The sequence below is a fragment of the Buteo buteo genome, chromosome Z (assembly GCF_964188355.1).
Source record: "Buteo buteo chromosome Z, bButBut1.hap1.1, whole genome shotgun sequence".
NCBI classification, from domain to species: domain Eukaryota; kingdom Metazoa; phylum Chordata; class Aves; order Accipitriformes; family Accipitridae; genus Buteo; species Buteo buteo.
Window position 1 is genome coordinate 36,318,153 of NC_134204.1, and position 288,358 is coordinate 36,606,510.

At 38.8% G+C, this 288,358-nt stretch overlaps 3 protein-coding genes and 1 long non-coding RNA gene across 14 annotated transcripts; 3 read left to right on the top strand and 1 right to left on the bottom strand.

The window, feature by feature from the left end:
* The first annotated feature begins 10,077 nt into the window (after nt 1-10,077).
* SNAPC3 (small nuclear RNA activating complex polypeptide 3) lies at nt 10,078-38,796 on the top strand. The gene is made up of 9 exons (XM_075019813.1): nt 10,078-10,663; nt 23,070-23,147; nt 24,385-24,469; nt 26,346-26,450; nt 26,979-27,128; nt 33,361-33,443; nt 34,761-34,925; nt 35,989-36,096; nt 37,893-38,796. The coding sequence occupies exons 1-9, from the start codon at nt 10,431-10,433 to the stop codon at nt 38,038-38,040; spliced, it is 1,155 nt and encodes a 384-aa protein (XP_074875914.1). The 5' UTR covers nt 10,078-10,430; the 3' UTR covers nt 38,041-38,796.
* Nucleotides 38,797-42,827: 4,031 nt separating this feature from the next.
* PSIP1 (PC4 and SRSF1 interacting protein 1) lies at nt 42,828-77,843 on the bottom strand. Of its 3 annotated transcripts, none has more exons than XM_075019811.1 (17): nt 77,705-77,843; nt 76,965-77,145; nt 75,758-75,834; nt 71,581-71,719; nt 66,315-66,431; nt 63,415-63,516; nt 62,828-62,890; nt 60,686-60,821; nt 58,903-58,978; nt 57,819-58,044; nt 57,057-57,178; nt 54,529-54,584; nt 53,233-53,303; nt 47,555-47,656; nt 46,657-46,870; nt 44,274-44,385; nt 42,828-43,617 (listed from the first exon to the last, which is right to left on the bottom strand). In XM_075019811.1, the coding sequence occupies exons 2-17, from the start codon at nt 77,034-77,036 to the stop codon at nt 43,554-43,556; spliced, it is 1,749 nt and encodes a 582-aa protein (XP_074875912.1). In that variant the 5' UTR covers nt 77,037-77,145; nt 77,705-77,843; the 3' UTR covers nt 42,828-43,553. The 3 variants fall into 3 exon arrangements, with proteins under 3 accessions (XP_074875912.1, XP_074875911.1, XP_074875913.1); XM_075019810.1 differs by having other exon boundaries at nt 77,678-77,804; XM_075019812.1 differs by having other exon boundaries at nt 57,057-57,175; nt 77,678-77,803.
* Nucleotides 57,043-76,941, top strand: LOC142026628 (uncharacterized). Its single transcript, XR_012648871.1, has 3 exons — nt 57,043-57,331; nt 74,271-74,346; nt 76,509-76,941. It is a non-coding gene; the product is annotated as an uncharacterized LOC142026628 (long non-coding RNA).
* Nucleotides 77,844-83,800: 5,957 nt separating the features above from the next.
* Nucleotides 83,801-241,424, top strand: CCDC171 (coiled-coil domain containing 171). Of its 9 annotated transcripts, XM_075021409.1 has the most exons (27): nt 83,837-83,921; nt 87,153-87,191; nt 89,106-89,175; nt 90,847-90,985; nt 94,637-94,811; nt 97,727-97,908; nt 102,924-103,070; nt 114,070-114,162; nt 116,449-116,609; nt 123,969-124,107; nt 132,475-132,577; nt 137,436-137,539; nt 140,417-140,506; nt 142,440-142,640; nt 144,560-144,727; nt 146,642-146,830; nt 151,294-151,798; nt 152,553-152,669; nt 157,474-157,700; nt 158,373-158,555; nt 160,261-160,446; nt 178,028-178,173; nt 181,228-181,282; nt 194,410-194,541; nt 215,049-215,201; nt 236,745-236,954; nt 237,439-241,424. In XM_075021409.1, exons 6-26 carry the CDS (start codon nt 97,771-97,773, stop codon nt 236,784-236,786), a joined length of 3,279 nt encoding a protein of 1,092 aa, XP_074877510.1. In that variant the 5' UTR covers nt 83,837-83,921; nt 87,153-87,191; nt 89,106-89,175; nt 90,847-90,985; nt 94,637-94,811; nt 97,727-97,770; the 3' UTR covers nt 236,787-236,954; nt 237,439-241,424. The 9 variants fall into 9 exon arrangements, with proteins under 9 accessions (XP_074877504.1, XP_074877510.1, XP_074877501.1 ...); XM_075021403.1 differs by lacking the exons at nt 87,153-87,191; nt 89,106-89,175 and adding an exon at nt 86,915-87,086 and having other exon boundaries at nt 83,801-83,921; XM_075021400.1 differs by lacking the exons at nt 87,153-87,191; nt 89,106-89,175 and adding an exon at nt 86,903-87,086 and having other exon boundaries at nt 83,848-83,921.
* The last annotated feature ends 46,934 nt before the right edge of the window (nt 241,425-288,358 follow it).

Here is a 288,358-nt window from a genome sequence, read left to right on the forward strand (position 1 = left end):
TTGAAACAACTTTTCAACCCAGCATTTAAATGTTCAAATTTTTTTCTCACACCTACAAAGCTTACCTATGTGATCGGTGAAAAGAGGGGCACAGAGGATGCTCTCCTTGAATTCTTTGCTATGTTCTTGAGGCCTAATAGGGACCTAAAACTGCAGTGCCCCTCCTCATGCATTCCTCCTCTCTCCCTTTCATTGACACTACTGCTGATCTGGTCAAACAGTAAGATCAGCTCTGTTCCAGATGAAAAGAATGCAAGAACAACAGCAACAAAACCCACAATTAAAAAAAATCCGTTTTCAAATGGTTCACATGGACTGCCATTTCAGGTTTCCAGTAAATGCTTACTTCTTTCAGTACTGGAAACTCAATTTATAAGATTTAGATGAGTGCCTGAACCCCCTAAAGAGAGGACTATAGAGGTCAGGGTTAAGCAGACTTTTTCAAAAAGGTTTGAGAGATCTATTTACTCACACATGCTGTATTGTTCTGTAGTTAGCTGTGAGTTTGCTACATCTGTGTTATCAGTTAATGAATGCTCTGTGTGCTTGAAAGCTTGTCATCTTTTTCCAGCTGTACCATCTGGTCTCACAAAAGATGTGATTTCTTCCAACAAATCTCATGCCGCATAGCTTCCAGGGTGGAAATGAATTAATAACAACTTGTCTTTTTCCTTTGACCCAGTCTAAATCTCTTCTACCAGAAAGATGAAATCATCTTGCATCTGACATTCTTTATTTTAACAGGCTTTAGGCAACACTTCCTCCTCTGCCTTCTAGACTTCAATTTATTTTCAAGTTGAATTATTATATGGCTGTAAAGTAAGCCTAAAACTGTATGAAGCTTAGGCAGTACAGATTTCAGCTACTGAATACTAGCTTTTTCCTTACCAAGAGTTATTGTTAGAAGCTAAAAATTAAAAATTTAGCCTGAACATGCACCCATGTGAAAAACTGCCAGGCTGTCCCTATTTTGGAATGTCTAAATCCAGACCACATTAGCAGTTGGTGAATAATCACTAGTAATTATCATCACTGGAATTCAACAGATTTTTTTTTTTGAGGAATAGCTTCCAGTTTCTAATGGTAGTGTACCTCCCTGAATTATGTCTACACAATAAGAAATGTGTGTGATTATTGTCAGTCTTGTCACTAACAGCTGGGCTTTGTTTAGTAGATGGGAGATTATTCTGTTGGCTATGAGTGGGAAGCCTATATTGAAGGAGGTTACCATATATTCATATATTTTGTTCTGAAGACATCAAGGTTTGCTTTTATACTATTCTGGAGAGGCAAGTTGCAAATTAATTTGCTTGGCAGCATGAACAGTCTATCTGCCTCACACAGTTGGTGTTTATACTAATGAAGTGGTATGTAGATTTCATGCCATACCATAAGGAGATGAAGTGAGGTAATCTCTCTAGTAACTGTGACCATAGCAAGATATGAAGATGATGACTGGAATGCTGGATTTAACTTAGAATTCCAGAGAAAGCCATAGATAAGGCTATACACAGTGGCAGCTGAACAAAACTGCAGAGTTTTTTAAGACTTTTTCAAACACAAAGTGTAAAGAAATACTCAGCATTATTTTTAACGAATTTGTGTAAAAAACCCCCAATAATTGGCATGGAAAATCACGTGCTCTTGGTTCCATCCAGTGACACTAGAACTGGAAGCTATGCAGATCCATTGAGAATCATCACTCACAGCTGAGATTTTTCTGTCTGTGATTGTCTGGATAGTACAGAATACCAAAAAGGCCCACTAAGCAGTTCAGTTGTCTATACCCAGGATCAGAGGACAGATGCTCTCAGCAGAACATGATGGTGGAGATTGGTGTGCTCCCTGCCCCATCAACATCATTTCACTCTTCACAGCACTCACCTTTAACTTAAAGGTTTTTGCAAAAACCTCAAAAGATTAGGGTTACTCTTTGTGCCAGATGAAAAGGCAGTATACAGTAGAATGTTATTTGCCTATTGCTAGCATTGCAATCTGTGTTATCCCTGCCTTTTCAGAAGATGAGTGGGTTTGGTTGTTTTGGTTTTTTTTTTAATTTTATGCACCATTTACTAGTGAGATAGAAAGTAATTGACTTGTGGACAGCACTGCTTAAAGGTAACTTGTTAGAGCTTTGGATGCTATACAGGATGGAAGACTCCGTCATACCTATTAAGGTATAAATTGTATCAACAGAATAAATTATTTTAAGATTTTCCCAACAGACAAATTAGCCACTGTCAAAAATAAACTTCCCAAAACTCAGAAAAAATATCCTGCTATTATCTCCATCCTTTAGATGCTCCAGGAAACATTTCTTGAAAAGATTCATAGGTCAGTTAATCCATGCAGTCTGATCTGGGGAGTACTAATGATAATGGAATGTGTTTGGTGAGGGTGGGACTTTTCTGCACCTTCTTCTCTTAAAAAATAAAAGAGCAGTGAGCTGAGTACAGTAAGAACACAAAAATGGCCACAGTATCCATTTAGCTTTGTATCCTGGCTCTGCCACTGTCAAAAAATGCAGGCGTGCAAAAAATGTAAGAACATGGCAAGAATGTATACTCCTTTACCCAGTTCCATTATTTTGCAGCTCAAGAATTTCTTGACCATGTATATAAAAATGCTCACCAGATTACTCTTCTATCAATTTGTCTGGACTTCTCTTTAACCAGCATAAACCTTCCGCATCCACAACGTTTTATGCAAGAAATTCCACAGCTTAACTGAAGAAGAAGGTTCTTCCAAAGCAGAACATGAGGTTCAGCCCTACAGATTCAACTCTCACAAACTACTCACTGAGCTACTCAGGACAAATTAGACTTGCTGATCTGGATATAAGGGACAAAGACCATGCAGCACAGAAAACAGCCTAAGAGTCCTGAAACACCTTTCTCTTGATGTCCCTTCAGGACTCTAGGCAATAGATCTGTGTGCAGACAAACTGGCTTGCCCTCAGATTGATAGCTGGGAGGCCTGTCACTGACATAACTGGAGAGACTGACAACCTCAGGGGAGTTTACTAAGCAGGAGTCTACCTATACACAAAAGTTGCTCTTACCTGAACACTTCTGAAGCACAATTCTTCCAGTCAGCTCTGTTATCTAGTCTCCTCACTCATGATGCCTCAATGAATAACACTCATGGAAAGGAAACGCAACATTTAACCACTTCAGAAACAATTTTGCTGTAAGAGACCACCAGGCACGTAGGAGGAATCAAAAGTGCTCCTCTGCAAAGCACACTGAAAAATTCTCACACTGCTTTTTTGCCAGATGTAGGCACTTGCAACCAAAAGGCTGTCCAGTAAGTACTCTGTTCACTGACAGTCAGTGGGAGGAGAATGAATGTACATGGACAGTTTCTGGCGCTTACCCTGGCGCAAGTGAACATACATTGCTCGTTTTCTCAAGATAATGGCAACAGCCAGCTTTCAACCAAGCACCACTTGGTATAACAGAAAGCCCTTAAAGTAGCACAAAAATTGTTGCTAGGGTTAATCTATGGAGATGGTACAAAGAGTAAGATGGGGACTTGTGGTGGTGCATTCCCCCCTGCTCCCCGTCGGCCACTCTACGATCTCAGGAATTCCCGTTAGGCCTTAGCATTTGTGTAATGATTTGGGCAGTTAAGTGTTCCTTGACCACACCAGGAACTCTTGCATGGCTAAGGCAGGGAGCTGCACTGGCCATACCAAGGATTCCTGTTACCTGGCGGAGGTGGGGAATGGGAGCAGGAATATTAGTCATCCCCTGACAGCCTTGGAACATCCCTTATCTGGTTTTAGTTACTGCCTGACAGCCTTGGAGACTTCCTTATCTGAATCACAGCTCATGTGAAAACGGTACCAGTGTTACTGGAATTCCTGTAATTTGCTGATGACTAAAGCCAATCATCTCAAGAACCTATAAACAGTGGTCGTAAGCAAGGCCCTTTGTGCTCTCCCGGACCGCAGCGGGTCCAGCTGCGACCAGCATCTCCCTCTCAGGGGGACGCCTCTCAGAGCTCGCAAATTCTCCAGTTTGTGAAAATTGGAGGACTGTCACTGAAAGCTGACGACAGGGCCTGGGCTGATACCCTTCGCTCCTTGAGGCTCAACCCTTCACCCATTGAGAAAAGTGCTGAGACATTTGATGTGAATATTTTCACTGAACTTGAGGGGAATATTTAACAGGTATACCTTTGCTTATATATCTCTCTCTCTTACTCTGTTTGCACGCATGTGTGTGAATTAACCTGGGTATCCTATAGCAAGTATAGTACAAATACCGCCTTTTCTAAATCCTATGATTCACCGCAAACTGTGAATGAACCTCAGACTGCTGTTACACTCATAATTCCTTTAGACATAAACTGTTGACCAAGTCTGGGACTAGAAGTGGACCCAGCCACACCTAAGCTCCCACAGGAGTTTAGAAAGCAAGGGGAGTCTTCTCTGAACCTCATGACTGAATGTGAGGGTCTCTCCTACCTTTTTACATCCCTATCTCTGTGCAAATAATGAAAAATTAATTCTAACTCAATTTTCCTTTGTATGTTTCTCTCTTACCCTTGTGCATCTTTGGTCTCTGTATAAATAATTCTATGCCAATTTGTCACAAAATGAGTGGTTTGGACCGCTGAAGGGTATTAGCAAAAATGATTTAATAGGAATTCATAAAAAGCACAACTTCACAAAGTTCGATGGCAAGGTTCACTCTATTACTTAATACATGGATGAAATGTGCAAAGAAAAATCAAGTTAGAATCAAACTAGAAGTATTTATAATAATAAGGACCATGTTTTTCATTGCAATAATAATTTTCCATTCCATAAATTTATTAGGATTTAAAAACAATCTGTCATTGCCTCTCAACTTTGTCACCTTGCCACCTTTCCATTAAAATAAAAATGGTGCAGCTGTATGTCTCTTTTAGGACTGCCTTTACCAGAGGGACAGTTAAGGAAATGGACTAGTGCTTTTGCAACTGCATGTGAAATGAGTATGTGCTGCTGGGAATTAGTCTAGGTGCCCATCAGGAATGATCAGGAGTAGCAGCAGAACTTAAGGCTTGGAAGAGATGTTTCTCTGATGCAAGAAAAATTGATTTGTAATCACACTCTGGAAGCCTGAAATCCTGGAAAGCTCTTGATTAGTGTGTCATTGCTGATGCAAGAAGCAATTTATAGAACATTCTCTTCTGTTGTCTAAAATGCTTTTCCTCCATTGCCCGTGACATTCCTTCACAACTAAATCTGAAAACTCCATTAGTTTCACAAAAAGTCAATTTTCACAAAATGAAAATGAATAGTGTATCTGAAGAGGCTTTGACTCTTAGGCAATAGGGAATAAAACCAGAAGGTTTTCTGGTGTGTAGGTAATATGCAAAAGCATCTTCAATTAATAGAATTCCTTGTCCTACAAATATCACAGACATGGCATGTTTTCTAGCTGGGAATTTCACCAATGGAGTTTCAAGTCCAAATGTGATCTCCTGAAGCATTCCTTTCCAACTCGTAACAAAAAGCAAACATGATCTAGTGCATGCCCAAATCCAATAATTATATTTATGATGAATTTCCAAAGAAGCTGCAAGTGAAAACAGCATTCATGGTTTGCATTTTTGTATTGTTGAAGTGCTTCACTGTACAAACCAGCTTTGAAATGAGTATGCTAGGAAATTACTGCTGGAGTAGAAGTTTGGTACAACTGCAGCAGCTTGAGTTCCTGACCAAAATTTTATTTATGGCTGTGCTTGCTCATGACTGAAAATAACATGTAACATACTCCACAATTGCAGATGGTGTCCACTCTGTGATACTACTGCTGCTTTGTGTCTAACTTTGCTTGTTCCTTTTTCCAGTAATATACCCAAATTCAGCTCTAAACATCAGAATGACTTGAGTCAGCAACATTTAAGGCCTGAAGACTAGACCTTTGTTTGGTCTGGTTTTGGATTGTATGCATCCCTGTCATCATCTTAAGCTTGTCTTCCTCTTCAACTTTCAGCTGTTTTAATGGCAAGCAAGGACAAGCATTAGAGGTAGACCCTTCAGGGAAATCATTCTGACCGCTCAACATTCATGAGATGAAAGCATCCTGCATTCATCTGACTCTCATTTGGGTTATGTAAAAGCAATATTCACCCATGAAGTAGTTCAGAAGTTACCAACCACAGATGTTTCCTTCTTTCCTTCTCCCCCCGCCCCCCCAATTGTTTCTGTGTATCTTGGGTGAGAGTGAAACAACATGCTCTACCCAGGCAAAACAACATGCTATCCTGGGGAAGTGCTCTCACTTTTGAGGAGAGATGCAAAAATTAGTTCAACGTCTGTCTTTGGACAGCATTATATTTTAGTTACACAGCTTTCAAATTGCCTGCAGCTGTTTTTATGCAATCTGTTTAGACATAAAGATCTGTGCAGAGCCTTTATGAATGTATTAATGTGTATTAATATTTTACTTTATTGTAAAAGTAATGTAAGTTACTTTTTGTCCCACCTATAGCTACATTTTAGGAATGGATCATTCCTCTTCAGGTGTAATAGTGAAAGATGCTAGTGGCTGCCTCTGAGACTCTTTGATGCAGAGATTGTCACACCACCAGAGCACTGTTCATTTGCATGGGAATTTTGGAAACAGTAGCAGGCAAGACATTGCTAGGCTTTCCCATTCATTCCTATTCTTGGTGAACACCAGGCTGGCTATACCAATGCATCCCTGTGTGAGATCATACTATAAATGCTATGGCTGAGCTTAGGCCAAGTTAAAAAATGCTCCTCAAGAAGGACTGAGGGAGTACTTTCAACTGGGTTTGATCAGTGCTTTGGGTGCTGCCGTCCAGAAGACAGCTGCATCCTCAGAACAAAGGCCTGCAGTAGAGGGCATGGCAAAGAAAAAACTGACGGCTGTTGAAGCCCCATCTCCTGAAATTATAACCCTGGAACCTTTCTGTATCTCTGTAATTGCTGTGCTGAGACAGTACGTAAAAACCAGTGACAAAGTTCCTTGTCTGCCAAGGTACAAAGGTACCGCAGAGCTCAAGACTGAGGTGATGAACAAGGACGGAGCCAATTCTAAAATATCGAACAAAAATAATCCTCAATACTGATGCTCTGAAGTTTTTTCAAACTACCTACAAACACTAATTTTGTTAGTGTCATGACACTCTTATTGGAGCATAAGTGATGATCATGGTGATTTTTCTGGGTTGAAGTGAAAGCCCAGGGTACTTTAAATCACTTTTCTAAATTTAGTGATGTGAGCCAGGGCTGAGAATCGCATAAAATCTGATTTATGGTTAAGCCATAAAACTACCCTTTCATAAGCATTAGCATGTCATTATATTAAGCCTGTATCTGTTAGAGCAAGTACTATTCAATACTGCCATGGAATGTGATTAACTTGACACATATTTATGTATTTCTGAGGCTGTGTGAATCAAGAAAGGAATGAAGGGAGTTTCTTGTGGTGAAAGACTAGCCTGGAACTAAAGGGTTTAATTAATGTCTTTGCCTCAGACTTCCTGGACCATTTAGGACCAGCTTTTCAGAATGGTTGTGTATCCACAGTGTTTACTGACTGTAGCTGGAGTAGTGCACCTGTGAGCACTGAAGATCAGTCTCTTAAGCTTGCAGGATACCACAGTACTACAAAATACAGGCTACCTGATTACCTCAGTAGGATGTTAGTTACAATTTCTCTTCATTCCTCTTGCATGTAGGGTGCTTTTATTAGCTTGTTTTCCAGTCGTCTTTTGCCCTATCTCCACTTCTCCTCCAACTCCAATGGTCTTTGAACGCTCTTTGGATTTCAGCACTTCTTGTCTTAAAGAATTCAGCTTAATACTTGCCTTGTTTACACTGCTCGAGTTCTTCATATATCCTTCATTGCTTTACTGTTGAATTATTAAAGTCTCTCCAGCAGAGAAAAGTAAGTACCTCTTGGAAACCTCGAAATGCCCATGTGCTTTGTGCCTAGTGTATAAAGGGCAGATTAATTCCAAGCTATAAAAATAAATGGCTCTTTGTTCTTAAGAGGCTTTGGATTGAGTGGAGTTGCTCTATAAGTATATGACTTCTTAGTATTGAAGTTTGGAAGTGAAACAGAAAACGTATTATCCTCTCATGGTTAAAAATTATCAGCTTTGGTATTTTCAACTTTGCTGCTCCTTGAACTTCTACTTATCCAGTCTTCCTGCTTGAGGTTTACATACTACACATTGGGTTTTTTTAACTAATACAGAAAAACTCCAAAATCAAACCTGTCATGGGGAGAAGGAAGAGACGCAGTGAGCAATTTCATATATCTAAGTGAACAGCCCAAGGGGATTATTCCAAGAAGCATGAATAATTACAGCACAGTAGTCTCTAGCCCCTTACAAACCATGCTCCCCTCTGTCATAGCACTGTGGTTGGCAGTGACCGCCCTTGCGCTGGGGAATTCTGTGATGTTGTTTTCACGTGGCCTTACAAAAATTCCAGCTCACTGATTTCCACAGTTTGGTGTGTTTGGTTTTCCAAAGGAGGTTTTTGAAGCCAGTATCTTATTTCCTCTCTCCAAACACTAAAAATCTCTGATCGTTTTCTAGAAGAGTAGCATTTAATCCTGCTACTCTTGACCAAAAGTTCTCTTACATGTTCATGTCAACACTACAATTAGATCGATACAGCCCTGTTGCTTCCACCATAGACATGGCCACATCAGATAAGTGATGGGGTGTTTTCAAATTTCAGGTAATGCTGCAAGTACACAAAGGGGAAAGGTATGTTCATGACATAAACAGAGCATAGGGGATAACAACAAACACATAAAAAGGTAGGCATGGTTTTGGAAACTGGAATGAGAATGCCTCCTGGAACAACTAGCAGGTTTCAGGGAGGATACAACAGGTGGCAAGGGCAACAGCCCTTAATGAGGAGCTTCTTCCAGAGCTGGGGAGTGGCATGATGTGCAAAGGTGACGGATGAAGAAAGCAGAGGGTGTAACTGGCGAAGGAAACAGAGACTGTCAATAACTACAGGAAAAGTAACCTGAAGCTTAGCAAAACTTCCATTATGAGGAATAATAACTGCAATTAAGAGGCAGAGGTGAGTGACAGCTAATAAAGAATTCAGCCCTGAAATGCTGTGCAAGTCTAAATATAACTGGGTGAGGTATAAGGGCTTCAGACCACGCTATCATTGCTGAACGAAGCAAAATACGCTCACATATCATGGGATTGTGCTATTACATCCTTACCCCCTCCCCCCCAACTACTTTCCTTTGTGAAAGAGGCAGGCAAATGTCGTGACCTTCTACTCTTGGCACCCTCCCCCTTCCACACAGCTTGCAAAGAACCGGTCTCCTTTCGTGAACTTTTTCCGGTCTTGTCTTCACCCACTGCTCGAACAAACCACCTGCTAACACACCTTCTCTTCAAGTATTATTTTCATGTAAGTAACAAGGTATTTGGGCTTGAAGCGAGCGAGAAGGCTGTGGTTCAACTGGTACACGCAAGAGGTGTATCAGGTTAGCTCAATCCAGAATTACTTCTGCCTCTTTCTTAACAGGTTGTGCTCATAGCACCTTTGTCACACTGTTCCAGCGGGGCGTTCCCAGGTGCTCAAGGACGAGAATATTCTGCATTCATCCACTGCAGCATTCGTTGTATACTCCCCGGAACGCTCCGGGAGCAACTGGAGTGCATCACTAACCCCACAGGGCTAGGAAGAGAGGTGGTGGCCAAGGGCTGTATGTTCACTGTGTTATTAAACACGCTAGTGCTACAGAAGAAACAGTTGACGAGCATTAAGTTTTCACTTTTTCAGGAGAAAATGCAGTTTTTCACTAAAGCACGATGAAAGGCTTTGTACCGCTGTAAAGCCACGGACACGGTGCATTTTTAACGACTTATTTACTTTTTTTTAGGATTTTTTTTGTTTGTTTTTAACGAATGCTGCCAGGCACCTCCCGGCGTCGCCGGAGGAGCTCTGCAGCCGCCCGCCCCGCTCCCTTCGCCGCCCTTCCGCCCGGCGAGGCTGCCCGCCGCCTGCCGGGCCCGCCACCCGCCCCTCCCCTCCCCTCCCCTCCCCTCCCCTCCCCTCCCCTCCCCTCCCCTCCCCTCGCCGCCGCAGACGCCGGCCGCGCCGCGCCGCGCCGTCTGCTGGGGCGGCAGCCTTCCCGCCCCGCCTCCCCCTCAGATCGGCCGGCGGGCACCGACACCGCCCCAGCCAGCGGCGGGCGGGCGGGTGGGTGGGTGGGAGAGCGGCGGGCCTGCCGGCCTGGCGGCCTGCCTGCAACTTCCCTGCCGGCCGAGAGCCGCCGCGGGAGGGGAGGGCCCCGCCGCTCCCCGCGCCCGCCCCCAGGGCCGCGGCGCCTGAGGCGACCGTGACGCCTTTTGGCTGCGGCCGGTGACGGTCGTCGCGGCGGACTACAGGCCCCAGCGGGCCGCGCGCGGGCCCGGCGGCCATGGCGGCGGCGGCGGCGGAGGCGGCGGGGCCCGCGGCCGCGCCCGACTACGAGGCGGCGGAGCTGTACACCCGCGTCTTCCGCGTGGGCGCCCTCGGCCGCTGCTGGCGGCAGCAGCTGGGGCCGCCCGACCTCTCGCTGGCGGCGGCGGCGGCGGAGCTGGGCTGCGCGGCGGCGGCGGCGGAGCTGGGCTGCGCGGCGGAGACGGCGGCTGAGCTGCGGGCGGTGTGCAGGTGGCCGCGGGGCCGGCGGCGGGCGAGGGAGGGGCGGCCCGACGAGAGGCCGGGGCCGCGGGGCGGGCGTGCGGGCCGGGGCCCGCCTGACGCTGCTCAGCCGCGGGAAGGGCTTGAAACCAGCGGCTTTCTCCAGGCGGGCTCTTGCGGCCCCGGTGCCGGCGGGAAGCTTGCGGCCCCGCTCGGTGCTGGTGCGGGGGAGGCCGCCCCGGGCCGGGGGCGGCGGGTGCTGTCGCTCAGGCGCTGCACCGGCTCCTGACGGGAGGCGGGAGGTGGGAGGTGGTCGGGCAACGCCGCCTCTGAACAGCCTTCTGCGGGCCTCTGCCGCCTGGGTTGTTTTTTTTTCATGTGCCGTGGAGAAGGCACACGTAGCTTTTCGAGAGGGTAGCGCTCCACTGGCGGAAACTTTACGTTACGGCCTCGAGTTCGTGAGCAAACAGGGCAGCACTTAAGGAGTTACTGAAGTGAATACTGAGAAACGCATTACTTGTTAGGTGGGTAAAACTTGCGAACGTCAAACGTGTACCTGGTTTTTGGAGGCACTAGTTGCAGAACGAAAGGCATACTTCATTGGAAGAAAAAGAGCCAGGCATCTGTTTGTGTTAACATCATCTAGGTGAGTTCAGGTAGCTGGCAACATACATCAACTGTTGGGCTTCTCTGGGCCCTTACCTCTACTAACCGTTTACTGCCAGGGCGAATTCAAAGCTATGCAGTCCTTTTTTGTGCAGGGGATAGTGCTGTTTGAGCAAGCAGCGTGGGTGGCCCTAGGGCCGGGAAAGAAAAAATGTTCTCTTGTTTTGCCCTTGCAACTTCACTGGTATTTGTGGACCAGTGAATTGCAAACTAGTGTTGGAAGAAGAAGAGAACCGTCTAGGGGTTGAAGCAGTGGGATCTAACATGCTAGAGCTGGACAGCTTTCAGGTCACGTGAATAGTGAGAGTCGTCTCTCACCTGTAGAAAAGGCCTGGTTTCAGGCAGTAATTCCTGCAGAAGGCATCACATTTATTTGTCTGCAGCTGGTCGGTGCGGAAGACATGCCAGAGTCCTGTTGCTGTCTGTATATCTTTGTGCAATTTCTGTCCTTCAGTTATTGTTTCCTCAAAGGCACAGAAGTATTTACAAGCTATTTCAAATGCAAGATGGAGGTTGTTCACTTTCATGCACTGAATAGAATGAACATAGTCTCAGAAGTGATGCAGAAGGCATAATTTGGTAAATGTAGCTAGAATTGCACTATATATTGAACTCTTCCTGAAGGCTTTTCCTTCAGTGCCCTGCATGCAAGATGCATATAAAAAAATGCAGGTGGTGTGTCATGAGCATGTCCTTCTAATGTTTTCAGAGTTACACCCAAAATTATGGGGATAAGCTGACAGCAAAAAATAGTATTAGCAACATTGTTTGAGATAAGGTCATTAACTGGACAAAGTTAGTTTGATAATTATTGTTTGTTTAAATGATGATGGTACCTCGGAGGAAGGAGGAAGATAGGAACATTTGTTGCTTTAGTAAAAGGCAAAAAGGAGCAAACAGAGAATAGGAATAGGAGCACGGAGTTCAATGTCTGAGCCAAAATATACCTGCATGAGTGTTGTGTGTAATAGTGAGAGCTTAGTAAGCCATTCAGAAGTCAAGACTTTTAGGGGCATGGTTAATCAGGAAGAAATCAACACTTACTGAATTATACCTTGCTTGCCTTGCCAGCAGAGAAGTTGCCCGGTATTCTTGCTTTTTCTGATGCTAGCTTATCTAAAACAATGCTTTACTTCAGCTGTCATAGTTCTGGTGACTAGGATAATTTTCTACCATTACTAGGCTTAGTAAAAATAGAGGCTGGTGTTAGTATTAAGAACAGTTCGTGTGTGGCAGTTCTGGTGTGGCAGCAACTGTGGGAATTATTCTGTAAGCTTTCCCAGTGCAGATGTAGTCTCTGATTGCACCTATGCTGTGGCTTATTCTTTGCAGTGACCCTGTTGCTTGAGCCTGTCTGTTGCTATTTTCACTTGCATTCCAAGCAGATTTTCTGTGCTTTATTTATTTTTCTCCTCATTAATTCTGCTTTTTCTTCTGTTCTGCTTTCTTCAATCTATGACTGCTACATTTCATCTGCTGTCTGCATTTGCTGGTGATACAGAGCAGTGCTGTCTGTTTGCTGCTGAGTGTACTGTGAAAAGGTTTGGGAAAGAAAAAAAGGACAGGCAGTCTGTGAGGGGGAGAGAACAGATCATCTGGCAGCAGCTTGTTGGCTTTGCAGGAGAATGAAGATAAACCTGCACATCCTGGTGTGACCTTTCCCCTGTGCAGGCTGGAAATCCCAATCCCTAATCTCCATGTGCTTTTGCTTTTAAATTAAATAGTCCTAGCCTCTTGAGTCTCTCCTTAACATTGGCCAACCTCAAATCGCTACCTCTGATCACTTTCACTCGCCTGCTCTGAGCTGTTTGTATTTCTCTCTTGAGAAGAGATGAAAACACTGGACTACACCAAGATCTGTTCTATGGTGTCTTGGGGTCACATTTATTATTGGTGTAAATACAGTTTTCTAGGCACTGAATGAACACATCCTGGATATAAACACAGATTTTTCTGACTGAACTACTTGTAAGGGAACTTCTGGCAAGTTAAGGAGGTTTTCTTTAGGTAGAAAAGAGATGGGAAGGTGTAGATACTCCTCTTATATTTGTTTTTAAAGTAGTAATAGGTTAAGAGAATCTTTCATAGACTCAGGATGAAGTTTTTCAATACCCATAGTTAAATCTTTTTCAGAATATGGTGACATAGTGTACATTTAAGTATTCTTGCCAATTTAGAGTCTTCTGATGAGTAGAAATGGTATAACGTTTAAATGCTGTTTAACTCTGTGCATCTTGGTGTGTTGTGGTTGTTTGGTTTGGTTTTTTTTCCTTTTTCTTCTATTTTCTTCCTGTAATACATTCCTGCAAACAGAATGCAGGAAAAAAATTCTGTCTTCACTCACTTGAATTTGACTCACTAAGAACGCTTTGCATATTGCTCAAGTTGTATGCAGACAATCGTTACAGAGAACACTTGGGTTTTCATTGGATTTTGAACAGGTATAAAATGGTGTCCTTAGCTAGGAGATTCCATCAGTGGTTCTCTTAAATAACCAAGGTTTCAGGAGGGTAAAGTTTTAAGTTTCATTCAAATGCCTTAGCGGTCTGTGAGCAAAGAGGTTTACCTTGGGTTTCGTTATTGGTGTTTGAGCAGTTGCAGTGCTTGAATGTTGGAGATGCTAAGTGATGGTACTCTGTTTTGCCTTCTGAGTGATTTGTTCTGTATGTGTAAGGTGGGCTAAGACTCAAATCAATGTGGATTTTAGGTAGGTCAAGGGAGGTGAGGCTTACAGGTACCTTATTCCACTTCAGCCCTAGTTCACCTTCTTGTTTTATTAGAAGGGGTAGTTGTAAATATCTCTAGGGACGTGTTATAAAGCTGTATTAAGCTAGTGTTATCGTCTTAACGTATTAGTATTTAGCGTCTTGTAGTATTAGTGTCTCAAAGGTGATGAAAGTACTGCCCTTAAAATATATGCAATATGAACAGTAATACAAACACTGTATCTGCTTATTACAAAAATATCAGAGAAAATACTAAAGCATCTTCTGATTTCTAAAACTGAGAAAGCTCGTTGTGCTGCCAGAATATTCTGAGAAAAGTAAAGTCACAGTGATTAAAGGCTTCACTGATAGTCTGTTTCCATGTACAAATTTCCACAGACTTGCCTTTGGCCTTTTTATTTCTAGCCACCTTAAAACATCTTTCTAGGGGACATAAATTTCATATAACACTTTGCATGCTTTTTTCAAGTGAGACCTTCAATTATTGTTCCTTGTCACTCTCCTACAGTTCACCTTGGTGTTCCTTAAACACTATGGCCAGTGTTTTCCCCTCTACTGTAATTGAATGCACTGACTGTATTTGTTTTGCGTGCAGGGAGTTTTGTGTGTGGGGACACGGTGGAATCCCATGCTTGGGGCTGTCAGGAGTCAGGTATGCCCAGTGCAAACTTTGTATTGCCTGCACTTTCATCTGTTAGATGTATGACACTGACTACTTAGCCTTAATTTCTGGAGGGATTAACATATACTTTCCATTTGTAAAGCCTGGTTTCCTGGGGACTATGGACCAAGTATTAGTGATGTGGTTCCATTGGCTGCAGTGGAGTTACCCAGGAGGAGCTCCAGCATGGCCTGTGTAAAAGGCCATACAGGACAGCCTTTCAAAGCTTCTGTGCATGTGATATGTTGAGGAATGGTTAAGAGAACAAGGTCACAAGTCTATGGAGGCGTTGTGCGAGCAAGAAGATGTTTGCTGAAGACAAGATAACAGCGACCAATGACACTCAAGGACGCAGTGTCCTTGTCGAAAGAAGGAATTTTATAATGAGGAGTTGTGGTTGAAGAAAATGTAAAAATATGTAGTCTGTAACCGCAAGTAGGTGGAGTGTGTTAATGTAACTTTTTCTCATGTAACCAATAAGAGAATGACTAGTAGGCATATGTTATAGAAATCATATAAAAGAACCCTGTTAGAAATAAAGATTGAAGACGCTTGCAGGATCTCATATTGAGTGTTGTGTGTCTTCCCTGCTCGAAACTCTCCGCAAGTGGCGTCCGAACAGGGACCTACGAACAGGGACCCTCAAATCTGTTAGGTCGAGAAACAGACGGAGGGCTTCTCAAATCTGCTCATAAGACTCGGTGGAGCAGACAGAGACGGGGGACCTACACTTTCCCTGTGGAAACCAGCGGGGAGGAGCAGATCGACGGAAAAGTCCTGCCGTGCAGCCAGCAGGGGACGAAAGCTTGTTTGTGTGGGCACAGAGAAGCCGCGTCTGAACATTCCAAGAATTCTTCGCCGTCCGTCCGCTACCTCCTCTTCGGAAGTGCTGCATTGAAAACGCTGGCCAGCGTACATCAAAGGAGAAAGAAAATATGGAAAAAGAGGTAGCTTTACAATTATTACAAAGAATTTTAGAAAAGAAAGGAGCCAATTGTGTTAAAGAGTTGGCGGGGCTGGTAGCACTAGGTACAGCCAAAGGATTCTTTGGGGATCCCGGGCAATTGTTTTCTGTGGACAAGTGGAGAAAATATAGAGATATGTTATGGGATGCTATTATAGATGAAAAGAGGGAAAGTAAGGAATATAAGAAATTGTTGAGACCATGGAGAGAAACCATAAACGCTTTAAAGAAATATCATTGTGAAAAGAAAGTAGCTGCTGTAGCAACAAAAGCCCTAGAGGAAGAAATGCCCAGCAAGGGGGCAATAGGTAGAGAGCCTGGGAAAATTACAATAGATTATAGATATGATGCGATTCCTAATAACTGTGCATCAGTTACAGTGAAAAGACCAGTGAAATCACCGTCTCCTAATCCTCCAGAACCTGCTGCACCCTTGTTAAGTGATGAGGAGACTGCAGGGGAGGAGGAGGGGGAGATGGAGTTTCCTGATCCTCCACCTATGACAGAGTTAGAAAAGTTGTCTATATCTTCTGGCAGGAAAGTGGCTGCCAAAAAACAGCTATCAAGAATAGACTGGAACTCCTTAGCTACTCACGCAGCAGCTGAAGGAAATTTTGAAGTAGTCGCTGCTGCTGCTGGTATGCAGGCTTTGCCGGTTATTTTTACGCCTATACCAGGGGGACAGCAAGCTGCCTATCATGCTTTAGACTGGAAACTGTTAATGCAGTTACGAGCAACGGTCAATGAATCGGGTACAAAGTGAACCAGTTCAACAATTGTTAAATTATATTTGGAATATGCATGTGTTAACGCCAGAAGATATTAAAGGGGTATTTTGTATGGCATTAACCCCCTCACAGCTATTGTTATGGTATGCACACTGGCAAAGACTGTGTGACTTCTCGGCTCAGACAGCACGGGCACAAGGTGACCCGTTGGCTGACGTTACAGTAGATCAACTGATGGGCACAGGAGCCTTTGCACATGTGACAATGCAGATAGAAATGGGTCCCGAGAAATGTCTGGAGTCCATGCATTTGGCTTGGGAAGCCCTGCCAAACGTGAGGGAAGCTCCAGCCACTCCATCATATTTGTCACTCAAACAGGGAACCCAAGAGCCCTTTGCGGCCTTTGTGGATAGGCTCACAGCAGCCTTGAATAAGGCAAATATATCTCCGGCTCTAAAAGCTGCACTGTTGCGACAATGTGCTTTGGAAAACTGTAACGCTGCCACCAGAGCTGTATTGGTTACTTTGCCAGCTGATGCGCCAATTGAACTAATGTTAGAACGTATGAGCAAGGTCCCTATGGGTCCACAAGCAATGTTAGTGGAATCATTAGAGAGACTAGGAGAGAAGTTAATTGAAGGTCAGCAGCAGCAACAACAAGTCTTTGCAGCCACCCTTGCACCTTTAAAGCCACTAGGGGGAAATAGAGGCTCTAATGACAGTGGGGTGGAAAGTTTAGATGTTATAGATGTGGAAAGATAGGTCACAAGAGACAACAGTGCAGGGAGTTAGGAGTTTGGTGCCAGAACTGTCGGGAAGACACCCACAGTACCACTGCGTGCCGTCGATCAGGAAACGGGATGTCGAGCGCGAGGGGTCACAGCGCGAGGACACCAATCGCGGCTCCGGTGTCATTGAAGGACAACCTTACACTCCAGAGCCACATCTCAACTCATCTCAGCGGTACAACTATCTCCAGCAATGCGTGGCAGCCTCGGATTGGACTTGGCAACAGCAGTAGATGTTACACTTATTGATACTAAACCGCAAAAGATTGCTACAGGAATATGCGGACCAATAATTATAAATGGCGAGAGACAAGGGGCATTGCTGTTGGGACGTTCATCAAGTGGAGTAAAAGGAATATTTGTGCTGCCCGGAGTGATAGACACTGACTTTGAAGGTGAAATCTATATTGTAGTACAAACTTTGTTTCCTCCAATTGTTATACCAAAGGGAAGCAAGATAGCACAGTTAGTGCCATTGTTACAATTAACCAGAGGAATGACAACTGGAAATCAGCAAATTAGAGGTAATAGAGGATTTGGCTTGACCTGAGGATTAGTGATGTTATCAATGCCTCTCACAGAAAGAACACATCAAGTATTAAAACGATATTTAGAAAAGAATGATGACATTGTGGATATACAAGAACGCCTAGCTCGTACATTGTTTACTTTAAATCATCTTTGTATTTTTGGACAAGATCAGCCTGCAGCTTGGGTTCATGATATAAAGCCAAAAACAAAGTCTGCTGAGTCACCAAAAATTAAGGTTAAATATAGAGATTTGAAAACTGGAATTTGGCAAGAACCAGCTGAAGTTGTTTATCAAGGAAGAGGTCACAGGTGTGTACTTACCCCAACAGGCTTACAATGGATTCCGTCCAGATGGACTAGATCAGCTGTAAACGACGTTTCTACTGAGATGCCTGGTTTGTAAATAGAACTATAGACTACTTAAACACTACTAACAATTTTGAACTTATGGTCGCTTTATAACAGAAAATGGATAGAATTATAACAGGGATGAAGATTTTAATCACATTGTTTGTTATCTTAGGAAAGGGATTGGAAAACCTTCACAAGGTTGATCTTCGACAGAATACGTGGGTTACTTGGGCTAACGAGACAGGACAAGATTCATTTTGTCTATCATTGGCTACCCCGTCTGATCCGTTTTGTATGTGCTTAATTGGGGTCCCTTTAAAAAAACATGAAAGAATTTGGGCCTTGGACGACAGCCAAAATTTATGATGATCTGAATCAAGCAAAGACTGATTTCTGTACCATTAGGTCTGGACTAATTGCCCCCAGAAATTGGTGTGACACATTCAATATCTCCATGAATCCTTTGGGAGCCCAAACACATAGCATTATCAAAAAATTGAATGTTACTGGTATAGAGCCTCAGGAACTTAACATTTTGGGGTCTGTACCTGGAGATTATTGTTTAACTTTTGGGGACCATCCAGGTATAGACTTAATTAAAATTAAGAACTTTAAACCTGAAAAGCCAAGAAATTATAGTGTCTGGATTACCCCTAGATCTTTTTGGTACTATAACATTACTGGTTATTGTAATGGTTGGAATTGGCCCATACCAGGGTATGACAAAGTAACAAAGGCAAAAATGTTACCACCAGGAATATTTCTTATTTGTGGAGATTGTGCTTGGCCAGCTATACCTACGAAAGCACGAGGAGGACCGTGTTATCTTGGCAAATTAACGTTGTTTGCTCCCAGCATTCATCGATTGTTGAATATGAGTAACATGAATCACAAATCTAAACGTGTTAGATGTGAAATATATCAATTGGGACCTGAATGTAAGGATAATGTGGAATTGTGGGAACGCCCAACTGTTATTTTAGCATCTCTTTTTACACCCCAAGTTCCCTCTGCCAAAGCACTAACCCAATTAAAACGGTTAGCTTGTTGGACAGGAAAACAAATTAATATTACCTCCAGAATAATAGATGAACTCATCACTGATGTCGATAGTATACGGCATGCCTTATTACAAAACCGAGCTGCCATTGATTTTTTTGTTGTTAACACAGGGACACGGTTGTGAAGAGTTTGAAGGAATGTGTTGTATGAATCTTTCTGATCACTCTGAATCTATTCATAAAAAACTTTCCCAATTGCAAGATAACATGAAAAAACTTACTGTTGTTGTAAATCCTGTTGATGACTGGCTTAAAAAATGAGGAATTACCGGTTGATTAAAAACCTTGATGAAGGAAGGCATTCGTTTTTTTGTTATTATCATTATTATACTTGTTATTATTTGTTGTATTTTCTCTTGTGTGAAGAGGGGTCTAGAATCAGTTGTGAATCGGGTTTGGATTGTTCAACAAAAAGAAAAAGGGGGAATTGTTGAGGAATGGTTAAGAGAACAAGGTCACAAGTCTATGGAGGCATTGTGTGAGCAAGAAGATGTTTGCTGAAGACAAGATAACAGCGACCAATGACGCTCAAGGACGCAGTGTCCTTGTCGAAAGAAGGAATTTTATAATGAGGAGTTGTGGTTGAAGAAAATGTAAAAATATGTAGTCTGTAACCGCAAGTAGGTGGAGTGTGTTAATGTAACTTTTTCTCATGTAACCAATAAGAGAATGACTAGTAGGCATATGTTATAGAAATCATATAAAAGAACCCTGTTAGAAATAAAGATTGAAGACGCTTGCAGGATCTCATATTGAGTGTTGTGTGTCTTCCCTGCTCGAAACTCTCCGCAGTGATACAATGACATATGTCATGAATTATTAGGCTGATTCAAAATACTGGCAAAAGTGCTCTGCGGGTAACATTCTGTTAGAAACTGAGGGTTTCTGACTTTCCAGGAGTGAGCAATGGCAGTATCTGGGCTTGCAATGGTCCATGGAACTTGTCAGGGATTCAGTGGCCGTTTCTCTTTGCACTAGCAAAGGACCTTTCTGTCCTTACAAAGAAAAAAGAGGAAGCAGCTTACATGCCTGCTATTTTATACCATGTCTGATTGGAGCTGTCTTCTGGGGAATGTTAGCTTTTTTCCTGCAGCAGGCAATTAATTAGTGGGCATGATGTGGATACCACAGCCAGAGATCGCTGGCCTAGAGCCGTGGGAGGGAAGGAAAGCACAGGTATTGTTCGTAAATTCTGACATTGTATGCATGCATAGAAGGGGAATGGGAAACTGTCACCTTTGATGCAGGTGAAGCTTCAAAATGGTAGGTAATAGACATTTTCAGATCCTGCAAATAATGTGTGTGGTGTTCAAAGAACAAAACACACAGTCATTTCTTCAAAATGGCAGGTCTTCAAAGGGCTTGGGACTTTCTGGTGAATGGGGTCCCTGATCCATGTGCAGGAAGACTTAGATAAATAGTCTGGTCATGCTGGTGGGATACCAGTTCTACAGAAGGATCAGTTGTGAGTTGCTTTACCTGACAGGGGCTATACATTACTTCATTGTGTGGGCTATTTGTAACACTAATCTATGCTGAATGGAGAACAGCACCATCTAAAAGGCTAATGCTTGTTCTGTGTTCTCCGAAGTGCTGTTTTCCTTTGTGTTATTTAAATTGCTGTTCCTCAGCAGTGGTTCAGTCTGCACTTGATACAGGACTCAGTTGTCTCTGCCTCCACTTCCTCAAGTGGGAATGTAAGGATAAGGTTGATTCTGTTTCCAAGAGTTTGTAACTAATTGCTGCATAGTTTCTTTTGAAATGGTGCTTCTGAAGGAACCGCATTTTCTCAGTAACTTAAAAATAATGATTTTCTATTTGGGATGAAAGCTGGAAGACAGGAAAGTTAAAACTCTTTGTGTACTGCTGCATTGTAGGAAACTAACTAAACAATAGTAAATTCAAATTCTCTTCAATCCAGTGTGACTTTATTGGGTTGTTAGAACTAGGCCGTCTACCCACAACCAAAATTTTGTCTCTGACTTCTGCTTTTTGTCAGCTGATGCTAGTTGATTCCAGACTTCTATTTCTCAATTACTGTATATTTCTGTACAGTTCCACTCTAAAGGCTTATTCATTACTGCAGTGATAGTGTTACCTAGCTTAGTGTTGTTGACATGAGGAACATTATAAGATTATAATGAAAAATAATATAATCAAATCATAAATTTTATCGAGAATAAATGATATGCTCCAAAATATTTTCCTGGACTTTACCAGTGGTTTGTTTGTCCTGTAAAGAGATGGGTTTGTGCAAGAGTTTGCTGGGATTCAAACTGCATGTGGACTTAGGCAGTGGTATAAGCCCTGCCTTTATATAGTCTGCAAACACCAGAGAGACAAAAGAGATAAAGTCTGATTCAAAGCGGGTGATACTTCTCTGTTTTAAATAATATTTTCTTGGACTATTTTTAAGTTGGATAAAATTATTTTGTGATTAATATAAAATTATTACTGTCTTTGAGTCAGCATTACTCTGTATGTTTCTGAAAAGGTAATTGATACTATTGTAGTGTCTAATCTGAAGCCTTCAGGTGGATCATATGGTCTGTTTGTGGAATGGCATGGGTGAACCTTATGTTAGAAAACTGGCAGGGGAGCAGATACGGTATGCCACAGGATTAATTTTTTTTCGTGGCATGTTTATGAGAAATTCCATCCTCATTTATGTTATGAAAACCAAACGTTTGTATGATCAGTTTAAATCATTGCTGCAGCCAAAAGCAGTTCCACTTTTCCTTCCCACGTCCTGCAGTGATTTGCACTGCAGCAAAAAACTATGGTTAGCTATACTTTGGATTCTGTGCAAACACAAGCAGAGTGAGGGTGAAAGGGGTCTCAGGATGGAAGGAGGGATACAAGGAAGAAGGGACCTGTCACTTCTGGCAGAAGTGTTGTCTTATTCCCACTGAAAGAAACGTGGCATGAACTGATGCCATAATACAGCAATGACAGCTTGTGTAAATGTGGCTTGCCTGTGTTCGTACCTGGGGGGGGGGGGGTGGGTGGGTGTTAGCTTTACCATACAGGTTGAGGTTGATGATGCCTTTTGGTTCAATGTATTTTACCATATATCATTAGAAAATGAGAATAGGTGGATGAGATTTGAAAAAGTCAAGTGGCATTTTTAGTTCATAAGAAGTATTGGACACACATTTTGAATGGGGCTTGTTAAACCTGTGTAGGCAACTATGCTCCATGACGCAGAATGCAAAGTAAAGGTAAAATTTACCCAGTCTCTGTGAAAGCCAGATATAAATTCCAGGACTCTTTGTCTTCTGGTTCTTTATCTTAACAACCATACTGCCCTTTTGGCCTGATTTGGGCCTTAGAAGTGTCCTGCTTTCAGCTGGGATAGAGTTAATTGTCTTCCTCGTTGCTGGTGCAGTGCTATGTTTTGAGTTCAGTATGAGAAGAATGTTGATAACACACTGGTGTTTTCAGATGTTGCAGAGCAGTGTTTAGACTAAAGTCAAGGATTTTTCATCTTCTGATGCTCAGCCAGCAAGAAGGCTGGAGGGGCACAAGAAGTTGGGAGGGGATACAGCCAGGGCACCTGACCCAAACTGGCCAACAGGGTATTCCATACCATGTGATGTCATGTCTAGTATATAAACTGGGGGCAGTGGGGGATCACCAGTCCGGGACTAGCTGGGTGTTGATTGGTGGGTGGTGAGCAGTTGCGTTGTGCATTATTTGTACATTCCAATCCCTTTATTATTGCTGTTGTCATTTTATTAGTGTTATCATTATTATTAGTAGTTTCTTCTTTTCTGTTCTATTAAACTGTTCTTATTTCAAGCTGCAAGTTTTACTTCTTTTTCTGATTTTCTCCCCCATCCCACTAGGTGGGAGGGGAAGTGAGTGAGCAGCTGCGTGGTGCTTAGTTGCTGGCTGGGGTTAAACCATAATGAGTAAGTATGAAAAAATGTATAATAGTTATTTTCTTTATTGTCCTAGCATTGATACGTTAATGTCTTCTGATAAAGAAAAGGACCCAGATGTTATTCCTGAAGATAGCAGTCTGCTAACTCTTAGGTATGTCGTTACAGTACACTCACAGTACCCTGATACAGGGTGGGGTGGAAAACAAGCACAAAAGCATGGCTGGCTGCTGTTCCCTTTCCAGGCAATGGTGTACTTTCTGAAACAGTGTCCAGAAATACTCTAAGGGCAGAAACACCAGCTTACAATAGGATAATTGGTATGATCCTTCTGCTTGCATGTTACTTAGGAATTTTTTTTATTAAGATATACAGAATATGCCATCTTTCTTATTGGAAGAACTTCAGGTTTCTGGGTAGACCTGAACTGGTGCCTAAGTTTGGAGCATGCAGAGGACTTCTCATAATTAGGTGCAGGAGGTTTCTCCAAAGCCTTGTGAAAAAAAGCTGGAGCTCTTGCCTCTAGTAAGCCACAGTCACATTGTAACAGCCAAAGTGGAAGTACTGAAGTTGTAACCAGATACCTCTTTACCTGAATCCACTCTTTACAGAATTCATTGATAATACTGGTGCGTTCCAGAGGTTGAGCAATGTATGTTAATTTTCTATGAGTTAGTGAAGTTTGAACTCATACTTGACCAGTTTGGGCCTTTGCTGTACTTGAATTTTGGTTTGAGTAGTGCTAATGCAAAGAAATCAGTTAAGGTTGTGATCAGTGTTAAGTCTGGCTGTTACTGAACACCTTCAGGAAGGTCTGGAGGGTAAATAGACTTGTCATGGAAATTGAAAAAGGGTTTGGTGTTCATGCAGTGGTTAAATACATGTATTTTAGTAGATATTCTATGTATGATATTATTTCTTCTACAAATGATACTGAATTTTTTTTAGGAAAGTATTTATGTCATGTGGTTGAGAATATTTGTGGGTTTTTTCTTGTTTTTTGCTTGAACATGAATTGAGTTTGTCTGAAGTGGCAGTGATAGTTGAAACAGCTTCCTCAAAGGTAGCAAAGTGTTCTTTCTAGGAGAGCCTCTTTAGACAATGTTTTGCTGTTTTTTCTTGTAAGTGTAAAACTGCCACAAAACCCCTGTAATTTGCACTTAAGGGGAGAGAAAAACACAAGCTGAAATCCCCAAGTGGGCCTGTGTACTCACAGGTTTTATGGGAGTCAGGAGACAAGAGTATTGTAAGTTAGTCTGTAGTACTAAGACAGGCAGAAATCCTGCTCTTTGAAAGCTGCACTGTAGTAGCTTGTATCATTTAAAAATATATGTAGAGATTCTGCATGGAAGTTGTTGAACAAAATTTTGTCCTGTGTTCCTGCCCCTCAGAATTAGAAAGAAGGCATTAGAGAGGAGAGAAGAAACAATTATTGTGGATCGGGCTTGCAGACAAGAAACTCTTGCCTATGAGATGGTAAGTTCCCTGACATCTTGTAGGATTTCAAGACAGTTCAGCACATGCAAAAGCCAGCTTCTTGCTGCTTTTTTTTTCATCACTATGAATCTCTGTACACTGTAAATGTTTGCAGGTAGGAGTTTGCAGGTAATGATAAAGATTAAAGACATTTTTAAGACAGATAGGACAGGAACTCTGCTCTTACAGTCTGTTAGTAGCAAATGTAGTATGGAGGAACTCCAGCTCATTACTGCTCTATGACTGCTTTTATTTGATTGCTACTAAAGCATTGTGTAGGGGATGAAGTTTACATGTGAATTCACTGTAGAGCTAGACAAAATGCAAAATGTTTTTCTCCTGGAGTCCTGTGTTGGAATCTAAGCTTTAATGTGTAAATGATTGTGAGCTAGTTTCTATAGGGCTGAAGGAAGATGACAGTAGGAGCATGGTGGCAGTAAGTTCCTAATTCTGGGCTTTGTAACCCAAGTTTCTCAACCATTTTGAGCTGTCAGGAACCAGGAGTGTAGTGATCAGCCCTTCAAAAGCCATCTTGGAATTCCTTTAACTATGCTTAATACCTCTTTTTTAAAGATTTCATCACAACCATCAAAGTGCTAAACAGGAAAACTTAAGTTCTTAACTTTTGCAGTGCTGGAGTCCATGGCTTGAGCAAGTAGGCCATGAACTACTGTAAAAAGTAGGGCTGGAAGTGTAGTGAGGAAGGAGCCTCAATTGTCAGTATTAGATATTTCTTCCCCTTGAGGTTTCCTGGTCTGTCATGAGTGATCTTGTTTCAACTGTCCAGAGGCCCAGGCACATGATGTAAACATCATGTATCAGCTGAGATGCAACAACTGTGTTGGGATGTTGGCCTAGGGCATATCTGGGAAAATATTTGCAGTATCTTCATAAAGGGTTTCAGTGAGTGGTGTCTTAACTTCTGTTTCTGCAGAATGAGCATGTGGTCAGTTACTACATCCTTTAAGGAAGCTGTGGTAACTGGTTTGTGTGTCAGAGCTGGTTGGAGCCACAGTGTCCTAGAACAGGGTGAGAGCAATAAGAAATGTGAGTTTGGAATGTGTTGCATGAAGAAGGGAGATGCAAGGGATAGAGCACAAGTATCTTTGGCAGCAGTACACGCTCCTGTTACTAAATCCAAAGAAAACTTTGTGTTGGTGGGAAGTGTTTTTACAGTCAGTATTCTCTCTTGATTTGTTGAAAAAGGAGGAAACTGACAGCCACAGAAAAGTGCCCTCCCTCATTCTGACAGCTGGGCTATGTCTTAAACACAGTCTTGGATGGAAATGCGGAAATGCTTTCACTTCTTTTCGAAAATGTAGTGTGGCAAGGGCAGTGCTGGATTTTGGGTTTGGATTTTGAAGAACTGGAGACCTCCAGCTATGTCAAGCTTCCCTAATAAGAAGTGTTGCACTAATTTTTGTTTTCATATACCTCGTACTATGGCTAGTTTCTAGGTCAGTCTGTCTCAAGTTGAGGGTTGCGATCCTCCTTTACATGTGAAAGCATTCAAAGAGCATTTCAAAGCATTAAGTGATGGAAGTTGGTAGCAGCTGGGTTCCGTGAGGGCAGAGTGGCAGCAGGCTTTAAATCCTTTATGTAGGTCCTTTCAGTAGCCAAGGAGTAGCCAGCTATCTTGTAACTGCTGAAAGCACCTCAGTTTCTCCAGAGCTGAGGAATAAAGGAAAATGCTTGAAATCTGTAATTACAGCAGTTTCTCACCTCTTCGTCTTGGAGAAAGTGGGCTGTTACCAATTCAGAAGGCTACACAGTCAAAAATCGAGTTATAGTTAGAACAGCATTTCTCAGACGTTCATCTAGGGGCTATGATATATAAGTGGTTGCCAATATAATCTCTCTCTCTCTCTTTCTCCAGGAATCACATGCAATTGGAAAGAGGCCAGACAACCCAACAGATCTAGTTGAGGAGGGAGAACTACTTTTAACTCTGAACATCTACTATCCTGTCATATTTCAGAAGGTTGGTACTAAATTCTCTAGGTTGTTTTCTGATGTCTCTTCCCTGCTGAGGTAATATCTTGCTCTCCTAAGCAATTAAAATCAGTGAGTCCACTGTGGGAGTGTGGCAAACCTTTCAACTGTGGTAACTTTGTAAGGCTTTTTCAGAATCTGGTTTTCATTCCATTAGTGGTTTACAGAAGGAAATTTTTTACAATAATTACTCAGTGGTTAATTGATTTCACAGAAAGTTAAAAATCTGAAACTAAATACATGAAAACTGAAGTACTCTTTCTGTATTTGGGATAAATGTGCTCAGACTTCCTATTTTCCCTGCACTTTCCAGTGGGGAATGTGACTTTTGAGTTTCTAAATAAAACTAGTAAATGGCAGCCTTAGGAAAGGCTGAGGCAAGATGCTGTTTAAAATCTTGTATGGAGAGGTCATGTGCCATACGGTGTCATTAATGACCTGAAGTTGTCAACTGAAGAGCAGTACTGATGCTGGCAAGCGATTTTTATTTTAAGCATGTATGCTGTTTTCTTCATAGCATAAAGATCACAAACCGTATCAGACAGTGCTTGTACTGGGCAGCCAGAAGCTCACCGAGCTGAGAGACTCGATTTCTTGCGTCAGTGACCTCCAGATAGGTGGTGAGTTCAGCAGTCAGACCGATCAAGCACCAGAGCACATCAGCAAGGTAAAACCTTCTATGTGGAACCCTCTACATGTATAGGAGCTTTGAAAACATAGGAGGAGAGGGGGAGGCAGAGGGGTTTTTTATTGTTTTTTCTTCAGCACTAAATTCAGCAGCATCAGTTCTGCTTGTGGGTTGCACTGCAAGTAAATACTTCCTGGTGGCACTACCAAGCTGACCTGTTTTGTGTGATGTCAAGAAAAACATCATTAATGCTACCGCTGGAAAGTAGTAACACTGGCAGTGAGTTCTTGCATAGGTGTATTGCCATGGACTGATTTTACTTTAAGCTATGTTCTACAGGACCAAAGGTAATAGCAAGCTAAATGTGGACCATCCCCCTCTGAATTTACATGCTTTGGTGTTTGCAGCTGGGTGCTGATCAAAAGTAGGAATGAAGATTATTCCCCTCTCCTACAATTGCCAGGTGTTCTCTGAGGAAGTGCAAAAGGATTCAATAAAGAAGAAGTACTCTAATTGAAAATACTGAAATTGCATCATTTTGATATTATATCACATATAATATGTATCATATCACAGAATGGCTGAGGTTGGAAGGGACCTCTGGGGGACATCTGGTCCAACCTCCCTGCTCAAGCAAGGCCACCTACAGCCAGTTGTCCAGGACCATGTCCAGACGGCTTTTGGATATCTCCAAGGATGGAGATTCCATAACCTCCTTGGGCAACCTGTGCCAGTGCTCTGTCACCCTCACAGTGAAAATTCTGATGTTCAGAGGGAACCTCCTGTCTTTCAGTTGGTGCCCTTTGCCTTTTGTCCTGTCACTGGGCACCACTGAAAAGAGCCTAGCTTCATCTTCTTTGCACCCTCCCTAGAGGTATTTGTGTATGTCAGTAAGATCCCCCCTGAACCTTCTCTTTGCCAGGCTGAACAGTTCCATCTCTCAGCTTCTCCTCACAGGAGAGACGGTCCAGTCTCTTCATCTTCATGGCCCTTGTGGGACTCTCTCTCCAGTATGTCCAGGTCTTTCTTGTACTGAGGAGCTCAGAACTGGACACAGGACACCACATGTGGCCTCAGTAGTGCTGAGCAGGGAGGAAGGATCACCTCTCAACCTGCTGGCAATCCTTCGTCTAACACAGTACAGGATCCCATTTGCCTTCTTTGCAGCAAGGCACATTGCTGGCTTATGGTGAACTTGGTGCCCACCAGGACCCCCAGGTTCTTTTCTGCCAAGTTGCTTTCCAGCTGAGGGGCTCCCAGTGTTACTGTAAGTCAGCACTTCAGAAACTCTAAGACTCAATTTTGGAGTTTTAGAAAGCAGGCATTCTTTATTGCAGCGCTGGGTACACAGGGGATTGCTCCACCTGTTGTGTACACCAATTCCTTCAACAGTTGAGATTATATGCAAAATAGATATACATATTCATGATTTTTCCTGGAAATAATTAACATATTCATCTGAATTCTGGGAACTCATTAATATATGTAAATGTCCTTGGCACAGGCGCGCTCGAGATCTTTGCTGGTCTTCAGGGGTCCTCTGGTGGTCTTTGATAGTGTTCCTCACTTGTCCACTAGTTCACCCTCTTCTAGCGATTCTGCACAGTGGGACACTTTACAAGTTTTGGTACACCTTATCCTAAAGAATGTTCTTTGCTGGTCTTCAGGGGTCCTCTGGTGGTCTTTGATAGTGTTCCTCACTTGTCCACTAGTTCACCCTCTTCTAGCGATTCTGCACAGTGGGACACTTTACAAGTTTTGGTACACCTTATCCTAAAGAATGTTCATTAGTAACTCTAATACTTATCTCTTCTTGATTTTCATTCTTTTAACACAAGCCACATTGACGCTTTTAAGCTAAATTATCTAAAAAGGGCCTAAGGTTCTCATCTTCCTAGGCAATTGCAAGGTCGACCAAAAGCAATTTCCTCTGGTATCTTAGACATTTTGCAACGTATAGGTTTTCTTATCCACTACTAGTCAGCATAACAAGGCCACTCTATTCTCCTTGCAACACAAGATGTAAAGCATCTTGTATCACCAGCACATAGTGGTGGATGGGGTTGTTCTCCCCAGGTGCAGGACCTTGCACTTCTCCTTGTTGAACTTCATGAAGTTCCTGTTGGCGCATTTTTCCAGCCTGTCAATGTCCTTCTGGGTGGCAGCATGATCATCTGGTACATCAGCCACGCCTCTCAGTTTTGTGTCAGCAGCAAACTTGCTGAAGGTACGCTCTGCCTCATCATCCAGATCATTAAGATATTAAACAGAACTGGACCCTGTATTGACCCTTGGAGTATTCTGCTAGTTACTGGCCTCCAACTAGGCTGATTATCATGCTTGGGGCCCCGCTGTTCCACCAATATTATATATTAATAATATAGTATACTATCAATATAATATCAATCAAATAATATATGATATACAATCTGAGAGAAACCAGAGGATGTTATATATTTGTATACGTAACAGTGAAAAGATGGCACATTCTTGTTTAAGGAGACAGAAAGACATCCCAGATATTAGTCCTTTCATTTATGTGAAGTAAATAGAAGAGTCTTTCTACCACTAGCTAGTAAAGCACTAGCTGATTAGTACTGAGACCAGAGAGTTAAGACTCTGCTCCTGGGCCTGCAGAAGAGTTATGTGAAGCTGCCATGGCCTCAACAGGGCTGAGGTTAGGCTACCTCACATCAACAATTTCCCCAAAGTAAGTGCATGCCACCATGCCTCGCCTTCCAGCAGGAGTTGTTAATGAGTGGTGTGCATTCATTCCATTTGTTTGTTTTCCTCAAGTGTGATTGTGAACTTGCAACTTGCATTGAAGTATAGGCTCAGTGTGTGGTAAGTCTTCACAGTAAAATTCACATGTTGCTTCAGCAGACAGGTAATCAGCCATCAGGGGGTTAGAATTTTCTTTCAGTTTAGGAAGGAAGTGGCACCATGACCTGCCAGAAATATGTTAGCTTTTCCAAATAGAGAAGATAACTTCTGACTAATTTAAGGATCTTAGAGACTGATTTAAATCAGAGTGGTGCTCTGAGAGTCTGCAGGAAAGGCTGTGTAAATAAGTTAGCTGTTGATGACAGCTTTCGCTTCTCTTGAAGTGCAGTTTGAGTACATGGGCTCAGTGAAAGCGTCAACTTGCTGCTCTTATTGGTTAAGTAAACAAGTGTAGCTTGTCAGCTGATACAGAGAGAATGAGAGAGACTTCTGGGATTTTACTGGTGTAAATAGGCCTCACTTCTTTCATTGCTGCTACTTCTGGGTTTTGTGATTTTATTCTTTGCTTTTTCTTCATTGGGCAATGATTAATGGGATGAAATTTAACAAGTTTAAATACTGGATTCTGCACCTGGGACAGAGTAACGCCAGGCACAAATACAAACTGGGAGAGGAGTGGCTGGAGATCAGCCCTGCAGAAAGGGATCTGGAGGTGCTGGTTGACAACAGGCTCAACATAGTCAGCAGTGTGCCCTGGCAGCCAAGAGGGCAAACTGCATCCTGGGGTACATCAAAAGCAGCATAACCAGCTGGTCAAAGGAGGTGATTATCCCACTGTATTTAGTGTTGGTGCAGCCTCACCTTGAGTACTATGTGCAGTTCTGGACCCCACAATTTGAGAAGGATGTGAAGGTTCTTGAATGCATTGAGAGGAGGGCAGCAAAGTTGGTGAAAGGGCTGGAAGGCATGTCCTGTGAGGAGCCCTGAGGACTTTGGGTTTGTCTGGTTTGGAGAAAAGGAGGCTGAGGGGTGACCTCATTGCTCGCTACAGCTTCTTGAGGAGGGGAGGTGGAGAGGGAGCTGCCGATCTCTTCTCCCTGGGATCCAGTGACAGGACGTGTGGGAATTGTTCAAAGCTGTGTCAAGCGAGATTCAAGCTGGACATTAGGAAGCATGTCCTTACTGAGAGGGTGGTCAAACACTGGAACAGCCTTCCTAGAGAGGTGGTCAAAGCCCCAAGCCTGTACATGTTTAAGAGGAGTTTGGGCAATGCCCTTAATAACATGCTTTCACTGTTGGTCAGCCCTGAAGTGGCCAGGCAGTTGGACTAGATGATCGTTGTAGGTCGCCTCCAACTGAAATACTCTGTTCTATTCTGTGCCTTATTTGGTTTGGTTTGTTCTTTTGGTAAGCAAACACCTTAGTCAAACCAACATCCACGGGATGTTTAAGAGAACTGGGCAATATTGAGTTATTTTATTCCACATATATGGCCACTTTTAACAAGGATCATGGATCTTTTATGTGGTTCCTACTACTGTTGGGTTTCCCTGGAGAAACAATAGGGCATCCCTCCTTGCAAACTGAAGGATAATGCAAAGTCTGGGAGGAAGCAATGTTTGAGTCATACCTCTGGACAGCATTAATCAGGAAAGACCTGACTCAAAGTCCCAAGAAGTTTATAACAGTGGCTCCCTTGGCCTTCTGTTCACTATGACAAACAGCTGTTTTCTGAAGTTTGGAGCAGCTTTAAAGGACTGGCTATTTCAGAACTGTGACCCACAGAAGCTGGTAAGGAGTTGCCAGAGCATGGCAGTACTTAACAGTTTGTGGTTAGAGAGCCAGGGAGGGTGACAGTAACAGGGCTGAAACAAATTGTGAGAATGTAAAACATTCCTACCACTGTGCCTTCATGCAGGTCATCTCCAGTTATGAGTCCCATCTCTGGCCCCAGTGTCTGCCATTTCCTGTCTTTTGATGCCTTAGAGTTAGTTCATAGCTCAGAGAGACCTCTGGGCACAAAGGAACATTCATTCTCTGTTAATAAAGTCACATTAAGACTGGTCTGAGGATCCAGAGTACCTAGTTGTCCACAGTTTTCCCATTTGATTCTTATTTAGTCTGCTTGTGCGGCTGTACCCAGCCTGTAAAATCATTCATGTTCACTTCTTGTCTTTCACCCTTTCTCAGCCTTTTCTTTTCCACTGTAAGCTCTTGCAGGTCAGAGGCTGCCTCTCACCAGACATGTAAAAAGTTCATCAGGATTCTGTGACTTAATGAGCAGTGAGCAACTCCCAAGTTACAGAATTTGAGTGACTTGGTCACCATGTTAGTCATGGAAAGGAACCAAGCTCCTTGCTCCTTGAAGTTACCTTCCCCAGTCATTATGTCTGACCTGCCTGCACATGCATCTGTTGATGAATAAACATAACCTTTACTTAACTGAGAGCTGTGATATAGTGTAATTAGAGATGTAAAGGTTGGGACCACTTCGATATGGTAAAACTATGTGTTGATGCATATTGGAGACATTCTTTATCAAAATGCTCTTAAGGCCCATCAATGAAGGATTCCTTGCAGTTTTCTGTATACTTGAAGAAAACGCAGGATTTAAATAGGCTTTGTACAGTATCTGAATGCCAGTGTAAAATTGCCGATAAAGGTTTTTGCTGAAATGTTACGAAACACTGCTTTTCTTCAAACTGCAGTTGAAAATACGGAAAAAATTGTATGCTGTAACTTAACAGGTCAACTGTGTATGTATACAGGGTATCTTAGCATCACTTGTATGTGTTGTAGCTGTGCACAGTTGCATATACAGCATATGCAGAATGGCTCCCTGAGCAGCAGTCAGTACGGAAGTGTTCCACTCTGCAGTGGTTTGAGAGTGTTTAGTCTATGTCCTTTAACCTCTCCTCACTTCCAGTAAAGAATGCTGTACAAGGTAGCTGACCTGTTTTCCCCAGCCTAGGATAGACTTGCATGTTAGCTGTATTGCTCTTGAAACAAAGGTGATTTTTGGGGGGGGGGGATATTTTTTTTCTTCAGCAAAATGTAATAAAGTACCTGAAAAATATGGTTCCCTGCTTGCTGTGGGTTTTTGATCTGAGGCATCTCCCTGCTTTAAGGTTCACCGCAGAAGGCTGTCTCCTGCTTCTTGTAACTGTTTCTTAAGCCCTGCACATGTCTTGTGATCAGTTTGATAATATACACTGCTATCTGGCCTCAGTCTTTAAGGAGTTATAGCATAAACCAAAACAACACTCTCTTATATGGCAGAAACAACTTGGAAGAGGACAATGTAAAGGTGAAAAAGTTATGTGGGTAATAAAGCACAACCTTTCCTGGTCGTCTTCTCTCTGCTCAAGCTACTTGTTCATATAAAGGCTATTTTGACAGCAACAACAGAAGATGGACCTTATGGGAAACAGATACCTTGTTTAGATACCTAAAGTGCTTGGTTTTTGACATGTTCTTGTTTAAGGTGTTTAATCTCTCATAACACTAATGCAGACTCTCTCTCTTTCTTTCTCCGTCTCTCTCTCAGGATCTCTACAAGTCTGCTTTTTTTTATTTTGAAGGCATCTTTTATAATGATAAAAGATACCCAGAGTGCAGAGATCTGAGCAGGTACAGTATTTGTAGATGTTGATGAAGGAAAACATTAAGGGACAGGAAATTTATTTCATTTTGGTTATGATTTCTGGTATTCTGAAGACTGGAACGTCTAGCGTATGAAGCTAGAATGGGCTTTTCTTACTATCTTTTCATGTTGTATTGTCTTTTACATAGACGTTTAACTTTACTTGCTCTACTTACTCTTTCTGCTCACTTCCCTTCTGAAAAGGGGATGAATGCATTTTTTTTCCCCCATAAATCCTGTTTTGCTCCGTTGGATGGGATTGCTGTGGAAGGTGACAGGTGTCAGTCTGTACTGGCTTTTTAAGTGCGCTCCCTGACCACCAAAAGACTTGCCTGTGAGGTAGAAGATGGGTCAGAAAGACAGCAAGCTCAGCTGTGTGAAGTCAGTTGTTCTGCTCAGTCTTGAAAATATGCTGAATGCCTTCATGGTAGAGTCAACAAGGAGACTGTGTGACTGTTGGGAAAAGAAATCTGAGATAACATTGCCAAGAGTCTCAGGAATCTCTTGTTTGGAACCATAGCTCACACTGGTTGAGCACAAGTCATACTATACATAGTAGTTCATTTTAAGGAAGTATGGGTTTGCTGACACACTAGTGAGATTTAGGAGATCAAGATGGTAAAATGGATGGTATGGAAGAGCTGTGAGTTTGGACTCTCTTCTTGTCACACCAGACTTGTCAGAGAAGTTCATTATTTTGCTCCTTTTCTTTCTGTCCATGAGCAACAACGATCTTCGTGGAAGGGCTTGTGATAACATAAGCAGTCTGTAGAAGTGAGATGCCTTGTATGTAGGAGTATGCTGAAAAGCCAAGAAATAATTGCACCAGTGGCTGGTGCCCTTCCAGTGCTAGATTTTGGAAGTGTAACTGTGCAGTTGTCAGCTTTGTGTTTCTCCTTGGCAAAAACAAAAAACCCCTTTTTAATACTTTAAAGCAAAGTTATTGACCAAGGGAGCAAAAATGACCTGCTAGTAACTTGAATTACTGGAATGCTGAGAAGTGTGCTGCAAACAACTTAACCTCAATGGGTGCCATCAGGAGCATATGCTCTGACTAGAACTCCTTGGGAAGCTGCCTGGTGGGGATTTAAAGGGAGGTGTTCCACAAGAACAGCGTGCAGTTCTCTGGGGTTGTGGTATTGCTGTGAAATTACCTTAAGTTATTACAAACCATTGTGAGCTGTTTTGATTTCCATCTTTTTAACTGTGTCCCGATGAAGAGTTTTGCATGTCCCCCAAGGCCTTCCTTTTCTGTGCATTCACAGTTTATAGCATTGCTTTGCTGATGACCTTTCTGTTTTCAGAACAGTTATTGAGTGGTCAGAATCTCATGACAGAGGCTATGGAAATCTTCAGTCTGTTAAAATGGAGGACTACACATTTAATGATTTGTCCCTGAAAATTGGCTTTCCATACCTTTTCTGCCACCAAGGGAACTGTGAGCACATCATTATCATCACAGATGTAAGGTAAGTTACTGCTGTTTGGGAGTCCTTAGGCAGTTGAAAGCAAGCTTTCTGTGGACAAACTTCAGATGTTAAATGCTGACTATTTGTTAGACTAACTTTAAGATTATTCTGCTGCCTTCTGCAGGGCTTATTTAAGATTTTATTCCATATACATGTGACTAGCTCTGCAAGGAAGAAAGTAATCTCCCTTGCATTTTTTTCTTTTTTACGTAATTTGTCTTCATAAAAAGAATGCTTTCTAACTAGCATGGCATGACTATGGTATGGGAGGAATGGCACCCACTGTGAAGAGTTCATTTCTGTGCAGGGCCAATGTGTGGCTGATTTATACACTGGTTCTGGAGCACCAGAGAGCAGAATGCTGTTAATGGCTCTGCCTGGAGTCAACTGGTCTTGTTAGTTTAGACTTGATGCTGAGGGGCAGGCACTGAAAAGAAGACAAGAGGAGTGGAAAGAGTGGGTTGAGGTGGATAAGCAAGGGAGAGGAGGAGGAGGAGGTGATAGTGGCTGTGAGGTGGCAACCACATCAACAGTAGAACTATTGTGTATACTCTGCTCAGTGCATAATTGGTAGAGAGAGCATTCCTCTGATTGTCTGTAGCGGGTGACAGATCATTTGCAGTTCCCAGAAACCTGATGTACCTAAGCAGTGTTAATAAATGGTGCCTCCCAAGAGGAATACAACCCAGAGAAAGGCATAGATGTTGCAAGTAGGTGATCTCAGGATTTTGAGCATCTGAACATCCACCTGGTGATGTTTTTGCCTGTTAGTCTATGTAGGCGATAAAAGCTTTGAAAAGACCATCTAAAGTAGATGGTCTGAAGACTTCTGAGTTACTATGTAAACTGAATTTACTCCTGACCATAAAATCCATGGATGGTGCCACTAGCAGTCTATCTTCAGGCCTTCATCTGTGTTAAGAAATGATGAACAGAAGTTTAGTCATAGTTTACACAGGAATTTAAATCATGCCTTATTTTCAATGTCCATGCTTACGTTCAGATAAATTTCAATGTGGCTGAGTCTTTATTGTATTTTATGTATTTATTTATTTCCCTCAAGGCTCATTCATCATGATGACTGCCTGGACAGGAACCTCTATCCCTTGCTAATAAAGAAACACTGGTTATGTACCAGAAAATGCTTTGTGTGCAAAATGTATACAGCCAGGTACGCTACATTCTCAATCCTTTTAAGTTGTCTTCTTAAATAAGTCTTTCTAGGTGCTGCTACTAACTTAAAAAAAAAAATAAAAATCAAGGCTCTGTATGTATTTGATAAGGTGTGTGAATAATCTTCATGCAAGTGTTCTGAAATCTTACTCTTTAGGCAGTTGTCCTGTCCCTACCCAGGAAAAGGCCTCCTGCAGCTAGCGTTCATTTGGAGATGATTCAGGATGATCAAAAGAACTGAAATGATGAAGAGGTTAATTATTTGGCTCAGGTTCTTTTGCATACGTAGAGCTTGGCTTTTGATCAATTACTTTTGAAAATCCTACTTTTGGGGGAAAGCGCTGCATTTTTTCCCTGTGACAAGACATGTGATTCAAATTCATTTGCCAGAGAGCGTACAGAGCTTTCATTCAATCTAGCATCTAAGCAGAGGGAAGTATGGATCTGTCCAACTTTAATATAGTAAAATCTGTAGATTTTTAAAAGGCATGTAGCTTTCCCCACAGGTAAACTCCTAACCTCTACATGAAAACTCTGTGCTGTGCAGCTGTACTTGAAGGAACCTTTTGTGATGCACAGATTTTCTGCAGTTAAGAGAGCAGAATGTGAATTTGGTGTTCTTTATACACTTTAGTCCTGTTTACTTAGACATGAGAAGGGCTTTCAATAGACACAGTAGAAATTTCTCTAAAGGAGTTCTACCGGCTAGGCTGGACTCCCTGATTTTATATGTCTGAATGATTTATTTACAGAAACACCCACTGCCCTTTATTTTTACCCCCAGGGCAGCTTACACTCTCAGCCTCAGTTTGACACAGCAGCTGTGTCCTTGTTATCTTGCTTGTTTGGCCTTAAGACTTCCCTGGAATCAGGCAAAGAGCCAATTCCCCTTGTGATGGGAGCCCATCTTAGTGTTCCTAGTGGAGCCCCTAGGATACCTTCAGAAGTGGCTGTAATCTGTGAGGCATTTGGCCATAAGGGGAGGTGGAGCCAAAGGGTCAATATGGGGGAAAGATGGGATGGGGAGGGCATTACCAGGGGTGATGTAAATGCATTAAATTAAAACCGGGATTAAGCACTAAGCTTAGGTGGGGAGATGCTAAACCATGGATAGCAGAGCTGCTTTGGCTGGCTGTCCTGCATGTTCTAATCTGTGCAGATAGCATCTTTAATCACCAGAGGCCTTGAGCTGTCATGGCCTCTTGAGTGCTACCATAAATTAATTGCTCAGTGACATGGCAGGCCCTCCTTGTACTGACAGCTGTGTTCATGTTAACTTCAGTGCTTGCCGGAGTGTGCAGCAATCCTTTCCTGGTCTTGTCTGCATCATCCAGGCCCTTCTTTTAGACTCATAAATGGATTTCATTATTACTCAGAGTGGTTTGGGTCAGTCACGTGCCTGCTCTTTATCACAGTTTCTTATCTTAAGGGAAAACAGATTTATCTTTTATGACTTAAATGGCCATAGGGTGGACAGAAGATTCTTTTTTTTGGGGGGTGGTGTTAGGCATGGGGCGGGGGGGGAAGTTTGCACTGTACCAGCTACACAGGTTTGAGGAGTTCCTCAGGAAATGCTGTAGCAGTGCAAGATAGCAGCTAGGGTTGATGCTGAATGGGTGTGGAGTTTGGAAAACAGCTGTATGGTTAGGGTGGGATATATGCAATATGGATAGTGCCTGGTCAGTGTAACATTATTACTGATGTTTGTTGCTGCCATCCCCAACTCTGAGTGTTGAGGTGTTTGTCACAAATGTGTTGGACTCGTGGAAAACACTTGTATTTTGTAACCTGCAGGTGGGTAACCAACAAAGACAGTCTGGCACCAGAGGATCCTTGTTTCTTCTGTGATGTTTGTTTTCGGATGCTCCATTATGATGTGGAAGGCAATAAACTGGGGGAGTTTCTTGCATATCCTTATGTCGATCCTGGGATTTTCAACTGAAACTGACACGAGCCAGAATGAATTCAATGAACTACATTGGTGAATCTGTTGCTCTGGCTGTTAAAACCACCAGACAGCTTGAGTTTTGAGTGTATTGCTGGGTTTTGGGTTAGGCTTTTAATCCTCTCCCCTGAGGTGGAAGGAGCCCTCTGCACCTGAAATCCTTCTGGTGTGCTTTTCTGAGTAAGTAAGTATGATTTTAATAAGTTAGCATGGAAAAATATGCTCAGACATCTACTGTATTTTAATCAGTTACATTTTTTAGCAGTACAGTAGTTTGGAGACTATGGACTCTATAAAAATATGGATGTTTAAAGGGAGAATACCTGGCAAAGCAGCTGTGATTTTGAGAAGTACTGTGCATCCAGTGCTCTGTTAGCCTCAAAGGATGAGAAGGTCTTTGGGCATCTTACCTTGAAAACTCTGAACAAGGGTGGATAGCACTGAATTTGTGGGGAGGAGAATGCTTTGAGTGAGAAGCTCATAGTGCCTGTTAACTTCCAAGGTCTTTCCTGCAAACGGGGGTGCTAGCAGCTGTCAGGTACTGCTGTCCTTGTGTTCTGACTCTGAGGACTGATTAAGTGAAGAGTAATCTACATTTCATTGATAAAATTGCAGTCTGCCTTTCAAATAACTTCAGCTGTTTACAGTGCGTACAGTTTTAACTGCTCATAAAGTAGTGTTCATTGTACACTTTTTTTTTAGTATCGTTATTGTAAATTTTGTTGTTTTTTATTAAAACATGACCAATTTGTACTTGCTAGTCTGATGTTGAAACTCTGCTTGCCAAGACAGAATATACCTGTCTAGTGCCTTTCTTTTTAAAGTTGCCTGGAATTCAGAGTATTTTAGTGGAGATCTTTGCTGTTTAGGAATATTAGTAGTGCTGACTGCTTTTCTTTTGAAAGCTTCAGCTAGTTCTCAAAAAAAAGGCTGGTTCTTATTGGTGTTAAGGACAGCTGACTCTGATAACCTCCATACAGAAATGTATTTGATAAATCAAAGTCTGTTCAGGTCCTGTGGCCGCAGATTCTGCTTACTTGATTATCTTAGATGTCTTGAAACAATAGTGTCTTAAGTGTTTGCAGGACTTCATTCATCACTTAGCGGACTGCTTTCTGGTGGTCATGTGAATATAAATCTGTGCTTTTTTTAGGACAAAAAAAAGGTGATTTTTTTCTTTTTTTTTGTCTTCTAAGTCAGCCAGCTGTTGGCCTGTGTATGTTGAAAACAGAGTAGTGAACCCAAGCACTTGTAACAGCAGGTGGTGATAGCTCTGCTAACCTTCAGGGATCTGCAGGAGTGCCCTGCCCACCACAGCTGTCACCAGTTAACCTGCTGGGGCTGGACTGCTTTGTGGTGCTGTTGCAGCTACTTTAAAGATCCCCTGCAATACAGCTCTGGTTGCAGCTTCAGTATTTGCCTCCAAAGTTGCTACTCTTCATCTTTCCCCAACCTCCTCCTCTTTCAGCTGTCTCCTGCTAACATACGGGCTTCCCAGTCCTCTTCAGTATTGGAACTGGGATCGTGCAGACAGCTGGCATAATTTCTAAAGATACTGCTTGCTTGTTTGATGGCTTCTTATGCTGAATTCTAAGGCAGCAATCAGTAGGTTTTTTGTGGTTTGGGTTTTTTTTTTCCTTTCTTTAGCAGTAGGGAGAAGGGAGTGGCCAAAATGTGAATTTATTCTTTCATTAAACTAATTCTGCCTTGGTATGCTATCTTTCACCCAACCCATTTACCTTCTTTCCAGTAAAAAGTTATGGTCAAATATATTTCGAAATTGCTGTCCCTGCAGATTAAGCCATGTTGCTAGGGCCAGTCCCGTACTTCCAGTAAGGCAAAGAGACGCTGGCCACAATCCCGGTGTGGGAGTTGGGTGCATCCTGCGTGTAACTACGAGAGAGAAGAACTTGTATTAGAAACTGCTGTTTGTGTGTTCTGGTCCTGTTTCATATTGACTGATGCAACTTAAATGACAAATGGAACAAAAAGTTTACACTTAATCATGTTTTTTAAAGATACTTTACTTCCCAGGAGCTGTGACAGGACCACTGGGTCTGGTCCTAATTTAATGTCTTTCTGAATGAGTCCTCTGAGTGAGATCCAGCATTGCACTCAGCTGCCCATTCATATTTAAACTTCTGTGACACCTGCTGGATAGTTGTGTTTTGGCTACTTGTTAAATGCTGTTAGTGTTTCAGTGATCAAAACTTCCAAGCAGGTTTGTTACTTCATGATGAAAAATGAGAAAATGATTTTTTCAATAATCCTTTGTCTGTGTGATTGGTATTTATGTCTTTTTTGTTTGTTTGTTTTTTAAGCAAGACAATCAGCATTTTTTTCTTATAAATCCCTTGTTATAATAAACTGGATATAAGGGTATAGAACTTGGAGATGATTTATTATATTTAAATGAAAATTTAAGGGCCCTGCCTGCTGACATGTGAAGAATTCTGTCTGTCCTTACCGGGGGAAGCCAAAAAGGCTAGACTATTAAAAACTGTAGTTCAATCTATTGAATCTAAAAAGCATTGACCTGAATCTGTGGTTGGCTTTTTGCTTTGATCTTTTTAAATATTTAGTGATTTGGCACTATGAACCTTTATAACTTATTTCAAACTTCCAAAAGGTCTTGGAGATTGTCTCTCTAATGAAAGTTTTTGCCTTGCTGACAAGATGGTGATATAGAACACTGTTTCTTGTGCTGAACAAGAGGAGAGGCCTCTCTGATTTTACTCTTGGTGTAAAGTTCCAAAGCAAAATGGGATTCATACAGGCAGTGTTGCTTTCCACTGCTAGCTGGGCACTTGTAACATTATCACAGCAGCCCCCTGTGCACTTGAATGATAAGCAACTCAACAAGGCTGCACAATATTTTAAGCTGTAGTAAACTTGACTCTTGAAGTGGGGATGCTACTGTCAAAGCCAATTCTGCTTTAAATTTTGTGCATTAACTGGTTTGTTTCCTTTCTGCAAAAAGAATCAGCCGTATTCATTGGGAGACTTAAGCTTGACTGCCTAGTCAGTGCTCAGCTCTCAGAAATTTTGTCTTTCAAGAGACACAGCTCATGGACATTTGGGCATCTTGGAAGGTGAGATGGCCATTACTACAGCCTGTGAGATTCTGTGAATTTAGGGTACTTCTGGTTTGTAAATGGGCAGTAAATTCAGGCTGTAAAAGCCCAAGCAGCTGAATGGATAGAGCATGACTTTAGTGACTTGCAGAGTACAATCAGGAGCTTCATCTCTGCATCTGTTAACCTCTTAAGTAGTGGTATGGTTGACCCATTATCTCTGACACAGTTGTGAATGACAGATGTGGGTATTAGCTCATCAACACTTGTGGGAAAACAAGGTGGATTTTGCATACTTGTCAAATACACAGTACCTTTTTTTGGTAAAGGAGTTTTGACAGAAAGGAATGGTCAAAACCAGGAAGTGCCTATGTGAGAATGCCTGTTTATTTTCAGTTAACATCTTTACAAAACACTTTGGAGGGTGAAAGTGGAAGTTGTTTTAGTTTCCTAAGGCAATAAAACACATCTTGTGACTAGCTGTATGTAGAACTATGCAAAATCCAGTGCACAGTAACTACCTGTATTTGGAAGCTTAAAGAGAATGCTGCTGTCTGATGGTCTAGCTGTATGGCTGTGTTAGTCTCTCCCGTTAACAGCAGTCTGTTGTGAAACACTAGAGACTGCTGAAACTCAAGATCTGTGGAGGCCAAACATCACAGCCATCTGCCAAGGACAATTTCATACTGGGAGCTGCTGTGGCTACTGATCTTCCTGGTTTAACTTGAGGTACTGTCTTCAAGATCTGAAAGCTGTTCAGTTTTGGTGTATGAACACCTTCCATTTCATGACACTCATTATGCACATGAAAAGCTTTGCAAGCAATTTTAGCATTTAGTAACTACTTGCATGTTTTTACATTTGTGTGGGAGACTGCTGTAATCAAAATCTTAACTATATTGCTGTGAACTAAAACTTCTTTTGATGCCGAGTTTTAACCTCTAGTAATCACGTAAGTGGATTCTGCTTTGTAAATACAGGCTTCAGTATTTAATCATTAACCTTTTTAAATGCCTGTAGCTTGCTACTTTAACTTCCCAAGGCAGCCAGCATGTTACTACTACAAAGTGCTCCTGTAAGCGAGCACCACTGTGTTTTATGGAAAAAGTCATTTATGAGTGTGCTGCTTTGAGCACCAACATGGGAGACTTTCCCCCAGGCACTCTTCACATCTCTCCTCCCTTTGACAAATAGAGCTATGAAGAGAGAATAGACAGTTTTAGGCTGCTTGCCACTGTGGGCAGGAAGGTAGAGTGGAAATAGTACCATTTTGTAAATATGCACAAATCACGTTTTTGCTAAGATTGGTACAGATGTATACATGTGCATGTGCTTCTATCCATTGACATAGATGATGGCAGAGTAATAAGGAATGATAAATATGCTTGCATATACAAAAGTACTCAATATAGCAAAGAAGTCTTTAAAAAGCATGCAGCACATTCTAATATTGTCTGCTGTACAAATGCAGCAAAACAGGCTCCATAAATTCAGCTGCTGGTCAACAGTGTTGATGAATGTTGAAATAAGTATTCTCCTGTTGGCTTTTCCACATTACCACAAACCTATAATCCTGCCTCATCTTAACATTACAGCTAGTTTACAGATTACTGAGACCAAAAATAAACGTAATGGGTTCTGCTTAAGGACAACTATAGAAGCAGTTAACATCATCTAGGTGTAGTACTATGTAAACGGACAGTATTGTATAATACTGTTAAGAACCAGTCTCTCTTTATCAGTTTAATTTTTTTATTTTTGTAAACTAAACAGTGTTTTCCAACCAGTGTGCATCAATAGGTTCTGTAGGAACACCACATTTCTTTCTAGTATACTTATTAGAGCAAAAGCATACCATAAAGTCATGTTGCAGTAAATTGGCACAATGAGTTTTGCAAGAACAGAACTAAACTTGTTTAGAAAAAGTGATTAAGTATACTCATACATTAACATTTTAACAGCTATAAAAATGCCAGTTCCAACTCCTACAAAACACAGTGAAAAGACATCCTAACAAGAGTTGAAAAACTATGCACAAACAGAGGTCAGTATCATAGGAAGAGGGTAGGTTTTATACAAGTGAAGCAACTGGGCAGTTAAAAGTATTTACACTTTTTCCTGCTATTAGCTAGACAAACATACAGTAGTCAGGTAAAAATATACTACAACTCTAAGTCCTGTAACATGTAAGCATATGTCTTCTAACTGGAATTTTCATCTTTTGAAATGTGTTACCTGTTAATACTGGACAAAACTATTGGCAGAAGTGTTTAAATACTTTTAAACCAAGATTAAAGGGGGCTTCTATTCCACAAAATTTAACTTTAAAATACTATGCTTATAAAATTATTTTAAACTTTCAGCAGTCTATAGATTTGAAATGCAAAACTTAACAATCCCCTTTATTTTGTATTTTAGAAAAAGACTCCAGCGATGTCATTTGCTTTCAAAGGCAGAATCTTTTGCTGGCTTTTCAAGCTCTCTCTCTTCACCGCATGTCCTAGAAACAAAATAATGTAACGTTAATGACCATATAAAAGTGTGGAGAGCAAGACTTACTCCAGATGAATTTGTACAGTCTAAAGTAAGTGATGCTGATGCACATTCAGCAGCAGATAGAGTCTGGAGAAGCGAAGCAGGTAGTGATGCCAGCTGTCTATCTTCTCTCTTACTCTGACTGCCCCCAAATGTGAAGCTAAGCTGGTAGTGATTGTTCTACAGCTACCCTATAGAACACTAATTTAGGTGGTTTGGCTATTGATTAGAATACATGATTTCACAAAAAACTTGATAAATCCCACTAGTTTCTGTAAGACTTGGTTCAGGCTTCCTTTGCTTCCAACTTAATAGCACCGAGTAGTATAAAACATAGGAGAAAGCTTATAGTTTGCCCTGTCTCACCACATGCTGATTTTCTCCTAACAGGACATCTTGTTCCAGTCTCCACCACAGCAGTGAGTGAAATAACTTTTAAAATGTTCATTCAAAACTTCAATGGAAGATTTGCATGCTATTATCATTCTCTAAAGTTGAGAGAAAACTCTGTAAAGAAAACAGTACCTCATCATGGTTAAGTAACTTCAATCTACTGCTGGTTTATTTTACATCATTGTGCTAGAGCAGAACAGATCCTTAGTTCAGGTAAGGTTAACTCACTTTTTCTTACTGCCAGCTTCATGCCTATCTTTCTTTTCCTCTGTGTTCTCTCCGTTGTGTTGTGACTGGTTGGTGTCTTGAGCTTCAGACCCTCCATTGAGAACCTTTGAACCTTTAAAATTAAAGGGCAGGGAAAGAAAACAGTACTGGAGGCAGCAAAACTCTGTTATAAAAAGCCCTAGATAATTTCTTTACCTTCATCCACTCAAACACTATAAATGTTTTCCCCTCACCTTGATACCCAGCAGCTGAAAAAATACAAAATGCATAAAGTGATACAGCTTTAACTTCCTAAAACTCCATGCAATGAGCCTCATCCCGTAATTTTAATAATAGGAAATGAACAGTGTACGTATTTCATGTGATTTTGAGTTCTTTTGCTTGCTAGGCTACAGGTAATAGGATTAATGCTTATTTATTTTCTGAGCAGCTGGAGAATATACTTCAGCAGTAAATGCTGTTTACCACTCTAACGTGTTCAGACAATTTGGGGGGATTTCTGATACTTCCAACTGGAGAAGTTACTAATTCCATGGATTCTTGTTTACTCCTAACTCTAACAAACATGTATATAATCAAAATATGACAAACAGTATATATAATTAGAGTAAAAGTGTGTAGTTATAGCATGCAGTTGTCAAGCAGGAAAACAAAGCACTATGTAGAAGCTGTATTTAGTGAAGGCAAAGCAGGAATATTTAACCGCTTTAAAATTTCTGTGATGAATACATGTTTTGCTCTAGTACTACGAGCTAGGGAATTTTGAGTGGATTGTTGAGGAATGTCACTTTAAGTCAGAATTGACAATCCGTTTTATTTGAAGTTACAGGTTTACCAAAAGAACTCTATTAAACTACTGTGCTACAGCAAGAAAAAAATACAGGACATTACTCATCTGAATACCTGCGGACTGAGAGATGCTAAAAAGCAGACGATCATTTTAAGATGACATTCTAGTAGTTGGTCTACTTAGACTTGCTCAGAATCTGTTCTGAACATCAGTGTCATGGGAGGAATTCAATGAAACAATGAATGCTACAATCCCTTGTTACAAAGTGGATAGTCTGAAGCTGTACTTCAGCTGAAGTGCAAACCGCTGTAATTGTTGTGCTTCATAAAGATAGTAAGAGTTCAGCAGTTCAGTTTTTAAAAAGGCAGAAGTACAAATGTAAGGAACCAGCATTTCTCTTTGTAGCGAATAAAGAAAAATCCACTTCCATTAAATAATCCCCTACTCTGATAAAACTTCTTGCCATTTGACTAGGCAACAACATGGCATTTCAGTGTGTTCCATTGAAATCTAGTGTTAACAGGAGTAGCTACATTAGTCAGGCTATGTGTAGGTAGTCTTTCAGTTTAGATTCTTTGTTGAAGTATTAGCTGTGCTGATCGCTGGGTTGGGGAAAGATCTGTGCGGAACCTCTACTACATCATACATACGTCTCTCACCATAACATGGTTGGATTTTATCATCCTTGCTTTCTTAGAAGTTACAAATATGGTGGCATTTCAACTACAGTTATTCTGAATCCTTGGCATCCTCAATCACCTCAGTTACAGTAACATGTTTATTCCAGATCTGGGTGGTGTAACTTTCAAAAGAGTTTTCTGAAACAGTTTTGGTCCCAGGATTCAAGTTCAAAGTAAGTAAAATTTCTTTCCAGTGCTTGTGGAGATCAAGGACCTAAATAATTCAAAAATGCAAGTATCTATTTTACTACACTTCTTTCCTGTTTTTGTTTTTTTTTTTTAAATAACAAACGTAAGTTATTGTAGGGCATGGTTACTATGGAAAGCTTTCAATATCATGCTGTACTTGTACAAGCACTCATGATTAATCTGGAATAATACTGCTAAGAGCATAAAAGCCTACTGTCCCCTAAATTAAGATTATTTCTTTACTGTTAGACTAACTATGAAGTAGGACATAAGTGGTTAAAAGCTGCTGCTACACATAGTAGCATGCATGATACAGGAAGAGGCCAGTGAGGGAAACTAAGCAGTTAAAGCACAGGTGGAAGTCTAGGCACCAAAAGGCTACTTGAGGAATGGAAGGTAGTATGTTATTCTACCTCATATTTAATGGTTTTTTTATTCCACAAGGTAATAAAGTTAGAAAATTTACAGAGAAGTAAAAAATGCTAAACTCAATTCTTGCAAAAGCCCTTCCCTTCAGGCAATAAAGGTAAAATAGCCACAGAAAACATTATACCCTTGAACTTGAAATTTATTTATAGCAGTACTATCCTTGACTATTTCAGATATGTAAAGGTTTTAATAGATGGGCAGAATTCCTACATCAAGGATTTTTTAAAGCTGGCTCAGAAATTGATGGAGACTAGGTCTTTTATATGATAATAAAACTAAAAACACAGTAACTTACCTGTTTGGTCCTTTTCCATTTTTTTGTTTGCTCCTTTCTTCCACTGCTCTTTGGTTTTGCTGGCTTCCTCATGCTGCTTCTGCTCAGCAAGTGATTTATTTAGTACTTGGGAAAGAACAGAATCTCCTTCCCCAACCAGAAACATGGTCTTGAACTTGTTATATAGCATGGTAGATTTTTCCATGATAACTTGGCTAACTTTGAATTTCCGTATCTGAAATCAAAGTAATAAAACAATGAGCTCCACTTAGGTATTTAAATACCTATGTAATTTCATGACATGCTAGATGAAGTTTTTAATTTAACCTGAAATAAGATCATAGACTTTTACATTCTCTGAAGTATCACAGAATCGCAGAACAGCCCAGGTTGGAAGGGACCTTGAAAGATCATCTGGTCCAACCCTGTGTGGGAACGGGAGCTTGGATGAGATTATGGAGTACCCTGTCCAATTGCATCTTGAAAACCTTCAGTGATGAGGACTCTACCATGTCCCTTGGGAGGTTTTTCCAGTGAACAATTGTCCTCACTGTAAAAAAATTTTCTTTTTTATATCAAGATGAAACCTCTCCTGGTGCAACTCGTACCACTGCCCCTTGTCTTCTCCATGTGGCTCCTTGTGAAGAGAGAGACTCCATCCTTTTTGTAGCTGCCCTTTAAGTGCTAGAATACTGTGATGAGGTCCGCCCTGAGACTTTGGGAAGAAAAGACCTAACTCCTTCAGTCTTTTCTCATAGGGCAGATTCTCCAGCCCTTTGATCATCTTCATGGCCCTCCTTTGGACCCTCTCCAAGTCTGTCTGCATCAATTGTGGGGACCAGAACTGGACACAGTACTCCAGCAGTAAGAAACACTGGTATCAGCTTAAGAAAACACATGTTAACATTGCAGATCTCACCTTCTTTAGAGTCAGAATCATCTCTGTATGTTTCTGAGCTTGTTGCATTGTGACTTGAAGGGATGCAAGCTCATCGAGAGCCTCAATACACCTGTTCACATCCTGTATATAAACAAGAAGTTAGTTTGAAGACTTAATGTTTATAATCTTTAATTAGCCATACTACTTCATTTCAGTGCTCTGATACCCTCCTATAATATCCTTAATTTGACTATGTACTTAATTTTAGAATAATTTATATAGTCAGACTTTCAACAGAAATTATCAGCTGCCTTTCAGCTACTTCCATAACAAAAGGCAGATGCTATCTGAATAACTTACTATTATTTTCAAAAAACAAACTTAAGCTTTATGTCATTTCTAAAATTCTAGTACTTCCATGCTTGAAGCTGTTCTCTATAGTCAGCCTTTTTCATACAGGTTTTTCCCAAGTGATTTGCCACTGAGAAGGGAGCAAAGCATCTTAAGTGGACTGCAGTTAATATACAGAACTGTATCTTTATAGATTCTTCAGTTGAAAGTTTGAGAATGACACACTATGCAGGACACCTAGAAGTAATGATGTGAGCTTCTGATCCATTTCTAGGAACCACTGTACTAAAGTCTTCTTCCTATAATACTTAGTTCTCACTTGCCTTATCTTCAGCTACTCTTATTTATTTTACCTCCTATTTGGAACTAACAAGATTCATCACCAGAAAAGGTCATAATAATATTCTGCATTTTGTATGAAGTTGTAACTCCTGTTCTCAAGGGAAATTAGTATTTAAAAAAAACCCTAAACAAACATATCAGGACTATGCTCAGCAGAGTTCTTATTATCATGTTTCCTTGATAAATACAATTATGGTAAACTAAGTGTCCTTGCTGTAGCTCTACAGTTAATGTTCTTCCCAATATTTGAAGATATTTGCCCCATTATACCTCTGAATCAGAGGTTTGGTGCGGCTTGGGGGGTGGGGGGTGTGTGTGTCTGCTTTTTTCTGATTATTTTAGGGGAATTTACTATCTGGCTCAGGACAGAGTGATTTACTTAAGCCAAACCATTAAGTTATGAAGTAAAAGCTTTCTAGATTTTATTTAAGGTGAGCTATTTTTTTTGAGACAAAGTATTGGCATAGACTTAGTAGGCCACAGTAGAAATGAATGTTTCATATTTAACACTGTGGTTAGCCTTGGCCAGCAGCCAGATGCCACCCAGGTGCTCACTGCTCCCTCCTCAGCAGTGCAAGGGGGAAGACTGGATGAGAAGGCTCATGGGCCAAGATAAAGACAGGGAGATTGCATACCAGTTACTGTCACGGGCAAAACAGACTCTACTTTGGGGAAATTAATTTATTACCAATTAAAAGAGATTTGGTTGTGAGAAATGAAGACAAATGTTAAATCCACACTTGTCCTTCCCCTCTCTTGCATTCTCAGTTTCACTCCAAAGTCACCTCCCCAGCCCAAACCAAGCAGTGCAGGAGGGGCAGATGGTCAGTATATCACAGTTCCTCTCTGCAACTGCTTCTCTCTCAGTCTCCTCTGCTCCAGCTTGGGCTCTCCCTACAGGCTGCAGTCCTTCAGGAGAAATATCCAACATAGGCTCTCCACAGGCTGCCACGTGAACATCTGCTCCTTCATGGTCTCTTCCACAGACTGCAGGCAAATACCTCCTCCAGCACCATGGAGCACCTCCTCCCTTCTCCTCTGACCTTGGATGTTCCCTCTGCTGTTTCTCACTCTTTCCTTCCCTCCTCTCTCTGCCCAGTGTTTTGCCCTTTCTTAAATATGTTTTCACAGAGGCACAAACATCTTGGCCAAGTGGTTCAGCTGTGCCCTGTGGTGGGTCTGCTGGAGCCAGCTGGAACTAGTTGTATTCTGGCACCACTACCAGAACCTTGCCTCTGACACCTGACACAATGCTGGGTTCCTGAACTGGAGTAGCTTGCTGCTTCTCATACTACTGTACTGCTTCACTGACACTCATATTTCCTCATTGTACAAATGGCACTCAAAAAATGAAGATAGTAAACCAAAGGCTGAATCCCTTTCAGCACCATCCATGCAATAGTACTCCAAAAAGACCATGTAATCAGTTAGGGAAGGTCCTCAAACTGATGTCACTCTCACACCTCTCCTTGGCCAGTTAATAGTGGTAGTGAGAATTTCCTTGTCTTCAGCAGTACATAAAGGCAGAGATGGAATGAAGCCTTTTACTTGCTTTTTCAGTTGTGTAAATGGAAATGGACTTTTGAAGATTTGCATACCCTCCAGGACTTCAAGTAAGAGAGAGACTGGTGAAGTATTTTTGGTCTGGTCTCATGATTTGAGGTTTCAGTTAGAGAAAACAACAACAGAAGCACAAATAACCTTGAATTCAGAAAACCTAGTAGTATTTTTCTACAGCACCAAAGGCATAGAAATTAAAATAGGCTTGAAAAAAGATCCAGTTCTTGTCCTTCCCTATGTTACTGCCCAACCTTAACAGTTGATTCACAGGTGTAGGAATTAGACAATATGCAAGTGCTTGATGATCCCCACTGTAAAAAACGCTTTTTCTTGTTCCTGTATTTACATCAGTGTTTATTGCTCCTTGTGCTTCCACTGAGAAGTCTGGCTCTGTCATATTTCCTCACTCCATTCAGGTATTTGCACACATGGGGAAGAACCCACTCTCAACCTTCTCTTTTCCAGGCTGAAGACTCCCAGCTCTCTCAGCCTCTCCTCCTATGACAGATGCTCCAAGCCCTTAATTCATCTTTGTGGCCCTTTACTGGGCTCCCTAGAGTTTGTCCATGTCTCTGTTGTACTGGGGAGCCCAGAATGGGATCCAGTGTCAAGTAGAGGGCAGCCATCACCTCCTGTGTTTTGGCAACTTTTTCTAATGCAACCCAGGATGCTGTTGGCCAACTTTACCACAAGAGCACATTACTGGCTCGTGGTAAGCTTGGTGTCCACCAACACTCCAAGTCATTTTCTGAAAAGCTGCTCTAGCTACTCAGTCTCCAACTTGTGCATGGAGTTATATTCCTCTGAGGGGCAGAACCTGAACCTTTGTTGAACCTCATGAAGTGGCTGTTGGCCCATTTCTCTAGCCTGTCCAAGTCCCTCTGGATGGCAGCACACCCATCAAATCTTTCCTTTCAGTTTTGTATCATCTGCAAACTTGCTACAGGTGTGGTCTGTCCCATCCTCCCAGTCATTAATGATGTTTGAACAGTATTGACTACTAGTGACTGGCCTTTAGCTGGACACACTGCCACTGATCAGAGTCTTCTGTGCCCTGCAGTTCAGCCAGTTTTCAGTCCACCTTGCTATCCACGTAGTCCAGACTTCATCAGTTTGTGAGGCTGTTATAAGAGACAGTGCTCTTCAGTTTATGCTGCATCAGGTCCCAGTTGGTTTAAATGTTCCCTAATTTGATCCTTGTCCACTGAGCATCAAGTCTTTCCTGTTCTGGACCTTCCCCTAGTCTCCAGGACCTAGGATTCCTGAAAGAAGTTGTACAAGCAAACTGAGGTCAAGAAGGCATTGAGTACCGAGTTAGTGATAAAAGGAAGACTAGGCAAATGTGGGCCCTCTCCAGAAGGAAATGGGAGACCTGGTTACCCAGGACATGGAGAAGGCTGAAGTACTCAATGACTTTTTTGCCTCAGTCTTCACTGACAAGTTCTCCAGCCGCACTGCCCAAGTCACAGAAGGCAAAGGCAGGGACTGAGAGAGTGAAGAACTGCCCACTGTAGGAGAAGATCAGGTTCAAGACCATCTAAAGAACATAAAGGTGCACAAGTACATGAGATCTGATGAGATACAGCTGTGGGTCCTGAGGGAACTGGCAGATGAAGTGGCTAAGCCACTATCCATCACATTTGAGAAGTCAGGGCAGTCCTGGCAATTTCCCACTGACTGAAAATGGGGAAACATAACCCCCATTTTTAAAAGGGGAAAAAAGGAAGACCCAGGGAACTACAGGCCAGTCAGTCTCACCTCTATGCCCAGCAAGATCAGGGAATGAATCCTCCTGAAAACTATGCTGAGGCACATAGAAAATAAGGAGATGATTGGTGACAGCCAGCATGGCTTCACTAAGAGCAAATTGTGGCTGGCAATTTGGTGGCCTTCAATGATGAGGTTACAGTGTTGGTAGATAAGGGAAGAGCAATAGACATCATCTACCTGGACTTGTGCAAAGCATTTGACCCCGTCCCACACAATATCCTTGTCTCTAAATTGGAGACAGGGATTTGACAGATGGACCCCTCAGTGTATCCACTGAATTGGCTGGATGGTCACACTCAAAGAGTTGCGATCAACGGCTTGATGTTCAAGTGGAGACCAGTGCTGTTCCTCAGGGGTCAATGCTGGGACCAGCACAGTTTAACATCTTTGTTGGTGACATGTACAGTGGGATTGAGTGCACCCTCAGCACGTTTGCCAATGACACCAAGCTGTGTGGTGCAGTCAACACACTGGAGGGAAGCAATGCCATCCAGAGGGACCTTCACAGGCTTGAGAGGTGGGCCTGTGCAAACCTCATGAAGTTCAACAAGGCCAAGTGCAAGGTCCTGCACATTGGCTGGGGCAATCCCAAGCACAAATACAGGCTGGGCGATGAGTGGATCGAGAGTAGCCCTGAGGAGGACTTGGGGGTGCTGGCTGACACAAAGCTCAACATGACCCAAGCAATGTGCATTCTGGGCTGCATCAAAAGAAGTGTGGCAGCAGGTTGAGGGAGGTGATTCTCCCCCTCTACTCTGCTCTGGTGAGACCCCACCTGGAGTACTGTGTTCAGCTCTGGGGCTCCCAACATAAGACATCGACATGGACCTTGAGCAGGTCCAGAGGAGGGCCACAAAGATGATCATGGGGCTAGAGCACCTCCCCCGTGAGGACAGGCTGAGAGAGCTGAGGTTGTTTAGCCTGGAAAAGAAAGGGCTCCAGGGAAACCTTATAGCAGCCTTCCAGTACTTAAAGGGATGGCCTACAGGAAAAACAGGGAGGGACTCTCAATCAGGCAGTATAGCAACAGGATGAGGGCTAACAGTTTCACATTGAAAGGGGGTACATTTAGATTAGATACTAGGAAGAAATTCTTTACTGTGAGTGTGGCTGACCATTCTCTACTTCTGCCTCATGAGGTGATCTGCAGTGGATGTCCCTCAGGATGTCACCCATATTGGTCTGTCCACTAATCCTGACCCATAAGCTCTCAGCTGGCTTACCATCTGTGCCAGTGCAGAGCTCCACACATTCCCACTGGTCTATCACAAAGAGTTATCCTGCATCTTGTCCTCCCAGCACCTGTCTTTCCTAAAGAGCCTGTATACATACATGGCGAGGCTCCAGTCTGGTCAGCAGATGGGGACCTCCATCCCTTGCATTGGGGAATCTGCCACTAGTACACTCACCATGTCCTTCTGGTGCTTCTGCATGGCTCAGGCTGAGCTGGCACAGATACTTAATTTGACAGAATTCTGTCTGAATGTTTCTGGTAAATAATTTATTATTAAGTATTTTCAAACAAAAAGCATTGATCTTTTAGTGTCCATAATAACCTCATTTAAGCAGCAGTTGTCTTTCAAATGGAAAAAATTCCATTCATTCTCAGAATATTAATTAAAAACAAACATGCACGCCAAGTATTTCCTACTGGAATTATACATATAAATTGGTTTAAAAAAGAATATACTTACAAGATGATCAATTTTCAGGGAGTTCTTAATTTCTGCATGTATCCTTTGAAGCCTAGAATCCATTGATGTTTCTGAAGATTAAAAATAGTATGCATAAATTTTTGATAATCACATCAGGTTTGATTTTTTTAGAAACTTTTCTACAAATCTGAACTTCACACAGAAGGTAGAAAAATACAGGCAGGCACTCTGCATCAGACAACAATGCAGGTGCATACATAAATACACCACAGGGCTTCCTATCAGAGGAAAAGTATGCAGCTTTTTAAAATTGGACACTACTAATAACCTACATAGTTTTCTCCTGAGGAGTTAAACTGAAAATGACTTTCTATTTCAATATACCGCTGTCATTCTTTACTTCTGGGCCAGATTAAAAGGAAGTCACAATAAATACCGACAGTTACAAAGCTAGAAAACTTTTAATGACAGGACTCCTGGATATTGATGGTTTTATCTTCAGTAAATTGGACATGATTCCAGTTACAGTCCAAATCCATCCAAGTAAAATGTTCCCAGCACACATGCTCCAGCAGGTGTGCAAGATAAATGAATATGTCTAATTCACATACTGAATGCCTGTTTGGATTTTTTCATACACAAGTGGTACGTATTCAGAACAATACTGCAAGCAAACAGAGTTTCTTTCAAGTCCAATCCATCTTGGATGGGTTTGGCTAATTTTTGACCCACTCCCTATCGACACAGTGGGTTGGTTGGAGTCCATGCAACTGGATCTGTACTACACTACAATTACAGCTGGCAGTTTGGATTGCCCTTAAAGATGGGAGTACTAAAAAAGGAATGACTTATCCCTATGAAGGTCAGTTTGCAAGTGTGGGTTAGTAGACAAGACCACAGTAATCTGAATCTAAGCCTCTTGCTCAGCAAGCCTCCTGCTTAGTAAGTATTTAGATACTACCTTTTACAAGAGGTCCCTCAGATTATTGTGTTGAGAAGACAGAAGGGAAAAAACAAAGGGAAGAACTACAGTGATTCGGTTCAAAGAATAAGAGCTTTTGTTTCTTTTTCACAAACAGAAGGGATCATCAGGGTTTAAAAGCTCAAATGACAGTAAAATGGGAATAGCAAAGACCTGTTCTAATGCACTGAAGAAAGAAAGAACATAGAACAACAAGAATGCACTACTTCAGACCTGAAGGAAGCAGTCATGGATCAGACGTCTCGGACTGAGACCCCACAGCCACCCTTGGCAATAAATTATCTTATCCAGGCAGATAATTCTGTTCAAAGTTTAAGACAACCAAAAATACCGTTTAACTTCTTTAAACTAACCTCTCTTCTTCTCCATCTTCTTAACTTCTGTTTTCTTGCCTTCTTCTTTACTCTGCCTATCAAAAACGTTAAAATGTTTTTACAATGTTGTAAAGTCTGTTTCCTCAGTCTTCCCCCCCCCTCCAAATTTTAGATGAGATGCAATGTTTTGAGTTATTATCTCAGTAAAACATTAGCATGCAGAAAACACAAAGACCCAAACCCTGGTTTTCAAAGACTGAAATAAATTAACAAAATTAGTTAGCTGAGATACTGCTGATAAATCTTCCATACTGACAGACGGTTTTCCCTAGAAGCAACAAATTAAAGGATTTTAAAAACAAGTCTCATTTCCAAACTGTTTTGGTTTGGTTGCATGTACAAATTGGTAGAATGGCATTGTACAGAACTAACTTACAGAGGAAGAAAATATTTTTATTATGATGACAAAAAGAGTAAAACTATTTAACATTACCACAGGGAATTATGGAGAGATCAATTAGTCATAATCAGTTCCAATGTGATAATTACAACAGTGTAAGTATCCTACAACTGAACATAATGTATCAGTGATAATTTAAATATTCTTGAAGCAAATAGTAATAAAGGAAAAAGATTTATTACAGGTTCATTGAAATCTCCTGGCTCTTTCTCTAATTATATCACTAAAAATAAAGCTGGGACTCAACCAAACCAAACCTGTCTCCATCTTAGTTACAGGATGAATAGAGCTTTTTCAAACAAGCTTTTGAACTTTTTATTCAGAAAGAATCATGAACCCATTTAGCAAATCCTCAGTCTTGTCTTACTGAGGGGTTTCAAAGCCTCATTTTAGAATTTGCATATTTCAGCACATCATGACTAAATACTCTGTGACTGATTTTCTTGTCATAGCAATATGCATCCATAAAATATCTAGGCCTGCATGTCTATCATCTTCCATGTTCCTTTCATACTATCCAGTTAGAGACTTGACAGTTTTAAAGTACATAAGACTATTTTACTTCAACTAGCAGCACAAGCTCATGCCATTTAAGCGGTACATGTAAACTTTGTAGATGTACAGAACGGCATACAAAGCACCATTATTAGACTTAACTAAGTATTAACGAAGTAGCTACAAAGACCAGAAAATGGAAACTATGCTGATGAGAAAAGTAACCAAAAAAAGGTATCAGCCTATACTCAGTGTATTAGTAGAGGAACTTGAAGACAGCACAAAAAGAAGTCTTTTTTACTTTTTATCAATATTGAGTTTGTTGTATTAGTCATCAGCTATAATTAAATTCATTACGCACTCATTTACTACTCCTTTATCTTACCGAAACAGAGCTCTATCTACCCTCCAATGCATAAAATATGACAGCTATTTAAAAGTAAAGGAGATTTGATTATTATAACCAAATCAATATATGACAGTTTGATTGCAGAAATCAATCAGCATATGTCAGATTTAAACAGTGATATATTAAGAGCTGCAAAGATGCTAAGGACAATTTTGTATCTCTCGAGTTGGAAACGCTTAGGTTTGCTACAGGCAAGTAGAACAATTATGTTAGGTTTCCAGAGGAGTGACAGGAAGAAGAGGAGAAGAAAGGGCTAGAGAATTAAAAAACCCCAAACTAGATTCTTGTTAATGAATGTGGAAAAGGCAGAATTTTTTTATTACAGCTGAAGGGGACCACTATCTTCCTCCTTTTTCTCCAAATTTTTACCTTGTTCTCCCTTTCTTCTGCCATCCCACCAACTGTGGGCATGGGAGCATCATGCTCTCATGGTAGCAGCTTCTCCACCCATTTGCAGAATAGCTCTCAAGAATGAGTCAGATTTCTTCCTATTGTCATGTCCTGTGTCCCCACCTCTCCATCCCCAACTCCCCATTCCCACTTTCTGGCAGGATCCTCTCTCTGTTCTTATGCTTGATTCATCTGTGATCATTTATCTCCCAAATGCAGACTGCTCATGGTATCACTCAACTGGCTTTCCAGTGCTATAGTAGAATAGTTCTTAAATTTTTCCTTGTTCTGTCTGACAGTGTGTACTCTAGCTGCCAGGCAGAGAAGGAAATGTATTCCAGGTGACCCTAGGCATTCCACAACCTGATAAAAAAATACATAACCATGGATTAATAGGTCCTACCAGCTCTCAATCTAATATATCCAAATCTTAAAAGAAAAATACATGGCTGTCCTGAGCAGTTTTTCACACTAATCCCTTTTCACATGGATATTCTTAGGCTACTTCTAAATACAACCCACCAGCTGTCTTCTGCTAGAAATTCTAAGTTACTGAAAGACTGACTGACTTCGCTTAATTTCTAGGTTCAATTCTTCCCATCTTCCCACAATAGAACATATTGGTTTAGAGGAGCTTTTTATTCTCCACTTAAAAAGAAGTTAAAAAATAAACAAACAAACAAAAAAGGTAGGGGGAGAGAACACTGAACACAGTGCAAACCATTTTGGGATTTTTTCAGATACTGTCTCCTCCTGTTAGTTTCAAAGTGCTCCTACAACTTGCAGACACACCACATGTTAAAACATACTCACGATTCAGATTCTGTCTGTTCCTCTTGCTTACGCTTTCTTTCTGTTACTTCTCTCTCATGTTGGCCTCTTACAATGCTTCTTCTATGAGCTGCCTGAAAGCTTCTTCCCCCTTTTTTCTTCTGCTTTTATTTGGGATTTTAGGATTGGAAAGAGAAAAGCAAGACTATTAAATCATTGTTTCTGTAAACAGGTAAACCTACCTACACTAAAGATCTTTGAAGCAACTGAGCTCCATGGAACAACCTCACAAGAGCTGGCTTTCCCTGCAAATAAAGGTAAGACTTCAACATGTAGATAAGTTCTGAATTTCTTTAGTCCTTTCTCTCTTTTTCCTCTTCTAGTAGAAGGCAAATATCCTAAGCACCAGAAAAATGAAGATTTTCCAAATTATTGGCTAGGGACAGCTTTACACCTTTCAGAAACTTGACTTCAAGCCAAATGTTCTCTTAGATGCACCCAAGAAAAAAAAAGTCTGTGTTCCAAGGAACATACATGGGAAAAGCCTTTTGACAAAATAAATAACTACTACATTTAAATCCTTTAAAAAGAAAAGCGTCTTAGAAAAGATGCTTTTCTTAGAAAATAGCAAAGAAGTTCCTGAAAGAGTTGTTTGACAAAATGTAGTTCTGCAACTTTTAATCTTTATATAGTAGCCAGCCACAGGGCTCCAAGCTTTACTAAGAGCTAGCATTAACTTCAAGAAAGATCCTCAGTGGTACTATTTTCCTCTATAATAAATAGATCAGGAAAGCAAAATTATACCTTGTCACCTTCTTCTTGTTCTCCATCATCTTCAGAATCAGTAGCTGATGCAGAACCCACTTTCGCAGCATTTTTCCTTTTTGGTTCAGCCTCTTTCTTTCCTTCCTTTTTGTCAAATTCCTTCTTTGATTTCTCCTCTTCCTTCTGACTTTCCTCATCTTTTTTGCCTTGCTTTTTGGGCTTTTCTTCTGGTCCTTTTTTCTTTGCCTTCTCCTCCTCATTAACACTAAAACATGAACAGTACTTAGGCATCATAACCATTATCTACAGTGAGTTTAAAACATCACATTATTCTAACTCAGGAAGTTAGGTTTTTTTAACCACAGAATGTTAAAAATTATGAAGTTAATTCACTCTCAGTTCATTTAATGACTCTTCAACAAATACTCATTCTTTTTCCAAAATTATAGCCCACTACCTATGCAAAAAAAGAAATAAGTAATAGTATGGAGGCTCTAGTGAAGCTAATGTGCATAGATCCAAAACCAAGAAGTTAATGCTCAGAAGTTCTCCACATATGTATGCGTCTGCAGGACCAAGGCTGCCTACAGTGTAAACTACTTTTATACAGTATACTTATTTAAAGTGTACATATACTGAAACTGTGCATGTGCTAAATGCTCAACTTTTCCTTCATTTACTAAAACCACTAAGGACTTGACACAAGAACTGAAGAGGGTAAAAACAAAATGTAGGTAACAAATAGTGTTGGAATTCCATCAGAAGAGATTTCTGAAACAAAAATGTAAAAAAAGTCAGTATTTTAGTTTTGCATGATCTTTTCTTTTCTCTTAACAAATATCTTTTCCTCTTCAATCAGCATACAATTACATATGGAATTCTGCACAGATTTTACAAGTTAGGAAGGTTAAGATCTTCTGTCTCTTGTTCCAGAAATGTACTACCTTGAGTTACTATGTATTAATTACCTGAGCTGTAAGTAACAACAGCAAAGCAATCAGTAACTCATACTGAATATACTAAAGGGGCAAAACCCTGTCAGACTTACAAAGTCTTAACATAAGCAACAACACAGTTTACAATGAAGAAGCTTTATATTAAGAAACAAAACAGAACAACTCACAAGTCACTCTCTGAAAGGCAAGGTGGTTTCACCAACTTGGGTCTCCCTCTTGGTTTTGGAACCTTTACTTCAGAAGCTAGTATTTATACAGAAAAAACAGGTTAGTCCACAGCCACCATATGCTCTTTGTCTATGAGGAAAGATTCTCACTCAACAGACAGAAGCTACACTTCAATGAAAATATATACTCTAACTTTATTATTATACAGAATTCAAGTGTTAAGTGAGTACCAAACTTTATCTCTGAAAAATTGAAGTGTTGGTAGTTTTTTTTAGGTGATTGGTGTTTTTTTAGCCACAGGCTCCAACTACTGATTCTTGTGGGGTTTGCATTCTGTGTAGTTAGGATTTGTTTCACATGTTGCATAACTAATATGAATAAGTCTCAAATTAGAGAATGAGAAAGTTTGAAATTAAGAGAATGGAAAGAAGTAATTTACTGTCCACATGTACACCGTCTGTTTGCCATTATTTTTAGATGTATCATGGGGCTTCCATCACTTTTCCTGATAACAAATGACTGTCAAGAAGTTCTACCACCACACTACAGTACAGAGCAAAACTTCACATTTCCTCAGGTTCACCATATTGTTAGAAATAAGACAAATAAGGTATCTGGCTTCTTGGCACTTATATCATTCAAATGCTTGTCCAATACCACAGTGAACATGTGGTTAGGAAACCTAATATCCAGTGTTGAAACTCCTGTTGGTGTTAGCATGGAGCACTGTTAAGGAAGAGATGCATGCATCATATCAACACTAGAAAAGGCTGCATAGTACATCTTATAAAAAGGTATTTTATACAGGAGGTGAAAGCATCTCTTACAGATCCTTTCCTGCTCTTACGGACAGTACTTAGTAAAAACAAACAAAAAAACTGTAATGATAAAAACACATACAAATATTAAAAATGTACATTTAGTACATGTATTGAAATGGGGTGGGGGGGAGCTGAAGTAATACTTAAATTTCCTCACAGCTTCCAAGGCAAAAGTAATTAAGTCTAGTTGACTGCAGCTGCACTTTCTAGAAGTTATTTTCATATTGTCAGCAGATACAGGTGAGTATAGATTATGTTTCCCAGAGTAGATACTCATACAATGTACTTAACTGCTGCAATGTAGTAGTTAATGATCAATTCAAGAATATCTGTGAACGTACCACAAAAATTCCAATGAATTAGATCATTGCTACTTTGAAAGAAACAAGCACTGCAGAATTATCACCAAATGGTTCTCATTATACATTTTTTAAAAAGCAGTATCTTCTTTTCAGTTGTCTACCTACACAGACTGCCTTAAACATCTTTTTAAAGAAGTCTCTCCTAACCTCTTTTATTGTCCTCTGAGCTCCACCTACAGGCTCTGTGTCCCCCCAGTTCTCTTCCTTGTGTGTTACGGATATTTTAACACAAGTAAAGTATTTTCAGATCTTTAATGAATATAAACCTTTGTGGAGCAACTGTGCACAAAGAGCTTTTATTGTATATCTGTAGTTCAGCAGCATTCTATGAAGAAGGCTTTTCTCAAGGTTGTTGTACCTCAAAACAACAAGTCTTATTTAGAGGACTGAGCATTAATGCTAACAATTTAAATCCATTCATATCCTAAATTCATAAGTTTGAGATGACGTGTTTTCTCATTACAATTTATTAGTAAAGACTGCTTTTAGCATGAGAAATACTACAGAGGTAGTACTTTAGGGGAAGGAGACAGCTCCCTGACTAACTCTACTAAGATATTCCTGTGGTGAGAGAAATTAAATCTTTCTTTTGAAGTTACCTGCTGGTCTTCCTCTTTTGGGGCTCACTTTTGGAGACACTGGCACAGGAGCTGCAGCTGCTGTCGCCACTGCTGCCACTGCCACTGCTGCTGTTGCCACTGCTGCTGCTTCCTCAGCTTCAGCTTGTTTTTCAGCCTAATTTAAAGAATGAAGTTCAACTAAAAATGTAGAAGGCACCAATATCCCAATTACTTTCTCAAACAACAGTTTTAAACTTCTAGAAATGCATCATTATGCTATTCCTTCTACACATGAAAAAGTTTCCAAATTTATGAACAGATTCTATTTAAATATCACTAATTTAATCCTCTCCATATCATCACTCCCTGATATAGTAATGTTTCATGTAATTCCAACCAGCCCATTCATCTTCAGAACAATAAACTATTGTGGCAGAACAAAGGAAAAAGATTATTTGTAAGTATTTTTAAGATCCCCACAACAGCATGCCAAAACCCAGTTTTAAGCAGGTAAGTTCATATTTCTCCTACTCTTCTTTTAGATGCCATCATCTCCCCTAGCTGCATCACACTATCAAGCCAGTAGATGGAGCTATTCAGAAAGACACCTGCTTCTAGCTCTACAGCCAATTATTCACAATGAAAAATTGTTTGTTGAACTGCACTAACGGGACATAGTGACCTTCATTGACATAGTTGTTTTAGGGGAGCGGGTTGTAAAGATAGACAGAACTTATGACGAAAGAAGATCCTGATGAAAGGATATGTATCTCCCTGCAGAAACATTCCATATCCATACATACAGACAAAAAGAATTGAGAAAAATGCCAAGTGGAAAAATATTAACAGAATTTAGTGTCCTGGATGCAGGAGCATCAGCTAGCAGCAACAGAAAGTTATAGGCAATTACATATTTATCTTATTTTCTTTGTGGGCACCTATAATACAAGACAATTTTAAGGAACAGAGACAAACTTAAATCTAGAACAGAGTAGAGGTGGATCTCTTGTATTAATTCTGCTTTCCATCAGCCTGCAGAAAGACTGTTTAAATGAGGACAAAAAAACACCTGCTAGAATGCTTTTTTTACAATCCCAGGTAAAGCAAATAAGAAATGTATTCAAAGTCATGTAACTGCATAGCCAACCCTCTTTTCTGACCCACAAGCACAGACCACATCCCTTGAAATACTACGTTTTTCTGTTCAGCAATGGCCTGTACTAACAGAAATTTCTGGTTAAACCCCTTGCCACATGCAGCACACGCCAAACAAAAGTGTGTGTGGGGTGTGTGTGTGTGATCTGTGAGGCTTCTCTCCCATTTACAAGCTGAAGTCACACGTATGCATAGTCACAGACACTCTTCCAACTTCTTGCCATTTCAGAGTAAAAGCTTTCTTTGAATTTTATTTTAGGTTTTTATAAAATTTACTTTTTTTTTTAAATAAGGTATTCTTTAAATTGTATTTTTTAAATATTCAAGTCATTTTTGTAAGAGCATCCAAACACATATCTTTCTTTTTAGTGAAGCAAATGATACTCAGCATGCTACTGACCTGTGATGACTGTACTAAGCTCACAGTTATTTCACACTCATCCCATCCCTGCTGTCAGCACTAATGTTAAAAGCCAAATTAAAATTAAACTTTGCCCCACTTTAATCTAGTTTTCAGTTGGGTCAGTGCCCTGATCTTGCTTGCTGTGTGACCACATGAACATTAAGGCTGCAGCATGCTGAGCAAGCAGCTGGAACCACCTCTTTCAAAGTAACTCCAATTTTTTCCAGGTTGAAGAGACCACAAAATCGGAACCTCATGAAAAAGGGGGTGCATTTCAGGTGTTACTTCAGTGTGATGAAGATGTTAAAAGAAATTTTTCAGAGCTTCAAAACAGACTATTTTATTAGTGGTCTAGCAACAGTTTATATCTTAGTTTTACTTACTTGCAATGGACTGTTTGGGAAAAGATGGGAACTCCCTACTCTACATTAAGTTCACACAGAATTAAGATTTGTAAAACACCCTCTGAGAAAACTTTCATTCCTACAAATCTTTCAGCCATTTGAAAGGGGGGAGGAAGGCATCAAGCACTTAAATTTACACATAATCTGACATTCCAGAAAATAATATCCAGGCTAATCACATCCACGAATTCCAGTAAGGTGAATTAAACATATTGTTACCTTCCTTTTTCTTCCTCTTCTAGCAACTTTAGCAATAGAAGCATCATTTCTTTTCACCACATCCTGTGAAGATTAAAAATGGTGCTAAGACTCTTAATAAAACAAAGATACATTTTAAATTATTCTAAGTTTTTTCCACAACTGAAGCCACGAAGACACCTCCTGCTTTTAAATTATTAAAATCCTGGTTATCTGATAATCAGGATTTTTCTTTCTGAAAGATAAGAAATAAAACAAGTAGTAAATAATATTCTGTTTTAAATAAAGGTATGTACTCATGTTTTAGTCTGTCTGAACTCTCATCTAATCCTTCAAAAAAGTACATTTGCAATACAGAGTGATAAAAACTACACTGTTCCACCTGTTTTAATTGAACTTAATAGACAAGCCAGACTAAAAGTTTCCTCTCTGACGAAAGCTTCAAATGAGAGGTATAAACATGAGTGAACACATAGGGAGTTTTACATAATTAAACAGTTCCTGAGACTGTCACAGCAGTAATAACTGTAGCTTCTTAGCACTCAGATTTATGTCAGTCATGATAACATTAAGATATTCTTTGGTACACAGAAAAAGCTTTCACATACTTCTTTACTTTCAGAAGGTAGATCATCTTCCTTTGAAGTATCCATCTCCTTTTCTTCTGTTTCAGTTTCTGCAGTTGAGCTATTATCCCCTTTAGGGGATAACTGCAAAGGGAGTCAACAGAGTAAAAGAAAATGCATTAAAAAGTATTTCATAATGAAAAGAGCACATGCTAATAACCATCAGGCTGCTTTTCACTTTAAATATTTAAGTCTGTAGATACACTCCTTTCTTATGTACACATTAAAAGCTTAAGGCAGGACCACTTTCTCCAGTACACGGTTGCAGACAGTTGTCAGAACAGGTCAGAATACAGTAATGTACTATGGTGAAACTTAAATTCCACTTTGTGTTCATGGTAACATAACTACACTTTTTCATGATATCACCATTACATGATTATTTCTAAGTATTCATGCCAACATTCAAGATTCATTTGGATGACTGTTTATCTATTACATGCAGATGGATATCCAAGTCACTTAGCAAAAAGTATCCTTCTACTAAACAAAGAATTAATGTAGTAAACACACCACAAACAAGTTGTTTTATCATGTGTGAGATAGTAATTAGTGATAATTGGGGTCATCTAATCTATGCCTTTTTTCCCATTTTGTTGGGGTTTTTTTAAACCTTAAAATACTAGTTTTGTTTTCGATGAGCAGTTAAGACTTGAAAAATTAATAGTTTTAATAATCTACATGAAAATAATCAACATTTCCTTCCAGCTTATGTATGTGCATGTTTTTTAGATCTTCAGTTAATTCTCTCAACTTTAATGCTATTGCCTTGTCCCACTTGCAGGCACCTTTTGTGAAATTCCCTTTTAGCTACAGTTCTTAAAATTTCAACATTGAACAAAGCAACTCAGGCACAAGGCTATCATGCAATATTCCTAATCACTTGAAGGCGTAATATCACTGAGTCTTTTTACTTTAAGACAGACGAATCAGTGGTACACTAAAACCACAGGAAAACCAGAGTACCATGACTGGTTAAAAGAATGTTATAGCTATATTAGTATCAAAAGAAAAGGAGTAAATTTGGTCCATATTTTGCCTTAAACTGATTAACTGATCAAGTCTAATTACAGAAATCTACGTAAAAGGACCCATTCAGGATCTTCCATTCCATCTTTGTGTATAAATGGCTCTTGGGTCTTGTTTCTCTTTTACAGCGCCAGCTCAGGACAGCCTGAATGCACTTTTCAGGAGAAACATGAAGCTTAAGTCATTGCTGTCCCCACTAGCACATGCTGCTTGCTGCATAAATTCAGTGAAGTAAACTGATGAACCAGTCCAGTTTAAAAGAAGTTTTCCCCTTGCAGTAGCAAATGCTGAGGAACAAATGCTTTTATCAGCAGTGTGCATGGGCAAGAAGGAAGAACAGCACTGGTTTACTAATACTACCAGGAAATTACGTATTGGAAGAGTGCTTCTAAAGTATAGCTGATAGAATCCAAATCACACTGACCTTTGACATGTGGAAGTACTAAATTAAGGAACACTCTAAGCAGTAAGAAGTTGGGAGGAATAACCCATCAATAACTCTGCAGTCTCCAACTCATCAAAACAACTCTCAACATTATCTATCAGTGTACTACCAGTACACTAATTTCTCCCCAACCCCCCTCCAATCAAAGTTCTTTTTTCCCTCTTGAAAAAACAAGCTATTACAGCTACTAAACACTAATCCCACATAAGGAACATCCACAATGTATTTGACACATTGTAAATTCTTCAGTTGCAACTGTGAATCAATACTAAAGGACAGCCAGCCAGACCTACAGAAAACCTACATTAATTCTTGGCAAATAATGAAAAGCAAAACAGTCAGAATTAAGACAAGTCTATTCAAAATAGTTTGACACTTAATTTAAGGGCACTGCTCACCCTGTAGAGTAGTAATTTCCAGAAATGAGTTAGAAATAAATGAGATACCATAAATGGATCAATCCCACCTGCATCACAATTTTTGTCATCTTAGGATTCTATTATCCTTATAAAAACCTGAGATGACACACAACATCTCTTCCACGCTGTATGAAAAATAACCCCACATGAACAAAACCCAAAACATCCAAGGACTGAGAAAGTTCAAAGCAAGGTGCTACACTAGTATCACTAACTGTACAGTAAGCTAGGAAGGTTCACCTCTTACAGTACGAGGTATGTACAGCACCAGTAAGCTGAAACAGAGATGTTTCAGACAGAAACGCATTTTCTTAGTGTGAATATAATATATTTAAAGAGAACACAATCTTGTTTCAGAACAATTCTAAGGTATGCCCACGTTTACAAAGCAAATAAACTAAACTCTGTCCATAGAAACTACGCTATACTGATTACTCAGATACTTTCCTGACTCAGAGTTCAATTGATACAGCTATGAAATGCTTTATATCCATTTATATCCTAATTAGTCCCTTAGGAGTACAGCCTAATTCAGACTGATTATTATAATCTGTTCAGACAAATACACTGAAGAGCCCTTTCAGCCCAGACAAAAGCTAATGCTCTGTTAGGCTTTTTAACAAAAACTAACATAATTGAAAGAGAGTCATACCTGCCTATGATATTAAAAAGTTTCCAAAAACAGAAAGGGAAACTTAAAGCTAAACCTTGGTGATCATTTCCACCTTCTCCTGCCTAGGAAGTACTGTATGAATTTAGTTTAAGTGTATTATGATTTAGAAATACAGACCAGTAAAGAAATAAATTTTCAAAAACACGTACAGCACCTTAAAAGGAATACAGAAGAACAAAAATATTACTATATGTACATCTGAAAAGAAACAAAGGCCAGGCAGTTATAACAGTAAAGTACTTAAGTAAAAACTTGGCAATACAGTTTTGACTTAAAAACATTTCTGGTAGAACAAAACACAAATTCAGTCACTTACTTTTGGGACAGAAGACTTTCTTCTTTTGGCTCCTGCTTTTTCTTCACTCCCCTCAGCAGGCTCCTGACTGCTTTCTTGAACAGTTTCTTTGATAGGAGTGTTAACGGCTGGATGGGACTTCAATATAAAACCACCAAAAATGAGATCTAAATCCCCTCCTGAACTACAGAGTAATAATACTGAGAGCTGTTCTGCCACCTGTACATTACTGAAGAAAGTATCATGCTAAGGAACACCTTATTAGAACTACAAGAATATGAAAATATATCTTATTTCATTAGTTTCCACACTTTTCAGTTTAAATTGCATTTTCATTATCAAACTTTCAAGCTCTAATGCTGCAACAACTTGTTTTCACACTAAAAATACTGCAATGTAAGGTTTTTCTTATGTATAATTTAAAAAAAAAAAGTTGGTTTTGGTCAAATACAACTTGTGACACTACTGCCAAGAAGTGCATTTTCAAATGAGCTATCAGTCCTAAGTCAGCCAACTACCTCTTCCTGAAAAGATGACAAAAAGAAAAGAGAGAATAATACAGGCTAAAGAATTAAAGTTAAAAACCACAGAAATAGAGAAAGTAAAGCCAAAACTACTTTTTTATTCCATTACATTGTGGATAGCATTCTCACTCTTAATTATTAGCTCCTTCAAACAAAGCTGGCAGAACCCCCCTGACTCTTTAATTTTTCTCCCATCGAGGAAGTGGTTTTGGATTTAAGCCGAAGCCACAAGCTCCCTTCTGCCCTCCACCTCCCTTACTAGCAGTTACAAGCAGCATCTGCAAAGTATAAATACTGCTTTCAGAACATTCCAGCCAGTTCTGGCAGTTAAACAGAAAATGTGGCTCTCAGAAGGACGTACCAAGACAAAATATGCCCAGTAAAAGGAGATAAAAAAAAGAAAATAAATTGCAAGTGAATCCCTGTATATGAATAGCTGACAAGTCTGTCACTATGGTATTAATCTTGTATGCAGAATAAAAGCTCGATTTTACCAACATCTCCATGTGATTACCCACTCCCCTCTGACCTTACCTGCTGTGTGGCCAAGCACAGAATTATCTACTCACCCTGAATATTTAGGCTCTGACAACTAAACTGTCTTCCCTGCTACTGTCCAGTAACTGTGTGTCACTTAACTCTATGAGTATTTTTTTAAATCAAAGAATTGTATGTAGGTCAAATATTGAGATCAAGGAATATCTTAAGATACATTAATTCATTTCTAAGACCTCAGCTAAAAAATTTGTCCATTCACCAAGGTGTACCGGATACTGCAACATTTTCGTAGGCCGTAATACACTATCTATACTTTACTGTTGGAAAAAGTGTCTTCACTTGTCAGTATACTTGTGTTACCTTTCCTCTCAGTCTTCATAACCAACTACTTGTCTTCACTGTCGAGATGACTCCCTGCCTACACTGATCGTCTCTCACACACTGCACCAGGGAAAACAGCTGGCCAATATTGTCGGCAGCTGCCAGCAACCTGTGTAGAACCTGGTCTGGGACTGCCCTGAGCCTCACAACAAGTCCCAGCTGGCTTGGCAATGGGCAAACTCACCCACCCACCCACACCAAACAGCACCCACCAGAGAGCAGATGGCACCTCTGCCAACACAACCATGGGAAAGAGAGTCACTGAGGAGAAGAGCAGCTGCCCAAGAAGGGCTGGAGAGATGCTGCAGAAGGGGGATCCCAATAGACAAGATGCCCACAAGGGACACCAAAGCAAAAGAGATGCCAGGGCAGGAGGGATGTCAGGAAGGAAGTACATGAGGAGTCACCCAAGCCAGGCTCCCGCCCACAGGAGTTGCCCGAGCAGGGGCAGAGAGGGGACAGAAGGGAGAGCTCTGAGGGGACTGCAGCCCACAGAGAAGACCCTGCCTGAGCCACTGGGCAAGAAACAAGGAAAAGCAAAAGCAAAGTAACCACTACACACCAGTCTTAGTCTCCTGCAGCACCACTGCTGCCTCACCCAAGGTACTGACTTTGATGTGCAGTGAAGGGACTGGAGACCAGCGAGGGAGCAGCAGAGGTGGCCGGAGGGGAGCGGAGGCATGTTTCTCTGTTTGTCTTTGTTTCTCATTACCAGAATCAGTAACAAAAAGCTTATGTCAATTGGCTAATTGTGCCAAATCCCCTGACATGAGCGTTTTGTTGCCTGTACCATACCCCTCATTGGCAAAGATGGGAAGCTGGGGCCTCAGAAGCCAATTTCAACCACTCTGCTGCCCTTAAAACAGGTACAAACTTTCACATAAACTCCCAATAAAATTGTCTAAATATCTATAACAAGCATCTTAAACTTCCTTTCCTTCTCCAAGTAAAATATTCAGAAGCCCTACCCCTCCAAAAACCCTTAGCTGTTAATTAAGACAGCCACAGAGGCTGTTATCGAGCAGATAAGCATCCTTCCCTTACTACTAGGAGGGAGAAACCGTATGCACTTGTTTCTCCAGCTTTGAGAATAGGATGCTAAGGCAACATCCCAATGAACAGGAAATCTGCAACATAATCAAATGCCAAGGGAACTCAAGAACCTGAGATAAGGTACCTCAGAGGTCTCACCACTGTGAACTGTATGCTATCCTGCAAAGTACTGAAGAAATAGAGCTCATTTCAGCATATAAGCTGAAACAAGTAAAACCAAAACAAAATCCAAATATCACACTGCAATTTTCTTAGCCTTGGAAAAGTGCAATGTTCCTCCATCTTATCTACAATCTTTGGTGGAACAGTGACATAATATTTCAGTTCTAAGAATTAAACCCAGTAGGTAGTACTTTGTGAAAAAACATGGAAGATCCATGACTGACTGACCTGACATCATCAAGGACGCTCAAAGAAGCTATCTCTGAAGCAGACCCTTACTGGCTGTTTTACATCCTGATTTATTTTACAGAATGTCAAATCTACTCAGCTGTTTGCAGATCTGCTACTTTAGCACCAACGAGAACTGCCCGCAAGTAAAACCAAGAGCTGGCTAAATCCTAAGGGCTTGATTTGCTCCAGATAAAACTTGCTTTTAACAATGCATAACACAGGATAGAAAGAGAAGGGTATCAAAAGAAAGGCTTTCTAAAGTTAAGGTGAAAATTCAGAAGAAAATTTGTGCAAGTCCGCTGCATTACTTCATTCATTCTGTAATTCAGTCTGGTCCAACCCCCCTGCCCAAGCACAGCCACCCAGAGCCAGACAGCTTTTGAGTATCTCCAAGGATGGAGACTCCACAGCTGCCCCAGGCAACCTGTGCCAGTGCTTGTTCACCCTCACAGTAAAAAAAATGCTTCCTAATGTTCAGAGAGAACCTCCTGTGTTCCAGTGTGTGCTCATTGCCTCTGGTCCTGTCACTGGGCACCACCTAAAAGAGCCTGGCTCCATCTCCTTGCACCCTTGCTTCAGGTATTTGTATACATTGATGAGATCATCCCTGAGACTCCCGGGGCTGAACAGTCACAGCGTGCTCAGCCTTTCCTCACAGCAGAGGTACTCCAGTCCATCATCTTTGTAGCCCTTTGTGGGACTCTATCTCCAGTATGTCCATGTCTTTCTTGTACTGAGTAGCCCAGAACTGAACACAGTACTCCAGTTAAAATAGCCCTACTAAGAGAAGTTTGTTCTTCCAGTAATTTTAAGGCTCACTCATAGGAACAGATTTAAAGTGACCTGTGGAAAGAAAAACTTTTTTTTTTTTTTTTAAATAAAGAAATAGCAAGGAAAAAATGGCAAAGAACAACCCAATGGCTCTAGGCAGAACCTGACCAGTTCACAGAAAGACCCCGCTGAAAGACCTATCACCAAAGCTGAAGTGAAGTATCTGAATGGAATTCAAAAGGTGGAAAGGACTACCCCACAGAAAAGCTGCTAGACTAAGAAAACAGTCTGTATGTATTTCTTCGCAGCATGTTTTGCATATTTGCAATTGGAAATGTATTTAGCACTGTCTGAGGTGCTACAAAAGCAACCCAGAGCACTGCTTAATTGAAGTTACTGATTCCTGCTGTGATACAAAATATTAGACAAGCTTATTACTGTTGACTGTTACACCGAGACTTTCACCTTGTTAGAATGACTGGTAACATACAACTCAGTTACAGTTCACAACTGCCTCAGCCATCCACAAAGCATCTCTCCTAAACTGTCCCAAAGAAAATGGCTAGAAGGTATACCAACTCATATTTTACAGTAGCAGAAAGACTCTGCCCCTTATTAATACAGTCCTTCCCACTGTGATGAGATTAGCATCTTTCCATATCCCAGGGCAGAAAAAGTGTACATCTGGAGTACATAATCTTATCTCTTGACTCTACTTCAGAGACTCCTTAACTCTTTACCCATGTTCTCCTTCAAACTAGAAACATAGTAACTTGGGATATCTTATGAAGCAGGGATTAACTGGTGCCAACATGGCAATCTGGCTTGTTGTGTAAGAGCAGCAAATAATACCAAAGTATACCAATTCTTTTTATTATTACTGCAGCATTGCCTAGAAGGCCTAGTATGTGAAAGGGTCCAGTGTACGCAGCAAAACCAAGAGACTATAGAATGATGAGAGCAGGTAGGCAAAGACAAAATGAGAGAAACAATTTGTCTTCAGATTAAATTTGAGTCTTTTTAAGGGTAGCACTGCATAGCTCCAGTTCAAGCTTGGAAGATGTACCAAGAGGGCAAGAAACTAGGAACTACTGACGGACAAAAATTGAATCAAGCAAGTCACATGGCAGTTTGGGGCCAAAAGGCAAGCATCACATTGCTTCCAACTGCTAGAAGGAAAATACTGTATGCTAAGAAAACATGTACTGAAATCTTACAAGGATACTTGTGGAGAAAACCACTTGGGTTTAGAGGACAGAAAGAAGTCAAGTGCCTGAGATTCCAAAAAACTACCATGTTTCAAGGACAGTTGTACAGTTCCAAAGATAAATATCTTAGGAATATATATATAGTTATAAGTATAAATAAATAAGTATATATATAGCTGTAAGTAAAACTTGATGGGTACTGTAACAAGTGTTAAACTTTTAGCCTTGTGCTCTGAAACTGTCAACATGATCCCTCGTGATCTTCCTATAATAAACAGATATCCCCAGTTAAACACCCCATCTCTTTTATGCTATTAATACTACAGATTAATTAAAAATAAAAAATTAAAAAATAAATTAGTCTAACCCATGGTTGAACAACAACAGTAATTCGTTACCCTGCAGCAAGGAAACACTCAGTGCCTTTTTTTTTTTCCCCAACAGTATAGCATAACTTACCTGCTGCTGAGAGAACTTCACTTTGGGATTGTTGTCAATTTCCCACAACCCTTCATTAAAACCCTTTCTTTTATTTGGCTTGCCATATTTATCTTTATTTTCAGAGTAAGGGAATATGTCCTTTGGTCCCAAAAACGCCCTTAAGGAGAGAAAGAACAAAAAGAACAAAATTTCACATTTTAAATGGTTACAGTCTTTCCAAAGAAGTGAGCACCAAATGTTATTAAGAGATTAAATTCATTACTACTGCAACAACTTATTCTGCTACACATGCATCTTTAGTTTTCTCAACTTTTGCCTTCAAGAGCCCAAGTTTTCCATTACTACCACCACACATATGGACCCCCTCCCTCCCAGGGTGTTGAGCGTCTAGGCAAGAAACAGTCAATGTTGCATCTTAAGATTGCAGCTGATAGGAAAACAGACTACTGTGAACCAGAGCAATTAAAAACTGAGTAGCTTGCAAACAAAACAAGAAGAGCAACTGCTTCCTTAGAAGAAAATCAGGCTTAACATTAAAAATAAAGAATCCTTGAATCCGGACAATGTAAGGCAAGAGAACAATTTAAAGGAGAAGACATGACTCCAAGCTAACAAAGAAAAATCTTTCAAAGTTACTAAATTAAAAATAATCCACGTAAAATAAAAAACTTAAGAATAATTTTTAGTGTATTGGACACAAAAAAGCAACACTTTAATACACTGACTGCCCACATCTTTGTAAGAATGCTATGTAATTCAGCATTAATTCAGTATTTTTCAGCATGTGACAACAGACCTCTTAACTTGATCTACCAAACTTAACCAATAAAAAAATCTAAGTAGTTCCTTATTTTAAGTTTCACCCCCAACCCTTTTCTTGATGAAGTAAACTTTAAAAATATTTTTATTTAAGCTGCTCTTGTAGTAGAGGTCTCAACACTGCCTGTGTATCTTTGTCAGACAAACAAACAACACTCCTGCGTAGCACTACCCTTACTGTAAGCTGTGTAACTAAAGCTTTTAGCCTAGTAGCTTTTCTCATATGTCAAAGTCGCAGTATCCACACTACTAGCTTGTTTAAGTTAGACTCGGAAAAACAAGGTAACGTATTACTGAGAACCAATATTCTGGTTTATGCTGAACAACATCAACAACGGCTCTATGTTCATGACCTTTCAAGTTAGGATTTCACTGTAGCAACCCATATGCTGCTAACAGAAAAAGACAACACTTTGGTGGTACATTCTGATTTTCTCTCTGTGCCTAGACACAGCTTTGTCTCATTGTATATATGTTAGAGTCAACTATTTGAAAAATTGCAGATACTTACTTTGTAATGGCTCATGGAAAAGTTAATAGATACTTCTAAGCTCCACTCTCCTATTTTCTTCATCATCTTTAAAAAAGAGCTACATGAGACTAACATGCTACTAACAAAAAAACCACCAACCATATCATCTAGAAAGCGTAAGCGTTTCCCACTCCAGCAGCAAAACACACACACCTATGTGTCCAAAGTATTAAGTGAGCCACTGTGACAGATTAGACTGCAGATCACCCACCTCTTTGCAAGAGATGGTTAGAGAGGATTCAGCCAGTGTGGGAAACATGCACCTGCAAAGCCTACTTAACCAGACCAAAAAGAGAGGGAAGGAGACAGGGACCAGGAGAGGCAAAAACAGGGAACATTGCCTTCCTTCTTCCCTATCTCCTGAAGGAAAACATTTTTCCAAGGTCGATAAGCCTCTACCCATATTGCTCAGGCTTTGAAAGAACACCAGAAACCAGCTACTATGAAAAGGTCACGTAGCTTACTGGGTTGCTGTAGTTAAATCAATCCCCATGTATCAAAAAGAAAAAGGAACATGAAAACTGAGTAAAGGAGATTACCCTAATATATAAGGTCCAGAAACTAGAGTTCAGTGTGACCTTCTGTTGGTCTGCAACCAACCAGTATTTGCACTGATGTGATTTACTGGCACAACAGATACAAATAAAACTTTTATTAAAATAGTATCCACTTTATTACTCTCTTTTAGGAAAGGTTACTCTTGCTGCATTAAGACAGTGTGGAAATAAACAAAGCAAACCTCAACCAAATTCCTAAAGCATATTTTAAGAAGCACATATCTGTTCACTGCCCAGAGGCAGCCAACACATTTAGTTGCATTTTGACAAAACTTAGAGAAAAACAACAAGAACAATCAGAGTACAAGTTTATACTTGTTATAGTAATCTGCAAAACTGAACATTAGTCCTAAAAGTCAAGTAAGAATTACTCCCAAGCCAGTCTTGTTTTCCTTTTTCCCCATAGCTCCTCTTTTCCTACTGTAACTGTCCACACAGCTAGAAAAGGTCATCCTTTACACAGAACGACTTTTTAGCATGATTAAACTCACTATCTGGATTTTCAGAGTTGCCACTACTTACATATGTATGTATATATACAGACTACTAACATGCTGAAGATACATAGCATCTAACTTGGCACAGGTGTGTAACTCTTAACTGTGAGAACTGCAGCAGAGGACAAGTTTACCGCATTTATTTGAATTCCCATGAAAAAGTACAGAAGATTGTTAGCTTTACCTAATTCCTGATGGATCACTAAGTTGCTATTTACAGCTATGAATCTAAACAAAATTACATGCCATGGAACAGCATTCTCCTTTTTTACCTGATTTGCTCCTTGCTATTGTTACTTACAGGTATTTGCTGTAAGCAACACTAAGTAGTATCAAGAAGCATGGGAGTTTCACCTGTCACCACTCTAAGGAGCACAAGGTAAGTGACATGATTAAAGGTCAAATGCCATGAGACAGCTGGGTCATGGAACATCCTGTACTTTGCAATGTGTACAAAACAGAGACAAGAAGTTTCTCTTACATTGTATGGATCTCTGAAATGTACCAACCCTGAAACTACAGCCTAACAATAACCAGCCTGCCATATAACTTTATTTTGTAATAATGTCAAAGAGTGAGGAATAGACATTTCAAATTTACCCACGTAAACTACAAAAAAAAAAAAAGGGAAAACTTCCAAACCCATGCATGTCTTAGTAGCTGAAGCTAAATTTAAAATTGGACATGATGCTTCTCAAAATTTGCAAAAGAATTTTTAAAGCTTTAGATAAAGAGTTGTTTCTGTCTCCCTTATGTTCAGTCTGTGTCCCTGAACTGATTTACAACTGCACAAAACACCAGTATGATCTAGACACACAGATTACCAAGGACAGGATCAAAGCAATATTGTGCTTTCAGCTGCCAAAAAAATTCAGCTGGGGAAAAAAAATTAAGAAAAAAGGTAATCTGTTGCATTGTTTAGAATTATTAAAAAAAAACACAGAAGATTCAAACCTCGCAGCCTTGAATTGAATTCCAGCAACCCCTCTTTACCCATAAAACTACATGCACACAGAAAAACCCACACTAAAAAAACCTGAGCCATTGAAAGATGAGAGCAGTTAAAAAAATGCATAGGTTTGTGAGCCAAGCATATAGAAATCTTTTTCACAGGGAAATCACTTATTAAAAAAAAAAAACAAACCTAACAAGTAATGTCAGAGAGTAGAGGATGCTTACACTTTAATTCAACAGGCAATGTATCTTGTCTTAGCATGGCTTACTAAGGGATAGATGCAAAGTACCAGATTAAAGCAATTTCAATAGATATTCAGTAAGATGAAAAAAAAAAGCAAGGCCCTTCCACAAAATGCAAGAAACAGAGTACTTGCATATACAACATCTATCCCTGACCTGCTTACATACCATTTGCCATTTTATTAAGAAAAACAGCAGAACTAAACCCACACCATTATAGGTTTTGGTTCTTTTTTAAAACAAACAAAACCAAAACAAATCAGACAACAAATGAATTTGAAGTCTTAGAAATCTACACTAGGACAACCAGCCACACTATAAAGTAACATGATAATACCACTGTGGGTAGGATTTTTTTTTTTTTAAATTTCTGACAAGGAAAGTGTACATGGTATGGTTATGGTCTACCATTCCCTTGAATAGATTAAGCAAATGTTAGAGAAGCATGTCTTGTCAAAAGAGATTAATTTAGGAATTTGGTCTGCTACTGAATACTATAGTTTAAAATACACTACATTCAGACAAGCTGTTAACTTCTTGTCACAGCATTCTACAATGAAAAAACAAATGACCCCTAAATGTAAAGAACTTACGTCTCATGGGTGCCAAAAAAGAAAATAGGCATTTTATTCGTAGGAGGCTTTACTGCTCCATCAGGAACTTCGTCCACCTAAGGAAAAGACAGACTGTAATTCAACTCAATTAACAGTTAAGAACAGTCTAAGGGGAAATAAGTAAAAGTGTTAAGCATTAAAAAAGAAAAAAAAAGCTACAAAGAAGTAAAGCAGGTCTCAAGATCTCTTTTTAACTGTATGTTAAAAAATACAGCAGAATCAAAGCCAGTATTAGCAACAATAGGAAATGACAACCCTTCTCGTGTTACAGCAACACTTTTCACATAACCACTTTCTTTAAAAGGAGAGACATGATGTGCTACAGGTAAAAAGCAGAATTGAATTCCATCCAAATACTGCCCCTCCTTCAGCATAAGCAATAGCAAGACTTCCTACCCTTACGCTGAGCTGATAACTTGCCCAAGCCCAAATGTCAAATGCTACAAAAAGGAAAGGTCAATAAACTTTTTAAAAAACAATTCTTAAGCCAGCATCTTAGCTAAATATCTCATAATTATTCTTTTATCTACATTCCCACAACCGTCAAATGACCTACAGCAGTCACAGAACTTGCCATGCCTCTTCCAAGGGAGCAGGGAGAATGCGAAAAAAGGACTGGACAACTTATCACATACCCTTAGCTTATTCTCCAGGAAGCACTGTAGGAACAGCTGACTTTAAAAGTGAAGAGTAACCCTGCCATAACTTTGTGTTTTTCTTTTCTCAAAAGGAGAGCAGTTACGTGGGAACGGCATTTTTGCACAGTTAGGTGCCTACACGGCTCCAGCGACATGCTACCGTACGGCAGTCTTCATTTCTAAAAGCTAAGTTATGCAAATTAGGACAACTAACGACTACTAGAGCGGGCTACTTGTTACGGGAGAAGCGACTTACAGACAAGCGTAAGGCAACAGCACACCAGAGCACGGGATCTGCAATGTGATTCAGAAGTCGCTTGCAACCAGGGGAGCACCACCGTGCCCCCCCCACCCCCGCACGAGGGGAGGCTGAAGGCGCGACGGGGTTGAACCGCATTGCTCCCCGCGGGCGTTTGGAAGCGCTTCTGGCAACACAAAGCTAAAACAGCAGGAGGGGAGGCCGGGGGAGGCGGGGGGGGAGGGGGGCGCGGAGGACAGGTACGGAGCAGGGGGGGCGTTGCGGCCTGCAGGGGAGGGGGGAGCCTTACCCTGGCCGGCCAATGGGGATAACCTTTCATCTTGGCAAAGATCAAGTCTCCGGGTTTGAAATCTCGGCTCATGTTTTCTCACCGACGTGACGCCTGTTGCCGCCAGGCGAACTGGGCCGAGGGGAGGGGTCTGCACCTCCAGCCCCCACCACCGAGGCGCTGCCAGCCGCCCGAGGTCCCGCTGCCGGGATAAACACACCGGGGCGGGGGAGCGGAGGACAAGGGCGACACAGGAGGGGACATCAACAGCGCGCTCCCCGAGGGCGGGCGGCCCCCCAACCGGCAGCCGGGGGACACCGCGCCGCGCCCGCCCCTCAACCCCGCCGAGAGCCCGCCGGGGGGCCCAACGGTCGCGCCCGCAGCCCCCACCCGCGGCGCGCTCGCCGCACCGACGCCACACACATACCCACGCGGGCCGGCCCGGGCCGGGCCGCACGCAGCCAGGAGCGCCCGCCCGCCCGCCGCTCGCTCGCTCGCCCGCCCCCGCGCACACACGGCTCGGCTCGGCTCTCGGCTCGGCACGCCCGCCGCGGCCGAAGCTTCCCCCTTCCCCAGCCGGCACGGCTCCCGCCACACGGACGCGCCGCCCGCCCGCCCCCCCACCCACACGTATAAGGCGCGACGGCGCGGAAGCGAAACTCTGCCCGTCTACCTGCCCTCCCCGCCTCCCTCCCGCCGCCTCAGCCGCGGCGGTCTGGCGCCTCGCTACGCACCGCGCTGGCGCCCGGCCCGCAGCCCACCTCCGCCTGCAGCAGCAGCAGCCGCCGCCGCCGCCGCCGCCGCGGGAGACACAGCCGCGCTCCCTCCTCCCACCAGGCGGGGCGGCACCAACCGGCACGCCGCAACCGGGCGGCGGAGGAGCTGGGGGGTGTCGGGGGGGAATCGGCTCAGGCCCCGCCGAAAGCAGGCGGCTCGGCTCCCGCCTCCGCGTCTGGGCGAAGCGGGGCAGCCACCAGAAGAAGCGGCCCGCCCGCCCCGCGGCAGGGAGGGAAGGCGGGAAGAAGCAAGCGAGCGACCCTCGCTCACCCCCTCTCCCCTCAGCCGTGGAAGTGGCTCATTCCTCCTTCCGCGGGGCGGGGCGGCCGCCGTGCTGCCGGGGGGGGGGCGGGGGAGGAGCCGGCTCGAGGCGGCGGCGGAGGGGGGCGGGGTGCGGCGAGGCGGGCCGGGCCGGGCGCGCGGCCGTGAGGCGCCCCGCTTGCTCTCCCATCCGCGCGAGGGCGGCCCCACGCTTCGCCCCGCGCTCCCCCAAGAGTGGGGCGAGCTGCGTCGGGTCACGGCGGTGGCAGCGTGGCTGACAGGCGCGGGCCGGCGCTCCCTCGCTCACCCGCTGCAGGCAGCCCGGTGACAGGCCCTGGCCCGGGGCCACGCGCCGCTTCAGTCAGTCAGGACCGCCGGCCGGCCGGCCGGGAGCCGGTGTCACCTACGCTTAAGCCTGTGTCCCTGCGCCGGGGCCCTCGCTTCCCAGCCGCGAGCGTCGCCCCACTCGCGGGCCGGGAGTGGCTAAAGATCGCCACCCTCGCTGGTCAAACGGACGGGGGGCGTTCGTCCCCGCCGGCCCCTTTGTGTTCCTCCCGCCCCACGAGCCCTGCTGCGGAGGCCTCCCTTTCCCGCACTTCTCATCCCATCCTGCTGCCGGCCCCAGAGCCACGCGTGTCCCCCTCGCTTGCTTACTTTTCTCCATGTCTTGGCTCCCCTCAGCACCCAACAACCCACGGGTTCAGCCTCTTCAGTCTACAGAGTTCCTGCCCGCAGCTTAGTCGCCGCTAACCGCTGTTGCGTTTTCTTACTGTTTTTTTTACTGGGATTACCGTTAACGCAGACTTTCTGTTACTGCCCTTGTCTGCAGACCTTGGCTCCAGATTTTGACTCGACAGCTTCTTTCTCCCTGCCTGCCTGTCCTGTTGGGTCTAGTTCTAGTTCTTCTCCCTCTGTGTCGAAAATCAGCCAGCCTGTCAGCTCTCTGTGGCTTTGGTCCCACACAGCACCACCCACAAGTCACCGCACCTTTCGTGTCTGCTAACAGGCTGCCAAAACCGGCAAAAAGCTGTAAGCCTAGCAGCACAAAAAGTTACTTCTTACACGATTACATTGTCTCACAGGGGCAGACCTGACCATTTTGTCCTAGAGTGCTCATCCTTGGCATGCGCTCTGATGCACAAGTTTTACATGCCAGTTTTCTGCCAGCTGCCCTCTGTGCTACTTGCAGACAAAGTTATGTCTTTGTGAGAAGAATTATCTTAGCGCTTTCGGTTTTGATACTGAACCTCAAGTCAGGGCCAAAACGCCCACTGCACTTGCCACAGAGCAAGCTGTGCTTTGTTCAAGGCTCTCTTGTCCTCAAATGCAAACGGGTCATTCATGTATGTTAACTGCAAAACTTCACTCCATCTGTGCTGAGCACGAACAAACTGCAGTTTTCCAATGGCTTAAACTAGTTGAATTTGGTTGATTTTCTTGGAGGTCGTGAAGCTCACATCCCTGACATAAACATCAAGTTTCTACAGGGTTAGACAAGAGCTCATCAGAAAATCGAAGATCATCAACGTACTAGATTGGAAAAAAACTTTCTTCTTATGCACAAATGGATGACCACTTGGGGCAAAATTGTTTAAAAGAATTAAGAATAAGGTAGGCTGTTCATCTGGAATTGTTTAGAGGGAGATGGAAGTTTGACAGCGGTAGAAATTTTACCTGCATTGGCAGATATGCAAGTCTTTATTTTGCTGCATTGAATCATTCCTATTTCAGCAATACATAAAGTTTCATATTTTTTCCTAAGTGAGAAAGTGTTGAGTACTGCAAAATCTGTGTATATTAATATTTTGCTACGCAGGAACTGACAATCTGCAGGGATTCCCTTAGCTAAGTCACTACTCTGTTGAATCACGTAGTTACATTTGTCTTCCATATCAGATTAAGTAAGTTCGTATTTTAGTTATGAAGCTATGCTTTTGGAATCTCTTGAGGACATTCCGATTTCCTCAGCCTTTGGAAGCAGTCTTTTGACTATGACATTTCTTGGGAATCAGAAGCTTTGCACCTTGTATTAAAATCAGTGAAGAGCAGCTGAAAATAATTCTTTTTTTCTAATTAAGGAAGCAACTCAAGCTGACTTGGTTTTACACAAAACTCTCTTGAAAAGAGACTAATGTGACTAAAGCATTTTTTAAAGGTAAAGAAAATTTGCTTTCAAGAGTGAAAAAATTGTTTGAACAAGTTACATTTTGTGTGTAATCTGGATGATTTGTACATGTTAGGTAAACACAAGATTGAAGACAAACTGTTCAAATACAGGCACAACGGAAGGAAAAAAATGTGTATTTTGTAATCCAGACATTGTACTTGACAGTAACGTGCCACACTGATGCTATTACACTTTAACGACATTATCAGCATCTTTCAGCAAACGGTTTCATTTTGAATGACAGAATCTGCAGAGCTTCAGCCAGACCTGCCACCTGATGCTTGAGTACACCAATACGCATTAAGTTGTTACAAGCCTTTTGTGAACTTTGGAGGTGAAAAACTGTTCTTCCTGTGAGGAGTTGTACGTCTTGAGCTTGCCTGTTTGAAAGAGCTGTTCCAACTGATTTCCTGCAGGTGCGGGTTAGGTCACATTGCAGAGAAGCACACTGGTATCCTGTCTGCAAGCGAAGCAGTTGCTTCTTGCTCTGCCAAGGCCAGACCCACACTGAAGCACCATGTTCTCCTCTCTTTTTCCTGGAACACTGAGCACTCTTTCTAAACACATCATGAACAAGTCTCTCTCTGAAGGATAATAAGTAAGTTAATGTTGAATTCCATGTGTGATACAACTCTGATTTTTTTCCACCTTTCTAAAATAAACCCCATATATCCTGAATATATATGTAGGTTTTAGACCAAAATATTCCCTGAACTGTGAAGAAATGCCTAAGACAGCAAATATATATGTGAGATGTATTTCTCAGTGTGGGAGGAAGGAAAGGTGCTTGTTTAGCTACATGCATGCAGCAGTAGTACTGTGTCTAAAGTGATTTTTGTGGATCAAGGTAAAAAATGATACATGTGCTATTTTGGGCAAACTCATCTTATTGATTCAGTATCTGGTAAGTTGTTTTGCTGCTAAAACCTATCAGAACTTGCAGACATGGTGTTAAGTGTCTATGATTCCTTCCATATTATCCTGTAATTTGTATTTCTTCATTAGCCAAGGCCATTTTTCATCACGTTCAATTTTTGACTATTCATCAGACAACAGCAGAGAGGAAGAAGCCCAGTTCACTGTTGTATTTTTGATCAGCAAAAAAATGCCATGCTGTTATTAAAAGAACTGCAACATAATGAAATCTTCTGATTTTGTGCACTTGGGCAAAGAACTTCTTTGATTTGGCATGATGCAGAAGCAGCAAAACCACAGCTAAAAGCCAGTTATACAGATCAGGTCACAAACTAGAAATGAAGTTTTGAGCCTTACCTCAGAGGGTGCAAAATATTATGGAGCTTTTTGTTTCTTGCAATTACAACTTCAATCTATACCTTGAAGTATATCAGTATCAGGCTATACTTCACCACACATCTTAGAAAATCTTAGCCCAAAGTGGTATTTTTTTGCAGTTATAAGCAACAGGAAACAACTTTGGAATAAAAAGTACTAGGGCACCTTAAGTGCTATGCCACTACTTGCAATCACGAATTAAGTCATGCTGACCCGTAAGCCAAAGCAATTAGCTGTACTTTGAATTCAGTATGAGTGTTTTCCTGAGTGAGGACACCAACGGCAGCTCTGTGGTTAATACAAGCTGATTTTAATTTCATAAATAATTAGCGTAATTTTGCTCCTATTGGGGAATTCCAAATAGAAGAAAAACCCCAACAATTGTGATGTGTTTTTATAAATATATATAAATAAACTATGTTTTAGTTTAAATTGCTAATAGTATTTCTCTGTAGATTTTTTTTGACGTTACAAGATCTGAGACCTTTAGACTCAAAAGTCTGAATCAAAGAAAGGTTAAGACTTCATTCTGCTTGTTTCCAGTTGTTGCATCCAGATGAAACAGTCACACCAAAGCTGGAGAGGGGGTTACCAGACTGAATACAACCTAGAAAACCTGAGAATAGGTAACAGAACACAGCTCCCTGTAGTGATAACAAAACAGCACTTACATAAGCAGCAGTACAGTACATGCAGCCTGTCAGACCGATGGGTGCTCCGTATCCAGTGCTGAAGGAACACAGCACCTTACACAACTCAGAGTTGTGTAAGCTCGCTAGAGTCTTATGTATTTCCAGTCTTCATGTGTCTCTACCTACGCTATTACTTGGGGTCAACTTTGATAACAGGTAAATTAAGTAGTCCCTTCTACAGACAAGTATACTTGAGTTTCCCACAGGAGATTTATTTTTTTCTATGTTTCCATATGCGCCCATTCTGTGCACTATCCATCAATAATATTATCGTCTCTTAAATGACTTATTAATCTTCTGGACAGAGTGTTCTCAAATAAGCTGGTCATTTTTGGACGGTATATTTTCTAAGATCAACCTGGTCGTTTGTGGATTATATACTACCCTAGATAACATGGTAATCTATGGACATCGTGATACATTTTTCCTCTTCAGGTGCAGACCAATGGTCTTTTAAGAGACTATCTTACTGATGCTTTTCCAAGTGTGGTTCGTGATAGCTTTAATACAATCTTGCTTATGCAAGAGGACCCAGATTTCTCATGGTCTGTGGAAATTCAGGTCACGTATCAACAGTGAAAGAGCATGTATAAAAAGTACCTTTCAAAATAGTTGTTACTCACATCTTAATGTGTATGTACTTACGATAATGTCAATGGTAGTTATTGAACATATTAACGTAAAATTGTTTTAATTCCCTTCAGCCTGTGACACACTTTCCAGAAGAATACCTTGTCCACGTCTCTAGGATACTGTAGGGTGGATTTTATTCAGCCTCTTGTGCTGCTGCTGTCTGACATCATATATGCTTGCATCTGGGGCCTGAAACCTCTCAGTGGAGATGTTCCATGAGAACCTTTCCATTTGTGAAGTGAGGCCAACAGAAGGGGAGTGGTAACCTTGTTACAGGTCTCTGCCACCGACCCCACTGCGATTTTGCCCCATGGTCTTTCAAAATCATTACCTGTTCGCATTTCTTGGTAATCTGGGCGAAGAATGTGCCACCCCGCGTTTGAGGACATCCAAGCCTCAGCCTGGCGTTCACGTTAGTCGGTCGTTTTCATTTCCTATACGTATATTGCCCATTACCTCCTTTTGGGGATTTGCTATCCCTAAAACATGGCTGGGGTCGCCCGGCTGCAAACATGCCCACATGCCAGCAGCTCTGGGAAGGAGGGCACGGCCACCCTCCCGCCCAGGAAGAGGGCTGTTTGGGGGCGACACCTGCGCTGCTAAGAACCGCCCGACGATGACGATGACGCTCGCTGGGGTGACAGCTCGGCGGGCCGAGGCCGGGGACAACCGGCGTCGGCTGAGGAGACTCGCGCGCACCCAGAAGCCTCGGCTGGCCCCGAAGCAACTCCTCCTCGGGGAGGGAGGGCGGCAGAAACCGCGGCGGCGCCGGGCCCCTCCGCCCGGCCTCCCCGCAGGCCGCCGCCGCCGCGAGGGAGCGGGCATCGCGCCTCCGCTTGCCCAGAGGGCCGGAGCCGCGGCCGGGCGGCGCTCCCGCCCCCGGCCCCCGCCCCGGCCCGCCGGAGGGAAGCCGAGGCGGGAGCCCAGGCGGGAGCCCGGGACGACCGCCGCCGGCCGCAGCTGCGCGCCCCGCCCCGCGCATGCGCGGCGCCCCGCCCGCGCCGAGCGGCGGCGTTACCGGGGCTCTCGGCGGGCTCAGTGCGCGCTGCCGCAGCCGGAAGTCGCCGTTGGGAAGGCCCTGCGCGCGGCGGGGCGGGGCCGCGTCCTTCCCTCTGGGCCCTAGCGACGGCGCGGCCCGCCGGCGGCCGCGGACAGGTGGGACCGGGCCGGGCCGGGCCGGCGGCGGGGGGGCGGTTTCGGCGGGACGGGCGCCTCACGCACGGCTCGGGAGTGCCGCGGCCGCGTCCGGCACCTCCGGCAGCCGCCTGCCGCGGCGGTGCGGCACCGTTAGTCCTTCTGGCCGCCCGGCGGCGGCGGCACGCTGCCTGGTGCGCAGGCAGGGCGGCGGGAGGGCCGCGAGGCCGTTCCGCCCGGCACCGGCAGGCCGGTGGCGGTCGGTGGACCGAGTGCCCGGCCGTGGCGACGGAGCTTCGAGCTCGCTTCTCGCTGGCGGTGGTCTCTGGGCTGCCGCCCTGCCCTGAGCTGCCCCTAGCCCGAGGCTCCCGCCGGCCCTTGCCCGTCAGCTGCCGGCGGGCCGCACGTCACTTCAGCCTGCCAGGTACACCGGCCGAGCCACTGGTACAGAGTGCGCTTAAACCAGTGACGTCTTTGGTGTAAGCGTAGTGAAGTGATGCTGTTGCTTTGATTTTTAGCTTGCATAAGAGTTTTGGTCTATGCTAATGAAAATCTAGTGCTTCTTTCGGCTGAAACAACTGCTGGTGAGTTTTTATAGGTCCCAGTGCAGATTCGTTAGTTACACCTGGCTTTGTATGATCTAAAGTGCATCTTGAGATCATAGTTAGATTTATTTTGAGTAGTCTCAACCACAGAACAGTTTGCGTTGGACCTTCAAAGATCATCTCCTTCCAGTCCCCCTGCCATGGGCAGGGACACCTTCCACTAGACCAGGTTTCTCAGAGCCCCATCCAGTCTGGCCTTGCACACTTCCAGGGATGGCGCATCCACAACTTCTCTGGGCAACGTCTTCCAGTGCCTCACCACCCTCACAGTGAAGAATTTTTTCCTAGTATCTATTCTAAATTAATGGCCTTGCTGAAGTTAGTTAAGTGTATTGAGAAGTTCATGAGGTGAATATGATACAAATTTTGTAGGGAGCATCCGTCAAACATATTAAGTCCTCAGACAAACACTTCTTATACTTAGGGGGCCCTATGAGCCATTCCATGCCACTTGAATGCTTTTTTTTTTTTTTGTAGGTGAAATAGCATGCTTTTGGAATGCATTCGTGTGCTAATAAACTAGCTATTGATATATATTTTAACAGAGGAATGTTGCGTATTCAAAACTACTACCATTCCCAGAAAATGTTATTTAGATTTTCTTTTTCTTCGCCCTCTATGTGACTTAAGAGCAATTTCAGGAAGTTTTAAAACTGCAGAATGATGTGGATGTGACAGTACCTTTTGATTATGTTTTGAGACTAACATTTTTTTCTACTGTTCATTATGAGATTTTTGGTGTAGGTTGCAGTAAAGCTTAAAAGGGTTGTATGAAAAACTAGTTTGTCAGTGTTCAGACCTACATCTTAGTGTGAAAATTTGGCACAATTGATAGAGGTATAGTTTCTCATACCCTGATACCACAAATTTTTTTATTCAAGTAATTGATCTTTGTTGAGTACAATACTACAAATACTCTGTCAGGATTGTTCTTCTCTTGTGTGAAGTTGGAGTTTTTAGTTTGCAAGTTACTAATAATTTAATAGGCCTTAACATGTGCCTAGCAATTGTACCACAGACTTGTCTATACTTTGAAAATGAGGTCTTTGACTATTTTCTCAGTTGAGATGGAAAGAAAGCTGTGTTACTTTCTCTAGGAGTGTGAGTGACAGTTGTATGGTAGTTATGTGTTTTGGGGCTTATGAACACATGTGCCGAGGTGAATTCTGATGGGTAGATCTTAAAAATCACAAATGATACATCTAAACATTCTTTGTTAACAAACCAAAGCAAACTTAACCTTCATTGTACTTTTCTTCCCATATTACTCCACTTGATTTTGAAGATACTTTGGAGTAACTGCGTGTTTGAATATAAAGCAGTATGATAACCCTGGGCACCAGTTGTTATGCTTTTCTGTAGGAAAAAAAAAAAAGTTTTTAGAAATAATAGGTTTATTCTTGTTGCATGTTTTGTTAAAATTACAGTTTGAGGCAGAAATGCATTTTTTGTTCTTCAGATTTCTAGATTATTAGCTACTGGATCAATCAAGATCAGCTTATGGTTAATGTATTACATCGAGTACTTCTGCGTTCAGTCCAATGGAAATAGATTGTGGCAACCATGTGGCTGCAAGCCAGAGATGGTAAAGATGGAGTCCAGGCTAGTTTCTTGTTTTGGACTTTAGTATGGATGTCCATCTGCTGTGGAGTTCAAAAGCAAACCTTCATAGCTCATTAATCTTCACTGTTGAATACAGCTTATTCTTTATATAACCTTGCTTAATTAATGGAAAGAACTCATAAAAGAGTTTGCTATTCAACTTGAAGGAGTTTTTTTAAGGTCTATGTTATAAATATGTTATCTGTATTGATTTCTTTTTATGAGTAACACTGAATTAGTGAGCTTCTTCTAAAGATGAACTGAGTAATAGTTTAATTTAGTATTCCTCCTGTATACCCCTAAATATTGCTGATACATCTAATACAATAAAATACATTCAAGTAGAAGGTTCCAGGTTTATGAAGCAGTTAGAAGACTTGCTATGTTAAAGACTGCTATTAGACAGCAAACCTTGGATATTGACCTATTACAAAAATGGTACATGCATTTATCTCCCTTAGAATTATTTAGAAGAGAGATGGAGTTTGTCATCCTCTTAGGAGAATAGAGAATGCAGGGAAACAATCTGTGCAAACATAACTTCTTGTATTGACATCCTTCTGAAAACCCTGGCAGTGGATATTCTACAAATTTTTATTTTTTTTTTTTGTCTACGATATTCAAGTTTAGTCAACTAGCAGGACAATCCTCTTTGTTGACTAAAACTGATGTCACATTACAGTTGGTGATAATTGTTCACATGACATAGTAGTAACACTGTTTGGTGAGTGTTCATGAGTGTTAACAAATGATTCTTCTATTATGTTGCCAAATAAACTAAAGCTTTTATTACAGGTTTTGTTACAGGTTTTAATGTTTTTGTGATATGGAAAAGAGTAATCTTTGAAGCTTGTCAAGTAGAAGTATATATGGTCAAAGAAGATGTTCATTTTCCAGAGTTTATAGACTTAAAAAGCTGCATATTGGACATCATGAGTTTGTCATCTCCAGTCAGCTACACTGTCACGGAAGCTAAATGGTGAGCTCCACTTCTGTATTTTTAAGTCTAGTAATATGGTTCATGTTTTTGTGGTTTATTTTCTAGATCCCTGAAATTATGTAATTCAGACTGAAGAAGAACCAGGTATGGTGTGATACATGCAATATAGTCACTACATGAAAAGGTTTACTTGAAGGCGTGTGTACTGGCCATCTGATGTGCAAGAATTCTCACACAACTGTAGGAATCATTACTTAGAGATAGACGGAGTTCCTGTCTGCAGTTAGGAACAGTGATCTGGAGTTACAGAATGGTTTTCTGCATTAGCTGAGGTAGTAGAGGTCGGCCTTAAGCCTTGCACATGGCTCTTATTTTTATAACCTGATATGTGTTTGATCTTTGGCACAATTAAAGTAAGCTTTAATTCATTCTGTTTGTCGTGGCTGTGAGAGCTATTTGGCACTATTTGAAGTCTGATAATATAAAACTGCCAATTATGTAGGAACAGCAAAATTCCACAAATAATGATCTTTGGTTAGGAAATCAGACTGCAGACTACTCCTTCAGCTGGGAAAGTTTAGCAAAATTCCACTGCTATGTAATAAATGAAAGAAAATTTCTCTCTGTTAAAAAATGACTCTGCATTTTCTGCTAGATGTGGAAGAAAAGCTAGTGAAAAACTGTTTTTCTGCAATGTGCTATGTTCACTGTAACTAGCTGAAGTGAAGTGCATGTGAGTTTAAAGTTTTTGAGTTACAAAAAGTCATTCTGCAATGTAGGACTCAAAAGCTATTTCACCTGCTTATATGCTTTCTTGAAGAATCTTAAAGTACTAATAAAAATGGTGTCTTAGATAAAAGCTGTAGGTAAAATACATATTTTAGTTCAAAACCAATGATCGATGAACTATTAATATATAAAAATGGAAGTACAAAGCATTCTCTGAATTCCTGTCAGACTCCAAATCATACATGCTGTGAAGCTTTCCAGCGATTTTTTTTTTTTGGTTTTGTCTGTGATTTAAGCTTCTGAGAGCGATATGCTTGTAGCACTTCTACTTGTAATATGAATATGGAAGGAAGAATCTCTTACAACAGGTATTATGAAGCTTTCATGAAGTACTGCATGTGCTGGCAACGCTGTGATGATGAAATATCACAGAAATAAGAATTCTTAAGGACAGTCACTTTTATTTGAAAATGTTTAAGTAGACAAAATAATGAAGTGGTTAACATAGTAATGTTCCCTTGTTTTGTTTTTTGTTTTTTTTTTTTTTTAAAGTGGCTGATTCAATTTGATTCTATACTAAGAACAATAATAGGGTTTTCTGCTTTATGTATTTAATAAGTAATGGCATTGTGAGTTTAGAAGCTGTGCAGAAAATGCTATTTTAAAAAGGTGTTTAATGCTTTTTTTCTCAGTAGTTACTGTTGTGCCTTAGTGCTCTTATGCACTTTTCATTTCTATAATGTCCCTAATTTGCTATTACTTGTGATGTTCTGTAACTTGTTTGGGGTTGTTTGTTTTTTTTTTTTCCACTGGTCCAGTTAAGCAGAACAGTTAATCACATAGTTAATTTTTCCTCTGAATAAGTTTTATTGTGTAGATATCTCTGTTGTGCTCTTTTTTTTTTCCTGGACAATTAATAAAGGAGTTGGAATGAACAGTTTTCGTGAAAGCTGATTGCCATACAAACCAATGTAATTTACTTAAGAGATTTTAAAGGTGTTTTTTTATTTACTCTACAAAAAGTACTCATTCCCTTGTTTACATTCAGTGTGCTCTCTATGCAAGAAGTATTAAATATCACCAGGTTTAAAGAAGCAAAACGACCTCCCTGCTGCCCGCAAACTAACAAAATCATTACCCTTTCCATAACCCTTGTTTCTTTGCCTTAGTCCTCCCCAGTTTTCAATCTAGGTTCTGTTTTAGTCCCTAACCTGTGCCTTGCTAACTTTGGTGCTGCCTGGCCTTTAGCTATCTGTAGTTGAGATTGATACTTGTTGCGTCATCTCTAAGTAAGTTGACTTGCCTTTCTTTCATCTGTGTTTTTCCCAGCCATGGAAAAATAAAGGTCTCCCAAACCTATTATCTGATGTCCACAAACAAGCTTTTATGCAGTTTACAGGTACTCTGGCTGTTCATATCCTTCTTTCCTGCTTGACTTACCACTATATGTTCTTATTGCAGTGGCTACGAGTTGCATAAAATAATGATACGTGATTTTACTTACCTTGTTTCTGACCTTTTGCCCTTTGAGTTATGTTGGTTCCTTTGGGTATGGCTCCCATAGTAAACATTGAAAGCTAATAATGTGCCTGTGTTTTTCTTGCAGTACATGCAGGTTTTAATGGTCCTTATCTCCTACATTTATTAAATACATAAAATGTGTTAAGCACGTGGCACCCTGTGGTACAATTACAGATGTCATACAATTATTCTGATCTCATAGATGAAGTCCATCTTGTTTTTAAAAGGAATTAGACTTAGTATTTATTAAATTATAAAATATTTATAGGCTGCAGCTAAAAACCTGCAATTTCATCCTTTGTTATTAGTAATGTCTTTAAAGGCAACACTTAATCTAAATTACTGTTCCCCTTGTTGATGATGTTTGTGCCTTTTTGGCTAGTCAACTTCTGTGAGAAAACATGTATTTCATCAAGTAGAGTTCTCAGTCATGGAAAATCTTAGTGGTGCACAAACCTAGGAGTAAAGTCGTCATTTTTTTATTTAGAAAGAATAAATAATTAAATCCTGGTAGACTGTCATTTCTGTAACTAATAATGAAGACTTCATGTAGACAAAGGTAAGCTATTTTAGTATTTTCAGTTCTGTATGAAATGATGCCAAAGTTGTTGTTAATTTAATCATGTTTCTTTTTACAATATATTTCATACTTAGTGGTCCTGACGACTTGTGCTTTTGTGTGGATCAACTAATTATTGCAGCCAGTCTTATATATATAAAAAAATGTGAAAGCTGACATATATAAAATAATGTGAAAACTGATTTTTAACTCCTGAAATCATTCAAAAGTTGCCTGGTTTGAAGTTACAATAATTGCACATAAGATTATTAAACTAGTTCATTTTAATTAAATATGTGGTTTTATACTGATTTTTCATTCTACATATAAAAGCTTGTTTTGATTATTTTAATATTGCTTGTGATGCTCAAGGGCTGATCCTGCTAATTGCCAAGTAGATTTTCTTTTAACTGAAGTAGTGGAAATGAAGATACAGGTTATTTTAGAGGACTAGACCTTTAATTTGTACTGTGTTTGCTTGTGTGTAGTTTAAATGTATATAACTTTGAATAAAAAATGTGGAAAAGTGATTTTTGTTCCACATATGTCCATTTGTTTCATGACAGAGGTGGTTTTGAGATGGTAATGCATGTTAAAAAATGAGCCTTACTGCAGGATACAAACAAAAACTTGCTGGTCATTTTAAGTGGTTGGAATGATGGTTTTTAAACATCCTGGAAGTTTATTGAATCAATAATAAAGATAATGAAAAATAATAAAAAACATGTTATGCTTAAATCAACTTTAGGAAATCTGAAGTGCATATCTGTTTTAAGTTTCTGCTGCTACTTCTCTCATATCTTGCACAATAAGCAATTCTGTATAACCCTGTTTTCAAAGAGCAATAGTGTGATGACAATTGCATGGTGTAATTTTACTTAAGTGAATGTTTAGAACTTTGAGCTCACAATATGGTCATTGAAATAAGTGAACATTAAAACTTAAAAGTTATATATACTTACTTCTTGTGAAAACATTCATATTTTGCAGCTTACATAATGCCAAGTGTGAGTCACAGTTACTACAAAGTAGCAATGAATCAGAATTGGATGCTGCTGAAGATCTGAGAAGGAAACTCTGTCAAGCTAAAAAAGAAAAATTAGATTTAACCATTAAACACAATCAAGAAGTAAGGACTTTTTTGTTTGCTTTATTTAACTCCTGGAATAAATGCAATCTTGTTTAGTTAGAACAATACTCTTGTGTGGTGTATCAAAACCACAGTCATTAGCTGAAAGATAACAAGGTGGCACTGTACAGACCTCTCATACCTGTTCATAGGAGCTCTTAGCACCTCTGCTGGCATTGTTAATAGTTAAAGTTGCACCAAGCAGAGTGCAAATTTTCTTTGGGGAAAGGATACACTGCCACTACCAATAGTTTATTAGATAAAATTGCCTGGTGACACAATACATAAAGGCCACAGCTTGAATCTAGTCTCATAAAAAGATCTTTTTTAGTTCTTCTTTATATTTTTTTTGCAGGGTATTGAAGTGTCATTTTAATTCTGCAGAAATCATTTGCAACTCATAAACCTAGTACAGTATTTTTGTGTGTGTGTACAGCAGATCCAGCTGGGATAGCCTTCGGTGGTCTTGCAATGTCTCAGCTTGTGCAAATTTGCAGTTTTCAGTAACTATAACAATGTATAATGTACAAATGTAGTGATGTGTTTGTCAGTAACTTCATACATGTTAATGAGAACTTCATTCGTAGGGAAATAATTTACCTGCATTACAAAGGTTTTCCCTGATGCTGTTGTAGCAAATTAGTATTGAAATGAAATAGTAGTATGAAAATACTTAATCTTTTCTTTAGCTTGAATATCAGCTTTCGCACTGGTATATATAAGAAAAGGTGGCCACTGAGTATGGAAGTAGTTGGAATCAGTTTCAGATTTGTTGCCAGTAGGAACACTTCCCACACTTGCTAATGCTAATCTGGCAGCTGATATCCTGGTTTAAACTGCTGGTGCAGAAGGATTGTTACTACTATAGGTAACAATTCTGCCCTTAGCAGTTTGCTAGGGGCAGTTGATGTGGGTGCTCATTCATCTGTTTTGCGCTAGATCCAGCCAATAAACCAAGTTTGTTGTTCCATATCCATTTATTTGTTGGGGTGTATACCCAAATTAAGAGATTCCTGCTTTTTCCACAATGACTTCCTCTTGTGCTGCAGTTAATTTGTTTTTTTCTCATTGCCCCATCGACTGTGGGGTGATTGTTTAAAAATGGATCCCTGGAATTAATCCGGATTTTAAGAAAACCCAAGCAAACCACCTCTTACATTGAGAATTTGAAAGCTGGATGTCCACAAGGATCTTCTGCACCATTTTGCTGTTGTGGTTTGCACCACAAAGTCAGATTGCATTTTAAGTAGATAAACTACTTGAGAGACTTTTCCCCCTATCCTTTTACTGTATAGTTACAGATAATGAAAGTGTGCAAATTACCTACATGCGTTACCTATTACTGAAGTCAAGGGACTACTTTGTAGATGTTCTGAAGAAATACATGTTTTACTTTCCACCTTCTGGTGTTGAAATAGCTTGAACTTGATTTTCTGGACGCAGTTTTTGGCAGCAAAGAATAGACTATGTTTCCTAATCTGGATAAGATCACTTTTTGAAGCATTTTCTGTTCTTTGTTGTCTGTTAAATTTAATAGCATTCTGTTTGACTACTGAACGTTATTGGACTGAATTTTATGTTCATATGTATACTTGTGAGTTACTACATGTCTGATAGTCTAGCATCCTAACATGACTGTTTCTCCAAGTGTTAAATTTAACGAAAGTTACCAGAAAATTGCCTATGGAATACAATGTTTCTGTTGCTGCAGATTTTCGTTTGGAGGGAAGGAACATAACAGTATGATGACTTTTATTTCCTTAAGATAGTGTATTTTTGAAAGAATAGAGGGGTATGTTTAAGGTACATGAAAGTTATCCAGGAATGTCCTGGTTTTGGCTGGGATAGAGTTAATTTTGTTTCTAGTAGTTGGTATAGTGTTATGTTTTGGATTTAGTATGAGAATAATGTTGATAACACACTGATGTTTTCCATTGTTGCTGAGCAGTGTTTATACTAAGTCAAGGATTTTTCAGCTTCCGATGCCCTGCCAGCAAGAAGGCTGGAGGGGCACAAGAAGTTGGGAGGTGTCGTGGTTTAAGCCCAGCCAGCAACAAAGCACCAGGAGGCCGCTCACTCACTGCTCCCCCACCCCGCCCCACTCCCTGGGATGGGGAGGAGAAAATATAAAGAAAAGCTTGTGGTTTGAGACAAGGACAGGGAGGGATCACTCACCAGTTATGGTCATGGGCAAAAACCAGACTAAACTTGCGGAAAAAAGCAAAATTAATCTGTTGCCAATCAAATCAAAGCAGGATAATGAGAAATAAAACCAAACATTAGAGCACCTTCCTCCTCACCCCTGCCTCCTTCCTGGGCTCAGCTGCAATCCCAGTTTTCTCTACTGCCTCCCCCCAGCAGCACAGGGGGACCAGAAATGGGGCTTGGGTCAGTTCATCACACGTTGTCTCTGCTGCTCCTTCCTCCTCAGGGGGAGGACTCCTCACTCTTCCCCTGCTCCAGCCTGGGGTCCCTCCCGTGGGAGACAGTCCTCCATGAACTTCTCCAACGTGAGCCCTTCCCATGGGCTGCAGTTCTTCATGAACTGCTCCAGCATGGGTCCCTTTCTGTGTGCTGCAGTCCTTCAGTCACAGACTGCTCCAGTGTGGGCTTTCCTGTGGAGTCACAGCCATCTTGGGGGGCCTCCCCCCACTCTGGTGTGGGCTCCTTTCTCCCCGGGCTGCAGGTGGGCCTCTGCTCCCCCGCTCCCCTCCGTGGGCTGGGGGACACAGCCTGCCGTCTCACCAGGGCTGCAGGAGCATCCCCTCCTCCCCCGCTCCTCCTCCCCTCCTGCCACACTGACCTCGGTGTCTGCAGAGGGGTTCCTCTCATGTTCCAATCCCCCCACTCACGGCAGGTTCCCCTTCTTAAACCTGTTCTCCCAGAGGCGCAACCACCATCGCTGATGGGCTCGGCCTGGGCAGAGGTGGGTCTGACCTGGAGCCGGTGAAGCTTCCAGCAGCTTCTCACAGGAACCATCCCTGTAGCCTTCTCCCCTGCTACCAAACCCCCACCACACAAACCCAAAACAGGAGGGGACACAGCCAGGGCAGCTGACCCAAACTGGCCAAAGGGGTATTCCATATCATGTGCTGTCATGTCTAGTAGAGAAACTGTGGGGGATGGGGAACGGGGACACGAACACGGGGGAGGGGAGTTGCCTGGGGCTGGGGTGGGCAGATCGCTGCTCGGGAACTAACTGGGCATCGATTGGCAAGTGGTGAGCAATTGCATTGTGCGTCACTTGTCTTGTATATTCCAATTCTTTTATTATTGTTATTATTGTCACTTTATTATTATCATCACTATTATATTTTCTTCCTTTCTGTCCTATTAAGCTGTCTTTATCTCAACCCATGAGTTTTACTTTTTTCCTGATTCTCTTCCCCCATCCCACTGATTGGGGGGTGAGCGAGCATTTATGTGGTGCTTAATTGCAGGCTGGGGTTAAACCACAACAAGGAATAGGAACAGTTTGCATAAAAACCAGTAGAAGTACTTAAAATCTGCATAAATGTGCATTTCCAAGACTATATTTCAAATTCAAGTGGAATAAGAAGGCAGCTGTAAATGCAATTCAAAATATTTCTGTAACATGCATTTTTTCAGAGGACCATTGTTGCCAGTTTTCTGAAACAATTTGTTTTCTAGCTGTCCAACTGTGAAAGCCAGCTAGTGAAATTACGGTCGGAAATTGAGAAAGGAGAGGCTCTTCGACAAAGTCTGGAGTATGAACTGGCAATTGCCAGAAAAGATGCTCGTCTGAAAACATATGCTGCAGAAGAGGAATTAAGTGATGCAAAAATCAAGCTTGCAGAACTGCAAGGTAAGTTTCAAAAAAAGCAAACATGGAACAAAGGCTAAGTCAGTTCCAAGTCAGGAAAACAAGTGAGAAGCAGGGACTTAATTAAATTTTCTAGTTATTGCTGTTTTTCTTGGATCGCTCTTATCTTTCCCATCTCTTATCCATCTGCTTTTGTAAACTCATAGGAGTTTACAAAACTCCTGCTGTTGCACATGTGAATTAAAACTAACCTGCTAAACCTATCAATGCTCTTTCCTCTTGCCTTTTACCTTCTGTTGTTCCCTGTTTCACTGCTGTCCTTGGACAGAATTGTAATTGTGGTGGCTGTTTCCACATCCTGGTTGTCACTATGCCCAGCAGTTCTTCTTTTCTATTTCAGGGCAAAAAAAAGTCCATTCCTGTTCATTTGTTTGCACTATTTCCAAGAATTTTTTTCCAGAGGTTCTCATCATGCTGCTGCTTTCTTTCATCTTTCCAAAGGTTTCAATTGTTATCATTGCTCATGTCTGGTTTCTTTTCTTCTTATCATCCTTGTTTCTCTTTTTTTAGGTAATGGAACATGTATGTTATGACAGTAGTATGTGGAAGGGAAGTTTTTTACCTAGGCATTTTTTCCCTACTAGTTTTGTATTCAGAAACTCAGATTTCCTTGTTCTTCCTCAACAGAGAGAGATTTCTCATTCTTACAAGTAAGTGAGGTGCATTTTTAATTACTTAAGTAAGTATGGTACTTTTTTAGTCTAGTGTAGGAGATGTATTTGTGAGTGTGCTGAACCATTAATGTTCCATGAAGAGTGCTCCTTGTGGAGATTTTATGCGTTGAAGAAACTTACAAATACTTAAAGAACCAGGTGTTTTTTACGATAATTAGAAAGCTGAACTTTTCACTCATTTGGAGAACCCATAAGATTTTTGTTTTTTGGGTTTTTTTTTTTGGTGTTTTTTTTGGGGGGGGGTGTGGGTTTTTTTTTTTGGATTGCAAACTGGAAGAAGGCATTTTTTTTCCCTTTGGAAATTCTCCTGTGATTGCAAGCTGAAGACTTGAACTGCTAGTTTCTCACTTAGAGGAAAGCTATGTTTCGTTCTGTGTATGCTCACTTTACTGCTAGTTTGCTCGCCAATTTAGGAACTCTGTGTGTGTGTGTGTGTGTATTTTAAAATACTTTAATTTTCATTTTGTGATTCACTTTATTATTCAGAAAACTCATTGGCTGCTGTATTGGGCCCAGCTGGCAGGTGTCATTGGTAGGTGTGGGTCTGCGGGGCAACCTGTGTGGGAGCGAAGAGGTCTGGGCCTGCCCAGAGCTGGTCCCGGCCAGCTCCACAGCAAGCAAACCCACCCAGCGCTGCGCACCAAACCACCCACTGGAGAGTACCTGGTGCCTCTGCCAAAATGTGTTTCAGAAAGGGTGGTAAATGCTAAGAGGAAGAGAAAAAGAAGAAGAGAAACAGCAGGAGAGACAGGAGCAGAGCAGCAGTCTGAGCAGGGGCTGGGGCCGGGCCGAAGTCGTGACTGCCCATGCAGGCACCAGGAGGCAGGACTTGGAGGGACTGTTGCTGATGGAGGGCCTGCAGCACAGTGAGCCCAGTCTGCTGTGCTGCCTGTCACCTTCCTGAAGGGACTGGGCTACCATGCGGTGATGGGATTGGAGAACGAAAAGGGGGTAGGATAGGTTTTGCAGTGGGAAGTTTTCCTAAATGTATGTCTGTGTCTGTGTATGTTAGTTTCTTTCAATACCAGAATCAGGAATTAGAAGTCTGTTAGCTGTTACATTGGTTGAAATTTCTCAAACGTTTTTTTTTTTTTCTCCCGTGACAGGTGTCAAAGAAGTTAAATAATCATGGTGTTGCTTCTCAATTATTTCGCAGTTTATAACTTACTGCTTGTTTTCCCATGTTACTTGGAGCCTTCCTCACCTCATTTGGTGCTTTGATGTGACCCTGACTTAGCTCCTTGGTCAGAAGGCCTTATTTGTAGCTTGGCCTCTTCAGTATTTCCTCCAAATTGTTTTTCTGCTGTTCTCACTGAGGCTTAACTTTCTGCTGTCTGACAGTCCTTTCCCATCATTGTGTCCACTGATTTATGTCATCTTAATGTGCCTCTTCTGTTCATTTTATCCTTCTCCAACAGGGAAGAAACTTCAGAAAACTGGCATGAATTTGAAATAAAAATCTGTTAGAAAGTGGTGATCACTTAAATGCCAATGTAGATAGTTGTACTCAGCAAAATGAAAAGCCAATATAAAGTACTTTCATCTGAAAGCTAGTTTGTAAAATAAAGCAAAGTTGCTGGTCAAACTGCTTAAATAAATAGGCATAGGTAATGAAGCTTTCTGCAGCATTTAAGCTTTCACAGAAAAGTATATACAGTGTTCCCCTGTCTCAAGGCATTTAGTGTGCTGAAGATTTAAATCTCTTGAGCATCAGTAAATTTCCTTGGAAAAGTTAAGTCTTTGCTCACTAGCCCAACCTGCCTTAGGTTTTCCTATAGTCCCTTTCATGGGGCAGGTGCCTGTCTTTACTGTCACTTAAACTGAGCTCAAAATTAATTGATACAGACTAATACCTACATCAAATAAACATTGGCAAATAAGCTGGCAAATATTGTAGAAATCTGAAATTAAGTCCTCAATGCTATAGAGACCTCACATGAAAGAGTTGCCTCAAGTTTTTATTCTTTTCCCAGAGGAGAAGAGTTTTAATTTATAAAAAGCTCTAAAGCATTCCTGTGTCCTTATGTGAAAGGTGCTATAGGAACACAAAATTTGATTGTTTCTTTGTAGTGAAGGTCGTGCTCTCTGGTGCTCGAAGTGTTAATGTTGCAATGTTCCACAAGATATCATAATACACAGAAAAATTGACAATCATTACACTTTTTTTTTTTCTGAATATGCTTTGCAGTGCTATATGTCGTCTTCCTCTTTTTCTATAAACAGTATTGAATGAAAAACTTCAGCAGAAAGTGGCAGAGAGTGAGAAAATGTTTCATATTGCTCAGCAGAAGTGGAAAGAACAACAGCAAAGACTTGCAAGTGAGAAGGATGATATCCGCAAAACTTGCAACAGTGAATACGAATTGCTTCTTAATGAAAGAACCAAACTAGAAAGTGTTTTGCAGGTATGATATTTTAATAGTTGAAAAGCTGCATGAGATGATGGCTGGAACTTTTCTGATGCAAAGTGTGTGGTGGGTTGGGGTTGTTCTGGTTTAGGGAAAAAAAATCCCCCAAATACCTAAACACTGCAGAATACTTCTGAAGAATATAGCTTTATAAAGTTACACTTACTGTGTCACAGTATTTCTTGCTTTGATGGAATATGTTGTGGCTGATTTTCATGGTAAACACCTAAACCAAGTTACCAGTGCACAGTGGTAGTGAGGCCCATTTGCACTGTTGTGCAAAGCTGAGTTAGTAAAATTGGGGCCACCCAACACCTAGCTTCTGACTCCATTTGCCTCTTATCTCCCCCAGTCTGACATCTAATAGCCTGTAAACATCAAAATCATTTGTATAATACAGACACTACACACTGTCAGGGAGCTCAAACAGTGGTGATGGCATTTCCAGCTGTGCATTGTACATTATGCACTCCATGCCACATATGAAAAATGACCGTTGTTGGAAATTTTGCCGTTTGGTTAGGAAAAAATCATCTAATACTAAGAGATGGCCTTATTATCTGTTTTAGACTGAGGGGTTTTATTCTTCAGATAACTAATTTCATTGTGTTTCATGATATAAGTAATTTTCAAAGTTGAGTTGCACTGGTATGCATAAATCCCTTAGGTGTTAAATGTGTAAAAAATAATAAAAATACAAAATTCTTTTTACACTTTTTTATACAGTCAAGCTGTTCAAAACTGAATTATGTTTCAAAGAAATCTAGTAGTATTATGGCGTGGAAGTGCTGAGTTAACATACCCAATTTTTACTGGCTCCACAGGGCACAGACAATTACACAACTATAATTTAATAATTTTAAACTTTTTAATTGACAACTGAATTACCTTATATCTTAGCAATGTAATAATACCATCTGAGGAAAATCAAGAATGTATTCAGCTATAGTTATCCTTTATGCTTTTAAAGAAGTGTAGTGCAGAGGCTCTGTTAAGGCTGATAGCCATTTAGTCATATGGATGACATACACAGAGAACAGAGTGCTACTAAGAGATTGACTCTCTTCTATTTAGCGAGACTTTTTATTTTTCAATATTGCTATTTTCTTCTTTTATAGCTCCTCTTCAGATGTGGCAGACTTATCTCAGTTGGTCCGGGCATTGGTTAAGCAGTAGAAAATTAGCCCTACTTTCTACCTGCCTGGTCAACTCCAAGCCTGGGACAGGCCGAGGCAGTGCCAAGCAGTCTTCCCAAATGACACAAAACAGTGCTTACCTGGCAGTTTGGTAGCCAACCTACCTGTTGTACTACATCATGGTGCTGTAGGTCAGATGCTATACGGCACTTGTTGGAGCAGCTCCTAAAAAAACAGGGTAGAGAGAATCCCTTAATTACATGTATTCCAAAAGTACTGTGTACTGACTCTTCAGCTGTTTGTTTGAAGGCAAGAGCTGGAAAGAGAGGTGCAATAATGAGACCTGAAGTAGAAATCAGGTAGTGTGTGGATATGTAGTGTTTCTGTGCATGGGCTGCAAAAGGAGTTGCACTCTGTTGTTACCTTAATGACCAGTAGCCCTGATGGTGGAGAAGGATCCCACTGAACTGGATCTTCTCTGAAAGGACAAAAAGTAAGTTCCTTCCTCTCCCTAGTAATTTTGTGGATACATTGAACAGTGCTTTGAAGGAACAGTTAGGAGAACTATAAAGGAATAGTTAAACAAAAAAAAAAAGAAAAAAAAAAGAGAAAGCCAGGGAAGGAGAAGGCTTCAGAGAAAAACATACGAGTTGATGGACAGGTGACACCCTAAGGTCCTCAAACCTACAGAAACATGATGCAGTTTTCATTCAAAGTTGATGCTTAAAAAAGTAGGGTTAGGTATAGGCTATGAAGAAAGCTATTTTTTTTAAGTTGCCAGGTAAAGTAGGCTAAGAGTGCGGCTTTGGCTCTGAGTTCTGGCTAACAATAGGCTGAGTTATGTTGAGGAGGCTTTGGAATGGACTCATCTTCTGTTCTATACAGTGTTTTGTAGAAGCCACATTCAGTGACTTTAATACTGTATAAAAAATGCAATGTTGGAGAGTTACACGCTCTCAAGTCATGTTTGGCCTCAGATTGAAGGAACAGTGGATTACTTGGGACATAGTGTTCTCTGTCAATGGATGCATATTCACTACTAGGTGTCAACTCCTAACCTGCTTTCAGTAGTAAAATCGTTCCATTTTCCCACTTTGCTTTTGTAGCTGTTTCCCTGCCCATCACCCTACTTATAGGTTTTATCTATAGTTATGAAATTCCAGCAAATTAAAAATACATACATAAATGCTAAATATGGACTTTTCCAGCAAATTAAAAAAAAAACATAAATAAATGTTAAATATGGACTCGACTGCCTTAGTTGTTGCTTGGAAGCTTAATTGATTTAATCTTGGAATAAATATCAGAAGAATCTGGGTTTATAAATTATGACTTCAAATGTGTTCCAGTCTTCTGCATTGTGTATTTACACACCTGTTTTAAATAACTTTCATAGTTATTTTGAGTTATGAAATGAAAGCTAGGTAAAGTGAATTCAATTTTGGCCTTAATATGTACATAGAAATGAGATTCTAAGTGTGTATGCAAATCCTCATTGGAAAAGCTGCACTTCATGAACTGTAGTTCTGAACTTGGCTATGAAAATGCTGAGGTAGGCGTGGAAATGAAGTCAGCTTAACCTGTTGAAATGTGTCTCTAAGATAAGGAGAGAAAGTAATCCTCTCTGCTTTCTAACAGGTTTGCAGTGTGCTCTATTGGGTGTACTTAGCATGCCATCCACTTCATAAGATGTAGAGTTCAATAGTAAGTGCAATAGCATCACCTTGTGGTTAGTCAGAATATAATAGTCCTTCACAGAAGCACTCCATTTTTCCTTAGACTACTTGTGAAATCGTGTTGTTTATACACATTTTAAAAAAAAAAATCAGCCACGTTTTTCATAAGCAAATATATATAGAGAGTAAGTGTGTATATGACATGCAGGTATACATGTGTGTATATTTTATTTTATTTTTTTTTTTTTTTACATGGTGAATTAGGTTTGTTTTTGAACCTTCTAAGTCTAGGTGACTGCGGGGATAGTCTTGCCCAGTTTCATACCAAGTCTGAAAAATTTGGAGGCTTCTTTAAGATTCTGAAATCCATCCCACAACTCATATTGACTTGTGTAACAAGCTTGATGTATTCATGTCAATTTTAGTCTGATTAATGTTAACTACTATTCCAGTATAAAATGTGTTTAAGTCTTGATGTAGTATTTTCCAGCAAACTATGTATTACTTATTTCATGTGCCCTTTTCCCAGCTCACTTTTGTTAATACCTGGAAGATATACCTGAGGAGATAAATATCTCTGTATCTTTCCAGTGTGGAGAAAGTGGGAGTAATTGTGTATTTATATAAAAATGATTAAAAATTTTTTTCAGTATGCTGATGGGAAGAAACCTGTGCATTGGCTTTATATTACAGGCAAAGTTAGAGGATTAGCTTAAATTTGGTCCATATCCAGGTATACTATTTTTGCAATACATTGATTTACTGAAGTTCCCATTTTTTTCTTCACATTTGTTTCACATACATGGTCCTTGTTATCTTTTCAGAGGATGCCAAAAAAATCAAGCGATAGTGCCAGCGCATGAAAGAAGAGAGAAAATAAACTTAATTTTTCAGTTACTAATTGGTAACACTTAGCACTGTAGAAGAGTCATAATTCCCTCAGTGTAATGTCTGAGTGGCCAAAACTTTCTACCTTAAATCTGGAGGAACTTCTAAAATTTGTTTTCCAAACTGTGGAAAAGACTAGTATTTCTTTGATCTTAATGTATAAACGTGGTTCTGTCAGACTTCAGTCTTCTGAAGAATCATTCTATATGAATAATTCAATTTCTTCTCCTCCTCCCTGCTCTGCAGATGCCTTATGATTAGTAATTTCTAGGAATAAGATTATGTGATGTAAAAATAATAGCAGAATTGCAGACCAGCTGGTTTATTTTCATAAAATGTCTCTTGCCATGATATTGAAAAGGAGTAAATGAACAGGAGGACTTATTGTAATCTTTCTGTATTTTACACAGAAAGTAATTTTAACAAATTGGGTCTCCAAAGGTCCTCCAACTAAATCACTGGATTTATAGCTTGTTTCTGATGCTAGTTACAGAAAAGCTTATTCCTGTCCACTAGACCAAAGCTTTTCTTTTTGAAACTTCTGGGATCTCCAGCTTAAGTATACACTAGACTACTGGGGGTTCATTATTTGGCTACTTTCCTCTGAGCCTGGTGTGGTGTGAATGTGGATTTTTGTAGCAGTGACTCCACAGAGCTGCTGAGTCCTGTAGTGTTAGTAATTATCCCAGCCTGTAGCTTGGTTCAACTTCTGAATGCAGAAATTGAAGTGGGGAGCAGCTTGATTATTTTATTCTACTGAGAACTTCAGAGTTCATGTAGATATTTTTAAAGTAATTAAGTTTCTAGATGGAAGAAAGTCTTTCTCAGAATAGCAGAAATGGACATTATTTAGTCTACGGGAGTAATTTTTTCTAAAAATGTCAGATTCAATTTCAAGTTCTAACAATTAAAACCAGAATGAAATAGAGCAACTGTCCCTATGTTATCATTTCGTCAAATGCACTTAACTGTTTACCCCTCCATCATTCCTGTTGAGCTGGGAGAGAGAAGAGATTGGAAGAGCAGCCTTGTACTCTTTAGAGGGTAAGATTTCCTGTGGGGAATTGGCTCTGATTAGTATTACCGCAGAAGGCCATGTTCATAGTGATTTTTGAACCAACACATTTTACCTGGTGGGGAATGAAGAGCATGTCTGCTGTTGGGTAAATTGTTCTGTTGACATGTGCTAACACATTGGATTTTAATAACCTGTTCTGATGCAGTCTCCATTCACAAAATATTCCTCTTTTGAACTTCTTACTATAATTTTTTAGCTTAGTAAAAGCATCTTCTAATGCTTTATTATTTTTAGGAGCAGAATAACGCATTGCAAAATACGCTCAAGAAAATGAAAGATATGGAAGTGGAACACAATGATTGTACTGAGCTGCTGAGGCGCCAGGCCAATGAGCTTGAATATAGTGCTGAACGAGAGGAGCGACTTAAAAAAGAACTTGAAGTAAGGTTTTTTGATTATTGCTATTAGTCTCAGCAGCACTGACACTCTGAGCAATTTCATTTTTGAGGGATGGAACATCCCACTTAGGCTGTGAATTCTGTACACTGGATTAACAAAATGTTGAACATCTGTTTCGCAGAAGAGGCTGAACGGATGAATGCCACTTACACTGTGTGCCTGACTTGAGACTGGTGTTTGAACAGCAGATGGGAAAAGGTTTATGTAAGCGTGAAAACAAGGCTAACTTTACTTTAGGAACTGTGTACATTTTCCCTAACCTCTTAATCTGTGTATCTTCCTATCTTTTTTGCTTAAGAACAGATTTTGAGAATTAGTGATTTTGCAATGGAGAATCTACTGGAGCTGAGAAAGTCACCAGATGTTGTGCTAGGTAGAAAGAATAGCATACTGGAAGATCACAGTGGTGTTATGGCAGCCTCTTCCTATCTAGACTTAAATGCCACAGATAGTTTTAGTTTGCCTGTCTGTTGAGTGACACCCATTGCTGAGAAATCTCAAGTCTTTAATATCTTGTAAATGTGTCCTTTTATTAATCTGCTAGTTCTCTCCTAAATTTCAACGTTCTGTTTGTTCAGTGATAGGCTTTGTATTAACTACGTTAATCTGTATGTATAGTCTGGACCAAGACTTTCTTGGTAGAACATTTGTCACTGCAGGAAAGCATGGTGACCAGATGATTCTTTATCCTGATGTGAGTTTTCCACCAAAAACATCTTTAAATATTTTCTACACTGAATTCTAAAGAATTGACACTTGCGGGATATTGGGAGCCCTTAAAGGAATAAGTGACATACAGTTTTCAGCCATGCTTGTTCTCTGTTATTTTTCCCCTAAAGGCAAAAGAAGTGTTTAAAGCATTGATTCCTGGGTAGGTAGAGTGCTGCATTAAAGACAAGTACAAAAGAAAATTCCTTCAGGGAAGAACAAAGCTCATCAACTAAAAACACTGACTTATTGACCAACAAGGTAGACTTTTGTGCCCTCAAAGAGATCTACAAGAAATCTATTGTCAGGTATTGTGAGCTGCACATATTGGCCTAGGCAGAATTACCTTCAGTTGGAAAGTGCTGCGTACTGTGAAGTTCCAATAGACATTTTAAAAACAAAGATTTTTGCTTCCAAGAGCTTGAACAAGGGCTTTTTTTGTGCCTTCATGGCTTTTAACATATTGACGTAGGAATCATGAGCTGAAAGGAGGAGGAGATTTGTCTTTCTAAATATTGTAATTGGGTGTACTCACTATCTGTATATTTGAAAAGGAAGCTTTTAGTTCCTAGAAAATGTGTAACTGCTATGCCATGGAGATGATTTTTATCAGGGAATGCTATCTATTAACCACAATCAACTAAGATATTTTCATTGCTGCTTAATTTTTATTAAATTCTTTTAACTTATTGAATCTTTCAATAATGTTGTAAGAAAATGTATGTGAGATATTCAGACTACAGAAAAATCAGTCTTGTGGTACTTTTTTTAAGTATAGCTATTTGAGCAGTGATTAAGGGAAGTATGTGATGAAACCTCTTGCATTTGAAAGCTTAAGCAAATTAGCAGAGATCCCTGTGAATAAAAAAAAACCTCTAAGTTAGACAGCAATACGTATGCTTTAGTCAGCTTGCATCTCACTTTACTATCTCAAAAGTAATTGGCTGTGTGTATGTCTGAAAGGGTCTACAACAATAACTTACCCATTCTATAGTTGAAGTCAAGGAGAGATTAACTAATGAGCATCTCTGAAAATACCTTTATTCTTTAAGAAGCAAAAGCACTAGATATTTTAAGTTTTCAACATTGATTACTGTAGGCAGCATTGATTACTGTAGACTTCATACTGGATAGTGGACTCAAACTCCAGAGTTTGCGACAACAGCATCATCTACATCTTAACAGGGTACCAGTACTCTGCATCGCCATTTGTGGAGCAAAATTTGTTCTGCCTTTTCTGTGGTCATGAAAGGCTGCAGGGACTCTGATGTTCAAAATTCAGGTTAATAAAATCTATTTTAAGTTGCTCTCTCACCCGTAATCTCTCTGAAAAATATTATTTATGGGGGAACAGTTTAGTATTAACAGAGTGTGAAATCAAGTTGCAACCTTTCTTTGATATATAAATTTGTCATTCCTCTTCCTCTCTTAACTTTCTGGAGCTCAGTCAGGCAGAGGCATTATCTGTCATTCATGCTGAAACAGAGTGGAAAGACCTCAACCAAAGGGACCAGATGATCTGCTCTTCACCTCTATAGCTCACTTATTGGAACTTCGGTCTTGGAGGCTGTAAGGGAAGGAAATGGGGGAGTGTTCAAGAACAGGCATTGCACAAAGGAGGGGAAATGAGCACAATCTTCCCTTCTAATTGTGTTTGAAAGAAAGGACTATGCCCTTTTAAAAGGGCATGCTGCATTCCCAAGTAGAAAGAAGTGCTTCTGTGAAGCCTGGAGATTGTTGGGATTTAAACATATTGCTGTCAGTAGAATTTCCTCCTTTCTCCCTTAACAGCTGCCTCACTAGCATGCTAGGTTCTGTGGATCACATTCTTAGTTGCCAGATTCTTCCCATACATTGTGGAAGAGGCATTAAAGAAGGGCACTAAAGTCTGGGCGGTAGTTTTCACTGTGTGCCAACATGCCAAATTCTCCTTGTGTTTCTGCCCACCTGGTATTACTCTCACAAAGTTCTGTGGTGTTCCAGCTGTCAATTTAAAACTCCTCAGTGTATGAAAATAAGTATTACCCACATTAGAAACATGGATAAAGTTCTGATAACCAGTCCTGTACTTTCAGCTGTGGTTAAATACAACTCTTATTTTTGCCTATGATGTCAGTATTTGAGATGGCTCTCTACTCAGATATAGAAACCTTGAAGTAGTACACCCCAGACAGAATGGTTTACATTTTTCATGAATTAGCCCTGTATTTCTTTATCTGTCTTCATGGAATTTTTAGCTTATAGATTGAAATTTGGCTTTTGTGGGAAGATGAACACAGGAGACGTCTAATTTAAATTTCTGTGCAGAGTACCTTGTGTTAATGGGCATTTAGTTAGAAAATGTGTACTTAAGTTTTTGATGGCAGCGAACTTCTTAAGCTGATTTCCATGAAGAGTAGTGTAATTCTAATTAAAAGGTAATCTTCCGTTACACGCTACTTCTTGATGTGCAATGAGGATGAACTTTTTTTGGAGTTCACAAAGCTGTGCCTTTACTACCCTCTGCTGGACGTAAGGGAGAAGACCATAGGAAAATAAATGCGTTGCAGTAATGAAAGGAAATGGTAAATTTAGAATCTTTTTTTTTCGTACAGTGGAACTCTTGTGAAGAATTATATCTAATAGACTGTACTAGTGAAAAGAAGGTGAAAAAGGTCTCCCCCCTTTTTTTTAAAATTTATTTTAATATTAGTCTGGTTTTATCCTTCAGTCATTATTCTGAACGTGATCTAAAAGAGGACATTTCTAGTTTCTGGAATTAGAAATTAAGAGAAAGAATAACGGCAAGTTTCTGTGGACTCTTCATTGAAAGATAACTGTTGGTACAGTGTCTAACTTGCTAGTTTTCCAGTTTGCAGTGACACCAATGTGGTGTACCATTGCACGGATGTGGAGTCCTTCTGAAGTGGAACACATACTTACTGTACCAGAAAAATTTAGATTGGGAACCCTATTATCATTCTGCCTCTTTAGTCTAAGATTCAGTAGTTGAACAAATTCTTGATGTATTTGTATTGAACTCATCAAGATACTACTATTTATGAGTCAGTTTCCTGGAACCAGCGTCTTTTATTTTAGCCTTTAGCTCCATTGCTCTGGAAAGATGATTTCTTGGGAAATATAGAGCAATTTGTATATAAAAATAGTGTTTCTTGTGATGTGTCTAGCTGCCAAAAAGCTGGGTGGGAAAGCTGTTTGACAAACAGTGGAGGAAAGGGGAATGTGGATTTTACCATGAGAAACAGAATTATTAGTTCATAAATTTCAAACTCTTTGTCTTGTGCACAGAAGTGTAGTGATTTTGTATTGTTTGTTTTATGTGTTTGAGGCTGCCAACTCTTAGTAAGCTGGAGCTCAAGGTCTCTCAAGTTTTTAAGCCTTTCTCATGAGGCCTGAAAAATGTCCCATAACTTGGTCCATTTTATTTCTGAGACTGAGTATGTTGCCGTTTTTCTAAGAGTTTGAGTTACCATTTAAAGACCATTCCCTTAGCTTTCACGTTGCCTTTCCTGCTCCCTGCCTGTAAGTATATTGACCTTTTCATGTCCTGCTAAATGTGTCATCTTGTATTAGCTTGGTAACGCTGCTGTGTTGGGGAGATGACTGCAAAGACGACTTGAGTGATGGTCTGTCTCTGTATTTGCAGAAGGTATATGTACATGCAATAGTTTAAGGCTGTGGGTGTATTTCTTACTGTATCTAAGTCAGTGAAACATGAAATTTAGGTCCCAGATAAAACAAAACAAAACCCCCCAAACCCACAGACCTGCTTTTTTTTCTCCTTGTTTTTAATTTTACCATGAACTGCAGTATTATGTAAGCTATAGTTCTCATAAAAAGACTTGAAAAAACTCCAAGCAGTGCAAGAGAGAACAGGTTCCTCAGCCTCTTAACAGTGCTACTGGTTAAACTTTAAACTACTTTTTGTCTAGTGTGACTACATACTTCTTGATGTCTTACCCCTACTTAATCCTCTGCTTTCTAGTGTCTCCACAATGCACAACTGGCATCTAGGAATTCTAGCTACTGTGACTGTCTTGTATATCCCCTTAGCACTGCAATTTTCATAACAGTATCTCTGTGGTGGCTCCAAAGTTCATGTTTCTCCAGTGAGATACTCACTGACTTAATAGACTTTGTCTCTGAGAGGAGCTTCCTCTTTATTATGTCCTCTATCATCGAATTATTCAAGTCCAGTTTGAAGGCTGTTCACTGTTACCTCACTATCAGACTGAAGTTGTTTGAATACTGTTTTACGTAGCCCTCACCAGGAGTTAGTAACAAGTCACATGTTAATCTTGTCTATGTGCGTGTATAAATTAACGGTGTCAGTTCATGTACTGTTAAGGGGTTTACCAGCTACTGAGCATGAGAACCAAAAGGGACATCTTTTTCCCCTCAAGGTACTGTAGAAAGGGAGAGCAGTTCAGATGGGTTTGCCAACTGCAACTCAGATGCAGACTGGAATGCACTTGGACTTCATCCAAAGGCAACCAAACTATATCAGTTTAGCAGTCCTAGTTGGTTTTACCTTTCTTTGTTTTTTATAACGTGAAGCCAAGTGTATGGCTTATCGTGTAGTCCCCATGCCAGTGTAGTTGTTTATCTGGTGTTGTGCAGGTCAAGTATAGCTCCTCTGTCAATGATATGTGTTACTCTAGACTTCATATACAGGAAATGTTTATAGTGAGAGTTGACTGCATTCCGTCAGGCTGAAAGAACATTTACTTCAGTGGTTAAGAATTGGTTGTAGTTAAGTAACTTTATAGTTACTAAAAGGTTGTTTATTATCCGGACAGGAGGTGGCTCCACCTTACCGTGATCAAGAGGCATCAGCATTTCTAACACTAGGTGGAAGTGGTCAGCACATCTCCCAAAGATGTGTTTAGACCTGACCTCCTGATCTGAGTCATAGGGAAATGTTTTTAAGTAGGAAAAAGTAAGATCTTAATCTGAATATGGAAGCACACAAACAGAGTGGGTGGATGATGATCCAGATATGAGGTACATGGGTGTCCTCTTCACTTAAAACTTCATCTTGGCTGAGTGTTTCACATAGGGATTGGACCTTAGCCATGGGGAAGTGTAAGTGTCCTGGCAACTTATTAGTAAAATGAAACTGAAAAATCTTGCAGAAGTGGTCTAAATAGAAGCAGAGAAGAGAAAAATTACTTCTGTTACTGTATCTAAACTTAGTAACTGTTGTAAATGTACTTTTCTCTTTTTTCCTCTTGTTTTCTTTGTTACTTATCTGATTAAGGGTGTTTTGATGTAAATGCAAATGTCAAGTGATTACATTTTCATGGCTGTGGCATTGCACAAATGTAGGATTCTGATACTCTTTCAGTATGGAGTGCCCCAGTATTCACAAATATTGCAGTACTTAGAGCAAGTGTAAGGGTCTGAGAAAAGTGGATGCCACAAAGGCCAGTTTGGAAAATGGTATTGCGAACTGTTAGCATGCAGAAAATGTCTCCTAGAAACCACATTAGCATTGACAGGCAACAGGACACTGGAAAAAGCGACTGAACCATAAGAGATTAGAGTAAACATATAGCATGGTTGCCCACAAGTTCTAAGGCTGTCATTGAAGTTTTCGTAGTCATTTTTATTTGCTCTTTCTCAAAAGTCACAATTCTGCGTGTACTATCATGGAAACAGATCCCAGATACCTTTGTTCTTTAAATGAAGACTGAAATTGACTCAGCTTGAATATCCAAGGAAACTTCAGAGGTTCTGAGTTTTCTTTGTGGTATCTTACTTAAGATGCCTGTCTTCATAGATCCTGTTAGGTGCACATGGAAGTAACGAGTGACTGAATCTTGTTGAATAACCAATATTTTCCATGTTGGATAAGAAAACGCTTTGTAACCACTGGAGAACCCACTTTTTGGATCAATCCTTGAGATCAATCTCTGTTACTTGGACCTGACAAGAAGCTTACCAAGCTAAACCAGAAAGTATTGCCATTTGACTCCCAGTTGAGACACTGTTGTCTGTGGCCTGCAACCTTTCTCTATAACTTGTTTTCACACAGCTTCTTCATTCTAGACAGGCATTGTGTAAAGTTTTTGGACACATGTGGTTCAGTAAGGATACTGATTCTCACCTTTCGTCTAATTCAAAGAGGTTTGCCTGGCTAACATGATTCTGGTACCAGTGTCTTTCTGTTTGTCAGACAGGAACACGAAACTCCTCTCCTCATCCCATTTTTCTTTTTGGAATTCTTAATGTGGTGTTACAGGTTAGACTCATCCCTGACATTTCTTTCTTTCCCTCACATAGTGTGTAATGGATCATTCTTGCTGGCAGAGCATGCAGCTTCTCACTGTGAAGGGAAGCTCATATATGAAGTATCACTAGAGCCTATTTGAACTTTTACCAGCAAAATAGACAAGATTTTCTATATAGTGTTTTTTTGCAGCTGTGTTCTTCCCAAATAAAAGTTCAGACTCAGCTTGGAATCCAGGTGCAGCTTCTGTGGCTGATGTGCACTTAGATAAACAGCGATTCAAAGATTCTTTTCCGTAGATCAGTCTGAACAAATCCGAATTTATTTAAGAACTCTCTATTGCTTTGCAAGGCTTATATGCTAATGACTGGTTAGGTATCTCTCATGAAATTTTCGTTTTCCCACTAATTTCCCACTGATTTGCCGGTATCTGACTGGTTAAATTTGCTCCATGTATGGTGTACCATAAGCTTCAGCAATCAAATCATAGAATCCAGGAAAAAGAATATTCATTGCTCCACGAGACACAGACAGCATCTATATGACTTCCTCAATTTACATATGTAATTTTCTTGCAAGCTCTTTGAAACATCTGAATCTCTTTTGGGTAAGACACCTGCTTATACTAGTAAGCTAAGATTAAGGTTTACTGGAGTAATCTTCTGAGAGTTTTGGAGATAATATAGTTCACTCTTCATCTTTGGCTTGTAGCAATACAAGAAATTAGTGGCAGTTCCTGTCAGGTCCCTGACGGTGCCTTGTCTTGAACGAAATAAATTTTATTTCTCTCCTTGAGTCTTTGTTTTCTGAAGGTCTGGTGAACTAATTTAAACAGGGTTTTAAAAATCAAAATTGTAACAAACTGCTGCTATGAGGCAAAGCTTTAAAGAATCAAACTCTAGAAGAACATGAGCTTTAGAAGCAAGAATAGGGTGTTAAGATTCCTGACCTTGTGAAGAAATCATGGTTTTAAACAAGTCAGTTTTCCCATGCCTTTATATGGGGATATGATCTGTAAGATGATACTTATCTGTCAAACAGATACTTTGATTTCTAGTTTCTAATTTAATTTTCCTCTGTGTACTGTCTTGAATCTCTTTGAATACTTTCCATTGGATACCTGTCAGGTACATCTAGCTCTTCTTTGGTCAGTGCCTAGGGTTCATACCTCTTTTAGAGTAGGCTAGACACATTGTCCTGCTTGCAATTAGGAGCCTGTTTCTCACCTTCCGGAGATCATCAGGAATGTCTGTGGCTGAAACATGAGTTTTCCCAGTGCTTCTCTTTTTATAGGCATGCTAATTCTACAAGTTAATTCTTCAGTGACTTGTGACAATTCAAGCAAATCAACCATCTGCAAATATGTCTGGTTTTAAATGGAATTGCTCTTACTTCAGACAGGAAAAGAGTGTTATGTTGGCACTTCTTACAGGTGTCTGCTTGCTCCTGCCTCTCTTCCCTCATTGTCCCAGGATTTTCTTAGGACTGAAGTTTCTATATATCTGGGAGTTTGTATTTCCTTTAGACCGTGTCTCTTGTCCCAGCAGTTAGTGTCCATCATGTCGACTCAAGGAGATAGACTCTACTTTACAAGAACTATACCAAGAACTGATACCTATATGTTCTGTTTGGGAGAATGTGGTTGCTCCAGTTTTTTATTCTCTCAGATGCCCTCACTCAAGCTGTTACGTATTCTTTCTGTTTTTATTTTTTTTCTTGGGACTGTTGAAATCTAACAGTTCTAGCGGGCTCCATTTGAGAGTGGCTTGCATCTCAGATTTCAGCTGAAGAGAGACTGAGATAAAGGCATAGTTCTACTTTGGACTCAGGTGCTCAGGAAATAACATAAGACTTAGAGGTCAAATGCAGTACAGATCTTGTGAATTAGTAAGTTATGCCTGAAAACTTTACTTGCAGAATCAGTTTTTTTCTTTTTCCAGTTCAGTGTTTGCTATGAAAATAGACACTTGAACAAACCAGCCAGAGACAGAAAAGGCATTTTTGCTCTTGAGGGTATGTGGTGAAATATTCTCAGTGAAGTTTCTATTTCTTCATTTTATTTTTTAAAAATTACATTACCCACTCTAAATCTTGGGATAAGTACCTTCCTCACTGTTTCCTTCATTTTTATCCTCAGACTTAAAATAGAATTACTTTCAAGCTGACTTCTTAAATGTTATTAAAAAAGAAATGAAATCAGCATCACTTGTATTTTTTGTTCACTGACTACTTTTACTAGGCTGGCAGTATTCGTGTGTAAAACCATCCTGTTGACAGATGTTGACCTGTTGGAGGATGCTAAGGAGTCCTTCCAAACTGAAGCAGGAGGTAGTCTGCTCATCCTCCATTAGAGGGCAGAGGGGAGTAGGACCTGATGTTTGGAAGCAATAATACTGTTAAGGGTCTACAGCAAGCTATTTTTTAGAATAATCTTAGCAATATGGAAATATAGTGGGAGTGTTTGTGCAGGGTTTGTGATTTTTTTTTATCAGATATGTTAAGCAGATAAAACTCCTGGAGGAGGCAAGGTTTAAGCCTTTTGACAGACCTTACTGTGGAGTAGGTTTGGTAAGGTCTGCTTTTCTTTTTAGTAGGCCTTCCATGGACGTCAATTTCAAAAGTCTTTCCTTTTGTGAGTGTGTGATTATACAAACAAAGTTTAAATTTATTGCCAAGAGCTTTTATTTTAACATCTGTTAATGTTCTCTCTCTTCTTTCAAATGTTCAGAATCACGATGCAGTCTCACATATTTGCTATTTTGTTTTACTTTTCCAAAATCAGTAACTTTGGTTGTATTTATGTAACCTTAAATGTGCTTATGTTAAATGACTTTTTAGTATTAATTCCTTTTTCTTGATCTCCCTGATTTAACTTGAAAGTAATAGGCATTTTTGCATGAATTTCTATTCAATTCAGTTAACAAAGTGAAAAGCTTTTGTTGATAGAAAACAGTGTAATTAAAATTGCATGAGTATTTCCATTATAGCAGGTCTTTAGTTAATGCTTTTGGTAAAAGTATTTTTCCAAGTGAAATTCTGTGTCCAGGCCTTTATGTGGACATGTGTATCTGGTGATTGCTTTTGTGTTTATTGTAACTTGAAAGAAATTTTTTTCAGCTTGGATCACTTAAAGAAAAAGTTTAGGAAAAATATAGACTACTTCTTGAACTTTTTGTAGGCAATCCAAATTTCCAAGTAGATTCTTAGCATAGTCATTTGCATTGTGGTGCTTTTCAGAATGTTATAAGAATGGATAAGAAAGATGCAACAGTTTAATTCAGAGAATCCCACTTTGCTTAAACTATGCATGCATGTACAGGTGTTCTTCTGTGTAATGAGATGTAGTAACTGGCTAAATTAGTCAAAATGTTTGTTCAAAGAGATGGTGAACATCCTGATAATTGCTAGACAAAAACAGAACAGAACAGTTACAGGTCAAGGAACACAGCAGTAAAAAAAATACTAGGTTAGTGTTTTAAAGCATTGCAGAGTTTACAGATTTTTATTGTAGGGAAACTATGACTAGTCTAGGGCTGCAAAACAATTTGTTTTGGGCACCTTAATTGGAAATTAGGTGCCAAAGCCAACGTATTTTTTAGGAATTCTGTATCTTCTCTGCTTCATCTGTTTCGTCACTGAAATTGTAGGTAGTCTATTGATACATATTGGAACATACAGGGTGTGGTTATGTTGTCTCAAGTGACAACCTTGGTGAAAAAGCAAATAGTAACAGTATAGGTAGAATATTTAACTTGGTCTTTCTGCTTTCTGACTCCAGCTGCAGTTTTCTTGATTGTAAAAAATGCAACAGTAACATAATGCTACATCGATTTCTTTAACTAAATAGAAAATAAAAATATTCTAGGTATGTAAAATTTTTTATATGTATTTCTTGGTATGAGTTCTCACAGTTCCAAAGTACAAGTAGGTCAGATACATCAGGTTGGTGTATGGAGTCCTAATATACTGAATGAATAGAATAGTCCTTGTGTCATGTTTACTATTTCTCTGGACTTAAATTTCTTCAAAATGTACTCTTAGGCAGCTACAGTGAGAATAAAGAAACTGGAAGAAAACATTGAAGCAGAGAGAGCAGCACATTTGGAATCCAAATTAAATTCAGAGATCATCCAGGTAAACTTTTTGTTAAGTATTTTGTAGAATTATACAGTAAAACAGTTAATGAAGTTGTAAAGATACAATCTTCCAAAAATATTAAGACCACTTACTTGCTTCAGTGAAAACACTGAATAGTTTTTTTGCAATGTGTCAAAATTGTAATAGCTAATATATAAAAGGAAAGAAAAGAAAAATAATCTGCTTTTCAGGCAACGTTAAAGTTATTAGAATTAATAATGAAATAAAATGTCACATTTGTAAGTTTGAGAATTCCACTAGCATTTAAACAGTGAGGGGAAAGGAAATGTTTCAAAATAGTTAAACACTATACTACTGTTCATCATCATCACCACAGGGTAATACCATGATGCAATGCCTGGGTGGCATTGGATGAGCATCTCCGTGGAATGGACACATGATGAATATAGTCATTATGGTTTCAGCACTTGGGCTTGAACAAAGCGAGAGTCAAAGACAGAAAATAATGGTTATAGTTCTGACACCTTCCTTTAAATTATGAGGGAGGGTTGCCATCCCTGGAGGTATTAAAAAAGCGTGTAGACGAGGCACTTCAGGACATGGTTTAGTGGACATGGTTGATGGTTGGACTTGATGATCTTAAAGGTCTTTTCCAACCTAAATGATTCTGTGATTCTATGATTCTATGTTTAAATATCCCTCCCTGTATCTTTTGAATGGGCACTTACAGTTATTTGGTGATACAGTGCATACATCCAACTTCTCTAGGAGTGAGAGCTTAATGCATCCTGAAACTGCAGTTCCAAATATAATTACTCAGAGTACATTTCGGCTTCAAACAAAGTTGTGATATCTGCAGTTACCAGTAAAGATTGATTATATGAAAAAATGTAATATGTATACTTGAATATTAAATCTTTATATTACTGAACTTTATCACAGAGTTTTGACCCTACTGGCAATTATAGTTTATTTTAAAAAGCAAGTGAGAAAAAGCTAAATGATGATTGCTTAGTAATCTCATACTAACAAGCCCTTCACACTGGACTTCTGAAAAACTAAGAAAGAAAAGAAAAAAAAAAAAAGGAATTTTGGTAACTTTTTTTCCTTTCTTATTTTCTGAGTAACAAAAATAAGTACTGCCATTCTTCTGTGTTGTGGTTTAACCCCACCCAGCAACTAAGCACCACGCAGCCGCTCACTCCCTGCCCGCCCCCCCCCCCATCCAGTGGGACAGGGGAGAAAATCAGGAAAAGAAGTAAAACTCGTGGCTTGAAATAAGAATCGTTTAATAGAACAGAAAAGAAGAAACTGATAATGATAACACTAATAAAATGATGACAGTAGTAATAAAAGGATTGGAATGGACAAATGATGTGCAGTGCAATTGCTCACCACCCGCCTACCGACACCCAGCTAGTCCCCGAGCGGCGATTCACCGCCCCCCCTTCCCAGTTCCTAAACTAGATGGGACGTCCCATGGTATGGAATACCCTGTTGGCCAGTTTGGGTCAGCTGCCCTGGCTGTATCCTGTGCCAGCTTCTCGTGCCCCTCCAGCTTTCTCGCTGGCTGGACATGAGAAGCTGAAAAATCCTTCACTTTAGTCTAAACACCACTTAGCAACAACTGAAAACATCAGTGTGTTATCAACATTTTTCACATACTGAACTCAAAACATAGCACTGCACCAGCTACTAGGAAGACAGTTAACTCTATCCCAGCTGAAACCAGGACATTCTGTAAGTTATTTTCTTATTCTCATGATCTTCTCTATGTACAAGCACTTGAATTTTTTAAAGTGACAAACTACTAAAAAGGAAAGATTTAGTTTTCTTAATTTCCTCTCCCTACTTTTACAACATACGAAGAAACTGGGAGGGTAACATTCCTTAAAGTTAGAGGCTTATCTTTTATGGGTGAATCGCTGGTAAGGTTTTCTTCCTTGTTTATATACATGAACAAGTTTCAAGTGTGCTTTGTGCTGAGTGGAATTGTAGCCTTTACTGTTAATCCCATACTTTTGTGAGTCTACTGAAAAAATAGGATTCCACTGGAAAACCTTAGTAATAACTGAAAAAGGAAAAATCCAGACACCAACAAAGGCGAATAAAAGGTGCTTTTGGTCAGGGTATCTATTTGTCTCCATTTTGAACTGTATGTATTCATACATTTTTACCTGTGTTCAATGCTTTCTGTGTATATACTTCCATATAGAATTATTAGAATATAGTTACCTGTAAAGCAGAACAGAACGTAGAACAGCCTTAAAGATCATGATAGTTTTGCTAACTTGCTTTAATAGCTTTCTTATCACTTGGTAGTTAAGAATTCGAGACCTTGAAGGAGCTTTGCAGGTGGAAAAAGCCAGCCAAGCAGAAGCTCTTTCGGATTTAGAAATGATCAAGAAAGAGTTCAAAGAGGTGGAATATGCATATGAGAGAGAAAAACACAATGCACAAGAGAACTTGGAAAAACTCAATGTGTAAGTTACCTTTTAAATTCATTGTGAAATGGCAGTAGAAAGCTTGAGTACTGCTTATAAATTACATTCTCTATAGTTTTCAGTTACTAGAAGACAACACAATCTGATGCAATTTGTCAAGCCAAGCCAAGGTTCAGAACCTGGCATTCCATTAATAAGAGGTCCATATCAGTAACCATACATATTATGGGTAGGTAGAAAAAACAACTGATCTGTTATAGATTATTTGCCAAAGCAAAAATGTTGAAAATAATAGTTATGATAGGGTCCTGTTTCCAGTAGTGTTTGGGAGGAGTGTAGGACAACATACGTGGCAGGTTTATAACAGATTTTTTTTTCTGTACCCACTTACATTATTATGAAAACATTACTTTTCACTTCAGTGAGCTAGATGAATCTTTAAGACTTCTGTCTAGAACTTTTGTATAATTTATAGTGGATAATCTTTATTTTTAGCTTTTGAATAATTGTGAAAAGTTTTAACTTGGTAACGAAAAGTAGAAAAAGGGGTGAAGTGTGTAAGAGCAGGCAAAATTACTTGAGATTCCTCTCCTGCTCAGCACAATTTGCTGTGTCTGTAGTAACAGACGTTTTTTGGAAGAACGGCTTTGTTGTATTCCCCAGGCAGATATAGGATGCACAGTACTGAGTCGTCTTCCCTGGCTGAATCATGTATATATTGGGGTGAGAAAACGTCAGGAAGAAAAATGTGTGGAAAGACAGAGAACTGAGGAGTAGGTGAAATAAAGGATAGTAGCAGGCGAAGTTTAGGGAAAGGAAGTTTAAGAAGACTTAAAGTGGGTGGTCCACAGTGGGGGTGTGGGAAGAGACTTAAGCTAGTAGAATGGGTTGCAAAAAGACAGAGGTGGCATCTCTTTCAGTCTAGGATTATATGGGTCTGTACATATAGGTGTTTATGTTGACTTAATCACTCAAGCAATAGTGGAGAGCAAAAGGAAGTTTGTGGGCCTGAGAGAGTCTTTCTGTATGCATGGTTACAGAGGTGTTTTTAGTAACATAGGTGAAACCTGTGCTGTATTATAAACACCTTAGAGCTCTTCATTAAAATAAGGCCAAAAGAAGTCTGAATGTAAGATTGTGCATTTAGGTAAACCAGAGTCATATTAAAAAAAATAAAAGCTTTTTTCCTAAAGGAAAAGGAAATGATATTTATGTTAAAATTTGTGAAATGATGGTAATCTAATGTGGTGCTTCAGGAACACTGCAGTCTTCACAGTTGGGAAACTGTATAAGTACTTCAAGATTCTCTATGGTCCTAGAATAACATCAGTTTATTAAACTGTAATCTCATCCTACCTGGTTGATTTTGCTTTGAGTGTAATTTCTATGGCAGCAACATACATAGCACTAAACTAACACCAAATTCTGTGCCTTTCCTTGAACTGGAGAAGGCCTATACCATTGATTTGACATTTTATTTGTTCTTTATTGTCCTGTTTTAAAAAAGCTCCTTTCTCTTTAAAACAGCCGTGTTCGGAGGAATGGCTGTTGGATCAGTAGTTTTATGTAACAAGCTGCTTCACACTGTATGAGTTTTTCTGGTATGTAACTTCTTATTCTTACAGAGAATATGGTTTGGTTTTTTTTTTTCCTTTCTGGTAGGTTTCCATATTTGAGTTGTCCAGAAAATACAGAAAGTTCATGTTATAGATAAAATCTTTCTCTTCCCTTCAGACTTAGAAGTTTTCTTGAACTACTGTTCTTCCAGTGCTTGTTCTTGAACCATTTCTTCAATCCTTCCAAGGTCTAATATTCCACGGTCCATCTTTGTATTTGAGGTTAGACCAGCCAAATGCACCATCCTCAAGTGAAACACAGGGCTTTTTTAGTTTTTCTGGCTAATGTCTGTTAAGCTGGAGTAGTTTTCAGTCTCGAAAAATATTTCCTGTCTTGTCAACATGGGTACCATAGCATGGCTTTCTCTAATTAGTCAGGGACCTGTTAACCTTCCAAGAATCTCTAGATACCATTTACTCCTTCCTTCTGGAAGTTTTAGGAATTTTTCTCCTGTTGTTTCTTTCTAAGCTCAAAAAGTAGCCCTTGAATTGTACAAGCAGCTCATGTCTGTCCTCACATCTGTTAGTATATCTCTTGCATTCTTAGAGAAAACAAGTGCGTCTGACCTGTAGCTTTTGTCTCTGAAGTTCAAGGTAATGAGAACAATGAACCACAGATACTGTCAAATTTAAGGGTGCAGTCAGTCTGAGGAGTTAGTAGACTTGTAGAAACCATAACTATGACTTTTGAAAGTACTAACTTTTGAAATGTAGAACTGCACCGCTTTTTATCTTTATAGCTCTTCGGAAAATGAGTGTGTCTGAACACATAGGTCATGTTCAGCTTTGATGTAGTCACAGAGGAAGGGTTACAATTACAGAAGAGTGCCTGTTCTGATTTTATTATTTGATGTGAAATAAATGTGGAGTCATGAATTCTGCATAAATTAGTTTTAAAAATACAATAACATATTTAAGTGCTACACATACACCAAAAATGTAAACTACACATCATGCATAGGTCTTGAAAGGAGTGTTAATGCTTTACACTGGGAGTTACATATTGGTAAAACAATTTGATTCTCAGGGTTTCTAGTATGTTTGGCATTTTAATACTTTTATTTGTCTATCTTCGGTTGTTCTTATTAACTTTTCATCACAACTGTTCTCTCAGGTACTCCTCTCTATTTTAGCAAATTCTTATTTTCATGTTGCTAGAAGATGTTTTATCTTAGATATCTGTGCTCAGTAATAATTTTCAGTACAGGATCCTCTCTTGAAGATTCCTTTTGGCCCCACAGAAAGTTCATAAAATATATGAGTTCCTCACCTACATTTTTGGAGCAATTTTGGTTGTTTGATTTCATCACGCTAGACCCCAGTCCCCTGAAGTGGTGCGCATGTGCACTTAAGTTTCCTTAACAAACAGAGTTTGTCAGAGAATTTCACACTGTGAATTATATTAGTTTCTCAGATGAGCAGAGACCTTTTATCTCGAGGAGTAGTCTTAAGTGGAGTACTGCCTGCACATGGAGTAATGCTGTCCAGTTGTTACCATGTGGAACTCAGCTATCACTTTAGGTGTTGAACATGAGCACTCTTTCAACAACTGTATTTTTTCTAAACACTTCAAAATTGCAAATTACATTCCACTAAGTTAGTGACAGAGATGTGAGTCTCTAAGGCCTGAATTATTCTATTATTAGTATTAACATGTTTTGAGAATCAAGAGATGATAATAGAGATAAAATATAAGTTAATTAGAAGCATTTTTGATAGTAGCTTAAACAACTCTTTAGGAATTGTCCAAACCATTGAATTTTACAAGTTTTACCACAAGATCTGCTTTTTAAATTTAAATTAGTAATGTTAGTTAAAAATTGTGAAAATCTGTAAGTAGTAATTTCCCAACTAAGTTGTTGAGAGACTCTTAAAGATACTTTTCTTTATTGGATTATTCAGACCAGAATAAGGATAATGGTTAAATATTGAATTACATTGCTGCATTCAATAATGTTTTGTTCTTTGTGAGAATCATTTATCTAGACGTATGAAGCCATTTCTTTGAGAAGTGAAGGGTTTTGTGTTTAGAGTCCATGAAAATTACATTTTGGAAAAATGGGAAGAACTCTTAAATGAAAAACTTATCCTCAAAAAAAAGGAGTTGTTTTTTAGGGACTATTTTTTTTTTTTGTCTGGAACTGCTATAGGAAATACCTGAATATATGTATTTGTTGTGGCTAAGCCTAGGAAATACAGTTCTTATAGTTATGGTACCAGTTGCGTTAGGAACTTCAGTATTAGTGCTTACAGAGAAGTAAGTACTTGTGTTACTAAAATGCAACAAGAACCTTAAACAGCCTTCCTCTTTTCCTCTAAACTGGATAATTCTATTCAACACTTCCTTCCCAGGAAAGCAGATTTGCCCTATTTTGGGGCAAGGCGGGGGGGATGTGTGTACAAAAAAGAATTTGTGCCTACTTAAAGCATCTGTTCTGTGCATTAATTGGATATCAGAATAAACTTTGTCTAATATCCAAACAGTACTTTTCACTACTTGCAATCATCTGTTGATTCAGGCTATTATTCCTAGCAGCTTCTGCCAACTGAGTTTTTTGAAAACAAATTATCTTCTGTGATTTCAGGGAATGCATGGAAACCTTTCCATGAAAGTTAACACAAACAGTTGGTGGCTTTGTTAATAGAGCTTGAAGAAACAGAAACAGCTTATCCTTACCATTTTGTTAGTCCAGACACCTAATTTTCCAGAGCTCCATAAAGATAGGTAGTGAAGGTCAAGCTTTATCTGAGATGGACATCTATATACTCAGTTCCCTTGAGGTAGTTATGGGGTGGGCATGTACTGCCTCATCTGTTTCCTGTGCCTCTTTTATTCTTTGAAGCGTACAAGTATCAGTAACAATGGTGAATATCAGTGACTGCTTTCACGGGATGCCTTCAGAGAGAATACAAGAGCCTTTGATCTGCTTACCTTTGAAGGCTGTGGTCCTTGGACTCCAGACAATGTCAGGAGCTTGGCTTTTTCTTTTAAGCCATGATTTGGCTTTCTAACTTGTTTTCCCTTTTTCTAGAGGAGTCCCATGAGTTTGTCTTTGAGCCTTAGTCTTTGGAAACTCTTGGAGACTTTCATCTGTTGTGCTGGAACACTTATATATCTTTTTAGCTGGACTTGATGTAGCAGAAATGATACCAAAGTTGGAAGCTATACAAATCTGTAAGAATTTATTTTCTCAGAAAGAGATGGTTGTAATAACTGAAACCAAGCAAACAGGCTTTTCTGGGTTGCATAATTTATTAATTAGCTCTGAACCCAGTAGCACTATGTAAACTGAAAGCAATGTGGGATTTGGGTCTCCATGTGAATTTACTTTTCTTGAAGATTGAGGACATGACATAGAATAAATTGGAACTGCTTTTGCTGTGTTTCTGAAAGCTGTGGGAGTAGAAGCTACTTTGGGGGACTGAAACAGGCAAGTTCTTTCTCAAAGAGTAAGAAGTAACCATCCACAGCTAACAAAAAAAATCAGCCAGGCTGAAGCAGAAGCACATAGGTATTTGGAGGACTGATAAAGTAGTCCAAGAATGGAGATGGTACAATCCCTTTGGGAACCTGTTCCACTATTTGACTGTCATTAAGGTGGAAAAAGTTTCCCCTTGTCTTAACCTCTTTGGATTCAATTTGTGACTGTTGTCTCTTGTCCTCTAGCCATACATTGCTGTGAATTGACTGGCTGCATCTTCTTGATAATCTCCTTTTAGATACTGGGGGCCCGTTGTACACGCTGAAGTTATCTGTTCTCCACCCTGGACATACCAAGTTCCCTCAGTTCTTATATGTACTTCAGCCCCCAACAATGTTGGTGTCCCTCCCTTGAGCTCGCTCCAACTTTATTCCTGTCTTATGTGGGAGGTGTGTGCTTAAAACTGGTCAAATAAAGGGTGATTAATCACATCCCTTGATCTTCTGGCTATGCTACTACTAATACAGCCCAGGATGCTGTTAGCTATCATCTCTACTTGTATGCCATGCTGCTGATTGTGGCTAGCTTGCTGTCTACCAAGATTTCCAGGTCCTTTTTGGGCATAGCTGCTCCCCAGCAAGTTACTAGCCATATCACTTCAGGGGGCTCTTGCTTCCTAAATTCAGATCTTTGCATGTGTCACTGTTGAATCTCAGAAGGTTCATGTTGGCCTGTTCCTCCTCCCTGTCTAGGTTCTATGAAACAGCAGCCGTTCTCTTGAGTGTATCAGTTGTGTTGTGTCATCACCTACTCCCACCCCGTTCAGTGTTACCTGCAAACTTGGTGAGATTGCACTCCTGGCCTAATCCAGGTGATGGATAAAGATGTTAAACAAATTCTAATACAGACTCCTACGCAATTCCACTTCTTATCAGCCACTACCATCTCAGCTTTACCATCAAACCATTTTTATCAATGTTGTAGTTCACATATCTAGACTGAAGTACTAACTTGGCTATAAAAATACTGTGTGAAACAGTGCCAAAAGCCTTGCTAAAGTTGAGTTATATTTAATCTACTTGCTCTTTTTTTGTCCACAGCTCTGGTCATTTTATCATGGAATATAACTGGATTGGCCAGAAATGATTTAGCCTTGGTAAATCCTCACTGACTGTTCCCAATCACCTTTTTCTCTTTCATGAGCCCAGAAATTTGTTCCAAGAGGACTTGTTTATGACCTTTGTGGGACTGAAATGAAGTTAACTGGTCTACAGTTCCTTGGCTTGTCCTTTCTCCCTTTTCTGAATATATAGGTGTGATATTTGTCTCTCTCCATGTGCCAGGGACCTCCCCCAATCTCTGTGACCTTTCAAAGATGGTGGTGAGCAGCCTCACTGTGACATTGGCCAACTTTGTCAGAACCTTTGAGTGTAGGCAAGCTGGCCTCTTCAATTTCTATGGGTTGAGTTCTTATAAGTAATCCTGGACTGAATCCTCACCTGCTGCTAGCAATTGTTCTCCTCTTTGAGTCCTTTTACTGATCATAGAGGCTTGGGGGACCTTGTCAGGGAAGACTGAAGCAAAAAAGGCGTAGTGTGTTGATCTTCTCTGTGTCCACTGTTGATAAATCATCTAGTCTGTGTAGAAGCAGGTCTGTGTTTTCTTTCCTAACTTAATGTAGCGGTAAATCTCTTCTTGTTGTCTTTGTCATCCCTTGCAAACATCAATTCTCGGTGAGCCTTTGGCTTTCCTGACACCATGCCTACATACTCAGGATTCCTGCCCCTTCTTGTGTCTCCTGTATGCTGTTGTTTGGCCTCGTATGTTTCTCATGAGTTGCCTGTTTAGCCATCCAGGCTCTATCAGGAGAACTGATGTAGTAAAAGAACTGTTTAAAACTTTGGGAACAGTCTGCTGGTGGCAAAATTTGAAGTCATGCCATTCTGAGTAGAATATAGTCAAGTATGTAGAAACTTTGAGAGCAAGCGTTGTACCTGAAATCAGGGTTGATTACACAAGATGTGAGGTCTTTCTGAAGAGAGCTACTGTGTTAATTAAAATATGATGAATTTTGTTTACTATATGTAATTTGGAGTCCATATCCAAATGACCAAATGAATTTATGACTGGAAGCCTAACACAAGCGTTGGTAACTGAAAAGAACATAACCACTTCTTGAAAAGCCTTTCTTAAAAGGAATATATAACTTTCTTCAGTAAAAAAAAACAAACACAAAACTTCAGAAGCCATATGATGTGCTAACATGATATGTGCCATATCCATTGATTATCTCTAAAAGTATATAATATACTGGACAAAAGTATTTTTGATAAAAATGTTCTAATGCTGAAACTTTCCAGATTAGAAAGAGAGTGTTTCTCCACAAACAAGCAAATGAATGAGAAGATTGAAGAAAAGAAGAAGGTAATTAAAGACCTCTCTGAGAGGCTAGGGAATAATGAAAAAACCTGCAGAGAATTACAGGAGGAACTTGCAAAGGTAAGGCAAAAGGCCTGTGGCACTCGTTTTTTAGTTTTTTTTAAATGTACTGTGAACATAATCTCCATTTGCTGAGCTGTGGAAGAACTTTGCCATTGTGTTACTCTGATTTTACTTATATTAAGTATTTCTTTTTGTAAAACATGAGTAAATATAGCTTTTTTGTAAAACATGAGTAAATATAGCTAATACACTGGAGAAGCTAATTTGAGAATGTATTTTAAGTTATACACCATATATTTAACTGAAGAGTTATTTGCAGAAAAAAATTATTTTGTAAGTGTGGCTATGAGTAAAGAGTAACTTGTGTTTGCATTCCTAGCGAAGAAGGCAATTTGTAGATACAGATTATGATTCCTTGTGGTGAATGTTCTGTCTTTCTACCCAAGCTTTTTTCTTCTTCAGGCTTTGTTAGCTACCATTGTAGGCTTGTTTATTTCTATTTCACATAACATTTTGGTTTTAGTGCAAGCATTTGACTGTAAAAATTGCTTGTTTGAAGGTGACAAAGCAGAGGGAATTTTTTTTTTTCTGTTTTGGTGTGGATTTGGCATGTTGGATGTATTTTACTGGATTATTTCCTGAAACCTTTCTCCTTTGATATGACCAGTTGGAGCCTTTCCACTGTACGTACCCACCTCAACTTTGAATAACAGTTTTGCCATCCTGTTGCATGGCAGCAGGTACAAAGCAAAGATCTTAGGATATCTAGAAAATCTTCTCTCCTTCCGTTGTGTAGTAGCATTTGCAGTATTTCTATATTTAGCTGATGTAAACTTTTTTTGATACTGGCTTGCAAATGTCTTTCTCTCTCTTGGAGCTGTGAGTATGGAAGGTAAATGTGGTCTGTTCCCTGCTGCTCACAGGCATTGCACTAATCAAAGAGCAGGAGCAGAGACCTGCATCAGAGGATCTTCAGACTTGTTGGTGTCTTCTGTTCAGTTGTTGGAGTTACTCCATACGTTGTCTTAGAGTTATCCACTTCCCAGACAGATTGGTAACTGATAAATTGAAGAAAATCAAATCAAACCCCCTCTTCCTTCTGGGAGGATCACAGCTTCTTCCTCACAAGCATTAATGTATTAAAAGGCATTTGCTGGCCTCATTAACCTGAAATAGTCATCTCATCAGGCACAAAAGGAATACAAAGAGACAAAAGCAACTGTCTCACCTAACTACAGTCAGTAAGGATTGCTATTTATTAATATAAAATACAATTCCAAGCTGAAAAATTTCTACTAGGAACCTTGAGCGCTTGCTAACTATCACGGTGATATGAGTTTTCCTTTTTGTTTTATGTTCCTTAGTAAAATGTATGTTATACCTGAAAAAAATTCAGGACAAAATTCTGTTCATGATCAAGGTTTCTGGTAATGGCAACAGTATTAAAGGGTGTACTTAGAACATTACATTACTGAAAGGTAAAAAGCAGATAGACTGTCTCAGTTAAAAAAACTGTCTTATTCATCGAGCTGGTTGTTGTAATTGTGTTACTGGAATGATTTCAAACCACAAGACTGTCTTGAACAGGTAATAAAAATACTCATTTTCTGAGGAGTTATGTTAGTGGTCCCCTATGGGATTACATTTTTATCACCTTGGATGGCTTTGGTTTTTTTCTGAAGACTTTTGTATTTGTTTGGGAAGCAGGAGTGCCTGTGTGTGGTCTTGTTTACTCAGTCTGGACAGCCTTTTGTTATTTTGCTGCCTAAAATGTAAAAGCGGAAGACTCTAGCAGAAACTAAGTATAGATAACAGTTCATTAACTGTTGCTAGGCTTCCCTATACCCATACTAAAATTGTGTGAAAATGTCAGTGTGTTCTCTTCCTTTCATTTCTCCCTCCTGCTTTCTTGATCTATTCATTACTTTCTTGTATTTTATACTATTGTTAGGCATCCTGAATATGTCCTTTTCACTCCAGTCTGATAATCTTATATTGGTTTCTCACTGTACTGCGATAATAGGAGTTAATGTTTTTGTTTGTAAAATACTTGGGAAATACAACCAAATCAGTGAAGGCTCTTTGTTTTTAGAGAAGCAGACTTATGCAGGAATTAAATACATTCTTTGGGAACTTTATATGAAAAAGAACTTTTTTTTTTTTTTAATGGCTCAGTTGAATGTATAGTAAAGTAGTTATGCTGCTTTTAATTTTAAATATCAGCATGTGGCAGAAGTTTGCCAGAAATTTGCATGGATCAAATGTGATAGGATCTGTTGGTATCAAACAAAACTGCTTATGAATGTTCAGCATAAGCAGGGTCCCAAGATTTCCATTATGTTTTTCTGAGGAAATTGGTCTCAAGCTTGTCATTATTTCCAGCTAGGGTTTTTAGAAATTTTTAGCTTGAAGAATAGGAATTTGGAAGAATGGCCATTGTGATTCACAACTTGTTTTAAATTGAAACAGCCCCAGCTGTATTCCTGCCCCATGGAAAGAATAAGAGGTGTCTTTAGTAGTTTTAAAAGTTACTCCAGATATTTACATTTCTGGCACCTAGTAGTGGATGATCTTTAATTCTTAGTACCAGACAAGTGGGAGACATTGAACCTTTATTTTATGAGAAATGTCTATTGAAATTTGGGGAACTTGCCAGTTCACCAGAATGCATATTTGGAAATTGAAGTCATTAAAAATATTGTATTTTAGTATAAAGTCCTTTAATTTGGCAGAACTGTGTATTCATTTCCTCCCTTTTGTATAGATACTATCAGGAGTAGCATAATTAGAGTATAAGTAGTGTAACAGATTACACCCAGAGCCTGTCTTTTTCTGTGTGGCATATAAATCTTTTTCTTACAGCCATACATGCTGTGTACATGTGCTGTATACATCTCAGCTGTCTGTAATAGCCTTGTAGGTTTTCGTAAGCTGAAAGTCAGAATGGAAATGTTTGAGAATCTAGTTCCTGGACATAGGCATTAACCATTGTTTGTTAATGTAAGTGTCATAAGTATTGACTGAACAGACAATGAAACACCCTGAAGATTGTGATTCTGTTCTGCAAATTCTATGGAGCAGAATCTGGTATTTAATAGCAAAGATGTAAATCTCATCTAGACAATTTATCGTGAAAGGAGCTTTTTCTTTCAGTTTAAAAAAACTGAGATGCAGTCTTCATTAATTTTGTGCTAATGGTTTTTAAATGTTGCATTACCTTTATTCTTGTTTTGCTTCCCTTTACTCAGGGGTGGAGCGTTTCTACCCAGATGCTACTTCTGTTATTGTCCTAATTTAAGACGACCAGTCAGTCTAAAGCATATGCTTAAATGATCTTCTACAGAGAAACCAGTTTTGTTGTTTATTCTGGAAGTGGAGAGGTCACTCAAGCTGTGATATCCCAGTGTTTGAAGACAGGCATCTAAAAAATGCTTTTAAAGTTGCCAGTTCTCAAAAAATTTTCTCTGACTTAAAAAAAAACAACAACAAACCCCAAAACCCAAAGAGATACTTTGTAACTTTCTATCCACCAAAAGGTTATTACAAATCTCTCTTTAAGAGTCTAGAATAGTTCCATATAAAACTTGAGCATTTTTGATCAATTTTATTTCAGGTGATTAAAACTGAGACTCTAAATTTCTTGAGAAATTGTTATTTGATTTACACATGGCTAGACACTTTTTAAAGAACCCTCTGCAGACTTTGGAAAAATCTAGCTAATAGAAGAAAATAAAGAAACTCTGTTCAGTATTCAATAGTTAGATAACATGAGCAAAAATAAATAGTAGCCTAAGGAGGGATCCTGTCAGTGAGGGTTTTGGTTTGTTTTTTTATACTGCAATTTATGCTTGGTTGCTTAAAATTTGTGCCTCTTTTCTGCTATACAGAACATCACTCAAGTAAAACCCATTTTTTGTTAACTGTGGAGCAGTCATGTGGAGCCTATTTCTATAAATGCTTTGATTTGGTTTCCCCAAGGTCATACCTGTAAACATTCTAATGCTTTTACAAACAATTTACCCAAATGGTTTTCAAGGAGTGTCTGAACATGCTGCTTTTTTGTGGCTGTGTGGATAGTTCTGGCTTTGGCACTTGCTCTGCCATCACCAGATAGGATTTGTACTACAGACTGACTGGGTGAAGTAGTCCATGTGCAAGAGAGCCACACAGGAACATCCCTGTAATGCAAAGTAGAGAAAATTCCTCTTGGAATAATGGTGCTTCGTTGCAGGACTGGACCTCAGTTCCCTGCGTAATACTACTGGGGTTTTGATAAGTTAAGTTTGAAAAAGCCTCAAACTCCTGCCTACATGTTTATTTTTTAAATGTTATTGAACTTGAGATACACATGCACATTTGCAGCATCAAGTCATGTGGGCTATTCTGGAAAAGTGCTTAGAGTTTGCATTTATTGTATTCAACAGTGGCTTTTGGAAAATGCTGAAAAATCAATGGGACTTAATTTCTGTCCTGGAACAGGTGATGGGATGATACCAAAATTGAATACTGGTGGTTAAGGAAAATATCTTGCAACCAAGGTAGTAGAGGATTGCCTAGATAAATGCAAATACCCTGCTTCTGGAAGATTAGCATAATTCTGACAGTGGGTGGAATAACTTTTATTAGTAGTATGTTTTCTTAATAATTCTGGTTATCTTTACAGATAAGGATACACATTTGGAAAAAAGATTTTCTCCTGGTTGGAGCATACAGTACTTGTAACGAAAAATACTTGGCTTCTATTTAATTTCCTTAAAAGGGTGGTTGTGTTTAAAACTGATGGTTAACTAAATATGTTGCCAAACACATTTTTCTACCAAAAATTCTTTTGTCCTTAAGGGATGTTTTGTGATAATAGGAGCCTTCTTAAGGATATGAAGCTTGGCATGGGGAAGCATTGTGTATGCTACAATTCAGCATATATTCTGAGTTCAGAAAGTATGAGTTGTCTCCAATATTGTTTGGTTTCTAGCCTCCTATTCTGAATATTTTGTGAGGGAGGGAATTGTGTTTGGGGAGTATAGGAAATGCTTCTAATATATTTCAAGAATTTTAAATTCTTATGTGCTCATGCAAACTTCACAAGGAGTCTTTACCACTCATCTCAGGGACCTGGGATTCCTGAAGGCAGGTTCTACTGGTAAAGACTGAGGTGAAAAAGGCATTGAAAAGGCCTTTTCTGTGTTCTAATCAGCAGATCCCCTGCCCCATTCAGCAGCAAGCCCACTTTTTGCCTAGTCTTCCTTTTGCTGGCAATATACTTTAGGAAGCCTTTCCTGTTGCCCTTCATGTCCCTTTCCAGATTCAACTTCAGGTGGATTTTTGCTTTCCTAAGCATATCCTTCCATGCTTGGACAGGTTCTCTATATTTATTCCAGGTCACCTATGCCTGCTTCCACCTCCTTTATGCTTCCTGTTAATATATGAATTTAGTCAGGAGCTCCTTGTGCACCCATACAGGCCTCCTGCTGCCTTTGATTTTCAAGGTCATTTTCAAATATCACCTCCAAGGTCAAGAATGGTCCATCCTGATGTGCAGGAAGTCAAGCAAAGTCAGCAGAAGGCTTACCTTACAAGTCTTTCACCTGTTTCTAGTAATGTGATCTGGGAAGCAAGCTCTCTTTAAGTAAAGGCTTTAGCACTTTGTCATCTGATTTCCCCTTTGAAGTAATCTAGGGAATGCTCACACCAGTACCTTTCCAGTAGTTCTACAGGAATGGCATCCCCTAACACAAATATGATGATGAATGGAGTTGCTGAGAGGGAAGTAATCTCATCTCCTGGAATAGTTGGATCTGGCAGAGGATACCTTTCAGCAGCTGCAATTGATTATGTTTGACTTCTACACTTCTGGACTCCATTTTCCTTTCAAAGTAAAGAGTTATGTATACTTTCTGTGTTTGTTCAGACTGAAGAAAAGAAAACTAAGGGAGTTACTGCTACTGACATCAACTGTCAAATGGGTGCTTATGGAGAAGACAGAGCTACACTCTTCTTAGAACTGTGCAGTGAAAATATGAGAGAAAACAGAAGTTTCAGAAGGGGAAATTATAATTACCTGTAAGGGCAAAAAAAACCTTCACAGTGAGGATTGTGAGACTTGGAGCAAGTTGCCTGAAGGGGTTGTTGAAACCCCATCCTTAGAGATACTCAAAACTTGACTGGACAAGGCTCTGAGCAACCTAACCTGACTTCTAGCGTGGCCCTGCTTTGAATGGGGAGTGGGACCAGATGACCTCCAGGTTAAATTATTCCATGATTTTATGACTTGGCACATTCTTACTAGATAACTGTCAGTGAGACAAGAAATTAGATCTTTATATTTGGACTTTTAACCTGTGCCTGGATTTCCAGCACTGCAGTTTACAGTATCTTTCTTCAATTTCTGATAATGGGTACAGTCACTGAAAATGGGAATTAGAAAGGAAAGATACTAAATACTTTGCAGCTGAAGTGTAGAGAAATGGGCTAGTCTAAGGAATTCCCTTTTGATCTTTATTGCTGTTGAAAAAGAGACTGAAATTGGCTTAGGGAGTGTAGATGCAGTTAGCAAATAAAGCACAGAGAAGTGGTGAAGGCTGAATAGACTGGAATATACTGACTAAATTGTGGTAAATTAACTAAACCAAATGAAAAAATTGGATGAGGAGACTGAAAAAAATTCTCACATTTGACTTTTCCGTGGTAAAAGGTTTTTCTGGGAAGATTTAGTCTGACCTTCTCTGTGCTGGAGTGGTTTACGTAAAAAGAGTACTTATTTTATTGTGGTGCTGATCATATTGTTATATTTTCTTATTTCTAACATGTGAGGTCTTTGAGATGATATCAGTACATGAGAGTAAATCATTTTAATGTGTTTGCATCCCATAAAATATTTTTACTGGAGCTCAGCAATTACAAGTTCTATTTATATAGATAATTTTATGGAGTAAGAATTAAAACTTAGTTACTGTTGAATATATAGAAGAGGTTTGGAAATTCTTTATGAAGTGTAGTACAAACTCTCACACAAGGAATGTTGTGTAAATACTACAGGGGACCTAACACTGAAATACACATATGAATAATATATTCATTGATATACAGTACATATAATTAAAATTGAAAGAGTAAAGCAAATTTATAAAATATTTAAACTGAATAATGAAGAACACTGCAGAGAATTAAATGCATTTCTTGGTTTTTTAGCCTGACAGTTATATGCTACCAGTAGTAGCAGTTTTCCTTGGGAGGAAATTTCCCACACTTGAGAAATTGACTGAATCCTTACACATGCAATGAAGCATAACTAAAGCAATAGTTTATAGATATGATAGAAAACAGTAGGATTTTTCTCAATACAAAAAAGGTAACCTTCCATCACCAAGTAGAAAGGGAAATTACTCAAATAGGTGTTAGAATTTAGAATAAAAATAAATTGAGTAATTAAAGGTAATGAGACATCTTTGAGCATAATATTTATCATAAGAAAATCATGAAGTCCTTTAAATCTAGTTTCCTCTTGATTTGGGTGGGGAGGGGTTGTTTGAGTGGGTGTTTTTTTCTGTTTGTTTTCTAAACTGCTGAGATGTATTACTTTTTGTCAGTCAGCTGCTAAAATCGTACATTTCTTTGAGAAGTGACAACTATATATATCCAAGAGGACTTTGGTCTTGTCTGGAATTACGGATGCATATCTTTGAAAACTGCAGGTTTTAATATCAGATATAAATTGAAGGAATGATTTGATATATTCTTTCTATTGTGGTGATTAAAAAATCTGTGGTAAATACCTTTCTGCCCTTAGAATAAAGCCACTGTCTTAATTTGAACAACAGCCTGCACTTAGTGAACAGCTTTCTTTAAGAGAAGTCAGTTGTAGGAGCTGAAGGACTCTGCTGCTTTATATTCCATACATAAGGAGGAGTTTTTGATGTTGAAGAAATCACTATCAAGCATGGAAGATACTAACAATTAAAGTAGGCACGTTTGCAACGAGAATAGGTGTGGGATTTGACTGAATGCCAAATCATGAATTTCTAGCCTGTCTGCCAGTAGTTTGGTGTCTTTCTGGATGCCCTTGCAGGGTATAACAATAGATTTCATTGCTTGCATAGATGGGCAGCAGTTAATTAATGTTCAGTAAGATATTTTGAAGCAGAAGAAGATCAAGACTAGGTTTTAGTGCAACCATTTTTTCTTTTTCTTTTGACTACCTGAAGCCTTTAGTTCTATTTTAAGTGTGTTTCAGGGTTCTGTGTTACTTCTTTGCGATTTCTTGCTAGGTCTCTTGGCTCAAGAAAAGGAGTAATAAGAAATATAGCAGGAATTTTAAATTTAAGGAGGAACAAAAATGCCATTGTCATCTGTATTTCTTTTGTTTACTATTTTAATGGGTTTCTTTTTTTCCTCTCTTGTCTTGTCTGTATCTCCTGTCAAATAAAGGCCAAGAAACACCAGGTCTTTCTAACAGAGACGTATGAAAACAACATGAGAGAGCTGGAGTTACTCTTGGACAGCTTTGCTATGTCAGGCCAGCGGACAGCAGGTTAGTTGAAGGTATAAAATGACAGATGCATCTGTCAATGTTCCAAAGTCACTACATTGTGGGAATTCTGCAGATGCCTCTTGCATTCCCTCTTCTCAACATGCTTTGATTTGATGACATGATAAGAGCAGTTCTCACAGCAGTCAAATGGCCTTGCTAGCTGAGAAAGGGTGACGGAATGTGGACCTGCTGTTGTCAGCCTAGAGCTTGATTTACAAATGCTGGTGTGTATATGATCGGTCAGAAAAGGGCTCACTTGCTGTGCTCTAAATCCAACTGAGAAAAAAGTCCTTACAGTATACCTGCAAAGGGAACAGATGTTTTGTCTGAACTGAGCCAAATTCTGAGGCAACCTTCAGCAACTTAAAGGTCATATATGCAAAAAGGTTGTGTAGGACACATGATATAACACAATACTTTATACTGTTGATTGTGTACTAGTACTATATTGCTCTATTCATTTGATCTAGTACAGAATAAATATTTCTTTGTTTTCATTAATTATAAGTCAGTGGTTGTCACTCTGTTACCTGGTTTTTATGTACAATTATTGTATCAATCTCAACAAAATGCTGCCTGCTTAAGCATTTGAAATAGTGGCTAACATAAACAAGCTGAACTTTAACATCAAAGCTAGTAATTGTTTTAAAGGTGAAAATAGTACACTTTTAAAAATCTTCAATTAAAACTATTTATAAAAGTTTTCTCTATGTGGTTCCTGTTAGAAAATCACAGACTAGAAACAAAATGCTTCCAACTTACAGTACAAGTAAACTGGAAGAAAACAGGTAAAATGTTGCTTAAAGAGAAAATGGGTTTATTTTATATAAATTGTGATGATACATTTCTGCACTTTTTAACAATGTTAGACATTAATGGGTCGTATAACACCTTTAAATGAAGATGCATTTTTTTACATCTTCACAAAAAGATTTTTTTTTAAGGCCTGTTACTGTTAAAATTCAATAAAGGACCTTCTTGAGATTTCTGTTGTCCTTAAAAGCCTAGTCTTGAACCTGTGATGCATTGATTTCCTTGCATGGGCTGTATGATTTTTTTTATTTGGGAACTGGTATCAGTTTTATTCTGTAATTATAAATGTAATTCCTGTGGGTAATACCTGTACGATTACTGTAGATATGTCAGACTGAAAAGCTCTTCAAAACTGTATGTTTTCCCCTATCTTGCAAAGTTCCACATGCCCAGAGGGGCTTCAGGAATTCCAGGGGGAGCTGGATGCTGCTGCCAAACTGCACTTTCCAAAGCAGTAATTGTCTTTTGGGTAGGCTTTCTGTTCTCCCTAGTGGTAAACCTTGCAGAGAACAGCTTTGACCTGTTTCTATAATATCAGGGATTCAGTAAAAGTAACTTCAGTATTAATTTGGTTTGTTTAAGGTAAACTTTGAAAGATCTTATTTAAAGAGATCTTTTTTTTTAAGCTTCAGCATCTCTGCAGAGGCTCAGTTGAGGCAGAAAGTGAAATTAGCTCTGCTATGGATTGAGTCTTTACGGCTAATATTAAAATGGACATTGACTAAGACATTTGTTCTACCTATTTACTACACTTCTAAGTGTGAAACATATTTTTAATGCTGTTGCCTTACTGTTGTATTTAGGAATTTATTATGTAACAGTATTTCTTTCACTTTTTAAAAAAATGTTTTATGTACTCATATTTGAAATTCAAATGCCTAGGTGCCAATAAAAGTAAAAATCTTAAATAAATCTTTGTAGTCTAATTAGCAGATGAGGGGCTACATGAGCCACAGCTGACTGGGCAGTCTTTCTTTCTTGTTTGTGTTTTTAACTTTCAACGCAAGTGGTTGAGAGATCTACCTAAAAATCTGTCAATATTTAAGGTCCAGCCCCTTCATTTAAGTGCTCATTGGGCTGTGATTATTGGGCTATACAAGAAAAAGAACACTTCATATTTTTAAAGATTAAAAACCTGAAGTATTTTAAGAAGTTATTTTTTTCGTTATACATTCCGAGTTAACAAGCATAAATCCATGTCTTCTCCTTTTTAAGTGACCTTTATAAATTTCCACAGCATTGTTATTCTTATTGGGCATTTTGTATGATTTCAGTTTGTCCTGTTCAGTTTATCATATTTTGCAGTTATTCAGCAAACTCAGGGAAGTTTGTCTTCATTTAAGGAAAAAAAAAATTGTGGTTCTAGCAATCTGAAAAAAAAGTGAACTGCGTATGAAGTGCTAAGAGTGTTAGCTGCTTTGAGTTAGTGTTACTGTTTAATGCAGGCCACCAGTACTGTTTTGTTCAAAAATCTAAAACACAGCACCATATGAGCTGCTATGAAGAAAATTAACTCTATCCTAGCCAAGCCCAGTATCGTTAGTAGAAAGTCTGAAGCAGCAGGTTTAAGAGTTTACTCACTTGTATACCTCCTGTCAGACTCCTATTAAGCCTGGCATTTTCCCAAAATTCTTCCCTCAAACTCTTAGGTGATACTGGGCAAATACATCAAATACTGGGGTTTTTTTTCCTCATTGCTGAAGTCGGCCCTCTCCAGCAAGAGAGTGCCGTTTGGATTAGGTGCATGTCTCCTGCATAGTTGTATGAAGACAGACAATATTTGGCCAGTATTAAAGCCATAGGCTTGTTTTCAGCTAGTGCAGGAAGGTAGAATCTGGTATCTCTGTTGGCAGACTGGGCTGCCTAGAAAATAGGGTTGTAGCAAAGGCAAGGAATGCCAGCCTGGGAAGTTTACTGGCAAAAGTCTGGTTTTGGCAAACATGATGTAAATTAAGATAGTTCAGAGGCATGTTTCAGTGACAGCATTGCAGTCTGGGACTTTAAAAATTAAGATACATTATTTAGACAGCTTGTTGAAAACTGTGGGATGGAAGACAACCCCTAGATTGACTGAATAGGTATTATTTTAAACTGAATGAGAATTGTGAGTTACAGCTTCTCTAGAGCTGGAAGTATGGAAGAATAGTACTTTCTTTTTTCTGTGCAACGAGATCACTGCAAAATGTTCCTACAATGAGTAGTAGTGAGAAGTCACTCTTGTAATTGAGAAGACAGGACTGGAGCCCTGTGCATCCTTACCTATATGAATTCTTCTTAGGTTGATTCTAAGTGTCACCTTGCTATTTGGGACATCTCTAGGACTCAGAGGTTTGGTTAAGGGCACTGCAGTCTCATTAAGATTTTGCTTTTCCCTGGTTCTGTAGACCTTTAGAAACTGGTAAATAGGTGTCCACTGGAGTGGCTGATAGGACAGACCAGAAGTCTGTCACTGGGATGTGCATTCTTTTTAAATTTACTTGTGTGCTGTAGAGCAGATCTCGCTCCTGTTACTGAAGGCAATCTTGCAAACCTGTGTTGGTTTGACTAGGTGTGACTTTGGCAGTAACAGTTGGCTGGCAAGTCAAAGTGAAAAGTTAGTGTCCAATCTGAATAGTACTCTATGCTTTCTGGTATTATCCAAGGATTGGGAGAGAAGAGGCTAATTGAAAAAAAATGCTTTCTGACTTGTGCATATGTGTAAGTTTTCCACTGACTACCATTGGTGCATGATGTATAGCCTACAGAACAAATCTATCATTTTTTGTATAATGCTTTGAGTAGAATATCATGCTTACAGTGCTAACCATACGATTCTTAAAAAAAACCCCAAACCTGCAAGTCTGTTAGTGCACCTCCTCTAGCTGACAAAGTTTTATGGAGAGCCAAAGAAAAGGCTTAGAGTTTAGTATCTGACTTGACTTTATGAGCCACCCTAGGTAAATTGCTTAGTGACACTCATACTTCAGAGGTGATAAACACCTGTATCATCATTTAGTTCTGCTGGGAGTTCTGATTGTTTGGCCTCTGGAGTTCATATGCCACTGATTTTTTCACTTCTTTTGCAAAATAAGGGTGCTATTAGCGTTGGTAAAGTTAGTTTTGCTTATAGAACATGTTAAGACTCATGAAAATGGTGAACTATAATTTGTTACAAAACAAGTTTATAAATGCTGCATACTAATATAAATAATACTGAGCAGAAGAATCTGTCAATAACCTGGTATTTTGCTGTAACACCAGAAAAAATTAATAGTTTGTTCTTGGAAATTTAATATCAGCTGACATCTTGTGACCTCTTGATCAATACGGTGGTGTTTTGCTTTCTTAGCACATTGTACTATGGGCTTTGGAATGCTCAGGCTTGTTCATGTGTCCCTAATTAAGGCAACCAGATCAGAAGTCTCAGTCTAAAGGTTTAATAAATAAGTGTAGTGTGTACATAATGGATATATCAGCTTTAAGATTTATAATTGAAACATTATGTAGAAGTCTGCAGACAGATAATAAATTTTTTTTATTATTTCCCTTGGAATGAAATTCAAGATCATTTAAAAGGTTTTTAAGATCTCTCCAAGCATAACATAGTCATGTGATCTTTGACTTGGTAAAGCTTTGAGTAAATGAAGTACTGCATTATAGTATGCATGCTTAGTCACAACAGCAAAATAATGTCAGGAAAAGTGTAACATACTTAACTTTCAGGCAACATGTTTTTCGAAGTGTGTTATTGTGTGGTTTTAAAGTTGGCTGGTCTGACCACAGTAGAAATTATATGTGAGACTGCATACCAAATACATTAGGTAGAAATGCAATCCAGAATTTACAGTTCTGTATCTTGTATTAAAGCTTTTATACAAATGTCTTTCAGCTGCATTTGCTGTGAAAGTATGCCTATTCAACTGCATCTCTTGTGGCAAACAAGGCTGCTGTTCAGTGTTTTGTATTGTCACTGAAGCCCTAACTAATTTTAATACCTCTCATCCAGAGTGAGTAGTTTTCTCTCTGTGGCTTTAAGGCTTAATTTTCATTCTGTATTTTTCTTCAGGCGCTTGTGAGGACAAAGATAAACCTCCGAGCCTCTCTGTCCTTGAGACTTTGAGGTGTACCTTGACAGCTTACCAGAACAAGCTGGAAGATATGTCTAATGAGGTAACACTTGCACTGTTTGGCTCTATACGTATCGCCTTCGGCCTGCAGCAGTACATACGCTTTGCTTGTAAAAAAGGTCAGAAGAGTAGGAATGTTGAGTTGACAGCTTCACATATACCCAAAGAAATAATCTCTGTCACTACTATTTCTCTAAGCTTGCCCTACAGTGAAGTTTCGCTTACATTTGGGGGCACAGGGAGAAGAGGTTTTTTCTTTTTTTCTTTTTTTCTTTTTAGTTTAATTTGGTTTTGTTTTCTTATTAAACCTGTTGGGGTTATTATTTTCAATAAACATTCAGGAAAACAAGCCATTCCTATCTAGGATTTCGGTTAAAAGGTGATGATTTGAGAGTTGGGCAGTGTATATCACAATATTCCTAAATATGCAACACTTGAGCCTGAACAGTCGTTGGTATCCGTTATGTAAATGTGCATGTCCTTGTACATTTAAAAAGTGGCATAATTTTCTGACATGAGTGTGTTCATGATGAAATCTCTTCTGGTGCTATTTCGAGGTCTTTTCAAGTAAAATAGGACCATGAAAATACTTTCTTTAAGTTATATAAGACAATAATGGAAATATTTAATTTTGGAAGTCTTACCCTTGAAAAAAGTCAAATGTTTTCCATGCAGTCCTACTGGCCTTTTATTTCACTGACTGAAAAGCCACAATCTTGCATTTATTTTCTCATTTGTATTGCTAATGTGATTAAATTAATCCTCTTGGGTGTAAATGTTTTACGAATTTGTGGCTTTAAAGCTTGTAGAGAGAAGTTAGCTGCACTGTTAAAGTTTTCTGTACAAACTTGTAATTAGCTTAACTTTGGATAAAATTGGCAAATGCAGAAAGGCAAGGTGTGATAAGATTGTAAAAATGCCAGTACTGTTTTTCCATCTCTAGGTTTTGTCTTTTGTTTTGACAAATGCATAGTCTAGCTAGTCACTCACATTTCAAAAAAAAAGAAAAAAAAAAAAGAAAAAGAAAAAAAAATCCAGAGGAAAAGTATATCAGCTTTTTCCCTTTTATTGGGGAAAGAATGGTCTCCCACAAGACCTTTGAGTTTGTTCAACGGGTGCAAAAATAAGTGACCATGGAAACAATTATACTTTTGTAAACAGCAAGCACTGTTAGGTCTCTCCCAGTGAGATAAGAGAACCAATGTGTATAGTCATTATGAAACTCTTCTGAGACCCAAGTCTGGAAGCTGCAGAGTAACTAGGAACATATTACCCACAGCGAATTGTTATTTGGGAGGAGGAGTGTCACGTGATAGGCAGCACAGTTGAAAAGTCGACTCAGCAGGCTTTGGCTTAGTGATGTGCTTTGTTGTGAAACTGTGCCAGAGACAGCAGTGGGGAGACCAAGGGGGTGGCTGCTAAGAAAGCAAAGAGAGTATTCTGACAGAAAGAAGAATGAACTGTCAAGGAAAATAAATCGCAAGCAGAGCAGGACCAACAGATGACCTGCCACAAGACTTCCCAGTAGGACTGTGTGTGACTGACCCCGAAGTTGTCGTATGGAGCCAGAGATCACCGAGCACCTTCATGGTGCACAGAAAGGGCAGTGCTCTGTCCTTCTTGATTACCCCCACCCCCATAGATAACGCTGCTTTTGGCTTTTTATATATTAGATATGTTTAGTAATAAAACTTTTTAATAATACAATAATGCACAAAGGGACTATGAAGGGCACTGTGCAATAAAACCAGGATGTTTTAATACACAGCAGTAAGGGTTTAGTTTTGAGTAATTATGTAGTAGTTCTTTTTATAGAAAGATTTTCAACAAGACCCTGCATATTGATGGAGATATTAATATATGTGTACACCTGTATGTATACGTGAAATATGCTGGTAAGCTTGTCATGTGTCACCTTTAACCTACTGTGTTAAACATTAGATTAAACAATCTTGTTCATTTATGTAGCTGAAAGGTGTATAAGTGTTTTGGTTTTGACAGATAACAAGCTTTTGACTTTTTGTATAGTACAGAGGCTAGAATATGTTTGGGGAGAGAGAGAAGGCTAGTAAACCAACAAAAGGACTGGAAATATTCCAGTAGCATTTTGTAATTTACTGTTATTATTTCTAAGGGTTCTGCCAGGTCTCCTGATTTGAGATCAAACAAAAATACGATTTACAAAATAATTTGTAAATTTTGTAAATGGGATATTTTAGTTCTGTGTTGCTCCTTAATGCTCAAGTGCTGGCAGTAACCTGCACTATAATACATTTCTATTTGATGCTTTCTTTCAGACATTTATATTGCTAATCTCATCATCAGGTAATGAAAGACAGAGATTATAATGACGTGTTGTTATCTTTTCTGAAAGTGCAAAGTGAAGCTAATACACATTATGGCCATGAGCTACCTCTGAGGTGGTTGCTTGTAACACCACAAACAGTTCAGTAGTCACCATGCCTCTAGGGAACATTACTGCTTTTTATGGGTATGTGAGTACTATTCAGTGCTCAGTAAAAAGTAGAGACCATGCTCGTAGCTGGACAATTTCTGCAAATGGCCACTGACTTTGAAAACTTGTTTTCTCAAACCACTCCCCAGATCATAATCTGAATTTATTACATTTTCACATGCATTTCAAAGTCTGTGTTTTTGTCAGATATTTTGAGAGTTAATGGAAAAATTAATAGTGGACACAGCTTGGGATTCTGCCACTGCTAGTTATCTTAAATGATTATAAAAGAGTTATTTAGTGCTTTTGTAATGGTACATTATTTAGATTGTATAGAGTGTAAATATTGTCAGAGGAATTGAAAACAATTTTTTTTTTTCATTTATATACAAAATTCTTCCTTTATATTGAAGTGATTATGTAGCCTTTCTGTTAAAGCCTGTTTCACCTCTGTATGTTTCACAGCTTGGGAAAATGAGGCCTTTGTGTGAAAAGATGACAAAAGAACTTGAGATATCCAAAGAGAAAATGTTTGCTTTAAGTCAAGACCTTAAGGTATGGTTTCATGAACTTAACATAAAATTTGAAAGTTCTGCAAAAAGTGTCTTTCTGGATTTAAGGTATCTTTTTTTCTTATCAGAATAAGTCTCTGTATCATTGTGTTCTGTTGAGCAGACTAGTTTATGTTGCAAGCTTGTGTGAAGTCATGCTGCTTTATTCTAGTTACCACCTTAGACTACATAACTGATCATTTCAATGATTGCACTTCTGAAATAATTTGAAATAGTTTTATCAATTTGCAAAGTATTGTTTTATATTGAAATCAACATCAGTAATTTTTTTCTCTTAACTCTTTTCTCAAGAAAAGGAGAAGATAATTTAATTACCTCTGTTCATCTGTAAGCACATTTTTTTAAAGATATCCTTTGTTAATTTTTTTGTTTGTTTATCAGACAAGTTAATGCATGTATGAAGTGTCAGGTCATCCTTGACAGTTGGACAAAAGCAGCCCAAAATTTCTTAGAGCAAAAACTACCTCAGAGCTGATAAAAACACTTGAGAACTCTTTTTCTTTAGTTTCTGAACAAGAAATTTTTTTTGTCTCTGTTTTTGGCTGACACGCCACTTTTGTAATGTCCTGTCTGGTTACATCAGTGGCCAAGGGAGTGAGGAAGTCCTGAGGTCATGGTTATACTTAATCTCCCAACTGGCAGTGTATTGTATTACTGCCAAAATAGAATGTCTCTACTCCCAGCGTTTCTCAGATTTTTTTGCTGGGGATATGCTGCTTTGTCACTGCAGTTTAGTCACAGATCCTTCTGCAACACTCGTTGAATCTTCATATTAATAGATATTTGCACATGATCTCCTGTCATCTCATCTGAACTTTATTTACTAATTTATATTCAGACGACTTAAAACTTCTGCTTCTGTTGCAGCACATTTGTAAGGCACCTAAAAATTTTGCAACCCATTGCAACAGATACTTGTATTCTTCATGCAAAAACCAAATTTGCTACACACAGAGGGTGCTCATTTTTATGCAGTACACCAGTTTCTGATCTCTTTAAATTTTTGGTAATAAAATTGTATACATGAGTGAAAACTAGATCCAGTCTGAAAATGTTTCTGTTAGAAATTTAACATTGCTTTAATCTTTTAATATTTTCATTAAGAAGAATAAAATTGTCATTGTCTGATAAATTTGGGAGTATCTTTCCTATTCTGTTTCTTATATAAGCAGCTATGATTTTATGAAAAACAAACAATGCTTTCAGTTTGACCTTTAGCAAACTTCAGCAGTGCTGGAAGTCCAGTGCTTGTAGGAGAGGAAAGCATGTGTACCTGTCCACTCCATCTGAGCAATCTTTTGGCTGAAAAGCGTTAGTGAATTAAGTTCTTTGCTTACCTTGTGAGATTTGGTACTGGTAACATAATGATTGTATTTATGTCCATTTCTCATTGTTAGTTTCTTCCCATGGTCAAACCTCCAAAGAGAGTCCTCACATCTTTTTATCATGCATTTTTACCAAATTTTTTCATCTTAATTAAAGAATACAGTGGGTAACAACAGCTGTCTGTGTTGCCTACCAACTCAGCTGTAATGGATCAGAGATTTACTTATGAAAATAACGTATCATTTCACTAGCTCTGAGAGCTTCCCACTCTGCAGAGGATAACTTGCATTCATGCATTCTGCATCTCAGTTGTGGGGGTAGAGGGGATTCTGAAGGTCACTGCGTCATGGAGCTTTTAACTCAGAGATGGATTTCTGATGCTGTCTACTTACAAGCTGTGGAGAAGGACTATTGTCAATTTTGAAATTCTGTTATTGACAAGATACAGTCAGCTTAGCCTGGAGTCTTCTGAAAACATGTGGCTGGCTATATGACCGTTCACTTCCTCAGATGCTGAGCACTGGACTAAGGTAACATTTTATAGAGTAAAATTCTTACCAGCTTTTCTGTTCCATGCCTCTGTTCTACAGGAAGCTCAGGATAACCTGGCTGATGCCAATAAAGAGTTAAATCATCTGCACACTGAGTGTGCATACAGAGAGACTTTAATGGGAACTTTAGAAATGGAACTACAGAATGTACGGCAATGCTGGGAGAAGGAGAAAGTACATGCCACAGAATCTGAAAATGAAATCCAGAAGCTTACCAGGGCTTACCAGAAGGATATGGAGGTATTACCAGAGACAAGATGACTGTCAAAAAGAGTCTTTATTTAATCTCAGCTTTATACATTTACATACATCAGATGGTTACTCTTAGTCTTAACAGATTTACCCCCAAATATGATTTTAAGATATGTATTTTGAAATATGTATTTAGTATCTACAAGATCTCAGGACATATTGGTTCTCCTTCCTTCTATATCAGAACTAATAGCTTATCCCTTCCAGTATTTTGAATTTTTGAACAACTGAGTTTATTTAAAGAGCTACACCTGGTGAACAATTACTTCCTTCTTTCAAATTGAATGTTAACAAAAATGTTTTACAATTGGAACATACAATAGTATCATCATCATGTGTTGTTAATTACTGATTCCCATGGCAGTTGATAGATAGCAAATAGCGAATGTGGAATTGAGGTAGTTTTGCCTGCATGCCACAAAACCTAGAAATTCTTATTTGTGACCTGTTAGCTCATTGTGGTGTGCTATATGTGGGAATTGCTTCACAAAGTCTTATTTCAGAACTATTATCTCTCTCCTTATATTTGTTTACAGATCTTAATTTTGTTGCTTTTTTCCCCCAATAAAGCAGTTCTGGTACTAGCAATGATATTCTTTATCATAGTTGTTGTGCATATTGAGCTCATTACTCCCACAAATTTGGACATGGATGCCAACTGAATAAAAAGAAACATTCTTTCCACCTCTTTTACGGTCTGGTATTTAAATAGTGTCCACATGAAGCAGCTGGAATGGTTATACACATCCGATAATGATTAAAGTGAAGGAAACTAGAAGCCTGGCTATATTGTAAAGTCAGCATGTCTACAACACTGTGGTTGCATTCAACATGTGTGAATTGATTTTGAGTCTTGGGATCCCTTTTTTCACACCAAATGGATAATCATCATCCTTGGTTTATCATAGCTCAAGCAAAAATGTACTGATGGTGACACACTGGATTTTCCTTGGGGAATTAAGAGATCTGCTAGAAACAAACTAAACTAAAATACAATTTTCTTATTGCCTAAAACACCAAGAAATAATGTGAGAAAATGCACCTAAGTATAATGGAAAGGGCTCAGAAAAAACATAGTTCCCCATGTTGGTCATTCACAATTTCTTAATGTAAAGCCTCATCCAAGGTCCCCAGAAAACGATGGGAGCCTTTACAGTGGTTTACTGACTTTGAATAAAGGCTCTGTTTCTTGTGGCTTTTGAGGTGCCACAATTGTTGTCTATTGTTGTCTTAATCAAAGTTGCTATGTTGCATATGTATACTGAAAGGATGAAGGCTGGAATTTCTGTTGCATGCTATTGTTGCCAAAGTTTATTTAAAACTGGCATCAATTTATTGTACTACTGACTAAAATCAGTGTAAATGAATGAGGCGTGGCTTGTGGAATTTAACTCATGAAGCTATAAGCCTATTTTGTCTAGCTATTTAGTCATACATAATCCATGTAAAAAGAATTTTAAAAAGACTTTAGAGTGATAGTTGTATAAACAGTGTGTCGTGCTGCTAAGCCAATTAGACAATTTTCTGCATGCTATGCAGATATTGAAGGTGGGTACAATATGAACATATGTGAAAGTATTAACATGAATGGTTAAATTGCATCTACTGGTAGCACAGAAGTTTTTATCTGTATCAGGTCATGGTTGTGACTCCTGCAGGATTGGGTTTTCTTTATTTATATACTGTGTCTAATCAGACAAATTTTGTAAAAAATGTTTTCTTCCTATAGCTTTAATATGTATGACTGCAAATATTAACAAGGAACTAAGGAATTCTGAAAAGGTTTGAGAAAAGAGCTTTGTATTTTTTTCTCAGCTGTGTGCAGCTCACTTTATTATACATATGATGCATCTCTTCGGATTCTAACACTGTTCAGGTACAACAGTTTATTTTTTGTTCTGTCTCAGGACAAGCTAACCTTCCTCCATAGCTTATACCAGCGTTTGGTAGCAGGCTGTGTGCTTATAAAACAACCAGAAGGCATCCTGGATAGATTCTCTTGGTCTGAGCTTTGTGCAGTCTTGCAGGAGAATGTTGATGCCCTGATCTTAGACCTCAGCAGGGCTAATGAGAAGGTAAGTGTCCTTAGGCACCAGCTACCTCTATTAAATTCAGTGACATTTGTCCACATCACAGTATCATTAAAAAGGACTGACATTCATCTTATTTCAAAAAGAATTTGGACGTTAATAATTCAATACCATTAATTATGGCTTGTCTACAACTCAGTTTGATGCCATTGCTGTGGGCATGTAAATGTGACTGAAGTCTGTATGAAGTCTCTAAGCTCCACTTCCTGTGCAGGACATGCTAATAGTACTAGCCAATATTAGCCACAGGGACCTAATTAAAAGAAAATAAATTAATCTTACTGATGAAGCAATTCAAAGAACTTAGTCATTTACACTAATAAAGCAAGTCTTTATTTTAGCATAAAACAGAAATGCAATGCACTTACTCCAGGAACATCATCTTTAAATTACATGTTTATGATTCAGAGGTACTATCTGAAAAATGCCAGTGTGGGGTTTTGTTTAATTGTAACTTTTGGATTATGAAATTTGTATTCAGAAATACAACAGAAAATACTTGTTTTTATAAAACATGTCAGTATTTGTTTAAGGGAGAAGCTGTACTTTTCGGAATTATTTTAATGTGAATAAGCTTATGCGGCCTTTCTCCCCAGAAATCCCCATGTTTTTAGGAATGAAAAGACCTCTTTGTAAATAACTTAAACTGGTCCACAGACTGACGTATGCCAGTGTTTAGGATTTCAGTTCATGTTCTGGCTCCATTGATCAAGCCAGTCCTACAATCTAGTAGAGCAACTCCAGATCTTGGCTGCCCTGACACATTGTTCTTGAGGCACAGGAAGGGAAGATGTTTGTCATCTGCTGGAATTGTGACCACTCTTCTGGCCCAAGTAAGGGACAGGACTGGTTACAGTCAATCGTTTTGTCTCAGCCCATCATTTAGTAAATACCCCAGCAGTCAATGGAAATTACTAAAGAGGGATAGCATAAAATCTGGATTATGCAGATTAGACATTCCTTTCTATTTTCCTTTTGAAGCAGAGGAGGAAAGGAAATGGAAGGGAGTGAACATTATTTGCAGTGTTTGGGGGGTTTGTGTCTTATTGTTTCTTGCTTTTTAGTTTAGTATGGTTATTAAGATTGATTGTGAAGTCTCTAGAGCTCTTTTCATGTACATACCAGTTTTTCAGGCATTTGGGGTGGTGGTGTTACTTGTGTTGTACCTGCTTTCTGAGAACAAAATTTTTCTCCTGCAGTTTTGTGTCATCTATTTGGAAAGTATCTTGCCAGTGTTCTCTAGCAACAAAGTGTAGGCATGTGTATTTAGAGGTAATTGTTAGTGTGATTCATTCCTCCATTTAGTTTGCATGGGAGCTGCAAAGTTAAACCACAGAGTGTATCCCTTCATGCTTGTGAAAATACATCATAAACTAATGATCTATTTGTGAGAAAAACATTCTGTATGCTAAAATTTTCTGAAATTATTTTAATACTTAATAATATATGAAAGGTTTTGGCTTTCCAATAAAAGAAAAAAATAAAATCAGGGGCTGTTTTTTCATTATTACTTGCAATCCTTGCAAACTGCTGAAGGACTGGTATACTCAGATTACTAGTTTAGCAACACAAGATTTAATGCATTTGTTTCAAAAAAAGGGAAGTGTCCAGTTCAGGTTTCCAACAAAGGCGGCAACAGATATCTGCAAGGTGGTATAAGGATGGCAAAACTGAAACCAGGGAAGATTCATTGTTCCAAAATATGTCTCAGTTTTGTTGCAAGATTTAAGTAAGTAATCTGTTGTGGAAGGCTTTTACTTAGTTTTAATAAAAGCGTTGAAGAAATTACAGTTTAGATTTTATGCTGGAATAGTTTGTACTTAAATTAATATGTACAATTAAAAGTAAAAAGGTGTTTTGAGAGGTAAAAGAATTTATTTTTAAATGCTTGTCACACAGATATCTCACTTAGAATATGTTTGTAAGAACAAGTCTGATACTATGAAGGAGCTTCAGCAGAACCAGGAAGATGCTTTTAGCAAAATGGCTGAACAGATGAAAGCACAGGAAAGCTGTTGGCAGAAACAAAAAAAGTATCTGGAACAGCAGTACTCAGGTCTCCTTGGGGAAGTTCATGCAAGGGCACAGGTATGGTGCTGTGAACTTCTGATTTTTTTTGTTGTAAATATTTAATGGATTATTTCAGTAGTTTAAGCTCCTAACCAATTTAAGGTTGTTTGGGAATTTTTAGTATACCTTTAAAATAAAATAACCCAACAATGTGGTAGTATTAACTTCACTTATAATAAGAAGTATATGACTTTGTTAAAACATTACAGAAATGTTAAAGCTGTAAGATCGAAAATGCTTATTTTAAGAATTATATAGGGCAGCATTTACTTTTTCAGTGTCATGCTTTGAAAGATTCTGTAGAGTAACAGTAATATGGTGTCATCAGGGGATAAATTTAGGTATATACCTTCTGACCCTAAGAACCAATTAGCAGTTACAGTGGGAGATTTCAACAATATTAAAGGACTTTGTTATACAGATACTACAGTGAGCAGTGGTTCAAAAGTGTAAAACTGTCATCACTGATTGTTGGAAAAGTTATTTGCAGTCTAAAATTTTCACTGTTATTCTAGAACCACAGTTCACTGTCTTTACAGTCACATTCCTTTACATGTGTTTCAGTTAAAAGTGTTGTGAAATAGAGAAACTAAGATATGCCTTGTTATTTGTGACTGCTATCTGAAACTTTCTTCATCAGAAGAATGCTGTATTTGACTCAGATTTTGGGCTTGGAAGTCTTTGTACTCCAAAAAATGTATTTGTAAAGTATTCTTTGGACAGAGCAACTTATGGTAATTTCTTGGGAAATCTTGTATATATTTTTGGTTGATATTTACCTTGGATATTGACAATGCTAAAAACATCCCTATGAGTGGAATAAGTGCCATCCAGACTATATTAAGTTCCCCCAACATCCTGTAGTTTCATCTTACGAAATGATTGCCAGCAGAAAGAATGATGAAAGGAGAAAGCTTAATTTTACTTTAAAAAATTACTTTTACTTCCTAAAGTGGAGTTATGCATTTCAGATTTCTACCTTCTATGGATGCTGCACAAAAGAAAGGTCTGAGTCCTCTCTTACAGAACTCTAGTGTATTGTGGAGAATTGATGCTGTGCAATACTGCGCCATTCTTCGGGATGTTGCTGAACCTCCAGTCTTCCTAGCTGAATTGTGTAGACAGCAAGCAGAGCATGTACTGAAAACCTGGCTCTCTTTTGTGGAGTGTGCATTAGGCATGTCTTCTGGAAAAGACTTTATCTGTCAACTTGCTGTACAGGGCTACTGGGTTTCTAAAAAGGAAATGCTTTCCCTTAGAAACATCTAGGCATGTTTTCTGACACAGGTTATGTAGTGTTGGAGTACAAGCTGGTAGTGCTGTAATCTAGGCAGCGCAATGTCTGTATACACTTTGATGATTCAACAAAACTTTGTCTCATCTTTTTTCCACCCCATGTTCCAGTTTGCCTTCCTTACCATTTTCAGTGTCAGTCTGGGAAGAAGACAGTCTAATTTCTTCTGGATTTCTAATCTGTGACTGACTTTGGACCTGCAAACACCAGATTAAGCCTTTCCCTTTCTGGTATCCATAGGGTCCATGGATGGCTGCTGCTAGGGTTGTCCTAATCCTGATTGCTTGTTTTTTGAAGACTTGAGTATCTTTTACCCCTTGCATGCTTGGAGAGTCAATGGAGCTTAAAATGCATATCCTTTTTCCTTGCCTTTTGTAGCAGGAGTGCCATCCTCTTGATCTCATAGTGTGCCATTTTGAAAATGTTACTATGTCTGTTCCTTAGCCTCACACAAATTATTTATTCAGACTATGCACAGTCTCATAGGAAATGTCCTCTGAATTTTAACTATCAGTTGTTGTTTATTATGTACACATTTATTAATCTGTCCCCATTTTTTGTGGCAACAACTTAAAATAGAAGGGTTTTGTTCTGATATGCAAAAACATGTTGTAAGAGAAAAATCCTGTAACTATGTTAAAAATGTTAATTTCAACAGAAAAATAAAAGGTTTGCTAAATAGGAAAGGGAAAAAGTTCTCTAGGGAGAAAAATGGGTTTTATTGCCTTTTTTTTTTGTTTGGAAGCCTTGCTTTTACAGCAAGGCAGGTGAATTAGCTAAAGGCTGTGGTATCTTGCAATTTTCTCAAAAGTCAGTGGAATCAATGCAAAAGGAGAAGTACACATAACTATACTGCTCCTGACCCACTGGGTGTCTTTGATAGACGTGTCTGGCGCATGTACTTACAGGAAGGAAATGGAGGACAGCGTTGTTGAAGTTGTTTATTTAGATATATAGATGTATATATTTAGAAAAATAAAACGGCTGAAATACAGGAAAATCTTTTGAAGTCATAGTGTCATTATATTTCTAGTTTCCAGTTCTGTTTCCATGCCAGAATAAAGGGTAAGGATCCAGTAAGAAGTAGGATAAAACAGTGTTGCTAGTAGCACCTGATTTTTTGTTAAGGATTCTTGGGAACCCGCCAAGTTCTGCAGCCCAGTGAGGTGTCCCTCAAAGCTCAAACGCCGAAGGAAGCTGGCTTGCCAATGTTTAGGAGGAGAGTTCTATGTCCCTTTCAAAAACTGTGCTTTTAAGCTTCAAGGAAAACACTAGAAACAGTGCGGGGTAAGAAAAAAGCAGTTATTAGCTGGTAAAATCAAGGTGTATTTTCTTACAAAACTTTTACATTTCTGTAGTCAGAGATTGTCCTGTTCCCTTTTGCTTATTACCATATAACCATAAGCATAAAAACACTAAGCTTTTTTAAAAAATAAGCTTTAATTAGCCAGAGCACTGAATGTTAGTATTGCTGCCCAACAGCCCCGTAGGGATCACACTTTGTTTACTCAGATACTGGCCTTTCACCTGTGATGGCCAGAAACCATAAGTTGTTTTCTAAATTCAGCTTACCTTTTCAGTTCCTTCCAGTCATGCTATCAGGGTTTTTTTCTATAAAAATCAAACACTGTAAATAATGTAGTAGCACTGAAAGTCTTGTACATGTTCGTACTTAATTTTATAGTAGTAAAGTGACATATGAGGCCTGTAAATTGCATTTTGTAATTAAATCTTCTAGTTACCTACTCTATTTTTGTATCACAGAAAGTATTTTAGTGACACTACAAATTCTTCCTCTTCCAAAAAAAAAAAAAAAATTTAATTTGGTCAAAGACATTCTGAAGTGACTAGGGTACATCTCCATACAATTAATTTCCATTCTAGGGATAGCTTTTTTATTTTTTTGTCTGTTGTTCTTGCAGAATGGAGTAGGGACAAAAAGCTAGGGTGCCCGCCTCACCACTTGCTGGGGACCTGTACCAAACAGAACACATGGGAATGTGGCTGGATGACACCATTTTACTTCTCTTTTGGCCACTGCTAACAGGAATAACCTCACTCCATTTTTAACAAAATTACTTATAGCTCTAAGAGGGGTAGCTGGAACTTAGCATAATTCACTCTTTTCTTCATAATATGGATTTGTCATGCCATTCATGTTTGTCTTTCTGAGTCCATGTATTGTAACTGGAGCGTAAGCATTTAACTTGAGCTTGTGGGTTCTTTGTGAGTAGTACCTAAAATTTGTTGTCTTCTTATTCTAAGGGATCCTGTTTAAATGTAGCCTCAAGTGGTTGTTCAAATCAGAGGACTCTCGGGCATCAAGAAGCCAGTCAGTCTCTGAGGACCCAGCGTAGTGTCTTGATTCCTGTACAAGAGCTGCATGTTATCAAAAGCAACCAGTCTGCATGGTCTAACCTTAGTCCTGGCATTCCCTGCCTTGTTAGTGTCTTCATTTTGCTGCACTGGTTTACTGTTTTAAATCTCCCTCTTTCCTTATTTCAGGGCATATAGAGGAAAAGAAAAAATGTTCTGCAAGTTTAAAACATCTGTAATGGCACTAGTCAAAATAAAAATATCTGTATTACACTGTTCTTTTCAAAAAACTTAATTCTGTATGAGACCTAATTAATCTGTGAATATATAAGTAGGGGGTTGATTAGAAAGTAATTAAGAGATCACCTTTACTTCCCCTTTCCCAGCTGCTGCCAATCTGCCTAGGTTTATCTTCCAGTCTTCCTTCTTTTTTTCCTCTCTCTTACACTAACTTTCTTTTCTGCTTTGAAGAGCAATGTTCTTTCTGAAATTGGAGCGTGTAATTGCTTACTGTTAAGCCAGGTCATAAAACTGTATTGTGGACAACGAGGTATTGTTGGACTTTCTGTGGGCTATCGCAGTATTGGTGGATTATCGTCAGAAATCTGGAGTCCATTTGTAGTTGAAGATTGTGCAAATTTTTCTCGTACTATTGATTTGTTTTCATATACCTGGTTCTGTAATTGTTTGCTAGGAGAGATACTTCGACAGGCATTACTAATAATGTTTGTTCCTTTAATCTGTTATTTGCATCTGAAAAAAAATTAATTTTATTTTAGCTTTTGTCTAGGTAAAAATGATTTTGTTATTTTAAAAATGTCTTCTAGTTAATATTTCTTCTGATTTTGTTTGTTTTTTTCCCTTATCCCAGGAATACCAAGAAACAGCAGAGAAAAACAAGGAAAGAATTTATGTCCTTGAAAAAAGACAGGAGAAATTGGCCCTTGAAAATGTTTCTGTGAAAAATATGTTAATGCAGGTTCAGAAGGAGCATTCAGCTCTCCTGGCAGCCTGTGCACTATTGGCAGGTGCCCTGTATCCTCTCTATAGCCGATCTTGTGCTATGTCTTCCCAAAGAGACCTTCTGCAGGATCAGGTCAACATTTATGAATTAGTGAACCAGGAGATTAGGACCCTAGTTCATGCTCTCTCTGATGTAGCAGAAAACAATCAAGATGAAGCAAAAATGAAGAAAAGAACATTCAAAGGCCTGATTCATGTATTCCGAAGAGGTGTGATTGCAGTTTTGGCAGCTAACAGACTTAAAGTTTTAGCCCAGTCTTCTAATTCCCTCTTCTCCTGGGTAAATGGCTTCAAAGAAGGCATTGGAATTCTCGTTTGTATCGGAGACTCCAAAGGCAAGCGTAATCTGTCAAGTAAGCTAATTGTTTTCTTCTTTGATAAGTGTTATGTCAAATTACATGGTTAGTGAATAACAAATAGTAATGCTATTAGTAATAGAGTGTAAAGACAAATTTAATGACATTTTGACAAATGTAATTTATGGATTTGTGAGTTCTGGATTTCTTGACAAATGTAATTTCCCCTGAAAGGAAATGCTTAGTCTGTTAAGCATTAAAAAAAAAAGTTACAACTACACACGTAAACTCAGACTTTTTGATATCCTTGACATTTGCGTTACAGATGTCAGAACTAGGTGCTACCGCATCTTTTCTGTGGTAAATATCTTGTAATGTTCCTAAGTGATTGACCATCAACTTATTTTTGGAAAGATACTTCCTCTGCTTTTATTAATCACTTTTAATATTTATTTTCCTACTAAAACTGCAAAAATTGCTTTCTGATTCAGGTAAAATATTAGGATAGGATTTCTAAATTTTTCTTTAGAGATTATGTAGTCTTCCTGTCCCTTTCTGTTAACAGACCAGCTCATGCTTCCCCCTACAAGGTTAAATGGTACCAAAAATGTTTCCCAAAACAGAAGATCCTTCTACTTTTCTGGTTTAGTAGTTCTGGAAGCATATTTAATACAGTCTAAATTGTTCTGAAAGAAGAATTAGTTTGTGGCTTATATACTTAGTTTTGGTCAGTTTTTGAAAGAGCTGGAGATAGTAGTGTGCCTTATCTAAGTAAATCAGTTTTATTGCTGGCTACAATTCTGTTTCACAGGTTGCGAAGAAGAACAAATTCACTGTGTTGAAGCACTCAGCTGGTTTACTAGTTCTAACCTCCTTGCTGCAATAATCAGTTCTGTCACTGAATTACAGGATGTTGTTAACAAAACAGGTAATTTTAAAATTATATTATTGTAGTAGAAGATAAAAATAATCAGGTGGTTACATCATCTCCATTTTTAGGATTTTATCTAAACTATTCCGGATAAAATATCTAGAGACCTGTATTGTTGGAGCAGATTGATTTTATTTAATTGGTGATATGATACTTTATCATTTTGGTATATAGAGTCATGGAAACAGAAGGCTGGAGAGTGCTTCTACAAAGCATATAAACAGGTTTGCCTGATTTCTTGTCAGCTAGGAAAAAACCCCACTACACCACGTCAATAGATATTTGGCTAACTTGTTCTTAAAAGCTTCAAATGAAGTAATGCTTACAAGCTTCCTAGTTATCTTGTTCCACTGTTCTAATATTCTGAAAGTATTTTACTGAAGCTCAACCTAATTTTTTTCTATAGAGAAAATCTACATAATTTCTGTCTATTTGATCTGTGTATTTCTTAAGTGCAGGCCCTAAAACTGGCACATATTCAAGCTGGGACATTACCGCTGCTGAGAGAAAATAATTTCCTGCTGTGTTTTATATGATATGAATCTAGAATTTCCAACTCTGGAAAACAGTTCAATTTGATGGATACTATTTTCATCTGGTTTACTTGCTATCTTGTGGGTTTTGAGAGAGAAATAAAGTGCTCTCAACTTACATAATGTATAGCACTCCTTATTTTATGTCTCTGCTGTGTTCCCTCTCTTAAGTGTATGCTTAATTAGATTTGTGTCTAGGCTCCTGAATTTCCTCAGTCTCTCTTCGTATAGAATTCTACTATGTGCCAGTCTCTGGAAATGTCACCTCTTGATTCCCAGCTGTTAACTATCTTCCTTAATGTCTTTGCAGTGAGGACTGATATAAGATCTCACTTGGTTTCTCTGCATTGCTGTCATCCTTAGTTCTTTCGTACCTGGTAGTTTCAAAGTCCCAGCAATTCTGTCACAGAATAAAGGATATTAAAGGAAGGATAATTTATATGAATAAAGGGAAATAGCAGGACAGAGAGAAGGTGATCTATTTCCCAGAATCCTGAACAGTAAACTGGTACTAGAAGTCAACCATTGAATCACAAGTGTTTCAGTTCAGTTTTAGGTGGTCTCTTCTTTGATCATCCTGTTTTCTGTAACTCAATTTTACATCCTTACAAAACTGTTTGAACTGTGTTTCAGGGTATTTAGAGGGTTTATACTGCAAGTGTTCCTGTGCATACAGTGTTGAGTAAGAACAGCAAATAGAAAAAGAATCAAGAGAAACTTGACAGCAGCATCGATGTGCTGAAGTGACTGGTTGGAATACCCTAAACCTTATGATACTTTGCCAGTATTGAAGCACATGAAAATTCTGGTGGACTCTATTTACTTGCTATCTCTGCACTGAACACAGTTTTGATTTTGAGAATTAGGAAAAGCCATGCTAAGAGTGTTATGGCCACAGTCAGTTTGGGGATTCTTTCATAGCTTATCTCTATTTTAAGTTACTTTCACAAAACCTCAAGAACTAACTGCTCATGTATTACTTGGAATTCCGTTGCTCATGAGATCAAAAGTATTCCAAGAACCTTTGATTCAAAAAATAGTAATAAATAATTTAAAGTTTGACATGAAATTTCCAGAAGTATCGAACTGATAAGGCTCTGAAGGAATATAATTGAAAGAAAGCTTGCATACTTAGGAAATTATTTTATGTTCTGTAAGTCCTATTTCAAATAGGATTTAAATTTTCAAACTGGCTTAAATTATTTTGAAAAATTTTTTTTAATGTAAATAGGCAATCTGAGAGGCATCTGCTCTCTTCAGATCTTGAAATAATGGCAGTTCCAGATTAGCCTGCACATCACAGGAGAGAGTAGGCACAAGAAAGCACTACCTGCATCTACAATATGGAATGGTTCGGTGCCTTAAAAATTGCTTTTAAAGATGGCTAGGTTCTGAGGAAACATTTGAGGCAGTTGAAAGAAACCAAATCCATATCACTCGGGTAACACTGGAACTTTTCGACTTGTGCACTCTGGTGATTTGAGGCACATTTCTTAAGTTTTTAACTTTAAAAAAAGTGGTTTTGGTTTGTAATGCATGATCATTTCCCTTCACACTGTTCATTAGTTTGGTTCTCGTTCCAGCATGTCTTGACGTGATCTCTTAGCTTCAGTTTGAATACAAGTTCATTAAAGTGTTGGGGTTTTTTGTTTTGGTTTCGTCTGTTTTTTTGTAAGGTGAGTTTTGTAGGTTTGTTTGAACAGAATCTGTACTGCGATAAACCAGAGAAAGTAAAGGTCAAGCTTTTTGAATACAAATACCATCAACTGTTACATACACAAGCTTTTGAAGCTTAGCATGACAATTTTAGTCTTGTGTGGTATTACTAAGTTTGTCCTGCTGACTGTTATATTTCACCAAAACAGAGTAAACAAGAATTCTTTCTTCATCTGTCAGTGAAGTAAGATTTGTCACTTTTCATTGTCTTTTTCTTCATTTGTTTAATATAAGAATTGCTCTGTGATATACCTGTATTTGTGTTAACAATTTCTTATACACATGACAATGTATATAATTTAATGCTTTTATTGTAATTACTTGATCCTTTGTGGGCAGATACTTAAAATGTATATACTTAAACTGTATATTCTCTTCCCAATGATTATAGATACTGTTCCTTGTGGAATTGCATTACTTTCTCATTTCATCTTTCCAAGAAGTCAGTAACTTGCATCAACATATTTCTGTGTATTTATTCCAAACTGCTCTTCATAAAAATACCCCAACGGAGGCAATGATTTACTTTCTTATTCCCCATCCCAAGAAAGTGACTTAAGTTGTGGATGCTGGATGATAGGAATCCTGGTTGTGAAGTGGCATGATCATTGCAAAATGCTACAGCACAATTGCCTGAACTATTATTATTGATTTATTTTTAATACAGTTAAGCTGGAGGTTCTAGACATAGGGAAAGGGGCTGTCATCCTAGGTACTGCATACATGGAGAAATACGGTATTTTCTGGCACGCAGGCAAGCTTGTGTAAAATGAGATACCAGGTGGAAATACTAGGAAAAATGAAGGAATAGTGATGCATTGACAATATCCTTGTTTTGATATTTACCAAAAATCACGGCAAGGGGGAGCTTTTTAGAAGATTTTGGTGTCATCTTACTTGGAAGGCAGTACAAATGTTCTAGTTTTAATTTCAAGTTAAATTAACTAAACATTCAAACTAGTGAATGCATGATGACAGGAGAAAAGAGATGGTCTTTGAAACTGAAAGACAGGTAGGACAGGATAATCTGTGATAAGAGTTAAAATGATGAAGGTAGCTTATCTTTTGTGTGATTGGTAATAGAGAGCTGACATAAGGAAAAGAGAGGAACCTTGGCCAAAGTAGACAGAGCATTGCAATAGCAGTTTCTTCAGGGTATGAAAAGAAAGCTGGGTAAGATTTTTAGCTTTAATCATGAATAGAAAGAGTGCTATCTTAGACATGAAGAAAAGACGGATCTACTACTAGCTGGGGTTATAGAGAGCATATACTCAAAAGTGGTACTCCAGTGCTTAACTGGAGTCATTGGAATGGTGGTATTTTGAAACCAAGCAGAAAAATGGCTCTGAAAAAGGAATATTTGAGTTTATCATGTGGCTTTTTTTTTCTTGCAGATAAATTTTATCTCATATGTGTAAATGATAAATTCTTCATGAGAATTATAATCTGAAAATATCAATAATCATGTTTTGTTTGCTTTGAACCTTTGGTTTTATCCTCCCCATTTATAAAAAGAAATTCTTTAACTTAAAAAAGCTATTGTTCTTTTTTTCTGTTTATACTCTTAAGTAAATATTTTAATTCACTGCAGCAACAGGAGATCTGCTGTACTACTGAATGTAAATAAGCTCTTCCATGCTTGTCATCTTACACTGATAGTATCATAAGACAAGTAATGACAGATTAAGACCTGCCTAGCAGAGGGAAAACTAAATTACAAGACTTTTATTAAGGCATAAATAAACCTATTAACTGTTATCTGGAATACCAATTAGTGGAAGGAGCACTGACAATTTTATTTATCAACATTAAACACAATTATTAATTACAGACCTGACGAATCTAGCAGTAAGCAGGACATGTTGGGTGTGCTGGGGCCTTAAGTCCATTATATGAGAAGGATGATTACCAAAATCCTGTGGGGAAATAAGTAATTGTAGCTGTAAAATTTTAATTGCCTTGGAATAAGGTAAATTATATTCTCTTGTCTCAGAATATAAATAGTATGGCATTAAGGTACCAAGCCTCACTAATTTTCAACAGCAAATGATTTAGACATCTATAGAGGGGAGGGAAGAGGAGTCAGGAAACCCTCAGAAATTTGCATTGTAAATATTGCGATATAGTGATTTACCATGTGCTATCACATCTGACATACTTGACCTGGCTTGCATTTGCTTGCATCTGCCTTATATGTTTCCTGAATTACAAAAGTAGAACACCCAAGAATGAGTTAAGAAAGTATACTATTGGAGGAGAACATAAAAAAACCTGGAAAATTATTTTTTCACAAACAAATCCTATTCTTTAGAATCCTATCCTACTCTTCCATCCAAAGATTGGTAGGAATAGTGTTCATTGCTAAATACAAAATGTGTATCAAGGTCTCTCTCAGATATTCCTGTGAGCTCAGTCTTCTACTCTTCAATGGAAATTTCCTACTGAGTTTTAAAGATGCTATTTGTTGTTGTTGCTTTTTTGCACTTCAAAAAAAAAAAAAAAAGAAACTAATAACCTACTTGATGTTTCTTTTTTGCTGTTGTTTCTGAAAGATCCAAAGACCTGGCTTTCTGGACACTTAGTTGCAAGTGCAGCCAGGAACTCCTTTTCAAAACTTATGGACAAGCTGAATGTAATAATGGAGACTATTCCACTAGACAGCAGCAGGAGTATTACTCATCTGGAGAAAGACTCTTTGGTACAGAGGCTGGCTCATGGACTTCATAAAATAAATACCCAGGCCTTGGAAGCTGGAATATGTGACAGACTGCCCGTTACGGTATGCATATTTATAGTGCCACTTCATGTAAACAGTAGGTTCACAGCATAAGTGTTACAGTGAAGCTCTCTTGATGGTACCATTAATTTTGTTTCAGATTGTTTATGAGTCTGTTACATTGAAGTCAACTATGTAGAGAATCAGAAGTTGATTTGCAACACCAAAATCATTAGGGCATGAATAGATCTTTTATTCTATTGTCAAATAATTTTAAGAAGAGATTTGATGTATCCAAGAAAAAGACTTTTTAAAGTTTTATCAAAATTACATTTGCTTTATAAGAACAAACTTGCTTTTGGCTTTAACAAAACGTTGAGGTGGTTCTTTTTTTTTTTTTTTTCCCCCTTTCTTTTTTCTCCTGCTTAGTATTCTGTCTTTCAGTAAACATAACCTTCTCCCCTTTAACCAAAATGGAAGGATAAACTCTTTCTTACATAATTTGTCTTTTATTGTGGGCCTTATGTGAAAACAGGTATCTGCTTGAAAACAGAATTTTCAGTAACCCCCAACAGCAGGTGAAACAGTTTCACATTTTTGCACTCTTCTGTGTCTTTTACAGATGGAATACAAACTGACAGCTTTGTCTAATTTTCTTGGTTATTAAATGTGATTGGCTTTGTTGCTAAAATAGTGCCTTTTATAGCACATGAATTTATTTCTGTTTACTAACAGAAAAGCATAGCATCCTTGCAGAAGCAAATATTTGAATTTACACAAAGACTTCATACAGCAGAGGTGGAACGCCGTTCACTGCGCCTAAAACTTGCAGAATTCAAGTGGAATTTCAGTGAGATGAAAAAAGAAGCTGACAAAGCCCAGAGCCTGCAAGAGCAATTAAATATGTTTAAGCAGTCTGTAAGTATATTTGATTTAGAGGAGACTGCTTACAAGAGATCCTCCTTTTTACACATTTTTTGATTTGTGTTCTTTTGAAAAACAAGTATAAAATCAATCTACTATAAACAGAATTTTCCAGAAGACTTGCCTTGTAAATGTCACTAAACTATAAGTCAGATGTATTTAGAAGTATCTCCTTTCCACAGGAGTTTCTCTTTGATTTGTAGAATGAGGCATTCTCTGTAAATTACATGTTTGGTCTTCAGCAACCCAGGTTTTCTTCCATATGTTGAAAATGTTGGTGTGATTCATATACCCTAAAAGGATTTACAGATTTCACTTCAACAGAGTAAAGTCAGCTGGAATGAGGGCTGAGGATATCCAATAAGTATGTTCATAAGAAGTTCATAAAGCACAAGTGTAGTATTTTAAACTCTGCATGGGTATTGCTGAATATTGGTGATAGACATTTTACTGTACCTTTGAGTATGGATTATATTTTGAGCTAGTTAGTACAAATTTTAGTGTGGCTGTTTCCTCGTAGGAGTAAGTTTATGGCAAGGAAAAAAAAAAGCCCTCTTCTACATTCTCAGTAGCACATGTGCACCAAATTCCTCTGATGCTTTGCTGTCGCTGATTGATTTACTTAAACAGTATGGGTTCGTTAACCTGTAAATAGCACTATCTGGCAGGAATTAGAAGAGACAACAAAAAGGTTACTTAACGTAGTCACAGCAAGTAATGGACACAGTGTTTGAGGGATTGATGCCATTCTGTGGGTTGTTGGTTTGTTCCCTGTCGTACTGACGGAACTGTGCCTTCAGTCCTTATTGGAGGGGAAGAAACTTGTCTTGCTTTATACCATGCTGGAGGTTCACTTAGCACCCTTCCTCCTATGCTTATTTTCTATAGGTTGTATTCAGAATTGAGCTCACATTTGAGCTGTCTGGGAAAGTGAATGGATAAGGATTCTTATACATGCTTTAGGGGAGCACGGTATAACTGAAACAGTCATGTCCCAGCATGAGCAGTATTTTCTGTAGCTGTGCCCAATGTTGATTCTAAGGCCTAGTTGGTAGACCTGTAAGTGTGTCCCAATCAAAACACTTCCAAGCAGAGAATATTTAATAGATGATTTCACATCCATTCCCCTTCCTGTTCCTAGCTCGTAAAATGGATTTTTTTACACAAATGGACAAGGTTATATCTAATTGTCTCCAGTTTTGTTCTTAATGGGTTTTACTCCCTTACAATTCTGGGACAGTTAGATGAAATTGTCTCATTTTGGGTTGTTGTTCAGATGTAGGTGATGATTTTCCCTGAAGAATTATTTCTTCTCTCTGGAACATTTTGGGGAGGGGAGAAAGAGTCCAGGAAGACATGTATAAGGGTTAATAAGATATACACTGAAATTTGGGACATTGATCTCCCTATTTCCTTCTAAACATTGATTCTTTACAACCTGGGGTGCTAATATGAATAGAATAATGAATGCATAGTGTTTACAGTACCCTGAATACTTAAAAAAAAATAATACAGTGAATAAAGTTGTCTGCTATTTTATTGTTTGGTGGTCTGTGTTCATGTTAAAAAACCTAAATATCCATCTTTAGCATGCTTTTGTTTTAGAATTTGATACGTTTGCAGGTGGAACTCTGAAAGTCAAGCATGTAAACAAGTGAATACAGTTACACAATCAAACACAATTTATTTCCCTTGTCAGAAATTGATCACCCATGAGAGATTTGAAAGTGCATGTGAAGAATTAAATAATGCATTACATCGGGAGCATCAGGCACAAGTCCTTTTGAATGAACAGGCGCAACAGCTACAGGAGTTAAATAATAAACTAGAATTGCACTCCAGTGAAGAAGCAGATAAAAACCAAGTCTTAAGTGAAACTGTAAAGGTAAGAAAATTATCCTTCTGAAATAGGCACCAGAAATTTACCTTTTGGTGAATAAGCCAAATCTTGAGTTTGTGTGCAAATAAAATTACAGGGGTAAATGCACACATACTACTTGGTCCATTGGAATTTTAGGGTACTCAGAAAACACTTTCAAGGTATTGAAAACAAGAAAACAGAAAACAAAATTCAAGGTATAACTTCCCTTTTCTGCTTTTGGGACTGGGCGGTATACACCAATATCTGTAACCTGTGAAGTGTCTGGGGATTTTACATGATACATGAGAGACAGCAGTTCTAGCTATCATGAGGTGATTTCAGATTATAGGAAAAATGAAGGAAGAAATACAGAAATACTTTGATTTTTGATAGAGATCATGAGAATATTTAAAAACATGGATTAGCTGTTTCCTGAATGTAATCTTAGGGTAGAGAATGCATTTGTCAGTTTGGAATATGCTAGGTGAGAGTAGAGAAAGATCCTTTTTCATCAGGATTTAGAGTTTTCCTGATACAACGAGTAATGAGGGAAGAGATGTTATCAGAATCTCTGATAGCAAATCAAGGAGCAGAGAGAGAATAAGAGGTTGAAATCAGGTGGATATTTAACATGGGAAGAGAAGATGACTTGTGAAGGCAGGCTGGTACTGTGTGGTGACCTGAGCTCTGCAGCTTTTATTTATATTTTATTTAAAGCAAGCTTTGCTGCTTGTGTCTGCTCTTCAGCCCTACTACTGTCTTTCCACCTCCCAGTATTCTTCTGTGAATTGATAGCTGAGCAAAAGAGACTGCTTCACTGCTATTTTGAGAAGTAGAAGCACTTGTGATTCTGAGGAAGATTTAGGGAGGAAGTGATAAGAAATGTCAAGAGGCAGGAGGGGAATGAAAAAGATGCAAGCTACAAAACTAGTGGAAATGTCAGAAACCATTGTTGAAAATATAACAGTGAAAATGGATGTCAAGAAGGATGACTTGCAGCAGAGTTGAAGTTTGAAGTGATGTACAGTGGAGGAAGCTGATGGATGTTGTTAAATTTATTAAGGAGGGTTTTCATTAGCAGTATTATTTACTAAAAATGCCTTACCTCACTAAGGGTGAAAGACAATGACATTTCCAATTTACCTGTTGGCTTTTGTTTTTTTTCTCCCTCCCAGTCCCCTACCTTTGGGTGTTTCATATCAATGTAAGAATAAACTTGTCTAATGTTTAAGTCAGATTGCTTGTTAATACTATTGCTTTTTTTGTTTCAGATATAACTGCAGTATAGATAAGCTGTTAGACTTGTGTTTGATTTCTTTGGGAACTATTTGATTCAAGATTTTAAAATGGATATTAGGATCATAATAAAAGGAGGGAATAGAAGACAGATTTTACTTGAAATCTTCATTAGGGTCTACTCTTTATACATTAATGCATGGTATTTCACCATGTTTTACTTTATAGGTAAAACATACCTTTACATTTGTTCAGAGGAAATGAAACAAAAAGTCAATTGTAGGCATTTAAAATGTAGGATGGAGTTTTAAACGAGTCTATTACATGGGTTATTGGATACTGAATTAGATTTCACAGCTTCTTTTTTTAATTAATTAAAGGCTAGATACAAATTTTTTGAGACAGCAGTGATCCTAAAATGCATCCTAATTCTGCAACCCCCTAGCAGTTGTTTGCTACTGGAACAACATGATTTAGTGTAAAAAGCTTGATTATAGCTGAAAGCTGTAAAGATAAAATACAATGTAATAATATAGCTGTCCTGATAGGGTGGAGGCTAAGAAAGTTGACAAAATAAGCCTCAGAGCTGAAACTCACAGCTAGACTGATTTGGTTTTCTAAAGGTATTACTCCATAATTCTCAGTCCTTTTCATGGAGGAGTTTTGAACTAAATTTAAGTTGTAGACTTGTTGCCATGTACTGTCCCTAAACTTCTGTTTCAATATGAGAAGGTTGACTGATGTCTTTTAATTCCTTCATGATGTTTACTATAGTAGTTAGCACAAAATTGCATTGAGATTGTAATGGCCTGTATCTGTGACTGTATCAAGGAAGGCAACAAGATCAGTTGTGGTAACATGGCAACACATATTCATGATCTAGTGTTTCTTGATTTTTATTTTAACCATGCATATATGATTTTATAATTATACTTCCTAAATCATCATCTCACCTTCTATATTTATCATTGTTTTTTACAGTTTCAGACCTGTGCTGAATAAGTACTTCCTAAATTCAACTAGCAGTCTAACACAAACTACTTTGATACCAAGGGGTAAAATGAATTTTTTTTATTATGAGCTCTGCATGTTTGGGTTTTTAAAATTTAAGAAAAATTCTTTAATAAGCTTTTTTTCCTCCCACAGTTTACCACAATCCCACTTTATTCATGGCTTTATTTATGACAGGCAGATATGGTCTCTGCCTTCACCCTGACATTTTAACTGACAGACCTTTTTCTCTTGGCTAATCGTTTTTTGTGACTTAAAATGGGTTTTCTTGTAGCTCTTGTTTTGCAGTACAGTGGAACAATCTCATCTCTGTAATAATCAACACTGACCTTGTAAAACAGTGTTCTTACCATTGCATAAGCTTTTAAACTCTTAAATGGTACAGGAGTATGGAAAAAGAACTGTTGCACTGAAAAAATATAATAGAAAAAGTATGCCTCCATCTTCATCATAAGATACAAAATAATCTATCAGTCTAGACTAAGTATATAGAAAGTTGGAGAATGTGGTGGTGTACAGGTGATTTTGGATGGAGTAGAGTGTCGTGGGGTAAAAAAACTTGCTTTGAATTCTTTATTCATAGTTTTTAAGCAGATAAGGGGAAAAATAAGATGTTAGATCCGTTTACTTTCGATAACTTATTTTTAAACTTATTCACATTTCAGTAGCAGTCAGTAAGGAGATATTTTGGTATTCACGTACTTCCCTAAAGTAGGCTTATTAAAGGAGTAATACTTAATTTCTTAGCTTTATCGGTTCAGATTTTAATCCTGTATATTTTTATCTTCTTAATGGGAAATACCATAGAGACATCCAAGGTAGCCAATTACATTCAAGGTCAGCTGGAACTACGCAACTCTTTTACACCATTTTTTTTATTAGATGAGGTAAATCAGTAGCTCTGATTCCTCTGTCTTTGAAGAGAAAGTTTTACACAAATGTTAAACAGGCATCTATAGCAGACATAATTTTTACTCCTTATACAAGCATGTCTTAATTCCAGTAAAATACTTTTTCTTGCTATTGACAGGCTCTGTGTGTATATTTACTTCCCTTTAGGTATGTTAGTACCTGTAATAAAACCTGTATCTTTTTAGGGTTTAATTTATGGAGCATGTCCTATAAATTGTTAATGAATAACTCTGTGTGCATTTCAAATGCAATACATGTTAAATCATGTAACTTGCTACTCATCTACCTCAAAATAGTCTTCAATACATGTTTTAGAAGAAGATACCCTAAATTTGGGGTTTATTTACTGAGTTTAGTGAAGCCACCATTGATTTACAACAGCATAAGTGAGAAAAGAATATCATCCAAGTGCTTTGATAACACTCACAGAAAAATGTTTTCTGGTGGGAAGATTTGGAGTGTTTATTTTCACTAGCTTTTTCATTTAAGTCATTATATGCATATTCTGTGTTCAGAAAGTGTAGTATCTTTTGCCAAACAGATACATCCAAATTAATTAGATTCTTATGGAGACTGGGAGATCTAGGTTTGTTAGAAGTGGATGTTTTCCCTGAGCAGGCTCTCTGCTCTTGGTGTGGATTTCAGGTGAAGGTGGTAGACAGTTTGCTGCTTTTTGTTGCTTTTCCTCTTCATACATTTATAGCCACATATTTTCCCTGAAAAATAATTTCAGTTATTTATACAATTTCTTTTATTAATACCATTGCACACACTTTTCAAGTCAGTTTTATAGTTCGCTGTTTATGCAAATGATGCAGTATTCTAACAGAAAGGTTAAAAGGCCTCACTTACATGAGGAAGACCAGGTGATTTTCATGCTTCTCAAATACAACAAAGCAAAGATTACAGTCACTATAAGAACAGAAATAGGTTTTGGATTTATTTTTTTTTTAAACTCTCTGACATCTTAAGTTGGACAGACTGTTAGGATTTGGGTGCACTGAGGGATACTGTTGATTCCCAAAAACGTGTTTGTCACTTTGTCAAGAAACAATATTTCTATGCATTGCCCAGTTAAATTAAAGGCTGTTTTTTAAAAAAAAGCAGTATAACTGATTACCATTATCATCTAACTTAATAGAGAATTTGTATTAGTCAAGTTTAGCATGTTAAAAAGAAGCAAGGTCCCCTCTGAATAAGTTAGAAACTAAAATTTATAATTCAATAAGTAAGGAGGTTTTTTTAGTTTCCATACTCTATGTTTTGAACACCTAAATAATTTATAAAGTAGGTAAGAATGGATTAGCATTGCCATCTGCCCTATTCTTAGTCAAAAGAGGTCATATGTTTTCTCACTACAATAAATTACAGGTTGTCGTGGTTTAAACCCCACCCAGCAACTAAGCACCACACAACTGCTCACTCACTCCCCCCCCATCCAGTGGGATGGGGGAGAAAATCAGGAATAGAAGTAAAACTCATGGCTTGAAATAAGAACCGTTTAATAGAACAGAAAAGAAGAAACTGATAATGATAACACTAATAAAATGACAACAGTAGTAATAAAAGGATTGGAATGGGCAAATGATGCGCAGTGCAATTGCTCACCACCCACCTACGAACACCCAGGCAGTCCCTGAGCGGCAATTCCTCACGCCCCCCTTCCCAGTTCCTATACTAAATGTGACGTCCCATGGTATGGAATACACCATTGGCCAGTTTGGGTCAGCTGCCCTGGCTGTGTCCTGTGCCAGCTTCTCGTGCCCCTCCAGCTTTCTTGCTGGCTGGACATGAGAAGCTGAAAAATCCTTGACTTTAGTCTAAACATTACTTAGCAACAACTGACAACATCAGGGTGTTATCAACATTCTTTGCATACTGAACTCAAAACATAGCACTGCACCAGCTACTAGGAAGACAGTTAACTCTATCCCAGCTGAAACCAGGACACAGGTTAAACAGTTTTGTCATGTATTTCAGTTTGCTTTAACACTATTTGTAAAACAAGTAAGCTTGCTCATTCTCTTTCTCTGTTACATAACTTCCACTAGTGATAACTTCTTAGATAGATAGTTTTCAAAGAGTTAGGTCAACTAAAGACTTGCATTGGAGCTGGTCCTTTGTGCTTTCTTGTTTAAAAGATTGCAAATGCATTGCACATAGAATTAAGGTATATGGGAGGGGGTAGTCTTCCCAGGCTTCCTTCTAGCAGCTGCTATCTTTACATAATAGGAGAGACACAACATCCTGTTGTGGGCTGGACCTGAGAGCTTCTCCTCACAGAAGGGAAGAGAAGACAACAGCGAGGAAATCTGCATTCTATTTCTCAGTCTGCACTTCAGATGTCTAAACTTACACTTTACCTTAAATTTCTCTCTTCTGTGGTTTGTCCATGAAGTTTCTTTTATTGTCTTACTGTCTACTTTTTTAAAAAATCACAAACTTGTGTATTAAATCTTCTCTTGGAGATAAATAATTATACACTATTCTGTTTAGCACTTTGAAGGCAGCTCTTTATGTTGTGGTTCACAGCTCTCCTTGCTTTGATTCTCTGGTTAGCCTCCAAGATTCAGAGTCCAAGGGTTGCCCTGTTCTTTTTGCACTTTAGAGATCATCACATTAGGAATCTTGATCCCTGTATTTCCTTGCTGAACTAACTTATTTCCAGACAGCTTGTTAGGTCTGTGTATTTCCTTTGTTCTGTGCCTAGAGCATTCATCAGTATCAGCATGACTAGTCTGGGGGGACTGAGATCAGTACATGGCCATGCATGGTCAGTACTCAAAAAGTATTGTATTTCCTCCATAATCATCAATGAAGCAACCAAGCAACTAGCAACCAAGTTGTTGAAGGTCTGCCTTTTCTTTTTACTAGAAAATACATAAGTAATGAGCAGAATAGGAGGAAGAATAAAATCTGTTGTTATGAACTAGTTATGTGTTTGCATTAACATGAAGTTTAATACAACAATTCAAAATTTTGCACTATGAGTCACACAAACATAATTTAATTGGAAGCTCTTATTTTGAAAGTGTATTGGCATTACCACTGTGTTACTGTTTCATTCCTCTGCAGTTCCTCTTTTGTCTAGTTTTGCAAGTTGAATGTCGGTAAAAACTCATTGTAATTTGAGCAATGTTAAGATTTTATATTGGAATTTGAACACATATTCATACCAGGTGAGCATTTTTTGTTATTTTTTGAATTATCCTACTACAAAATATTTTATTCATTAGTAGTAAGAGTATTATTCAGGTTGTTTTTGTCACGCAAATTCTTTACTATCTTTGTATAGTAAGAAAATAATAAAATAATCTCCAAAATTGCTTCTACTTTACATTGACAGAAGAGTGAAAGGAATTGTCAGTATATTACATTTATGTTCAATCTAGTCAGGTGTAAACATTATTTATCTAATAAGAAAAGACATCCCTATGTTAGAAAAATTCATATTTACTTTTAACATGTCAAAGAGTTTAAGATAGCTGAGGAAGATACTTTCACCATTCTAACAATTTGGGTGTAATTAAGGCACTGAGAGAGAACCCTGGAATAAGTCATGATTATATAACATCACTTTAGTTAGTCTTTGAAAGCTAATTATGACCACGAGTTAAATTCCAAGTAATAACGGGTTTTCCTTTCTATAGTTTGATCATGCTAGTCTGATTCAGTAATCTGATTTCAACAGTTATTTTACTAATCATGCACTTAAGTGCCCTTCTGGTAGTTTGCAGAGGAAGAGAAGTAGAATTGTGCCCAGGAATAATGAAACTACTGTGGAAACAAGAGTCAAGAATTTGGACTGCAAGTTACTTCTCAACAGATGGCTAAGACTTTGGGGTTTTTGGTCTAATATATTAATGACTGGCACACAGGAAAATCTAGAATGCTTTAGTTATATCTTTACAGTGTAGTAATGTTGCCTATTTCAGAGAATGCTTTTTATTTTGAGTCTGTTTGCAGCACTGTGCCTTTCAAAAAAAAAGAAATTCTGACACTCTGTCAAAGATTAGATAAAGAAAAAGGAAAACTTTAACAAAGTAATTGCATGAACCAGAGCATTTTTATAGTCTTTTAAAAGTATCTTCCAATGTTTTCTGGGTATTCCATTTGTAGGAACTATTTTTCTCCCTTGGGGGGAGAGGAGAGTAAATGGAACAATACTGGGATCTAAAAGCTTAATGGTTTTATTGCTGCATTGTAATTATACTAATAAACATCTCTGACCATGACCTTGGAATTTATAGTGTAGTGAGAAAGATTTATTGACATGTAATTTGGAAGAAAAATGGGATTATTGTGTAATTACAGTGTGTGGGTATTAAGCATATGTACTTACATACCATTTATCCCTGTTATTTCAAGACCTTCAACTATGTTTCAGTTTTCACTCAAAAATACAGAAAGGCTTCTTGGTAAATCCAGTGCCTGGGAGATCTTTGTTATATTATTGGGTCAACTACAAAGTAACTTTGTTACCTTGAGATGTGCAGAGGGGATCAATAGATCTTTAAAACAGCATGTGATGTTTTTAAAGAAGTATTCTAAACCCTATTTTTCCTAGTAGTTTAGATATCAATGTGTAGGACTTTCTGCTATACAGGTTCTTGGTACACAAGTCCTTTATATATAGATTTGCTTCTTGCTGCTGTTTATGTAGGGTATCTCTAGGGCCCCATCATTTTTTCACCTTAGGTTTTCCCGTGATCTCCCTTTCTATTTGTGTGAAGCTAACTCTGTAAAGATCTTTGTATCTTCTTGTGAAACTGTAAGTAACTCACTCTCAAACACCTCTTGGAATACAATTAAGCTATTGGAGTATGTATGTATTTAACTGGCATAAGGCTAAAACAAGAGATGCATTCCTTTGCACTTTGGTCCCCTTGCTTGGCTACATACTATGACAGCAGCCATGCCTGTCCTTCATGTAATTTGGTTTTTAAATTTAATTTGACACTCTATTTTCATTAGGTATTTGATGATTTTCAAGGGCAAGTTGTTTCAAAACTCATACCCCTTTCAGCTTCCAAAGTCTATACTATGCTATCTTCTTTTAATCATGAAAAGCATGAACGCTCTTCGAGATTGTAGCAGGGTAACAAACTCAAAACAAAAATTATTTTTTTATGTTGCCTAAATTTTTGTGTTTGTTTTTACAATATGTATTTATGAAAAACCCACTGAAGTTCTTGTTGGTACATGAATCTTCTTACTGTCTCAGAAGTACTTTAAAAATGCACATTAATTGTTGTTTTGTTTTGTTTTTATCCTGTGGACTATACAGTAAGTAATTAAATTATTTAAAAATTATGAATTTAAGATTCTCAATAATAAGTAACAGTCCTAAGATTTTATTTGTAAATAGTACTTCGCTGTCATACAAGAAAATTCCTCAGGTGTGAGAATGAATAAATAAGTGTTCTTAAAAAAAAAAGTTAATTTACTAAAATAATTGTTTGTGTGGTATCACCCAATGCGTTTGATAATAAAGCATATTTATTACTGTTGCTTCTATATGTGAGTGAAGCAGATAATTTCCCAAGTTTTCTACCATTGTGGTGCCATTTTATCTTACACTTAGGAAACATACCAAAAGTGAAAAATATGAATAATAAGTCTCAGCTGGCACTTGGTATGAGACAAATCATATCCAGAGGGAAGGGAGACACCTAATCAATATGCCTTTATAGCACTTTGATCTCCTTGCTGAATATTGGGATGTAATACATCTTTGATGCTTTTTCAACAGAATGATTTAGAAGTTGACTTTTGTACAGTAAAACTAAATTTAACTAATATCTGTTTTTTCTGCTTAGAAGACTACTCTCCAATTTTTAATAAAGGGAGGGATAGGGGTGACCTGTGTAAAAGAATAGACCTTTTAGTATGAAATTACATATTTATCAATTCATTCTTATTTTATTGAGGTTTAAAAAGTAAAAGGGATTAAGAGAATCATGTATGTGTGTTTTGCCCCTGCAGATACTTCATGCAGCAGGATGTGGTTGACTTAAAATAAAATGTGCATACACTAAAAAGCATTTGGGGCTCTCTCTGGAAACACATATACCTGAATACAAATGTACAGTTTGATCAGAACTCTTCTGAAGGAGAATGCAGTTTTTGAATGTAAACTGTATAAAGTGATAAATCTGCCAAAGCCTGCATTAATATTAGTGCCATGTTAAAAAAAGATTTGTCCAATTCATTAATTAAAGAAAATGAAAAACTCTTGCTGAAGCAAGATCAAAACTTTAGGTGGCATAAAATTGACATACTTGGCATTGTCCATAACTGCTTAATGTGATGGCTCACACTAATGTGCTAGCGTCTGGCAGAATTGTGCAGCAGCCTCTTCCAAGAAACTGCTGCTGAATGACCTATAGCACTAAACTTAACTGGGACCACCAGTATATTGAGGTCATGGACAGTGTATTTTCTTACTCAGAACTGAGCCTTAAGTCCTATTTAGAAAATTTCTTGAAACTATTCTAAAGACTCTTAGGATTCCCTTTTTTTGAACCAGTGTCTGAAGAGAAGACGTATAGCCAGTGTACCATAGTACTTGTTTCTTAAATTTAGTTCCGAAGCAGAATGCTGTGTGATTTAACCTGTCCCTGATGACTTTTTAGTCTGTGTCCAGATTCGCACTGACTTCAAATTGTATGCCTTTTAAAATAAACAGTGGGAATGAAGTTGTGATTATTTAATTTGTAGGTAACATTTCATTGTCACTGTTAATAATTTCATTGCAGTTGTTTCTCCTTCTTCCTGAATTATCTTAACTAACTGTTACGATTTAGAAATATTCCAAACAAATTGAGGGATGCAGATCCAATGGAAGAATATTTTTTGAAAACTTAAAGTAGTCTGTTCCTGGGCTTAGAAATGTCACTGGTAATGTGAGATCATTAAGGACATGATCAGAGACATGGTTTGAGCCCAGTTCACCTATAATGAAATGCAAGAAACTAGTGCGATATGTTGTGTCATCATAGATATCCAGCTAAATATTTCTGCGTATGTACATGTGATACAGTATCACTTTTAAATCATAGTAAAGATAAAGTCTAAGTACTGTTTGTATCTTAATCTTGCACATTGTGTGCTAATGTGCATTGTTGGATAATGTATAGCAAAATTAAGCAACAGTATTATAGATGCTTGTGTATAGCAGAGAGCAGTGTTACAGAGCAGCATCAGAATTTCCCTGTAAAGTTAGGTGCCTCACTTACATACAGGTACATGAGAGAGTTATGAAAAGTCCTCTTTTGCAGTACCAGGTATAAACCGTCTTTTTGAAATCTTGTATCTTGGAACTGTAACAACCCTAAGGCTGGGGTTCTATCAGGGTTAAAAGTGTAACAGTGAAAAAAAATAGGATTACTTCTTTTCTGTGGCACTTAAGTAGCTGATATAGAGGCATGACACTTCCAAAGCACAGAAAAGCTGCTGTTTCTGCAGGGCTGGATCTTGTCTAGTCTGCGGTTACACAGGGTTAGGTATTGTGGTGGGAAAGGAATTTACTTTTCTAGGGAGAAAAAAGAAACATCAGTCCTGAGGTAGCATGTCAGAGGTGAATGAGGAGTAAAAGATCGTGTACTCATGCCACCACGCATGTGATTCCAAAAATTTATTCTCATTTAACATCAAGGGTTTTTCTAATACACTTAAAACTCACAGTGATAAAGCCTGAGTTTTTCTAAAATTGTCTTTGTTCCATTAAGGTAGTATAATCCTTCTCTGCAGCATTCCAGTAATAGAACATAATTCACTTAGCTCAGAAGATGATAAAAATTTCTAGATTATCATATGCATAAATTTTATTATGTTCTTTAACATTTTCCAAAACATTGTTTAAAAGTAGGACTTAATTATTATCTCTGATTGGATTACTGGATGTCTGGAAAGCCCAGTGCATCTTGGTACTCAAAAGGGTGTCCCTCAATTTTTTCAACCTCTATTTCTCTGCAAATGCACCAGTGTACCTAGCTAACACATTTTAACATCGATGCTTTTGTTTGCTAATCCTAACAGTCCATGAGGATCTAGCCTAAGTGTGGGCAGTTTATATTGTGTGGTTACTTCCTATAAAAACTTTTGAAGTTTTGTTTAGTTTTACTTATTTTGAAGCTGAGTGACATGCGAACGTAGGATGTCTTGTCTGGAAGAAGTGTTATGTGGAATTATTCAGGAGTAGCTACTGTGTTTAAATTAATAAGCTCTTTTAATTCACAATGACATTAAAGCATACACAGGTCAGTGACTTCATAAAGCATTTTCAGTCATGCTTTGCTAAACATTCTGAGCTAATGCAATTGAAAAATGCATTCTTTTCTTCTTGATCGGAGTAGATTTTCTCTTGAGAAATAAGTCTGCATTGTAGCACAGAGATATTAAACCTACCTGTAAGTTTAAATCTAGCCTGAACCACTGCAGGTAAAATGCTTGTGGTACCTTGACTTGCTTGGATGTCTGAGAGCTACGCTTCAGTCAATAAATGGACTGTTGTCTAGACATACATAGGCAATGCCATTTGCTTTCACAATGTGAATGCTTACTATTTCAAATGACTTTTATAAGAAAAATCTCTTGCAAATGAAAAATGTATGCATTTTCCCCATCCAATCCACTGACTAACTCTCACATAAATTTTTATTGAAATGTTTCTTAATACTTAGGTTCTAGGTCTTGAAGAGTAACTGTATATCACAGCTGCTTTTTAAGCTACCAGCACAATCATTTTACTTAGAATTGTCTTTAGATGATTGCTTGACTTTTTTTGTGACACTGATTTGACTAAAGCTTTCTATATTAGCATAGTTTATGCTCCAATATTATGAGGGTCTCATATAAAACAATCACAAGCAATTGTATTTGACATTGAGTCAGAAATGTGAACATATATCTGCAAGTATCCCTTCATTCGCTCGTATTTTGTTATTTCGCTGGTATTGGTTATTTATTAAAATCATTGTACTGGTTGGCATTACTGTTTTGCTTAGTAGACCCACTTGTGCTCAGTGACCTCATTACAAAGGGCACTTTTCTTAGACCTGAAGAGCCATTTTGCACCTTGTTAGATAAACTGTGATTTGTAAGCTATGTTTAACTGCTTCCATGCTACATCACATACTTACAGAAGAGTCATCAGGTATGTCCTTTCTCAGAATGCCAGCTTATGAAAAGACTGCTGCTGTCAGGATGAGGGTCCAGTAGCAAAGAGGTTAAAAAAATCACTGTTTTTTTCTGCAAAGCAGATACAGCTCATTCGAGTGTCCTTTTGAGTACTCATATTTCTTTTCCTAGATAAGTTTAAAGGGCATGTGAAAGCATTTGTTGTTGAAGGGATGTCATGGGTGGTCAGCCTCAGGTTAGCTCTGCTTTGCAAGAGCGGAACAGCCACATGGAGTTCATTTCAAACTGTTTTGAGACACTACTGCAGGCCCTATGAAACACACAGTGAATCCAGATAGAGTATGTTGATATTGCAGTTTGGTTTCCAGTTGAGAAGCGTAAATTCATCTTATTTGTTGACATAGGTCTAAATGTATGTCTTAGATGTTCTTTTTTTTTCATGTATCGATGAGAAGTCTGTTATGAATTATTTTTTCTGCCACAGAACTTTTTTCCGTGAGATTTTTAATGTGATATTTTGATAGAAGTTTCATTTTAAGTTGTTCTTGATAAGTAACAATTCTTTTCAGAAAACATCCTGTGGAAATTTAGCTGTATAGTTTGAGCTAATGTAATTTGGTTTGCATTGCAGTCATGCACACTAAAAATACAGTTAACATTAAATATTAATGTAACTTCTTGTACCTTTTGGATTTGAACCTCGTGAAGATGCAAGACTTCTCTAGGTTATCTGTAGACTGTCTTTTGAGGGGCACTCAGAGATCGTCCTGAAGATTATATTTGCCAACAGGGATAATGGGAAGTGTGTTTCAACTGGTGGAGGAATGGATGCTGGCTAAATTTTGTATTTTGTTTTTCTTTGTGGAATTTCATTAGTTATGTGTGTAGGACAATTTTCAGGATGTATTCAGTGTACAGGTCTTTTAAAAAGTAATATTTTGCATCTAAATGGAAAATGTACATATAAAACTTCATCCTGAAAACAAAATCTTTAATTTCACAAACTAGTTCATAATAAACATACTGCAGTATGTTTGCATATCTTGTAGTGCTGTGTTGTGTCTGTGTAATTTAAACTAATTTAGTAAGCAATTTGATCTAGCTTTAGTTGGTCTTGGAAAATGTGCTCTCAGTATAAATGTCACACATGCTTTGCATGAATTTAAACTGTGACTGTCATGGTTCAGCTAGAGTGATTGTCCATCTGTTATCTTGTGAACAGAGTGCTTTTTTGTGTGTAAAAAATGACAATGTTAAACTTTGATTTATTTTTGTAAGTGGTTTTGAAGAAAGGGATTCTTCACTGCAAAGCCTAAGCTTGTTAAAATTATTTGTGGAAGGACCCAGCCAACAGACATCCAATGAGATTTTTCGTCAGTGCTATCAGTTACTTGCTGTTCTCTCCAACAAATGGTTTTTCATACTCAGTTTATGTGGAAAAAAACCCTAAATCTAAAATGCCTCTAAAGTGAACTCCTTCTAAGGATTCTGATGAAAACTAAACTGATCCATGAGCTTTTGGTGGACTGTAGAGGAGGGAGTGCAGTTATGTCTGAATTAGCACCTGAATGCCTAAACATCTGAATTAAACAGATAACTGGCGTTTTATGGAATGTCAATAAATTGGGAGTTTGGCTTCTAAGTTGGTTCAGAATCACTTGTGCTTGAAAGTGAAAGCTCAGCATCTTCACAGAAATATGTGCAGACATAGTAGGTTTTTAAAACCTTCATTCTTCTTATCGTATTTAGCCTCAAATTCCTAACAATTGTAATTGTCCACAGAAAACATTTCAAGATAAATGCATTATCAGGTTTTGAAATTTTCTTATTTTTGTAAATACTAAGACCTGGGGGGGCAAAATAAGGGCTATATTGTGGATTAAGTGAAATATCTCAAGGCTGTGCTTTTCTGATAACTGAACCTGAAGTGACCTTTCTCAGACACAATTACAGAGCTGTATGTTTTTCCTTTAATTTCATCAGGGGTTTAATTAGTATACAAATAAAACTTCCCTTATCTTCCTTTCTACCTAATTGGCTTGTCTTCGCTTATATATGAAGAATGTGAAAATGGGCTGTAATTAGGGTGACCGTGTTAACCTTTTTTTCTCAAATGTACTGTTGCCTAAAGGCCTCAAGGCCTAAAAACAGTGCTTTGGATTATTGCTTTGCAATCACTATGGCTCTCCCATAGGTTTTCTCATGAGCAGAAGGGCTTTGGGTGCTGCAGGTTCCCACTGCTTAACGGGATCTTCATTCTTCTCCCCACTAAATGTTTATTGATTATCTCACTGCTCCACACTCAGCCTCCAACAACTTAATATCAGGTGACAGTCAGGAGAGTTCTCCAAGTAATTAGAGTGGAGCATTGAGGGAACAATTAGGAGCAGAGTTATTAAACTTGATTTATCCTATTCTCTCCTGAACACTTTCTTGGATATCAGAACATCACACTTTCACAATCTACCCTGGCTGAGAAATTAGTGGCTAACCTGCTGCTTATCATTGTTGCCTTGCTGCCTTGAGGCACACCCTCTTGGTTTCAGTCACTCAGCTGGAAATATTAGAGTCCATAAAGTTTATCAAGGGTTTTAATTAGATCAATCTGAAGAAGAAAAAAAAGAGAGGCTTAGCAGCCATTACTTTAGGATACTCCATGCTGTATTTGAGCAATTTCCAAGGCTTGACTTTAACCCACAGTAGCAAGGAACTTCAAGTGAATGCTGAAACTGCTTTTAGAGAGCTAAAATCAGTTTACATTTTGCTTAGATATTGCAGTATTATTGATAGGTAAAGTCTGAATCCTTAGGAGATTTCTGTAAATAATGGTGAAAGCTTTGAATATAATAAAGCAGCTGTTCAGTGAGATATTTGATTTAAGCATTTCTATATTGCTTCATCACCAGCTAGTGTGGATTGCTGCCCATGCCTCTCAAAGAGTTAGGCTTCATGCTTTCATCCCTGTTATTGCCTCATTAATAGGCCTGTGCTTGCAGTTGGTAAGCAAGATTAGTTAGCAGCTCCCAGAAGATTTTGATACCTAGTGGGTCTCTTCACCATTTGTGGTCAGTGAGGAAAGCTTTATGTGGGAGCAGACAACCAACTCTTCAGCCCCTGTAGAAGGATAACTATCTAATAAAAATGAAATAAATACACATAATGTTCCTATTATCCTGTCTTTCTTCATTCATTTAGACCACTGGAATCTTGGAGCCAGACTCTATTCCAGCAGCCTCTACATCAAAAGTTGCTTGCATCAAAATATTAACAGAATTACCTATTCTACATCAGCCAAAGCTCAGTCCTGTGACTACATCTTAAAAAGAGATTTTTCAATCAGACGAGAAGGTCGGATGGACAAAGTGTTGGCACCAGAGACATTTTTCTCTGTTCAATAAATTTTGTTTGTTAAAAAGATGGGAATATGGGTGGAGAGGGTGGCTTGACTCTGTTTTCATATCTGTTTCCTCAATGCTGACTTAGCCTAGAACAAACAAACAAACAGTAAACACAATAAATGGAGGAAGATGATGTTTGTTGTTCTTAAATTAAAGACAGCTCCTTTTATCCTTGCTAATCCACATCTGGTTTCTTGGAAATAACTTTTCTGAAAACCTGACAGTTCACAAATTCAGCTGTTCAGACAGGGCTTTTGTAGCTGCTGGTGGCATTAGGGTAGAATTTCTGAAAGCAACACTTCTGGTTTGGGATATCTTTATCCTAATAATGCAGTGGAAGAATGAGATCTGTGTATTTATCTTTTCTTAGGTGAAAAATAGCATTCTTCATCAAAAATAATGACATAAGATGCAGAATAGAGTTATTCAACCTGCAGTAATTTGAGCAAAACTAATACTAACGTTTCTGGGGTTTAGAATTTCTTAAATAAACTCCTGATTGGTTTTTTTCTTACAGCAGTGATTAATCTCAGCCTGGATTTTGTAAATTGCTGAACAGAGAGTTCAGGTGGAGGTGCTGTACCTTCCAAATACTCTGCTGAAATAACTAGTTGCTTTTTTGTCTTGAGAAATGTTTGAAGAAAACTTATGCCAATCCACAGATTTCAGTTTATTTTGCAGGATTATGCAGTTTTATGCTGTACTTTGTTAGAGAAATTTTCTCTAGCATATTGTTTTTTGAAGTGCCTTTGACACTTGGCAAGGTCGAACCTTTTTTCAGTTTAGTTGAATTTTCAATGCCCTCCAAATTATTATCAGCTTTTGTATATACTGTTCTTAATACATATCCACAGCATAATACCAATTATCCATGTTCCACAGTCCAGGTCAAGTAATCCTGAGTACAAATTATGCAGAGCATTCTTAGAACTTAAGCAGAAAACATATCCGTCAATTTTGAAAACAAGGTGCAAGAGCTCAGTCTTGCAACTGTGCAGCCTTCACTATCCTTCTATATTGGTTAAGAATCTGTCAGGGAATTTGCATTTGGTAAAAGAATGTTTGTAGTCACCTATTATAATTTCTTTCTAAAAAGGCAATTAACAGCTGTAAGTGAAATGTAACATTTAGCAAACTATGAAATCATGTTATTAATACTCCAGTCTATAAAAGTATTGATTTATCCCAGCAGAAAGGAGTAGCAACTAGCCAGGTTCTGTATTAATTAGTCCTGTGTGCTATTTGTCATCTGTTGGATTAATCTGAATTGATTTAATGCATGTTGTGTTAATTCTAAGCCAGAGAGAAACATTAAAAAAATACACGTGCTATTTTGCATATTGGAAAACTAATGTTAAAATAGTGAAAGCACCATAAAATAGCAATTTATTCTTAGCAAGAATTGCAGCAAAACTGTACTTAATGCACTAACAGAGAATATTAGATTCTTATTCTTTTTTAATCCTGAAATTTCTGAATAGTGCAGAATATTTAAATCAATGCTACTTTGTTTATTCCCTTTCTTTCTTTGTGAATCCTTTTCTTTAATGTTGATTATAAATTCAGTTTTGAGAATATTCTGTTCTCTTTAATGCTGTACTCTTGATTATTTCCACTGTGTTTAGATCTGGTATTTGTAAATATAGTACCTGTAGCACAGTATATGTACCTGTTTGATAAACAAATCACTTTATTTTATAAAACATATTTGTACACAGGCAAAATACTAAAAATGGGGGGTTATGAGTTAGTAATGGTTTTGCTAGAGAATTTGTAAAACCTTAGCATGTAATGGTCCAAATCTACTTCACAGTCAGTCTGTTTTCCACTTTGTTTAATAGCCTATGGCATAAATTGAAGTTAATTATTTGGGCTGACAAGTAACTCTGCCTTCTGTCTGCTTGCAGAGACTCTCTGAGGCAAAGATGGAGCTGAGAAGAAAAGATCAATCTCTGCGTCAGCTCAATAGACTTCTTACCCAGCTGGAGCAGGACAAGCGTGGACTGAAAGAGAGCATCCGTGATGCAGAGAGTGCCCTCTGCATGGCAGTGAAGTGAGCGCTGGGACCTTGGGGAGATCACTTAAAACGGACAAAAGATCAATTCTTACTTTCATGCACAGGGTTTTAGCCCTGGCTAATGTAATGCTAGAAAACAAAAGTACATCTGTCTCTCTTTGAAATTCAGTGATAGTCTTCTACAAAGAAAACTGTTAGTTCAGTATACTAGATGGTATGTTTTCTGTAGTTATCCCATAATAGTGCTCCAAATTCTGGGTCCTGAAATAGCATGGGCATTTTTATTTGCCAATTATCTTACTGATTTGACAGCATCTCTTTGGCAGATCCTTTACACTCTGTTTATTTGAGAAACAATTGCTTGTTTTCTGTTTCCACGTCATCTTTTTATAGAGAAATACAGTTTATTTATAATAAATACACAAACATCAGCTAGGTGACAGGTCTTGGCTGCCAAAGGGGCTGAAACCCGTTTTGGACCTGGTCTTGTCTATGGAATAGGATAGATCTTTCAGCTGATTTCAGAGAGTTTTGGATTTAGACATAAAACCCACACCTTTTCATACCATAACCTGGAGAGTGGAAGGAAATGTTCAGGGACCAATCTTGAAAAGATTGGTAGTCAAAAGATGTTCCATTGACTTGAATAAGATTATTACTAACCTCTTACAGGTTATATAGTCAGATAAAAAGATAAATCTTTGCAGACTCTCTTATCTATTACTCTTATTGTAGTATGTACTTTCAATATTGTTGGTCTGTGGCTGTTTTAAAAAAAGTTTAATTTAAAATTAAAATTTCTCATTTTACCTGGGATACATTTGCTCTGAAGAACAGTCTCTTAGAAGCTTTAAGGGTTTTATGCACAAGTGAAATAATGTAATTAATATAGTTATCAGTGAAATGTTTAACAAGCTAATTAAAATGAAAAATGTTATTTGGTATGAGTATACTAAACCAGATGTGACCTGAAGAAGGATTTGCTCTGGAAAGCTTGCTGCTTTTTCACCCTGCCCCAGCCTATTTTATGCACTGTAGTAAAGATCATTCCCTGTGACCCTTCTTATATTCATAAAAAGTTATTTTAATGTGAAGTGGTTTTAAAATTCTTTTTATTTCTGTATATAGCAATTGAATATTGACAAAGGAAAAACCTATACCACTTACTGTTCTACCAACTCTTCATAAAAAATGTGGGTTTTTTCCCTTTGGAACATACAAGCAAAGTAAGACTTTACTTTTGTCCAGAAAATCTTATTTTAATACCTCTTCCATAACCTGAGTGATTGTAAGCAATGCTGTATGGGTGTCTTCCAAGTTCTTTCCTAATCTTTTCTACAACTTGAAAGGATAGCAAGATGGCTGGCTCATTCTGAGAATGGCTATCTTGATTTTCTTGCAGTGGTGGCCAGCAGTTCTGTTCCAGTTTCCTCCAAAGTAGGAAGCAATATTAATAAAAGTGTCTGATAGCATTGAACTTGACAGAAATTTAGTAGCCTTTTGGTCATTTCTCTGCTAGATAGAAACTCTCTATCAAACCTTCACCCCAGCTGTAGTGTAAAAGATGATGTAAAGCATGTTCCTCATGCCTGAACTACATTTCTGGATAATAATCCTAACGAATAGTTCTATGATCCAGTTCCAATTTCCCTTACACCTGTAGGAGTTGACAAATATGTGAAATAAAGACTGAATGAAATGTGGATCCTGGCATGTAGGGGTGCAACAGATTCATTTTTAAAAGTTTTTTCCTAGGTGGTATAAACAAATATTACGAGACTTTTATTCTAAGATGTTATTTAAGATAATAAATCAACCACAGTCAGAGGGCTTTCTGTTTACAAAAATAAAAATCTGGGGACCACCTATTAACTTGGATCCAAAATTCCATCTACAGATACTTTCCTTTTTATGATGAACACCCAAGAATATGCAAGGAACAGACTGACTTCTATCTCAGTAACTAACTTAGAAATTAATGGTGTTGAACTAGCTCTCTAGAACTGACTTCACCGAGACAAACAGCAGTCACTACATAAATGCGGCCAACAGAGAAGGTGAACAGCATGTCCTTGTCAATCTAGTCCAAAGAAAGGCAGGATCCTGAAAAGAGAAAAATCTATGTGACAGCTTCACTAGGAGTGTAAAAGCCAATCCTACGTTTCTGGTCACCTTCCTGTATTTGCTGTTAGGATAGTATGACTCAAAAAATGAGGAAGCGGTGGTCATTCCAGGCAGAAGAACGCCATGGTTTTGACTTCCGTTTTAGAAACTGTAAGAGCTCAAACAAAATATTTACATAGCTGACAAGGTAAAAGACAGTCCTGGAATATTAAGGTGTATCAGCTTTTCTGGCATAGATTCCATTTGATTTCCTGTGGTGTTTTGTTGGTCACACTGTCCTGTTCTCCTTAGACATATGGTATTATGCAACTTTAATTCCATTTCTGTCAATGAATCAGGTGAAACCAAGTTTTTTTTATGGCAGCGTAACTGATCAAAGCTGTTTTTCTTACTGAAGCCCTAATTTACAAAAAGGCATGAGAGTACTCTCCAAACTTCTGTTTCATAAAGGTAGGATCCTTGACTGGACTCCTTTTGGAAAAAGACCAGTGGAATGTTCAGGTTTAGAGAAGACAGGAAGACTTATATGCATATAAGTCCATGGTTGTTAGGCCCATATAATTGATGAAAAACAGAATTTGTCAGGTTTTTCCAGTACGAGAATGTAATCTCTTCCTGCTAGTGTCTGGACTCCATTCATCATGCCCTATTTATCCAAGACTGCAGATTTCTTCTCCAAGAACACGGTAGTTGTTCATTGATATGCCTACAAATATAACTAGTTTAATTGCTTATCCACAACAGAAGCATCTTTCAGATGGAGATGTGCCAAATAGTGGTCCATGAACTATTTTTTAGGGCTTGCATTGGAGATATAAAAAGGAGCGATACAAACATAACAGTTCGAGTTATCAACAATTATGTTTAAAGACATGATGCTTATCAAGTAGCAGAAAATGAATTTCTACACCAGTAGAGCGTCAATTCTATTAACTAGTCTGTTTTTTTTTTTTTCTCTTGTAATAGAGACAAAGAATTGATTATTAGTCATATGAAATCTGTGGAAGCCACTCTTCATAAGGTAAGAATTTGAAGTCTGCATTTGTATTTCCAAACACATTGAGGTTTTACCACCACTTATTCTCAGGGAAGGAGGGCAGTAGAAGTCTCCTTAGAGTTTAAGTTTCCACCTTCAGCTTATTTCATCTCCAAAACCTATTCATATTTAGTGAAATAAAAATACAATTTTGTAGTACACAGACTTCTTATTTTTAATATAAAACTTATTACAAAAATCACCTTCCTTCCCTCAATCACTGAGCACTATTTCTGGTTACCAAGTGAAGACTATTGATCATCCAAACAGTTCATAATTGCTGCTGAGTTAACTCTCTCTGCTGAGCAAGGCAGAGGTCATCTGGTGAGGTCACGTGATGGCCATAAGCCATTTGGCTTTGTATATGCTACTTTGAAACACGATAAATAAAATAAGGAAGAGACCGTAAGTATTAACCTGTAATCAAAAACTTTCATGATATTTTTTTAAAAACTTTTTTAAATTGAGTAGTCATTTTAAGTTGTCTCTTTGACTTGTACTATTTTGCCTTGGTATAGTATTCTTAGAAGGTTCAACAAAGCTGTATATATTAATTATCTGGGAGAAAGAGCTGTTCTTAACTGTAGCTCTAGTGGCTGATTGTCTTTATAACTCTTTTTAGTCCAGAGCGACACAGAGCAAAAGAAGTGTTTTTATTACCTTGGAGTGTTCATTTCTCTTATCACATCTTGAATTCCCAGCAACATGGGAATCTATTCCTTATTTTAGTTTCTGTGTCCACTGAAACTGCTGTTAATTTAATGTTCAGATACCTTTTTCAAGTTTCTTTTTCCTTTAATGTTGTGCTGGTTTTGGCTGAGACAGAGTTAATTTTCTTCGTAGTAGCTAGTATAGGGCTATCTTTTGGATTTGTGCTGAAAACAGTGTTGATAATGTGGAGAACTTTTTGTTATTGCTGAGGAGTGCTTTACACAGGGTCAAGGCCTTTTCTGCTTATCACCCCACCCCACCAGTGAGCAGGCTGGGGGTGCACAAGAAGTTGGGAGGGGACACAGCTGGGACAGCTGACCCCAGCTGACCAAAGGGATATTCCAGACCATATGATGTCAAACTCAGCCTATAAAGTTGGGGGAAGAAGAAAGAAGGGGGGATGTTCGAAGTTACAGTGTTTGTCTTCCGAAGTCACTATTACGTGTGATGGGAGTCCTGCTTTCCTGGAGATGGCTGAACATCTGCCTGCCGATGGGAAGTGGTGAATGAATTCATTGTTTTGCTTTGCTTGCGTGTGCGGCTTTTGCTTACCTATTAAACTGTCTTTATCTCAACCCATGAGTTTTCTCACTTTTACTCTTCCAAATCTCTTCCCCATCCCACAGCAGGGAGCGAGAGAGCGGCTGCATGGTGCTTAGTTGTCAGCTGGGGTTAAATCACGACAAATGTTCATAAAAAGTGACAGTACCTAAACCGTGTGTTTTAGCTGCAGCAGACTGTGCTGATAGGTAATGTCTTCCTTTGTGTCTCCATCTTCTTCACACTGGCTTCTTTTAAGCTTGGGAAATCAATGTAATGCAGAAAGTGCTGTAATTTTACAGTAACATGTACATGTAATGTGCTTAGCCTTGAGAATTTATTGTTCTGGATTGCAAGTTTACATTTTGATTCAGAAAGCACTGCTGTATACGCATAAGGATTTAAATGTTTGGGAAAAGGTTATAGGGAAGGTCACATGCTTAGTACTGATTTTCCTGATGCAATGAATGAATCTAGAAACTGCTGTCTTTCTTTGAGAATTTTAGTTACCACATAGGCTTCTTAGTTCATCGTGTACATAGTTGTTAGGCCCAAATAGCTTATTAATGAGTAGAAGAGTAATCTATCCTTTCTGGTTTGTCAGCCTAAGGAATGAGGAAAACATAAGAATTAGAAATGTCAGGATGCTCCTTTCAGAAGGAACTAAAAAGAATTGATTGTAAATCATTCATAATTTGACATATCACTTCTCCTAGAAGAACAAAAGGAAATTATTGATCTTGGCGAAATATCAGAAATGTAAAACTTACATCATAATGGTAGTTAATTATCTAACATTAATGAACATGGCTTATGCGTAAACTATCAAGTTTACACTGTTGTTCTTAAAGGTTTTCTCACACAGTAAAAAATCAGAACATGATGAAGTAGATGAAATACTAGTAAAGGAACCACAAGCCTGTCTTTGCCCTCATAGAAATTCTGGGAACTGCTTTTGTTTTCAAAAAAGGAATCAAAAGAAAATGGATAAAGTTCAGAATCATCTGGAGTTGAACAAGTATTACTCTTAGCTGCAGATATATTTATGGGAGTTTGAAATTGAACATTGTGTTATTTCTACGTTGATGTATTCATGAGCAAATATCCACAAAATTCCACTGCATTGCTTGCAGGATCTGTGTTATCAATGCATAATGCTAAATTTTTGCCTATAGAGCTCAGAGGGATTTTACAGACATCCTTAGTAATCTTAGACTCAGAATAAGACGGTATGCACTGATGTCCATTAAAGCGACCTCATTCTTCTCTACTGTATCACTACAAGAATTCCAGAAGGCAGCAATGTAAGTACTAGATCATCTGCCTTTGGGTATACTTGGGTGTAATATTCAGCAAACAAAGCAAGAAGTAGCAGAGCTGAGGGAGACAATCTCTGTGCATGCTCCTAATACAACTCTAGACAAGGGATCATTTACAACACTGGCTGCTCCCCCTCTGACTGGATGGAAAATCTAGTATCATACATTTGGCTTTGTCAACAGGTGCTTGGGCATGCGCTTGTGCCCAAAATCATTCTTTTAAGACCATTTCAGACCCACCTTTTCAAATCATCGTGAATATTTATGAAGCATAAATGTTGAAGAACTTGAGCATATGCTATGCTGAGAGAGAAAATACTTTTCGCAGCTAGTTCTATATCCTTCATAACCTGCAAGATATTCTTCAGGAGGCTATTTTTCATGTTACCCTGGGTCTTGTCATGTTAGCTATCTTCTTCTGATTCCTGGAGTGGGATCATTGCACAAGAGTTCCTGATACCAGTAAAATAAGAGATCTTTCTTGGTTTTATACCATCTAAATATTGAAGACAAATATCAAAGTGAAAAGTGAATGTTTTACCAAATTTAAAAAAAAACACCAAGGGCAAACAAAGGACCTCAAGAAGATTTTGGTTTGGTTCAGTTTTATTCTTACAATATTAAAGATGACCGAAAGGTAATAGCTGAATTTTTAAAAAATCTAGGTTCGGAAAACAGGTGCATTTTTCTTTTTCTTCCCTAGAATCTATTGGATAGCCTTAAACTAAAAAAGCTAGCAGAGTAGAACAGGTTTAAGCATTGGCTACTTGGAGAACTTGTGTCCATGACTTGACTGATTACTTTAAAAAAAAAACAAAGCCCAATGTAAGATGTAAAATGGTGACAGAAATAAATTAATTTTTGCTGGAATAGTTCTTAGAAGAAATTCCATCTGCTTGAAGTTCAAACATAAAGAGTTTTCTTAAAAAGTCTTTGCATCAAGAGAAAAAGCATTTAAGTAAATGTCTTATTTTAAAACCCATCTGCAGTCCTTTTTTAATGTATGAAAAATAAGTTATTTCTCGAAACACTTTCATCTCAAAAATGTTACTTTAGTTATAAATACACCCTTGTTATACTTGTTGATAAACTGTATTTCATTATTAATTTCTTTAGTACTTCTTAATATCATGTTTGCATAAACAGAGACATTAAATCTGTTCATTTATACACCTAGATTTTTTTAACATGTAGTTAATGACTTACTAGTTATGGTAATCCCATCAGTGTAAGAAATCATTTTACAGTCTCTTTGCTAAAATCTTCAGCCTTACCTTTGTATTGCTTCTCAGTTTGAGTGCTTGTGGTGGGTTAGCCTTGGCCAGCAGCCAGATGCCCACCCAGCCGCTCTCTCACTCCCCCTCAATGGGATAGGGGGACAAAATAGGATGAGAATGCTTGTACACTGAGATATAGACGGGGAGACTGTGTACTACTTACTGTCACAGGTAAAAAAGAGTTGACTTGGGGAAAATTATTTTTATTTATTAAAATAGTTTTGGATAGTGAGAAACAAAGACAAAAAATTACCATCCTCCTGCCTTTTAGGCTCAGCTTCACTCTTGACTCCTCTGCTCATGCCCCGAGGTGCGGGGGCAGGTGAGGGGCAGGGGATTGCAGTCAGTCCGTAACAGCTCCTCTCTGCCGCTCCTTCCTCCTCACGCTGTTTCCCTGCTCCAGTGTGGGCTCTCCATGTGGGCTGCGGTCCTGCGAGAATATCTGCTCCAGCGTGGGCCCTCCATGGACTTCAGTTCCTTCAGGAACCATCCACCTGCTCCAGTGTGGGGTCCTCCATGGGCTGCAGCGTGGACATGTGCTCCAGCATGGTCCTCTCCGTGAGCTGCAGGGACATGCCTCACCCAGTGCCTCAAGCGCTTCCCCCACCTGCCCACCCCCTGCTTCTTCTGTGACTTTGGTGTTCGCAGGGCTGTTTCTCACTCTTTTTCTTCCCTCTTCCTCTGCCTGTGTGGTGGGTTTTGCCCTTTCTTAAATACATTTTCACAGAGGGGCCACCAGCTTGGCTGCAGGGCTCAGCTGTGCCCTGCAGTGGGTCGGTCGGAGCCGGCTGGAACCGGCTGTGTCCGGCCCGGGGCAGCCCCGGCCTCTCCTCACAGAGGCCGCCCTGCAGCCCCCGCTGCCAGCACCTGGGCACTGCACCTGGTACAGTGCTGCAACTGTGTCAGCCTCCCTAAATCCCTGTTCTCTGAACTCTGCCTGTGCAAAACACCGCCATGGGAAGTCATCCCGGTGAGTCAGCCTGTACAGAGACAGAAAATTGTTTCTGTTTCCCCATGTACTCTTAACTATTAAAGTCTTGACAAGCTTTATGAGCTGGCAGAGTTTTCAGCCTGTCCCAGCCCTGGCTGCATAGGATTTGGCAATTTTAACAGGTTAATAAAATACCTTGTCTTCACAAGCTTAGGCTGTTACCCACTACCCTGTGGCGCTGATGAGCTGTGATAATGAGTCAGTAAAAACAAAAAAACCCAAACTCCCTAAAAAAATCTTTTTCCCAATACTGGTTAGCAAACCACTCATTCTGACATTTCAGGACAGCTCAGGGGTCAAAGTACCTATCCAGTGTGCTCCTTTCCTTTTGGTACTCAGTCACAAAAAATTCTTTTTCATCCACTTCTGTAATGCACTTCATTTCTGCTGATGGAAAGGTTCATATGCCAGTTGGCAGAACAGCTTCCATGCAGACCCGTCAGCGGTTGTGCCTTGAAATCCTTCCACCATTGTGTTTCATTGTCTCACTGCTGCTCCCCTTCTACCCCTGTTGTCTTCTCCAAAATGTCCCTAAACTGGTTATGCATGAGTTTTGGGCCCCACAGTTCTATCAGCTGAAAAAAATCTGAACGCTATGATCCATCCTGTTATATACTTGTAAAATGCAAAGACAGAATTATCTTCATGATATTTATGATAATGATGTTTTTAATACAGGACAAAGAGACAGTTGGAGATGGGGTGGGACCACTGAAGACTTGAGAATGAGTAACGTCATAGCATTAAATTGCTATTTCTGCTATGGTCCATAGCAGTAAAATGCACTTCCTTATGATGGTTGTTTCATGGCCTGTAAGAAATTTATTTACAATAGGTTTAAGTCCATATACAAGTGACTACATCAGTAAACACACTCAGTGTTAAGTAGCATTAATTGTTAGTTTCAGCCAGAAATGACAAATTGATCAGGCCTTGAAAAAACAGAACAGTTATGAGGTTTAAGTTAGCTGCCAAAATCAAATTTCAATACTTTTAGGTGTACTGATCAGCCACATTCTCTGAGTTGACTGGGATCTGTAGTCTATCATATTATTTAGTTATCTCAGTAATGATTTAAAAGCTCTGGTTTTAGAGATCTCGACTTGAATTTTTTTCCCTAGTCTAATGTAACTCCCCAAGCTGGTTCTTCTGTATGTTTAGACATGTTAACAGAGTGAAGCCCTTGTGTGTGTGTGCTCAGGATCTGTTCATCTCTGTGGTCCTTGGTTGTTCTAAACCAGTCCTATCGCAAGCCTGTTGAAACAGTGGGTATGTGTACATGCAATAAAATCACAGAAAATCCAATTAGAATATTGAAATTCTAAACGACTGTTGTAAGAAGTTTACAGTAGGAAACAAGCTATTACTTCTCTGTGATTAAAAAAAATATGCAATAAAAAGATTACTTTTCTTCCTTCTCTATCTCAAATTGGCACCTCTTCATTTCAATGTTTTATGAATGACTTTTGTTTCCCCCTCCAGTAATCTGACTTTCTTGATCCTTGTTCCTAAAGATCAGTTGTGCAGGACATACAGGTGTTAGCACAGCTGGCTTGCTGATGACAACTCTGTCCATATAGCTGTCTAGTGTGTCATCACTCATACTGTTCAGTGTCATTCTGACCTAGCCAAGCTAAAAATGGTACTCCAGCTCAAGAGGGATTTAAAAACCTTGACAAACTAAAGATAAGACATTGCCGAATGTCATAGCCATGTACTTAACTGTTTTCAGTTTAGATGTATCTAAATAACTAATTTCAGGGTGCATTTATCTTCTTTGTCTTTTGGGTTTTTTGGTGTTTTGGGTTTTGTTTTTTTTTTTTTTAAAGCCTGAATACTTTTGTGCAGTTTGCCTTCAGTAAGGAAAAATCCTTGTTTGGAGAATTGTGGAATTACTGAATACATTAACTTATTTTCTTCAGACATAGGTTCATTTTCAGCCCAAGGTCACTGAAATCCATTCATAGGGGATGTATTATAGTGCACATCCTGCAACTACAACAAAGCTTAGGTGCAGTGGTCAATGCTGCAAAAAACAACTCTGGATCAAATTAGCATCTTATTCAACAGAATGTGTAGTGTGTGTGTGTAGTAATATGAGAAAGCATGAATTAAACTTACAGGTAAGCCTGGGATGGTATTCTACTCAGAAGATTAATTTCCAGAATCTTGACTAGTCTTTGAGGAAAAAAAAAAGAAGAAAAAGCCAAGCATACCCAAAACATCAGTTTTATGACATACATGTCTCCTTACACAAATGCTGTATGCAGTAATTAGTGTTCAAAAGAACATTCAAAACAACCTATGAAATGGCTTGTACTGCAATTAAATACAGATTTGCATGGCAGTAATCAAAAAGGATAGTCACTAAATCTGTATGCCGATACAGAAATTTTTAGTAGATTTGCAATTAAGTGGAATATTTGGTATACCTAATTACACTCGTGTATGGCAACCTACAGCAGGGTATGTGGAAATGCTACTTAAAACATCCACTATCAACACAAGTCAGACCCTTGGGTTTGAGGATGTATTCCTTCTTTTAATGAAAAAGTATGCAACAATCTGCTGGCCTTTAATAGAGTACTTAAACCTAACTGTGATGGCTGTATAACAACTATCCATTTAACAGTATCATGCAGCTCTTTTTCCCTTTCCCTCCTATGAGGCAGTATTTTGTCTAAGCAAGGTAAGTTGTGATTTGGTGTAGTTTGGTTTGGCCTTCGGGGGGGCGGGGTGTGGGGACAGGGGGAGCGCAGGAAGAATTTGAGGGTTTTTTTTTGCAGTTCAGTTGACTGGTTTGGTTCCCAACATCATTCCTCACCTGTTTGGCTCTCTAATTCTGGCTATGGTTTTCTAGTGCTCAGGTGTTTGATTTAAGGTGCCTTCAGTTTAAACAATGTAATCTCGTCACAGGCAGTCTCTCTACTTCTGGAGTGATCCTTGATTGCTAAAGCATCTTGATGGAAAAATATTGTCTCTGTGATTATATAGGCCCTCATTCAGTAAGATGAATATGTGCTTTTTAAGTGGTTTCCTTATTTTCAGGGCAGACTCAGTCTCTGGTGTTTATGAGCAACTATTAACAGATTGTCTCTTGGATCTGACAGGGTACTGTGGTATATAGTTCTTTGGGTCACATATGCCAAATCCTTCAGCAAATCTTTTGGGGTCTGTATTCCCTTAAAGGTCTAATACTTCAGGTGTGATCTTCTAGAGAGCCTGTACTCAGGAATGACAGTACATGGATTATATCTTTAGAAAGATCATCTGGATTGGCAATTTACGTGAAGAACTACTGTTATCAACTCTATTCAGTACTATTGTTGGTGCAACCTCCTTCATGTATATTCACTTGTATTTTTTAGTATAGACTAAGAGAACATCAACAGTTCATAACTAAACATTAAAAAATTAGGAAGTGTTCATGAAGGTTTAATTCTGTCCACCATTGTATATACTTTTTTTGTTATTCTCCTTAGTTCCGTGATCATTTGTGCCACTGTAACAAAGACTTGCCCATTCAAATGAGTTACTATATAACTTATTTCTGTTAAAGTGCTTCTTATCAAAGAAGGCAAAGGACCACATGCAGTAGATGTGCATGTCCTTGATTTGTGCAGTATGGCCTCCATTCTACATGCTGCCCTGGAGGTACGGACATTATGCAGCTAAATCAGCCACATATTTACAAGACTGCGGTTAAGACTAAGATGCAGTTTGCATTCAAACGGCCTCCTTCTATTTTAAAAAGTTCTAAAAACATTTTTGTTAATTATATGTCACATGCAGAACACATAATGGTGTAGTAGAAACCATTTGCTTGCACTCTTTTAGAATGATTTGCATAACATATTTGTAGCTTCTGTTATCTCAGCAATATGGTCATCTCAAAGTCAAGCAGACTAAATCACTGTTTGCCATTCACTTATCACCAAAACACTGCATCATTGTGGGTTTTGTTCCACTGTTTAAATTGCAGATGATATGCTATTAAAAATAGTAGTAGGAAATGAAAGTAAAATAAGCCCAAAGTCTTTTAATTTCCAGGTACTGTTTTTTATGTAGAACTGGTGAACTTTGAACTTACAAAAGGTTCTCCTGTATAGCTTACATAGTGAAGTTTATATCCATAAATAATCTTACTTTCTTTTCACCATAAGAAAGCATTGAATTAGGCCCAAAATAAGCAACTAAAATCTCAGGTTTGTTGTACCAGTCAGACAGTAACCAGGCAAAGAGCAAAGAATTATGGAGGGGTAAGCACATCTTAATACCACTTACAACTTGCTACCATTTAGTACCATGTCTCTGTTGGTGTAACTGGACATACCAGCTCAAACTGTGCAGAGAGAAAACAAACAAGTGAGCACAGAAGTGGACTGTAAATAAAATTATCCCTGATCAGCTGAGAATTTTTAACATCATTTTTGGACATGTGGAATTAGCCCATCAAATTCTACACCTTGGTTCAGTCAATAATGTAACTTCAGTTTATTATTCAGTTTCAGCTTTGATCTGAATTCATCAGTACTTTATTGATTTTAAATTGAGTAGCTATAGGGTTGTCTTCTGTGTTGCTCTCTTAATTAATTAAAAAGTTAAACACTGTCATAAGTCACTGTGCTCCTTTGTTTTAAAATGGTTTGAGTGTTGTAATAGAGTTGTGTGGATCTGTTTGTGATTTTGCCTGGTGTCAGCCAGTATTTACGTAACGCTAAACTGAAAAATCTAATGATCATACTTAGCGGCCCACTGTCGCAGTACTTACCCTGCTCCATATAAAATCAGTCTTGCAATTTTTCATGGTCTCAGCCAAAATTATGCTTACTGAAATGAGAAATAGCCAAAATCTTCACTAGCATTGGCTATAGATAGATCTATTTATTTTTTCTCTATATTAATTTTTGAGTATAGGGAAGTGGAACTGGTTTCAGACATTTTTACTCATTGCAGTAAGCCTGATTAGCTGATTAGGTTTTTTCGATTATAGCATTAGGTCTCTAGCCTAAGGAGACCTCTCAGGTAGAATAGTCTTCCTTTGGAATTCATGTTGAGAAAAAAAAAAAGTGTCATTAAATACAAAAAAGCTCTGGAACTTGTATCATAAAGCTTAACTGCATAGGATGGTTTTCTTCTCTGTCAAGCTGCCAAAAAAAAAAAAAAAAAGTTTTTTTTTTTTTAATTAAAATTACCAGCTTTACCTTTACCTTTGCCTGATATTTCTGTAATGTAAATGTATGTGAGTACTGTGCTTACTTCCTTAGATGATCAGGAAATAATCACGGTCTCCAAACTCCTATCATTGTCTTTCTGGATCTGAAAAAGCAAATAGCCAGGAAGTGATGAAATTAGTTCTTAACTAAGATTTCATATAGGCACGGCCTATTTAGCATGATTCCATGCAGTTATGGCCATTATAGCTTTCCATTCCTCGAATAGGTAGTCAGCTTGAAGACTGGTTTCACTTTTAGTGAAAAAATGTAATGATATTTGTATAGTATATCAGTCTTTTGTTCTTATAATTTTTCCCAAATCCCTGTGAGTACTTTTCAAAGGAAAACTCTAGCTTCATTTTCTGTTTCTCAGTATGCATGTTGATAATGAGATTCACTCTTTACGATCTAAGTATTTACAAACACAAAAAGTTTTGGGTTTGTTTTTTTTAGTTGTGAATTTTCATATTAAATATACTCTTTAAGGAGCTAATATGTACTTTTCTGTTGTAGTGGTACTAATGGCATATGTTTACACAATTCAGCCATTTTAAAAAATGGCTTTTATATTTTATTGTTCAGTGAGTGTCAGGCCCCAATACTGAAATGGAGAGTTTGAAACTAATAGGGTTAAAAGGACTTCCACTGTCTGTATTGTGTGTGTATTATACCTACATTGCTTATACATTGTTTTTTTCCCCCTAGTATTAGCAATCTGCTTTTGTACTTTGACATAGGGATTTCCCTTGTGAATTTTGTCACAGAAAAAAGAGAATCATCAATATCGCAGTTAAACTTGACTTTCAAAGCTAATAGTATCTCATTTGGGGACTGAAATTTAATAAATTTTCTTTGATTCTGGGTGAGTTTTTAAACATCAAACAATGAATTGGCCAGGGTGCAGTAAAATATTTAGATCTATTGACTACGGTTCAGAAGGGTAGAAGGCAAAACACTGGTGGTTTGATGTTGATAAATTCTTAGTACCTTAATCCACATTAATGTTTTCTTTTATCTGTGTGAATATTGGCAGCAAAGACACTGAAAAGTTGGGGTATATAAGCTATAAAAATGTAAATCAAGTGTATGTATGTGTGTGTATGTGTATATATATATATATATGTATATTTAAAGTAATGCATTTTGTTATATTCAGCAAGGTTAACATCTGACCGGAATTACACATGCTGACAGAACACTCTAGAGAGTATGTTTGTTCCACAGGACTGTATATCCTGAACCTAGTGCACTATGTGTGCAAAAAACGTGTAGAGGACCTTTCCTGTTATAAAAATTGCATCATAGTGCATATGTTTGGCAGCCACAGGTATTGACAGGAATTCTTTAGGTCAACTTGGGAAATGTAGGGCTCCCTATTCCCACAGAATAGAGCAACAAATAAAATAAAATCTTTTCTTCTTTGTATCAGTAGATTTACACATGCATACTTCTTTCAGTCAGAGCAGATTTCAAAGGCTGTGCTATTATTTGAAATATGTTCACTCCTGAGCAACATTTTACAAAAAATAATTTTGTAAGTGGTTACAAAAAAGTAATTGGGATTTAAAATGAATGGACATGTTTTAATTCATGTTTGGTGAGTTCTTTTGGGCAAGGGAGGCTCTAAGAAAAACTGAAATTTATTTTAAAGAGTATTTAGTAAATGGTGTATCTATTGATTTATATGTATTTAGTATATATTTAGCATATGTTTTAGTATCAGACTGTTCATTGTTGTTAAAGACAGTAAATTATTTTTGCAGTACTAGCTATTGCTACTTAACAGACTATGCCAAATGAATGTATTTCATCTATTCATTTGTAGTAACATATATTTGTATGTGTGACTATCCATCTGTATTAGAATCTAACCTGACTACTGGGACCTCGTGGAGGTGGACATGATAATTTTTGTATTAAATAGAATGAAAAATGGGTGTGCAGCAGCACATGGTATCTGAATGTAAGTGATGTGTCCATGGAAGTTCTGTGATAAATACATGTAATTTCACAGCCGTGCTGATAGACTAATTACATGTTTTAATATGTGGAAAAATGTTGCATTTTAAATAATGATAACAATATTTGTCTCGTGTGCAACACTAGTAAGTCTGGCTGTGTTTAAAGACAAAAGCGTTAATCACTTTACGTTGCTGAGTGTTTTACCTATGCGTTTGTACTACTCCGAAGGCACGCGAGTTTTTAAATTAAAACCAGTTTCTCGCTTAGTCAGCAGGTGGCACTGTGACACCAATGGCCTTTGGTGATGGTTGTGGCCGTATGTAGAAATGGCATTGCTACTGCTTGGGGGTTTTGTTTCATCCTTTCTTTTCAGACTGCCTGCAAAACTAACTAAATATCAAACTGTCTGAATTTTGTGCAAATTGTAGCATTTCCCACTCCAACTTGGCATAGTTAGAAACTGTATAAAAGTCGATTAATACCAATTAGTGCATTATTTCTTACAGTGAGTCCACAATAAGAAATCTCATAGAAGGTTTGGGGTTTTTCTCTCCTTCTGTTAATTGCAGAGCTACAGGTTGGTTTATTTTGCTTTGTTTGAGGATTATTCATTTTAATCTGGGGTTTAACAGAATTGATATTAAATGAACCTTATTGTGGATGACTGATACGATCTCCCTACAGTAGACAGAACTCTCATGCCAGCTTCTTGTTTGTATGATCACATGAACTTTTTAATTTCATAGCTGATGTTTGTTTGAGTCAGAAGTACAATTACTATTTCTTTTCTTACGAGGTTTTTGCAGAGGACAGACCTGTGAAATGTATATACCAGGTGGGCTTGTGAGCCCTTAGTGTCTCTTCTTTCCTTCTCATTTCAGACCAGGGGAAGATGCTTTTTCTTCTTAACATTCTCTCCCAGCACTCTGAATTAGAGATTTATTTGCAACGAAAAATCAATTAGTCCTAAATTTATTCATGGATTTCAGGTCCAGCGATCAATGCAAGTCCACTCAGTGGGCTCAAGGGGACCCAGTTCATCCCAGTTAATGTGTCTGAAGGGGAATTACCATTGATGCTGTTTTTTTCCCTTTAGGTCAGAGATCAGACCTTGCTGTCACGGACTGCGGCAACCAGGAATGACTTCACCCTGCAGCTACCCAAACTGCACCTAGAGACCTTTGCAGTGGAAAGGCTGAAGGGCAGGCCAGAGGTTGTAGCATTTCAGGTTAGAGTCTAAAATAATCCTGTTTCTTTTTTTCCTTTTTTGCATCTGAGATAGAACAAGAAGCTAGACTGCTCTGAATGTGTGGAGAACAAAAAGCTTCAAAACTATTGCAGTCAAGAGTTGAAAAAGAAATAATTTCCATATATAATCTTGAATACAATATTTCAGAGATGATATGAACTTTTAATTTTGCAGTTACAATGCTAAATAACTGATGGGAATATGACCATGAAAAAATGCAAATGTTGTATTTGAAAATTAATATCACTCTATCCCACCCTTCCTTTCCTCCCCCCCCCCCCCCTTAATTTAAGCAAGACAAATAAAATAGGGGGGGGGGGGGAATTATTTTTATGCTGCTTCTTGGTCAGTATCAGATTTTTCCATATTACAGTTTTAGAAGTAATAGTTACTTTTGAGCATTCCTAATTTAAAAGAAACTGCTATTTGGAATACTTAAATATAGAAGCTATTTGTTTGTGTAGGTTTAAGACTTGTATGTTTCAAAATACTATTTTCATTAGGAGGAAACAATGGGGAAAAAAGAAAAGTGAACTGAAAATGTACATATTTTGAGCTCTGAAAATGGATTCTATGCAATGCCTCCTTATTGTTTTTAAGTTTGTTACATCTTTTTGTACACAAACTGTCCCTTAGTCTTTATAGCTGTGCAGGATGACTTCATTCTCATGATACTTTATTGCTAAAGGCAGAACATTTTGTTTTTGCAATGAGGGAACGAAAGGCAGAGTGAGTACGTATACTTCTTTCATTGTGCTCTTCTGTGTGAATCAGAGAGAGGAAAGCTAGTCATGTAAAGTGCAAGGAAGACAGACAATACAAGTATTGCATAATGTGTGTACATTTCTGTAGTAATCCTTTTTAATTTATTGTAGATTTTCTGTTCTAGATGCAGTATATAGTTGCAGGAACAGGGTCACAAAACCAAACATTCGAGAAAGGCAGATTCTAAGCTGGACGTTTCTCACTGTGGCCCTCTTGCATGCATGTGACAACATGATAAAGATTTAAATTATGTGGGTATTATTGTGTTTCCATAATAAAGTAGTAATGCGTAACACCTTGAGATTCCCATGAACTTTAATTAATGCAGCTGTATGTCTATAGCAGAGGGTAGAGTTGCAATTGTTTCCCCAGTACAGTGATGATCACTTTTAAGGCTGTGCAAAAGGTTCCACAGGTGGCATGTTTTCAAAGACGCTGTCATGGAAATCACCAGCTTTTAAATACTGCTTTTCTAAATTGGTGGCCCATTCAGTGATAGCTGCCTTTTTTTCTGTCCCATCCCAACTCCCATTCTTTTTTACCCTAAGAACGATTGTAGAAGCATTTGCAAGACAGCCTATTCCTTCTTCCTTTCTAAGAAGACAAAGAGAAACAGAAGTGTAACAAGTTGCATTTCATATTTGTACAGAGTGCTTGTGGTATAACTAACACATAGTAATGTATGCACTGGGTAGCTTACTGGTGGTGCAGTATTGTAAACATACTTTTTGTTCACCTTACAGCTCCAGTTACACGTGGTTACTTTGTATGTACACAAACAGCATCAGTGATTCACAGTCCATCTCAGTGTGCAGTTCCTTTTTGCCTTTCCTTTCCCCTCTCCTCTCTTCATCTCTAGTTACATAGTGCCTGTTTGATAACTTTCTTAGTACATTACAGAAATTTTATTATAAAATTTCCCTGTTATAGCTGGAAGTCAGCTAATTGATTTTAATTTCACTGTATGTGAAACTATATTAAGGACAATCCTGCAATCTTGAATGAGGTAAGCAGTTAGTAATCACTTTATGGACACTTCTTATTAAAACCAGTGGCACTGTTTGCATGCCTGGTGTCTATAACCACTACTACTACATATATTTTATAGTTACTCTGTGACAAGTACATTTCAGTTGAAGGCCTTATTATCTGCAACTGTTAGACATAATGAGGTTTTTTCTAAGTCTGAATGTATTGATATTTGATGGTTTCTTTTAAAAAATTGCATAAAAATTAAGATCCTAAATTAGGCAGTGTTAGAGGGATGAAGCACTGGCTATCAGAACTGTTGAGTACTCACAGAAGATTGCATTATTTTATTTATATTATTCATGCATCTAGTTCATAGTAGGTGGCTGGAATCAGTAATTAATAATTTTATATCCGTTAGTTCAGCGTGTATCACTTTTTCATCATATGAGAGGAAGAAAAAAGCTAGGATATTTGTATGTGTGTACACATCTGCATGGGTTATCTGTCTTCCAAATTTTTCGGAAAGCAAGTGGCTCTAAAAGGTGTTTTGAATGAAATCTGCTATGCTTAATTTACCTGATGGGCTCAGTGGCGTTAGGGGTCTATATTCCTTGTCTTTGGGAATATGGGAAGTCTTGGAATTTTTAAATTGCTGTTATGTCTATATGAATGTTTCTTGGGAAAAACAGGCTTTCTTTATAGGATACAAGTGCAAAGAAGATTGGCATAATGAACCTAAGTTGCTTGACTGTGAACTAAGCTATCAGAGTTTTGCTTTTTTGTGGCATGCTTAGTTAATTATCTTGTAAAACCAGAAGATTGTTTTTTTCTAGTAAATGGATCTAATGTTCCAAATACTATGAATGCTTACAGGGCCAATCAAACAAGCACACAAGTAAAACCTCTCTCATTCCCAAAAGAAGTAATTGTTAAGCTGTACAAGAAGTGGTGTGTATCTTTTAAAGAATGTTTTGTACACTCTGGTGATAGACCTTTAGATAATGAAATGAAATATTTGGGACACAGAGTTCTGTGTATCTTCTCCAAAGCCTGCACTTCATGTAATGGCTCTTAAATTACAAAGTTATGTAATAGATTGAAATGTAAGTTATTCAATAAGAATGTCCTTGCTTTGAATGTCTTCTAAAGCCCCATGCAAGTAGTGAAAATCAGACTTAATTTGTAGGCATTTGTTAAATTCTTGAGGACTGTAACAAGAATTACTACAATAGTTTGAAAATGTCACTTGAGATGGATAAGTAATGAAAAAAGTGCAGTATCTTGAAAAGTAAAAAAAGCTGTAGCTTTGAAACACATTGACCTGCTATTTAACTGCTGTGAAGGATGTTATGTCACAAAGTTGTGGTTTGTTACTTAGTTAACTTTGAAAGTGGAAAATACAGTATTATTTTCAAGCACCTGAAACACATGAGAACAGGATTTAAGGTGTGCTGTTCTGTCTGTGCCTCAATGTTCCCACTGAAGACAAAAAGTGGAACTGTATGTGAAGCCTCCAATAAATACAGGATATAGGGTAAAAAGAAGCATCTGAAATAACATGGAATTCCTAATTGTAGTAGTCTTGCTTGGCAGATGACTATTTAAGTTAACCAGTAAAGGTTATCAACTCTTCATAAAATACAAAATTGAGTTGTGCTACACCTTTAGGAAGAGGATAATGTTCTCTTAACTCTCTCTTCTGAAAGAGGTTATTGGCTCACAGAAAAAGTGGTCATTCAGAAGATTCCTTCTGAATTGTCTTTAGTACTTTTACATCAAATATGTAATTAATGCTTATGGCAAGCAATTTGATCTAAAAACCAATGCATAAAGTCCCCAAATAAATCAGATAAGGTTTAAATGTTCATGTATAAAAAATTAAGCATTGGTATACTCTCACAATAAATTTCTTCTATTTGGAGATGCAGAAGGGTAAGAACTGGTATGAAAGAAACTTCTTGAAGCAAATTTAGGTACCTCAGACTAGCTTTGCAATAGCAATAGGATGTGTAATGTATACTTCGTGTATAAGTGCTTGATTCCCGAACAGGGAAAGGCTAACAACATACAAATCAGTGGCTTTGCCTTGCATACCTAGGTTATGCTCTGTATCTACTGTTGCAGGTTGGTTTTACAGGAGGTACAGGAGCTGTTTAAACATAGCAGAGGAGCACTGACTTTATGGACAATGTCCCAGGTGTTCCTATACACAGAAGTAACAGATTTATTCAGGCAGTGTCAGTGAAAAAAAGTGGCAACAAGAAACTAGCTGTGGTTGTCAGAATCACATCCACTCTGTGTCCAAAAGACGTGCATACAGCTGTGTAATCAGCCAGCCACTGATGTTCACACGTAGTAGCTACCTGCAGATGTACAGTTAGGGAAAGAGTAACCATTTTCCGTGTCATGGGAACTACCTTGACCTCTGTCTTCAAAGTCTCCATTTGCTTATTTTATTAATTGGCCCTATTTTTGACTTTTGGTCAGTATTTGGCATGGTGGGCCTCTTCCTCCTCTAGTATCTGGTTGCTAAAGGGTGTGATGTTACATCTGGATGTTGGTTTGGAAGAGAACTGATATTCACAGATGAACTTGTGTTGCTGTTTTACAGGATTTATATGAATTAGGGAATCCAAATGGGCAAGTTTTGTGAGTCACTTTAATGAGGATGTGCATATTTAATGTGTTAATGTAGTGTATGAAAAAGCAGGTGTGAGGATGAGACTATAGGCAGGCTTCTGCTGTAAAAGGGGTAGACATACATGTATCTGTCAGTATTTATAGGTCTTAGGAGAATGCATTTCTTTGTGTGCTGCCTTTCACCTGAGATGTAAGATTGACCTGACTGTTGGAAACCCCTTGCATATTAAGAAGATTTTAGTTTGTTATAACCAGGGACTTGAGTAGGTAAACCCATGTATGTTTTTCATTACTAAGCTCTTCCTTAATTTTGAAAGGTACTGTACACTTGTGGTATACTTTTTCTCCTCCAGGCGGGTTTCAGATGGGTAAGTTTTCACTTTGTCTCATCTGTCTGTGTCTGTCTCCCTCTCTTTTTGTCTCTCTGTGTGCCACACACTCTCGTTCTCTGCTGCACGTTGTCTCTCCCTGTGTCCTGCATGCACACTCTGCACTGCATGTGTACTCTCTGCCGCACGCTTGCTTGCTGCTGTGTGCACACTGCTGCACGAGCACGCATTCTCTGCTGCTCTCCCTCTCCCTGCCGTGCCTGCTCTCTCTGCTGGACACTTGTGCTTTCTCTCAGTTCATCTCTGCCTGCCACTCTGCCTTGTTCGCTCTCTCTCAGTCTCTGCCCCTCTCTCCTGCTCCCTGTGCATGTCTTTCCCACTCCGGTCTGTCTCGCTTGCTCTGTGGCTCTCTCTGTCTTTCTGTCCCCACTGTCCCTCTGCTTCTGCCCCTCTTCCTCTCTCTCTGCGCCCCGCCCCCCCCCCTCCCCCCCCCCCGTGCTCCCTCTGTCCTGCTCTTCCTCTGTCTCTGTCTTCAGCATGTGTGCATCTGTTCATGCAGGTTTAGGAAGTCCACATGGTGTTTATATGTACTTCTTTGTGTTTCTCAGGTGTTTTGAGGTAATTTGAAATGAAAAGTGCAGTTATAGCATAAAGGCTTATAGTGGTAATAGTAATACAGTCAAGTACTGATATATCTTCAGTGTTACCATATAATGATTATAAATTTTTGAAGAAGTAGGTTCTTACCATTTATTTTATGTAAATTATGTATTCACGTATGATTTAGTCATGCATTATCTGATTGTGTTGTAGGTCCACTTTTTCTAATTAATTGGGCAAACATATATGTAGTTTAAAGTGTTAGAAGCTTCTTAATTTGTGTTTGTTTTCACTTGTTCATTAATTTTAGATTTATGCTTGATAGATTAGAAGGTAAAAGATATGCATAATTCTCCTGATAATTTTTCTCAAAATAATAAACACTTTGTCATTCCTGTGTTTACTTGTCAATAACAATGCTCTTATCAAATTGAGGAAGCAAGTGATTTCAAAGGTAGCATTATAATTCTGTCATCAGATTTTATCCTCTGCATAGGGCAAGTCTTTCAAACATAAATCATTTCTGGTATGAGGACTTAATGGGATGAACTAATAGTGGAGTAGGTGCTTGAAAACTGAATTATTAGTATTTCAAATCTTGTACTTCTGTTTTGGAGCCTTTCACTTTATTTTTTTAATGGCATAGCTGTTAAAAGAACATATAATTGTGTTTTTTTTCTCTTAATACTTCAGAAAGGAGAAACCTTTTTAAGAGAGTTTTAATAGTGATTTTATATATATACATGCACCCAACATGCACATACTTCTAGTGTTTTCTTTTTACTTCCACCATTTTACCCACAGAAGGAACTTTCCATTTCATTACAGCAGCCAGAATACTGCCTTCTCTGGAATTGTACTGCTGCTTCTTGTTGGGTAAAACTGGGTCTCCAGGAGTTCAGCAGCTGCTATCAACAGCACCTGGGCTGCCCTCTCCCTCTTTTATTCTCCTCTCCAAAAGGACAGATTTCCTAGCTAGTGTCGAAATGTGCTGCTTCTGGACTGATGATGATCCTGCCTTCCAATATACCTTTTAAAGACAGAAGCGATTATTAATCTAATGATACTTTGCACTTGCACCTTGAGTTGAAATACTCATAAATAAGTAAGTGTTTTAAACTCATTAGAGAGGGTTGATACCTCTTGCAACCCTGACCTTTTACAAACTTCAATTTCTGAAAAATAAAGTTGGTGCAGGGCTTGAGAAACAATAATTAACAACTAAGTAAAATCTGAATAACCAGATTGAAGAGATATAACATGAAGAACTCTAATTTAATCTCCTTGAATGTGTTCAACTGGTAGCTGGAATCATATCTCCAAATCGGATGTATCATGATGATAAATATTTAAAGACATTTTAGCATAATTTAACTATATTTCCCTTAAAACAGAACATTAATGTGTGTTAGCAAAACACAAGTTAAAACATAAAAAGTGAGGCATCTTCAAAATGCCAGTGATACTGAAAATTTGCCTTGTGTAATTTGAATTTCACATCCTTTCTCCTTTCTGAAGGTTAACTGTGTTCCCAACTTCCTCTCCTTCTCACAACATTTCTTTTAGCAGTCTTTTCCTCCCTGTCCTCTATGTGCTTTTTATTGCTCTCTTTTCCTCAATCCCCCCCTCCTTATCATTAGCCTCTTTCCCTTGCTTTTTTGGCCACCCTTTCACTTTTTTGTTTCTTCCCTTGCCTTTCTTCATTCTAATAAATGAAGAGAGACTATATGAAGAACCCTTCTCAGAAGGCTTTGTAGTTAGCTGGTACACTGATTGCACCCTAACCCTGTTAAGTCTTTGGCACTGTGGGACCATAAATATCAAAGTCAGTATCTGTAATCACCAATTAATCAATTACTGAAAGCTGTCTTTTTATGCCTTTGAAACTACTAACTCTTGTGTAGCCTCTTTCATACACATTGTTAGTTTTGTAAAAACTTTTCAGTTAAGATCTGCTGCTGATTATCTTGAATGCTGAAGTTAGTATATAATCATTTAACCTTTCAGTAACCTTTCTTAATGGAAAATTTTCTTTCTTGACCCTGTCAAGCAATCATGTAACTATCTGCCTTTGTTCACTTAGACTTTTTCATACATTTATAACTGTTACATGTGGGTAATCTCTTATAAATTACCTCTGCTGATACAGGAAAGCTCTATAAGAACTGTGTAAAATATGATCTTAATTCACTAAATTTATTTATTTAGTTTTGCTTCTGCTTGTAATCCTGGGATGGGTTTTTCTTCCAGCTGGTTACCAGGTTGCTGCATCTTATAGCATAAGGACCCAACAAGAAGCATCTTTATTGACTTCTAGTCACTATTCTTTCATGAGAAAAATTACTCTAGAGACATGGTGATCTCAATATGTGCCCAAAGCTGCCTCAGTGAATAAGGGCAGACACCTAAAAGCTGTAACTACAAAAATAAAGCATTGTTCAATAACAGAAAATAACAAATACTGTTTTCGCAGCACCTTGTTTGTTAGGCAATTTTTCTTACTTCAGAAATCCTATCATTCAGAACTGCATGGGATTATCTGTGTGCACTATCTTCAGAAAAGGAGTAATTTTACCAGATAACCACTGCGTAGCTTGGATGTGGTTGTATTGTTTGATATTGTCTGCAGTGTGTACTGTTGTAACACAGATAAACACATTCAGAACCATAGCTGTTAAACTGTTGATAGTCATGTGGGTTACAAAATGAATTCATTAAATGAATACCATGAAAGATTAGGAATTGTCTGGAGTCTTACTTCTTTTGTACTGGTTCTTTTAATTTCGAAAACTAAGAAGAAATGCTGAGCAAGTGAGTCTGAGCAATAGGATTTAATAAGGCAATAGACTTTATTACACAAATATCTTAGTACCAGAAACAGAACCAAACTATTTTCTATTCTTAATTACATGTAAACTAAAAAAAGAAACTTCTTCAAATGCTGAATCTTTTGTTTAGTCTTTTTTCACTTAACTGCTTAGTATTCCATTATTATAAAACATATGTCTATCTGTTTGTTATTCTTATTGATAGCTTACAGAGCAAGAAAAAAATATTAAATAATGCAGTATATTAGTGCAAGAATTTTGTAATGGAATCAAGGGAGATATTTCTGCCCAGATACCGCATTTGGTAGGCCTTGTAGTTAAAGACCTGGAAGAGGAAGGGTTATCTACAACTTGAGTGAGTTTATTATGGCTTAGTGATTTGCTGATTGATTTCATTTGCTGTCAGTTAAGGCTCTCTTAATGTCAGCTTTCTTTGCATAATGCCTTGAAATAAAGACTGATGAAGTTTTTCAGATTGATGCCGCTTACATAAACTGACCCTGATTTGCCCTTCTGCATGACAATGTAAGTGACAGCAGTTAGATGAAAATATAGCAATGAATATGCAACTTAAGGATTAAGAAAAAACACAGTAAATCTTTCAGAATATAAAACTAGGTGTAAAAAACCAGGCTGTTCTGTTAATTCCACAGTTGTCCTGAAGTTGTACTGAAGAACTAGACCAGGATAGCATCCCAGCTGGTATACCACTGAAGTGAAATTCAAAGAGGACAAGTTTTGAAAGAATTAAAAGTTAACCTGTTTTTTACCAAATTCGACCAATTTGCCACTAATTAATTTAGGGTTTGGGGTTTTTTGGGGGTGGGGTTGTAAATTGTGGCTCATAAATTCACATATGTTGTTAATCTGGGAATTTTCTTTTTTACATTGTTATCTTGCAGGAATCATAATGAACTACTTTGAAGCTGTTGTCTTGATTTTTCAGTTACTGAATTGATTGATGGTCTAGTGATAGGTGCACTAGAATCCTAAGGTCACAAGTTCCAACACTTATATGGGACTGTGAAAAGTATAATTTCTTAGGATTGATAAGGTCTATTGCTGTAGGTGTTCCAGGACAAATATGCTTGAAATAGGACACTCATTTTTAAGGAATACTTTTCCACTGCACTACCCAATTTCATTATAGTCTTCTTTAACTCTCCCTTCATTATGGTCTTTTCTCTCATTATGGTCTCTTCCCATTAGAAGCAAAAAAGGAATTAAGGGGTGGGGAGAAAATGGAGAGGGCTGGAGGGTGCTAAAGTAATGGAAAATGGGGGAATGTGGAACTGTTTTGTAAACCTGAATAATAGGGATACACAGCCTGCATGTTGGCAAGCATACCTGCAAAGGATTGAGTCTTTCATGGCTTTTAAAAGGATAATATCCATGGAAAGACCACCACCACCATTTGTTTTTCCTGCTGGAATCTTGATAGAACTTAGATTCCTTTGGATTGCTTCCACATCATGACTTCATTGACAAAAGTGCAGTTCTAAAGTAAAGATCAGGAGGAAACAGCCACCCATTCTATCTGTGGGACAAACTTGCAATGCCCATTTAATGCCTGAAGGCTACATTTTAGTTCTCGCTTCTCTCTGTTCAGAGGCAGATTGTGTGTTCTTCTCCAGTACCAGAAGCCATTTGTAGGTCTCCCTCTTCCTGATAGTATCATAATAGACAAATACTAAAGGGAGAGGTTAGAGAGCAAAGCATCATGCCGTTGCTACTGCGTATAGTGCCAGATGTTATCACCATCCAGTTTCCCATTCTTAAAGAAGTAACTTTTTTTATAGATTACTTTAATATTGCACAAGCTAAAGATTAAAAATTGAAGTTTAAATTCTGCAGTTTTTACAAATGCTTGCAAAGATCACAGAACTGAGTTCTGAGCAGCAAATCTCCTGCTTGTCAAAATGTGATGTTTGTCTGTACCTTGGCAAAGGTCACTATCCTAGATGCTTGATTTGTGCTGCATTTATTCCATATGAGACTTGCTGCAAATTTTACTCCTTTGGGAAATATACTGTGGGACTGAGTAAACATTTAATGCCTAGAGGGCACATAGAATAGCAGTAAATCTGTTTGTCCCTGCTTAAAAACAGGTTGGACAGAGGACAGTAAAAAAAAGAAAAGAGTATAAGAAACAGGGCTAAAATGTCTCCAGAATTTCTCACAGCCTCCACCATTTTAGTTCAAGGACCTCCTGAAACAAAATTCATATTTTTGTATTCAACAGCCATTTATTGTCCCATTGTTTTTGAACCCATGTAAAGTTAAGCATTCACATGACTTGTGGAAAGGGCTTTTCCAGCTTAACTACGTGCTTTCTGAAAAACTATTTTCTATGTTTCGAAAATGGTTTCTGCTACTTCATTTAATGTTAATATGTTAATACATATTCTTAGTTTACCTTCTTTATACTAGTCATGCTTTGGCATTGTCTGTCAAAATCATCTCCCATTCTCTGCCATTCCATTGGTAGTTGTTTCTTTTCAGGTTACTTTCCTCATTTCTGAGCTACAAGAAGGTGAAAAACAGTAGAAATCATCTATAGTTTCTAGATTTGGTAAGCTCTGGAAGTGATTTCTCTGTGTTACCAACATCCATACACACAATTGCTCATAAATGACCTAACTGCAAGTAGTGGTCCAGCTCTGAAAAATGGATAAGGAAGTAGTAACTGATTAATATTAGACGTAGTTTGGAAAATGCTGTCTTCTACGGTGTTTATAAGTTAGAATAGCCTGGCATGCTTGGATAAGAACCAGATGCTTTTGTTGATCCACCATTAAGGTCACCACTCAAGCACATAATGTTGCAGTGCCTGCAGTCATTACCAAATCCAGTAAAAAAGAAAGAAAGACTAAAAAGGGCATTCTCAATCTAATTAGGATACCTTATGATATGGGGTATTTTATTTCTGATCCTATTGTTGAAGAATACTTTATGCTGTCTAGGCAAACTCATCTCACCAGTGCCTATCCTCCTTAGTTTTCTCCTTTCAGTGTTGCTGTAAGCATCCAGTTTTACAAACAGAATTCAGAAAGTTACTTTATCTCTTATGCTTCTAAGGAATTGGATCTAATTGTTGACTGTTGGCTAGACAGGGGAATAGACCATAACAGCCTGTTCCTTACTTGCCAGGTTCCCAACCTAATAATTCAAACCCTATTCTGCAATCTGATGATGTTTCCATTTAATGAAAAGACACTTGGTGTATTTGCTGAAGACAAAGCAGAAAATCAATGTCTTCCAAAAGATTATCTAAAAAAGCTCATCAGGTAACAATACATCCTTGAATTGTTGGTCTGAATGAGGACAACCAGAGCTCTGCCAACAGAAAAGTTAGTGTCGTCTTCTCTTTGTTTTTCAAGCTGTTTCAGGTGAACAGCTTTCTCACTTAGCTTGTTGACCTCTTGCATAAAAGAGGCCCAGACTTCAGTGAAGTGGAGTCTCACTCATTCACCAGTTTTTAGCATGTGTTGATTGGGATTTATACCTTTCTGAGTTGAGGTAATCTGCCATCTATATAACAAACGGCAAAAAGATAGACAAACAGAATCAGTTTTTCCCAGCAAGGGTTTTCCTCACCTGTACATCTATTGTTAGTAGAACTAGATATTCAGAGATGACAGGGATCATTTTATTCGTTCTTCTTTCTCGGATTATGATGGTTAAAAGCAAACATTAGGAGGAAAATATTTTATTTATTTCATACTAAGCTTAAGGATAGCAAATTGTCAAGCTCAGTGTCAGTACCACTTTTGGCAGACATTGCCAATATTCTCTGACTTTGGCTTTGGAAAGAGGGATGCTAATGTTTATGCTCATTGGGCAGGTCAGTAGTAGGTATACTGTGGTCTTTAAATTTCCTTTGACTCTTCAGATTTTGGAACAAGAACTGTTGTCCCTGGAATTTCTAATAAAATGTTTTCATGACATAAATCACATCTTGAAAGCAAGTCTGATTGGAAATCTAGCCATTTGAATGTTGGGGTTTTTTAAATACAAATTTTGATAACATTCAAGAATGTATGAAGCAGACTAGTTATCTCACTAACATCTGAATTTAGGCAGAATGAAGGCAGAATACCTGTCCATCCTATATGTGGCAGTGGATATTAGATTAAGGGTGTGTCCATTTACCTGAGGAATGCAGTTCAGCTTTTCTAGATCATTATTTTCTCTGTAGAGACTGACTGGTGCTTTTTCCTGTGCTGGCATCATGAATTTGGGTGCATAACTGATGTTCGATGAGAAGCCAAAATGAAAAAATTGGGTTGCTATCCAACCTAACAGGTATACTTCAGGGTTTCATTACAAAACTACAAAATGTTGCTTTATGTAGGATGAAATATTTATGTTGAATTAAAATGCAGTGCTACCATGAACACTTCATAAGAAAAGCAGAGGAAATGAAGTAACTATATCACAAAACTTTGTGCAGTTTTCTAGCCCCTGGGCTCCATTAGACTTGAGTATTCACCTAAAATCTGATACGAAGATTATGACTCAGTAATGATTGTTTATGGATAAGCCACATAATCACAGTTGTCATATCGACTAAACCTGCCAGAAGGGAACTTGGTCTCTCCTAATAAATGGCAACTACAACATAGATTGTCTTCATCTTTTTGCACGGAAAATACAAAATGGACACATTTCCTCCTTCTAAGCATATGTAAAATATTTTATCTAATTCAGTTTGAAAATGTTTTAATCTAAAATTGAAAAGCTGCTTCTTGTGGCCAGAAAGGAATAATCTATATCCCTTCATAGCTCTGGTCAAAATATTTAAGGAAATGTCTATACTGAACCCAGATTTTGTGGGGTGATAATTTTCTTCTGTTGGACTCAGTGGCAGACTTTTTCTACACAGGTTAAAATTAAATTTGTATTTTTTCATGAGTTTCTAAAAAAGATTAGTAGAAGTCTCAGTAGTATCTATGTGACTGTAAAGCGTATTTCTTTACTAAAAGTAATTGAAATTGGTCTTAGTTAATAGGCTACTCTAAAACCAATGAAAAACTGTATTTTAATTTTCAGTAGACACATTGTTTCTACTATGTTGGCAAATAGTGGAGTTAAGTTACTTATGTTGATTAATTTGTGGACAGCATTTCAGAAGAACAGAAGAGTTTTTCAGATCTCACATTTACCTTCCATGTGCAGTTGCTTCAGATTTTCCTACTTAGTAGCTTGATAGGTTAATGTCTTGTCTGCTCCTCTCTCCTCCTTAAATTGTTCTATTACACATACATCTATAATTAATCCATTAGATTTCAGGCAGTTAAGACTTAGTGTTTAGGTAACACCTATTTATAAAAATTGGTTTGCTTATATAGGATATCCTATCCATATGAAGGAGTCCCTTGAAAATAAGAAAGAATATGCTTTTAAAAATTGATTTTACTTCTATGAATTTGATTGGGAAAACAGAATTCTCTACTTCAGCTTTTGTACATCTTTTTTTCCAAGGTGTCACTCCAATAGACCAAAAGCAACATCATCCAGATAAAGGCAACTTGTACTTTCACTTGAGATTTCACCTGGGTTTTGTTGAGAAGTTTTACTCTCATTTCTCCTCAAGACTGAATGTGTGATGGGACACTGCCACTTTTTAAAATAAAACTGCATCCTGACTTTTCCGTTGTGGCTGCTGCTGTTTAGTTCCTCTCATCAGTGGTAATTTATTGTGCTCACTCAAAGCAGATTTTCATGCTCACAGCTGAGGCACTTTAACGTCGACTTGATATTCAGTGACTACCTGTCCCTCTTTCATTCATCCCTGTCTAGAATATACACTGCAAGGGAGAGTTGAAGGAAGGGTACCAGCCTGAAACTTCTTTCAGTTTCCATTTCTTCCTCGCCAAAACCATTTACTTGAAAATTCTCTTCCTTCCTGGCAGACTGAAATGTTCTGTTTGTATCCAGACTGTGTAGGAAGATGGGGAGGGGTACAAAGTATTGGTAGCATTTTCCCCATAGCTGTAGCTTAAAGTACAAGTTCTTCAAGGCAGCGATTGTTTTTCCTTTACATTTTGCATGCAGGTATGCTTGACTTTGTGCAACAGACAGTGAGAATGGTCTTTGCATGTAAACATTATTGGCCTATAAAAATCTGCATTTCTTTAATTTTGTTAAGTGGTAATTTGCTTGCAAGGTCTGGAGATATTTCTGAGTAGTCAAGGCTGCGAGTAGCTCCTTTGCTATAAAATTCTCAGGATGCTTTCTGCTACTTGATCATACCAACAAACACATTGGTCTTAATTTATCAGTTTCTAGAAGATCAATGTTATTTTTGAAACTCTTACACTTTGTAATAATTTTCATGGCAATTGTTGTTATGCCCATCCACTGTGGTTTCCAGTAGAAGCACTTTCTCTTCAGTCTCTGTCAATTTCAATGCTCCCTTTTCAATTTTATTGTAGGAAGTCATGTCATTACCTCTTGCAGAGAATCTGGCCTTTTATTTAGAGCTTCATTCCCTTGGGCTATCCTCTGAGACCTACAGGGTAAAGTAATTGTTATTGAAGCGAAGGGGATAGAGTTAGGCCCCGTGTGTGGCACTGAGTCAGCTTTCGTTGGGGAAAAAAAAAAAAGTTGTAACAGAACTGACCTGCTTTTTGGCACATTTAAATTGTGCATGCCACGCTTGAGTGGAACCCAACAAAAAGTTTAGTGTCGAAATGAGATACAAGGAGAATAGATCATTAAAGAAGTGCCAAACAGCTGCAAAAGTGCAATTTTGCTGAATGCTGTTTCCCTCGAGGGTTTTTTTCTGATGCCTGAGAAGTTGCTCTATTTACATCCTCCACTGATGCCACTAGGCATTTTGGACTATGGGTCAAGGCAGCCAGAATGGGTTTATCAAATGCTAAAATGTATGGAGGAAATTAATTTTAATCCTTTTTTTCCCCAAATATAGCTCTCAAATATATAATAAGTATCCTGAGATCTTGCTTCTGAAAGCAAAAAGTAATTGATATATGCTTTGTTTTCTGGACTCATTTTAACTAATCCTATTTATGTCAGTTTGAACCAAGGCAGTAATAACAGGCATTCTATAGGTTATCCATTAAGCATGCAGAACTCCACTCCGTGGAGTTTTGTTTTCACACCAGTCGTTTTTGCCTGAACTGCACTTCAGCCAAATTCTGTACCATAAATGAAATTCTCAGTCTTTTCAGATTCTCATCTAAGCACTTTGTTATACTAGAGTTAATCTTTCATTCTTCTGAAGTCCATTCATTATTCCGTCTCTTGTTCTTTTTCATCTTTTTGTATATGTTGCCCTTAGGTAAATTTACTACCTGCTAGCATTCTTTTTAGTTGAAGAATTTCCTGAAGGGAGAACCTAACAGTCAAATGTTAATTTTGATTTTTTTATACTTTTTTTTTTTAAAGCACAGTGTGTAAAGTAGATGGTCTTGTTATTCTGGCTGCTGCATCTGATGTTACAAACTCAATGCTTGTATTACCAGGCTGTTAGTCTGTGTTAGTCTTTTAATAAGCATCATTTCACATAAGGTCTCCTTCCTTTAGTTTTCTTCCTTCTAAACAGGAGATACAGTTCTATGATAATAGCAGGCCCAATAAGATCCTGAGTTAATGGTATAAAACGGGTATAAAAATAAACAAACTGATTCTTAATTACTGGTATTTTATTTGTAATTTCAGAATAGTCTAAAACTTTAAATGGAAACTTCCATTCGCAATTATTTATAATTCATAATCCAAATAAAAATTATTTTGAACTGTGCTTGTTCTCATTAGTCAAGCACTGAGGGCAAGAGAGACAACATGTGCAGTGTTTTAATTTGGAATTAAAAATGCCGGTTTTATAATGTATAATAAATACATTAAAACTTTGATGAGAGGTCTTCTGCTAATTTGCATATGCTGATCTGTATATTTCTTGCCATATGTTTCTGCTATAACTGAATTGAGAACAGCTGAATTTTGAGTAACCTTTGAATTTCATAAATTAATTTTTTAAAAAGGTTTCTTTTCTTTTTGTGTTTCATATTCCTTAAAGATTGTTGTGTAAGTTGTTGGTATTACCCATTTTTCACTGAAGATCGGAGCCTTCTAGATTTGTAAATATATAGCCAGTAATACATGCAAAAGTGGTTCCAAAGCGTCTGTAAGCACTGTACACCTTAAAATCACTGGTTCTAGAAATGGTGTACCGAACAAGGAAATGATTGGTTATTCAAAAGTACACCGAGGGAATATTAGAAAAAATTGTTTTTACCTGTCCTTTGGAGGACTGTCTCTAATGTTAAGCATTCTTAGTCCTTTTAAAGATTAATCTGGAGAAAGAAAGCACAGCTTAAATTCTGCTATTTTGCTCTGCAGTTCACTGGTTTGTAGTTTATAAACAGTTTGTCTCATTTTTACTCTCAACTCAGGTTTCTCAGCTTCACCAACCTGTAGATTAAGCCAGAAACTTTTATTTGTAAAACACGTAAATTTATTATTTCTGTACCCTTGTATTACAGATGAAACATCTTTGAACAGGTCATAAGGACCTTCTTCCTTATGGCTGCTTTGAAATAAACCTCATCAGTTAATTTAACTTAAAACAAAACATGTTTCCTCTTTGTTAAATTTTATATATGTTTTCTTCTATCTAATTGTGTGCTTATCTATGTATGTTCAGGGTGTCAGAGCATTGGTAAATGGCTATGCACATACATGGTTTTGCAATGCTCCTGTCTTCTGGCCTTGTTTTTACAAGCTGAGAAGGCAGGCAAAATGGCCAGGTAACCAATGCTCAGAATCTTCAGAGTCCTATTTTATAAATAAATAAGGGTCTGAAATTTAAAATACTTTGTTCCTTTGTCATGTGAATAGCACTTAAGTGAATTTTTCAAAATTTTCTGATTTGCTTTGAATTGATGGGGATACTGTTTTACATGTATAAATACCCATAAAAAAAGATCCTTAGAAGTACTTTGGTTTAGAATAACTTGCCCACTGAAAGTTATATTTGAAAATGGGACTTGGGTACTCTTGCAAATTTTGTGCCTAGTCCAGAACCTTCCACAAAAAAGCATCCTTTCTCTGTGCCAACCTTACAAATATATTTTTAACCTGTGAGTTACAGCCAATTCTCTGGGAAATTCATGCATCTGTTTTCATGAAGCTGCCTACATCTTGACATAGTGTTGGAGCATGGATCTTCTCTCACATTGAAGACACTTTTGACATTGAAAACAACTACCATTATAATTTGCTTCTGCCATATCAGTAGCACATGATGTAGAACTTTAAATAATAGTGAAATCCTTTATAAAATAAGGCATTGTGTGGAGTAAAAGGAAAAGGAAGAGGTCACTGAAAAAAGCCATTCAGCTATCTGATTAATTCCTCTTTTTCTTTGATTAATGCAGAGTAATTACTTAAAATTTCTGCTCTTAAAATTGACAGTCCTATGTAAATTTCAACCATTATTAACTTGCATCGTGTTTCATCCTTAGGAGGACTTTGTAATCGCTGAATCACAGGCTGGTTGAGGTTGGAAGGGACCTCTGGAGGTCATCTGGTCCAAGCCCCCTGCTCAAGCAGGGACATCTAGACCCAGTAACATTTAAAACTAGTATTCTTCAGCTCTGCTATTGCTGTGGCCTCCTTTGGTTAAGTCTTCTCCCCACTAAGTTTCCTATAATACTCATCTGTCTGAAAAGGTTTTAACTTTTAAAGTGGTCTGAGCTGCAGTAATATTGGTTCCTGTAATGTTCAGGGATCACTACATCTGGCCTTTCTCAACAGTAGTCGTTTTCTGGTGTGTATTTTTAAAACATTTTTATTTGTAACAGAAGACAAATTTTTATTGTTTCATGTTCTGTTCTCAGTTTGCATGTCACAGTATTACCAGCACATTTTAAACCAAAATTGCTCACTTAAATGCAGACCCTGCAGATGTCTATGAATGCCAAATTTTATGCTATAAAAATTAATCAGAAGTGTTGCTGAAGTATCTTATTGCTATGTACACTTAGAAACTATGTATACATCTTATTGCTATGTGTACTTAAAAACAGAAGAAAACACTCCTTAGCAGGAGAGGAAAAAAGTTCTGCAGAACTAGATGTGCCTTCTCTGGAATTCTGTCAACAGACTTTGTTGATCATGAAGAAGTTTCCAGATCTGCAGATAAATTTGTAACATGCAAATAGGGATCTAAATTAAAGTTCTGAACTCCTTTAGAGATGTGTTTAATCATTATGTGACAGATCTTACAACATGCAAGTGACCAGGTTTTATGCCCATTCCCCGTGTATCAAACTTTCTACGAAGTGGAACTTTTGTATTATGGAAAACAGATCCATGACTCAATCTGTGACTGACATGAGTTGCATAAAATCATATGTAAATGAATGCCTTCCAACGGCACATCTGAAAACCCAAAATATTTGTCTTCCTCGAGATGGCATTTAGAATAAATGTTCTGCATAGTCATTATCAAGGATTCCACATCACCTGCTGGAAGACACAAAAATATTGTTTTCCCTAACCTGGTCCTGAGTAAGAGAAATCTAAGCTGACCCTGACTCTTTGCTAGGAAGTTGGAATATACTGAAATGAGTGTGTACCTACGAGTGCATAAATGCTACCTTCCACATCAATAATGAATCGTTAATAGCTGAGAAATGGTTTCTTTCTGGACTAAAAAAAAATCTAGGTATCTTAGAAAAAATATTGCCATGTCTGAAAATAAAAGACAGAAAATTTTCAAACTCATTAAACAAGACAACAAATGAAATAGCTGAGTTGAGCAGCAAGGAATCGATAACTGCTGTTTCAGATAACTGCATGGACTTAGAGTGGCTCTGGAGATGTAGGATGAAGCTGTGTAGGTTAGTGACTTCACTAGGTTTGTGGTAGCAGAGGTAAAAGGAAGAAGGTAAGGAATTGTCTATGCATTCTAGTTCAGTGATACCTCTAAATATCATGTCAGAAGTAATCAAAGGAATACATAAGATTTTTTTTTTTTCTGTGAGATTTGAGACACAGCTTGTTATGACACATCAGCATAATCTCTGTTTATGAGTCACAGGCCCAGCCCATAGACCTATTTCAACATATGTCTAATTTTTAACATGTGGGCAGTTGCCATATGAAGACTCTCAGGCAGTTTTTTATATGGGATGTGAGATATATCCACATTCTTGTTTCGTATTGTTTGTGAAGAGCTGCAGCATTTTAGTCGTGTTGAATGTGGATGAAAAATTTTAAAAGCAGGATCAGAGCTGACAGCAGCAGACTTACAGAGCTATGTGAATACACTTTTAGGACTAACACCATAGTATGTAAACCATTTTGGATATTCTTTCTGATGAGAAAAGATATGATGGTGTTAATTTGCCACTGCTGTTTTCTACATTTAGCTATGAAATAACTTCATTGATTTCAGCTATGTTAACTTTTATTCTGAAAAGCAGTAGTGTGTTTGAGAACAAAGAGAGGAAAACAGTAAAAATCTGTGTAAATGCCTGTTTGTGGTATTAAATTTATTTTTGCCTATACCACAGGCTTACTTTCCAAAGGCCAATTTCATATTATCTGTAATACATTCTTACAGTAGAAACTCGCTAGAGGTCATTTCAGAAGGGAAAACTATAACTTATAAAATGTGATTAACCAGTTGTAAAGAAGACCAATAATCTCAACAGTGTTACACTATTTAGGGTACGTATAAAGTTACCAGTACTGCCAAATCATTTGTACTCTCTTGTGCTGCTAACTTTATTATCAGTCTGATCAATATTACACGGTTGGGACATTCTTCCACTGTATACATGAAAACAATTATATTTTCCCAGCTATATTGTAATCAGATTATTTACCTTCAGAGGTCTGTAGGTTTACTGTGTTTCTTTTGTTTCTGCCAAATTAATTTTTTTTTTTAAAGCAGAGTGGGAGGATTAGTAACTCAACTGATTTTGAAAGAATGAACATTTACCTGAAACTGTGTAGTGATTCTTTGTAAACAGAAATTGAACTTGCACCGAATCTTATATTTAAATACAATGAAAAATGGTATCAGTTGCTCAATGCAGTACTACATGTTTGAAAACAGCTCATCAAAACATCTTCTGATTAGGGTGCACAGTCTTTTGCTTTTCTTCAGTGCTATTAAGACTTTTAGAAGGAATGCAAAATCCCATGTTAGACCTTTTTAATGTTTAAGTCCTGAGACTGAAATTTTGCCTGGCTTCCAACCTTTGATTTCTCTGATTAATAAAAGTTGGGTCTTCTGCAATGAATTTGGATGTATGCTATTTGGCATTTAAGTGTAGCCTGCCTGGCGCTGATGATTTATTATATTTTTTTAAAGGCCATGATTAAAAGTTTTATGGATATCTACCAACTTGCAAGTTCCAGAATTGACATGTTAGTGAGAAAAGCAGCATCTCATCAGCTTCATGGTGCAGCCCTAAAGTCCAAGCTCCAAACAGCTTGTCTTCATGAAAATGAGAGCTTACAATTGGTAAGTCTGCTTTTCAATTAATTTTTGTCATTTGGATGTGGTTTCCTAGCCAGCATCTCCCTTCATGCTGCATAGTTTCTGTAGGGAATTACAATAATATTTCATTATAGACATAATAGAGCAATAAAACTGGTGTCAACAGAAACCTTCTGAGACTTTTTCAGAAGTTAAAGGGGGTGGTTAACACTAGGATTAATTTTACTACTGTATCTTCTACAAGGAACTGTTCATTGTTGCTGTCGCTGGAAAAGTATACATTGTGATTTCTTTGTTTTTGGCAAATGGTTGAATTTTGGACCTGAAGAATTTACCCATCTGTAGATATAGCACCATGTAAAACAGAATGTTATTAACTGTGCATGTAAATAAAATATTTATTAGGAGACATGATTTTTCTTTTTTTAGACAATTGTGGTTATGAATGATACTTCTCACTAAAGTTACAAGGTTAAAATCCAATTTCATAAATCATTTCTTGTCTCAAATGTTGTTGCCCACAGAGATACTTGGACTTGTTTAAGGCTAATAAGATGATTCTTCAGATCTGAGATCTCTCTCTAGGGGGATTACTGAATGCAGATATATTTGTGTCACACAGGCAGGAGGCCAGATGTATAAACTGTCATAAATATGTAGTCAAGTATGTCTAGAATGAGACTGTGTAAGCTGTGCAACTTGCATACGCTTGATGTATTTCTTCTCCATCTTTCTTTACTTTTCCACATAGGATAAAGGGGAAAGCTTTGGAGTTTGATGGTTTTTTTTTCTCCTCTCCTTCCTCCTTTCTCTTCTTTTATTCTTGTGAAGCAAAGGACCATAAAGAAAATGAGGATTGTTTGTCTTTCCTTTTGAAACAGAAAATCTGTAAGAAGAGAGGCATCACTAATGCAGATGTGACATAAACACATCAGCAAATGTATATTCAAAGGCTGTGGCCGTGGCTTTGGTTGTTTCCAACAGAATTACAATAATTTCTTATCCTGCTTCTAAATTGTATTAGCACAATGGGAAATTAGCACGAATAGGAAATATATTAATCAGTGCTGAATTTCAATTTTAAGATCTTGAGATGATAATTGTTGAATGAAAGCTTTGTTTTATTTGTAACTGCACAACCTTTCTAAGAAACTAAATTAAATTGCTTCACTGAAGTTGCTTCTTTTCTCCTCCAACCAGGCTTTCTTTGTTTTCTACTAGGTTTACATGTGTCCTGCTGAGCCTGCGCCCAGTGTAATTGGGTTGCTCCTTTGCCTGTTATTATTGTTTTTGTTGTTTAAATCAAGATGACCACTTGTGTACTAAGGATCGGGAAGTCTGCCAAACCTGGTGCAGCAAGGTTTGCTTTCATTTGGGTTGAGAGAGCTTTTAGCAAAGATTATGCTAGTCCTGTCTATGAAGGGCTATGCAGTAGCTTGATACGTTACAGTGAAAACAAATGCCTTGCCCCCCAGCTCTCTGATGCCTGTGATTAAATGCAGTGGTTTTAAAGTAATTTGTGTCTGCCTACAGTATCAATGTAAAGGTGATACTTTTTGCATTGTAGTAGGATCTACTGGCCCTTCTGTACAACCATCTGGGGAGAAGAATAGTTATTCCTTTAGATGCAGTTCAATTTTAACCTAAGCATAAGCATTAATAGAAAGTGTTTTAAAATTTTAATGTAAAGGCAAAAAATTTAGAATGATAGATTCTCATGTTTCCATGAAAAAAGTATAAGTGTTTATGGTATATGTTGTAGTATTGGGGTTTTCTGTAAAGCTTGTCCCTAATATTTGCAAAAGTTGCATCAAGCTTGACTTTTAATAACTTCAGGCACCACAGCTTTCCTGAGTAACTTACATTTTAAAGTTTCAGCTGATACTGTTCTGTTCTGATTTTGAGGACGAAGTTTTGCACTAAATTTCTTTCTGTATTAGAAGAAGTAGGACAGATTTTTTTGCTTGATTATTTTAAATGAAAGGGAGTAATGACTTTTCTTGAGCATCTATTTGGTTTCAGAATTGTACACATTTTGTTGGTTTCAATCTGCTGTGTTCAATCACATATCCGATTCTAGTAATGTTGCAGGCAAAACTTTTCATGTAGGAAGCAAACATAGCACCTGGACTCTATTAATTGCAAGTCTTCATGTGATGTACACTTGTGTTCCTAGAACAGTGACCTGTTGATCAGTGCTGAAACACATTTTTGAAAAGTCTTTCAGGTGTATACCATGTGTGGACTCTTACCTTGTAAGATTGGGGTTTATCTCACTATGTTGTGGCTGTCTCTTGATGGCTTCTATGCTAGTTGCATAAGGTTCTTGCACTCCCAACTGTCCATTGGATCCAAGTTTGGGCCATTCATCAGTATTGATCTTTTCCATGTTCAAAAGGTATTGCTTTCCTAATTGACCTTTTTATACTGAAACTTACTAAATACATCACCTTTCTTTCTATTCACACCACTATTTTCCTCTTCTATTGCTTTGGGTTTTGCTGATAATTGTAAAAACAAAACTGATGCCATAAGGCAACATCAGTGATTCTGACTCCTCATCTTTTATCTAAGACTCTGAATTGACATCTCCATCCTCCAGTCTACTTTTAGTCCAACCACTTTCCTTCTAGTCAATAGCGTTTAGATTCTGAGATTGCTATGTGTGCTCATGCTAATGCCAACAGAGAGGAACAGGAAGGGATATGATTATGATGGACAGAGGTGAGGTGAATGCTGGAAACACAGCTTACAGAGAAGAGAATTATTATGTGGGGTGAAGGGGAGTCAATAGCAGAATGTCTCTCTACTCTTCATTAGTGTCCAGCTATCTGTCTGTCCTACTCTTCTCTGATGATTCTTCCTCTGTGCAGAGAAAGGCCCTCTGCATTTTTCATTCTTGCAACTCTGTAAAATTGAGTATGGCTGAAATACAGATTATTGGTTTTCTACCTAAGCATTCTTTTTTTTTTCCATTGTTCCCTATTCCTGTATCTCTTTCCTGTTTTTTGTTGTTGTTGTTCTTTATTTAATTTCTCCTGGTTTTTTTCTTTTTCCTTTACCAAATGCTTCTGAAATTTCCCTTACATTTCTAAAATGTCTTTCTCTTTTATTTCTGTTATCAAACCATTAACATTGTGTAATAGTCTTTCTTTGCAACCATAACAGTTTCACTTCTGTGCATTTCCTTGTTTTTTAAAATTTACTTTCACTGAAGTGCAAGTACCACAGTCACAATGCTGTCTTCCATAACTTGCTGCATCCCCACATTAAGGGTCGTATCTATAATTGGTAGAGCTAATAAGAGTTCGGCTAAGAAGGTGTCATTGATATGGCCATATGTAGTCTTTATTATGAGGATGTAGGTTGCTAGAGGAGGAACAGAGAAATCGGCAGTCAACATCTAGCATGAAATAAGGTGGAGATTTATTTCACTGAGCACTGGACTCAGTAGTGGACTGGCACTGCCATTTTCTCCATGAAATTTAAGAAACTGTTTTGTTTTCCTTTACATGTCTCTGCCTTTATGCTTTCTTACGATTTTCCTCAGAAAAGCTTAGTGTGCTTAGAAGGTGTGTTTGGTGGAAGTACTTCACTGGTAGTAACTAACTGTCCACATGATCTGTATGTAAGCAGAGAAGATATCAGCTAAAATGTTCTTGTGTTTCTTTTTTCCTGCCTATTTCTTGTTCAGCAATATCTAGGAATATAAACATCATGAACTGGACTGTGCTCCAAGGTTTCCTATTAAATGAACACTTGCCAGTTACTTTAACAGTACTGGATTCTGCTGCTTTGATCCATTTTACTTCTTCTTCATATACATTCATTTATTACTATACTTGCACTTTCATTCAGAGTTGCAGTAATAACTAGGCTTTGAACTGACAACTTTTAAGTGCTGTACTGTGCAGTAGTGTAGTCATAAGCAATTACTTTGTGGGTGCTGTGGGGCAACATGTGGCATCGTATTAGTCACATGGCAAGCATGTGAATCCATGGTGTCTGTACTGCCAGAGTTTGTTGCTGCAAGCAGAGTGTTGTGGGGAGTGGATGCAGTGACACTGTATTTTCCAGTGTGACCTTACACATACGAGGAACTGACAGAATTAAATTTGTAGTAAAATTTCTCCATAAAGTGTTTTCATAGCGTTCAGCCCTGAGATTTTGTACCTGATGTCAATACTGCTGTCAGAATTTTAAGAATTTAAAATATTCTGGTACCAGTTTTGGCAAACAAAAGGAGCCGCTGTTACATTACAAGTGGTCATATCTGATCCCGTCTGTGCAGCTGATCTGGTGATATTCCTTCCTTTTTCTGCTTTCACTTCAGAATCAAAGGAGAGTAAAAAATGAAGGGGAAAATACAGTAATTTATAAAAATGAAGTGAGAAAAGTTTTGTGTGCACTGGAGAAATGGAAATTTGGGGAGCCAAAAGGATAACTTTAACTGAAAGGGGCAGAAGGTGAGTTTCAGATGGGTGAGAGGGGTGAAGTAGAGGTTTGTAAGAAGAACAGAGTTCTCTGACTAACCATGAAAACAACTGTTGTCTTTGGATGCTTCTCCTAACTGGAGCTGAAAATGAAATCACTCATTGCTTTATGTGGCTTTGCATCATCTTTTTTTTTTTTCCCCTCACATTTGTGTCTGTGTCTGTCCTTTGTCTGAAAATGCCTAGTGATATCACTGAAATACAGGAATTGTACGTTTTGGTAAGGTGAGAGAAGCAAGTAGAATGATTTTATGTGTGAAAAATCCATATTTATTGTTGAGATGCTAGTAATTGATGCACACTCTCGTATTTTTGTCTTGAAGAATCGCATTAAGAAAAATGTACACTTTTCTTCCTACTCAGAGCAGTCAGCTCGCAGTTCTCGTGATCTACTTGAACCCCACTCATGGAGAGGAGAGAGAAAAGAAATATCTAAAATTCAAACTTACTAGTTTACACCACTGACAGTTTCTTCCTACTTAGCCAGGCTGGTCAGAGCAGTGGGTTTACATGTCTTCCCCCCATATTCTTTGTTTCCTTGTCACCAGTTCAATCTGTGTTTCAAGGCTGAGACCTGCATCTAACAGGGATGCAATGGCTTACATTTAGAATTATGAGGATAGAACTGGAGAGAAAGAAAAAAACCTCTTTGTCTTTTCACTTGCTGCATAGGAGAAAGGCACTCACTCCATCGGTGCCGTGTTAAATGTCAGGAAAGTGTCTTTCAGGGGCCGGAGCCATATCTCTTGTGTTAGGACATGGAATGACTGATGTAGCTGGGGGAATTCTTCCCAGATGTTGCAAGAAGCAGATAGGTCCTGGATGAAAACTTTGCTTGGCTTTTCCACTACTTCATGCTAGCCTGATGCACAGTTGAACTGAAAAGATTTTTTGCAAGATTTGGAATTGAACTGGTTTTGTGAAAGATTTGGAAATACTAGTTCTTAATTTGCTTTGCAAAAAATAATTAGACTTGTTATTTTTATTGTTACCCTCTGTCTTGCAGTGTTTTCTTGGAAATAGTCTAGGACAGAATTCAGTAAGATATGGACCTCAAATAATTTACTGTGAAACATGAATGTTCTTAAAGTGATAGTAAAAAAAAAAAAATGACAGGCCCACAAGGAGAATATCCCAACTGTTGAGATGATAATAGACATGAAAGAGTGGAAGTATCAGTATAGGCAAAAATAGAAAACTGTATTCATAATATTTACTAAGCTTGAAGTCTTTTATCAGGCTGAGTCCATAAAGTAGTAATATCTTCCAGAAACTTTTTTTTTACTGAAATACTTGCATTTCTTACCTGATTTTAAGCAATTTGGCATCACTTGCCAACCATACTGCATAGCTAAGGAATGCAGGTATCCAAGTGCAAATGCTCACCTTGTCATGTGGTATTGCTTACAGATGTAATAGTTGTAACTAAATAGTATAAATCATGTAGTTTAAACTTTTTGCTTATTATGTAGTGCCAATAAAAAAAATAATATGAAACCAATATTATAAATCACATTATGTAACTCAGGGCAAGGTGTTAAAAAACATTTACAGTAATCCAACAACACATTTGCTATTTTGTAAAGAATACTTCCTTTTCTATGCAAAAATTTTTTGATACTCAATATTCTAGGTATGTGAACTTTTAACTTGTCAGACTATTGTAACATATTTGAAAATTGTAGTAATTTGATTAAAACGTTGCCTATAAGGCAAAAGGTTCAGTTAATAGAATCCATATGTAATTAAAATGCAGAACTAAATGTAATCAGACCCCAGTGACTGGTGCCTTCATATTGATAGTTTTACAATGGCCTCTGGGGTTGAAAGTTTATGTTAAAGTTACTAATGTAGCTGTGCTCTGGAAAAAGAGCAAGTCAGTTTAGCTGTTTCAGATATGACAGCGTTCTGAAGTGGTAGCCATACAACTAAAATAGTTGATAGTCTGAATTTTAGGGGTATCTTCCACTGGCAGGTGGTAGAAGCGCAAGACTGCTGGAGTGTACTAGTCAGAGAATTGCTTTCAGCAGCAACACTGCTACATAAACATCCCCAAATGAAGGATCGTGCTGTGAGCAAGTAACGGTGTATTTTTTTAATAATATAGTTACTTAATTTGTGTGAATTCATGTTTGAATCATCTGAAAGTTATAGACACAACACTATGTACCAAGCCACAAAAGAAGTTTAAAAAAATTTCCTGAACTTTAAAAAAAAAAATTATTTTCTCTGGACAGTTTTAAGAGTCGACATCCTGTGTTAGAGTTCTCTAATCATCACCAGCACAATTTACAATCAGAACACACAGAAAGCCAGTTCAGACCAGCTCATCTGTTGACTTTGGCAGAAGCCCTTAATCTCACTGTGTGCAGCTGCCACTTGAGAGCTGGGGACTCGGCAGAGAGCCGAAGGAGGGTGGGATGCAGGGTTGGTCAAGGCATGAACACATAGGCCTGCTTCATTTCAACAGCCGTACACTGCTTTTTTATAGTCTTTTCATTTTACAGCCTTTTTTTTTTTTAAAAAAAAAAAAAAACCACTGAAATTAAATGAGGACCTCTCATGAGCCACTGCGCTCCAGGCATAAGAAATTGTAATGTCTGGCTTCCAGAAACTGTCCCGTCAAAATGTGCTTCTGATTAGGTGGCTTAATTACAGCTGTGAAAACAATGTTGATTTAGGCCTCAAGATTCCAGTGCATGTCAGCCGTTATTAGCTAGCCTTGGACTGAAGCCACCATTTTAAAACTCTGTACCACTAAAGTCACACAGTGCCTGACAACTTTTTATTTAGGCAGAAATGTTGCCAGAAGCAACACTTTTTATGCAAAATATTTTTCATTGCGCAAATTTCAAATGTGACACTGTTGATGGACATAAAATGGATAGTTACGGGTGAACTTCACCAAGTCCAAAACCTAACTTTTGCAAAAAAAAAAACCAACAAAAAAACAAAACCACCAACATCCCCCCCCACCGTTTCAAATAGTTTTTATAAAGTTTGACTGACATAATGCTTAATTTTAATTCCTTTAATTCAGTTTTATTCCAAATCCAGCATGTTGGTTTAACCACCCAATTTTATTGCATCTAAATTTTCCTGACAGTTTCATTTGCTGTTGGGAAATAAAATTGCCGTTTTTGCAACATGGGAAATAATGGCTAGTTTCAAAACCAATATGTTTGAAACTTCCTTTGCCTGAAGCAGGTTAAGGCACACACTCAATTTACTTTAGGGGAAAAAAGCTCATTAAATAGTTTTTAATATTTTAATATAATTTAAATAACTGCTTTCACAGTGGGAAGGCTTATTAGGCCCATGTATTTACACCTGCAGAGAGGTAAATGTTTGGGTAATTAGGAGGTTTCCAATACTTCAGCGTTTCAGTGTAGTTGCGGAGTTAATGCTGTAAACACTGTAGATGGACACAATGCGTTCACTGCATTTAAACATTACATTTCCACTTGTATTTTGCTTTCAGGTGCTTAAGAAAGAGGTTTAAGTGGGGTGGTTTGTTGGGGTTTTTTTTGCTTTGTTTTGTCTGTTCTTAAAGTCTCTTTAATGACATGAATTGGCTAAGGAATGTGAGTGAATGTGTGTGGGTGTTAGCTCTCGGCAGAGGCCGGTGCTTTGGAAAAGCAAGATCTACATTCTCACTTCACAGTTGCCATGAAATTCCAAATGTCCATGCTGTGCCGTTTAATGGAAACCATGAAGTTCCTAAATGACCGCAGGTTTGTTCCGAGTTAAGCACAAAACAAATCTTTCAAGTCTTTGGCTGAGTCACAAAAAAGGAGGGTCATGTTTTCAGGAAGCTAATCTTTCCTTTTTTTCCTTCATGGTTTGCATTTCTATGGCATTAGAAATGTGTTTCTAGTGAGGTACTGGAACTACCAGCTCACAAACAAGGGTCCTTAGTTCCCAGGACTGAAAACAAGACACTTGGAACCTGAAGCTGCATTCATCTCTTATCCTAAATGCTCAGGCCAGTGCAACAATTGTACCTCCCAGAGCAACTAATTGGAAATTGACTTAGAGAAACTAATGATTTGGATAAGGAAACAAGTCTAAGGGGTAGGTTCAGGTTTGCCCTGTAAAAAATCATCATGCATTCATTCTCTGCCTGCAGCGGATTAACAGAGAAAAAGGAAGTGAATGCCTACACTTCATTTTTTTCACTTTTTGAAGGTGAAATACTGCAACAAGCTAGTCTCTTATTTTCTTTGCAAAATGGTACATGGGGTTTCTGAACCTGAATGTTTCAGAAGGGCCCCAGTTGCTGTGGAGGGCAACTGTGAGGCAGGAGGCAGCCATGTGATGCCATATTCCTTATTAGATAGATTTCTTTGCAGTGATCTCTCAAAATGTGTTTCATTGGTAATGTGCAATGAGTATTATTCACCAGCTGCATATGTTTACTTCCTGTTTTCTACACACCCCTGTTTCTTTTGCCTTCTTCCCACACCTCTCAAAGTGACATTTTCAGCACATCAAATTAAAAGAAACTTTTCTATATTATTATGTATACTGCTAATACTGCAATAGAAATAAAAGTATTGGGCATGCTAGACAGGCTGTTATTTTGAGAACTGGGTATTATAGACCAGGACATTTGACCCTGGGAAAAAGTTTTTACAAAAGAATAGAGCCGAGGACATAATTTTACTGGCTTTATAGAAGAAAAGGAATATTCTCTACAAAGGCAGACAAATTCACTTCTTTCCAGACTCAAGGACTTTTACTCAGGCCAGAAGGTGCTTCCTCCTCCCTTTTGAAGAAGTTATTTCAAGAAAGAGAGCTGGGAAGCTTCTATTATTCCCTGCTAAACTGTGGGTTAAACATAAAGGGAACGTCTGTTTGTTCTGAGACTCTGAATTCTCTGAGAAATTTTTAGAGGGGATTAAAGCATAGCTGTGCCTGAATGAGTCTAGCTCAGATACTTAAATGGCGAAGGAATCCATGCAATCCAGATTGTCATCTTCCTGATATTTTCTTGACATTTTAAATGTAGATCCTATAAGGTGTACTGTTGTGAATAATTGTTTTCTTGTTCTGACACCTGCTTGGTTTTGTGTTTCAAGCTAAATATGTAAAGCACTGTTTATAAGGAGAAAATTCAGTGCTGATCTTCAGGCATTAGCTTTGATAAATAGTTCAAGATGTATAGATGCTACATGTGAGTTGCAATTCGATAGGTGGGGATGATAGGTGGAAGGATTTTTGTTGGTTTTGTGGTGTTTTGTGTTTACTTTGTACCACTAGCTTACTGTCCAGTTGTCAGGGAAAAAAGAGAATAAGACCTAGGGCAGTGTTTCGAGGAGTCTGCCTCTTTCTTAGCCAGCCTCAGAAATGCATATACGTGCAGCATGCCCCCCACTTACAATGTAGCATGTACAATGCTACATGCACCCTTTTAAAAAAAAAAAAAAGAAAAAAAAAGCAATTTGTGCTGACATTTAACTGGATTGGTGCTGGAGAATCTGTTTAAGCATGAAACTATACTTAAAATAGTGGGGAAGTAAGTATTCCCCTCAAAAGATGTACTGTAAGTGTTTGTAAAACTAAATCTCATGTTTAGAGGTTTATGTTTCCCTCTGGATGGCAGGGAGACAACCGATGCCCCACCACCAGAGAATTCAGTGCCAGCTAGATGGCAAACTTTCATCCACAGGAGACAACTGTCTCTGATGCTGTATCTCCTCTTAGTCTCTGCTTCTGGTGTGCTGACTGGAAGTAAGGTCATGGGAGCACAAGGCTGGGTATCATCTCCACCCCTGGTCCCACAGCAGATTTCTCAGCTGTCAGACCTCACCTCACTAGTCCAAGTGGAGGAGGAGTGGATCTTCCGCAGGCCAAAGGGAGATAATGAGAGCGATGAAGAAGAGTAGCTGTAAACCATAGCATACTTTGTGCCTTTCTGGAATTTATAAAATCAGATTGTTTTTCTATTGGTTTGCTCATTCCCCCTGCCTTCTCCTTTAGTTGTGCATGTTTGCATCCTTTTCAACTGGGGAAAAAAAGAACAAACCTTTGCATTCCTTTCTGTGACATTTTTGCAGTAGGGTAATGTGTTTTTGTAGAAATACATGTGTTTACCTAATTCCATGGCCTGATTGCTTGCATTTTGTACTTTAAGCATAAAAGTTAATGCAAGATATGAAAAAAAAAACCCTTTAAAATACATTAGGGAGTATGACTTGCAGAGATAAAAAGACAGGAAATTCAGAGTTAGGGCATGAAGCATAACACTGTTCTTAACTCTTAATTTTATTCCTGTAATGTTGACATGATTTAAGGGCATGCAGTCAGCAAGGTACATCTTAATGTTTATTTTTATTAGGTTTTACATATTTAAGTCACACTGCTTAATATTTACCCAAAATTTATTTATTTATTTATTGTTGTTGGTTTTAAGTTAGGTATAAAAACTTTTCATGGAAGTCTATGAAACCCACATTATGTAGTGAAGGCACAGTTTTTCCAGTTGATCATAGTAAGGACCTGTTTGCTCCAGAGACTGGGATCCCTGAAGCAGTTTGGCCTGTTGAATAAACTAGTACTTGAACAAATTTTACAAAATTCATTGTTTACAATTTCACAAAAAAATGTAAAATGAGTACACAGTAGGGTAAAGAGCTTGATTGTCATCTAAAAGGATGTTATCATGATAATAATCTTGATTTTTCAAATAACTTGTTTTCTTCAGTTTGTGTGATGGTTTAGTTAAAGAAAGACATTTAGAAACAAATGTGCTTCTTAAACTATGTCTTTCCCATTTTACAAGAATTTGCCGGTTTTGTTGACTTAAACGTTTCAGAAATGCTACCTTTTGGAAAGGAAGGACCCTCTTTTTGTTAAGCAATCAATTGACTTTTGGGGTTTTTAGTGGAAAGTAGGATACCTTTAAAATGTATAGTAAGTAATAAAATTTACTAAAAATATAGGCAAGAATAGTGTGGTTAATCACCAGCAGAGTTTCCCTGCCACATGTGATTATATTAGGAAAGCAAAGTGACATTATGATGATGCAATGATTCCATTTCATGCTTTTCAGATAGTTTAACAGCTTCAATTCCTACAGCTTTTTAGAGAGGGACCCATGGAACCTTTAAAGCCATGTTGCTTTAAGACACCACACTTTTGGATCTTTTGGATCAACTGAAATTGGCCCATAAACCCATAGTTCACTCAGTAAATGTCACTGCAAAGCTGACATTTCAATACTTGCCTCTCTTAAATTTGTATGTTCACCAATATTTTGAAAGCCTTTTGTCCCATCTAGGTGTTGCAGGTAATTTGACAAAGAAAGCCCTTGGAGGCCAGAGCCGCAATAATTAAATAATTCACTATTTTTTCAGGTTTTGTTGAGTACCAAGGGTCTCATTTGATCACAAAAGGATCAGCTTATGTGGTGGTTATACACTTATGGTCAGGGACCAGTTAGTCTTTCAGACTCAGTGTGACATCAAGTTTTCTTTCACAGGGTAAGTAAATGAATTGCACTCTTTTGGGAGCCTGAGCATGTATTGTAACTTAACCAGGACTTTGCAAAGCTTCTGACACTTAAAGTCATCCAGTTTCATTTTAATTTGTGCATGTCAAAACATGCCATTGCTTTAGGAATTTCTAGTTTAATATAATAACTTACTGAAGTTTACTACACTTTTAAGAGATTTTTTAGAAAAAGCATAATCTAATTGGGAGCTCTGAATAAAGGAATTTAAGGTATCATTCTGAAATGTACAAGGCACACCAAGTTACTGAAACCTCCCTGTGTAAAATGATTTTTTAAAGTTGTGTTACAGCTTTCTTGTTCAAAAACCAAAAAGCTGAAGAAACCTCTCTCCAAGTCTCCTTCTATGTTCTTCTTGACTCTTCCAATAAAAATTTTACATGCCTGATGAAAGTTTGTAGTGTTGTATGTGGTGGTGGTTCTGGTTTGGGTTTTTTTTTTTTGTTTGTTTTAACTCTTCTGTGCTTTCAGAACACACAAACACACAATTGGCATATATATATGAAAGGATTCACATAAAATATGATTGGTGTGCAGGAAATAACTGTTCCGTTTGCCTAGTGGACTCACTTGAACTGCATGTTCAGCCTCACAGAAAGTAATGACCTAGTACCTGCGCTAAGAGTAGCTCTTACAGGCAAATTGTGCTCAGAAATCTAGTAAGTATAAAAAGTTCTGCTGAAGTAATGATTAGATTTTTTTATTTAATTTCAGTCTGAAGTATAAATGTATATATAAATTTGGCCAAACCCAATAGAGACAGTAAACCTAGCTCACCCACACTCAAGTTGTTTATAACTGATAAGCTTGATTCCTTGCCCAGTTAGTGTAATTTGGATCTTGCATTGACAAAAGACCTACATGTTAGCCATCAACTGAAATTGAGCCTAAAATATTTTTTTTTAGGCTATTCAGATATCAACTGATATTTTATAAGCAATACTGCCGGAAAGCCAACTGTTTTCCATGACCATTACTGTTATAAAAATACCCTTTAGAAATCTGTTTAATATATACTGCTTCAGATATTGCATGCAATTTATGGGAGAAAGAGTAACTCCCTCCTGAAGTTACTTCAACTAAGTTTTACTGGGGGTGAATGAACATGCTTGGTTTGGATAAGCAAACAGAAGTTTGAAAACTATCCCAAACCTACAGGGAGCCAAATGTACCTCTTGTGAATCTTCCTCTAAGCTAGTTTATGGGGGAAGGGGATGGAGCCTTTATCAGGATTTTGTCTGGGAGGTAGCAGGCTGCACATCTGCAGTGGACAGTCCAGAAAATGTACACTACACTGGCCAGTGCTAAAAGGGTGGAACCCTTTGTCCTCCTAATACATCGATGATTTTAATAATTAACATTCATTTTGAGAAAATGAGCTTGACTAGTAATAGTTCACTTCTAAGCATGTGGTATAAGTCAGTCATTTTTTGCGCTATAATTAGAGTATCTTTTTAAGAGGCTACTCAGTTTAATACACTTATTTAGATGAACTGATATTTAGATTAGCCTGTAGCCTAACACAAATGCAGATGTTCTTACTCAGCATGCAAGCATTTGTCTGTATTTTGGATAACAGATTACAATCAGTCTGTTTTTCAAATAGGTGTAGATAGGTTGCATAAACCATGTCTGTATCCAGTTTATGATCCTAATTCTGTTGTCTCCTAAGAGCTAACATCAATCTGCTGTTTGTTAGGGGATGCTAAAGGCTGTCAATTCATGATATCAGCATTTCCCTTCTCACTTCAGGATTATGAACACCAGATTATATTCTCACAACCAAGTGGACTGAAATCACTTTTTGCTCACCTAAAGGTTTTTAGAGAGATCTGCAAGGATATTCTCCACTAAGAGGCCTTGTGTGTCCATGGCACTTCATTTTAAGTCTGAGTAATACCATTTTCCTGCTTGAAATCTGAGTGTGATGTTCACCACATTTTTTTTCATTGCTGCAAAACTACCCATTTTTGCATCAGCAACCTCTGCCAGAGGTGCGTGAGTTCCAAGTCCTTATGACTTGCTTCTTTTCACCACCTTTCATAAAGATAAGTTGGTTCTGTGTCCTTGCCATAAATTCCTGTCGAGTGAGGTCTCTGCTTTACACCTCAATCAATATATTTCCTTTTTGTTTTTCTTCCTTCATGCTTATGGCTTCTCTTGAGCTTGCACTTTCCACAAACCGGATGTCTGCTTCTCTTTATGAAAATCAGATTTATTGTGTGAAAAAATGCCCTTTCAATGGTTTTTAGAGAGAACTTCAAGAGGACTTGTCCCTGTAGATACGCTGGGAAAGCATAACTTACCTGAACTTGTAACACACCAGAACCTGAAAAAGCTGGATAGTCTTTTGAGTCTTGCATTGCTGGAGTTCTGGTAGTTGAAACCCATAAGGTCACCAGAAGGCATTTGCTACAGCGATTCCTAATTCCACTGTCCAGACACCAGTGTTCATCCAGACCATTCCACCCTTGGTGCCTCTTCAGCAAAGAGTGCTTAAACATCATCAGTACTTATTGCATATTGGATTTTTAAGGGCCTTTTCTGACCTACTCCACATGTTTAATACAAATATACCTGAGAGAAGTAGTGAGCGAACTGGAGTATTCTCAAGGCATCTGTCTGCAAAGTAACAGTGAGTTCCATGTTTGTTCTCGGTGTTATATAAGCTGTCAGGACAATCCTAAAATGTTGATTTCCACTTTTTAAATAGTTCATTTGTTTTGTTAGCTACATAGATTTCTATTTCTGAATATTATTCCTCAAAAATATTGCATATTTGGCAGAAATGCATAACAAAAATTAATCTCCTGAATGCCTAAAGATTTTTTAATGCAAGAAAGCTGAATCATAAAAGACACTTTCATTGTTCCTAGACCTTTCTCCTTTATGTTGTTAAATGTTACTGTTAGAAATAATTACTTTTTCCCTCTTTCCCCCTTGCATCCATATTGCTGATACAGGATATCTTTATTAATTATAAAGTGATTGAAGTATTTCACAGAATCTTTTTTTCCAAAATGTTCATGATGATTAACTCCAGGATTCTGCATTAAAATCAGTCTTCGGTAAAAGATAGATTAACACACCACTGGCAAAAGTCTGCTGTCCTTGTCCTGCGTAGTAGCAGAATGCCTAAATTGTAATTGCACCAGTTCGGAGCAAACAGACAAAAGGGAAGGCAGCTAAGCATTTTGCTGTGCGTGAGCAGTTAGAGGGCAAGCAGACACCATGCACCTTGACCACCTATTATGAAGCTTTTTGCTGCAATGTCAAGTGAAAGCGAGTTAATTGGGTGAAGCTGTAGAGCATGTTAGGGGCATGGTAAAGGGTTGCTGTTTGACAGCTGAATGTCAGCAGAAGGTAGTGAAGTGTGGCTGAGAGACAGAGACCTGTCACAAAGTTCATGTGGACTATAGCACAGTTAGGGAGATGAAATGTGGTTCTGTCTCACTTTCTCCCTCATTGCATTCAAGCACCTTAAGATTTCACACTGTATGTGTCAACCCTTGTTCTCTAAGCTGTTTTCTCCTAACACTTCTGCATTCAAATCATCGGACAGAAGATGCTAATGTTTGGCAAAATGAATGTAAATACACTTTTTTCCTTTTTCTGCTAGAGCGGCAGTATACATGCAACTCAGACAGAACTTTGAAGGCTTACGTCAGACAGTCACACTGTCTAGGAATTCAGCTGATGACTGAATATATTTCTCAAGAGAATATGAAGTTTGACACTTTAACTAGTTGGATAGGGACTGTTTTCCCACTAGCACTGGCAGAAGAAAAGGCTAAGTGGGGAGGACCACTTCATGAGCCGCTTGTGTGTCAGCATGGTGTTGTGAGCGTTTTAGTCTCTGGTTGTAGTCACCTCCTCCTCTTCTTGCTAGAAAGAAGTGAAGAGCTGAGGGGGTACCATGAGAGAGAGGAATACTGATCTGAGGCAATGAAAAGCTGTGGGAAAACTCACATAGCAGGAAAGGCTTTCTTGGAAGCAAGAGGAGCATCAGTTAAAGATAGCAACAATGTGATACACTGATGCAAAACACAGAGAGGTGTCACAACAGTTTAGTAAGAGCATAGTGTACCTTTCAATGTTCTTTGCAACATGTAGCACAAGTTAAACAAATAGGCATTTGGGTTAGCTAATTAGATTAAAAATAAATAAATAGAAGTGGAGAGACAGTGGTAGGCAGCATGGGCAAAAAGTACTAAAGAATTTGGAAACCTGGATTGAAATCAGTACAGACTGCTCATTTCACCATGAGAGTAGTGCACTGCATAGTTTGCCTAATATTTTGGTATTACTAGTGTAGTGCAGAGAATTTGACCTGAAAATAGGAGACTTCCGTGTGTATTCCAATGAAGCATCTGGAAGAGAAACTTACTATATAGGCTGTATGGTGGATTTTGGCCAAAGTATTTAGAAATAATCAAAATTAGCAATGCAAAACCAAATTATTTGTCTTTAAGCCAAACATTGAAGATAAGGTGTTCATCTGATGTGATAATCCATCCAATCCTGTGTGTTCTTCAAACATACCAGGTTTAAGTATGTTTGAATAAAACAAGAATACAGCCTCTAGAGTGTGATTTCACTGAAGGCATTAATGCTAAGGCATTAGCAAAGCAGAAAAAAAAATTATTTCCAGATATTTCAAACTCATGTGTTTGTTTAAAAACTCCTGAAAGTGGAAGAGGGAATTCTTTGGTAATGAAAAAAGCCATTAGTATTGTTGGCTACCAGCACCCAAAATGTGTTGTGTGTCTACCTTTCTGACTTAATATGTAATGAGTTGGCAGCCCATTGAATTATTCGCTGATAGCAAATTGTTTGCAGGATCCAGGCAGGAGTGCTGACAATTAAAATTTATACCGAATGTTACCGTTTTCCTACTTTGTGTCAGAACACCAATTTAGTCCTACTGCCTAAGCATACAGAATTGCAAAATCATTGACATGGGAAGCAAACTTTGCAGTTTTGGCCACCTTACATTCCTGCTTTGAAGAAGTTTGTTAACTACCACTGTATTGCGCTGACACCCACTAGTAATACTTCCCATTTTAAGCACCAGTTTCTGATATTTTATTTATTTCACTGAGAGTGAGAAATGGCTCTTGGAGGTACTTTTAACAGCAAAAGAATGAGCAGCATACTCAAAGTCCATTGGCATTGTCTGGGAAAAGGCAACTCAGTTTTGGAAGTAGTAGTCTACGAAGGAGGCTGTGAATGATCTGGAAATGTGCATCTTTCTCTACAGAGAAATAGGTTTTCCACATAAGTCCTGCAAAATGGTTATCAAATGCGGTGGTTGTTTCTTTAACTCTTACTGGAATTGCTGTTGCTACAGTGAAATGATGCAAGCTACAATGATAACATAGGTGGGAGAAGCTGAAAAGAACATTATTGGCCATTTGATTTGCTGTCTACTGGTATTACTGTGTATATGTATGTTCTAGAGTTGGGGTGAGAGGAATCAGTATTGGAAATCAATTGTGGAGAAATACATCGACTGTTTCCCACTTTCCCTCCATCACTCTCTGCATCTGTGCTCACCTTACGTTTCTTCCGAGTCTTGAGGGACTGTGCTACAGGCTTTCCAGAGATTTTAGAGGTTGCTGGAATTCAGAAGAAACTACAGCTTGCTCCTCCCTCTGCACTTCTGTTTGCTGTCGGGCGTCCTCACACACCTAAGTGTCCTGTAATCTGGTGATTTCCAGATCACACTTTGGCCTTGTAATTCAATGATTGTCTTTAATTTACCTTGAGATAAAACACTGAACTTATTATTTACTGCATTGCATCATCACACAGGGAACACCCATAACTGAGTCTTTGTAATATGTTGTGACTTCAGTGTTATTCTTTCTGCCCTTTTATTTCATACCTTACTCGGTCATTTTCTGTTCTGATTCTAAGCAGTTTCATTACTTTCTTACCTCAGTCAAAGCCATATATAAAAGCTTGTTATTCACAATGCAGAAGCCTTAACTCACAAAAACCTTACCACTTTTTATTATTCTGATTTTTTAATAATATAGAATGTTACATGTAATAAGAAGGTGGAAGGGAAGTTTGGGCTACTGTGTTTTGAAATTGAGTATTTGAAAGCAGTTTAAAGTGACTAAAATTAGTGGTGGGAAATGCCAAAATTGGAAGGAGTTATTTTTGTAACATACAAATAGTAGAGGGCAACTGAAAAGTTGTAGTGTGGTATTACAGTGAAAATTGTGGTCCAGTAAAATTATCCTTGTGTAGACTTTGAAGGCTGAAACCATTCTGACTGATTTGTGGCTTCAACTCTGGTTATAGATTTTACTCCTACCATTGAAGATAAACAGTATACTTCTAACAATGAATTTCTTTATGTAGTTATCTGTTTGCACCACTGTCATAGCACATGCACAGTCTTCTAATTCGAAGTGTCTCACTGTGCATATTATTCCACAGGTATTGATACATAAAAGCAAAATGGGGTGTCTTTGATCACAATGTGATGCTTTTGAGTAGGCTGACATCGCAATAAAAGCAGATATAAGGTTATAATACATGATGATATTATAGTATTGCCTCACAATATCATAAATAATAAAGCAACCCACTATAAATCAGTTTTAACTTTGGTAAAACAGTTCATGTATCATGAGACAACCTGTAAACTAGATCCTAAATGTGATCATAGGTTAGTCACAGAAGAAAAGCTGTAGAGAAGAATTATTTTAGAAATCTTTTTCCGTGTCCAATACTAAAAAATTGCTTGAGTTAACTATAGTTTAGAATGCAATTAGTCCATAATGTAGACTAACCTTCCATGTTTTCATCTTTGGGAAAACATGTTTTATAAAGTTAGGCTATCAAACTTTGAAAAATGACCGAAGGACATAACCAATTACTATATTACATAAATATTTTGAAAGCATATTTTTGCTAGATATATTGTGTCCTAAATCTCTATTTACCTGATGAAGTGTAACAGTTTAGATGGAATCATTTACAGCTTATCGGGTAAAAAAAAGTGCTATGCTAAAGATTTACCTGAACAGACACCTTATTTAAGATACATAATTCCTCTTTTAAAAATTACCTAAATGCATATTTATATGATGGATTATCATCACATCTCTGGCACAGTCATTTGAGTTTGTCAATTTAATACATGTTTTAGAAAGGTGTCTAAATACAATAATGTTGAAACAGGTCTGTTGGGGAAAATACAACTGCCTTTAAAATTCCTGTGTACAGGTATGTGTTCAAACAATGAGTGTTATAACAGTTCTGAGTATTTTTTCTTCTAACCTATAGAATCCTATTTTCTTATTCATCATGAGAGCATATAACGATATTGGATCAAAACAGTTCTTATAAGTAACAGCCAAGATTTTTTTTTTTTACATGAATCACATTGCTATTAGATCTGATTTCCCTTCTATTCAACAAATAGTATTCCGTTCTTTGTAAGAAGTACAGCACAGGATTAACTAAACCAGAGCTTTTTTCCCCCAACAGTGAAGCTTTTACTGTAACATAGTCTATTGACTTGCTGCCAATCATTAAGTTTCATACTTTTTTTTTTTTTTTGCAACTCTCCAAGGAAATATGATTTCTTATCTCCTTACTGGGATTTTGATGCCATATGCTTCAAAAAACCCCTCACTACATCTGGAAAAGGAGTATTATGAGAGTGTAATTTTAGCATGTGCTTTTTACTCATTGTGATATGCTGATTAATTGAGATGTTGAAAGCAGTACAAACTAATATGTTTAAATTTGTCTTCAATATTTGTTATCCAGAGTGAAACCTGTTTATAGCTTATATCTTACTGATTCCATTTCTTTACACACAGAATTGTTTTTAGAACATCACAAGTTATTTGCATATTTCAATATTGTTATAATATTTTTTTATGAATGACTCATTTTAGAGAGAATTTTGGCTATGTGGTCAGCTGATTAAAGTGTACAAATAACAGATTGTTAATTGGTGTAATAAGTGGATGCCTTCATTGAGATCTTGTTTCAGATGTGCTGGTACACATGCAGAAAACCTTGTTTGTGCTTTGGCTTTTTAGTCGTTCCCATTCTGCATAGCATTTAGCCCAGGACTGAAAAGCTAGAGTGTTACACATCATACTTACCAGTTCTGCTGGTTATCTCATCCTTATCACCACCATAGTTTAGAAAAACTCAAGGCACTACCTTATTTTAACTATAAACTTGAAGTAGTCGTCTAAATTTGCTACTGTATGGGTTCTTAATGAAGGTCTAACATAACCTAGCTGTTTACAGTAGCTGCAATATGGCTTGTGGTGAATCAGGAAATCAAAAGAGTCCATATCAAAGGGAACTGTTGAAGTAGGTGTTAGAGGCAACCATCGATTTTTCTCCAGCAATAGTAACAGAGGAAAGGGGAATCTTTCATGAATGTGTCTTTATACATACAATTGAGTCTGGATTTGTTGAAATATGAATATACACACACCGTTCTGCCTCTGTCTGGATATCTATGAGTATGTATATTGGATGGAATCCGTGCCTCTGTATATATGCATTTCTGCCTCTCTGTGTATGTGCTTATATATGCACGTATACTCTTCCTGAAATGCTGAAGAGAGAGTGTTTAAAACCTTCAAATATACCATAACAGTCTTTCAGTATCTTAACTATTGTCTTTTCTGTAATTATACTTTGCATGTGAAGTTTTCACATATTTTATGACCTGATGAAATAATTGATTGTTATTTCCACACGTATATAGTGCATTGGGTAAAATACCTTGGTAAAGGGCAGAAGAGCAATATGGTATTGTGTTTTCTTAAGTTTGTTTATTGTTATGGATATTTAAGGGAATACAGAGTGTCTTTATTTAGCATTTTAAAAATTATTAATGCTCATACACTGATACTACCCATAATCTTTCAAAGTAGGATGCACAATGTTTTAGTGCTGGAAGTTATTTAATGTTGAATTTTAACTGGTCTAACCTTTATAACTGTTTGACTGAATGTCGAAACTCATTGACATATGAATCATGTTCCCCATAAACATACATTCAGTGTATATTCTCTGGCCATCTTCTAACAGGCTAACATTTGAAAAGTGTTAAGTGTTGGATTTCAATTGATGGTGAAATATGTTTAAAAATAAATGAATACCTTCCATGGTTAGCATGGCATATTTTTTCCTAATACAGTGACAGAGAGACTGTAGAGAAAGTTTGTTTACTTGATTAAAAAACCACACCCTAAAAATTATGATGAAGAGGGGTAAAAGTTTTCTGTAAGTATTTGTAGCACTTCAAATAAAGTAGGCTATTGTTTCCTAGCACTTACTCATGCAGAATACTCTAGCTAATGTCCTTTGTTCCTGCTTATTAAAGATTAATATGTATATTCAGGTACCATATATTTTAAATAAGTGATTGAAACAAGAAGCAAACACTTGCAAATACTTCATATGCATACTTTTGTGAAAGGCATAATGGAATTATTTTTCTTGCTTGTTTAACATTAAATGTAGTTTCTTTTTTGTTTTGTTTTTTATTATTACTTTATTTTACTCCAGGAATCAAGAGGGAGTTCAAACATCACCATGGCTTCAAGCTAGGAATTCAGCCTGAGCAGAGCTGTATCCCAGATTTTTTGGCATTGCGAGATGAACCTGACATATCCTGCAGTTTTATGCACAATAGAGCCAGTTCTCGGTCTTCAGTCTATTCCTTCAGCCTGAATGTCACATCCAGTCCCAAAAGAACAATGGAAAATGGATTTTCAGGTTCTTTGTATCAATAATCTTTTAGAAGGAAAAAATTGCATTAATGTAAAATGATGCAATTAAAGTGCAATTTTGTTGCTACCTTTGAATTGTAGTTCAGCGTATGTATTTTTGACATTAATTTTACATTTTTATGAAAATGTGCATTCATATGTTCACATCTCTGCACTTCTCATTCTTTGCATACCGAAGGAGTTATTTTTTTTAACTTTTATTTATTGCAGTTGTTCATTTTTTATGTAGTATATTTTTAAATGTTAAAGAATGACACATTTTGGGTAATTTTCCTCAGTCTTAAAAAAAAAAAATCAATAAGCCATTTTAGTCTCTATCTATCAAAGTTGTTTCATACTTGTCTATTTTAAAGCAGGACTGCAATACTTTAATAGGATTGAGAGAGCTATTTGAAATGTATGCCAATGATTCCTGTCATTTCATGGCAGCCCTGCCATGGTTCACTGAGCCCCCTCTTTTCTCTTGTCAGCTCAACTGAAGACAAGCATTTAGTTGCAAACTTTAAGCAGGTTGTGCAAAACAGAAATGATGTGACTGCTTCTCTTCCTGCACAATAATGTCACTGCTGGTCAATGTGAGAAGGTCAGGTTGCTCCTTGTAAAGCTACATGATACCACTTGCCTATTTGAACAAGTTAAGTTAACTGCTGAATCTGGTCCCTGCAGGCGCTGAAAACTCACCCTTTTATCAAGTCTGCATTTCATAAGAAAGAAGAACAATTGTGCAGGGAGGATTTCTGATGATATGTTTATGTACTTTATAAGGACAGTTCCCAAACCAGTGTTGCAGGTAATATATTTAGTTTAAGCTGAAAGACTTTAAAGTAATGGCTGTTTTGACCTTCAAATAGACTCCTTTTTTGTTGTTGTTGGTAGGACCCAAGAGTGACGCCCATCTTTGATGCTGACAGAATTTAAAGCAAGGCCATTGCCCTGCATTTTCTGCCTTGTAGCACACAAAAGTAAAATTGTATGTCAGGCCGAGATGTCGGGGAGCTGACAAGATGCCCCAGTGACATTTCAGCTGGAAAGAGCAAGTGTCTTGCAACCAAGTGGTCAAATATCAAATAATAGGTCAAGCAGGAAGGAGCTGAGTTCTAACCACAAAGAGGTTTCTGGTAACTTACTTGACAAGCTTTTGGGCGCTTTGTGGCTTGACAAAGTGATGTTCTGTTGGGTATCGCTAGACAGACTGTTCTTTATCGCCTTCAGAAGATCAGACATTGACATTGATTAAACTCTTTAACCCTTAAAGGTTAAATCCTAGCAGTTTCATCATTGTGAATGAAGAACAAAAGAAAATTTGTAATATACCATTTGTTTTCGTATTAATCACTGAACTCCCCAGTGCTATTAACTTTTGATGTGCTATGTAGTTTTTGACAAAAAGATTGAATGCAAAATCTATATAATAGATTGTTTCTCATTATGGGCCAGTGATACATTAGAAAAATAATATTATGCATTATGGAATTTGTAATTTCTTCTAATATGTCAAATGTAGGATTTGATTTTAAAGCCTCTCGACTACTACTGAAATTCCATTTTGGTCGGAAAACAATATTTGCATAGATAATACACCATTTACAATGACCAAAGTCTTCCAAATACCCTTGTTTTCAGGTACCAGAAAAGCTAAAATAAATCTTAAATTTACAAGAGAAGAACTTTAATCAATAGCTTCAAGCTTTCAGGTATCCCCCTATTGTGCAAGTCCATTGCTTACAGCCATGCTGGGCATGTATCTGTGTATACTAATACAGAGCCATGTAAAAACAATAATAAATCCTGCAGAACTCTCACATGTAAGAATTGGCTGATAGAGGAATAAGACTCCTTTTCTTTAAAATGATGTATTTAGTCTTGAATACTGAAGAAAGAAGTTTAGTTTCCCTCCAAAAGTCTTGGCTCCCTTCTTTCCTGACAGTGACTATTCCTGGTAAAGGCACTGCAAGTACTGTATTCTGCTCTCCCAAATAAAATGTTGAAGATCTGTTGTATTTGTATGAAGAATGAAAGAATATATTTTACTGAGCATTTTTCTTTCTACTATGCATAGGAGCATGTATGCACTTTACTTTTTAGAATATATTCTCATGGTACTCTGTAGTTTGAGAAAGTGCCTATTCTTTGCTACATGACCTCAAACTACTGAAGAAACTTTGCAGCATATTTGTCCCTTTCCCATCTATGTGCATGTAGAAATGGAAGAATTCCCCTCTGAAATCTGTGTCTTATTGAGACTAGGACTGATCTCCTCCAGTTCCTCCAGTCACTGCTTCAAGCATAGGTTCATGTGATTTCACAGGGGCCATAGCAATGGCAAACTGAGTGTAGTTAATAGGAATAATCTAATGAGCTATCATTTCTTACAGGAACTAGCTTGTATGTTTTCGTTGGAAGGAGGACGTCTACCTCATTTACTCTGTTTAAATATTGACGAACTGCAAGTTACAGACTATTTTTCTTAAACCCATCTACTTTGAAGAGACTTTGAAATATCTTTTGTTTGGATGTCAGATGTCCCATTTGTAAAGGAAAGCTCCTCTTTCTCATATTGTGAAGAAGTTGTTGAGTAGTAAACCGGATGGATCATCATTAGTCTAATATTCCTGTGTTGCTTTTCCAGGCATCTGATAAATTGAAATTTGTGACACACTCCAAATGAATAGAAGAAATCCAGCTGGCAAGATCCTGTGTTAGCAGTTTACAAATGATCCCACCAAAGCATTTCTTTCCCTTTTTGGGGGACAGAATAAAAATAATCCTTGTGTAAAATGTGGCAACACAGTTCAGTAACAGTAGCTGCCAAAAGAGCATCCTGACTGTTTTATACCATCTGCTCTCTCTGGCTTGCTTTGAAAATAGCAGAGCTTGAGACCTTGATCCTTACTTTCAGAGCTTTTCATGGTTTGGGCCTGGGATTTCAAGAGGACTGCTTCCACTTGGATAATCTCAGCTCCATCATCAGCACTGCTCCATGAGAACAACCAACCACTTTCCTTAGAAGAAAGCCCATGTTTGGTGGGGCTAGAATATTCCCCACATTTTTTGAATGTGGCACAACAAATAATTGCTCACAGATCTGCCTTTTGATCAGTCCCAAAGTTCATAATAATTTATTTTCCTACCAGGCAACTCATCTCTGAAAAGAGATTATGAAATATATGATTTCTTCCCTGCAAAGGGAAGTTTTACAGCTGTTAGTACAAATTGTGTGTGTGCCTGTGTGCACATGTGTGTGTATACATCTCAGCAAAGCATGTGGTTATTGGGCTGACTGTATTATCACTCCACATACTGTAAGCAATTCCTACTACACCAGTAGTACAGAAGGGCTTTTCGGCTCCCCCTGTCTCCCGCACATGTTTGCAAATTCAGCACAAGCTTTACTGCCAGTAAAGTTTGATATAGGATTATGGGAGTCTCTTCCATTGCTTGGATACCTTTACCAAATTAACCCAGGACAGCTGAGATTGGAAGGCGCCTCTGGAGGCCATGTAGTCCAGCGCCCCTGCTCAGAACACAGTCAGCTACAACAGATTGTTGAGCATCACATTCAGTTGGATTTGTATATCTGCAAGGATAGAGTCTCTCTTGACAACCTGTTCCAGTGTTCAATCACACCCAAAGTAAAGGTGGTTTTTTTTCTTATATTTAAATGGAATTCCGTGTGTTTCAGTTTGTGCCCATTGCCTCTTGTCCTGTCACTAGACACCACAGGGAATAGTGTGGCTCCATCTTCTTTATTTTGCAGGTATTTACACACGATAAGATCTCTCTGAGCCTTGATTTCTACAGGCTAAAAAATTCATGGCTCTCTCAGCCTCTCCTTGTGTGACAGATGCTCCAATCATTTTGTCAGTCATCTTTATGGCCCTTCACTGGACTCAGTCCAGTATGTCCTTGTCTCTCTTGTACTAGGGAGCTCAGGACTGGAGCCATGTGGTGGATTGACCCTGGCTGGACACCAGGTGCCCACCAAAGCACCTCTGTCACTCCCCTGCCTCAGTTGGACAGAGGAGAGAAAAAAGAAAAAGCTCTTGGGTTGAGATAAGGACAGGAAGAGATCATGCACCAGTTACTGTCAAGGGCAAAACAGATTCGACTTGGGGAAATTAATTTAATTTACCACCAGTCAAATCAGACTGGGGTAATGAGAAATAAAACCAATTCTTAAAACACTTCTACACACACCCGCCCCCCCCGCCTCTTCTTCCTGGGCTTAACTTTACTCCAGATTTTCTCCATCTTCTCCCCCTTGAGCGGCATAGCGGGAGAGGGAATGGGGTTGTGGTCAGTTCATCATCACATGTTGCCTCTGCTGCTCCTTCTTCTTCACAGGGAGGACTCCTCACTCTTTCCCTGCTCGAGTGTGGGGTCCCTCCCATGGCAGACAGTTCTCCGTGAACTTCTCTGATGTGAGTCCTTCCCATGGGCTACAGTTCTTCACAAACTGCTCTATTGTGGGTCTGTTCCATGGACTGCAGTCCTTCAGGAGCACACTGCTCCAGCATGAGTCCCCCATGGGGTCACAAGTCCTGCCAGAAAACCTACTCCGTGGGCTCCTCTCTCCGCAGGTCCTGCCAGGAACCTGCTCCAGCGCGGCCTTCCCACGGGGTCACAGCCTCCTTCGGGAACCCACCTGCTCCGGCGTGGGGTCCTCCCCAGGCTCCAGGTGGAGATCTGCTCCACTGTGGACCAACCTGGGCTGCAGGGGGACAGCCTGCCTCACCATGGTCTTCCCCACGGGCTGCAGGGGAATCTCTGCTCCAGTGCGTGGAGCATCTCCTCCCCCTCCTTCTTCACTGACCTGGGGGTCTGCAGAGGGGTTCCTCTCACATTCCAATCCCCCTACTCACTGCAGGTTCCCCTTCTTAAACCTGTTCTCCCAGAGGTGCTGCCACCATCGCTGATGGGCTCGGCCTGGGCCAGAGGCAGGTCCAACTCTGAGTCGGGGAAGCTTCTAGCAGCTTCTCACAGGAGCCACCCCTGCAGCCCCCTCCCCTGCTACCAAAACCTTGCCACACAAGCCAGTACTCCAGATACGTCATCACCAGTGCTGAACAGAGGGGAAAGATCACCTCCTTTGACCTGCTGGCAGCTGTCTGCCTGATGCAGCCCGAGGAGGCATTTGGCCTGTTGGCCTGCTTTGCCGCAGGGGCACATTGCTGCCTTGTGGTCAACATGGAGCCTGTGAGCCCTCCAGGTACTTTTCTGCCAAGCTGCTCCTCAGCCAGTTGGTCCCCAGTCAGTCTTGGTTCCCCAGTCTGTCCTGGTGCATGAGGTTATTCCTCCCCAGGTAGAGAGCTTTCTTTTCTCTTTTTGAACTTAATGAAGTTCCTGTCAGCCTATTTCTCTAGCCTGTCAAAGACCCTCTGGATGGCAGCAAACACTTCTGGTCTATCAACCACTTCTCCCTGCTTTGTATTATCAGCAAACTTGTGGAGTGTGCACTGGGTCCCACTGTCCAGGTCATTATTAAACAGTATGGGCCCCAGTATTGACCCCTGGGGTACACCACTAGTGACTGGCCTCCAGATGGACTTTGTGCCACTGATCACAACTCTTTGAGCCCACCAGTTCAGACAGTTTTGAAACTGGCTTACTGTCCATGTATCTAGTCCATATTTCCTTACTCAACAGTGGGCCATTTTGCTGAGGAAAGGGCTCTCAAAATTCCCAAACACCAATAAGTGAAATGCAGTATTTTATATACCCTGTTTGTCAGTTAGGTCAGTTTGATCATTTGATCACTTAACAACAGCATCTGATCATACTGCTGTCATCCTATACTTGAAAGGTTTTCCAAGGCTTTAAATTTTCAATATATCTGCATGTTCATTGGTATACCTTAGCTTCTAAAAATTATTTAAACTCTTTTGAAATAGAAAATTGCTTTAGTAGCATTTTTCTCCTGATGTTTTTTGTTGTTGTTTGGTTGTTCTCTAGTGAATAAAACCCAAGAAGCCCTTGGCAGTGTCACAGTTTGGAACAAATTTTTATGTGAAGAGCACCTTTCTTCCATTGCTGGCAATGAACACCAAGCTTACTGACTGTTTCTCTTTCCATCCTTTTGTTGATTGGCCTTGAAATCCAAACTCACAAAATGAATCTTTTAGGAGATTCTTTCCTATCTTTTCAACTTTCATCTTGCCCGGCATGAACTTACTAGGTTTTGCCTAACTTGGCTTTACTTTGGTCTTCAAATCTGATCATTTTTGGACAATCATTTCACATCATGCTCTCTGTATGGCCCAAAAGTGTACCTCAGTATTTATTTGGAAAGTATTCAAGTGTCTTCTTTCCTGTTTGCTGAATATTTACCAAATACAGTGAAATCTACAGTGATCCTTACATATATTAAAGCTAAATTACTTAACCCCTTTATGTACAGTGTTTTGGGATTAAAACTGATATAATTACATTCTCTGATAAGTTCTCTGCCTCTACTGTGACTTCAATTTTACAGACGTAGACTTGGTTTTCTGTTAGGTCTCTGCAAATCGTCCTTCAATATCAATGGAAGATGGAAGGTGGCATGCTCTTTGTCATGCTAACGTGGGTCTGATCACTGTCATGGTGAGCATCATGTAGGGATTTTGTGCAGTTTATGTAATTTTATATATTGTAGTTTGATGCTAATGTTAAAAAAAAAAGGTTCTTACTTTACGAACCAATTATTCAGCAATGCACATGAAACTGAACCTTTGTCTGCTGTTTCTGGTGTCCACTGACTGATGAATAAAATTGACAAGGACAAATAAAATATGAGTAAGTGCCTGAAAACTAAATTGTTTCCAAGGAATGCTCAGCAGGACGTAGGAAGATCCACTGAATAATCTTTCTTTAGTTCTTTGTTTACCACTTCTACTTTACCATACTTCCTGTGCCTTCATAAGCTAATAGTACTAGTAATCATTACTGATATTAGATTGCCTTCTCATGGCTCTACTGTGCCTGATTAAAACTTCAGAAGTTGTTGGATTTTGTTTTGACTAATTCAATGAAAGTCATCAATTAAAAAATGAAGAACATTGGATTTACTTTAAGCACAAGTATTGTGAGCATTTTTGTGTAAGTATCCTTTCTTGTTCATGAAAAACAGACTTTTTAATATCCCACTGCATAATAGGAGCAGGGAGCTTGTTCAAAATGAAAACAACAATGCTAATTATATTTTATATGTATTTACATTCCTTTTTGCGTGATACACAGCTAACCCCTATAGCAGCCCCACTAACTGTTGACGCATAGATGCTTGAATGGTTTAGTTCACGGGAGTGATGTGGTCCTAAAAGTCCTGGCAACAATCATCATAGACTGTGTACTTGTGAACAGTAGTCTGTTAAGTAAGGCATACACCTTTTACGCTTTACAGGGAAAATGCTGTGAGGTGTAAGAATCTGGCACAGATGCATAGCAGCGCTGGTCTAAGTGGTGGCAACTTTTGTATGAATCAGGCAAGAATTTCAGTAAATTTGTATGCTGTGTTGATTTGCCAGACCATTGTGGCTTCATACATAAAGTCTTTCTAATGCATGGGACTCTTCTGGCACACATGGGGAGAGACCCAAAGCTGTACTCCATCCTGTGATGTTCAGAAGGCATTTGAGAATTTTACTGAAGAAAAATATTTTTAAAATAATTTCCTCAGTTCACAGAGTAGGTATCATCAAAAAAACCCAAGGGAATTAGGAATTAAATATGAAATCCTTTCCTACCTCTATGCCATGTGAAGGTTGCTAAAATTTGTTCCCATAAACAATAGCATGGGAGAAATCTTGGTTGCAATGTTTGCAGTAGAAGATAAATCCTGGTTTCAGGCTTCATTATCAATTGGCTTACCGATACAAGTTTATGTCAGACATTTGGGGTGGGAAGCTGTATATATTAAAGCACTGACCTTAACGAGAGTCATGCAGCTAAAATTCTGCACAGTTCTTTTAAAATGTCAGGGGTTAATGTTATTTAAATGCAGTATTTGGTGGTTTAATTGAGTCATGCTTCGTTGTCTTTTACTGCACATTAATGCCAATGAAACACTGATTGTTGACAGAAAGTTCTCTTCAGCAAAGTATGCACTGACATATTGTGCTGCTATAGAAAAAGTGTGCAAGACAGAGCAGTTGTACTCTGCTGGAGTAGGAATCCTATACTGTCTAAATGGTGGCAATATTCATTATACACTGAGGAAATGTGAACTAGGTTTTTTTTTTTCTTGTATATGTTTTCAAACTGCCTCTTGAAAGGACTGATAAGACAGAATTTTTGTGTCTTTAGATAAATAAATTAATCTCAAGATTCTTTCGTCAGGTGTGTCACACATGTTAGTAAATGTACCTTGAAAGTACAAAGTCAACTCCAGAAGGCAGACTTGTTAAAGGAGCACCTTCTGATAGCTTTTGTAAGCTTGCCTTAAGACACCCCAGTGGCTTTTCGTCTTCTCTTTGTCTAAGTTTGGACAAAATAACTTCATGTTCTTTCTCTGAATACTGCTTAGTGTTAAGTCTCCATGCCAGCCTAAAACCCTCAAGAGGAAATAGATGCTGGCTTGGCAAGTGAGATATAGAAAATACTCTAAATTGTGGACTCAAACAAACAAAAGCTTTTGAAGAGGAATATGGGAAGCAGTAAACACTGGTGAGCCTACAAGAGCTTGTGTGCACAATGGGTGGGGTATATTTCATATTGTGCTTTTGCACAGTAGAATAACTATTCCAAAATAACTGCCCGCATATGGACAGCTGTTATATACTTCCTTATTTTGGCTGAAGTAGTCTTCATGCTCTTTGTCTAGTCCCGTAGGGCTTTGTTATGATTTTGGGCTCTGTGCTTTCCAGGATTTTTCTCATGACTGCAGGATGCTTTCTGGAAGTCATTAGAATTCTATGTCTTGGAAATGAGTTTGCAAATGCTCATGAGTTACAACTTTTTTTATTATTTTTTGTAAGCCAGTGTCATTTTTCAAGTTGATGTCAGCCAGCCTGGTTGAAGCCTGCAATTGCAAATGGACCTAGCTTATACGAAATTTTGATGCATTGTGTGAACTTCCTTGTTCTTATACTATCTTATTGGGTGACATCAGGACATCACACCTGGGCTCCTAAGGGAATAACTAAGTGTTTGAATCTTATGTGAGTGGTAAATTACAAAGAGTTTCTGTAGAAAGTCATAATAGTCAGAGCTTCTTAGAAGTAGCAGCCCATTCAAGTACGTGCCTTTATGGGTTTAAGTAAATATATTTAGCTTCCTCCTAGGGTCTAAGATATCATTAAAGTGTTTGAAACCAGATTAACTGCTTCACAGTAGGAATTACTGGTGAAGTTTGCAGATCTATGTCTTGTTCCAAGATCTACACTGAGTCTCTTGTACACTACGGAGAGCAGTATAGTTCACCAGGCAGGGCCTATAGAGCTCTGACCTGTGGGAACTCAGTTCTCATGTCTGCCACTGGCTCAAGGGCAAAAAATAAATCATTCCAGCTTCCAGAAGCTCACAACTGTGCTGCAAAGAGCACTGACCAATACAGAGGGGTGAATCCATAAGGAGGCTTGTGGGAACCCGCTGTAGCTCAAAGTCTAATTGTCTATGCAATGTGTTTGTATATGAATATTTGAGTTGGGTGTTGGCTTTTTGAACATGTTAATGCTTTATTTTATTTAATGTATTCTTTAGCTCTCTGTGGTATATATGCTCTTACACATATTGTGCCCATTGCGCTGAACTCATTTTACCCAGAGGCACTTAGAGCAATCAGGTAGAATCAACTGTTGCTAGGTAAACTCTTGAGCACAAGAGTTAAGGCAGAGTGTGTTAAATTATTAGCAAGAAAGAAGAGGAAACTTGATGATTACCAGTAAACTGGGAAGAATTTATTGTTTGGCATTGTAAATAAACCCCTTTTTAAAGGGGTGAGCCAAATATCACAATCTTAGGCTCACTGCAAAGCAGTGCTAGTCATTTGGTCAAAAAGCTCCAAGAAGAGCGGCATGTAAAACTGACCAATTAGAAAAACTGTGCTAATCTTTTCCTAATGGACAACCTAATTCAGGAAAATAATATATAAACGGGGAGAATAGCTAGAAATAGCTTTAGTTGTGAAGGACCAGAAAGAAAAGACCTGGGAATCTCTGGATAGCTTCAGGGGACATTAGGTAATTTGTAGTCTTGTTCAGTGGCAAAAGGCTCTGTTTATTTCTAAAGAAGGGCTTTATGTGATTTTAACAATAAGTTGGGATTTGGACACCAAATTCTGGCTGTGGCTCCCTATAAGAAAAAGAGCAAAAAACTCTTTGTCTTTCATCTCAACTACTACTTAAAAAAAAACAAGAAAGAAACAAACAAAAAGATTCCCAGCTGACTCTTCAAGATGGAATCCTTTTGTCCAGGAGCCTGATTGTTAATTCTCATAAGTAAGAATTTCTACCCCTTTTTTTCCAGGACTTTTAAAAAATGTTTTCATTCTCAGATGAAAAATGTTAATCTATCTGCAAAGTCTGTTCATTGTAATCTCTACTGTATTAATTTCCGGCAGTCTGTGAAAGTATCTTAATTTACTTAAAATGCAATTTTCCTCCAGTGTGAAACACCTTTACAACTGTAACTACATCAAAAGTTTTCATTAAATATTTGTGGAATACTTGCTGTTTGTGTTGCACTTTTGTACCTTTATGATTGGCTGATCACTGCACGGGGAAGGGTAGGGAAATCAATAAATGTTACTACTGGGATATTGGATTTGCTAGAGTTTCAGACAAGTTGCTTAAAGCCTAACAGAGAACATCCTGACTGAACTGACTCTGGAGTAATAGTAAATTTAAAAGGAAGTGATAAATAGGACCTTTTATGAATGGCTCAGACTTGTTTTCCTGTAAGCTAAACTTAGAAGCTGCTGGTTTTCTACATAAATAAAATTAAATACCTTTGTTAATGGATCTAGTGTCCATTTTCTTTTCAGGAGAAATTTGCCTACAGTGGTCCCCTGTGGTCACAGGTTCTGATCAGACCACAAAAGGATGAAGATTCACAAGCCATATAATTCCATTCTCTGCAAAGGAAAAGTAGATTCCTTCCCCTATGAGAAGCAGCTAGTTTTACAGTGGGCTGAGCAGAACCGCATGATTCTTCCTATTTCAGCAAAAATGTTTCTGTCTCACGTACACACACAGCTTGACTTCCTGAAGGGTACAGATTAAACAGTTGGGGTTATTTGAAAAGTGTCTGAAGTCCTCTTCCTAGCCATAAAGAATTGCACTATAAAGATTTATAATTTGAAAGGGAGGAGATTCCTCTTTTTGGTGCTGCACAAAAAGACTTGGTTTCTTTTAATAACTGAAATGGTTTCTACCTCTGTCTAAGTCTACAAGAACCTCTTACAAAGTTCATAGAGTAGTTACAGTTCACCATGTGAGCTAGTCAAATACAAACTTATTTCTTTGAGCAGCTTCTAGTCATCTTTTTCATTAAACCAGTTGTCTAATTCACATCCAATTTAGAGACAGGTCTGAGGATCTCAGAAAGATATAAATCTTAGGGACATGAAGATGAAATGTGGAGAGCTACTTTGGGCTGACTTTAGACTGGAATCTGGGCTGTAGTCCTGAGGAAAGAGTTGCGATAGAAATTTCTGCATGGCTTCCACAAGCTTTTTTTTTTTTCCAGTTTCCAATTCTTAGTTTCCTGTATGTCTGCTTTGTTTCTCTTATTGTGTATGTACATGTATATTTATTTTCACAATCAAAATTCTGCCTTTTCCAGAATGAGGGAGTTCTCTGTGAGAATGAAGAAAGGAAGAAAGTGGATCCAAGCAGTGCAGCTTTGAGTGTTTCTAGAGTTGCCCCTATATTAGAGCAGAGCTTAAACATTCTGTCAGAAATACAGGGTCACTCAACTGGGTTTTAAACCTGATACTGCAGTTTTCTTGTTCTGACTACTAACGTAAGTCAATTCTAAGTGATATTTTAACACATTTTCAAATTATTCATATTGTGAGGGGTTTCTCTAAAAAGAGGTGTCCTGTCCCCAAGGACAGCATTATTTTACCATTATTACACAAACTCAGCTGCTTTTCCTAAAATAATAAAATAAATCATGTCATATACATGTTAACTAAAAAAGTTTCAAGATGGGAACTTAGAGGACTGCAAATATGATAGAAAAATGAAAGTCATTAAAATCAATCCATTCACTTGGCACATATATAAAAAAAACTGTGTGCAATGCACAATAATGATGAGACATACCAATACACAGGCATACAGCTATCAGACTAACAAAAGGTTGGGGGGGGAACTTCATAATTCTGAAACCTGAGGCTTGTGTCCACAGCAAATGAGAGGATGAGTATATCCTAAAATTCTGTTGTTCATTCTCTCTGTCTTTAGGTTACAGTATGCAAGAGTGTTTGGGTTGTTAAGGAGCTGTTCCTGTCTTATGATGATTATTTCATCTGTTCCGTGATGCCACCACACAAGTGATGTGATCATTCTCCCTGGTCACAGAATGAAGTAATCAAATTCATAAATTGCTGCAGCAAATAACTGCAAGCAAGCCACTGGCTAAAAAAATCACAGAATCACAGAATGGCTGAGGTGGAAGGGACATCTGAAGAGCACCTAGTCTGACCCCCTGCTCAGAGCAGGGTCAGCTAAAGCAGGTTTTCCAAGACTGTGTCCAGATGGCTTTTGAGTATCTCCAAGGATGGAGACTCCACAACCTCCCCTGGGCAACCTATGCCAGTCCTCTGTCATCCTCACAGTAAAAAAAAATTGTTTCCTGATGTTCAGAGGGAACCTCCTGTGTTTCACTTTGTGCCCATTGCCTCTGGTCCTGTCACTGGGCACCACAGGGTAGAGTCTGGCTCCCTCGTCTTCATTCCTTCCTGTCAGGTATTTATACACATGGATAAGATTCCCCTGAGCCTGCTTTTCTCCAGGCTAAACAGTTCCAGCTCTCTCAGCCTCTCCTCATATGAAAGGGGCTCCTGTATCTTGATCATCTTTGTTGCCCTGCACAGGAGTTGTTCCAGTATGTCTGTGTCTCTTTTGTACTGGGGAGCCCAGAACTGGATACAGTACTCCAGATGTGGCCTCACAAGTGCTAAGCAGAGTGAAAGGATCACCCTCCTCAACCTGCTGACCACTCTACCTAAAGCAGCCCATGATACTGTTGGCCTTTTATGCTGTGAGAATGCATTGCTGCCTCATGGTCAGCTTGTTGCCCATCAGAATCCCCAGATCCTTTTCTGCAAAGCTGCTTCCTAGCTGGGGGCCCAGCATGTACTGGTGCCTGGGGTTATTCTTCCCCAGGTACAGGACTTTCCATTTCTCCTTGCTGAACTTCTGGAGTTTCCTCTCTGCCCAGTTCGCTAGCTTGTTGAAGTCCCTCTGAATGGTAGTAAAATGCTCTGGTGTAAGAGTGACACTGTCCAGTTTTGTGTCATCTGTGAACCTGCTGCAGATGCCCTCCATCCCATCCTCCAGGCCATTAATGAAGATGTTGAACAGCACTGGGCCTGATTGTTCAGCCACATTTAAATCCACTTCACTGTCCACTTACCTAACCAGTATTTTGTCAGCTTGTCTATGATGATGTTACAGGAGACAATGTCAAAGACTTTGCTAAAGTTAAGATAAACACCATCCGCTGTTCTTCCTTCATCCACCAAGCTAGTCACTACTTTGTAGAAGGCAATGAGGTTTGTCAAGCATGATCTTCCCTTTGTAACTCCATGCTGACTATTCCCAGTCACCTTCTTATCATTCATGTGTCTGGAAATGGTTTCCAGGAGCAGTTGTTCATCACCTTCCTAGGGATTGAGGTGATGCTGAAGGGCCTGTAGTTCTCCAAACCTTCTTTTTTGCCATTCTTGAAGACTGGAGTGATATTTGCTCTGTTCCAGTCTTCAGGAACCTCTTGTGGTTGCAATGACCATTCAAAGACAATTGAGAGTGGCCTCATAGTAACAGCAGCAGCTCCCTCAGCACTTCGGAGCTTATGTACAAAGACTTTGTTTATGTGCTCCCTAACCTGGTCCTTCTTCACTGAGGGTAAGTAACTATTCCTTGCTCCAGATTTTCCCTCTGGTCTCAGGGGCCTGGGATTCCTGAAAGCAGTTTTTACTGGTGATGACAGAGGCAAAGAAGGCATAGAGTACCCTTGTCATTTGTCACCAGTTTCCCAGCTCCATTCAGCAGTGGGCTCACATTGTCCTTCTGCTCTTCAGGTACTTGTAGAATACTTCCCTGTTGTCCTTCACATTCCTTGCCAGATTCAACTCCAAGTGGGCCTTGGCTTTCTTAACCCTGTCCCTGCACGACTGGGCAGCAACACTATACCCCTCCTGGGTCGCTTGACCCTGCTCCCACATCTTGTCCACTTCCCTTTTATGTCTGATTTAAACTGCAGAAATAAAATGGAAATGACAGGTCAGTGAAAACTGTTTTTCCATGCCTACCTGTAACTGTTGGTTTTGTTGATTAACAGAGGTGGGGACAAATATAAAGTCATATTAACTGCAACTATGTACTACATGTGACCAAAGATCAGCAGAAATAGGGCTGCTTGTTGGTAGGCTATGAACTGCCAGACCTTCAAACACTTTCATTTTTATGGATTTAATTGTCACCTAGAACTCCTTGGATCAAAAAGTTAGACTATATCCTAAAATAAACGACTTAACTGTGTTTGTAGCAGGGAAAATTGCTATATTTTCCTCATCCATATTTTAAGTTTTGCAGATAGATGTGGAAGTATATCTGCAGCTGAAGTTTATTTTTAATCTGTTTTTCCATGTCAAAAGAGAAATTCTGAGAATAGTAAGGGAATTGTGTAAAAAAATGATTTTGTGTTACTGGTTAATAGAATCTCTCTGCAGTTTTTAAAAAGAATACTTCAGGAACAAGTGTTGTATAAGAATAGATAATATAACACATGGATGAAAGTGGAATTTATAGAAACTGCTGATGTTCAGAAAATGAAAGGGCTGGTAATAGCAATTAATGATTGTGAAGTCTGCTACTCTGTTCTATGAGATGTTAAAACCACGTCTGAAAAGGGGAGAAGATTAAAATACATATTGATTGGCTAGTGGGCAAAAGGTAAGGTTTAAAAGCAAAGAATTGACTAATATGCATGGTATTAATTAAACTCTTCTCATCACTGTGAATAAACAAGGGCTGATAACCCGTATCTGTAAATTCCTGAATTGATTCCAGATTGAGTGTACTTCAGAGGTCTATGCCGTGTAAACCAGAAATCACCTTCAGAAGGGTCTTTTCCTGCAGCTCAGGGGAACTGCAAGACACGATGATTTCTGCTGCATGATTTTCATTCTGAGTTTTCCTGCTGATTTAATAGGCAACACATAGTGGGTGGATTGATAAGATAGGCCCTAAAGTGAACAAGTTTGCCAGAAATACCAAATATGCCTTCCATGAGGACAGACAACACAGAAAAAGGCAAGTGTGTCAATTTAATCAGCTGTTGAAAGCCAGATGTGACCAGTTGTAAAATATTAGGATTAAACCTGCAAACATGTAGACATCAGGGTCCTGTTGAGAAAGGGCAGTAAGCATGGTGCTTTGGAAGTAGGATTAATAAACCATACAGAGACTAAGGTGGGATACCCCCTGTGTCAAATCCTGACCCTATTGAAGTGACTAGGAATTTTGGCCTTTTAGTCACCAAGACCTATATTACACCCAAGATGGATTATTTGCCTGCTAGCATGCTCAGTGCTTTAAGGAAAGTTACTCAGGCAACATGTGCTTCTCAGTGTTTCTCCTGCCTTGGGTGTAGATCTTTTCGCTAGGAGAAACAGTAGCAATACTCAGCACTTCTTGCCTTTTGTCTGAGACTTTGAAAGCCTTTTATAAGGTGCCTTTAGCTCATTTTAAGACTGCTGCAACTACAGCTAGATGAAGTTTTAAAGGACTTGTCTAAGCTAAAACACTCCCTAATGTGAAGAAAATAGAGCCAAATATTCTGCCTCCTTATCTTATATGGGTCCCATTTCCCTTATGTGTGGTTCTCTCAGATTTTGTTCTCTCATATTTCGATACTTAAAATAAAATTTAAAAATTAGAAGAATGAAACCTGGGCTACAAAGAGGACAATGAAGAGGACAAACTGTCTGCCTCATGACTACTTGGTGTCCCCAGCTTGTATTCAGGTTATATGTACATTTTTCCCCATTTTCCTTTCTATGTCTTTTCTAGAAATATGTTTTATTGACATTAAAGATTATTCTGTTAAGGAGTGTTGCATGAGCAGGAAAGATCTGTAGCACAGATAGCAAAGAAATACAGTAGGAGAAAGTGTGGCAGTCCTTGCCATCAGCTGAAAGCATAGAAGGATTTCTACAGTTTAGCAAAGTCCTTAAGTAAAAGATTTAATTGAAACTCAACTTGCATGAGTGAAGTTGACTCAGCTTTGAGTACTAACTAGTTTGGGTAGTTGTTTTTGAATTTAAACAAAAATTAGGTGTTCCAGAATGTCAGAAACTGAGCTGCAGCCTGGCAATCTCCACAGCACAGGTCCAGAGAAGGCAGCGGGGCTGCAACCTCACTCTGCTGCCTTTGTTGGTGCACCAACCCACCTCAGCCAGAGAGCTGCCACCCTGACCACTGAGTTTCTGCAGTGGCCACTATAAGCACAGACTGGCATTGTGACAGCCATGCTCTTTGCCAAAATTATCTCTTCTTCATCCAGTCACTTTTCCAGCCAGGCCTTGATGCATTTTTGCATTTGGAGATCTTTGCAGGTGGGGGGCTGTGGCTGTCTTGGCCAGCCGGTCACATTCTCTGAAGTGCTGGCTCTCCCACAGAGGGTCATATTGCTCTAGTATTGGTGAGGCCAAAATGGACTGACACCATTATGAACTGCGAGTCATTTCTTGCGTGCCCATCACATATTCAGACAGCAATGCTATGTGATCTACAATCTTGTTCACTTGCATCCCTTCAGTCGTATCTGATGCCCTTATTACAGGTTTCAATTGATTTCTGCTGCTGTATCACCCAGTCAACACTGCACAGTGCAAAGTTTAAACAAGAAAAAAATGCTGCCCTGGTTACTCCCTGGGTTGTCTATAAGCGGCTCAGGATTCCCTGCTGTTTGTTTTCACATAAGATTCAGTGTGTTTTCTGGCAAAGCCAATGATCTCAATAGCAAAGTTGCAGTGGTAGCATCACTATGGAGATGTCTCTCTGTTTCTCTTGTCCAAGCTCCTTGAAAAAGTGAGGAAGTTGATTATCACACTGTTTTCAGTACTTAGCACTGCTCCATATTATGTCAAGATGTATCAGGCAGGGGAGCTTCATACTGACAGTGCTCAGGCATGTGTTTCCAAAGGCATCAATTAGCAAATTAGCAACCCTACCTCATGAGACAACTGAACAGGTTTACTGTATTTTTGCTATCATACCAACATGCATTACCTGGTGCTTTTCATCTAGAGAGCCTACTAGTGCATTAGAGCCAGTGGAATATTAAAATCTGTCAGTCGCAGAAGTAAGCTGAGGGACAGAGCGATTAAGTGACAGGCCTCAAATACTGGTCAAGAGTAAACTTTAACATAGATTTATGGGATCCATGTTCTCAGGCCCCTTTCAAGACACCAAATTGCACTAGGGTTTTTGTGTTGGTGTTTCATGTGCTTTCTACTCTAAAAAAAAGGCAAAAATTCAGCAGTAACCTATGGTTGAGATCAAAGAAAATAGAGGTCTAAGAAAATTCAGTATTTTCTTCCTAGTCCGTTTCAATCAAAATTGAATTGTAGCTGGCCTTAGAGGTGAATCTTTCAACCAAGCAGCTAAATGAAAGGTGAAACATAGCCCTGGCAATCTGTTCATAAAAACAGTCCCTTTTCTTCAGTGGTTCAGAGAACCAGGTTCTTGGCAAAGCCTTGTTATAATTTGTAAAACATCTTAATTCTCCACTGTGTTTTTTTTAAAGTAGTTGTATAAAGGAGGGAACTAGGATCATTCCTGTTGTGTCTTTCCTAGTGCATCAGTTTAATTAGTTTCTTGTGAAGAGCATCAGGAGGTATGGGTGGAAAACACATGTGTAATCTGACTTTTATGATAAACTGCCTGAAAATGATGACTGAATAAATATTTTTGAAAGCAAGGAAAGTGCATTTACTTGCCCTTTAAATCCACTTACAAAATTGGCACCCGTTCTCCTTTTTGTTTGGTTTCCTTATTCTGTCATGTTAAGAAGTGTCCTGTGCTGCTAGTATCTGTCAAGCTCCCCCCTTGTACTGGAAACACACTGCAGCTTGACCCACTGGAGATGTTCAGGCACATTGTTTTCAAATCTTCCTTTTGCTGAAGATATATACCTACAGTTTGTAAGGCTAATGCAAGGAATAATAGGAGTAATTAGGATGAAATCTAGCAAATTACTAAAACCAGACAGGGGTTCTTGTTCTAAAAAAAAATAAAAAATCTGTGATCACAACTGATTTCTTTCTTTACTGGGCATCATGCATTTCAGAGGAAGAGACTCCTAGGACTAAATCATTGGTCTGGGGGAAGAGTAGTGAAAGAAGAAGACATGCAGGAGTTGCTCATGGGTACTGTGTTTCCTTGCAAAGATGCCATACATCTAGTGATTGTCTGTCCGAAGATGTGACTCAAGGATCCAGATCTATTTTTGCCTTTCAGTGCCAGGCCCTCAGTCCAGCATGTTCCAATCTTCTAAAGTTTGAAGAGGGCTTTTTCCCATCTGTTATGCCCACACAGGAACCAGTCATACTAGTGGGCAAACCTGAAGGGCATTCAAAGTTTGTTGGTTTTGCATCAGGATGCCAGGACTGGCCACGTGGAGTGCAGGCTGAAGAAGACATACCAAAGGGAAACCTGGCACTAACCTGATACAAATGTTATCATTTAATGCAAGAATGAGGTGGTGCTGTGGCAGACAGTATTTTACTGCAAGAAAAAAGCAACAGCAATGAGTTTCTAAAATTGTGTTGAGCCAACTCAGCATGTCTTTTTGACCTGTGACAGTTGGATTTCTGTAGCACTGAACACAACCCAACTATCTGTTTGCATACACAAGATGCTGACACCCATAGTGCCTGGCAGGATTTTGCTAACAGGGTTTTCATACCCGTTCCTTTTACAACAGAAAACACAGCAGAAGGTAACTACAACTTTTTTTCTCTTTTTCCCTTCTGGTCATGTACATCTAGGTCTCTGTTGCTGTAAATCCTCTTGTGCCTTTCAACTATCATGTAAGAAGTAGCCTGCTTAGCTGGGCTATTCATGCTTTCTACTTTGTCTCTGTTTTTGAGAAATATACTGATTTAATATCTGTTCTTACATGGGCAGGGGAAGGAGAGCTACAAATGCTGTAAAAAATACCCAAACATAATTATCAATTGAAAGAGGGGGTGAGAGATTGGAAAGTCACTAATCAGAAAAAAAGAAAAAAAAAAGCATAAAAGTATGAAACCAGATTTTCTTCCTCCATGTTACCTCCATAGTTTCTTATCTCCCTTAGGGGTGCCCAGGCTAGCAGCCACACTTCTAGTAACATAGGTTATTTTCAGACACCAGCGATTGCATCAGGAAGTGGAAGCCAAAGAATGAACCAAAATATTGAGCATCTCTCACAAATACCTTTAGTTCTCCAGAAATGCTTGAAAATGGCCTTCTGTGACAGTTACCCTTTCCCATCCCAGGGGAGGTGGATGTAACATCTCCAAGAGGCAGCAGAGCTGTTCCCAGCCTCCCCAGAAAGAGAGATCATTTTGCTGTGACAGAGCTGTTTGGAGCACTGTCAATCCCAGCTGTCTTTGAGAAGCAGATCCCCGAAATGCTGTTGTCACAGTCACTGTTCGGAGTGGAAACGTGTTCCGACTTAGAGTTATCGTAGAAGTGTATGTAAGCCATGACAATTTAATGTTTCTACTACAGTAAATTTTAGGCAGGCTGACGTTGACTCTATTAGTAACTCCACAGTATCTAGCCGATAATGCTGGCACCAAGGTTTTTACTATGCTTCAGGAGCTCAAGACTTTTTTGTCAGAATATTGCAAAACCCAAGATAAGTTAATTAGCAACTAAAAGCTGTAAAAAGTATTCAAACTGCAAATATGGCACGGCACAGACCTTTCAAAAAATGTTTCAAGTAAAAGCCTTGGCATATCAATTCCTGTGAGCTATACAGGGCTTGAACATAGATTGCAGTGTAAGGTAAATGGGAACACATCCCACATGCTAGGAGAATGCCACAGTGCAGTCAGGTAACCAAACCAACTTACAGGTGTCACTGCAAACTCACATGCTGATAGGTACGAGTGGATCAGCTCAGAACACTGAACCAGGCCAGTTTGGACACTGCCTCTGGGAAGAAGCTGCCGTGAACACATGTCCATATTGGTGGGCTGTGATGTGCCGTCTGGGCAGGCAGAAGGTTTGTTTGGTCTGGGGAAGGAGCTGCGGGGCCCCAGTGGCTGGGTGCCCCATGCTGGGCTCTGCCTGAGGTCTCAGTGAAGCTCAGCATGGTGGGTCCCGTGGTCCTGCATAAACAGATATCCATGGGATGATTCACAAACCTTACATTACACACAATAGTGCAAATGTTTAATTAATCAGGTCTCATGTCCTTATTATCCCCTCAATGGGTTTCACTAATAATGACCCAGAGGAAAATTCTGCTGCTCTCTGTGAATTATATTTTATTTACAAGGGTTTCATTTCTTAGATGATTTTTCTCTCTCATTCCTGGGTAGCACTACCAACAAGAAAATAAAATTCTGATGTCTTTTACAAGTGAAACTTGTGACTGGCCTAAAATTCAAAATCAGGGAGGGCTTTGTGCTACCTCACATGGTTCCTTTAGCAGAATAAATTAGAATAACTTAGCACTTAATACACCTCTTGCCTCACATTCACAGGATGCATAAATATTTGGCTGTAATCCTATCGCTAAAGCTGAGAGAAAAAGAAAACAGGTCTTGAAGGAAAAGTCATTCTGGATGAGGAAAGAAAGCAGCCCCTTCCAAGTTGGTTTGTAACCCATATGAAGGGTTAAATTGCAGAAGGGTGGCTGGAGCCAAGAATGGAGTTCCAGCCTCCTTTGCTGACAATGCCTCTGCCACCCCCAAAAGCCAGCCGCTGGAAAGAAAGTGTTAAAAAGGATATTGTTTGCATTAAGGGGCTGAATTTTCCACTGGGTAATCATCAGTGAAACCAGTGAAGGGCAAATGAGGATGGCAGGCCTGATTAATTAAACATGTGCTACGGTGCTAAGAGCAAGATTTATGCTATTGGTTTTACAAGTCATTGATATTAATATTGCTAGTAGAAATTTTGAGCTGCTGTTTACTGTTTCAATTTTTCACTGCAAAATTGGTGTTAAAAGTATAAATGAGGGTTGTTGAGTATTGCTGTAACATCGTAGTTTCGCTCTCTGAATGTTACTCCTGCTCTACATAAGAGATCTTGCAGTGCTATTAGATGCGCTGTTGCACTATTTCCATTATAATCTCCAATACTGGAGGCTTTTAAACCTGATTACAAAAATTTACTTTGGGCTAAAATCCACTTTACAAAGATCTCCATCTGAGATACATATGTTTGCTTATATATACATGAGTGCACTCCCATCGATACAGAATATTATATGGAACTTCCTGAAAAATGAAAAGAAAAATAACAGTGTATACATTTGTAAGTTATAAGAATGCAAATATCTACCAGTGATCTGTGAAGCTGTACGCATGGTGATATGTGGCATTACATTCTGCTAAAGCCAAATGACATGGTCTGTTCGAGCCTGAAAGAGACAAGTGTCATTACAAAGCATGGAGTAGAACAAAATAACGTTTTGGGGATAACAAGGGCTACTGTACACGGACACTTCCTCCTCTAAGCAAAAAGAGGCTTTTATAAAGCTGTTAAGTATTTTTATCACTTCCAGGTTGATATGCAGCACATTCAGAAGTACCTATTTCATAATGTGTTAGTAGAATAGAAGCTGAACACCTTTGCACTGTAAACAGTGTTTCAGAAATGTGTTTATAAACAATCCTGCTTTTGTTTGTTAATATGCCACAGCAATCTGAAGTCTGGGATGTGAATGTGTGTCTTGGGGCGGAAGGGGGGGTTGTTTGTTGCAAATAAGCTTACTCACATCATGGAGAGCATGAATAGCAACCAATCAGGTCAGTGTCAGTTCAGCTTTTATTTTCCCGATAACACACACTTGTGTTTACTTTTCCCATTACACTAACATGGAATATTTTGTTGGAACAATCCGTCTTCCTCTGGGGTAATTTTTTTGCTTTCTTGACAAGAAACTCTCAGTAGTCATGTATAGCCCAGTAAAGTCTGTAGACTTTGCAGTAACTTTGCAAGGTCTCAGGACTGAGGCAAGCTTGCCAGGCTTTGTGTGGGGTCTCCTTGGCCTGCCTGGAGCTTTGTTTTAGTTAATTTAGCTGTAACAACAATTCTTCCAATGATCAGGTGACTGTTGCCTAATTTGTTTTACTTTTGCTTATCTTTGCACAATCATAGAATAGCCATAATTTTATACCTTACAGTATAAAATAATTTTAAACTTTAGCCATAATTTTATATTTTATATTTTATAGTATAGTTACTCTGCATGGAATGCAAAATTTATGACCTTACCACAGTGATGTCATTATGTGCAGGCCTGGTATGACAGCAGAGGCCTTGGGAATGGGGACACAACATAGAAGTGTACATGTGTGGGGTGATACGAGAGAGGGAACAGGCTGGCACTGGGGACCCCAGGGCTATAAACAACTTACCAGTGTCAGCTAATGAGGCGCGGACCAGGGACCTGAGCAGAACTAACCACAGGAGCAACAAGCGACAAGTATCTATCTACCAAGTGTAAAATACACCATACAGAGTAAATTGGGATGTAACACCAGACCAATAAAGAGAGAGTGAAGTGTAGAAGTGTGTCACACAGGTGCTGCTACCAGCCTGAGGACATGTAGGGGCTGTGGGAGGGCCAGTATAAAACTAGAGAAAGGGAAAGATAGTAGGAGGTTTTGTATAATGATTTTTAAACTATATTAGTAAGGAGATTTATTTTGTGTTTAATTAGATAATTTGGACAATGGGCATTAGCATTGTTCTAGCTGGACTACTCATTAGAACTACTTGTTGCTTAGTGACACAGTAGGATTTTAATTACACTAACAAGAAATTCTAGGCTTCCTTTATAAGGTGTGCTGCCCTTTTTGGCCCATAACAAGTTTTTGAGTGTAACATCGAAGTGCTCCTGGCAAATGAGAAATTGCTGTTTGTTTTGTTAAGCGTACCTGTCTCACAAGGGATGATGCAGGATTCAAGTATTATAGCATAGATAGCGCCTACCTTGAAATGAGAAAAGAGTTAGGGTTTTCCTATAGCAATGCTTTTCCTATATTTATCTTCTTAAGGCAGATAGCAAGTGACAGCTTTGATGGAAAATTCATTATAATATATATTTTAAAATACTGAACAGGCTAATCCAGTAACCTCAGAGAAGTGTCTCCCTTGATCTAAACCGAGGAAGTTTATGGAGACCTCAGCAAAGACTGGATCTTCAGGCAAGCTCAGCAGCTCTAAGCACATGCCTGATGCTGGGCCATCATGTGAAGTTTCTGAAGTTATGGGTACCCAACACCTCCACTGTTGATCTGGTAGCAATTGCTGGCCCTTGCAGCCTCCTGGCTCCACAGCATCCTGCAGAGCTCAGTGCTGAGCAGAGGCTTGGTGGTACTGCTGACTGGGTAACCTGTGATCATCCCATACTCTCTGCTAGGGTCATGCCTTCATTTGTTATGTGAGCCATGTATGCCTTCTTGTCAACTCCCATGGGTACAGGGTGCCTTGTGGTAAACCAAAAAATCTCTTTGGGAGGAAGACTAGCCTGAAACCCAGCTTGGCAGCAATGCTAGCATACAGGAACTGTCTTACGGTGATGGCAGCTGGTTTTTGTGGCAGAAGCAATGAGGTGCATCAAAGCATCTGGTGAGTGCAGGCTTCTCCTGATGATAGTGCAGCTCTGCTGCACTGCAATGTATGCAGGAGGGATTTCATCTCCCTTGGATCTTGGGTCTGTCTGTCTGGGACTGCTGGGTCACTAATGAAGCTTTCCCTTCGTCATTTCCACTTCTGAAACACAAAAGAAGTTTTGGAAAAGTGGTGACCTTGCCTGCCTGTAGATTAATGCAAAGATTTTCATGCAGCAGGGCTTCATTTTGCAGTTTGCATGGATATGGCACGCCTGCCTGAAGTCTTGCATCTGTCAGTTCACCAGTGACAGCACATCAGTGGATAGGAGCTGAGTTCAAGTAGTGGGGAGACCTGGGTGAATTCATAATTCTTGTTGTGATGGGCTTAATTCCTTGAAAAGGATTTTTAAAATTAAGCTGCTCACTGCTGCAGAGCTGTTCTTTCAGGTGCATCGCCATCAGCCACTGGGAAATCCAGAACCACTGAGATCAGTCACAGGTATGAATTTGTTACCAGTGGCATGAGGACATGTTCTCTCTTTATCCACCCTACTTAACGCGGGCACCAAACATGCTACAAACTAAGCAGCTTGCTAAGAAGAAGGTACTAAGTAATGTTAAATTAGGTGACACTTTTCTGATGTGAAAAAAGGTTTTTGATTTTATATGGCACATAAACAGGGACTGAAAAATTTACAGACTCAACCTGCAGTGACAATTGCTATTCATCCCCCAAGGAACCAGTCCAGGCATGTTGTCAACTTTGTGTGGCACTGTGAGGAAGTAATTTAACCTCTCTATATCTTAGTTTTCCTCATTTACTTAAAAAAAAAAAAAAAAAAAAAAAAAAAAAAAAAAATCGTACATACTTTTCATATGGTTGTATAACTCCAACTAATAATTTGACAAGAACTTTTATGTGTTCAAATGCGCTGTTTTAAAAGAGCACATGTAAGCTTGGAACATTTTTTGATTGTTTTCTGAGTGGCTGAAGAGTGGTACTATATTTGCATCCTAGAACAGATGAACAGGTTTGTTCAGGTGAATAATGCTGCTAGGTAGAACTTTCAAGAATATTTCAGTATCTACTGTCCATTGAAAGACATTCCTTTGTGAAGTTGTTAATAAAATCTCATTCCTTTTCTAATTACATTTTATTATGTTTTGTTAGTTTTCCTTAGTTTTTAAAGCTGCTGTTTTCTTCACTGTTCTTACCATGTTCTGCAGCTACCAGGCCACTGCCTAGACACCAGCTGATCTGCACACTGCCCTAGCAGCTGAAAATGCACTTAGTAGAGTAATCTGTAGTTTTTAATAGATGGATATCTTGTGTGGGACTTTTGGTCTAGGTGACACATGCTGCCAATGTCCCATAGCCTGGTTTTGGAATTTCCAAAAATTGTACATACCAGTTTTGTAACTTATTATGTGTTACATCCAAGTCCAGGGAGCTTTATGCCAGACTTCACCTTGAAAAAGAGAAGTTGATCTCAGAACTTAGAATCAGTAGGTTTTAAATGTGAATTGTCTTTATCTGATTACGTTTGTTACATGCAAACAGAATACAGTCTGAACCAGCAATATATCTACAAAAGGATGTTAAAGGGCCAGTTTTACAGACTTGAAAACAATTTTAAGTGAGATCATCTAGGAAAAAGAATCTTGTTGTTTGTTATAAAACATTTCACTACCTGCCCAACAAATGCACAGTCTAAGGGGCTATTAGGGTTTAGGTTTTTGAAATTATTATTATTGTTGTTGTTGTTGTTGTTGTTGTTATTATTGTTGTTGTTATTATTATTTCTTAGAAGTTAGGCATAGAGGTGAAAATGAACTCCCCCCCCCCCCCCCCAAGATATAAAAATTATTAGAAAAACAGAAAATAACAGTGATGAATGTGAGTTAAAAGGCAGGAAAAACAGAAAATGGATGAGGGAAGCAAAAGTTCACAAAAAGATGTCTATGGAAAAAGTCTACTAAGAAACAAAAGAAGCCTGCAATGACCATTGCTAGTTGGTACAGTTACTATTTATAGTGCAGAAGACATGGCAATTCAATAAATATCTTTGTTACAGACTTGATAAAAGCCCCTACTTCTGTCATGTAGCGTTAAACACTTCTCAGTTCCAGTGATAATGAAAGATGATGTTAAAGAACATCTTTGACAATCAGATTGTTTAATCACCTACTGAAAAAAATTTATACCAGCAAATTTTAAAGAAAATGGCTGGGAACTCCTCTGAGGCACTAACACTGACTTTTTTCCCTAACACATCTCATAACCGTTCCAAGAGAGTAAAGCAAATACTGGGCCAGAATACAAAGGGGCTACTCAGCCTGCTGACTTGGACATTGTTTGCCACATAAAATAATGGAAAATCAGCATAGGCCCTAAATAAAAGGATGATATTTCTGTTAACAGCAGTCAGCATGGGTTAAGAGATAGGCCTGGGGAAATAACTGGTGTATTTGTGACATTTTAGAATGCTGTTTGATAAAAGCGGCATGTTGATCCAGTAAGCTAATCAATCTCTTACACATCTTATTAACATGTTATTTGGTTAAAAACCTAGAATGGTACCAAACCAACATTGCACACAGATAATGGACAAGAGGCAGGTCTCAAGAAGTAATTACAAATGCCTCCTTTTCTCAGGCCACAGACATTTGACCTAGCTTTATGCTGTTTAACATTTCCCTGAGCAATGATTATAACTGTTGCTGTTAAATGGCCACTCATTCCACAGGAATGGGGGACAGCAAATAGCAATATTGGATATTTGGTATAGCCGGGATGCAAGAAAACAGTATACATTTCCATGGCTCTTTCATTAAAGGTAGTCTTATAATTGAGGGACACTATCATGGAAAAAAACCTACAGTGGCTTGTGGCTGTCATGAGCAAGGAGGCTTGTGCTCTGTTCAGCACCCATAAGCCTGGCACTGAGCCTGCTGCAATACAGCCCTCCACTGGTCCAGCAGTCCAAGAGGGAGCTGAGATATGGAGAGGGTTGAGGAAGAGGCCCCAGGTGATGCTGGGCCCTGAGGACGAGCTGCAGTGTGGAGTGGCATGCAGATTGCTCCGTAGGACCATTTTCTTTATTAGCCAAACTCCTAACAAGATTAAGAGATGGAAAATTGAAGTTAGACATATTCTGGCTAAAATGAAGGCAGTTCTTCAAGGTAATGGTCACTGAAACAAAAGGGGTCATGATTTATACCTGGAGGGAATTATTTTGGTCACGATTTCTTCTTTTCTTTCTTTTTTTTTTTTTTCCTTTTCTTTTCTAAAAAGTGCACTGTAGTTCAAGGGCATGCATTGGGCAGAAGCATGCATTTCTTAAGGGGAGTTTGTTGTCTTTTGTTATGATGAGTCCATTCTGACATTAAACCCTATTGATCTACTCATAGGGGCTAAAGTCAATATTTAGGCATATCAATAACAGGTCTGAGTTTTCAAAATTCTTCATTTGATTTCATTAACCTTAACTTCTGGTTGTTATTCTACTTCTCATTGATTACTTGTAAATATAAGAGAATGAGGATGCATTAGTGATTTTGACTACTGAAAAATTATTTTCTGTACCACCATCACAAGGAAATAGAATTTCATCTGGTCTTCATGTATATAACAGTATTGTATTTTTTCAATTTTCTAACACAAGATGATGATACTGGTAGAGCGTCTTTCCTTCCTTTGACGAGTTACACCAGTAAATTTAACAACAGCTGTTTTGATATTCTAAGTATTGTTTATTTTTCCAGTGGAAGTGATGGGATAACATGGATTGCAAAAAGTTTAATTTACTGCCATGCTGAATTGACTTATATTATTGTTTGCATTTTAGACACAGGCTCGTAAAACCATCAGATGTCTGATGCTGTCTATTGAAATCTCACTTGGCTTGATGTTTTCTGTCTGCTGCAGTCAACTTAAAGTTTAAAAGTTGCCCATCTCCTGAAAACATTGAAAGGAACTTGGTTGTCCAGCTAAAATGCATCTTCACTTCTTCCATTCGGCCTCTCTCTCAGGAATGATGCTAAAACAGCAATTAAAAAGTCTGTAAGTTTTTAAAATGTGCTTTAAGTTAAGGAAGAGAGACAGGCTATGTTTCTAGCTCAAATATCACAATGTGATATGTGCCTGCCATACCATGCCAGGTATCCTCAGATGTTGCTAAAATTGATAATCAGCCTGCTCCAGGAGCAGGCGTATGAATGGCAGTCCTGCAGAGACCTGTGCCTGCAACTCTTCCTACTTAAGTCAATAGGACTATGCAAGCAGTTAAGAGTGTCCACATGCCTGTCTTGTAGACATTACTGTAAAGAGCAGACTTGGTGTTCACACAGTGGAGTTCTGGTTTAATTATGTTTTCTGAATGCTTTTGTTAAATGACCCAGGTACCGGACTAACTTCACTGGAATAGGCAAGCTGCTTCAATCTCTAGTTTGACTCCAGCACAGCAGTAATTTGTAATGTAAAATTGCAAAGTATGTCTTATTTAAGACATAATGTATATGAAAGGGAAACTTTATGTCACCTGTCACAGTGAGGGATTTCTCCAAATGATGTACACTGGGTTGTTCCTTTTTAATTTGCTGCTCTTACACTTACGGGTCCTTTCTAATGGCATGACAACACTGATGAAAAAACACAGAAAATTGAAATCCAGAATGAAAAATAAAGAATGAATATGTACTGATATTTAATAGATTTTTTTTTTCTTAAGCAAGCTACTGGAGAAATTCTCTGCAAGTGATACTTTCTGTGGTGATAGGTACATGTAATCCCCTGACAATCCAACTTAAGACTTCTTGAAAAACAAGTTCAGAGACATTTAGTGATTTTGTCAATCATTTTGTTCACTGTTACATTCTAGAAGTCTCCATGATGAACAGCATTCTTTATATTAGCAGAAAACAAGGCAAGATTTAGCCAGGCTGGGAAATGATTGCAATTTGGGGTTTAGAAGCCTATACCAGATGCTGCATAGTAGTTTGCATCTTGGATATTAGCTCTGCTTATTAACCAGAAGAGCTTTGTCTTTTAAATTGACTCAGATCAGATGTGGCATGATGTCCACACTAACAAATGCCATTCAATTCCAGGTAGCACTTCAATTTGGGCACATGTGTGAAGTTAGGTACCTAGTTAAGTACTACATTGCTCAAGGACAGATGCAATGAGCCTATTACCAAAACCCAGTGAAAGTCTCCCCTTCAGTCACAGAATATTTCCACGTGGGCTGAGAGCAAAAGATTCACTTCCCCTGGTCTCTCAATGTCATTGTGCAACCTCTGGTATCACTGGTGTTGCTTCACAGCCAATGAGCTTGAATATCCACTACAAAGCACAGCCGAAGTTTTCCTTCCAAATGTGGTTTATCTCTATATTATATAATACAGAAATTGAAGGATATTGCTGTCAGTTAGGGTCAGACACAAGAGACCCATGGATGATGATGTCATCAGTGTAAGGCACTCAGATCAGGAAGAAGCACCACAGGGTTTTCCTTTCAGCCAGTCAAGGTGGCTATATTGATCTCAACAAGCTATGCAGAGGAATCCAGTTGGAAATAAAGATGCAATAAGTCAAATTTTAAAAGTGTTACAGCCAATTCTGTTGTTCAGCATGCCAAGGTTTGCCTTGATCTTGGAACTTGCCTTGGTGCGACTGACACCTTGGGGTAAATCTGAAGCATTTGAAGGCAGCTGTGCTCCATGAAGGCTGGATTCAGGAAAATTTTACAGTTTGCATAACTGGAGGAAATTGTCATCTGACATTAACCAGCAATGACATAAAATGGTGTAAGAAAGATATATGTAATATCATACATGTATTTATATACATAAAGAGTCAAAGTAGCCTACATGAAACATAACTTTCTTATCTGAATCTTAATATTTGAAGATGACGTAGAAGATGACCTAAAATATGACCAGTTAAAATTATTTCTTCACATAAGTCTGCTAAGACCAAGAAGATACAACCACAGAGCAATCAAACCTTAGGGCCATTTGGCATTATTTAGAAGTGGGTATGAAGGGAGGCTTCCTACACAATTGAACATAGTCAGAGTCACCTGGGAAGGAAACAGGGAGCTAATGCTTTTTCTGAACTGGAGCTTTGCTGCAGCCCTCTGTTGAACTGGAGGGTATGTTAGGTAAGGTTTTCCACAAATACTGTAAGTAGGTAAAATGAGAGCAGTTTTGGCATAGTTGTTTGCTGAAGGTAGGAAATAGAGTGTTAAAGGCAGTGAGCAGGATGTGCAGCCTCCGATGCTGCTGTGCTTCATAAGAAGACTCAAGGAGAATAAAATTTCCTCTTTAGAGAGACTGAAGGGAAGCCTTCTATGCTGAGGAGGAATGGGCACCAGATTGAAGTGACAAGTCTGTAGACAAGACCACACTCCTCCATTTTAATAACACAGTCTAAAGCTTTTACAGAGAACTCACGAGGGGTCAAGCTGAAAAAAACCAACCACAACAACAACAGCAAAAATCCCAAGAAAAAGCAAGCAAGCAAACAAACAAAAACATCTGGAAAAGAAATCAATATCTATAAAGAAATAAAATGAGTAGCAGCAGAAACAACAGCGAGGAAAATTCAGTTAAAATAAGAGAAGGAATGAGCCAATGACCTTTTCTATGAACTGCAGTATTCAGGTTTTCTATAAACACCATCTAACTCATGCAAATATGTTGTGCCAAAAGCATTTTAGACAGAGAATAAATAAATAAATACCATATGGAGACCCAACTGGTCACGGTGCCAGAACTAACCTTTGAACCAAGCTATGGTTCTAAATATGGGAACAAGAAAGAAAAGAAAAAAAAAAACCCAAACAAAAAAACCAACCAAACCCCAGAAAACAGAAAGAAGAAAAGACCTTTTGTTTTCTTTGTGGGAGGGAAGAAGCTCATTGCTCCAGGCAGTCTCAGGGAGAGTTCGCTGTTCCAGGACACTTTGTCATTGTGGTGGTGTTGCTGGGCTCCTGCTCTTTGTCATATTCTATTGCAGTCTGGGACTTAACTTGACAGCAGAAAAGGGTTTCTCTGAAACAGATTCAACTGGTTAGCATTGTGTCCACCCACCCACATGCAAAAATTCCCAAAGTGTCATCAGTCACAGATAGTTTTCTGAAAAACATGAACTCCTTGACTCTCTCAGGAACCACGACAAAAAAATGCAGCTTTCGCAAGGACTTAGTCAATGAAACTCTGTTTTTTCCATGGCTATTTTATTGTTTTTTCCTTACCAGTCTGAAAACACAAAAGTATTTGAATGCTGTCTTGTCTGAAATGGAGTGGAAGTCAAATCTTTCCAACAGTTTTGTATACATGTGCCACATGTAGGCATCCCTCCCTTTTTGACAAGAGAACTACGTAACAAAATGTAACCCACCACTCCCCCTTAGGACATGCTATCTGAAATTTTGTGTATGACATAAAGATGGATGTGTCTTTTCTCTTGTCACAATAGATTTTGACTGATCTGCATAACATCACGGTTGAACCCCCTGATGTAGACCATTGCAACCGCAAGAATTTCCATTGACACTGATATTTATACTTTAATATTACTGAGTTTTATGAGAGTGTGGCAGTCTGTGCAAGTTTACCCACTTGCTGATGGCATTATGGATATAACGGGAAACCTAACTCCACACATAACGTGATAAATGTAATGGGAAACTCTTGCCCAGCTTTGTGGTCAGGGATGAGGTACAAGCTGTATTCCCTGTTTCTTGGCCAGAGTGAGCACTTGCAGGCAGTTAAAAAAAAAAAAAAAAGCAAACTTCACCTCATTGTCCAATGGAAGTCTCAAGTCAGGTAGTTACAATCACTGAAGTGTGTAGGTCATACATATATATATGTGTGTGTGTGTGTGTGTGTGTGTGTGTATGTTAGTAGAGGAAATTTATTCTATATACTCCTGTTGAGTATGAATATGTGAGAGAGAAAACTCTCCTGTTGTGACTGATATGTTTGTGTGGGTTAGAACCAACTGAGTAAAGACGTAAGAGGTGTGTGAAGAAGAGCGAGTGGGACTGAGAGAGAGAACTGAGGAGGGAGCGTCTGGGGATCCTCAGACAAGCCAATGATTTCAAGGGATATAACTTCACAGCATGTATTAAAATTAAAGAAAGAGAACAAGATGACTGATGGAGGGGAAAGCTTTAATGCTCATAAAATACGATGAACTCATTTAAAGTGTCAGGGGATATGTGAGTGGACTGGCTCCAAAACAAACAACACTTTGTCTCCTTGTTTGGCAATTATTAACTTTTAGTATTATTAACTTTTGCTAACTCTTAGGTTGAGCAAGGTATACATCCTCCTCCTTAGCTGTGTTTATTTTAATTGGTTCTGGAGGAGAAAGTTGCTGGGATTTATTGTCATATTCTAATAGCCTGCTGAATACTTAATAATGAAAATATGTTTAGACATAAAGTTAAGGAACTCTCACTTAAGGGATGGACCCAAGGGGGTGAGTAGATTCTTGAAGTTCTCATTCATTTTCCCTTGATCAGATTTTGAACTTTCTGAATTCTACTGTTTATTCAAGTTAATCTAAAATGCACTGAAGAAGACGTTGCTTTATATGGAATTTGGGTTAGGTGTTTAATAAACATGTGTTTTGTTCAGCCTTGCACAAAAGGACCTGGGGATCCTGATGAACAACAGGCTGAACACAAAACAGCAACACGCCTTTACTGCAAAGGTGGCTAGTGGTATCCTGGGCTGCACTAGGAGGTGTGCTGCCAGCAGATCAAGGGAAGTGATCCTTTTCCCTGCCCTCAGCACTGGTGAGGCCACACCTGGAGTGCTGGGTCCATTTCTGGGCTCCCCAGTGCAAGAGAGACATGGACATAACTGGAGAGTCCAGCAAAGGGCCACAAAGGCGATTAAGGGACTGGAGCACCTCTCCTATGATGGAAGGCTGTGAGAACTGGGACTGTTCAGCCTGGAGAAGAGCATGCTCAAGGGGATCTTATCCTTGTGTACAAATACTTGAAGGGAGGCTACACAGAAGATGCAGCCAGGCTGTTTTCAGTGGTCGCCATTGACAGGACCAGAGGCAATGGGCACACACTGAAACTCAGGAGATTCCTTCTGAACATCAGGAAACACTTTTTTTTATTGTGAGGGTGACTGAGCACTGGCATGGGTTGCCCAGAAAGGTTGTGGATTCTCCATCCTTGGAGATATTCAAAAGCCATCTGGACGTGGTCCTGGTCGACTGCTTTTAGCTGGCCAGGGGATTGGACCAGATGACCTCTAGAGGCCCCTTCCAACCTCAATGATTCTGTGATTCTGCTACGTGTGTGAGATTCCTGGATGGTTATTTATTTCCTGCACAATAGAAAATCTAGTTCAGCTGCCTTCAGATCATTTGCTGTCTTCATAAGAAAGATCAGTTGCATTGGAACTGATACTCCGTGATGGACTTCTGATCACAAAGTTTTCCTTTTGCATTTTACAACATGGTTTCATTCCTAGATAGTTTATAAAGGGTTAATAAATGCTTACTAGAGGTCAAAAAGAGGTATAAGCCTTGTAGTAACAAGTAATATGGAAGGTTATAAGCATGTCAAGAGGAGGTGTAATGCATGGTTTTTAATAATGGTTAGCAACCTATTGACTGACTGGATTTTAAAAAAATTGATTATTTATTACAACATCTATTAATCATTTATTGTTATTAATCATTTAGTAACTTTCCATGTGCTGTTTTTTACAGAGAAACTTGATATAAAATTGTGCCTCCAATGACAATAAAGAAACCAAAGTAAATGCAGATCATTAGAATCTGATGTATGCATGAAAAGATTGAGTTTTAATTATTATTTTTTGTGCCTCAATCTTTCTGTATTAAGATCTGTAGGCCTGATTAATTTTGACTCATGTTAATATTTATTATGTGTACAAACACATTTCAGTCTGTCAATTAATAAAACTTAGATTGTCCCCAGAAATTGTTCAAGGACCCAGTTTTGTAAGGGAATTCAGGAATCCTCCCCAGGAACAAAAACTTGAGTAAAAGTCTGGGTTTTGATCCTTTTGTTTTAGATGCTAAGAGGAATTATTCTTGAGTCTGAGCAAAAATTTAGCAGATATGTTTGATTAGTATTTCAAGAGAAGGTGTTAACAAGCATACCATGAGTACAAGTTGAAGCTGGGCCTGAGTTGGGAAGCTGCTTCACAGTCCTTTTGTTAATTTCATACAAACATTTGTTAAGAAGGACATCTAGTGGGTCATCCAGTTCAGCAGCCACAGCATGGTTATTTGTGTTGAATTCCAGGTTGAAAGGTAGAAGGGTGGAAGGACAAAAGGCATAGTGTGGAGGCTGAACTGCTGCCCAGCACACCTCTTTCCTGTTCCCCAGCTCTGCCATTGTGGGCACAAAGGTTTGCCTGCAACCCTGTTTTCCTGAAGATTTTCTCTGTTGAGAGTGTTTTGGGTGACATTGGTTCAGTCTGTTCAGAAGTAGTTTGCTTTCCATTTGGTGTTACTCGGGTAGCAACAATACAAAGAGAAAATCCTTTAACCCACTTTCCTTCCACATTAAAATGAGCAGAATCACAGAAAAATCTTCAGTTGACCAGGCTAAGGCCTGGATGAATATTTGGAGAAGGAGAAAGTCCCTTGCCATGGTCAGGAGCTGCCCTCCCATGGCAGGCGTTTGGCTCTGTGAGGTCGTCAGCCTATGTCCTGGCTACTCTGCTCTACTCTGGGATGTAGGAAAGGAGAAAAGGTCTGTTCTGCCCTGAATGACTCCAGCTGGCTCTTCTCTGGGACTTGGTTTTCAGGCCATGGAGGAAGGAGACAAGGAACAGGCTATTTCTGCTCCTTGGCCAACTCCCTGCTGTGCTGGGATGGACGTTTCCCATGGGGATGAAGTGCAGCATGGGCTGGCTGTACTGGTGTATGTAGGGAGACTTCTCCCCATTGCTGAGCCACCCCCCAGCTCCTACTGCTCATAGGTTTTATGCCTTCCTCTGCCAACAGGCTGCTAGGACCCTCACCAGAGTTTGTAGGTATATGGGATATTTCTTTCCTACCTCTTGACACTTAGCTGGAAGATGGGTGTGCACCCCACTGCCTGTGAGCCATCCTGCCACTGCCGGCTCCGACAAATGTCCCTACATCATGTCTTCTTTGGCAGTAAATGCTGCAGTGTATATGCATGTTGCCCAACAGTCATGGTGCAGCTCATAGAAATCCCTCATTTTCTCACAGCTTCCTGACGTGTTCCTCCTGAACACAAACCCAAGCTTCCTCCTGCTTTTCCACAACACCATCATGACTTTAAAAGTGTCTTGTTTCAATGGTTGGTATAAAGCCTCCTTCTAAGCCAAGGAAATTCCTGTATACCAAATCAGAAGATCTAGTTGAGTTGGCTATTTTTTGTAACAGCAGCAAAAGCAGCAGCTGTAGCATTGATAGGCAGAAATCCTACAACAACGACCACCATTTTAGTTTGATACAGAGATCCTGTACTTAGAAACACGTCTGGAGTCTTTCACTTCCCTTTGTGCTCTAAGTTCCAGTCACTTAAGACCCCAACTCCACCATTTTGCAGTGTCAAGAAGGAAGACTAATGTTGCTTTAATTAATAGTGCCTCCAACATCATGTTTGCTGAAGAGACTATCCATGTAACAAATAGCTTGAATGTATGGTACTTTTAATCCAATACTGATTTTTGACCAAAAGGGAATTATTACCTTCAACATAGACCAATTTCAACATGGTGGACCTAACCCTCTGTAAAGCTCGATCCACTGAGCACTCCTGAGGTGCAGAATGCTCTTAGTGCTCTTTATGTGATTTATGCCTGGTTGTGGTCTAAACTTTCCAGGACTGGTCCTCTAACTTATGGGAGAATATGGCCTGCAGGCTCAGTGAGAGAAACTATTAAGTAACTTGATGAAAAATTGTGACAAATAGAGGTGGCTTCCTGAAAAGAATGAGTCTGACAATTTAACAGAAAAACAAAACCCCACTGCTTCCACCCTTTTACTAGGATTATGGTTCAGCTGCTTTGGCCTTAGTGGTAGTCCACATGGAGCTCCCTGTCAGCTGCCACATCACATCTCATTCACTTCTACATTGTGTCATTGGTCTCATGGAGAGAAGCATCAACTTGGAGAATTTCCCTTGCTGCTACCTGATATACCATTATTCACCTTTTAGCATTTTAGCAAAGCAGTTACGCTGCTGTCAGAGGTAATGGACACCATGCCACTAAGAGAATTGGCTGTAATTTATTTATCAATTGTTTCTACATACCACAAAAGAGACCATCTACTTTACGGTTGGGTTTAAGGTATCTGAGAGCCCTTGAAGTTCATGGTTTTCCGGTATTCTAAGTTCTACTTATGGCTTTTCCTGTATATGACACACAACACCACCCCTGTGGTCCTCAAGGCCGATTTCTTCTTTGCTTTCTTTAGTCGCAAATCATTCTGAGGCATCCCTTAAGTGCATTTGTATTGTTAAGTGCACCGGCCTGATTTGGTGTTAATTCAATTTGAGTGCCCTTAATATCTTGCGGGAGTGAGGCAATGCATGCGAGCTGTACCTTGTAAAAACAGGTTCCAGGTCTGCCTGAGAGCAAAGCACCTTTCCCACAGCAATTTACCAAAGTTGCTGATAAAATTTTCATAAGGAAACCTTTTTAGTTTGACCCTATTGTGTTATTCTACCATTAAGAGTCAGGGAACTGAGACTGTATTCTGGTGACAGTTTATCACATTCTCCATTATTTTAGTGTATAGACAGCCTACTGATGGGTCACAGCCTATATCCCCTCCTTTTACAATGTGGAAACGGCTTTCAGAGCCAGAGCCCGGAGGCCTGAGTGTGCCAGTTGCAGCATGTGTGTGTCAAATATAACTGAAGTGAACTCTAGATAAACCAGTCACCTCTAACCTTGAAATGATGGGAGATGGGACATTTTTGTGCATTTGGGGCCAAGCGAAGAGAGGGAAAAGCAGAAATAAACCTAGGAATAGTTAGCCCTAAGGAACGTGTGGAAGAAACAATACCACATTTTAATAAGGAAAAGGTATTTGACTAACAATCAAAGCTGAAAAGCCAGTTTTAAAGTAATTGGGATAAGCAAATGCTATCTTCATACACAAAGACTAATTTTGCTCTCAAATGAGTGATTGTAAATCCTAAACAACTCCAATGTTAACGGAAAAAGTTTATCTTATAATGGTGAATCAGTGTATAATACCAAGAAAAGTGCCACCTGCCTGGCGGATTGCCTCTCTGCACTACTGTCACCCCCAGACTTTGGAGCACAGGGAGCTGCAGCAAGGGAGTTGGAGTGAAGGGTCTAGCTGCTGTGCACGTGGTGTTCCAGAATGTCTATGTTCTGTCATGTTGTACAATATGAACACATTTTTTTTGAGCTGTTAGAGAAAGCATAACCAAACCAGTCTGGATGCCACCTGAAGTTGCAGACTCATGTCTTCTGAATTGCTATCTAGCAATTTGAAGCAAAACTGAGAAGAACAAGTGTTATAAAAGAAACAAGGAAAGGAAGAGAGGAGAAGAGAAGGGGGAGAGAGAGAAAGTGGGGCAGGGAGAGAGAAATGGCAGAGCGAGAGGGAGACAGAAATTAAAAGAGAAGGAATGAGAAAGAGGAAGAAAGATAAACAGTTGAAGAAAGTAAAGGAAAAAAGAAAGAAAGAAAAAGAAAGAAAGAAAGGAAGAAAGAAAAAAGGAAGAAAGATACAAAGGGAATGGAAGAAAGGAAGGGAGAAAGAAAGGAAGAAAGAAAACAAGCAATAAAGGAAGGAAGGAAAAGAAAGAAAAAGAAGAAAGGAAGGAAGGTAGAGAAAAAGAAAAAGAAAATATGGAAATGACCTCAGGGTTTTACACTGAATTTAACTGAGGCTAAAATGGAGGTTTGGGATCTTAGCCAGTGTGGCACAGCTATTCAGCACAGGTACCTAAATACTGAAGCTGGATGGTTTGATTATAAGGAGCATCTTCTGTAACCTAGCACACAATGGTAAATTTGTTGCACTCTGAATTGCCTTTGGGAGTCTTGCCCTCCCTACCAGCACGACTTACTGTCAGTTGCTGGTGGGCAAAAGCCTTGATCCTGTGTCCCATGGAAGTCAATGGGAGCACTGCCTTTGACATCAATGAGTGCTGGATCACACCCCAGGTGAAAAACAATAGCTCTGCTTCTAGTCGGGCCAAATTGATGAATAAATCAGAGCCTTGCATGTGTGGAGTCAGGGCTGGTTGTGAGTGTCTCTTGCAGAGGCACTTTACAGTCCAAGTATGTGTGACCAAGGCATTCTGATTAATTATTGGATAAAGCTTGAAGCAAGCACAGAGTTACAGATACTGGCTAGAGGACTGTGTTACAGAGGAATTTATAATACATTTGACTATCGGCCTCTTGATCTTCAGGGGTATTCAAGGAAGATGGAGATAAGGCAATTCTTTCTGTGTGTTTTCAATAGGGGAGGAAAAAGAGACAGAAAATACTTATATCTGTTTCTCTCTCTGGCACTCAGTATTATGCTATAACATTGTACTCTACTCCAATTATTTTTGAAGATGTAAGTTCTCAGGAAAGAGAACTGAGTGCATTTAATGTTGTGTACATCTCCTCCACCAAATCACAAAGCTTGAACTGCAGCACTGTGTTACGTGTTTGCAAACTGCCCTGCCACATATAAACAAGGCAGAAGCTGCAAAGGGCAGAGTAAACATCACCATAGGCCCATGGTGTCTGTGGCCAGTTCTGATTCGTCTCCATGCACCACTGAGGTCAGTGGCAAGGCTTGTACTGCAGGGTGCTGGGAAACACTGGGCCATCTGAGGAAAGTGCTTGCAACCTTGATTCAGCCTCTGCTGTTTTGTTCTAGTTTGGGTTTGTGTTGGCCCTTTGAGTGACCCAGGCTCCTTGCAGTTTTTCCTGAGTACTGTGTAATGCATTGTGACAAATTTTTGAGGGTGGAGGGAATATTGGCTGACATACCTTTCCTATTCAAAACACTGGGAAAATGGAAAATGTATCTCCCCCCCCAAGTAACACTGAGGTGGGCACAGAGTCTTAGTGATTTCAGAAAGAGGAGCTCACCAGGATGTTCTGGATGACCTCCTGCCAGCTATGTCTGTTTGAACTCCAGTGAGCTGAAGCAGCTAGGAAGAGAGGGGTCATGAAGGTAAAGGGGCAGGTGATGTGCCACAGCACAGCAGGGCCAAAACCACATGGACCTTCAAGATGCATAGGTAAATCCCATGATAGAATCTGCAGCAGCTGCCCCAGATACTGTGAGTGAGCGGGTTAGGAAGCCCTTTCTGCTGGATCAGCTGTAGGTCAAAGAAAGGCATGAAGGAAGAGTTATAGTTTCACTCCCTTGCTCTCACACTAGAAGGCGATTTCAGGGGCTGAGAAGGTTATAGCTGTTGCAATAGATTCTGGGGTTTTTAAGAATTAATGGGTGAAGGTTATTTGCAGTGAATTTCAGGGGAAGAAAGTCTGTGTTGTCAGATTTGTGCTACCCTTCAAACAACAGAGAAGGAAGGCTATATGAGAGATGGGACACAGCACTGTGCTCTGGAGTCTTCCAGCATTGTTTTGCTTCCATCTAAGGATAAATACATGCATCTGTGTCTGGTGCTTTGAGAGAGAAAACTCTAGTTCAGTCAGGGAAATAGTCTTTGACTTCCTAATCCAGTGAGAAATGGAAATGCTCTTCTCTCTCCCTTCCTCTTCATTAGTTTATGTACATCAGCTCTCATCATGTTTACCTGCGAAGAAGTGGTTTCAGTATGACTGCTATCTTTGTAGCTTTTTCTATAAACACTTCAAGCCCTGTTGTATAACTTAGATGGAAGCTAAATAAGCATTCAAATGAAACAAAAAACCTCAGGAGATCTTGATGCCAGGACATAAGCTGTGTAGTCAGGAGAAAAATAGCCAAAGTAAGAAGCTATGGGCCATGCCTCACGCTAACAGAGACACAGGTGTTTCCCTTAACTGTTTTGAAACAGGGCCTGAACAAAGCCCCCTCCACATGGCTTCAAGTGAGAATGCATCTTATTGCTCAAGATGGTAAAAAATTTGAGTGATTTACACACTTAAACCTAGTCTGCACTTCCAACATTAATCAAACACAATCCACAGCAATGTCACTCTCTTTGTGCACCATGATGGAAATATCTGTGTATTGTATATTCAAATTACATTGTGTGCTTGAGGGACCTCATGATCCCCTGAAAACTTCAGTGGCAGCATGGTTTGCAGGTTCCACACATACTACTTGTGAACCTTCTATTGTGTGTGTGACTGCAAGCATGAATCCCTGCCTGGGATTATCTGAAAATTCTGGAACTTGCCAGCAGGAAAATTTACAGTGAAATAATTATATTGTTGAAACTCTGACAAATCCACCCCAGTTTATGACTTTGAAAATAGGGCTAGGTGTGAGCAACTGAATATATTATACACCGTAGCATGGCCTCCTGGGGGCTGCAATATAGAATCTGTTTACTTTGACTGACACTTTTCATTTTTCTTTTCTTCCAGACATTATTGCTGCAAATGATATCTCTGCTCAATTTGGATTTGTTCCTCAAAAAACTGTTCAGATATTTGGACAAACATCTTCTGAACAAGTTCTTTCATTATTATGATGATTTTTGGAAGAAATCCAGCAACAATGCAACAGACAGGCAAGACAATGAGTAAAAGCAAGCAGACCTGCATTATGTTGGTACATCAGATTACATGGAGGTGGGATTTCCAGAACTTCTTTCCAATGTAAAGTAGTTCTAAAACCTCCAAATCTGGACACAAAGGAGAGCAGATTTTTTTTTCTCCCCATCATTCTTCTGTAAACAGAAGTTTAAATCCCCCCAAATAAACTGGTGACTTCTTGCTAAGGGTGAAATTAATCTCGCTCGAGCACAGAATGGCATTTGTTCTACTTAGACCCCCATAAGCAGGCAGAGATATTCTTGCAAAGTACAACTACTCAGAATAATGAAGATTTGTTGTTAAAGCTAATGACAGTACATCCAGATAGAATCAGCACTGGGTCATGCAGACTGGCAGCATTTTTTTCCCTGATATATTGGTACCAGAAACTGGAAATTCACTACCATTTTCCAGTTCCTTCAGAAATTCCAGCATCTCTGATGTTGAATGCCTTAACAGGTGGCAAAGACTGGTGACCCTGTTGTACACTGGTACATTAGCCTGAAAAGTGATTTTTTTTTTTTTTTCCTAGTTCTACAGGAGAGAAAGTAGAAGAGCAGAATTTCTTTTCCAGAGCATTCCCTGATTGACAAATAAATCATTCTTCATTTCACTCAGGCAGGACCAAAGAGCACCTTTTAGATAAAGAGATAGCTGAGACATGGCAGTTTTATCAACATGGGCTTGAGTTGTAAAACACAAAATATACCTTTTAAGTATAATTTTTGTGAACAGAAAAAGTATATTTTGCTCTGATGCATGAATCTTTTATCTACCTTACTGCTGCCATTTGTATTTCCTGCCACTTGGGAATATCCCAAACAGTCTCTGTTTCTCTCTTTGTTGTTTTATAGTTCCTTTTGTACAGCAGCCAATGCTAACATTTCTTTCTGAGTGTGATAGTTGCTTATGGTTTTGATGTACCTGAACTGTACAGTACTTGCCAAGTACTCAGAGTGGACATTATGCTTTCCAGGATCATTGAGAAGAAAATTCCATCTGGTTCACACTGAGGAGGAATAATTTCTGTGTTGAGTTCTTGCAGGACGTGAGAAATGCAGAAGAGCTGCTGAAGTAACTTCATATTTGGAGGCCAGTGAACTCGCACAATAAACTTCAGTTTCTCTAGTGCCTTCATGACTACCAGTAATGCCCCTTGCTGTGCAGCACATGGGGAAACAGGAATGCTGCACAGGGCATTGGGCTCCATCCAGACACTGCAAAACCTGCTATGATTGTTTCAGAAGATCCTTAGAGTGGATCTCAGAGAAGCCTTCGTTCCACCTGCTTACTATGCTGTGGTGTAGCTCTTGCTCTGGTATGCAAAGCAGGGGTGACATAGACTGATGCACTTTTCACTTGCCTTCCTGCTCTAGTTCCCTGTGTGCAGTCTCTGTCTGGCTGAGAACCAGCAGTGTGCTCTGATCTGAGAGGATGTAGCCATAGGGCTGAGGGCACTGCTCTATACGAGGACCTGGCACTCTGTTTCTAGACTAAGGGATGTCTCCAGTCCTGTGTTGTTATGCCCCTGTGGAACTTCTCCCATTAGGAGGGAATCCCAAGAAATTAAATTAGGGCAGCACTGGTACAAATGCATCACATGCAAAAGCTCACATTTCTTTATTTCCCTGGATTTATGTTGTTTATTTATGTTTTGTGATGTAAATGGGACTAGAGGTTTAGGCAATAGATTGCATCTTGTAAATAAAAATATATAAATGTGTTATGCACACATCACATTTTCACCTTTATTAGAGATCATAAAACCCTGGAAGGAGAGAATAAGGGGCAAGTCACTCAATGATCTTTTCATGCAGGGTCTTCAACATATTTATTGCTACATTGGAATTTTCAAGGCTGGTCATGCATTCAGAGCTGTCCCTACCAGTGATCAGTTTGTGCTAAATCTGGCTGACGCTTTGCTGAGGACTGAAAAGAAAAAGACACTAAACAGTTCCTGTGGCAGAAGTGGCTTCCTATTTTAGGCTTAAAGCTTGAGTAAATTAAAACACAGGCTTTCCAGTAAAGGACTGTTTCACCTGAAAATATTCTACTGTCTCAGCAAGTACTCTGCACTCCAAGCAACATTGTAAGCACCACAGATAATTTACTTCATACTGGAAAAAAAGGTAAAGTTGTAGGGGAACTGAGTAAACTTGCCTGCTCAAGAGAAGTATATAGTTTGCTGGCTGGTACTGATAGTCATTTACTTAAGCTTTTTTCCTGAAATTTTCAGGTTGGGGAAAAAGTGAGGATACTCGACTGAAAAAAGAGACAAGTACCCTCTGTTATTCCTGACTTGCAACCACCTCAGATTGCCTATCATTCATTCTTTTCCCAACTTCAGGCAATAGAAGGAGGGAAGATGAAATTAGAGACTGTATGTAATTATCATTTATCCTGTCTGCATCTCCCACAACTCACAGAAGCTTGGGCTTCATGAGTGAGTAGAGTTAAAGAGGGGCCCAGTCATCACTGTCCGGTAGTTTTGAGTTTTGTATATGTAATTTATGGCAACAGCTAGCAGCAGACACGGTGTGGTGATTTGCTGAGGGTGTCTATGAATAGTGTCTTGTTTCCAATGTAATCCTGAGCAAGAGGCTATGGAGAATCTACCTAAGACCTAGACAGTATTTAAAACCTGCCATTCACCCCAGAAAGCCCCTCCTCACTTTGACATACCGTGTCAGCTCCTTAAATCAAACCCCTCAGACTCAGGAATGAAGTAAATAAATTACAAGCTTTATTGATTGTGTCTGCTGTGTGAATGTTCTTTAGCATTGACTAAGCCGTTCAAACTGTTGTCCCAACATGGATCAGGTTCCCTGTAAAACCCAAAATGGCTACTCAAGAGGGAGCAGAAATGTTTTCTTTTGTTGATCCAAGGTTCTGTCGGGTGTGCGTGGGGGGTTGATCTTTACAACATCCATATGGTCAGGAATGAATTAGTTGGCTTCTTTCAGTGGGATACTGGATCAGAGTTTTAGATTGGACAGAAGCCTACTGTGATACCGTCTTTTTTTTTTTTTAATTAATATCAGTGAATTTCTCATGATTTTTGGAACCATAGACTCAGTTTGTATCTCACTTGGCCTGTTTTCCCATCTGTATGACTCTGTTGACTTCAACTAAATCACTGGTATAAATGCATCTCAGACTTCTCTTCCAACTAATGGAGATAGTGCTGGTGGTTGCTGCTTAGGGGTTATTTTGGGGGAAGGGATTGTTTTTGCTTCTGCTTTAAAGCAAGGAGGTGTGGTAAATCACAGGCATCTTTCTTGGGATGGAGATAATAAATCACTCTTCCCAGGTGAAATCTTTTATTTATGCCTTGGGATTCCATTTCATTGAGGAAAGGTATGTTCTTTTGGCTTCAGCCGGGCTGCACTTTAGCAAGTGATTCAAATCAAGCTGACACTTATTAGTGAGCATGTTGAACACTTTGCTCTCAGGCACTTCACTGGGCTGCCACCATTCTCTGTTCTTCACAGATGTTTGTTCTCCTCAGGTTTCATCTGGAAGCAAAATCACTGCCTGCTCCTCATGTCAGTGGGAAGTCAACTGCAAAGGGCGGCTTGATTTTAGAGACAATGGATCACTCCCGCCAGTAAAAAAAATGAATAGAAAGGGAGATGAAATAATAAACTCCCAGATCAGCTATAATACACTCCCAGATCAGCTTGAGCTCATTCTTCTGGTCTGAAAGTGACCAAGCAAACCTCTTATTATCATTTATTAGGTGTTGAGCCCTGTCACCATGCTCAGTGTTGCACAGTACACATTCAATAGTAGTGGCTCCAAAGAGAGTATCAGCAATATCATACAGAAGGTAAATTATTTAATTGCAAAGCACCAACTGTTATTGCAAGCTGGTGTTTATTTGAAAAAAAACCCCAACCAAACAAAATCAAATCTTGAACAAAAGAAAATAATTACACAGATAAGTAGTTCTAGATGCTGTCCTTTCTCCAGGAATATTCTAAATTAATCCCTACACACACCGTTCTTAGATTTTCTTTGCACTGCATGCATTTGTGTACTACCCTGAGAAAGAATGATTCAGAGGCAAGAGCCTGCCACTAAGTCCTGCTGCCAGGTAAGAAGGAAGCAATGGCAGAAACTCACATAGCCTCTTGGTTAAATTTTGGTTTATTTGTATCTAGAAAGAGGTGTAACATCTCAACTCACCAGATCACAGATAAGTGTGATGTACTTGCCACAGAAGAAAAAACAGGCAGCAGACCTAGAGATCTGGTAAACTGCAGAACACATGTGGATCTTCTGCCCAGATTGGAGTTTCTGGTGGTATAGGGCATCTGTGCATGCAGGCTACATGTCACAACAGAGGGGTGGCTGCTGCCAGGTATAACAACCTGCATGTGTCCAGGTGACCCTGTAAGATGTCTGGGAACTCTGAGCCCTTCTGGCAAAGGCAGGAGTGGGAGGTCATCTAAGCTCATATGGCAGGGACACATTGCACTGGCCATTTCTTTCTGCACAAAACCTAGCTTCCTGCTTGCTTTGTAACCTAGCATAAACAGTGGAAAGGAATTGCAGAAAAATGGAAGCTACCTATTACAAGACCTAACTATTTACTTAATTCACTCTACTTTGTGGCTGTCATGGGGCCCTTGCTACACTAAGTAGAGGAGGCAGCTTGTTGTTTCTAAAATGTAAACTTTGGCATCACTGTTGAAAACAGGATGCTATGGTAAGGAAACAAACACTACTTGTAGCACGAGGCAGTGTGTGCTGGAGTTTGAAGTCTCAAGTCATATTTATACACAAAGAGGGACTATGTGAAATGCATAACCTGGAAAGGTGACCCTGCCATTTAACCAGTTATGCATGGCTAATAAACAACGGAGGAAAAAAAGTCCCCTTGAAAAAAACAGATTCTTTTCACTTAATATTATAATAATCAAACCTGCAAAGGCAAGGATAGTGTGTTTGTGTTTTTTCCTTTCCTTAAACATTTTACTGTATTGCAATATATCCAATGTCTTTCTAATATGCCAAGTGTTTTAAGACATTAATACATCTACAAAATTTGTATAAACCAGTAACTACTAAACCTTTCAAAATAAAATGTCCCTAACCTCCAGTGAGGGAGACAAAAGAGTGAGGCTATGTTGCAGCAGAGAAAGAGCACTTTTCCCAGGGGAGACTTTGCAGTGGAAGGTGTCAGTCACAAACTCTTTCCCCAGCAAAGCCACAGGTGAGGTAGCTGACTGCATGTGCAATGATGTGAACCAAGAGGCTTGGGTTCATGGGAATCTTGTTAGTTAATTAATAGGAAGCTGAGCAATAGGGAATGCACTGTGGAGATAGTTGTAAAGTGATCTGAGGACCTGCTAGGAATGGAGGAAGATGGCTGACCAGTTTACATGCACTTCTGTAATGTGTTTCGGTATATAGCTTTAGGGAAAATGAGACAGTCAATAACCTTTAAGAATGACTGAGGATTAGCTGCACGGGCTAATATGAACCAGAATATCTTTACAAATGCTAAAATCGGCTGTGTCAAAAAAGTAAGAGGATCGAGGGGCGGTTTCAGTCTTGGCAATATATTGCTATGCTGCTTACATGGAGGAAGCTTCTTTTTTTTATATAATATCTTTATGATCACGAGAGGTCCTCTACCTCTTTCCCAATTCTGTAACAATATATAAACTCATTTATTGTGGCTCTTTATTCTTATCTTCTTTGCTATCTTCAGACTGAATCTTCTTTGCTATCTTCAGACTGACAACATTCAGTTGAAATCAGTGAATATATGGCACCAAAATAAGTTGTATCCAAAGTGGTGGAAAATATTGCAAGTAGGATTCTATGAACTAGAAAAGAAAGGCCATGTTGTTATGATTATACTACTGACAGGTCAGTTCCTCTAAATCTTGACATTTGTGGGTTTGTTCATGCTTTACCATTAATAGCAATGGCTGTCTATATGATTGTGTTGATAGCAGTATTATTCAAGAAGGAATTTTTACTACCAAATATAAATATAGCATGTGTTCATTTTTTTTAATTACGTGTAACATTCAGTAAAGTGATAGATTATTAAGAAAGGTCATTGATTGTTCCCAGGATGTGGCAGTAAAATATATAGTATGTGCTAAAATTAAAACTAGTTTTAGAGCAGTGTAGTGTGGAATAATGCAAAATAAAAAAAAGGTGCCAAACTTAACAATAAATCTATGAATAGAAAAAGGAGCAAAAATGATGCCCCTTTACCTGATGATAGCTTAACTGGATTCAGAATTGGAGATGCAAACAGCTTTTATGAGGTTGTACTTGTTCTTGGTAAGATAAGAACACATTAGTAGCCTGCAAGACATTTTTAAGGTTTTCATGACTTGATGAGAAAAAGGATCACTGAGATTATGGACCTAAAAAATTTAGTGAGTACCAGCTCCAATGAAAAATCGTTGCTCTTAAACTGATTGCATTGTTTTGGAAATACTATATTTACTCTTTGAGATCCTGGCAAAAAAGTAGAAATAGACTTTTTCCCCCCTCAGATCAATAACTTCTATCTGCTTCAAAAAGTCAGCTTTCAATATCTCCTCATCCTCCATGTCACATTAAAGTCCTGATCCTGCAACCCAAGTTTCAACAGCAGGTTGTACCCAGTCAGCAGCATGTGTGATCACTATCATGAATTTGATGGGCCTAAGAATTTTTTATGATGAGACAGCAATCAAGGCATACATGATCTCAAAGTATTTCATAAGTCTTCCTAAACAGATATGGTGGCTCTAAAATACTTTAAAAAATATTCAAAATAAATTCCTGGCAAATAAATGCTGAAAATGCTTTTGAAAGGCCCTACCCAGATTAGTAAACATTTAATGAAAACAAGAAGAAACACTCTCTTAGGTTTCCTTTTTTACTTGCACTTTTATTTCATATAATATGTTGAATGATTTTTTTTTTTTTAAATGGCAGATCACAGTTTAAATAGCATGTTTCATTGATTAGTTTCTTTTCTGTTCTTGAGCCGATGAGATCCTTGCCACAGCTAGAGCATTTGCTTACATGGGCAATGAGTATTCGGAAATGTACCTTTTGCTGTTTAACACAACCAAGCAGCTAGAAGCAAGGAATTAAAGCAGTTCTGTGTGATCAGCGTGTTGTCTGCAGAGCATGTGGATAACACCTGCCAACTTACAGAAAAAAAAATCGCGTTGTGAAGAGCAGCAGAAGGCCATGGCAGAGGCTACAAAGTGGCTCACAATGCAAGAACACAAGCGAAATCTTTAAAGTAAGGAATGGAGAAAGTAACTTGTCTGTTTCTATTTACTTTTTTCCTTAAAAAAAAAAGAAAGGATTTTTTAATGAAGCTGAAAAACAAGACAGTGATGAAATAGACTGTTTATTTGGTGAAAGTTCTGATGGCAGTACTATATTGCTAACTTACTTCTTAATGACTGCTCTTATTTGTTCTGGTTGGTTTTGTTTCTTTTTCCCAAATAGGAGGACTTGAAAAAATCATCCCCAAATTCACGGGCTGTGCTGTGGTCCTGGGATTCCCAGAGAGACCTTCTGGCAGAGGGGAGCCAGCTGGCACTGCCACAGCCCTCCGCAGCCCTGGGGCTGGCTGGGGCCACCCCCACGGTGCCCAGGGCACCATGGGGCACGGCCAGGCTGTGAGCTACCTTGGTGCCCCATAGGAAGGTCTGGGGTGGGGGGAATGTCTGTGCCTGTGCCTGTGCCAGGCAGTGGGGAACACCTGGGCCCTGAGAAGCAGCTGGGGGGACGAGTGAGGCTTAGGGGAGGTTTCGGGGCTGTGCATAGGGCTGGAGAAAATGTCCTGTTGCGGGCTTTGTTCCTTTAATGTAGCATTTTGGGGTGGGTGTGGGGAAGTGGAATTCTTATTTCCACTCTGTAAAACACAAGAGCATGCATCCTTACATGGAAGGCTACCCAGCACCTGGGCCACTGCAGTGTATCACCGAGATTAAGAGCATAATGAGCTCTATTAAAACATCAGACAGCACAGGGATAATTACAAGATCCATCGTTATTAGGCAAGAAAAACAAATGTGTCTTATAAACCCTAAAGCTCTACAGCAAAAATCACTCACTTATCGAGTGGGGGGCTAGGAGCAAGCTTCTCTGGAGGTTAGATTATTCTAGGTTGGTCCATTACACAGTTATTGCACCTTGCTCTGAAGCACAAGTACTCAGTGAGGTTTGTGCAGGATGAGATGGCAGATGTCCCTCCACCATAATCAGTGTTCCCACTTCATGCACCTGCACTGAGCCACTCTATGGGCTCCTAGGCTTTACTGAATTCTGGTCTCACACTCAAAAAAAGCCTTTTCCTCTCTCTAATGGTAACTGGATTATTCCTTCCTACTCTTTCACCTTCTCCATCAGAGATGCCTTATGCCTGGAAATCATTCAAGTACTTGTGTGGAGCAAATATTTTGCCATAGTAATTGATTGGGTTGCATGAAATACTAGTTGCTTTGTGACCAATTAGCAGAGGGATAGTATTTCTGTGTTTCCCTTGAAGCCTACTGTGCTGTGCACTCACAATGGCATTCCTTGAGAATGTTGGAAATCTCTTTTCTTATGTGAAGAAACTAACAAATGTAGTCTGTAAATTCATCACTCCCTCTCAGTTCGTGTGGCTTGAACCGAAGGGCTTCATCACAAATTAGAGGTGAATACAAGGAGTGTCAGTGGAGTTTCAGGGGTGATGGAGGAACCTTTTAAAAAATGCTGGCATACAACTGACTCGGTCTTGCAGTTCAGCCTTCCTCTTATCTTGGGGAGGCTAGCCAAAGAGGTGACCAGATGTAATTTGGCTTTGAAGAATTTTCTATTAGTTTTAGATCAGTGATTGACAGATGAATACAATAGGTTGTAGGAGTGGGATGTCTGACTTGTCTTTCAGATATGAAGGCAGATGTTGTGATCAGGTGGCTAGCTGACTCTGCCTGTCGATAGAAATGCTGCCCACAGGTCAGGTCTGCAGTCATGGAAGGGTCCAACCACAGCTCCCAAGCACCTTAGCTTTGCCTGCACTGCACACTAAGAGGAAACCCTTCCAGTATCCCAGGGGACTGACATTGCTTTTGCTGTATCACCACATATAAGAAACAGTGATTTGCGTGGCTACAGAGCAGTAAAAGAAGGAGCAAGAGATCCCAGAGAAGGAGGCAGGTGAACCTCTCACCCCAGGGAGACGTGTTGCTGCACGCTGTGGTCTGGGTCCCAGGAAGGAAGACCCACATCAGCCTGCATTGTGGCACTCTGCTAAGCAAGCAGCAGACATGCTGGGCTTCTGGAAGTCCTGGCTGTCCACACTGCCAGGTTCCCTGGCTCTCCACACCTCGCTAGCATCACTGACAGTCTCTTTCTTTCCCCAGTTGTGGGGTGACTGGTAACCTGCAGAACAGTATGCTGCCTTCTTAGCTTTGTGTCAGCAGCTGACACTAGCCCTGGAAAGGATATCACATCCACTTCTGAAAGGGCCATTGTCTCCATCCAGAAGCTCCTAGTCAGCATAAAGGGTTCAGAGACAATCTTAAGCTGAACCTGCCTCCCTGCCCACTGAAAACCCGCCCCAGGACCAGACTGGAAGTTGTAACCCATTCACTTCCTAAACTTCTATCTTCACCAAAGACCACATCCCATCATTTTCCTCTTTCCAGAATCTGGCTCAGAGGCACCTTCCTCTTGGGATGGTCTTTCCCGCACAGCCCCAAATCTGCAACAGTTCCCACCCCACTGTGTAACACAGCACAGTGAAGTGCTGTTTGCACCTGTGGGTCAAGGAAAATAAGAAAGCAAGAGGGACCACTGGACATCATGGCCTCTGCAGGGACCTTTGGGTATAGAGTATTGACACATGTAAAACTAAGGTGCAAACCTACTTTATTAGTGTCCAGCTCACATATCCTTTCTGCATTCAAGTGCATACAGGCAACACTGATCTCCTGGCAAAAGAGTTTCCTGGCAAGAGTTTCTTGGCAAAAGAGTTTCCTGGCAAAAGAGTTTCCTGGCAAGGCTAAGCCCCCAAAGGCAACTCATACTTAGTGGCACCCCAGGATTGCCTGCTCATTTGGGACACTTCAGAAAATAAACAACAGCAGTCTAAAATAAGAGACAACATGTACCTACAGGTCAGCCCTTCTCAATGAGGTCAGCTGAGATTAGGTGTGATTCTCTCACAAAACATGAAGCACCCCCTGCCCTTTGATGGATCCAGCTGGAGCACCTCAGAGTTCATGCAGATTAAATGCAGCTAGGCTATGGCCTGGGGCATACTATAAGGAATGTAAACTTACACCAAGTCTTGACCTTTGCAGGCACCTGAGAAAAAAGTATACCCCTGTAACACCAGATTGTGTTCACAGAAATTGAGCTAACAAAAAGAAGGGGCAATCCCAGGCCACAAATCCAGGCTCTGGGCTGCCCCTTCATTAATTTTCTTTTTTTTTTTTTAAAAAAAGAGCCCACTATGACCATCTCCATAAAGACATAAACAAAGTACCTCACCTCGTGGATGGTAAAATGAGGAGGGAAAGAGACCACCTTCCAATCAGTGCGGAGACTTCTGGGGGACCCTGATGTCCACCAGCCCTCCCTGCTCATCTCCACAGGTGTCAGCTGGGTGAGCTTAGCTGTCCAGATGCTTGGGG

What these genes read in the sequence shown, in the direction of transcription:
- SNAPC3 (XM_075019813.1), top strand. Translation starts at nt 10,431, where the DNA reads ATGGCGGCGGCGGCGGCGGAGGCGGCGGGGCCCGCGGCCGCGCCCGAC. An exon ending in GAGCTGCGGGCGGTGTGCAG is followed by an intron (nt 10,664 to 23,069) that starts GTGGCCGCGGGG and finishes TTATTGTCCTAG; the next exon opens with CATTGATACGTTAATGTCTT. An exon ending in TGCAAAATGTATACAGCCAG is followed by an intron (nt 36,097 to 37,892) that starts GTACGCTACATT and finishes TGTAACCTGCAG; the next exon opens with GTGGGTAACCAACAAAGACA.
- PSIP1 (XM_075019811.1), bottom strand. Translation starts at nt 77,036, where the DNA reads ATGAGCCGAGATTTCAAACCCGGAGACTTGATCTTTGCCAAGATGAAA. An exon ending in TGCCTTTCAGAGAGTGACTT is followed by an intron (nt 58,045 to 58,902) that starts GTGAGTTGTTCT and finishes TTCATGTTTTAG; the next exon opens with TGTTAATGAGGAGGAGAAGG. An exon ending in GAAGATGGAGAAGAAGAGAG is followed by an intron (nt 53,304 to 54,528) that starts GTTAGTTTAAAG and finishes TTTAATCTTCAG; the next exon opens with AAACATCAATGGATTCTAGG.
- CCDC171 (XM_075021403.1), top strand. Translation starts at nt 86,977, where the DNA reads ATGGTCAAAGAAGATGTTCATTTTCCAGAGTTTATAGACTTAAAAAGC. An exon ending in ACTGTCACGGAAGCTAAATG is followed by an intron (nt 87,087 to 90,846) that starts GTGAGCTCCACT and finishes CATATTTTGCAG; the next exon opens with CTTACATAATGCCAAGTGTG. An exon ending in AACTTGGAAAAACTCAATGT is followed by an intron (nt 116,610 to 123,968) that starts GTAAGTTACCTT and finishes GAAACTTTCCAG; the next exon opens with ATTAGAAAGAGAGTGTTTCT.